Here is a 288,358-nt window from a genome sequence, read left to right as displayed (position 1 = left end):
TCGGGTACAGCCCACACCATCAACACCTCGGGTACAGCCCAATCAACACCTCGGGTACAGCAAACACCATCAACACCTCGGGTACAGCCCACACCATCAACACCTCGGGTACAGCCCACACCATCAACACCTCGGGTATAGCCCACACCATCAACACCTCGGGTACAGCCCACACCATCAACACCTCGGGTACAGCCCACACCATCAACACCTCGGGTACAGCCAACACCATCAACACCTCGGGTACAGCCCAATCAACACCTCGGGTACAGCCCACACCATCAACACCCCGGGTACAGCCCACACCATCAACATCTCTTTAAGCGGTTTATTTCGTTTTGATCACTAAACGGTCTGTGTGTGATTGGTGTCACCCCCCCCCACCCAGCCCTCATTTTATCTCACCCTACTACGTCAATTTGTGTACATTATATTATATAAATCAACCTATTAACCCATATTATCCCAAGGTCTCAAATTTTTATAATTTTTTGATATGGTTTAGCTTTTGGGCACTGAATGAAGGAATGACTATGGATTTTTTTTAAAAATCAATACTTTTTTAAATATCGATTTTTTAAAAAACGTCCCATAAATGGGACGCTAGCAACGAACGGCCCCATGTACATTTATTGAAAAATAAAATCATTTATCACGAAATATGGCTATTTACGCGAAATTTAAACTGTATACTGATTTTGTATTGTTAGACCAATGATTACATTGTTTAGGACAGCTAAAAATACTGATAATGATCAATTGGGTTAGCCATACCATGGTCAAAAATGCAGAAATTATGTTCAAAAGTCTAGTTTTCTTTCAATCTAGCATCCATCAAAGTGAATAACACTTGGAAATAAGTAAAGCTGTGACTAGTACATCTAATTAGACACACATGATCACAAATATTGTTATTATTCATCAAAACTGTAATATAATTAAGTATAAATAATTGATTTTTTGGTGGGCGTACTTGAAATTTTCAGGGGTGGGGACTTAAATTTCAGGGGAAGGGTGGACATTGGTAAAAGTATGTTTTGTATATAAATTCCATTTTGTTCTGGGGGCAGAGCCCCCCTCCCCTTCCTCCGAAATTATGCCTGAAAGAAACTCTGCCCTCAGTGAATTTGCAAAAGATGATCCGGTCCAGTCCCCAGATGTCATCCAGCCATCTTCTCTTTTGTTACCCTCGCTATTCCCCCCCCCCCCCCACCCCTCACAGGCGTACATTAGGACATAAGACATCTTATTTCTAGGGCACGGATCCGTCTCTGGGGGCTTGTATTGAGTGTTCATGGCTCTCATCCATGTATGCACCTCACTATGCGAACGGCTCCCAATCTAACACCAGCAATCTCCTTAAAAAGTTAACAAAGTAAAACTGGTATTGGGAACCTTTGGAGGAGAATATTATTGGGGCATGACAACTGTACACAGCTAATTCACATTTCTGCTATATGTAGCTTAAGCTCTCTGATATGAAGAGAGTTAACCAACCCCCATGACTGAATCATTTCACCTAAATCGTGGCCATTGTTATTATTCTGGTTTGTTATAATTTTAATATCACGCGCTAGTAAATTTACAGCAATACTAAATTAGTTTGTATTCAATGGTATTAAATACTTCAGTAAGTGTAATTCTGAAAACTTAAAAATAAAATGTAAGTTTTTCAATATTTGCTATTTTTTAATACAATAATATATAAGAAAATATAGCTCAAGGTCATAATTAAATATCTATAAATACTACTTAACACCCCAAAGTCAACAGTTAACAAAGTCAACAATTGTTTCACCATAAATAACCATTTAACATAAATATTTGCATCTGTGTTTCTCGCTAGTGTCCAATAAATGTGACGTTTGTGTAACAATCTGCATAAATATAGGTCAAGGTCATAATTAAATATCTATAAATACTACTTAACACCCCAAAGTCAGCAGTTAACAAAGTCAACAATTGTTTCACCATAAATAACCATTTAACATAAACATTTGCATATGTGTTTCTCGCTAGTGTCCAATAAATGTGACGTTTGTGTAACAATCTACATGGGGCCATTCGTTGCTAGCGTCCCACTTATGGGACGCTTGTTGTACACTTGATATAATGAAGTAGTAGAAAAAAAATTGTTATTCTTAAATTTTTATCAGATAGAAATATGGTACTGCTACAAGTTTCAAATGTATGTTGCACTTAAAATGTTAATATTTTAGAAGATATGCATTTTCCTGTGCACATGTTTTCTTTTTTCCGCCATTTTGACAAGTCCTGCAAATCCGGCACTATAACATTTTTCTAAATTAATTTTTTTCAAAAAACACACACACACATTCAATAGTCTAGCCATTTTCAAATACAATTAAACATAATTTGTGTTTTAACTAGTTTTTAATAAATTTTAGCAATTTTTTTTACAAGCGTCCCATAAGTGGGACGCTAGCAGAATATGGGTTAATTCAAATAGAAAATTATTGGCTGTGGTGTCACCCCACCCCGATCGTTGATTAACCTATCAACAAGACTTCTTTCCCTAAGTAAATTTGGCAGTTTGTGTCAATTCGGGATCGTCAATTAGTTCTGAAAAGACTAGTCTATTTTAATTATCTGAACTTGCAAAATCTTTTATTTTCTGTATATTTGTAGTATATATATATATATATATATATATATATATATATATATATATATATATATATACATACATATATATATATATATATATATATATATATATATATATATATATATATATATATATATATATATATATCAAAGTGGACGTGTTGTGGTCTGTCTGTCACAGACTTGTTGTGGTCTGTCACTGACGTGTTGTGGTCTGTCTGTCACAGACTTGTTGTGGTCTGTCACAGACTTGTTGTGGTCTGTCACAGACATGTTGTGGTCTGTCTGTCACAGACTTGTTGTGGTCTGTCTGTCACAGACTTGTTGTGGTCTGTCACAGACTTGTTGTGGTCTGTCTGTCACAGACTTGTTGTTGTGGTCTGTCTGTCACAGACTTGTTGTGGTCTGTCTGTCACAGACTTGTTGTGGTCTGTCTGTCACAGACTTGTTGTGGTCTGTCACAGACTTGTTGTGGTCTGTCTTTCACAGACTTGTTGTTGTGGTCTGTCTGTCACAGACTTGTTGTGGTCTGTCTGTCACAGACTTGTTGTGGTCTGTCTGTCACTGACGTGTTGTGGTCTGTCTGTCACAGATTTGTTGTGGTCCGTCACAGACTTGTTGTGGTCTGTCTGTCACAGACTTGTTGTGGTCTGTCACTGACGTGTTGTGGTCTGTCTGTCACAGACTTGTTGTGGTCTGTCACAGACTTGTTGTGGTCTGTCTGTCACAGACTTGTTGTGGTCTGTCTGTCAATGACTTGTTGTGGTCTGTCTGTCACAGACTTGTTGTGGTCTGTCTGTCACAGACTTGTTGTGGTCTGTCTGTCACAGACTTGTTGTGGTCTGTCACAGACTTGTTGTGGTCTGTCACAGACTTGTTGTGGTCTGTCTGTCACAGACTTGTTGTGGTCTGTCACAGACTTGTTGTGGTCTGTCTGTCACAGACTTGTTGTGGTCTGTCTGTCACAGACTTGTTGTGGTCTGTCACAGACTTGTTGTGGTCTGTCTGTCACAGACGTGTTGTGGTCTGTCTGTCACAGACTTGTTGTGGTCTGTCTGTCACTAACGTGTTGTGGTCTGTCTGTCACAGACTTGTTGTGGTCTGTTTGTCACAGACTTGTTGTGGTATGTCTGTCACAGACTTGTTGTGGTCTGTCTGTCACAGACTTGTTGTGGTCTGTCTGTCACAGACTTGTTGTTGTCTGTCTGTCACAGACTTGTTGTGGTCTGTCTGTCACAGACTTGTTGTGGTCTGTCTGTCACAGACTTGTTGTGGTCTGTCTGTCACAGACTTGTTGTGGTCTGTCACAGACTTGTTGTGGTCTGTCTGTCACAGACTTGTTGTGGTCTGTCTGTCACAGACTTGTTGTGGTCTGTCTGTCACAGACTTGTTGTGGTCTGTCTGTCACAGACTTGTTGTGGTCTGTCACAGACTTGTTGTGGTCTGTCTGTCACAGACTTGTTGTGGTCTGTCTGTCACAGACTTGTTGTGGTCTGTCTGTCACAGACTTGTTGTGGTCTGTCTGTCACAGACTTGTTGTGGTCTGTCCGTCACAGACTTGTTGTGGTCTGTCACTGACGTGTTGTGGTCTGTCTGTCACAGACTTGTTGTGGTCTGTCTGTCACAGACTTGTTGTGGTCTGTCTGTCACTGACGTGTTGTGGTCTGTCTGTCACAGACTTGTTGTGGTCTGTCTGTCACAGACTTGTTGTGGTCTGTCTGTCACAGATTTGTTGTGGTCTGTCACTGACGTGTTGTGGTCTGTCTGTCACAGACTTGTTGTGGTCTGTCACAGACTTGTTGTGGTCTGTCTGTCACAGACTTGTTGTGGTCTGTCACAGACTTGTTGTGGTCTGTCTGTCACAGACTTGTTGTTGTCTGTCACAGACTTGTTGTGGTCTTTCTGTCACAGACTTGTTGTGGTCTGTCTGTCACAGACTTGTTGTGGTCTGTCTGTCACAGACTTGTTGTGGTCTGTCTGTCACAGACTTGTTGTGGTCTGTCACAGACTTGTTGTGGTCTGTCTGTCACAGACTTGTTGTTGTCTGTCACAGACTTGTTGTGGTCTTTCTGTCACAGACTTGTTGTGGTATGTCTGTCACAGACTTGTTGTGGTCTGTCTGTCACAGACTTGTTGTGGTCTGTCTGTCACAGACTTGTTGTTGTCTGTCTGTCACAGACTTGTTGTGGTCTGTCTGTCACAGACTTGTTGTGGTCTGTCTGTCACAGACTTGTTGTGGTCTGTCTGTCACAGACTTGTTGTGGTCTGTCACAGACTTGTTGTGGTCTGTCTGTCACAGACTTGTTGTGGTCTGTCTGTCACAGACTTGTTGTGGTCTGTCTGTCACAGACTTATTGTGGTCTGTCTGTCACAGACTTGTTGTGGTCTGTCACAGACTTGTTGTGGTCTGTCTGTCACAGACTTGTTGTGGTCTGTCTGTCACAGACTTGTTGTGGTCTGTCTGTCACAGACTTGTTGTGGTCTGTCTGTCACAGACTTGTTGTGGTCTGTCACAGACTTGTTGTGGTCTGTCTGTCACAGACTTGATGTGGTCTGTCTGTCACAGACTTGTTGTGGTCTGTCTGTCACAGACTTGTTGTGGTCTGTCTGTCACAGACTTGTTGTGGTCTGTCACAGACTTGTTGTGGTCTGTCTGTCACAGACTTGTTGTGGTCTGTCTGTCACAGACTTGTTGTGGTCTGTCTGTCACAGACTTGTTGTGGTCTGTCTGTCACAGACTTGTTGTGGTCTGTCCGTCACAGACTTGTTGTGGTCTGTCACTGACGTGTTGTGGTCTGTCTGTCACAGACTTGTTGTGGTCTGTCTGTCACAGACTTGTTGTGGTCTGTCTGTCACTGACGTGTTGTGGTCTGTCTGTCACAGACTTGTTGTGGTCTGTCTGTCACAGACTTGTTGTGGTCTGTCTGTCACAGATTTGTTGTGGTCTGTCACTGACGTGTTGTGGTCTGTCTGTCACAGACTTGTTGTGGTCTGTCACAGACTTGTTGTGGTCTGTCTGTCACAGACTTGTTGTGGTCTGTCACAGACTTGTTGTGGTCTGTCTGTCACAGACTTGTTGTTGTCTGTCACAGACTTGTTGTGGTCTTTCTGTCACAGACTTGTTGTGGTCTGTCTGTCACAGACTTGTTGTGGTCTGTCTGTCACAGACTTGTTGTGGTCTGTCTGTCACAGACTTGTTGTGGTCTGTCACAGACTTGTTGTGGTCTGTCTGTCACAGACTTGTTGTGGTATGTCTGTCACAGACTTGTTGTGGTCTGTCTGTCACAGACTTGTTGTGGTCTGTCTGTCACAGACTTGTTGTTGTCTGTCTGTCACAGACTTGTTGTGGTCTGTCTGTCACAGACTTGTTGTGGTCTGTCTGTCACAGACTTGTTGTGGTCTGTCTGTCACAGACTTGTTGTGGTCTGTCTGTCACAGACTTGTTGTGGTCTGTCTGTCACAGACTTGTTGTGGTCTGTCACAGACTTGTTGTGGTCTGTCTGTCACAGACTTGATGTGGTCTGTCTGTCACAGACTTGTTGTGGTCTGTCTGTCACAGACTTGTTGTGGTCTGTCTGTCACAGACTTGTTGTGGTCTGTCACAGACTTGTTGTGGTCTGTCTGTCACAGACTTGTTGTGGTCTGTCTGTCACAGACTTGTTGTGGTCTGTCTGTCACAGACTTGTTGTTGTCTGTCTGTCACAGACTTGTTGTGGTCTGTCTGTCACAGACTTGTTGTGGTCTGTCTGTCACAGACTTGTTGTGGTCTGTCTGTCACAGACTTGTTGTGGTCTGTCACAGACTTGTTGTGGTCTGTCTGTCACAGACTTGTTGTGGTCTGTCTGTCACAGACTTGTTGTGGTCTGTCTGTCACAGACTTGTTGTGGTCTGTCTGTCACAGACTTGTTGTGGTCTGTCACAGACTTGTTGTGGTCTGTCTGTCACAGACTTGTTGTGGTCTGTCTGTCACAGACTTGTTGTGGTCTGTCTGTCACAGACTTGTTGTGGTCTGTCTGTCACAGACTTGTTGTGGTCTGTCTGTCACAGACTTGTTGTGGTCTGTCACTGACGTGTTGTGGTCTGTCTGTCACAGACTTGTTGTGGTCTGTCTGTCACAGACTTGTTGTGGTCTGTCTGTCACTGACGTGTTGTGGTCTGTCTGTCACAGACTTGTTGTGGTCTGTCTGTCACAGACTTGTTGTAGTCTGTCTGTCACAGATTTGTTGTGGTCTGTCACTGACGTGTTGTGGTCTGTCTGTCACAGACTTGTTGTGGTCTGTCACAGACTTGTTGTGGTCTGTCTGTCACAGACTTGTTGTGGTCTGTCACAGACTTGTTATGGTCTGTCTGTCACAGACTTGTTGTTGTCTGTCACAGACTTGTTGTGGTCTTTCTGTCACAGACTTGTTGTGGTCTGTCTGTCACAGACTTGTTGTGGTCTGTCTGTCACAGACTTGTTGTGGTCTGTCTGTCACAGACTTGTTGTGGTGTGTCACAGACTTGTTGTGGTCTGTCTGTCACAGACTTGTTGTGGTCTGTCTGTCACAGACTTGTTGTGGTCTGTCTGTCACAGACTTGTTGTGGTCTGTCACTGACGTGTTGTGGTCTGTCTGTCACAGACTTGATGTGGTCTGTCTGTCACAGACTTGTTGTGGTCTGTCTGTCACAGACTTGTTGTGGTCTGTCTGTCACAGACTTGTTGTGGTCTGTCACAGACTTGTTGTGGTCTGTCTGTCACAGACTTGTTGTGGTCTGTCTGTCACAGACTTGTTGTGGTCTGTCTGTCACAGACTTGTTGTGGTCTGTCTGTCACAGACTTGTTGTGGTCTGTCCGTCACAGACTTGTTGTGGTCTGTCACTGACGTGTTGTGGTCTGTCTGTCACAGACTTGTTGTGGTCTGTCTGTCACAGACTTGTTGTGGTCTGTCTGTCACTGACGTGTTGTGGTCTGTCTGTCACAGACTTGTTGTGGTCTGTCTGTCACAGACTTGTTGTGGTCTGTCTGTCACAGATTTGTTGTGGTCTGTCACTGACGTGTTGTGGTCTGTCTGTCACAGACTTGTTGTGGTCTGTCACAGACTTGTTGTGGTCTGTCTGTCACAGACTTGTTGTGGTCTGTCACAGACTTGTTGTGGTCTGTCTGTCACAGACTTGTTGTTGTCTGTCACAGACTTGTTGTGGTCTTTCTGTCACAGACTTGTTGTGGTCTGTCTGTCACAGACTTGTTGTGGTCTGTCTGTCACAGACTTGTTGTGGTCTGTCTGTCACAGACTTGTTGTGGTCTGTCTGTCACAGACTTGTTGTGGTCTGTCTGTCACAGACTTGTTGTGGTATGTCTGTCACAGACTTGTTGTGGTCTGTCTGTCACAGACTTGTTGTGGTCTGTCTGTCACAGACTTGTTGTTGTCTGTCTGTCACAGACTTGTTGTGGTCTGTCTGTCACAGACTTGTTGTGGTCTGTCTGTCACAGACTTGTTGTGGTCTGTCTGTCACAGACTTGTTGTGGTCTGTCTGTCACAGACTTGTTGTGGTCTGTCTGTCACAGACTTGTTGTGGTCTGTCTGTCACAGACTTGTTGTGGTCTGTCACAGACTTGTTGTGGTCTGTCTGTCACAGACTTGATGTGGTCTGTCTGTCACAGACTTGTTGTGGTCTGTCTGTCACAGACTTGTTGTGGTCTGTCTGTCACAGACTTGTTGTGGTCTGTCACAGACTTGTTGTGGTCTGTCTGTCACAGACTTGTTGTGGTCTGTCTGTCACAGACTTGTTGTGGTCTGTCTGTCACAGACTTGTTGTTGTCTGTCTGTCACAGACTTGTTGTGGTCTGTCTGTCACAGACTTGTTGTGGTCTGTCTGTCACAGACTTGTTGTGGTCTGTCTGTCACAGACTTGTTGTGGTCTGTCACAGACTTGTTGTGGTCTGTCTGTCACAGACTTGTTGTGGTCTGTCTGTCACAGACTTGTTGTGGTCTGTCTGTCACAGACTTGTTGTGGTCTGTCTGTCACAGACTTGTTGTGGTCTGTCACAGACTTGTTGTGGTCTGTCTGTCACAGACTTGTTGTGGTCTGTCTGTCACAGACTTGTTGTGGTCTGTCTGTCACAGACTTGTTGTGGTCTGTCTGTCACAGACTTGTTGTGGTCTGTCCGTCACAGACTTGTTGTGGTCTGTCACTGACGTGTTGTGGTCTGTCTGTCACAGACTTGTTGTGGTCTGTCTGTCACAGACTTGTTGTGGTCTGTCTGTCACTGACGTGTTGTGGTCTGTCTGTCACAGACTTGTTGTGGTCTGTCTGTCACAGACTTGTTGTGGTCTGTCTGTCACAGATTTGTTGTGGTCTGTCACTGACGTGTTGTGGTCTGTCTGTCACAGACTTGTTGTGGTCTGTCACAGACTTGTTGTGGTCTGTCTGTCACAGACTTGTTGTGGTCTGTCACAGACTTGTTGTGGTCTGTCTGTCACAGACTTGTTGTTGTCTGTCACAGACTTGTTGTGGTCTTTCTGTCACAGACTTGTTGTGGTCTGTCTGTCACAGACTTGTTGTGGTCTGTCTGTCACAGACTTGTTGTGGTGTGTCACAGACTTGTTGTGGTCTGTCTGTCACAGACTTGTTGTGGTCTGTCTGTCACAGACTTGTTGTGGTCTGTCTGTCACAGACTTGTTGTGGTCTGTCTGTCACAGACTTGTTGTGGTCTGTCTGTCACAGACTTGTTGTGGTCTGTCACAGACTTGTTGTGGTCTGTCTGTCACAGACTTGATGTGGTCTGTCTGTCACAGACTTGTTGTGGTCTGTCACAGACTTGTTGTGGTCTGTCTGTCACAGACTTGTTGTGGTCTGTCACAGACTTGTTGTGGTCTGTCTGTCACAGACTTGTTGTGGTCTGTCTGTCACAGACTTGTTGTGGTCTGTCTGTCACAGACTTGTTGTGGTCTGTCTGTCACAGACTTGTTGTGGTCTGTCTGTCACAGACTTGTTGTGGTCTGTCTGTCACAGACTTGTTGTGGTCTGTCACTGACGTGTTGTGGTCTGTCTGTCACAGACTTGTTGTGGTCTGTCTGTCACAGACTTGTTGTGGTCTGTCTGTCACTGACGTGTTGTGGTCTGTCTGTCACAGACTTGTTGTGTTCTGTCTGTCACAGACTTGTTGTGGTCTGTCTGTCACAGATTTGTTGTGGTCTGTCACTGACGTGTTGTGGTCTGTCTGTCACAGACTTGTTGTGGTCTGTCACAGACTTGTTGTGGTCTGTCTGTCACAGACGTGTTGTGGTCTGTCACAGACTTGTTGTGGTCTGTCTGTCACAGACTTGTTGTGGTCTGTCACAGACTTGTTGTGGTCTGTCACAGACTTGTTGTGGTCTGTCTGTCACAGACTTGTTGTGGTCTGTCTGTCACAGACTTGTTGTGGTCTGTCACAGACTTGTTGTGGTCTGTCTGTCACAGACTTCTTGTGGTCTGTCACAGACTTGTTGTGGTCTGTCACAGACTTGTTGTGGTCTGTCTGTCACAGACTTCTTGTGGTCTGTCACAGACTTGTAGACTGTCACATATAGCATGAGACATTAGACATGCAGCGATTAAGTGCCAGACAATCCAGGATCTGTCTGTAGCAAGGGTGGGTGTTGTTGATCCTGCCAGGTACTGAATAGCGCTGGCGAAGTGCTCAATAAACCGTGGTTTACTGTCGCCGCATGTCAATGGTTAGCTCCCTTGGCCCGACTGCAGCGACACCGCGGTCTGAGGAGACCCTTGTCCCACAAGAGGCGTAACTCTGTCAAACTGCCGCTGCACATTTACAGCCACTTCTTATTCCAGGTTTATCTCCCTGCCCGGCCGTCGGGCGCTTTTAACAGAGTCCCTTCTGTCTGCGGCAGGCAATAGACTACATCGACTAGATGTTGGTTCAGGCGAACGCTGCCATTGTTTTAGACTGGGGGTGGGGGGGGGGTTAAGTTAATAGAATGGCAATATGTTCAAGTTTTTTTGTTAATAGTAAAAGGGTGAAGGGGGAGGGGGGTATATAAGAATTTCGGGACAACACAGGTAGAATTGACACAATACAGATAGCATGGACACAATACAGATAGCATGGACAACACAGGTAGCATGGACACAACACAGATAGCATGGACAACACAGGTAGCATGGACACAATACAGGTAGCATGGACACAATACAGGTAGCATGGACACAATACAGGTAGCATGGACACAATACAGATAGCATGGACAACACAGGTAGCATGGACACAATACAGGTAGCATGGACACAATACAGGTAGCATGGACACAATACAGGTAGCATGGACACAATACAGGTAGCATGGACACAATACAGGTAGCATGGACACAATACAGGTAGCATGGACACAATACAGGTAGCATGGACACAATACAGGTAGCATGGACACAATACAGGTAGCATGGACACAATACAGGTAGCATGGACACAATACAGGTAGCATGGACACAATACAGGTAGCATGGACACAATACAGGTAGCATGGACACAATACAGGTAGCATGGACACAATACAGGTAGCATGGACACAACACAGGTAGCATGGACAACAAGGTAGCATGGACAACAAGGTAGCATGGACAACAAGGTAGCATGGACACAATACAGGTAGCATGGACACAATACAGGTAGCATGGACACAATACAGGTAGCATGGACACAATACAGGTAGCATGGACACAATACAGGTAGCATGGACACAATACAGGTAGCATGGACACAATACAGGTAGCATGGACACAATACAGGTAGCATGGACAACACAGGTAGCATGGACACAACACAGGTAGCATGGACACAATACAGGTAGCATGGACACAATACAGGTAGCATGGACACAATACAGGTAGCATGGACAACACAGGTAGCATGGACACAATACAGGTAGCATGGACACAATACAGGTAGCATGGACACAATACAGGTAGCATGGACACAATACAGGTAGCATGGACACAATACAGGTAGCATGGACAACACAGGTAGCATGGACACAATACAGGTAGCATGGACACAATACAGGTAGCATGGACACAATACAGGTAGCATGGACACAATACAGGTAGCATGGACACAATACAGGTAGCATGGACAACACAGGTAGCATGGACACAATACAGGTAGCATGGACAACACAGGTAGCATGGACACAACACAGGTAGCATGGACACAATACAGGTAGCATGGACACAATACAGGTAGCATGGACACAATACAGGTAGCATGGACAACACAGGTAGCATGGACACAATACAGGTAACATGGACACAATACAGGTAGCATGGACACAATACAGGTAGCATGGACAACACAGGTAGCATGGACATAATACAGGTAGCATGGACACAATACAGGTAGCATGGACACAATACAGATAGCATGGACACAATACAGGTGGCATGGACACAATACAGGTAGCATGGACACAATACAGGTAGCATGGACACAATACAGGTAGCATGGACACAATACAGGTAGCATGGACACAATACAGGTAGCATGGACACAATACAGGTAGCATGGACACAATACAGGTAGCATGGACACAATACAGGTAGCATGGACACAATACAGGTAGCATGGACACAATACAGGTAGCATGGACACAATACAGGTAGCATGGACACAATACAGGTAGCATGGACACAACACAGGTAGCATGGACACAATACAGGTAGCATGGACACAATACAGGTAGCATGGACACAATACAGGTAGCATGGACACAATACAGGTAGCATGGACACAATACAGGTAGCATGGACACAATACAGATAGCATGGACAACAAGGTAGCATGGACAACACAGGTAGCATGGACACAATACAGGTAGCATGGACACAATACAGGTAGCATGGACACAATACAGGTAGCATGGACACAATACAGGTAGCATGGACACAATACAGGTAGCATGGACACAATACAGGTAGCATGGACACAATACAGGTGGCATGGACACAATACAGGTAGCATGGACACAATACAGGTAGCATGGACACAATACAGGTAGCATGGACAACACAGGTAGCATGGACACAATACAGGTAGCATGGACACAATACAGGTAGCATGGACACAATACAGGTAGCATGGACACAATACAGGTAGCATGGACACAATACAGGTAGCATGGACACAATACAGGTAGCATGGACACAATACAGGTGGCATGGACACAATACAGGTAGCATGGACACAATACAGGTAGCATGGACACAATACAGGTAGCATGGACACAATACAGGTGGCATGGACACAATACAGGTAGCATGGACAACACAGGTAGCATGGACAACAAGGTAGCATGGACACAATACAGGTAGCATGGACACAATACAGGTAGCATGGACACAATACAGGTAGCATGGACACAATACAGGTGACATGGACACAATACAGGTAGCATGGACACAATACAGGTAGCATGGACACAATACAGGTAGCATGGACACAATACAGGTAGCATGGACACAATACAGGTAGCATGGACACAATACAGGTAGCATGGACACAATACAGGTAGCATGGACACAATACAGGTAGCATGGACACAATACAGGTAGCATGGACACAATACAGGTACCATGGACACAATACAGGTAGCATGGACACAATACAGATAGCATGGACAACACAGGTAGCATGGACACAACACAGGTAGCATGGACACAATACAGGTAGCATGGACACAATACAGGTAGCATGGACACAATACAGGTAGCATGGACACAACACAGGTAGCATGGACACAATACAGGTAGCATGGACACAATACAGGTAGCATGGACACAATACAGGTAGCATGGACAACACAGGTAGCATGGACACAATACAGGTAGCATGGACAACACAGGTAGCATGGACACAATACAGGTAGCATGGACACAATACAGGTAGCATGGACACAATACAGGTAGCATGGACACAATACAGGTAGCATGGACACAATACAGGTAGCATGGACAACACAGGTAGCATGGACACAATACAGGTAGCATGGACACAATACAGGTAGCATGGACACAATACAGGTAGCATGGACACAATACAGGTAGCATGGACACAATACAGGTAGCATGGACACAATACAGATAGCATGGACACGATACAGGTAGCATGGACACAATACAGGTAGCATGGACACAATACAGGTAGCATGGACAACAAGGTAGCATGGACAACAAGGTAGCATGGACACAATACAGGTAGCATGGACACAATACAGGTAGCATGGACACAATACAGGTAGCATGGACACAATACAGGTAGCATGGACACAATACAGGTAGCATGGACACAATACAGGTAGCATGGACACAATACAGGTAGCATGGACACAATACAGGTAGCATGGACACAATACAGGTAGCATGGACAACACAGGTAGCATGGACACAATACAGGTAGCATGGACACAATACAGGTAGCATGGACACAATACAGGTAGCATGGACACAATACAGGTAGCATGGACACAATACAGGTAGCATGGACACAATACAGGTAGCATGGACAACACAGGTAGCATGGACACAATACAGGTAGCATGGACACAATACAGGTAGCATGGACACAATACAGGTAGCATGGACACAATACAGGTAGCATGGACACAATACAGGTAGCATGGACACAATACAGGTAGCATGGACACAATACAGGTAGCATGGACACAATACAGGTAGCATGGACACAATACAGGTAGCATGGACACAATACAGGTAGCATGGACACAATACAGGTAGCATGGACACAATACAGGTACCATGGACACAATACAGGTAGCATGGACACAATACAGGTAGCATGGACACAATACAGGTAGCATGGACACAATACAGGTAGCATGGACACAATACAGGTAGCATGGACACAATACAGGTAGCATGGACACAATACAGGTACCATGGACACAATACAGGTAGCATGGACACAATACAGGTAGCATGGACACAATACAGGTAGCATGGACACAATACAGGTAGCATGGACACAATACAGGTAGCATGGACACAATACAGGAAGCATGGACACAATACAGGTAGCATGGACACAATACAGGTACCATGGACACAATACAGGTAGCATGGACACAATACAGGTAGCATGGACACAATACAGGTAGCATGGACACAATACAGGTAGCATGGACACAATACAGGTAGCATGGACAACACAGGATGGACACAATACAGGTAGCATGGACACAATACAGGTAGCATGGACACAATACAGGTAGCATGGACACAATACAGGTAGCATGGACACAATACAGGTAGCATGGACACAATACAGGTAGCATGGACACAATACAGGTAGCATGGACACAATACAGGTAACATGGACAACACAGGTAGCATGGACACAATACAGGTAGCATGGACACAATACAGGTAGCATGGACACAATACAGGTAGCATGGACACAACACAGGTAGCATGGACACAATACAGGTAGCATGGACACAATACAGGTAGCATGGACACAATACAGGTAGCATGGACACAACACAGGTAGCATGGACACAATACAGGTAGCATGGACAACACAGGTAGCATGGACACAATACAGGTAGCATGGACACAATACAGGTACCATGGACACAATACAGGTAGCATGGACACAATACAGGTAGCATGGACACAATACAGGTAGCATGGACACAATACAGGTAGCATGGACACAATACAGGTAACATGGACAACACAGGTAGCATGGACACAATACAGGTAGCATGGACACAATACAGGTAGCATGGACACAATACAGGTAGCATGGACACAATACAGGTAGCATGGACACAATACAGGTAGCATGGACACAATACAGGTAGCATGGACACAATACAGGTAGCATGGACACAATACAGGTAGCATGGACACAATACAGGTAGCATGGACACAACACAGGTAGCATGGACACAATACAGGTAGCATGGACACAATACAGGTAGCATGGACACAATACAGGTAGCATGGACACAATACAGGTAGCATGGACACAATACAGGTAGCATGGACACAATACAGGTAGCATGGACACAATACAGGTAACATGGACAACACAGGTAGCATGGACACAATACAGGTAGCATGGACACAATACAGGTAGCATGGACACAATACAGGTAGCATGGACACAATACAGGTAGCATGGACACAATACAGGTAGCATGGACACAATACAGGTAGCATGGACACAATACAGGTAGCATGGACACAATACAGGTAGCATGGACACAATACAGGTAGCATGGACACAATACAGGTAGCATGGACACAACACAGGTAGCATGGACACAATACAGGTAGCATGGACACAATACAGGTAGCATGGACACAATACAGGTAGCATGGACACAATACAGGTAGCATGGACACAATACAGGTAGCATGGACACAATACAGGTAGCATGGACACAATACAGGTAACATGGACAACACAGGTAGCATGGACACAATACAGGTAGCATGGACACAATACAGGTAGCATGGACACAATACAGGTAGCATGGACACAATACAGGTAGCATGGACACAATACAGGTAGCATGGACACAATACAGGTAGCATGGACACAATACAGGTAGCATGGACACAATACAGGTAGCATGGACACAATACAGGTAGCATGGACACATTACAGGTAACATGGACAACACAGGTAGCATGGACACAATACAGGTAGCATGGACACAATACAGGTAGCATGGACAACACAGGTGACATGGACACAATACAGGTAGCATGGACACAATACAGGTAGCATGGACACAATACAGGTAGCATGGACACAACACAGGTAGCATGGACACAATACAGGTAGCATGGACACAATACAGGTAGCATGGACACAATACAGGTAGCATGGACACAATACAGGTAGCATGGACAACACAGGTGACATGGAGACAATACAGGTAGCATGGACACAATACAGGTAGCATGGACACAATACAGGTAGCATGGACACAATACAGGTAGCATGGACACAATACAGGTAGCATGGACACAATACAGGTAGCATGGACAACACAGGTGACATGGACACAATACAGGTAGCATGGACACAATACAGGTAGCATGGACACAATACAGGTAGCATGGACACAATACAGGTAGCATGGACAACACAGGATGGACACAATACAGGTAGCATGGACACAATACAGGTAGCATGGACACAATACAGGTAGCATGGACACAATACAGGTAGCATGGACACAATACAGGTAGCATGGACAACACAGGTAGCATGGACACAATACAGGTAGCATGGACACAATACAGGTAGCATGGACACAATACAGGTAGCATGGACACAACACAGGTAGCATGGACACAATACAGGTAGCATGGACACAATACAGGTAGCATGGACAACACAGGTAGCATGGACACAATACAGGTAGCATGGACACAATACAGGTAGCATGGACACAATACAGGTAGCATGGACACAATACAGGTAGCATGGACAACACAGGTAGCATGGACACAATACAGGTAGCATGGACACAATACAGGTAGCATGGACACAATACAGGTAGCATGGACACAATACAGGTAGCATGGACAACAAGGTAGCATGGACACAACACAGATAGCATGGACACAATACAGGTAGCATGGACACAATACAGGTAGCATGGACACAATACAGGTAGCATGGACACAACACAGGTAGCATGGACACAACACAGATAGCATGGACACAATACAGGTAGCATGGACACAATACAGGTAGCATGGACACAATACAGGTAGCATGGACACAACACAGGTAGCATGGACACAACACAGATAGCATGGACACAATACAGGTAGCATGGACACAATACAGGTAGCATGGACACAATACAGGTAGCATGGACACAATACAGGTAGCATGGACACAACACAGGTAGCATGGACACAACACAGATAGCATGGACACAATACAGGTAGCATGGACACAACACAGGTAGCATGGACACAACACAGATAGCATGGACACAACACAGATAGCATGGACACAATACAGGTAGCATGGACACAACACAGGTAGCATGGACAACACAGGTAGCATTGGTTAAACAGGTACTATAGGGCATAAGGTAACACGGGTAGCATTGGTTAAACAGGTACTATAGGGCATAAGGTAACACAGGTAGCATTGGTTAAACAGGTACTATAGGGCATAAGGTAACACGGGTAGAATTGGTTAAACAGGTACTTTAGGGCATAAGGTAACACAGGTAGCATTGGTTAAACAGGTACTATAGGGCATAAGGTAACACAGGTAGCATTGGCTAAACAGGTACTATAGGGCATAAGGTAACACGGGTAGCATTGGTTAAACAGGTACTATAGGGCATAAGGTAACACAGGTAGCATTGGTTAAACAGGTACTATAGGGCATAAGGTAACACAGGTAGCATTGGTTAAACAGGTACTATAGGGCATAAGGTAACACGGGTAGAATTGGTTAAACAGGTACTATAGGGCATAAGGTAACACAGATAGCATTGGTTAAACAGGTACTATAGGGCATAAGGTAACACAGGTAGCATTGGTTAAACAGGTACTATAGGGCATAAGGTAACACAGGTAGCATTGGTTAAACAGGTACTATAGGGCATAAGGTAACACGGTGCCTGACTATTCAACTTTGACCTCTGACCTGTGTCTGGGGTCTGACGGAGACTTTGGTGTGCACCTGATGACCCCTCGTAGCCACGCCCACTGTGCACGTTTCATGTCAAGGTGACATATTGGTCAACTTGATCTAAACTCTAGGCCATCTTGATACCCAGTCACTAGATGGCCAATTTTGTTGTATACCAACAACTGGGCCATCCAGTGGTGTACGCTTGACCTAGAATATGGCCAACAAATTGGAGGTACGGACAGGTACGACAACCCTAACTTTAGAATATGGCCAACAAATTGAAGGTACGGACAGGTACTACAGCCCTAACTTTAGAATATGGCCAACAAATTGGAGGTACGGACAGGTACGACAGCCCTAACTTTAGAATATGGCCAACAAATTGAAGGTACAGACAGGTACGACAACCCTAACCCTAGAATATGGCCAACAAATTGAAGGTTTGAGCAGGGAAGTCTTGTATAGGTACGACAACTTGAGCCGCTATTGACTGCACCTCAATGACAAAATTAACAAGAATGCAGTCGATCAGAATTACATCCCCCTGTTTTGGTTTTTTTTTTCTCCAAGCGTGACTCCCGCTAGATCAATTCCCTGGTCGGCCCGGCCCCGATTGTTACCCACAGACCCCGGGCTGAGGGAAGAAAAGGCCCTATTGAGCGCTTGAATGGCGCAAGAACATACACGGCAACAAAGTCTCACCGGTTGAGAGCCGGCACAACAAAGTCTCGCCGGTTGAGAGCCGGCACTGAGACCGCTGGGCCGTTATTGACAGGCGCGCCTTGACTAGAGCGACCGAAATTAATATACTCATGTCCCCTGGTGCAGTCAGGGAGGGCCGGTGACGGGCTTTTTCTAGTTCTCTCACCCCCCCCCCCACGGGCTTTTTCTAGTTCTCTAACCCCCCAAGGGCTTTTTCTAGTTCTCTCACCCCCAACCCCGGGGTTTTTGTAGTTCTCTCACCCCGCCCCCCCCCCCCCCACGGGCTTTTTCTAGTTCTCTCACCCCCAACCCCGGGGTTTTTGTAGTTCTCTCACTCCGCCCCCCCCCCCCCCACGGGCTTTTTCTAGTTCTCTCACCCCCAACCCCGGGGTTTTTGTAGTTCTCTCACCCCGCCCCCCCACGGGCTTTTTCTAGTTCTCTCACCCCCATCCCCGGGGTTTTTGTAGTTCTCTCACCCCCCCCACGGGCTTTTTCTAGTTCTCTCACCCCCCCCCCCACCCACACGTCTTCTCTCTTCTTTAAGCTATGCATTAAAAATGTAGAAACATGAGGAAACTACCTTATACAGCCATCTAGTCCAGTATGTGTGTGGTCATCTATTCCAGTATGTGGTCATCTAGTCCAGTATGTGGTCATCTAGTCCAGTATGTGGTCATCTAGTCCAGTATGTGGTCATCTAGTAAAGTATGTGGTCATCTAGTCCAGTGTGTGGTCATCTAGTCCAGTATGTGGTCATTTAGTCCAGTATGTGTGTGGTCATCTATTCCAGTATGTGGTCATCTAGTCCAGTATGTGGTCATCTAGTCCAGTATGTGGTCATCTAGTCCAGTATGTGGTCATCTAGTAAAGTATGTGGTCATCTAGTCCAGTGTGTGGTCATCTAGTAAAGTATGTGGTCATCTAGTCCAGTATGTGGTCATCTAGTCCAGCATGTGGTCATCTAGTCCAGTATGTGGTCATCTAGTCCAGTATGTGGTCATCTAGCCCAGTATGTGGTCATCTAGTCCAGTATGTGGTCATCTAGTCCAGTATGTGGTCATCTAGTCCAGTGTGTGGTCATCTAGTAAAGTATGTGGTCATCTAGTCCAGTATGTGGTCATCTAGTAAAGTATGTGGTCATCTAGTCCAGTATGTGGTCATCTAGTCCAGTATGTGGTCATCTAGTCCAGTATGTGGTCATCTAGTCCAGTATGTGGTCATCTAGTCCAGTATGTGGACATCTAGTCCAGTATGTGGTCATCTAGTCCAGTATGTGTGTGGTCATCTAGTCCAGTATGTGGTCATCTAGTCCAGTATGTGGACATCTAGTCCAGTATGTGGTCATCTAGTCCAGTATGTGGTCATCTAGTCCAGTATGTGTGTGGTCATCTATTCCAGTATGTGGTCATCTAGTCCAGTATGTGGTCATCTAGTCCAGTATGTGGTCATCTAGTCCAGTATGTGGTCATCTAGTCCAGTATGTGGTCATCTAGTCCAGTATGTGGTCATCTAGTCCAGTATGTGGTCATCTAGTCCAGTATGTGGTCATCTAGTCCAGTATGTGGTCATCTAGTAAAGTATGTGGTCATCTAGTCCAGTATGTGGTCATCTAGTCCAGTGTGTGGTCATCTAGTAAAGTATGTGGTCATCTAGTCCAGTATGTGGTCATCTAGTCCAGTATGTGGTCATCTAGTCCAGTATGTGTGTGGTCATCTAGTCCAGTATGTGGTCATCTAGTCCAGTATGTGGTCATCTAGTCCAGTATGTGGTCATCTAGTCCAGTATGTGGTCATCTAGTCCAGTATGTGGTCATCTAGTCCAGTATGTGGTCATCTAGTCCAGTATGTGGTCATCTAGTCCAGTGTGTGGTCATCTAGTCCAGTATGTGGTCATCTAGTCCAGTATGTGGTCATCTAGTCCAGTATGTGGTCATCTAGTCCAGTATGTGGTCATCTAGTCCAGTATGTGGTCATCTAGTCCAGTATGTGGTCATCTAGTCCAGTATGTGGTCATCTAGTAAAGTATGTGGTCATCTAGTCCAGTATGTGGTCATCTAGTCCAGTGTGTGGTCATCTAGTAAAGTATGTGGTCATCTAGTCCAGTATGTGGTCATCTAGTCCAGTATGTGGTCATCTAGTCCAGTATGTGTGTGGTCATCTAGTCCAGTATGTGGTCATCTAGTCCAGTATGTGGTCATCTAGTCCAGTATGTGGTCATCTAGTCCAGTATGTGGTCATCTAGTCCAGTATGTGGTCATCTAGTCCAGTATGTGGTCATCTAGTCCAGTATGTGGTCATCTAGTCCAGTGTGTGGTCATCTAGTCCAGTATGTGGTCATCTAGTCCAGTATGTGGTCATCTAGTCCAGTATGTGGTCATCTAGTCCAGTATGTGGTCATCTAGTCCAGTATGTGGTCATCTAGTCCAGTATGTGGTCATCTAGTCCAGTATGTGGTCATCTAGTAAAGTATGTGGTCATCTAGTCCAGTATGTGGTCATCTAGTCCAGTGTGTGGTCATCTAGTAAAGTATGTGGTCATCTAGTCCAGTATGTGGTCATCTAGTCCAGTATGTGGTCATCTAGTCCAGTATGTGTGTGGTCATCTAGTCCAGTATGTGGTCATCTAGTCCAGTATGTGGTCATCTAGTCCAGTATGTGGTCATCTAGTCCAGTATGTGGTCATCTAGTCCAGTATGTGGTCATCTAGTCCAGTATGTGGTCATCTAGTCCAGTATGTGGTCATCTAGTCCAGTATGTGGTCATCTAGTCCAGTATGTGGTCATCTAGTCCAGTATGTGGTCATCTAGTCCAGTATGTGGTCATCTAGTCCAGTATGTGGTCATCTAGTCCAGTATGTGGTCATTTAGTCCAGTATGTGGTCATCTAGTCCAGTATGTGGTCATCTAGTAAAGTATGTGGTCATCTAGTCCAGTATGTGGTCATTTAGTCCAGTATGTGGTCATCTAGTCCAGTATGTGGTCATTTAGTCCAGTATGTGGTCATTTAGTCCAGTATGTATGTGGTCATCTAGTCCAGTATGTGGTCATCTAGTCCAGTATGTGGTCATCTAGTCCAGTATGTGGTCATCTAGTCCAGTATGTGGTCATCTAATCCAGTATGTGGTCATCTAGTCACGTATGTGGTCATCTAGTCACGTATGTGGTCATCTAGTCACGTATGTGGTCATCTAGTCACGTATGTGGTCATCTAGTCACGTATGTGGTCATCTAGTCCAGTATGTGGTCATCTAGTCCAGTATGTGGTCATCTAGTCCAGTATGTGGTCATCTAGTCACGTATGTGGTCATCTAGTCCAGTATGTGGTCATCTAGTCCAGTATGTGGTCATCTAGTCCAGTATGTGGTCATCTAGTCACGTATGTGGTCATCTAGTCCAGTATGTGGTCATCTAGTCCAGTATGTGGTCATCTAGTCCAGTATGTGGTCATCTAGTCCAGTATGTGGTCATCTAGTCCAGTATGTGGTCATCTAGTCCAGTATGTGGTCATCTAGTCCAGTATGTGGTCATCTAGTCCAGTATGTGGTCATCTAGTAAAGTATGTGGTCATCTAGTCCAGTATGTGGTCATCTAGTCCAGTGTGTGGTCATCTAGTAAAGTATGTGGTCATCTAGTCCAGTATGTGGTCATCTAGTCCAGTATGTGGTCATCTAGTCCAGTATGTGTGTGGTCATCTAGTCCAGTATGTGGTCATCTAGTCCAGTATGTGGTCATCTAGTCCAGTATGTGGTCATCTAGTCCAGTATGTGGTCATCTAGTCCAGTATGTGGTCATCTAGTCCAGTATGTGGTCATCTAGTCCAGTGTGTGGTCATCTAGTCCAGTATGTGGTCATCTAGTCCAGTATGTGGTCATCTAGTCCAGTATGTGGTCATCTAGTCCAGTATGTGGTCATCTAGTCCAGTATGTGGTCATCTAGTCCAGTATGTGGTCATCTAGTCCAGTATGTGGTCATCTAGTCCAGTATGTGGTCATCTAGTCCAGTATGTGGTCATCTAGTCCAGTATGTGGTCATCTAGTCCAGTATGTGGTCATCTAGTCCAGTGTGTGGTCATCTAGTAAAGTATGTGGTCATCTAGTCCAGTATGTGGTCATCTAGTCCAGTATGTGGTCATCTAGTCCAGTATGTGTGTGGTCATCTAGTCCAGTATGTGGTCATCTAGTCCAGTATGTGGTCATCTAGTCCAGTATGTGGTCATCTAGTCCAGTATGTGGTCATCTAGTCCAGTATGTGGTCATCTAGTCCAGTATGTGGTCATCTAGTCCAGTATGTGGTCATCTAGTCCAGTATGTGGTCATCTAGTCCAGTATGTGGTCATCTAGTCCAGTATGTGGTCATCTAGTCCAGTATGTGGTCATCTAGTCCAGTATGTGGTCATCTAGTCCAGTATGTGGTCATTTAGTCCAGTATGTGGTCATCTAGTCCAGTATGTGGTCATCTAGTAAAGTATGTGGTCATCTAGTCCAGTATGTGGTCATCTAGTCCAGTATGTGGTCATTTAGTCCAGTATGTGGTCATCTAGTCCAGTATGTGGTCATTTAGTCCAGTATGTGGTCATTTAGTCCAGTATGTGGTCATCTAGTCCAGTATGTGGTCATCTAGTCCAGTATGTGGTGATCTAGTAAAGTATGTGGTCATCTAGTCCAGTATGTATGTGGTCATCTAGTCCAGTATGTGGTCATCTAGTCCAGTATGTGGTCATCTAGTCCAGTATGTGGTCATCTAGTCCAGTATGTGGTCATCTAATCCAGTATGTGGTCATCTAGTCACGTATGTGGTCATCTAGTCACGTATGTGGTCATCTAGTCACGTATGTGGTCATCTAGTCACGTATGTGGTCATCTAGTCACGTATGTGGTCATCTAGTCCAGTATGTGGTCATCTAGTCCAGTATGTGGTCATCTAGTCCAGTATGTGGTCATCTAGTCACGTATGTGGTCATCTAGTCCAGTATGTGGTCATCTAGTCCAGTATGTGGTCATCTAGTCCAGTATGTGGTCATCTAGTCACGTATGTGGTCATCTAGTCCAGTATGTGGTCATCTAGTCCAGTATGTGGTCATCTAGTCCAGTATGTGGTCATCTAGTCCAGTATGTGGTCATCTAGTCCAGTATGTGGTCATCTAGTCCAGTATGTGGTCATCTAGTCCAGTATGTGGTCATCTAGTCCAGTATGTGGTCATCTAGTCACGTATGTGGTCATCTAGTCCAGTATGTGGTCATCTAGTCACGTATGTGGTCATCTAGTCCAGTATGTATGTGGTCATCTAGTCCAGTATGTGGTCATCTAGTCCAGTATGTGGTCATCTAGTCCAGTATGTGTGTGGTCATCTAGTCACGTATGTGGTCATCTAGTCCAGTATGTGGTCATCTAGTCCAGTATGTGGTCATCTAGTCCAGTATGTGGTCATCTAGTCACGTATGTGGTCATCTAGTCCAGTATGTGGTCATCTAGTCACGTATGTGGTCATCTAGTCCAGTATGTGGTCATTTAGTCCAACCTAGTCCTTCGCCCCGGCCGGCCAAGCGTTGCGACCTTGACATTGAGCGTGCGAGTGACTAGCAAAACTTTGCACCCGAGCGTATCAGCAGCCAATATTTGCCGACGTCCCGTCCATGGGCCGGGAACAACAGCAACTCTCCCCGCTGGACCGCAGGAGAAATTATCACTTGGCCAAACACCATCGTCCGGCCAACCGAGATGGTTATCTCCCCTTTCTGCTCGCCGCTCTCTGATCCTATGATAACGGCTATCACTAGGTGGGTCCTTTGCTCTCATCACATCCATCTGGTCAGGCTATCACTAGGTGGGTCCTTTGCTCTCATCACATCCAGCTGGTCAGGCTATCACTAGGTGGGTCCTTTGCTCTCATCACATCCAGGTGGTCAGGCTATCACTAGGTGGGTCCTTTGCTCTCATCACATCCAGGTGGTCAGGCTATCACTAGGTGGGTCCTTTGCTCTCATCACATCCAGGTGGTCAGGCTATCACTAGGTGGGTCCTTTGCTCTCATCACATCCAACTGGTCAGGCTATCACTAGGTGGGTCCTTTGCTCTCATCACATCCAGGTGGTCAGGCTATCACTAGGTGGGTCCTTTGCTCTCATCACATCCAGCTGGTCAGGCTATCACTAGGTGGGTCCTTTGCTCTCATCACATCCAACTGGTCAGGCTATCACTAGGTGGGTCCTTTGCTCTCATCACATCCAGCTGGTCAGGTTATCACTAGGTAGGTCCTTTGCTCTCATCACATCCATCTGGTCAGGCTATCACTAGGTGGGTCCTTTGCTCTCATCACATCCAACTGGTCAGGTTATCACTAGGTGGGTCCTTTGCTCTCATCACATCCATCTGGTCAGGCTATCACTAGGTGGGTCCTTTGCTCTCATCACATCCAGCAGGTCAGGCTATCACTAGGTGGGTCCTTTGCTCTCATCACATCCAACTGGTCAGGCTGACTGTAGATCGTGTACAGCACTCGATTTGTTTCATGTCACTAAGTTTGTGTGGTGTGTTGTGTGTGGTGTGTTGTGGGCTGGTGTAATGTGGGCTGGTGTAATGTGGGCTGGTGTAATGTGGGCTGGTGTAATGTGGGCTGGTGTAATGTGGGCTGGTGTAATGTGGGCTGGTGTAATGTGGGCTGGTGTAATGTGGGTTGTAATGTGGGCTGGTGTAATGTGGGTTGTAATGTGGGCTGGTGTAATGTGGGCTGGTGTAATGTGGGCTGGTGTAATGTGGGCTGGTGTAATGTGGGCTGGTGTAATGTGGGCTGGTGTAATGTGGACTGGTGTAATGTGGGCTGGTGTAATGTGGGTTGTAATGTGGGCTGGTGTAATGTGGGCTGGTGTAATGTGGGCTGGTGTAATGTGGGCTGGTGTAATGTGGGCTGGTGTAATGTGGGTTGTAATGTGGGCTGGTGTAATGTGGGCTGGTGTAATGTGGGCTGGTGTAATGTGGGCTGGTGTAATGTGGGCTGGTGTAATGTGGGTTGTAATGTGGGCTGGTGTAATGTGGGCTGGTGTAATGTGGGCTGGTGTAATGTGGGCTGGTGTAATGTGGGCTGGTGTAATGTGGGCTGGTGTAATGTGGGCTGGTGTAATGTGGGTTGTAATGTGGGCTGGTGTAATGTGGGCTGGTGTAATGTGGGCTGGTGTAATGTGGGCTGGTGTAATGTGGGCTGGTGTAATGTGGGCTGGTGTAATGTGGGTTGTAATGTGGGCTGGTGTAATGTGGGCTGGTGTAATGTGGGCTGGTGTAATGTGGGCTGGTGTAATGTGGGCTGGTGTAATGTGGGCTGGTGTAATAATTGTAGGAAAAAAAGTCACAGAAAATAAACACAGGAAAAAAAAATCACCGGAAAAAGTCACAGGAAAAAAGTCACAAATATATATTTACATGAAATTTGTTAATACTCTTATGTATTAAATGTTTAGAGAGTGCAAATTAACTTAGGAATAATTAAATGTAATGTAATGTGTGTAGGTTGTATACGCATTGTAATTTTTATAATTCATCTAAAAATATTTAGTATGAATTATGTAGATTATAATTATGTTAAACATAAGATTAATAGCATTTAATAAATTGCTCCAACGTCCACGGGTTTCATCGTGGTTTTTTTTAAATACCAACATTAAATTACCGTGAAATACTAAGTTCATCTGACTTGCTGCCCTCAACTCACGCAAACAATAGTTATGTTTAGTTCAACCACCTTTACTGCCTACATTTATCACGCTCATTACATAACAAAACTTAGGATCAAAACAGTAAGCCGACACGGTTCAAAGGCTGTCATTGACGCAAAAATCAACAACACAAGATATGTTCGGACAATGCCTACTGATGAGAGGCCGACCAGAGAATAGCCTACAGCAAAACATGCAAAATACGATGTTCCTTATTTTTTTATAATTAAGTTTTCTACTGTGTATTTAACTGAATACGTAACAAAAGTTGAGATTGTTGTGCAAGCTATCTTAGAGTAATTTTACTTACAATTGTTATAAACCATAATGCTTTTAACGTCGATAAATAAATAATGCTATAAAAAAATACAACCCACAACAATAAACATACAAAATTTTACAATTTTTAACAAAGTTTTTGTGACTTTTTTCCTGTGACTTTATTTCTGTAACTTTTTTTCCGATAAAATTTTTCGACTGTGACTTTTTACTTTCTCGTATATACGAAGTAAAGAGAAAGTATTGTAATCGTGCACAAAAATCACTTGAAATTTTAACAATTTTCACCGTATTACACCTCAGTCCTTCATCACATCCGAAGTATAGAGGACTTATTTTAATCGGGCAAAAATTATCAATTCAGATTTATCAAAATTAAGAGGTTATATGCGTAATCCGCAATTCTGTCCGTATGTCTGTGTGTGTGTGTGTCTGTCCGTGTGTAAACACGATAACTTGAGTACCGTTACAGCTAGGTTGATGAAATTTCATACATAAGTAGTTTATCAAAATCGTAGATCCGTATCAACTTTTGAGCGATTTCCGATAACCGGAAGTGGTACTTTTTCTACTTTGAATTTTTCAAAAGCCTATAACGAGTACAATTTCAGATAGATACATGAAATTTCACATGTAAGTATAAGATCTAATTCTCTACCTTCTATTAAATTTTGAGTAATTTCCGTTGAGCGGAAGTAGTAATTTACGCTACTTCCGATTTCTCAAAAAACTAATGTAAAATTTTAAAGTACTAATAATATTGCGCACTATAATGCACTTTTTTATTTGGCGTTCACTTGGTGTGCAATTCTTTTGTCTACGAGATTTTATTTTATTTTTAAAACTTTAAGTATTTAAAATGGATTAAAAATCATGCCTATAGCCCGAGTTCCCATCCCCTGTTGTTTTATATAAGAATATTCGAGAAAGTTTAGGGGAGATCACTCCCGGTTTATTTTCTGTGTTTTTTTTCCTGTGACTTCTTTTCCGTTCACCGGTGTAATATGGGGTGTAATGTGGGCTGGTGTAATGTGTGATTAAAAGAAAAGAAAAGTCACAGTGAAAAAAGTCACATGAAAAAAACACAAAACTGTATTTGCATGGAATTAGTTAATGCTTTTATGTATTAAGTATTCAGTAAGTGCAAATCAACATACGATTAATTAAATGTAATGTAAACATTTTAGATATACGTGCGTATGTTGTATTCTCATGATTAAATTTATAATGCACGTACAAATATTAAGTCACTTTCTCGTATACAGAGTATAGAAGAATATTGTAATCGTGCACAACAGTGTTTCTTCCAGACTTTTTTTCTCTCGGGGGGGGGGGGGGGGGGGGCACTTGAAATTTTCGGGGGGGGGGGGGGGGGCGGTAGACTTTCTTCGGGGGGCGGACACTGTTAAAAGTATATATTTTCTATATAAATTATATAAATTTCATTTCGTTCGGGGGGGGGGGGGGGGGGGGGGGGGGGTGGGGGGGGGGGGGGGAGTAAAAAAATTCGGCTTAGCCCCCCGAAGAGATGCCTGGAAAAAACTCTGGTGCACAAAAATCGCATGAAATTTTGACAGTTTTCATCGATTTACACCTCAGTACTTCATCATATGTCTGTGAATACGATAACTTGAGTACCGTTACAGCTAGGTTGATGAAATTTCATATACGAGCCGACCCGCGGCGTATCATACGCCGCTATTTGGTTGTTTTATTTTCTACTTTTCAGTTATTCATAATTTGTGAATTCGACAGTAACAATGCTGCCACTTAATATATTTGCTTTAAAACACTATCAGTAGCTCGTTAAAGACGATACCCCCCCCCCCTCCTTTCCCCCATCCCCTTTCCCCCCCCCCCCCCCCCCCCCCCCGTGAAAGCTGCCTCCTCTTAGTACCTCCCCTAAGTTTAAAATCGTTTTAAACTAAATTATCTGCCCCTAATAGCCGTCACTAAACCCGGCTCTAGGGTGTAGCGTGAACCACAGCTCACCAGACCATGTAGGGGTGGGGGTGGTAGGGAGCGTGCTTACAGCTTAGTGTTTTCTATGGTCTCCAAGAAGATAATTATATATATATATAGATAAGTATATTAAAAATTGTAGTTCTGTATCAACTTTTCAGCGATTTCCGGTAACTGGAAGTGGAACTTATTCCACTTTCAATTTTTCAAAAGCCTTTAACTTTATTATTTCCGATAGATAAATGAAATTTCACATGTAAGTAAAAGATCTGATTCCGATTTCTAAAAAAATATTTAAAAAGCATATGAATTTATAAAGTTCAAGTGTTCTGCACTATTATACTCATATTGTTTGCCGTTCACTTGGTTGGCAATTATTTTTCTCTGCGAGATTCTTTTCTAGTTTTAAAAAGTGAGTTGTGTGAGTTGTGTGGGGGGTTGTGTGGGGGTTGTGTAGGGGTTGTGTAGGGGTTGTGTAGGGGTTGTGTAGGGGTTGTGTTGGGGGTTGTGTGGGGGGTTGTGTGGGGGGGGGGGGAGTTGGCTGATAGCGCCAAGTAAATGCACACCGCGGAAGAATGGAGGTGAGGGCGGCGTGTAGCCAGATTAGCGGATTATCCGATGTTTACATGCGGTGGAGGCGGTATAATCCCCTCCCCCACCCCCAGATTGTCTGACGATGTCTTGTGGAACCGATGCCAGAGTAGGCACGTGACCAATGGCGCTGTGACGTCACGCTTCTTTGTGCACATGACCAGCAGGGGAACCAAACAGGCCAGACAGTTATACTTTTGGTAAAAGTCATACTTTTGGTAAAAGTCATACTTTTGGTAAAAGTCATACTTTTGGTAAAAGTCATACTTTTGGTAAGTCATACTTTTGGTAAAAGTCATACTTTTGGTAAAAGTTATACTTTTGGTAAAAGTCATACTTTTGGTAAAAGTCATACTTTTGGTAAAAGTTATACTTTTGGTAAAAGTCATACTTTTGGTAAGTCATACTTTTGGTAAGTCATACTTTTGGTAAAAGTCATACTTTTGGTAAAAGTCATACTTTTGGTAAAAGTCATACTTTTGTTAAAAGTCATACTTTTGGTGTCATACTTTTGGTGTCATACTTTTGGTGTCATACTTTTGGTGTCATACTTTTGGTAAAAGTCATACTTTTGGTAAAAGTCATACTTTTGGTAAAAGTCATACTTTTGGTAAAAGTCATACTTTTGGTAAAAGTCATACTTTTGGTAAAAGTCATACTTTTGGTAAAAGTCATACTTTTGGTAAAAGTCATACTTTTGGTAAAAGTCATACTTTTGGTAAAAGTCATACTTTTGGTAATAGTCATAATTTGGTAAAAAGTCATACTTTTAGTACGTCATACCGCTAATTAGTGACGTCATCTCGGCCGAACTGTGGGAGCAGGATGTTGTCACCACGTGGTTTATCTGACCTTTGACCCGTACGGGTGAATCTATTTCTTCGAACCATCCGAAATATGGAAATGCCTGGCCAAGCAGACGATGAATTGAATGGCCCCCCACCAGCAAATGAAAAACTTAATCCAGAGAACTTATTCACGCGGCTCCCGACGGTTCTTCTCCAGAGGGCGCTGGAAAACTGGTCACAACTGCTGCGGTGGGCGCGCGGGCCCGGCCCACGATGAAAAGCGCAGTCGATAAAACATTTCCTTCAAAGGATTTTTGAAATGAGTTTTTCTCCGGATAAAAAAAAGGCCAAATGATGTTGTGATGGGCCCATTGTTGGCGTCTGCACGAGGTGGCCCGCAGACCCAGTGGGCAAATCAATGGCTGGAAAACTGGGGAATGTCAGCAATTTGACACAAACCCTCCCTCCCTCCCTCCCTCACTCCCTCCATCCATCCATCCGTTCATCCATCGGTACATCCATCCCTCACTCCCTCCATCCATCCATCCATCCATCCATTCATCCATCGGTACATCCATCCATCGGTACATCCATCCATCGGTACATCCATCCATCCATCCATCTATCCGTCCATCCGTCCATCCGTCCATCCGTCCATCCATCCATCTGTCCATCCGTCCATCCATCCATCCATCCATCCATCCATCCATCCATCCATCCATCCATCCATCCATCCATCCATCCATCCATCCATACATCCATCCATCCATCCATCCATCCATCCATCCATCCATCCATCCATCCATCCATCCATCCATCCATCCATCCATCCATCCATCCATCCATCCATCCATCCATCCATCCATCCATCCATCCATCCGTCCATCCATCCATCCGTCCATCCGTCCATCCGTCCATCCGTCTATCCGTCCGTCCGTCCGTCCGCCCACCATCCACCCACCGACACCCACCCCTCCTTATCTCCACCCCCCTCCCCCCTAGTACAACGAGTCCCTGTCCTCTCCAGTTCCCTCCGAGTCCCCCGGTCACGTGTCTCCCTCCCTGTTTATTCCCTGTCATGGTGCCCAAGGTGGCGGCCGGAGATAGCGCGAGCCACACGGCATCTGATGGCCGGATTAGCCGCGCTGTATCGACTTGCTGGCAACCTTCATGCTGGATGGGCCATCTTCTTAGTTTATGCTGGATGGGCCATCTTCTTAGTTTATTGTGTTGGATGGGCCATCTTCTTAGTTTATGTTGGATGGGCCATCTTCTTAGTTTATGTTGGATGGGCCATCTTCTTAGTTTATATTGGATGGGCCATCTTCTTAGTTTATGCTGGATGGGCCATCTTCTTGGTTTATGTTGGATGGGCCATCTTCTTAGTTTATGTTGGATGGGCCATCTTCTTAGTTTATTGTGTTTGATGGGCCATCTTCTTAGTTTATGTTGGATGGGCCATCTTTTTAGTTTATGTTGGATAGGCCATCTTCTTAATGCTGGATGGGGCCATCTTGTAAGCTTTTAGCGTCTAGTGGCTAATGGGTTTTTGGCCCTTTCCTGGGGTCACCAAGAAAAGCTCCACCCCACCATCACTACGTCTACGGTTGTCCCTTTTTAAGCCACCCCCCCCATGGAAAACCCTCCCATGGATGCACCAACCAGCGTGACCCCACCCTCCCGTGGGTGTGTCCCCCCACCCTCCCGTGGGTGTGTCCCCCCACCCTCCCGTGGGTGTGTCCCCCACCCTCCCGTGGGTGTGTCCCCCACCCTCCCGTGGGTGTGTCCCCCACCCTCCCGTGGGTGTGTCCCCCACCCTCCCGTGGGTGTGTCCCCCCACCCTCCCGTGGGTGTGTCCCCCCACCCTCCCGTGGGTGTGTCCCCCACCCTCCCGTGGGTGTGTCCCCCCACCCTCCCGTGGGTGTGTCCCCCCACCCTCCCGTGGGTGTGTCCCCCCACCCTCCCGTGGGTGTGTCCCCCCACCCTCCCGTGGGTGTGTCCCCCCACCCTCCCGTGGGTGTGTCCCCCACCCTCCCGTGGGTGTGTCCCCCACCCTCCCGTGGGTGTGTCCCCCACCCTCCCGTGGGTGTGTCCCCCACCCTCCCGTGGGTGTGTCCCCCCACCCTCCCGTGGGTGTCCCCCCCCACCCTCCCGTGGGTGTCCCCCCCCCACCCTCCCGTGGGTGTCCCCCCCCCCCACCCTCCCGTGGGTGTTCCCCCCCCCCCCCCCCCACCCTCCTGTGGGTGGTAAAACGAAATTAAAAAGATACCGAGATGTTTTGAAACATACGTCATTGAGAAAGTTGTGTTGATGTTAGAATCAATACGATTGGTCGGTTAGACAATGGTATCCCGTGACAGCTCCATTGATTGGCTGAGAACTCAGTCAATGGAGGGCCTAAGACGGGATTAAATGGATTGCCAGCTGAAATAAATCTTGCATATCGACTTGAACACGCATACACAATCCCGGCGAAATCTGTTTCCCCTCAGCTGTCGACGGAGCCAGCAGGCGCCATGAAGGAGGCCGTTAGATTAGGACGGCAGTCAAACAAAACCTCGCGACACAGATGGTGGGGACATTTACCGCAAGAAAACCTCACCGGAGGGGCGGGCTGCCATTCTTTTCACATGGTTACACGCTTGTTCCCTCGCAGGTCCCGTCTCTATGTTCCCTCAATGTTCCCGTGTCTCTATGTTCCCACACCACACACACACACCACACCACACACACAAGTATCAAGTTACGCGGCTGGTATTTATCTAAAAGTTACTCGAGCGTGGAAGTCTCTAACCACACACCACACTTCTCACACCAAACACCACACTTCTCACACCACACACCACACTTCTCACACCACACACCACACTTCTCACACCATAAACCACACTTCTCACACCACACACCACACTTCTCACACCACACACCACACTTCTCACACCACACACCACACTTCTCACACCACACACCACACTTCTCACACCACACACCACACTTCTCACACCACACATCACACACCACACTTCTCACACCACACACCAAACTTCTCACACCAAACACCACACTTCTCACACCACACACCACACTTCTCACACCACACACCACACTTCTCACACCACACAAACCACACTTCTCACACCAAACACCACACTTCTCACACCACACAAACCACACTTCTCACACCACACACCACACTTCTCACACCAAACACCACACTTCTCACACCACACAAACCACACTTCTCACACCACACAAACCACACTTCTCACACCACACACCACACTTCTCACATCACACAAACCACACTTCTCACACCACACAAACCACACTTCTAACACCACACAAACCACACTGCTCACACCACACACCACACTTCTCACACCATACTGCTCACACTACACACCAAACACCACACTGCTCACACCACACACACCACATGTTTCACATAACACACACTACACACTTCTTCCTATCGTAATCTCCACATTTTAAAAGTTTTTGGGAAAAAAGTTTTTTTTTTATTCAAAAATATTTTTTTAAATTTAATTATTATTTTTGGTACCAAAAATTTCGAAATTAAAAAAATATGGAAGTTTTTTTCTTTCTTATTTTTATCTAAACTTCTACAATTCGAAAATTAGGATGCATGGTAGGTCTAGGCATGAAAAGTCTATGTCATCATACGTTTGGGAACCATCGATTACACTCATTTTATATTTTTGTATTGGATATAAGCCATTGAAAAATATTTTTAGAATTATTTACCAACTGAGATACTTTTGAAAACCGCCCTCCACCCCTCCTTGAACGGTGGCCAGAGAAATTAATGAAAGTCACAACAATTGTTTTCGTGATAAGATACACAATGCCGGTCAATGGGGTATAGCCTAGCAGTTTATTTCAATTAAATAACATAACACCCCCTACCACCACATCACCCTAACTCTATTAATCCAATATTTTTTTAAAAGGCTAACTACGTTACTATTATATTACCAGTAATTATTTGTTTGCATATTTCTAGCCTTAATAAATAAACCGGTAGTGATCTCCCCTAAACTTTCTCGAATATTCTTATATAAAACAACAGGGGATGGTAACTGGGGATATAGTTATGATCTTTAATCCATTTTAAATACTGAAACTTTTAAAAATAGAATAGAATCTCAGTAAAAAACAATTGCGCACCAAGCGAACGCCTAATAAAGGTGTGTATAATAGTGCGCAATAGTATAAGTACTTTATAAATTTACATTAGTTTTTTGAGAAATCGGAAGTAGCGTAAAGTACTACTTCCGGTCAACGGAAATTACTCAAAATTTAACAGAAGGTAGAGAATTAGATCTTTTACTTACATGTGAAATTTCATTTATCTATCTGAAATAGTACTCAAGTTATAGGCTTTTGAAAAATTCAAAGTAGAAAAAGTACCACTTCCGGTTATCCGAAATCGCTCAAAAGTTGATACGGATCTACGATTTTGATATAATACTTGTATATGAAATTTCATCAACCTAGCTGTAACGGTACTCAAGTTATCGTGTTTACACACGGACACACACACACACACACACACACACACACACACACGGACACACAGACATACGGACAAGATTGCAAAATTATGTTTTTCCGTATCAGTGAGATGTAAAACGTCGAGATTTGCAAAAATCTCGATTTTTTTTTTTTGCACGATTACAAGACTTTCTCTATACTTCGTATATACGAGAAAGTAAAAAGGAAGTCATTTTGTACTTATTTCATGAATGTTATAAAATATTTCATTTAGGTTGAAAAATTTGCTTTCTGGCAACAACCATTTGGAACACTTGGAACCACTTTGAACCACTTGGAACCATTTGTGACCAGCTTTTCAAGTCTATTCTCTGCTGCTGGTGACTGTTTAGTGTCACGTGATTTTTCGCTTGACTTCTGTGAAGATGTGCCGATGTGCAGTTGTGTGCTTGCAAAAGTCAGACACCAGTATTTTGTTTCACATTTTATTTGTACAATTATAATTTTTATTTGACACACATGTAAACATGTATAGCTCTCACTCGACGGCTCACATTGGTGCTATAGTGATGATGGTCACGTCAGTTCAATCATGGCTCCGGTAGGTCACGTCTCCGGTAGGTCACGTCAGTTCAATCATGGCTCCGGTAGGTCACGTCAGTTTAATCATGGCTCCGGTAGGTCACGTCTTCGGTAGGTCACGTCAGTTCAATCATGGCTCCGGTAGGTCACGTCAGTTCAATCATGGCTCCGGCAGGTCACGTCAGTTCAATCATGGCTCCGGTAGGTCACGTCTCCGGCAGGTCACGTCAGTTCAATCATGGCTCCGATAGGTCACGTCAGTTCAATCATGGCTCCGGTAGGTCACGTCAGTTCAATCATGGCTCCGGTAGGTCACGTCTCCGGTAGGTCACGTCAGTTCAATCATGGCTCCGGTAGGTCACGTCTCCGGTAGGTCACGTCAATTCAATCATGGCTCCGGTAGGCCAAAAATAGAATATCTGCATTACCCCCTCCCCCCCTCAATATTACCCGACCCTCACCCATAGAAAGAATATGACCTACATTTTTACCGACACGTATGTTACATATGTTACAATATAGCTATCTGGCAACATTGACTTCATCAATCTACATCATCAGCGACATCATCAATCTACATCATCAATTGACATCATTACATCATCAATCTACATCATCAATCTACATCATCAATCTACATCATGAACCGACATCATCAATCTACATCATCAATCTACAACATCAATCGACATCATCAATCGACATCATCAATCTACATCATCTGCGACATCATCAATTGACATCATCAATCTACATCATCAATCTACATCATCAGCGACATCATCAATATACATCATCAGCGACATCATCATTCGACATCACCTACACCCACACCATCCTTTACCACCGTGCTGACAACAACACATTTAATCCGCACAATGACCCCCCCCCCCATATAGATGTACATACAGCTGGGATAGCCCACATATGGATATACATACAGCTGTTATGCCCCCCCCCCCATATGCTCATTAGCCGATAATCGTATGTTAAATTAAACAAATATTGCACATTTCTCAAATCTCTGTCGAGTCAGTGGCTACCAGTAGCAGTGGCTACCAATGTCTAGCTGATAGAAGTGGTCCCGCCCACGACATAAAATATTGGCCACTCCAAAAATAGATTATAAGGTCATGTGGCCACACTTCCGCTTTAAGAATATACCCGTCGATTCGGCCACTTCCGGTGTAAAAAACTTATTGGTCAGTCAGTTCAACACGTGGGCAACATAATCATAGTCCACTTCCGGTGTTGCACTTAAACGTATAAATAGGTCATAGACAGCCGCCTTATCAATGATGGCTGAGCTAAAAGTCTGGGATGGTTGAGCTAAATGTCTGTGATGGTTGAGCTAAATGTCTGTGATGGCTGAGCTAAATAGTGTGATGGCCCAGCTATTTGAGTATTTTAAAAAGTGTTCAAGGAACTGAAGCGTTTGGCACGTGGCATAAAACGTCTGGAGACTGTCTCCAGAACCAGCCAGAATCTGCTGCAACACATTGGAAGTTGTCCAACTTAGGAAGATGGGAATGGAATGTAAAACGGATGACAACAACATTGCAAGTGTAGGAAGCTGGAGCAGTAGCGTCACAAGGTGGGCTGCGTCACCCGACGCCACTGTGTTAGGATGACCTTGTGGTAACAAGAATGACCTTGTAGTTACATTGAATAGCGAAGAACAAGCGCCTTGTCAAAACTTCAGGAAGAAAGGTTGATCTCAAATATTAAAAACGGTAAAAATAGCGACTCAAAAATTTCCTAGAAAAGTGGATGAAGACGACACAAATATCTTGTCACGTCATTCGAAGATGGATCACGTGACTTCAACAATGACGTGTAACCATTTTGTACACACGAGATTTGCATATCTACTGAGATGTCATCGTCTGGACACTTCCGCCCTGACATGCGCAGTCCACTGGTTCTAGAGTCCACCAAGTATCCAGATAAACTCCCGGCCGGCTGTAGGCTGTCCTCCCAGCCGGCTGTAGGCTGTCCTCCCAGCTGATACCGATGAATCTAACATCGGGGTCATGGGTCGGTTTGAACTGAGGTATGGTTTAGCGGGGTCAGGGGTCAGCTTTAAAACAAGCGCACGTAGTCCTTATAGTCAGCACACTCGGCGTGCGGCTGTGTGGTGGGGCGGGGCAGCGTGTTGGCCGAGGGCAGGGCGCCGTAGCCGGACATCTGGTAGTGCTGTGACGTGACGTTACTCATCTGGTGGGAGCCGGGCATGACGTGCATGCCGGGCAGCGAGTAGGGTGAGTCCATGCTGCTGCCGTAGTGGTGGTAGCTGTTGTAGTTCTGCTGCCCGTACTGAGCTTGACCGTTGCTGAGAGCGTAGTGCGGGCGTTGCATGCAGCTGCTCAGGTCGGGCTGGAACATCGGGTTGGCAGGGTTCCAGACATCCGCGCTGTCCCTCCGCGTCTGACTCGGCGTCACGGGGTGCAGGAGCGGGGAGGGGGCGGGCGGCTTGTAGTCTATTGGGGAGACGGAGGCGGGGGGAGGGGAGGCCTTCAGCTCCTTCTTGGGGGGCGGGGTGCTGGTGGTGCCGCCATTCTGGGCCGAGCTGCTGTTGCTGTTGCTGTTGGCTGCTGTCCCGCTGTTGGTGCTCTTTTTCTGGTCAGCGGCCTTGGCCTGTTGGCGGCACTTGGCGCGTCGGTTCTTGAACCAGACCTGGAACAGGGAATATCACAGGTCAGTGGTGGTCAGTGGTCAGTGGTCAGTGGTCGTTAGTCAGTGGTCAGTGGTCAGTGGTCAGTGGTCAGTGGTCGATAGTCAGTGGTCGATAGTCAGTGGTCGATAGTCAGTGGTCGATAGTCAGTGGTCGATAGTCAGTGGTTGATAGTCAGTGGTCAGTGGTCAGTGGTCGCTGGTCAGTGGTCGATAGTCAGTGGTCGATAGTCAGTGGTCGATAGTCAGTGGTCGATAGTCAGTGGTTGATAGTCAGTGGTCAGTGGTCAGTGGTCGCTGGTCAGTGGTCGATAGTCAGTGGTCGATAGTCAGTGGTCAGTGGTTGATAGTCAGTGGTTGATACTCAGTGGTCGATAGTCAGTGGTCGATAGTCAGTGGTCGATAGTCAGTGGTCAGTGGTCGAGGGTCAGTGGGTAGGGGCTTGTACCAGGCAGGAACTGTTTGTACCAGGCAGGAACTGTTTGTACCAGGCAGGAACTGTTTGTACCAGGGTCTTGCAAATCACGTGATCCACATAATCAGGCCAGTTGGTCAAGGGGGGGGGGGGGGGAGTCGTGCTCGTAGGGGGTGGGGGTGGGGGTCGTGCCTGGAGAGGAGGCAAACAAGTCCCGTGACTCGTGTCAATATTAGCTCGCCCCGGGTCAACAGGCAGGGACGTCCGCGCTGCCCTAAGTGCTGTTTGCTCGAGTTACGTCACGGCGGTCAGTGACGGGCTGTACGGGGCTGTCGTCATGGCGGTGACGTGGTCAGTCGGTCACGTGTCTCCGGCACCGTCAGGTGACACGCCGGTCTTTGATTGGAGGGCGGGGTGGGGGGAGATCTAAAAACTTGTCACAACAAAACTTTAGTAGATCTAAAAACTTGTCACAACAAAACTTTAGTAGATCTAAAAACTTGTCACAACAAACTTTAGTAGATCTAAAAACTTGTCACAACAAAACTTTAGTAGGAGATCTAAAAACTTGTCACAACAAAACTTTAGTAGGAGATCTAAAAACTTGTCACAACAAAACTTTAGGAGATCTAAAAACTTGTCACAACAAAACTTTAGTAGATCTAAAAACTTGTCACAACAAAACTTTAGGAGATCTAAAAACTTGTCACAACAAAACTTTAGCAGGAGACCCTATTCTCACGTGACCCTATTCTCACTTGACCCTATTCTCACGTGACCCTATTCTCACGTGACCCTATTCTCACGTGACCCTATTGTCACGTGACCCTATTCTCACGTGACCCTTTTCTCACGTGACCCTATTCTCACGTGACCCTATTCTCACGTGACCCTATTCTCACGTGACCCTAGCTAGTGGAGCTGGCCTATGTGTACACATAGACCTGACCTTGAAAACTCAAGGCCGTTAAGGCCTGGCCGGCAGATAAGCGCCGGTTTAGCCGGTTTAGCCGGCTAATCCGAGCTTACGCGAGGTTCAATACTGCAGCAATTTTGTGCTGACTCGGCTCATTCGCCGTCAGTAGAAGCATGCTATTTGCCGTCAGTAGAAGCATGCTATTTGCCGTCAGTAGAAGCATGGTATTTGCCGTCAGTAGAAGCATGCTATTTGCCGTCAGTAGAAGCATGCTATTTGCCGTCAGTAGAAGCATGGTATTTGCCGTCAGTAGAAGCATGCTATTTGCCGTCAGTAGAAGCATGGTATTTGCCGTCAGTAGAAGCATGCTATTTGCCGTCAGTAGAAGCATGGTATTTGCCGTCAGTAGAAGCATGCTATTTGCCGTCAGTAGAAGCATGCTATTTGCCGTCAGTAGAAGCATGGTATTTGCCGTCAGTAGAAGCATGCTATTTGCCGTCAGTAGAAGCATGGTATTTGCCGTCAGTAGAAGCATGGTATTTGCCGTCAGTAGAAGCATGCTATTTGCCGTCAGTAGAAGCATGCTATTTGCCGTCAGTAGAAGCATGGTATTTGCCGTCAGTAGAAGCATGCTATTTGCCGTCAGTAGAAGCATGCTATTTGCCGTCAGTAGAAGCATGGTATTTGCCGTCAGTAGAAGCATGCTATTTGCCGTCAGTAGAAGCATGGTATTTGCCGTCAGTAGAAGCATGGTATTTGCCGTCAGTAGAAGCATGCTATTTGCCGTCAGTAGAAGCATGCTATTTGCCGTCAGTAGAAGCATGGTATTTGCCGTCAGTAGAAGCATGCTATTTGCCGTCAGTAGAAGCATGGTATTTGCCGTCAGTAGAAGCATGGTATTTGCCGTCAGTAGAAGCATGCTATTTGCCGTCAGTAGAAGCATGCTATTTGCCGTCAGTAGAAGCATGCTATTTGCCGTCAGTAGAAGCATGGTATTTGCCGTCAGTAGAAGCACCACCCACACATAAAGAGTAAGAGAGTGTGTGTGGGGGGGGGGGGGTGAGACTGACCTGGACACGTGACTCGGGCAAGTTGATCTTGAGCGCCACCTCCTCGCGCATGAAGATGTCGGGGTAGCGGGTCTTTGAGAACAGGTTCTCCAGGATATCGAGCTGGGAGCGGGTGAAGGTCGTTCTCTCACGGCGCTGTTTGCGCGGGTTGGCTGGGGAGAGATGCCATGGCATAAATGTCATGTCATAAATGTCATGTCACTTATGTCATGTCACTTATGTCATGTCACTTATGTCATGTCACTTATGGCATGTCACTAATGTCATGTCACTAATGGCATGTCATAAAAGTTGTGTAATAATTTTGCTGTGCCGTCAAGCGCGAGTGTACACATGTGACGTCACAAGTATGTCGACTTGTAGAAAATCAATTGTACATTGGATTCCTTGGTGAGCATGTTGGCCTAAGACTCCCTTATTAGAGGTGGCGCTGCAGTCAAAGAATGGCCGCTGGCAGAAATGAAAAACAAACAAGGGGAAGCCATCTAATCAGGGGCTGTCTCATAATTACTTCCCTTGGCTGTCAGGTGTACATGAAGAAGTTGCAATACCTGCCGGAAATTGCCGGCTAATCAGTTGCCGGCTAATCAGTTGCCAGTGTTGCCGGTTGGACTTAAAACACAACATCAGCCTCACACAACATCAGCCTCACACAACATCAGCCGTGGACACACAACATCAGCCTTACACAACATCAGCCTCACGCAACATCAGCCTCACACAACATCAGCCACACACAACATCAGCCTCACACAACATCAGCCTCACACAACATCAGCCTCACACAACATCAGCCTCACACAACATCAGCCGTGGACACACAACATCAGCCTCACACAACATCAGCCACACACAACATCAGCCTCACACAACATCAGCCTCACACAACATCAGCCTCACACAACATCAGCCGTGGACACACAACATCAGCCTCACACAACATCAGCCACACACAACATCAGCCACACACAACATCAGCCACAACATCAGCCTCACACAACATCAGCCTCACACAACATCAGCCTCACACAACATCAGCCTCACACAACATCAGCCGTGGACACACAACATCAGCCTCACACAACATCAGCCACACACAACATCAGCCTCACACAACATCAGCCTCACACAACATCAGCCTCACACAACATCAGCCGTGGACACACAACATCAGCCTCACACAACATCAGCCTCACACAACATCAGCCGTGGACACACAACATCAGCCTCACACAACATCAGCCACACACAACATCAGCCACACACAACATCAGCCACAACATCAGCCTCACACAACATCAGCCTCACACAACATCAGCCTCACACAACATCAGCCGTGGACACACAACATCAGCCTCACACAACATCAGCCACACACAACATCAGCCACACACAACATCAGCCACAACATCAGCCTCACACAACATCAGCCTCACACAACATCAGCCGTGGACACACAACATCAGCCACAACATCAGCCGTGGACACACAACATCAGCCACAACATCAGCCGTGGACACACAACATCAGCCGTGGACACACAACATCAGCCGTGGACACGCAACATCAGCCTTACACAACATCAGCCGTGGACACACAACATCAGCCTTACACAACATCAGCCGTGGACACACAACATCAGCCTCACACAACATCAGCCGTGGACACACAACATCAGCCACACACAACATCAGCCGTGGACACACAACATCAGCCACAACATCAGCCTCACACAACATCAGCCTCACACAACATCAGCCGTGGACACACAACATCAGCCACAACATCAGCCGTGGACACACAACATCAGCCACAACATCAGCCGTGGACACACAACATCAGCCGTGGACACACAACATCAGCCGTGGACACACAACATCAGCCACAACATCAGCCGTGGACACACAACATCAGCCACAACATCAGCCGTGGACACACAACATCAGCCTCACACAACATCAGCCGTGGACACACAACATCAGCCTCACACAACATAAGCCGTGGACACACAACATCAGCCACAACATCAGCCGTGGACACACAACATCAGCCGTGGACACACAACATCAGCCACAACATCAGCCGTGGACACACAACATCAGCCGTGGACACACAACATCAGCCGTGGACACACAACATCAGCCTCACACAACATCAGCCGTGGACACACATCATCAGCCGTGGACACAACATCAGCCACAACATCAGCCGTGGACACGCAACATCAGCCGTGGACACACATCATCAGCCGTGGACACACAACATCAGCCACAACATCAGCCGTGGACACACATCATCAGCCGTGGACACACAACATCAGCCTCACACAACATCAGCCGTGGACACACATCATCAGCCGTGGACACACAACATCAGCCGTGGACACACAATATCAGCCGTGGACACACAACATCAGCCTCACACAACATCAGCCGTGGACACACAACATCAGCCTCACACAACATCAGCCGTGGACACACAACATCAGCCGTGGACACACAACATCAGCCTCACACAACATCAGCCGTGGACACACAATATGTCTGACTGAAGCTGTTTTCTGACTAAGTCAAATGTTTGACTTGGTCAAATGTCCGATGCTTAAAGTCACGCCCCCCCCCCCCCCCACACACACACAGCACGGACTAGCATTCATCTTGTGACCAAATGGATGGCACTCATCAATCCGCCATTTTGTTTGTCCCCATATCCTGTCCATCAACGCCCCCCCCCAGCACTCCTGCCAGAGTTTTGTTGGGTTGATGGGAGAAGCAAACATTGGGAGGTGGCTAATGAAGATCGGCTCATTAATTGATCTCTCATTAGCTGTGTTTTAATGGTGGGGGGGGGCGCAAGTTGAGGAGGGACTGATGTGTCCGACACGCTCTTGTCAGGGGGCATTTGTCTGGTGTGTTGACGTCATTTGTCTGGTGTGTTGACGTCATTTGTCTGGTGTTTGACGTCATTTGTCTGGTGTGTTGACGTCATTTGTATGGTCATCACCGAAACGTGATGACGTCAGAACCTCCGAGACTTCCGGTTCCCATCCCCAAGCAGAGCCTCCCCACGTGAAAGCAAGCCATGAAACCACGGTAAGACAAGCTGGGAGAAGGCGACACTTGAGACAGTAAAACAAACAAACCGTTCACGGCCTGATTAACACCTCCCCCCCCCTCCCCCCGCAACCCACCCCTCAGAAGACTCGTGGCCCGGCCCATTATTTCTCCACGAGGCCGAGCCCGGCCCTGCTAGCGGTGCTTAAGTGACGGGCTGATCAAAATGCAATTTTCCCATTGAGGGCGGGGGGTGTGAGGCGTGACTGAATGAATGGCGCCAGAAAACACCGGAGACATTCCGTCAAAGGCCGACAGAGAAAAGGCCGGTCTCAAGAATGGAAGGGAGGGGGGGGGCTATCAAACGGACTGAAAGAAACTCGACATTCGACCTAATATTACGTCGGGATATTTCAGGCTCCATTACAAATGGGGAACAATACAAGCACAATCTACAGCACCACAAACACAATCCACAACACCACAAACACAATCCACACAACCACAAGCACAATCCACACCACCACAAACACAATCCACAACACCACAAACACAATCCACAAGCACAATCCACACCACCACAAACACAATCCACAGCACCACAAATGCAATCCACAACCACAATCCACACAACCACAAACACAATCCACAGCACCACAAACACAATCCACACAACCACAAGCACAATCCACACCACCACAAACACAATCCACAGCACCACAAACACAATCCACACCACCACAAACACAATCCACAACACCACAAACACAATCCACAACACCACAAACACAATCCACACAACCACAAGCACAATCCACACCACCACAAACACAATCCACAACACCACAAACACAATCCACACCACCACAACCACAATCCACACCACCACAAACACAATCCACAACACCACAAACACAATCCACAGCACCACAAACACAATCCACAACCACAATCCACACCACCACAAACACAATCCACAACCACAATCCACACCACCACAAACACAATCCACAAGCACAATCCACACCACCACAAACACAATCCACAAACACAATCCACTACACCACAAACACAATCCACACCACCACAAACACAATCCACACAACCACAAACACAATCCACAACCACAATCCACAGCACCACAAACACAATCCACAACACCACAAACACAATCCACAACACCACAAACACAATCCACAACACCACAAACACAATCCACACCACCACAAACACAATCAACAGCACCACAAACACAATCCACACAACCACAAACACAATCCACACCACCACAAACACAATCCACAAACACAATCCACACCACCACAAACACAATCCACACAACCACAAACACAATCCACACCACCACAAACACAATCCACACCACCACAAACACAATCCACAAACACAATCCACACAACCACAAACACAATCCACACAACCACAAACACAATCCACACCACCACAAACACAATCCACAAACACAATCCACACCACCACAAACACAATCCACACAACCACAAACACAATCCACACCACCACAAACACAATCCACACCACCACAAACACAATCCACACCACCACAAACACAATCCACACCACCACAAACACAATCCACACCACCACAAACACAATCCACACAACCACAAACACAATCCACACCACCACAAACACAATCCACACAACCACAAACACAATCCTCTAGGCGACAAATTGCCCAGTAGACCAAATTTAACGGCATGCATATGCTGTTAAATATTTAACGTGACCGGCACTAGGTTTAACGTGACCGGCTCTTGGTTTAACGTGACCGGCGCTAGGTTTAACGTGACAAGCGCTAGGTTTAACGTGACCGGCGCTAGGTTTAACGTGACCGGCGCTACGTTTAACGTGACCGGCTCTAGGTTTAACGTGACAAGCGCTAGGTTTAACGTGATCTGCTGTCATGGGCGGCAGAATTTGTCAACTGTTGCATGAGTTGATCGTGATGGTAAAGATGGTAGGCTGGTGATGGTATGGTAGAGATGGTTGGGTGGTATTGTATGGTAGAGATGGTATGGTAGAGATGGTTGGGTGGTGTTGTATGGTAGAGATGGTAGGCTGGATATGATAGAGATGGTAGGCTAGAGATGGTATACTGGTGATAGTATGGTAGGCTGGTGATGGCATGGTAGAGTTGGTAGGCTGGTGATGGTATAATGGTGACAGTATTGTAGAGATGGTATGCTGGTAATGTTTTGGTGGAGATGGTAGGCTGGTGATGGTATGGTAAAGATGGTAGGCTGGTGATGGTAGGTTGAAGATGGTAATGTAGATATAGAACAAACAACGAACGAACTTACAATCAAGTTCTGCCGCCCATGGAGCTGGGGAAATGAAAAAAAGTCAAAATTTTAATCCGGCCGTCGTATTGGGTTATTAGATGTCTAGCCGTCCATGTGAACAAATGTCTAGCCGTCCATGTGAACAAATGTCTAGCCGTCCATGTGAACAATTGTCTAGCCGTCCATGTGAACAAATGTCTAGCCGTCCATGTGAACAAATGTCTAGCCGTCCATGTGAACAAATGTCTAGCCGTCCATGTGAACAAATGTCTAGCCGTCCATGTGAACAAATGTCTGGCCGTCCATGTGAACAATTGTCTGGCCGTCCATGTGAACAAATGTCTAGCCGTCCATGTGAACAATTGTCTAGCCGTCCATGTGAACAAATGTCTAGCCGTCCATGTGAACAAATGTCTGGCCGTCCATGTGAACAATTGTCTGGCCGTCCATGTGAACAAATGTCTAGCCGTCCATGTGAACAAATGTCTGGCCGTCCATGTGAACAAATGTCTGGCCGTCCATGTGAACAAATGTCTGGCCGTCCATGTGAACAAATGTCTAGCCGTCCATGTGAACAAATGTCTAGCCGTCCATGTCTAAGTTGCAAGTGACAACACACATCTAAATACCGACATGAGATATAATCATGGTAGCCGAACTCATTCACCATAGCGCACACACTGTACACCTCTTGGTGTACTGGTGTTGTGGTGTCGTGATGTACTGGTGTTTTGGTGTCGTGGTGTACTGGTGTCGTGGTGTACTGGTGTCGTGGTGTACTGGTGTCGTGGTGTACTGGTGTATTGGTGTACTAGTGTCGTGGTGTACTGGTGTCGTGGTGTACTGGTGTATTGGTGTACTGGTGTCGTATGTCGTGGTGTACTGGTGTCGTGTGTCGTGGTGTACTAGTGTCGTGGTGTACTGGGGTCGTGGTGTACTGGGGTCGTGGTGTACTGGGGTCGTGGTGTACTGGTGTCGTATGTCGTGGTGTACTGGTGTACTGGTGTCGTGTGTCGTGGTGTACTGATGTCGTGGTGTACTGGTGTCGTGGTGTACTGGTGTTGTGTGTCGTGGTGTACGGGTGTTGTGTGTCGTGGTGTACTGGTGTACTGGTGTCGTGGTGTACTGGTGTTTTGGTGTACTGGTGTTGTGGTGTCGTGATGTACTGGTGTTTTGGTGTCGTGGTTTCGTGGTGTACTGGTGTATTGGTGCTGTGATGTACTGGTGTTTTGGTGTTGTGGTGTACTGGTGTCGTGGTGTACTGGTGTATTGGTGTCGTGGTGTCGTGGTGTACTGGTGTCGTGGTGTACTGGTGTATTGGTGTCGTGATGTACTGGTGTTTTGGTGTACTGGTGTCGTGGTGTACTGGTGTATTGGTGTCGTGATGTACTGGTGTCGTGGTGTACTGGTGTATTGGTGTCGTGATGTACTGGTGTAGTGGTGTACTGGTGTCGCGGTGTACTGGTGTCGTATATCGTGTGTCGTGGTTCGTCTTGTAACCAAGTTCGAAACTCGGGGCAACAGCTTTGCAACACCCCCCCCCCCCCCCCACTTTACAAGCGATTGTGGGGCTGCCGGCTCAAATCATTAAACTTCAAGTTAGTTCTTACAACAGCTGGGTGCTCTAAAAACAGAAACTTTCATCCGATAGGACGCAGTCTTCAAACCTCTCACGTCACACGGAGCTAAACGTGCGACACACACACGCATGTACACACCCGGCCAACACACGTGTGGTTATGTACACAACTATTTTTAGAACTTGATCTACAAAGGTTTCGATAAACATTCACCCACATTTGGTACCCGACTGATTTAAGAAGGTCATGCATGAAGGTCATTATTGCCTAACTGACCTCTGCTGACCAGTGACACGTCACAACCAGCTGACCACTGACAGCCAACCAATCACAGCACCGTAAAGTTGACTGGTAAAAACGGGGGGGGGGGGGGGGAGGAGAGTTTGTGTGCCGGTCAATGTGTGTAAAGAGGGGGGGGGGGCACGTTTGTGGGGGGGGGGGAGATAAAGGGGTAAAGTTTTTTTGGAGGGGTGGGTAAGATTGTATGGGAGGAACTTGTGAGAGATGGGGGGGGGGGAGTTTGTGGGGGGAGGGGCCTTGTGAGGGAGGGGGGTTGTGGTGGGGGGGGGGGGGAGTTTGCGTAAAGCTAATGGGTAAAGTCAGGGAGAAAAAAGTTGGGGGGGGGGGGGGGGGAAGGGGAGGAAGTAGATAGAGAATAGTTTGGGTAAAGTTTGTTGAGGTTAAGTTTGTTGGGGTAAAGTTTGTTGGGGTAAAGTTTGAGGTAAAGTTTGTTGAGGTAAAGTTTGTTGAGGTAAAGTTTGTTGAGGTAAAGTTTGTTGAGGTAAAGTTTGTTGAGGTAAAGTTTGTTGAGGTAAAGTTTGTTGAGGTAAAGTTTGTTGAGGTAAAGTTTGAGATAAAGTTTGTTGCGGTAAAGTTTTTGAGGTAAAGTTTGGGGTAAAGTTTGTTAAGGTAAAGTTTGTTGAGGTAAAGTTTGTTGAGGTAAAGTTTGTTGAGGTAAAGTTTGTTGAGGTAAAGTTTGTTGAGGTAAAGTTTGGGGTAAAGTTTGATGAGGTAAAGTTTGTTGAGGTAAAGTTTGTTGAGGTAAAGTTTGTTGAGGTAAAGTTTGTTGAGGTAAAGTTTGTTGAGGTAAAGTTTGTTGAGGTAAAGTTTGTTGAGGTAAAGTTTGGGGTAAAGTTTGTTAAAGTTTGTTGAGGTAAAGTTTGAGGTAAAGTTTGAGGTAAAGTTTGTTGAGGTAAAGTTTGTTGAGGTAAAGTTTGTTGAGGTAAAGTTTGTTGAGGTAAAGTTTGTTGAGGTAAAGTTTGTTGAGGTAAAGTTTGTTGAGGTAAAGTTTGTTGAGGTAAAGTTTGTTGAGGTAAAGTTTGTTGAGGTAAAGTTTGTTGAGGTAAAGTTTGTTGAGGTAAAGTTTGTTGAGGTAAAGTTTGGGGTAAAGTTTGTTAAAGTTTGTTGAGGTAAAGTTTGAGGTAAAGTTTGAGGTAAAGTTTGAGATAAAGTTTGTTGAGGTAAAGTTTGTTGAGGTAAAGTTTGTTGAGGTAAAGTTTGTTGAGGTAAAGTTTGAGGTAAAGTTTGGGGTGACTTACAGAACATGTCGTTTTGGTAGCCCATGGCCGGGTGCAGCAGGTCCACGTTGGGTGTGCTCAGGGACAGGCCGTTGACGCTGTAGGGGCCGGGCTTGGGGGAGTGGCTGTGGCCCAGGCCATGGCCGTGCACGTGCGCATGGCCATGTGACGTAGGTGGGTAGGCCATGCTGGCCATGGCGCGTGAGTCGTGTGTGGGCGGGGACACGACGTCACTCAGCTGGTGGGAGGAGTTGTGGATCTGAAACAGTCAACATCATCGTTAAAACATCATCGTTAGAACATCATCGTTAGAACATCATCGTTAGAACAATATCGTTAGAACATCATCGTTAGAACATCATCGTTAGAACATCATCGTTAGAACATCATCGTTAGAACATCATCGTTAGAACATCATCGTTAGAACATCATCGTTAGAACATCATCGTTAGAACATCATCGTTAGAACAATATCGTTAGAACATCATCGTTAGAACATCATCGTTAGAACATCATCGTTAGAACATCATCGTTAGAACATCATCGTTAGAACATCATCGTTAGAACATCATCGTTAGAACATCATCGTTAGAACATCATCGTTAGAACATCATCGTTAGAACATCATCGTTAGAACATCAGGGTGATACTTAATCATTAGAATAGTATGATGGTATCTCGTTATATACATTTCAGTTAATAAATTTGGTATATCGTTATATACATTTCAGTTAATAAATTTACAATAGTGATGAAGGTTTTTGAGGGAAAGGCCATGAGAGAGAGGCCATGAGAGAGAGGCCATGAGAGAGGCCATGAGAGAGGCCATGAGAGAGGCCATGAGAGAGAGGCCATGAGAGAGGCCTTGAGAGAGGCCATGAGAGAGAGGCCATGAGAGAGGCCATGAGAGAGGCCATGAGGGAGAGGCCATGAGAGAGGCCATGAGAGAGGCCATGAGAGAGGCCATGAGAGAGGCCATGAGGGAGAGGCCATGAGAGAGGCCATGAGAGAGGCCATGAGAGAGGCCATGAGAGAGTGGCCATGAGAGAGGCCATGAGGGAGAGCACAAACCTGCTGAGGGTCGATCACGTGATCCAGACTGTGATGCAACACGTGCTGTGAGTGAGGAAAGATGGCCGCGTGTGCTCGACCTTCACCTTGGCTGTGATAAGCTTCTCCTTGCCAGTCTGAAATTTAACAACAACAAAAAGTTGATACTTTTGACACTAGTACTGCTACTTATAGTGTATACATGTATGTAGTACTGCTACTATAGTGTATACATGTAACTAGTACTGCTAATATAGTGTATACATGTAACTAGTACTGCTAATATAGTGTATACATGTAACTAGTACTGCTAATATAGTGTATACATGTAAGTAGTACTGCTACTTTATTGTATACATGTATGTAGTACTGCTATTATATTGTATACATGTATGTAGTACTGCTATTATATTGTATACATGTATGTAGTACTGCTACTATAGTGTATACATGTAAGTAGTACTGCTACTTTATTGTATACATGTATGTAGTACTGCTGCTTTATTGTATACATGTATGTAGTACTGCTATTATATTGTATACATGTATGTAGTACTGCTACTATAGTGTATACATGTAAGTAGTACTGCTACTTTATTGTATACATGTATGTAGTACTGCTGCTTTATTGTATACATGTATGTAGTACTGCTATTATATTGTATACATGTATGTAGTACTGCTATTATATTGTATACATGTATGTAGTACTGCTATTATATTGTATACATGTATGTAGTACTGCTATTATATTGTATATATGTATGTAGTACTGCTATTATATTGTACGAGCCGACCCGCGGCGTATCATACGCCGCTATTTAGTTTATTTTCTACTTTTTAGTAATTCATAATTTGTGAATTCTGCTGAATGCTGCCACTGAAAATATTTGTTTTAAAACACTAAAACCTCCTTCCCCCCCCCCCCCCCCCCCCCCACGTGAAAGCAGCCACCACTTAGTTATTCCCCTAAGTATAAAATAGTTTTAAACTAAATTATCTGCCCCTAATAACCGTCACTAAACCCGGCTCTACGATGTAAACATTTAGCGTGAACTACAGCTCACCAGACCATGTGAGGGTGGTTGCGATATGCCTAGAGAGGAAGAGAGGGGACTGCTCGGCGCGCTTATATATATATAGATAGATGTCTGTAGTACTGCTACTATATTGTGGTCCTATATTACAGTAATAATGCCGGCTGCCGGTTAGAGCGGTTGTCTCCCCCCCCCCCCCCCCCCCCATCCCGGGCTGCCGATCATGAACCAATACATACAACAATTGTTGGTGATGGGCCAGCCGTCTGTTGCGGGCATATACAACATTGATCTGCCCAGCGGGCATATACAACATTGATCTGCCCAGCGGGCATATACAACATTGATCTGCCCAGCGGTACCGCGGTCACGTGGTCGGACAGATGTTGCCTGATTTACCACGCCAAGATGTTTACCTGGCTCACACAAGTAGCCGGAATGCCGGTTAACCGCAATGCCGGATAGTCGGCCTGTTTCAGCCAACAACCCCGACAATAGCAACCCTGTTTGTGGCCAACCCAGTGAGTTATGTTTGTGGCCAACCCAGTCAGTTATGTTTGTGGCCAACCCAGTTAGTTATGTTTGTGGCCAACCCAGTTATGTTTGTGGCCAACCCAATCAGTTATGTTTGTGGCCAATCCAATCAGTTATGTTTGTGGCCAACCCAGTTATGTTTGTGGCCAACCCAGTCAGTTATGTTTGTGGCCAACCCAGTTATGTTTGTGGCCAACCCAGTTATGTTTGTGGCCAACCCAGTTATGTTTGTGGCCAACCCAGTTATGTTTGTGGCCAACCCAGTCAGTTATGTTTGTGGCCAACCCAGTCAGTTATGTTTGTGGCCAACCCAATCAGTTATGTTTGTGGCCAACCCAGTTATGTTTGTGGCCAACCCAGTTAGTTATGTTTGTGGCCAACCCAATCAGTTATGTTTGTGGCCAACCCAGTTATGTTTGTGGCCAACCCAGTTATGTTTGTGGCCAACCCAGTCAGTTATGTTTGTGGCCAACCCAATCAGTTATGTTTGTGGCCAACCCAGTTATGTTTGTGGCCAACCCAGTTATGTTTGTGGCCAACCCAGTCAGTTATGTTTGTGGCCAACCCAGTTATTTATGTTTGTGGCCAACCCAGTTATGTTTGTGGCCAACCCAGTTATGTTTGTGGCCAACCCAGTCAGTTATGTTTGTGGCCAACCCAGTTATGTTTGTGGCCAACCCAATCAGTTATGTTTGTGGCCAACCCAGTCAGTTATGTTTGTGGCCAACCCAATCAGTTATGTTTGTGGCCAACCCAGTCAGTTATGTTTGTGGCCAACCCAGTTAGTTATGTTTGTGGCCAACCCATGTTGAACTATAGATGCCGCCACATTGCTTGTATGTGGACTCGATGACTTGATGACTTACGGCATGTAAAATACCTAAATACGAATGGATTAAAAAGTTTCATCGATTTGTATTGGTTTATTGGTTTGGACTACAACCCTCTAGAATGGTTGTCATGATTTAGTCCAAATAGACAACCCACTATATTAGTACTGAGACTATAATGTTTAGTAGAGAAATAAAATGTTTAGGACTTTGATGTAATGTTTAGTAAAGAATTGTTTAAAAATCATTAAAAAGTTTTAATAACAAGCTTTTATGTAATAATGCACTTTAAAGTAGAAAATACATGATTTTCTTTAAATATATAATACTACACTATTTAAATTGCTATAAAGAAAAGCGTGGATCTCCTCTTTAATATTAGTCAAGGTATCCAAAAGATAAAAAAGTGACCCACGCTTTTCTTTATAGTTATTTAAATAGTAGTATATTATTATATATTTAAAGAAAATTATTCGTTTTGTACTTTTTAGCGCATTATTACATAAAAACTTGTTATTAAAACGTTTTTTATGAAAAAAATTCAGTACTTTAAATTTTGTATTTACAATAGAGTTGCATGACTAAAAACTATTGCGCACCCAAAGAAAATGATAACGCGCGTATAATAGTGCGGAATAGTTGGGTAAGACTGCCTACTAATTTGGTCAAAATTTTAATGAATTCATACAAAATTAATTAGGCATCAAATTAAGTCACATTTAATTCTCTTCATGTCTTGACCCACGTGCGAGCTTTGAACTGTATCTGTCAGTTAGAAATGCCCGAAATTTCGCTCGGGCATTTCGAACTAGACTGACGACAGACAGACCGAGAAAGTAAGTTTAAAAAATTCATAAAAACATTTTAATAACAACCTTTTATGTAATAATGCACTAAAAAAGTAGAAAATAAATTATACCCTACTTTTTAAAAAAGTATAAGAAAAGCGTGGGTCACTTTAGTATCTATTGGATACATTTACTTATAAGAAAAGAGACCCATGCTTTTCTTTATAGTTATTTAAATAGTAGTCTATAATTTATTTTCTACATTTTAGTGCATTATTAACAGCTTGTTATTAAAACGTTTTTATGAATTTTTTCCCGTTTTTTTTATTTTTTTTAAAATTTACAGTTGCAAGACTTAAAACCAATGCGCACCTATTGAACGTGATAACGCGTGTATAATAGTGCGGAATAGTTGGAGAAGACTGCCTACTAATTTGGACACAATTTTAATTAATTCATTTAAAAAAATAGTCAAATTTAATGTCAGATTGCATGTCTTCATGTCTTGACCTAAGTGCCAACTTTAAACCGTATCTGTCAGAAGTGCCCGAAATTTCGCAAGGGCGTTTCGATCTGGACTGACGAAAGAGACAGTAAGTTTAAAAAAAGCTTGTAATAATAAAAATGTTTAGGACTTTGCTATAATGTTTAGTACACTGATGGATACTTTGATACAAATGTGTAGTTTGCTGAATAAAGGTTTAGAATGTTAATGTTATAATTAGTTTGTTTAATACGTAGACACGTATGACCGACGGCCATGCGACAAATTACAGACCCCATAAACAACACATAACAGACGGACCAACAAAAAATTCATAAAAAACGTTTTAATAACAGGCTTTTATGTTATAATGCACTAAAAAGTAGAAAATAAATCATTTTCTTTAAATATATACACTACTATTTAAATAACTATAAAGAAAAGCGTGGGTCACTTTATTATCTTTTGGATACCTTGACCAATATTAAAGAGGAGATCCACGCTTTTCTTTATAGCAATTTAAATAGTGTAGTATTATATATTTAAAGAAAATCATTTATTTTCTACTTTTTAGTGCATTATTACATAAAAGCTTGTTATTAAGAACGTTTTATATGAATTTTATTTTCAGTATTTATTTTTTTAAAATTTAAATAAGAGTCGCATGTCTAAAACCTATTCCGTACCTAATGAACGTGAAAACGCTTGTATAATTGTGCGGAATAGTTGGATAAGACTGTCGACTAATTTGGTCAAAATTTTAATTAAATCATAAAAAATTAACCGTGTCTGTCAGTTAGAAGTGCCCGTAATATCGCTCGGGCGTTTCGATCTAGACAGACTGACGGTAGAGAAAGCAAGTTAAATAAAAGCTTGTAAAACATATGACACAAAACAAACCATCGAAGGAAAAAACTCCAGTGTGTTAGTGAAATGAACGGTAGTCCATGTTCCCTAATTCAAGGGCCATGTTCCCTAAGTCCCCGTGTCGGTCCATGTTCCCTAAGTCCCCGTGTCGGTCCATGTTCCCTAATTCCCGGTGTCGGTCCATGTTCCCTAATTCCCCGTGTCGGTCCATGTTCCCTAATTCCCGGTGTCGGTCCATGTTCCCTATTTCCCCATGTCGGTCCATGTTCCCTATTTCCCCATGTCGGTCCATGTTCCCTAATTACTAGTGTCGGTCCATGTTCCCTAATTCCCGGTGTCGGTCCATGTTCCCTATTTCCCCATGTCGGTCCATGTTCCCTATTTCCCCATGTCGGTCCATGTTCCCTAATTACTAGTGTCGGTCCATGTTCCCTAATTCCCGGTGTCGGTCCATGTTCACTAATTCCCGGTGTCGGTCAATGTTCCCTAATTCCCCGTGTCGGTCCATGTTCCCTAATTCCCCGTGGCTACCCAAGAAAAAAACACAGCACTTACATTTAGGACACAGACACTCTCCGTGGGATTCACCACAAGTCGGGCAGTAGAACCTCGTCATTCAGAAGTCAGGGGTACGAAACCACCGTAGAACGTTTAGACTGGATTAATTGATTAAGAAAACACTAGTCCACAAATCCAGAATGGGGTTTATCCGGCTGAGAAGATTACACGCGAGGATAAAGCGCGCGGGGCATGGCGGGATTAATCTCTTGTTTCTGATGATGAAGCGCGCCTAGAAGTGCAAGTAATCAGCAGACAAGAAAGCTACGGCCTCGTCCCCGTGTGTGTACGCCTAATGAGAGCGCCAGCAATATGTCTTTATAATCCAGCGCGGCTACAGGAGGAGGAGGGGGGGGGGGGGCAGCTAAGCTGATCACGCCTGACCTGACGGCACACAAATCTGCGCACGGTCCAACCTGCCTCTCTCACTGGACAGTCGCTGACTTAGCCCCGCCCCCCACCTGCCACGCGGGGACGTCGCGAGTGGAGCGTCTGCCGTGGCCCCGCCTCCTGTCATAGCCGCACGCGCTGGTGTTGACGTGCTTAGAGCCCCTGAGTGTCCGGATCGAAAAATTTCACTCCGACGCAAATCTCGGCGTGTTTGCCGGCCAAAAAATGCCAAGTATTTCAAAGAGCGGATTACACGGCCCATCCATTGTCCTGTTCCTCACACCTCTCTAATCCCTGCTCCCACACTTCAACTTTCAATTTGAACAAACAGACCACTGGTCATTCGGCGGAACATCCAACATACAAGTGCTAGTATCTGATGAGCCGGCACAACACACAACTATCTAGATCTAGTGCCTGTAATCAGCCGGCACAACACACAACTATCTAGTGCTTGTAATCAGCCGGCACAACACACAACTATCTAGTGCCCAGTCGGCACAACACACAACTATCTAGTGCTTGTAATCAGCCGGCACAACACACAACTATCTAGTGCCCAGCCGGCACAACACACAACTATCTAGTGCTTGTAATCAGCCGGCACAACACACAACTATCTAGTGCCCAGCCGGCACAACACACAACTATCTAGTGCCTGTAATCAGCCGGCACAACACACAACTATCTAGTGCTTGTAATCAGCCGGCACAACACACAACTATCTAGTGCCCAGCCGGCACAACACACAACTATCTAGTGCCTGTAATCAGCCGGCACAACACACAACTATCTAGTGCCTGTAATCAGCCGGCACAACACACAACTATCTAGTGCTTGTAATCAGCCGGCACAACACACAACTTTCTAGTGCCCAGCCGGCACAACTATCTAGTGCCTCAGCCGGCACAACACACAACTATCTAGTGCTTGTAATCAGCCGGCACAACACACAACTATCTAGTGCTTGTAATCAGCCGGCACAACACACAACTATCTAGTGCTTGTAATCAGCCGGCACAACACACAACTATCTAGTGCTTGTAATCAGCCGGCACAACACACAACTATCTAGTGCTTGTAATCAGCCGGCACAACACACAACTATCTAGTGCTTGTAATCAGCCGGCACAACACACAACTATCTAGTGCCTGTAATCAGCCGGCACAACACACAACTATCTAGTGCTTGTAATCAGCCGGCACAACACACAACTATCTAGTGCTTGTAATCAGCCGGCACAACACACAACTATCTAGTGCCTGTAATCAGCCGGCACAACACACAACTATCTAGTGCTTGTAATCAGCCGGCACAACACACAACTATCTAGTGCTTGTAATCAGCCGGCACAACACACAACTATCTAGTGCTTGTAATCAGCCGGCACAACACACAATTATCTAGTGCCCAGCCGGCACAACACACAACTATCTAGTGCTTGTAATCAGCCGGCACAACACACAACTATCTAGTGCCCAGCCGGCACAACACACAACTATCTAGTGCTTGTAATCAGCCGGCACAACACACAACTATCTAGTGCCTGTAATCAGCCGGCACAACACACAACTATCTAGTGCCTCAGCCGGCACAACACACAACTATCTAGTGCTTGTAATCAGCCGGCACAACACACAACTATCTAGTGCCTGTAATCAGAAGCCACAACACACAACTATCTAGTGCCTGTAATCAGCCGGCACAACACACAACTATCTAGTGCTTGTAATCAGCCGGCACAACACACAACTATCTAGTGCTTGTAATCAGCCGGCACAACTATCTAGTGCTTGTAATCAGCCGGCACAACACACAACTATCTAGTGCTTGTAATCAGCCGGCACAACACACAACTATCTAGTGCTTGTAATCAGCCGGCACAACACACAACTATCTAGTGCTTGTAATCAGCCGGCACAACACACAACTATCTAGTGCTTGTAATCAGCCGGCACAACACACAACTATCTAGTGCCTGTAATCAGCCGGCACAACACACAACTATCTAGTGCTTGTAATCAGCCGGCACAACACACAACTATCTAGTGCTTGTAATCAGCCGGCACAACACACAACTATCTAGTGCCTGTAATCAGCCGGCACAACACACAACTATCTAGTGCTTGTAATCAGCCGGCACAACACACAACTATCTAGTGCTTGTAATCAGCCGGCACAACACACAATTATCTAGTGCCCAGCCGGCACAACACACAACTATCTAGTGCTTGTAATCAGCCGGCACAACACACAACTATCTAGTGCCCAGCCGGCACAACACACAACTATCTAGTGCTTGTAATCAGCCGGCACAACACACAACTATCTAGTGCCTGTAATCAGCCGGCACAACACACAACTATCTAGTGCCTCAGCCGGCACAACACACAACTATCTAGTGCTTGTAATCAGCCGGCACAACACACAACTATCTAGTGCCTGTAATCAGCCGGCACAACACACAACTATCTAGTGCCTGTAATCAGCCGGCACAACACACAACTATCTAGTGCTTGTAATCAGCCGGCACAACACACAACTATCTAGTGCTTGTAATCAGCCGGCACAACTATCTAGTGCTTGTAATAAGCCGGCACAACACACAACTATCTAGTGCCTGTAACCAGCCGGCACAACACAGAACACAAGGCGTGTTTGAAAATGTTCACTATTAGCTGCACGTTTTTGGCTGGTCGAATATCTCTGGCGTCTCATGCAAACACTTCCTTACAGATCACCGTATACGCCCCCTATATGCGGCGCCCTACAATCACCATATATGCCCCCTGTATGCGGCGCCCTACAATCACCATATATGCCCCCTGTATGCGGCGCCCTACAATCACCATATATGCCCATATATCCGTTTCACCCCGGGCATTGCTCCACCCCCGCCCCCGACACCCCGAGCATTGCTCCACCTCCACCCCCCCCCGGGCATTGCTCCAACTCCGCCCCCGACACCCCGGGCATTTCTCCACCCCCGCCCCCAACACCCCGGGCATTGCTCCAACTCCGCCCCCGACACCCCGGGCATTTCTCCACCCCCGCCCCCAACACCCCGGGCATTTCTCCACCCCCGCCCCCGACACCCCGGGCATTGCTCCGCCCCCGACACTCCGGGCATTGCTCCAACTCGCCCCCGACACCCCGGGCATTGCTCCACCCCCACCCCCGACACCCCGGGCATTGCTCCACCCCCACCCCCGACACTCCGGGCATTGCTCCAACTCGCCCCCGACACCCCGGCCACAGTTTGTTTCACCTAGTCACGTGACCGGATCTTTATGCCCAAAGACAAAAACGGAAGCCGGTAACACGAGCCGGCTTATTCACCGGCACGATTTGCCGGAATGTTTGCCTGAAATAGGCTTTGACAAAACGTTCAAATGAAAACATTGGATTGTGGGAAACCTCTGGCAAGAGAACTGACAAGTTTGTAGAGAGCTGACAAGTTTGTAGAGAACTGACAAGTTTGTAGAGAACTGACAAGTTTGTAGAGAGCTGACAAGTTTGTAGAGAACTGACAAGTTTGTAGAGAACTGACAAGTTTGTAGATAGCTGACAAGTTTGTAGAAGTTTGTAGAGAGCTGACAAGTTTGTAGAGAACTGACAAGTTTGTAGAAGTTTGTAGAGAACTGACAAGTTTGTAGATAGCTGACAAGTTTGTAGAGAGCTGACAAGTTTGTAGATAGCTGACAAGTTTGTAGAGAACTGACAAGTTTGTAGAGAGCTGACAAGTTTGTAGAAGTTTGTAGAGAACTGACAAGTTTGTAGATAGCTGACAAGTTTGTAGAAGTTTGTAGAGAACTGACAAGTTTGTAGAGAGCTGACAAGTTTGTAGAAGTTTGTAGAGAACTGACAAGTTTGTAGAGAACTGACAAGTTTGTAGAGAGCTGACAAGTTTGTAGAGAGCTGACAAGTTTGTAGAAGTTTGTAGAGAACTGACAAGTTTGTAGATAGCTGACAAGTTTGTAGAGAGCTGACAAGTTTGTAGATAGCTGACAAGTTTGTAGAGAACTGACAAGTTTGTAGATAACTGACAAGTTTGTAGAGAGCTGACAAGTTTGTAGATAGCTGACAAGTTTGTAGAAGTTTGTAGAGAGCTGACAAGTTTGTAGAAGTTTGTAGAGAACTGACAAGTTTGTAGAAAACTGACAAGTTTGTAGAGAGCTGACAAGTTTGTAGAAGTTTGTAGAGAACTGACAAGTTTGTAGAGAGCTGACAAGTTTGTAGAGAGCTGACAAGTTTGTAGAAGTTTGTAGAGAACTGACAAGTTTGTAGAGAGCTGACAAGTTTGTAGAGAACTGACAAGTTTGTAGAGAACTGACATGTTTGTAGAGAGCTGACAAGTTTGTAGAGAACTGACAAGTTTGTAGAGAACTGACAAGTTTGTAGAAGTTTGTAGAGAACTGACAAGTTTGTAGAGAACTGACAAGATTGTAGAGAACTGACAAGTTTGTATAGAACTGACAAGTTTGTAGAGAACTGACAAGTTTGTAGAGAACTGACAAGTTTGTAGATAGCTGACAAGTTTGTAGAAGTTTGTAGAGAGCTGACAAATTTGTAGAGAACTGACAAGTTTGTAGAGAACTGACAAGTTTGTAGAAGTTTGTAGAGAGCTGACAAGTTTGTAGAGAGCTGACAAGTTTGTAGATAGCTGACAAGTTTGTAGAAGTTTGTAGAGAACTGATAAGTTTGTAGAGAACTGACAAGTTTGTAGAGAACTGACAAGTTTGTAGAAGTTTGTAGAGAACTGACAAGTTTGTAGAGAACTGACAAGTTTGTAGAGAGCTGACAAGTTTGTAGATAGCTGACAAGTTTGTAGAGAACTGACAAGTTTGTAGAGAACTGATAAGTTTGTAGAGAACTGACAAGTTTGTAGAGAACTGACAAGTTTGTAGAAGTTTGTAGAGAACTGACAAGTTTGTAGAGAACTGACAAGTTTGTAGAGAACTGACAAGTTTGTAGAGAACTGACAAGTTTGTAGAGAACTGACAATTTTGTAGAAGTTTGTAGAGAACTGACAAGTTTGTAGAGAACTGACAAGTTTGTAGAGAACTGACAAGTTTGTAGAAGTTTGTAGAGAACTGACAAGTTTGTAGAGAACTGACAAGTTTGTAGAGAACTGACAAGTTTGTAGAGAGCTGACAAGTTTGTAGAGAACTGACAAGTTCGTAGAAGTTTGTAGAGAACTGACAAGTTTGTAGAAGTTTGTAGAGAGCTGACAAGTTTGTATAGAGCTGACAAGTTTGTAGAGAACTGACAAGTTTGTAGAAGTTTGTAGAGAACTGACAAGTTTGTAGAAGTTTGTAGAGAGCTGACAAGTTTGTAGAAGTTTGTAGAGAACTGACAAGTTTGTAGAGAGCTGACAAGTTTGTAGAGAGCTGACAAGTTTGTAGAGAGCTGACAAGTTTGTAGAGAACTGACAAGTTTGTAGAAGTTTGTAGAGAGCTGACAAGTTTGTAGAGAGCTGACAAGTTTGTAGAGAGCTGACAAGTTTGTAGATAGCTGACAAGTTTGTAGAAGTTTGTAGAGAACTGACAAGTTTGTAGAGAGCTGACAAGTTTGTAGAGAGCTGACAAGTTTGTAGAGAGCTGACAAGTTTGTAGAAGTTTGTAGAGAACTGACAAGTTTGTAGAGAACTGACAAGTTTGTAGAGAGCTGACAAGTTTGTAGAAGTTTGTAGAGAGCTGACAAGTTTGTAGAGAACTGACAAGTTTGTAGAGAACTGACAAGTTTGTAGAAGTTTGTAGAGAGCTGACAAGTTTGTAGAGAACTGACAAGTTTGTAGAGAACTGACAAGTTTGTAGAAGTTTGTAGAGAGCTGACAAGTTTGTAGAGAACTGACAAGTTTGTAGAGAGCTGACAAGTTTGTAGAGAGCTGACAAATTTGTAGAGAACTGACAAGTTTGTAGAGAGCTGACAAGTTTGTAGAAGTTTGTAGAGAGCTGACAAGTTTGTAGAGAACTGACAAGTTTGTAGAGAACTGACAAGTTTGTAGAAGTTTGTAGAGAGCTGACAAGTTTGTAGAGAACTGACAAGTTTGTAGAGAACTGACAAGTTTGTAGAAGTTTGTAGAGAGCTGACAAGTTTGTAGAGAACTGACAAGTTTGTAGAGAGCTGACAAGTTTGTAGAGAGCTGACAAGTTTGTAGAGAACTGACAAGTTTGTAGAAGTTTGTAGAGAGCTGACAAGTTTGTAGAGAACTGACAAGTTTGTAGAGAGCTGACAAGTTTGTAGAAGTTTGTAGAGAACTGACAAGTTTGTAGAGAGCTGACAAGTTTGTAGAGAACTGACAAGTTTGTAGAGAGCTGACAAGTTTGTAGATAGCTGACAAGTTTGTAGAAGTTTGTAGAGAGCTGACAAGTTTGTAGAGAACTGACAAGTTTGTAGAGAGCTGACAAGTTTGTAGAGAACTGACAAGTTTGTAGAGAACTGACAAGTTTGTAGAGAGCTGACAAGTTTGTAGAGAACTGACAAGTTTGTAGAGAACTGACAAGTTTGTACAGAGCTGACAAGTTTGTAGAAGTTTGTAGAGAACTGACAAGTTTGTAGATAACTGACAAGTTTGTTGAAGTTTGTAGAGAACTGACAAGTTTGTAGATAGCTGACAAGTTTGTAGAGAGCTGACAAGTTTGTAGAGAACTGACAAGTTTGTAGAGAACTGACAAGTTTGTAGAGAGCTGACAAGTTTGTAGAGAACTGACAAGTTTGTAGAGAACTGACAAGTTTGTAGAGAGCTGACAAGTTTGTAGAAGTTTGTAGAGAACTGACAAGTTTGTAGAGAACTGACAAGTTTGTAGAGAGCTGACAAGTTTGTAGAGAACTGACAAGTTTGTAGAAGTTTGTAGAGAACTGACAAGTTTGTAGATAGCTGACAAGTTTGTAGAGAACTGACAAGTTTGTAGAGAACTGACAAGTTTGTAGAGAACTGACAAGTTTGTAGATAGCTGACAAGTTTGTAGAGAACTGACAAGTTTGTAGAGAGCTGACAAGTTTGTAGAGAACTGACAAGTTTGTAGAGAGCTGACAAGTTTGTAGAGAACTGACAAGTTTGTAGAGAACTGACAAGTTTGTAGAGAACTGACAAGTTTGTAGAGAGCTGACAAGTTTGTAGAGAACTGACAAGTTTGTAGAGAGCTGACAAGTTTGTAGAGAACTGACAAGTTTGTAGAGAACTGACAAGTTTGTAGAGAACTGACAAGTTTGTAGATAGCTGACAAGTTTGTAGAGAACTGACAAGTTTGTAGAGAGCTGACAAGTTTGTAGAGAGCTGACAAGTTTGTAGAGAGCTGAAAAGTTTGTAGAGAACTGACAAGTTTGTAGAGAGCTGACAAGTTTGTAGAGAGCTGACAAGTTTGTAGAAGTTTGTAGAGAACTGACAAGTTTGTAGAGAAGTGACAAGTTTGATAAGTGGCGCCCTGTTTTATGAATGATATCACGTGTGATGAGTGACGTCACGTTTGATGAGTGACGTCACGTTTGATGAGATATTCCACTGACATTTACTTTTGATTTAGTAAATAAACTTTTGTTTAGTTGCAGTGACCAAAACTTTTGTTTAGTTGCAGTGACCTAACCTTTTGTTTACTTGCAGTGTCCAAAACTTTTGTTTAGTTGCAGTCACCTATGGCCAGAACTGTGACGTGTGTCTAGTCACGTGAAGCGTGTCCACCCCAGTGACCTTGGAGCAACCACCTGTGACCCCGGGGCACGAGAGAGCGCTGGCCACAAGTGGGCCCCATGGTGGACAATTGACCACCTTGATTAGACGACCCGGCTCACAGCACAGCCATTCTATCAACGACCTTTGAACAACTGACCAATCAAAACTCTCCTTCAGATACCAATCATTGATCCAATCACAAGCAGCCAAATAACGGAGTTGTCTCTGTGACGTCAAAACTATTGCTCAAGACACTCTAGGATATAAAAGACACTCTAGGATAGACAAGACACTCTAGGATAGAAAAGACACTCAAGGATACACAAGACACTCAAGGATAGACAAGACACTCCATGATAGACAAGACACTCTAGGATAAGACACTCAAGGATAAGACACTCCATGATAGTCAAGACACTCCAGGTTAAGACACTCTAGGATAGACAAGACACTCCAGAATAGACAAGACACTCCATGATAGACAAGACACTCTAGGATAAGACACTCTAGGATAGACAAGACACTCCAGGATAGACAAGACACTCTAGGATAAGACACTCAAGGATAAGACACTCCATGATAGACAAGACACTCCAGAATAAGACACTCTAGGATAGACAAGACACTCCAGAATAGACAAGACACTCCATGATAGACAAGACACTCTAGGATAAGACACTCTAGGATAGACAAGACACTCCAGGATAGACAAGACACTCTAGGATAGACAAGACACTCTAGGATAAGACACTCAAGGATAAGACACTCCATGATAGACAAGACACTCCAGGATAAGACACTCTAGGATAGACAAGACACTACAAGATAGACAAGACACTCCAGGATAGACAAGACACTACAAGATAGACAAGACACTCCAGAATAGACAAGACACTCTAGGATAGACAAGACACTTCCGAAAATTTTAAGTTAATATAGTGTATGTACATATAGTATATGGTGATATAGTGTATGTACATATAGTATATGGTGATATAGTGTATGTACATATAGTAAATGTTGATATAGTGTATGTACATATAGTATATGGTGATATAGTGTATGTACATATAGTAAATGTTGATATAGTGTATGTACATATAGTAAATGTTAATATAGTGTATGTACATATAGTATATGGTGATATAGTGTATGTACATATAGTAAATGTTGATATAGTGTATGTACATATAGTAAATGTTGATATAGTGTATGTACATATAGTAAATGTTAATATAGTGTATGTACATATAGTAAATGTTGATATAGTGTATGTACATATAGTAAATGTTGATATAGTGTATGTACATATAGTAAATGTTAATATAGTGTATGTACATATAGTAAATGTTGATATAGTGTATGTACATATAGTAAATGTTGATATAGTGTATGTACATATAGTAAATGTTAATATAGTGTATGTACATATAGTAAATGTTGATATAGTGTATGTACATATAGTAAATGTTGATAAAGTGTATGTACATATAGTAAATGTTAATATAGTGTATGTACATATAGTAAATGTTGATATAGTGTATGTACATATAGTAAATGTTGATATAGTGTATGTACATATAGTATATGGTGATATAGTGTATGTACATATAGTATTTTATGTTCATATGCTCTATCTAACAAGGTCCACTGAAGTATCCTGTTCAAGTTATGTAATGAGACCGGAAAATGCCGGCACACGGCGCCATACACTTCAAGCCTTGATTTGAACTGCCTGACACACCCCCCCCCCACCCTTAATGCTACATGCAGAAAGTTCCAGAGAATTCTGAGACTACATGCCGATGAGACTTGCGTGCCGGCTCTACGGACCGGATTTAGCCGTGGACCGGATTTAGCCGGCTAAGCCGCGTGTAACGACCGGATGAGCTCGACATTGTGCCTGGAAGATTTTTTAGCAAGGGAAGACAACATCATTACATCAGTGTAAGGATGGGGACAACATCATTACATCAGTGTAAGGATGGGGGCAACATCATTACATCAGTGTAAGGATGGGGGCAACATCATTACATCAGTGTAAGGATGGGGGCAACATCATTACATCAGTGTAAAGATGGGGGCAACATCATTACATCAGTGTAAGGATGGGGGCAACATCATATGTCATATGTATGACTGATGTCATATGTATGACTGATGTCATATGTATGACTGATGTCATATGTTTGACTGATGTCAGCAGACTGCCGGGCCGGCGAAGATTTGAATCGTGTGTGCAGTGGGGTGTGACGAGCTGCCGGACAATGGCTGACCAGTGCTACCACCTGTGGCCGTCATTACCCCCCCCCCCCCCCCCACCAGGGTTTGACCGGCCGCCGCCAGCAGAAGGTGAATGGCGCGAGAAAAGATTAGTCGTGATGGGGGATTGATCCCCGGACCACCGGACGCGAGTGTGTGCAAACATGGCCCCTTGTACCGCGGACAAGAGACCCATCTGGTCACATCATTTACTGCGACACCCAGCACACCCCACCCCCACCCTCACCCCCACCCCCCACCGACCTGGTAAGGCACGGTCGCCTGGCATTCCACGGAGACGCCCGAGGGCATGTCTTGCCGTGTCCCACAACTGGAGGTCAGGGGTCAGCCGGTGACCACTGGCCATTAGCATCGACAAAAGACTGGAATTTATCTGTGGAGGTGTGGAGGGGGGAGAAGGGCGGGCTCGCTTGAATGCAATCTTGATGGCCTATACACATTATAGACATTATGGTCCATTGACATTATGGTCCGTAGACATTAAGGTCCATAGATATTATGGTCCAAAGACATTATGGTCTATAGACATTATAGACATTATGGTCCATATACATTATGGTCCATTGACATTATGGTCCGTAGACATTATGGTCCATAGACATTATGGTCCATAGACATTATGGTCTATAGACATTATAGACATTATGGTCCATAGACATTATGGTCCATTGACATTATGGTCCGTAGACATTATGGTCCATAGACATTATGGTCCATAGACATTATGGTCCATTGACATTATGGTCCGTAGACATTATGGTCCATAGACATTATGGTCCATAGACATTATGGTCTATAGACATTATAGACATTATGGTCCATAGACATTATGGTCCATTGACATTATGGTCCGTAGACATTATGGTCCATAGACATTATGGTCCATAGACATTATGGTCTATAGACATTATAGACATTATGGTCCATAGACATTTTGGTCTATAGACATTCTCATTCATAGACAAAGTGTTATCTCATAGTGGACTCACCACCCTGCCCCACAGTTTCACAAACACACACACACACAAACCCACAAACAAACACACAAAACCCACACACACACACAAACCCACACACACACAAACACAAACACACACAAACACACACTCGTGCGTTAATTTTAGCTTTTACAATTAAAACTGAATGTCATGCTGTCGTAGGGTGCAGTCAAACAAAAGGTTTTGAAATGTTGCAGTCAAACAGTAAAACAGGTTTCAAATGAGTTGTAATGGAGGGTGGGGGGATTTTGTAAAACAGGTTTCAAATGAGTTGTAATGGAGGGTGGGGGGATTTTGTAAAACAGGTTTCAAATGAGTTGTAATGGAGGGTGGGGGATTTTGTAAAACAGGTTTCAAATGAGTTGTAATGGAGGGTGGGAGGATTGTGTTAATATAAACGGACAGAACCGGGTAGTTTAGGGTTAACTCCACAACTACTTGGCAATGGTTAACTACACAACTTTTAATTAGTTGAAGGGTTAACTTGGCAATACTTCACAACTCTTAAATAATTAACCACACAACTCGGAAGACAAAGGGTTAACCACACAAACTGCAGACATGAGTTAAAGGGTTAACTGACTGACTTGAGCTAGCAGCCTTACACGCAACAAGTCGTAGATCACGTGGTCTTATAATGCAGCGAAGAAATCAATGGTGTACCACCCCACCCCCCCCCCACATACACACTCACCTCACGCACACGTCTTCCCCCACCCCACCCGTGTCAAGAAAAAAGCAAGCCAGCTGCAATAAATTGTTTTAGATGGTCACGCATGGCTTCCCCATCTGCTACAGATGGTGGTAATAGCTCGCCTCATCGACCTGCTAGATGACTTCAGTCAGGGGACTTCAGTCACAAGATCTCAGTCACAAGATTTCAGTCACAAGACTTCAGTCACAAGATTTCAGTCAGGAGATTTCAGTCACAAGATTTTAGTCAGTGTAGTTAATCTATCCTAATCTATTCACTAAATCTATCCTGATCTATTCACTAAATCTATCCTAATCTATTCACTAAATCTATCCTGATCTATTCCCTAAATCTATCCTAATCTATTCACTAAATCTATCCTGATCTATTCACTAAATCTATCCTGATCTATTCACTAAATCTATCCTGATCTATTCACGAAATCTATCCTGATCTATTCACTAAATCTATCCTGATCTATTCACTAAATCTATCCTGATCTATTCACTAAATCTATCCTAATCTATTCACTAAATCTATCCTGATCTATTCACTAAATCTATCCTGATCTATTTACAAAATCTATCCTAATCTATTTACAAAATCTATCCTCATCTATTTACTAAATCTATCCTGATCTATTCACTAAATCTATCCTAATCTATTTACTAAAATTATCCTGATCTATTCACTAAATCTATCCTAATCTATTTACTAAATCTATCCTGATCTATTTACTAAATCTATCCTGATCTATTCACTAAATCTATCCTGATCTATTCACTAAATCTATCCTGATCTATTTACAAAATCTATCCTGATCTATTCACTAAATCTATCCTGATCTATTCACTAAATCTATCCTGATCTATTTACTAAATCTATCCTGATCTATTCACTAAATCTATCCTAATCTATTTACTAAATCTATCCTGATCTATTCACTAAATCTATCCTAATCTATTTACTAAATATATCCTGATCTATTTACTAAATCTATCCTGATCTATTCACTAAATCTATCCTGATCTATTTACAAAATCTATCCTGATCTATTTACTAAATCTATCCTGATCTATTCACTAAATCTATCCTGATCTATTTACTTACATTTCTCCGCCTGCTCGTCCTCAGAAACGTATTCTTGGCTTGAAGGGGGCGGAGTCTTGACTTGGTAGTACAGAAATGTGGGAGGGGCAGGCGGGACGGGGGCGGGGCCTGAAGCTGTTGGTGTGAGGGGTGGTGGGGTCTTGACCTGAGAAATATAAAATACAGATTAATTACATACTACTTGTGGTGGTGGTTTGTGTTGTGGGGTGGTTTAGGGTGGTGTGGTGGTGGTGGTGTGGTGTGATGTATGGTGGCGTGGGGGTGGTGTGGTGGTGGTGTGGTGTGATGTGGGGTGATGTGGAGGTGATGTGGAGGTGATGTGGTGGTGGCGTTGTGGTGTGATGTTGTGGTGTGATGTTGTGGTGTGATGTTGTGGTGTGATGTGGTGTGGTGTGGGGGTGATGTGGTGGTGGCGTTGTGGTGTGATGTTGTGGTGTGATGTGGGAATGATGTTGTAGTGTTGAGGAGGTGAGTGGTACCTTACGCAGCTATAAATTACCCTCAACTATAAATAGGATGTGTGTATTTCGGTCAACGCTAGAAGAAACAAACAACGTGATTATTTATAGTTCAGATGGCATTAACATGTAACACAGGCAGTGGCGTATCGAGGGGGGGGGTGCGGACCGCACCGGGTGACACCATTTAGGGGGGTGACACCAAGGAAAAAATAGCAAAAGATATAGAGAAAAATGATAATTCCACTTAATCAAGTGATTAATTGAGTGTTAAAAAGTCTTTTAAGAGCAAATTTGACAAATCCCGGGTGACACCCGACCTCGCTAAGCCACTGAACACAGGTTTATCATAGCCTTAACTAAAATATAAATAAACCTTAATTGAACTATAAATAAACCTTAACTCAACTATAAATAAACCTTAATACAACTATAAATAAACCTTAACTCAACTATAAATAAACCTTAACTCAACTATAAATAAACCTTAACTCAACTATAAATAAACCTTAATAACTAAAATATAAATAAACCATTAACTCAACTAGAAATAAACCTTAACTCAACTATAAATAAACCTTAACTCAATTGTAAATAAACCTTAACTCAATTATAAATAAACCATAACTCAACTATAAATAAACCTTAAATCAACTATAAATAAACCTTAATTGAACTATAAATAAACCTTAACTCAACTATAAATAAACCAAAAGTCAACTATAAATAAACCTTAACTGAACTATAAATAAACCTTAACTCAATTATAAATAAACCTTAACTCAATTATAAATAAACCTTAACTCAACTATAAAAAAAACTTAACTCAACTATAAATAAACCTTAACTTAACTATAAATAAACCTTAATTGAACTATAAATAAACCAAAAGTCAACTATAAATAAACCTTAACTGAACTATAAATAAACCTTAACTCAATTATAAATAAACCTTAACTCAATTATAAATAAACCTTAACTCAACTATAAAAAAAACTTAACTCAACTATAAATAAACCTTAACTCAAATGTGTCCCCCCCCCCCCCCCACACAGTGGTTCCCCACACAACATGGGCTGTGCTCCCCCCACCCCCCACCCCCACCTCAGTGAATGTAAATAAAAGATGTTTATGACTGCACGCGTCACCATTCGCCTAATCTATGTGGAATTGCTAATGAGATAATCCCCCGTTAATCTGATCTATACACGATTTCTGTCTTGGGTTTTTCAGTTTACGGTACGGGATTCTGTATGGGTCATGTGGGTTGTTGTAGGGGTCATGTGGGTTGTTGTATTGGTCATGTGGGTTGTTGTATGGGTCATGTGGGTTGTTGTATGGGTCATGTGGGTTGTTGTATTGGTCATGTGGGTTGTTGTATGGGTCATGTGGGTTGTTGTATGGGTCATGTGGGTTGTTGTATGGGTCATGTGGGTTGTTGTATGGGTCATGTGGGTTGTTGTATGGGTCATGTGGGTTGTTGTATGGGTCATGTGGGTTGTTGTATGGGTCATGTGGGTTGTTGTATGGGTCATGTGGGTTGTTGTATGGGTCATGTGGGTTGTTGTATGGGTCATGTGGGTTGTTGTATGGGTCATGTGGGTTGTTGTATGGGTCATGTGGGTTGTTGTATTGGTCATGTGGGTTGTTGTATGGGTCATGTGGGTTGTTGTATGGGTCATGTGGGTTGTTGTATGGGTCATGTGGGTTGTTGTATGGGTCATGTGGGTTGTATGGGTCATGTGGGTTGTTGTATGGGTCATGTGGGTTGTATGGGTCATGTGGGTTGTTGTATGGGTCATGTGGGTTGTTGTATGGGTCATGTGGGTTGTTGTGTATGGGTCATGTGGGTTGTTGTATGGGTCATGTGGGTTGTTGTATGGGTCATGTGGGTTGTTGTATGGGTCATGTGGGTTGTTGTATGGGTCATGTGGGTTGTTGTATGGGTCATGTGGGTTGTTGTATGGGTCATGTGGGTTGTTGTATTGGTCATGTGGGTTGTTGTATGGGTCATGTGGGTTGTATGGGTCATGTGGGTTGTTGTATGGGTCATGTGGGTTGTTGTATGGGTCATGTGGGTTGTATGGGTCATGTGGGTTGTTGTATGGGTCATGTGGGTTGTTGTATGGGTCATGTGGGTTGTTGTATGGGTCATGTGGGTTGTTGTATGGGTCATGTGGGTTGTTGTATGGGTCATGTGGGTTGTATGGGTCATGTGGGTTGTTGTATTGGTCATGTGGGTTGTTGTATGGGTCATGTGGGTTGTTGTATTGGTCATGTGGGTTGTTGTATGGGTCATGTGGGTTGTTGTATGGGTCATGTGGGTTGTTGTATGGGTCATGTGGGTTGTATGGGTCATGTGGGTTGTATGGGTCATGTGGGTTGTTGTATGGGTCATGTGGGTTGTTGTATTGGTCATGTGGGTTGTTGTATGGGTCATGTGGGTTGTATGGGTCATGTGGGTTGTATGGGTCATGTGGGTTGTTGTATGGGTCATGTGGGTTGTATGGGTCATGTGGGTTGTTGTATGGGTCATGTGGGTTGTTGTATTGGTTATGTGGGTTGTTGTATGGGTCATGTGGGTTGTTGTATGGGTCATGTGGGTTGTTGTATGGGTCATGTGGGTTGTTGTATTGGTTATGTGGGTTGTTGTATGGGTCATGTGGGTTGTTGTATTGGTCATGTGGGTTGTTGTATGGGTCATGTGGGTTGTTGTATGGGTCATGTGGGTTGTTGTATAAGTCATGTGGGTTGTTGTTTGGGTCATGTGGGTTGTTGTATGGGTCATGTGGGTTGTTGTATGGGTCATGTGGGTTGTTGTATTGGTCATGTGGGTTGTTGTATTGGTCATGTGGGTTGTTGTATGGGTCATGTGGGTTGTTGTTTGGGTCATGTGGGTTGTTGTATGCGCAACGGAAAACTGCGCACAAAAATGTGCGCTAGGAAATTTATTTTCTTTAAATCAAACGTCCGCAAACAATGCTGTGGTCACATACAAATAATGTCTACCAATGATGGTTCAATTTAAGTGTGTTAGTATTATCAGTTTGAATCTGCGCATGTTTCTGTGAGCGCAATTTTTGGTTGCGCATTTTTCCAGTAGTACATTTTTCTACAGATGAGCGGGTGTTCTTTTTAGCTGATCACAAAACAAATCTTTAAACACACCACAGAACTATAAAATGTTATATATAAACACACCGCAAAACTACCGCTTATATAAACACACCGCTAAACTACCGCATATATAAACACACTGCTAAACTACCGCATATATAAACACAGCGCTAAACTACCGCATATATAAACACAGCGCTAAACTACCGCATATATAAACGCACCCTAAAACTACCGCATATATAAACACAGCGCTAAACTACCGCATATATAAACACAGCGCTAAACTACCTCATATAAAAACGCACCCTAAAACTACCGCATATATATACCACCCTAAAACTACCGCATATATAAACACAAATGTGCATTAAAAAGTAGGAATAAAATAGCACACAGGTATGGCAGAAAAAAAACCAATGGAATGACACACCAAAGCGCATGCACGGCTGTGTACGTGTTGGTCTCTAGACTAGACACACATGGACTCGAACACGCACCAGAGAGTAAGCACCAAACTCCCGCGTCTTGAGCATGGTCACCTTCTCCAACACAAGGCCGCCTCAACACGTCAGTCCGCACATAAACCTGTTAGGGAATTCCCGCAATTAGCTCTTAATTGCTTTACAAAAGTCTTATCTCAGATTGTACAACTTAATTTTCCAAAAGAAGCTTAGCTGAGGAAAATCTTTTCAAATCTGGTCTAAACCCTGGGACAAAACCCGGGCCGTTCCTTTAGTGATTGTCAGGCGGCTCCAGGGCCGGGAAGTAGCCCGGCCCCGCCCCCTCGACAGGACGGAGCTAGAGATGCGCCAATAGACAGCTAGACGCTGCCGGATGGGACGGACCCAGCGCTAGATCGATAAGTTACGGACGGGGATGGGAGGCGTGATCGATGGAAGAATATCGGGCTAGATGTGTGCTCATCTTCATGGCAGTGGTCATAGGTAGTGGTCATACGTAGTGGTCATAGGCAGTGGTCATGGGTAGTGGTTATAGGTAGTGATCATAGGCAGTGGTCATAGTTACTGGTCATAGGCAGTGGTCATAGGTAGTAGTCATAGGCAGTGGTCATAGGTAGTGGTCATAGGTAGTGGTCATAGGTAGTGGTCATAGGCAGTGGTCATAGGTAGTGGTCATAGGCAGTGGTCATAGGCAGTGGTCATTGGTAGTGGTCATAGGTAGTGGTTATAGGTAGTGGTCATAGGTAGTGGTCATAGGTAGTGGTCATAGGCAGTGGTCATAGGTAGTGGTCATAACATATTTAGTGGTCATAGGTAGTGGTTATAGGCAGTGGTCATAGGCAGTGGTCATAGGTAGTGGTCATAGGTAGTGGTCATAGGTAGTGGTCATGACATATTTACAGTGGTCATAGTTACTGGTCATAGGTAGTGGTCATAAATAGTGGTCATAGGCAGTGGTCATAGGTAGTGGTCATAGGCAGTGGTCATAGGTAGTGGTCATAACATATTTATAGTGGTCATAGGTAGTGGTCATAGGTAGTGGTCATAGGTAGTGGTCATGACATATTTACAGTGGTCATAGGTAGTGGTCATAGGTAGTGGTCATAGGTAGTGGTCATAGGTAGTGGTCACAAGCAATGGTCATAGGTAGTGGTCATAGGTAATGGTCATAGGTAGTGGCCATAGGTAGTGGTCATAGGTAGTTGTCATGACATATTTACAGTGGTCATAGGTAGTGGTCATAGGCAGTGGTCATAGTTACTGGTCATAGGTAGTGGTCATAGGTAGTGGTCATAGGCAGTGGTCATAGGCAGTGGTCATAGGTAGTTGTCATAGGTAGTGGTCATAGGTAGTTGTCATGACATATTTACAGTGGTCATAGGTAGTGGTCATAGGTAGTGGTCATAGGTAGTGGTCATAGGTAGTGGTCATAGGTAGTGGTCATAGGTAGTGGTCATAGGTAGTGGTCATAGGTAGTTGTCATGACATATTTACAGTGGTCATAGGTAGTGGTCATAGGCAGTGGTCATAGGTAGTGGTCATAGGTAGTGGTCATAGGTAGTTGTCATGACATATTTACAGTGGTCATAGGTAGTGGTCATAGGCAGTGGTCATAGTTACTGGTCATAGGTAGTTGTCATAGGTAGTGGTCATAGGTAGTTGTCATGACATATTTACAGTGGTCATAGGTAGTGGTCATAGGCAGTGGTCATAGTTACTGGTCATAGGTAGTGGTCATAGGTAGTGGTCATAGGCAGTGGTCATAGGTAGTGGTCATAGGTAGTGGTCATAGGTAGTGGTCGTAGGTAGTGGTCATAACATATTTATAGTGGTCATAGGTAGTGGTCATAACATTTATAGTGGTCATGACATTTTTTCCGTTGTGTACGTTAGGACTAGCCATGGGTGGCCAGAAAAAAATTCTTACGCCGAACTCTGGATAAAACTGGTCAAAACCAGACTGGCAAGAAATACCGACACAAATAGATCTAGTGGTGGACCATGACTGGACACCTTGTGTTACCAACAATCAACAAAACCAGACTGGCACCAGAGGTGAGCCGAGCCAAAGTTGCCAGGCAACCAGAAGAAGACGGAATGTCTGGGACAAAACTTGAAGGAATCGACAAAAAAACAAATACGATGGAAAGGCGTGGAACCCTTACTCTTGCTACAGTGTGGTGACTCTATGTCCTGACAACAGTGTGGTGACTCCATGACCTGACAACAGTGTGGTGACTCCATGTCCTGACAACAGTGTGGTGACTCCTGCTACAGTGTGGTGACTCCATGTCCTGACAACAGTGTGGTGACTCCATGTCCTGACAACAGTGTGGTGACTCCATGTCCTGACAACAGTGTGGTGACTCCATGTCCTGACAACAGTGTGGTGACTCCATGTCCTGACACCAGTGTGGTGACTCCATGTCCTGACAACAGTGTGGTGACTCCATGTCCTGACAACAGTGTGGTGACTCCTGCTACAGTGTGGTGACTCCATGTCCTGACAACAGTGTGGTGACTCCATGTCCTGACTACAGTGTGGTGACTCCATGTCCTGACAACAGTGTGGTGACTCCATGTCCTGACAACAGTGTGGTGACTCCATGTCCTGACAACAGTGTGGTGACTCCATGTCCTGACAACAGTGTGGTGACTCCATGTCCTGACACAAGTGTGGTGACTCCATGTCCTGACACCAGTGTGGTGACTCCATGTCCTGACACCAGTGTGGTGACTCCATGTCCTGACACCAGTGTGGTGACTCCATGTCCTGACACCAGTTTGGTGACTCCATGTCCTGACACCAGTGTGGTGACTCCATGTCCTGACTACAGTGTGGTGACTCCATGTCCTGACAACAGTGTGGTGACTCCATGTCCTGACAACAGTGTGGTGACACTGCTAGCGTGTGCCATGCGCTAATTGCTGAACATAATTCTGGATGACTACCTAGCGTGACCTCTGATCCCACGTGATGTATGGCTCGTATAGGTCACGTGATGGATGGCTCGTATAGGTAGACGTGAGAACCTCGATGGCCGTGGTAGCGCCACACGACCCCACATCGCCACACGCCACACAGCGCCACACGCCTGCTTATCTCCAGGATTCAGCGCGACATCACACTCATAAATAACGGCATTGGCCATCACCATGTGACCGGAGAACGTCTCCTGATTGGTTCCATTTTTTTCTAGTGGCTACCAGCCCAAAATGTTTTGGACATCACAAATCTCGAGACCCACGGCTAAAAATAGAAACTAATCAGAAACCAAAATGAAAGATCGGGGTTCTAGTTTGTGCCTGAAATTTGGTGGCCGGTCTCTAGCACTCTGTTGGAGTAGTAGGTTGTGTTGGTGGTGGGTGTTGGTGGTGGGTGTTGGTGGTGGGTGTTGGTGGTGGGTGCTGGTGGTTGTGCTGGTGGTGGTGGTGGGTGCTGGTGGTGGGTGCTGGTGGTTGGTGGTTGTGTTGGTGGTGGGTGCTGGTGGTGGGTGTTGGTGGTGGGTGCTGGTGGTTGTGCTGGTGGTGGGTGCTGGTGGTGGGTGCTGGTGGTTGGTGGTTGTGTTGGTGGTGGGTGCTGGTGGTGGGTGCTGGTGGTGGGTGCTGGTGGTGGGTGCTGGTGGTGGGTGCTGGTGGTGAGTGCTGGTGGTGGGTGCTGGTGCTGGGTGCTGGTGGTGGGTGCTGGTGGTGGGTGCTGGTGGTGGGTGCTGGTGGTGGGTGCTGGTGGTGGGTGCTGGTGCTGGGTGCTGGTGGTGGGTGCTGGTGGTGGGTGCTGGTGGTGGGTGCTGGTGGTGGGTGCTGGTGGTGGGTGCTGGTGGTGGGTGCTGGTGGTGGGGATGATGGTGGGTGCTGGTGGTGGGTGCTGGTGGTGGGTGTTGGTGGTGGGTGCTGGTGGTTGTGTTGGTGGTTGTGTTGGTGGTGGGTGCTGGTGGTTGTGTTGGTGGTTGTGTTGGTGGTGGGTGCTGGTGGTTGGTGGTTGTGTTGATGGTGGGTGCTGGTGGTGGGTGCTGGTGGTGGGTGCTGGTGGTGGGTGCTGGTGGTGGGTGCTGGTGGTGGGTGCTGGTGGTGGGTGCTGGTGGTGGGTGCTGGTGGTGGGTGCTGGTGGTGGGTGCTGGTGGTGGGTGTTGGTGGTGGGTGTTGGTGGTTGTGTTGGTGGTGGTGTTGGTGGTTGGTGGGTGTGTTGGTGGTGTTGGTAGTTTTGTTGGTGGTTGTGTTGGTGGTTGGTGGTTGTGTTGGTGGTTGTGTTGGTGGTTGTGTTGGTGGTGGTGTTGGTGGGTTTGTTGGTGGTGTTGGTAGTTTTGTTGGTGGTGGGTGCTGGTGGTGGGTGCTGGTGGTGGGTGCTGGTGGTGGGTGCTGGTGGTGGGTGTTGGTGGTTGTGTTGGTGGTTGTGTTGGTGGTGGTGTTGGTGGTGGGTGCTGGTGGTGGGTGTTGGTGGTTGTGTTGGTGGTTGTGTTGGTGGTTGTGTTGGTGGTTGTGTTGGTGGTTGTGTTGGTGGTGGGTGCTGGTGCTGGGTGCTGTTGGTGGGTGCTGGTGGTGGGTGCTGGTGGTGGGTGCTGGTGGTGGGTGTTGGTGGTGGGTGTTGGTGGTGGGTGCTGGTGGTTGTGTTGGTGGTTGTGTTGGTGGTGGGTGCTGGTGGTTGTGTTGGTGGTTGTGTTGGTGGTGGGTGCTGGTGGTGGGTGCTGGTGGTGGGTGCTGGTGGTGGGTGCTGGTGGTGGGTGCTGGTGGTGGGGTTGATGGTGGGTGCTGGTGGTGGGTGCTGGTGGTGGGTGTTGGTGGTTGTGTTGGTGGTGGTGTTGGTGGTGGGTGCTGGTGGTGGGTGCTGGTGGTGGGTGTTGGTGGTGGGTGCTGGTGGTTGTGTTGGTGGTTGTGTTGGTGGTTGTGTTGGTGGTGGTGTTGGTGGTGGGTGCTGGTGGTGGGTGTTGGTGGTTGTGTTGGTGGTTGTGTTGGTGGTTGTGTTGGTGGTTGTGTTGGTGGTGGTGTTGGTGGTTGTGTTGGTGGTTGTGTTGGTGGTTGTGTTGGTGGTTGTGTTGGTGGTGGGTGCTGGTGGTGGGTGCTGGTGGTGGGTGTTGGTGGTGGGTGCTGGTGGTTGGTGGTTGTGTTGGTGGTGGGTGTTGGTGGTGGTGTTGGTGGTTGTGTTGGTGGTGGGTGTTGGTGGTGGTGTTGGTGGTTGTGTTGGTGGTGGGTGCTGGTGGTGGGTGCTGGTGGTGGGTGCTGGTGGTGGGTGCTGGTGGTGGGTGCTGGTGGTGGGTGCTGGTGGTGGGGTTGGTGGTTGTGTTGGTGGTTGTGTTGGTGGTTGTGTTGGTGGTGGGTGCTGGTGGTTGGTGGGTGTGTTGGTGGTTGTGTTGGTGGGTGTGTTGGTGGTTGTGTTGGTGGTTGTGTTGGTGGTGGTGTTGGTGGTTGTGTTGGTGGTTGAGTTGGTGGTTGTGTTGGTGGTGGTGTTGGTGGTGTTGGTAGTTGTGTTGGTGGTTGTGTTGGTGGGTGTGTTGGTGGTTGTGTTGGTGGTTGTGTTGGTGGTTGTGTTGATGGTGGTGTTGGTGGTGGTGTTGGTGGTGGTGTTGGTGGGTGTGTTGGTGGTTGTGTTGGTGGTTGTGTTGGTGGGTGTGTTGGTGGTGGTGTTGGTGGTGGTGTTGGTGGTTGTGTTGGTGGTTGTGTTGGTGGTTGTGTTGGTGGTTGTGTTGGTGGTTGTGTTGGTGGTGGGTGCTGGTGGTTGGTGGGTGTGTTGGTGGTTGTGTTGGTGGGTGTGTTGGTGGTTGTGTTGGTGGTTGTGTTGGTGGTGGTGTTGGTGGTGGTGTTGGTGGTTGTGTTGGTGTTTGGTGGGTGTGTTGGTGGTTGGTGGGTGTGTTGGTGGTGTTGGTAGTTTTGTTGGTGGTTGTGTTGGTGGTTGTGTTGGTGGTTGTGTTGGTGGTTGTGTTGGTGGTTGTTTTGGTGGTTGTGTTGGTAGTTGTGTTGGTGGTTGTGTTGGTGGTTGGTGGTTGTGTTGGTGGTTGTGTTGGTGGTTGTGTTGGTGGTTGTGTTGGTGGTTGTGTTGGTGGTTGTTTTGGTGGTTGTGTTGGTGGTTGTGTTGGTGGTTGTGTTGGTGGTTGGTGGGTGTGTTGGTGGTTGTGTTGGTGGTTGTGTTGGTGGTGGTGTTGGTGGTTGGTGGGTGTGTTGGTGGTGTTGGTAGTTTTGTTGGTGGTTGTGTTGGTGGTTGGTGGTTGTGTTGGTGGTTGTGTTGGTGGTTGTGTTGGTGGTGGTGTTGGTGGGTTTGTTGGTGGTGTTGGTAGTTTTGTTGGTGGTTGTGTTGGTGGTTGGTGGTTGTGTTGGTGGTTGTGTTGGTGGTTGTGTTGGTGGTGGTGTTGGTGGTGTTGGTAGTTGTGTTGGTGGTTGTGTTGGTGGGTGGTGGGTGTTGGTGGTTGGTGGTTGTGTTGGTGGTTGTGTTGGTGGTTGGTGGTTGTGTTGGTGGTTGTGTTGGTGGTTGTGTTGGTGGTGGGTGTTGGTGGTTGGTGGTTGTGTTGGTGGTTGTGTTGGTGGTTGGTGGGTGTGTTGGTGGTTGGTGGGTGTGTTGGTGGTGGTGTTGGTAGTTGTGTTGGTGGTTGTGTTGGTGGTTGTGTTGGTGGTTGGTGTTGGTGGTTGTGTTGGTGGTGGGTGGTTGTGTTGGTGGTTGTGTTGGTGGTTGTGTTGGTGGTTGTGTTGGTGGTTGTGTTGGTGGTTGTGTTGGTGGTTGTATTGGTGGTTGTATTGGTGGTGGTGTTGGTGGTGGTGTTGGTGTGTATGGACGGTCGACCATCCATGTATCGTGACAAGACCACCCAGCCGTCCATGGTGTCTACATGTGGGTGACCCTGAGTTATCCACGTGTGGGTGACCTCAGTTTGACCCTCAGTGTCAGTCCAGAGACTCCCCCCCCACCCCACCCGCCCCTGTCCAGCGACAAAATCCGCCGTTGTTGTAGCCGTCACTGTCATATAACATGAGGCAGACGGGCGGGGGTTGGGGGGTAGATGACACGTGACGTGTGTCAGGACCGCTGGACATTCTCCCAGCGGCACGTGATAGGAAGTATTTTATTTTGTCACACCAAGTAATCGTGGAACAAAAATCGTCAACATCTAGCAACCAAAATGTCCAACCCTTTATATTCCATCTTCACTGAGACCTAGATCTAAAACTAAATGAGCAGCGGAACATCCGTTTACTTTTTTCATATTTTAAATCTACATGCAGACCACTTTTAAGATTAGAAAAATTAATTAGGCGGTAATGTTAGTGTCAACGACGTCATTTTATTGTGCGTACTTTTCCGGCTTTAGAACTGAACATATTAATAAATATTATTTCGTTTCGGTTTGAAATTTTCCTTTATGATCTAAGTTTCGTTTTCCGTTTGACTGTAAAAGTTTTTATTTTGCTTGAGTTTTCTCTAGAGCGTTCCCGACGGACAGGCCGAATAGCGAAACTATTAATTATCAATGACGTCATTATTACCCTGTATCCTTTTCTACTTTTGACAATTTCTATTTTCATCTACAACTAATGACGTCATTCTTTTTGTGTACTTTTGGTGAGCTTTAACTTTATAAGTTTCGTTTCTTCTAACTTGACATGATGTGATTCTGGTAGCATGTGAACGTTTTTAATTTAGTTTGTTACTATATGCGTGTCTTCGGCAAGCATCAATACAGAGATACAGAGATACAGAGATACAGAGATACAGAGATACATAGATACAGAGATACAGAGATACAGAGATACATAGATACAGAGATACAGAGATACATAGATACAGAGATACAGAGATACGGAGATACAGAGAAACACAGATATAGGGATACAGAGATACAGAGATACAGGGTCCCTTTCATCCTTATACAATCCATGTACTACTATTTAAATAAATAAAAGTAAAAGCGTTGGTCACTTCTTAAATTCATTGTTATGTATTTAAAGACGATCCTTTATTTTCTTTATTTTACTCATTATTACATAAAAGCTTGTTATTAAAACGTTTTTACTTTCTGGTATACGTATAGAGGAAATATTGTAATCGTGCAAAAAAAAAAAAAAACAACGAAATCGAGATTTTCACAAATCTCGACGTTTAACACCTCCATGAGTCGGAAAAACATAGTTTTGCAGTTTTGTCCGTATGTCTGTGTGTGTGTGTGAATGTATGTATCATTGAGTGTATGTGTGTGTGTGTATGTTTGTGAGCACGATAAACTTAAGTACCGCTACAGCTAGGTTGATGAAATTTCATGTATAAGTATATTATCAAAATTGTAGTTCTGTATCAACTTTTCAGCGATTTCCGATCACTGGAAGTTGAACTTATTCTACTTTTGGTTTTTCAAAAGCCTATAACTTGAGTACTGATTCTGATAGATAAACGAAATTTCACATGTAAGTAAAAGGTCTAATCCTCTGCTTTCTGTCAAATTTTAAGTTATTTCCGTTCACCGGAAGTAGTAATTTCCGCTATTTCCGATTTCTCAAAAAAAAAAAAACGAATATGAAATTATAAAGTACTAATATTCCGCACTAATATACACATATTGTTTGCCGTTTCATTTGGTGCGCAACTCTCTTTTCTACGAGATTCATTTCTATTTTTAAAAAGTTTAAGTTATTAAAAATGGATTAAAAATCATTTCTATATCTCGAGTTGTCATCTCCCGTAGTGTTATATAAGTATATTTGAGAAAGTTTAGGGGAGATCACTCCCGCTTTATTTATATATTTTTTAGTACTTTGAAATTTGTAATACAATAGAGTTGCATGATAAAAACACCAAATGAACATGAAAAATGCGCGTACAATAGCACGGTAAATAGCACTTTATATAGGAATATTAATTAATTAGGCATCCAAATAAATCTTGACCCAAGTACCAGGTTTGAAACGAATCGGACTGTTAAAAGTGATCGAAAATTCGCTCGGCATTTTCGATCCATGACGAAGAACGTCAAAAGCACGGCAGAAAAAGCAAGTAAAATGGAAACTTGTAAAAACGTTTTAATAACAAGCTTTTAGGTAATAATGCTCTAAAAAGAAGAAAATAAATCATTTTCTTTAAAAATATGATAGTGGACTAGATCTACGATTGAAATAACTAAAATGAAAAGCGTGGGTCAGTATATTTTCTATTGAATACCTACCTTTACTAGAATTTAAGAAGCTGCCCAAGCTTTTCTTTATACTTTTTTAAAAAGTAGTGCAAAGTTATATATTTAAAGAAAATCATTTCTTTTCTCTTTTTACTTTCTCGTATATACGTAGTATAGAGAAAGTATTGTAATCGTGCAAAAAAAAAAAATCGAGATTTTTACAAATCTCGACGTTTTACACCTCACTGATACGGAAAAACATAATTTTGCAATCTTGTCCGTATGTCTGTGTGTGTGTGTGTCTGTCTGTCTGTCTGTCTGTCCGTGTGTAAACACGATAACTTGAGTACCGTTACAGCTAGGTTGATGAAATTTCATATATAAGTATTTTATCAAAATCGTAGATCCGTATCAACTTTTGAGCGATTTCCGACAACCGGAAGTGGTACTTTTTCTACTTTGAATTTTTCAAAAGCCTATAACTTGAGTACTATTTCAGATAGATAAATGAAATTTCACATGTAAGTAAAAGATCTAATTCTCTACCTTCTGTTAAATTTTGAGTAATTTCCGTTGACAGGAAGTAGTAATTTACGCTACTTCCGATTTCTCAAAAAACTAATGTAAATTTTAAAAGTAATAATAATATTGCGCACTATTATGCGCTTTTTTATTTCGCGTTCACTTGGTGTGCAATTAATTTGTCTACGAGATTTTATTCTATTTTTAAAACTTTAAGTATTTAAAATGGATTAAAAATCATGTCTATAGCCCGAGTTCCCATCCCCTGTAGTTTTATATAAAAATATTCGAGAAAGTTTAGGGGAGATCACTCTCGGTTTATTTTTTTAGGGGATAAATATTAGGATCTAAAAGCTTGTTATTAAAACGATTTTTAGGAAAAATTTTTACAACCTTTTTTTTTTTACTTCCTTTTTCATTCTGTTCGCTTCCTCCATATTAGAGAGAGCGTTTGGTGATATATCCTCGTGCTTCTTGGTAGTTCTATACACATATGGCGTTCATTGTTATCGTTTTAAAAGATCATTACATCTTCTTGGTAGTTCTATACACATATGGCGTTCATTGTTATCGTTTTAAAAGATCATTACATCTTCTTGGTAGTTCTATAAACATATAGCGTTTATTGTTATCGTTTTAAAGATCATTACATCTTCTTGGTAGTTCTATAAACATATAGCGTTTATTGTTATCGTTTTAAAGATCATTACATCTTCTTTTCAGCACGAATAGAGGCATACAATTTGTTTAGAAACAGTTAAAATTAAAAACTAATAGAAGACTTTGTATACGGATTAAAAAGAAGAAAATTTCATAAAATTTCTTTACATTTATACTAATGAACCGATATATATAATAATGTGTCTAAAATGTCTAAAAACTTTGATAAGAAATCTGTCAAAAATTGTTTTCTCTTGACATAAACCTGAAAGGAGGGGGGGGGGGAATACTCTTGTCCAAGATTTGTAGTCTGAGATACCACATTGCAAAAAGTACTTTGGGATACCTCAGTTGCTTTGATGCTAGGTTTGATCAGAGTATACCTATTGTGTACCTGCTGTGTACCTATTGTGTACCTGCTGTATACCTATTGTGTACTTGCTATGTACCTACTGTGTACCTACTGTACCCATGACGTCAAGAGTTGTTGTCAGCTAGAACGGCGACTCACATCAGCGGCTCATTAAAACTTGAGCCATGTTTCTCTGATGGCTCTTGTGGCGCTAATTGAGCCGCCTCCCAGATCATTTTCCTGGTGGGTGACGTCACTTTCATGTTTTGTTCATCCCCAGGGGTCGGGCAGCGGATAACCCGACCCTCCCACCGCTGGACAACTCTCAGGTGAGACCTCCGAGTGTTAAACAACAGGTTGGATGAGGGATTAAGGCGGATTATGGCGGATTAAGTTATATCGTGAAAAAATGATGCGCAACAAACAAGCACTAAATCCGCCGCCCCTTTCTTCAAGTCGGGTGGCCAATGGGCGGGTGGCCAGTGGCCGTCTAACGTGTTTTGTCTGGAGCGACCTGCACTGGCCACAGCTCTCATGGTGGGGACTCAATTAGCATCATCGCAGCTGACCCCCCGCGCGTCAAAGCTTGTGACCCCCACAGCTGACTGGTGGGGCGACAAATTGTGAGAGCCGCCCGCGGACTGGTCTCAATGGCCAGGGGACGTTTGTTGGACAACAGAGGGCGCCTTTCTGGGTAACAGAGGGCGCCTTTCTGGGTAACAGGGGGCGCCTTTCTGGGTAACAGAGGGCGCCTTTCTGGGTAACAGAGGGCGCCTTTCTGGGTAACAGGGGGGCGCCTTCCAGCCGCTCTTGTGACGTCGGCATTCACGGTAAGACAGCAGTGCCGGCACGAATGACGTAAGCAGTGTCCAGAAGGGATGTGTGGCAGTAGTTTGTGTGGGATGTGTGGGATGTGTGGCAGTAGTTTGTGTGGGATGTGTGGCAGTAGTTTGTGTGGGATGTGTGGCAGTAGTTTGTGTGGGATGTGTGGTATGTGTGGCAGTAGTTTGTGTGGGATGTGTGGTATGTGTGGCAGTAGTTTGTGTGGGATGTGTGGTATGTGTGGCAGTAGTTTGTGTGGGATGTGTGGCAGTAGTTTGTGTGGGATGTGTGGTATGTGTGGCAGTAGTTTGTGTGGGATGTGTGGCAGTAGTTTGTGTGGGATGTGTGGGATGTGTGGCAGTAGTTTGTGTGGGATGTGTGGCAGTAGTTTGTGTGGGATGTGTGGCAGTAGTTTGTGTGGGATGTGTGGTATGTGTGTCAGTAGTTTGTGTGGGATGTGTGAGATGTGTGGCAGTAGTTTGTGTGGGATGTGTGGCAGTAGTTTGTGTGGGATGTGTGGCAGTAGTTTGTGTGGGATGTGTGGGATGTGTGGCAGTAGTTTGTGTGGGATGTGTGGTATGTGTGGCAGTAGTTTGTGTGGGATGTGTGGGATGTGTGGCAGTAGTTTGTGTGGGATGTGTGGTATGTGTGTCAGTAGTTTGTGTGGGATGTGTGGCAGTAGTTTGTGTGGGATGTGTGGGATGTGTGGCAGTAGTTTGTGTGGGATGTGTGGTATGTGTGGGAGTAGTTTGAGTGGGATGTGTGGGATGTGTGGCAGTAGTTTGTGTGGGATGTGTGGTATGTGTGTCAGTAGTTTGTGTGGGATGTGTGGGATGTGTGGCAGTAGTTTGTGTGGGATGTGTGGTATGTGTGGCAGTAGTTTGTGTGGGATGTGTGGTATGTGTGGCAGTAGTTTGTGTGGGATGTGTGGTATGTGTGGCAGTAGTTTGTGTGGGATGTGTGGTATGTGTGGCAGTAGTTTGTGTGGTATGTGTGGTATGTGTGGCAGTAGTTTGTGTGGGATGTGTGGGATGTGTGGGATGTGTGGCAGTAGTTTGTGTGGGATGTGTGGTATGTGTGGCAGTAGTTTGTGTGGGATGTGTGGTATGTGTGGCAGTAGTTTGTGTGGGATGTGTGGTATGTGTGGCAGTAGTTTGTGTGGGATGTGTGGTATGTGTGGCAGTAGTTTGTGTGGGATGTGTGGGATGTGTGGGAGTACCTTGTGTGGGATGTGTGGCAGTAGTTTGTGTGGGATGTGTGGGATGTGTGGTATGTGTGGCAGTAGTTTGTGTGGGATGTGTGGTATGTGTGTCAGTAGTTTGTGTGGGATGTGTGGTATGTGTGGCAGTAGTTTGAGTGGGATGTGTGGTATGTGTGGCAGTAGTTTGTGTGGGATGTGTGGTATGTGTGGCAGTAGTTTGTGTGGGATGTGTGGTATGTGTGTCAGTAATTTGTGTGGGATGTGTGGGATGTGTGTCAGTAGTTTGTGTGGGATGTGTGGGGTGTGTGGCAGTAGTTTGTGTGGGATGTGTGGGATGTGTGGGAGTACCTTGTGTGGGATGTGTGGCAGTAGTTTGTGTGGGATGTGTGGGATGTGTGGTATGTGTGGCAGTAGTTTGTGTGGGATGTGTGGTATGTGTGTCAGTAGTTTGTGTGGTATGTGTGTCAGTAATTTGTGTGGGATGTGTGGGATGTGTGTCAGTAGTTTGTGTGGGATGTGTGGGGTGTGTGGCAGTAGTTTGTGTGGGATGTGTGGGATGTGTGGCAGTAGTTTGTGTGGGATGTGTGGCAGTAGTTTGTGTGGGATGTGTGGCAGTAGTTTGTGTGGGATGTGTGGTATGTGTGGCAGTAGTTTGTGTGGGATGTGTGGTATGTGTGGCAGTAGTTTGTGTGGGATGTGTGGTATGTGTGGCAGTAGTTTGTGTGGGATGTGTGGCAGTAGTTTGTGTGGGATGTGTGGTATGTGTGGCAGTAGTTTGTGTGGGATGTGTGGCAGTAGTTTGTGTGGGATGTGTGGGATGTGTGGCAGTAGTTTGTGTGGGATGTGTGGCAGTAGTTTGTGTGGGATGTGTGGCAGTAGTTTGTGTGGGATGTGTGGTATGTGTGTCAGTAGTTTGTGTGGGATGTGTGAGATGTGTGGCAGTAGTTTGTGTGGGATGTGTGGCAGTAGTTTGTGTGGGATGTGTGGCAGTAGTTTGTGTGGGATGTGTGGGATGTGTGGCAGTAGTTTGTGTGGGATGTGTGGTATGTGTGGCAGTAGTTTGTGTGGGATGTGTGGGATGTGTGGCAGTAGTTTGTGTGGGATGTGTGGTATGTGTGTCAGTAGTTTGTGTGGGATGTGTGGCAGTAGTTTGTGTGGGATGTGTGGGATGTGTGGCAGTAGTTTGTGTGGGATGTGTGGTATGTGTGGGAGTAGTTTGAGTGGGATGTGTGGGATGTGTGGCAGTAGTTTGTGTGGGATGTGTGGTATGTGTGTCAGTAGTTTGTGTGGGATGTGTGGGATGTGTGGCAGTAGTTTGTGTGGGATGTGTGGTATGTGTGGCAGTAGTTTGTGTGGGATGTGTGGTATGTGTGGCAGTAGTTTGTGTGGGATGTGTGGTATGTGTGGCAGTAGTTTGTGTGGGATGTGTGGTATGTGTGGCAGTAGTTTGTGTGGTATGTGTGGTATGTGTGGCAGTAGTTTGTGTGGGATGTGTGGGATGTGTGGGATGTGTGGCAGTAGTTTGTGTGGGATGTGTGGTATGTGTGGCAGTAGTTTGTGTGGGATGTGTGGTATGTGTGGCAGTAGTTTGTGTGGGATGTGTGGTATGTGTGGCAGTAGTTTGTGTGGGATGTGTGGTATGTGTGGCAGTAGTTTGTGTGGGATGTGTGGGATGTGTGGGAGTACCTTGTGTGGGATGTGTGGCAGTAGTTTGTGTGGGATGTGTGGGATGTGTGGTATGTGTGGCAGTAGTTTGTGTGGGATGTGTGGTATGTGTGTCAGTAGTTTGTGTGGGATGTGTGGTATGTGTGGCAGTAGTTTGAGTGGGATGTGTGGTATGTGTGGCAGTAGTTTGTGTGGGATGTGTGGTATGTGTGGCAGTAGTTTGTGTGGGATGTGTGGTATGTGTGTCAGTAATTTGTGTGGGATGTGTGGGATGTGTGTCAGTAGTTTGTGTGGGATGTGTGGGGTGTGTGGCAGTAGTTTGTGTGGGATGTGTGGGATGTGTGGGAGTACCTTGTGTGGGATGTGTGGCAGTAGTTTGTGTGGGATGTGTGGGATGTGTGGTATGTGTGGCAGTAGTTTGTGTGGGATGTGTGGTATGTGTGTCAGTAGTTTGTGTGGTATGTGTGTCAGTAATTTGTGTGGGATGTGTGGGATGTGTGTCAGTAGTTTGTGTGGGATGTGTGGGGTGTGTGGCAGTAGTTTGTGTGGGATGTGTGGGGTGTGTGGCAGTAGTTTGTGTGGGATGTGTGGTATGTGTGTCAGTAGTTTGTGTGGGATGTGTGGCCGTAGTTTGTTTGGGATGTGTGGTATGTGTGGCAGTAGTTTGTGTGGGATGTGTGGGATGTGTGGCAGTAGTTTGTGTGGGATGTGTGGGATGTGTGGCAGTAGTTTGTGTGGGATGTGTGGCAGTAGTTTGTGTGGGATGTGTGGCAGTAGTTTGTGTGGGATGTGTGAGATGTGTGGCAGTAGATTGTGTGGGATGTGTGGTATGTGTGGCAGTAGTTTGTGTGGGATGTGTGGTATGTGTGAGAGTACCTTGTGTGGGATGTGTGGGATGTGTGGGATGTGTGGGATGTGTGTCAGTAGTTTGTGTGGGATGTGTGGGATGTGTGTCAGTAGTTTGTGTGGGATGTGTGGGATGTGTGGCAGTAGTTTGTGTGGGATGTGTGGGATGTGTGGGATGTGTGGCAGTAGTTTGTGTGGGATGTGTGGGATGTGTGACGTCATGTCAGCCCGTATGGCGCTAGCTGTAACGGTTCCTAGCTCTGGACAATCAGTCGCCATTGTCCGTCAATGACACTCGGCGGCCGCTGGACCGGCTTTCGGGGAAAACCCAAAGCATGTTGCCGGTCGCTGCCGGAATGTCAGGTCTGTCTGGCGCGACCCACACTCTCCCCACACATACGGCCCCACACTCTCCCCACACATACGGCCCCACACTCTCCCCACATATACGGCCCCACACTCTCCCCACACATACGGCCCCACACTCCCCACACATACGCCCCACACTCTCCCCACACATACGGCCCCACACTCTCCCCACACATACGGCCCCACACTCTCCCCACACTCTCCCCACATATACGGCCCATAAGTTCAAAACTTGCCCTTGTTAGTAAAAAAAAATATTAACCAATCAAATTTGCTTAAAATACATCTATTGACATCGCTAATTAGTGCAAGAATTATTAGAACTGTTAATTTCCGAAGCCAAGACAACCCGTTTTGAGAACTCACTAGCGTTGCTACCGTCCAGACACCCCACGCCGTGCTGTGTGAAAGTCAACAATTATAGTGGCACACCGTAATCGTAGTGTAACGCACTCTTTAAAACGAAAGTAGTCGTCATGGTGCTCACCGGCGCCCAATGGCATCAAGATGTTATTTGTTGTGCTGAAATCTTCCCAGGAGTATTCCCACCAATTCCATGAAGTTGCATGGCAGTAGGATAAAACGTGTAGTGATGTATAAAGACAAACAAACAAACACACTTTCGCTTTCAGTGTGTCACGTGTGCTAGAGACGCTGACTGCACTGTGACGTCAGCATGACGCAACAACTCCTGGCTGCTGGAGGACACTTGACCTCTCGCGCTCCGATGACGAGAAGGTCATTGACCGACTGACGACCAGTGGCGACCACTGACGACTGACCACTGACGACCGACCAGTGACCATCGGCTACTTAAGACCACCTGGGCTGTCCAGGAGTCTCTCAACAACAAAAAAATCGTTTCTATTGCGATTTGTTGTGCCCCCCCCCCCCCACTTAGTGAAACTTGAGTCGTAGAGCCACCCCGGGGCTAGTGTTAAACAAATACACGTCACTCATTGGTCAGTTGCTTCTAATCACGAGCCTCGTATCTGTGAACCTCGTCCCGGCCCAATCACCACAATCTCACGGCCCAATCACCACAATCTCACGGTCCATTGACCACAATCTCACAAAGCCATTGTGTGGATCTTCACACTACACGAACATACAAATCTTCAGATCTAGCTGGTAATACGAACATACAAATCTTTAGATCTAGCTAGTAATACGAAAATGCAACCCTTTATATGTGCCTCAAAGTCAGACTTTTTCTTTGGGGGGGGGGGGGAGCACTTGAAATATTTGGGGAGGGGGTGGTACTGTGGTAGGCGGACACTGGTCTATATAAATTCCATTTTGTTCGAGGTTTCCGACCTTCCCCTCCCCCTGAAGAGATGCCTGAAAGAAACTCTGCTCATTGTTAATATATATGTCTTTATCATGCTACACAGTACAAACATATATAAGAAACTTTATCTTCGTACTGTGGAGCATAATAAGAGATTTTATCTTCGTACTGTGGAGCATAATAAGAGATTTTATGTTCGTACTGTGGAGCATAATAAGAGATTTTATGTTCGTACTGTGGAGCAGAATAAGAGATTTTATGTTCGTACTGTGGAGCAGAATAAGAGATTTTATGTTCGTACTGTGGAGCAGAATAAGAGATTTTATGTTCGTACTGTGGAGCAGAATAAGAGATTTTATGTTCGTACTGTGGAGCAGAATAAAAGATTTTATGTTCGTACTGTGGAGCAGAATAAGAGATTTTATGTTCGTACTGTGGAGCAGAATAAGAGATTTTATGTTCGTACTGTGGAGCAGAATAAGAGATTTTATGTTCGTATTGTGGAGCAGAATAAGAGATTTTATGTTCGTATTGTGGAGCAGAATAAGAGATTTTATGTTCGTATTGTGGAGCAGAATAAGAGATTTTATGTTCGTACTGTGGAGCAGAATAAGAGATTTTATGTTCGTACTGTGGAGCAGAATAAGAGATTTTATGTTCGTACTGTGGAGCAGGTTACAAGGCTTTATTTGTGTTTTTACGTTCTACGCCTTAGGTCAAGTTAAGTCCCAATTTTATGCACTCAAAGTTTATGACCTTGGGGGTCAGAGTTTATGACCTTGATGTCAGAGTTTATGACCTTGAGGTCAGAGTTTATGACCTTGGGGGGTCAGAGTTTATGACCTTGATGTCAGAGTTTATGACCTTGAGGGCAGAGTTTATGACCTTGATGTCAGAGTTTATGACCTTGAAGTCAGCGTATGTGAACTTTAGGTAAGAGTTTATGGCCTTGAGGTTAGAGTTTATGACCTTGATCTGAAACTTTATGACCTTGGGGTGTTGATGACCTTAGGCTGGTGGTGGTGACCGTTGTGTTTCCGTGTGTCCTGCTGGGCGTGGCCAGCGTATTCGCCATTCCCGGTGATTAGAGCGGCCAGGTATGCTGATGTGGCCAGGTATGCTGATGTGGCCAGGTATGCTGATGTGGCCAGGTATGCTGATGTGGCCAGGTATGCTGATGTGACGGTTGATCTGTTGAACAAACTCTGTCAACACCAGGTTAGCGGGGCCTCGTGCCCGGATTACAGCTGGCTGTTGACTCACCAACTTGTGTCCGTTGGTCGAAACTTGGGAATCTGTTTCCGTCTCAGGGTTTCCTAGAGGTCATCCCCAAATTATCAGGCGCATGCGCATTGTCATACAGGCCTAAACGTCGCCGCCCGAGGTAGATCAGGGGGAACAAGGGTCGGTGACTGGCCTACAAGGGCAATAACAGGGGGGTGGGGGTGGTGGGGGGGGGTAATTATAGGTGCTCGCGTCAAGAGCGGATCAGCGACCCTAAACAAGGACAATAATCATGTGGGTAGTGATCGTAGCCAGTTGTCACAGTTGGTGGTGGGGACGGTTGGTGGACGGTTGGTGGTGTGGACGGTTGGTGGTGTCGACGGTTGGTGGGGGGGGGGGGACGGTTGGTGGTGTGGACGGTTGGTGGACGGTTGGTGGTGGGGACGGTTGGTGGTGTGGACAGTTGGTGGTGGGGACGGTTGGTGGTGTGGACGGTTGGTGGTGGGGACGGTTGGTGGTGGGGACGGTTGGTGGTGTGGACGGTTGGTGGTGGTCGGCTAGTGGACGACTAGTGGAGTGGACGGTTGGTGGACGGTTGGTGGTGGGGACGGTTGGTGGTGGGGACGGTTGGTGGTGGGGACGGTTGGTGGTGGGGACGGTTGGTGGTGGGGACGGTTGGTGGTGTGGACGGTTGGTGGTGTGGACGGTTGGTGGTGGGGACGGTTGGTGGTGGGGACGGTTGGTGGTGTGGACGGTTGGTGGTGGGGACGGTTGGTGGTGGGGACGGTTGGTGGTGGGGACGGTTGGTGGTGTGGACGGTTGGTGGTGTGGACGGTTGGTGGTGGGGACGGTTGGTGGTGGGGACGGTTGGTGGTGTGGACGGTTGGTGGTGTGGACGGTTGGTGGTGTGGACGGTTGGTGGGGGGGGGGGGGGGGGACGGTTGGTGGTGTGGACGGTTGGTGGACGGTTGGTGGTGGGGACGGTTGGTGGTGTGGACAGTTGGTGGTGTGGACGGTTGGTGGTGTGGACGGTTGGTGGTGGGGACGGTTGGTGGTGTGGACGGTTGGTGGTGGGGACGGTTGGTGGTGGGGACGGTTGGTGGTGTGGACGGTTGGTGGTGGGGACGGTTGGTGGTGTGGACGGTTGGTGGTGGGGACGGTTGGTGGTGTGGACGGTTGGTGGTGGGGACGGTTGGTGGTGGGGACGGTTGGTGGTGTGGACGGTTGGTGGTGGTCGGCTAGTGGACGACTAGTGGAGTGGACGGTTGGTGGTGGGGACGGTTGGTGGTGTGGACGGTTGGTGGTGGGGACGGTTGGTGGTGGGGACGGTTGGTGGTGGGGACGGTTGGTGGTGGGGACGGTTGGTGGTGTGGACGGTTGGTGGTGTGGACGGTTGGTGGTGGGGACGGTTGGTGGTGGGGACGGTTGGTGGTGTGGACGGTTGGTGGTGGGGACGGTTGGTGGTGGGGACGGTTGGTGGTGGGGACGGTTGGTGGTGTGGACGGTTGGTGGTGTGGACGGTTGGTGGTGGGGACGGTTGGTGGTGTGGACGGTTGGTGGTGGGGACGGTTGGTGGTGGGGACGGTTGGTGGTGGGGACGGTTGGTGGTGGGGACGGTTGGTGGTGTGGACGGTTGGTGGTGGGGACGGTTGGTGGTGGGGACGGTTGGTGGTGTGGACGGTTGGTGGTGGGGGGACGGTTGGTGGTGTGGACGGTTGGTGGTGTGGACGGTTGGTGGTGGGGACGGTTGGTGGTGGGGACGGTTGGTGGTGTGGACGGTTGGTGGTGTGGACGGTTGGTGGTGGGGACGGTTGGTGGTGGGGACGGTTGGTGGTGGGGACGGTTGGTGGTGGGGACGGTTGGTGGTGTGGACGGTTGGTGGTGTGGACGGTTGGTGGTGGGGACGGTTGGTGGACGGTTGGTGGTGTGGACGGTTGGTGGTGGGGACGGTTGGTGGTGGGGACGGTTGGTGGTGTGGACGGTTGGTGGTGTGGACGGTTGGTGGTGGGGACGGTTGGTGGTGTGGACGGTTGGTGGTGGGGACGGTTGGTGGTGGGGACGGTTGGTGGTGTGGACGGTTGGTGGACGGTTGGTGGTGTGGACGGTTGGTGGACGGTTGGTGGTGGGGACGGTTGGTGGTGTGGACGGTTGGTGGACGGTTGGTGGTGGGGACGGTTGGTGGTGTGGACGGTTGGTGGTGTGGACGGTTGGTGGTGTGGACGGTTGGTGGTGGGGACGGTTGGTGGTGTGGACGGTTGGTGGTGTGGACGGTTGGTGGACGGTTGGTGGTGTGGACGGTTGGTGGTGTGGACGGTTGGTGGTGTGGACGGTTGGTGGTGTGGACGGTTGGTGGTGTGGACGGTTGGTGGTGGTCGGCTAGTGGACGACTAGTGGAGTGGACGGCAAATTGACGGCTCGTGTAGTGGACGGCTTGTGTAGTGGACGGCTAGTGAACTGGACGGCTCGTGTAGTGGACGGCTAGTGAACTGGACGGCTCGTGTAGTGGACGGCTCGTGTAGTGGACGGCTAGTGAACTGGACGGCTAGTGTAGTGGACGGCTCGTGTAGTGGACGGCTAGTGAACTGGACGGCTAGTGTAGTGGGCGGCTCGTGTAGTGGACGGCTAGTGAACTGGACGGCTCGTGTAGTGGACGGTGGAGCGTGTGAATCTTACCTGCCCTGTGGCCCAGGCCTCCCCCTGGGGCTCCAGCCTGCCGGTGGTGACGGCTCCCGTTTCCTGAGCGCACGGAGCTCAGCCCTGGAGAGAGCAGGTCATTCGGCCACACTCCAATGGCCATTCCATGTCAAAAATATCCCAGAAATTCCTGAAAATCGAAAGCGCAAAAATTAGCGTGGTCAAAAATACATGGCTACACACTAACATAACTTTTAAAGATGTAAATTTGATGGCTGTAAATTGTAGTGATGTAAATTAGACAGCACATCATATTGGTGTCTTAAAAGTTTAGATCTGTCTTAAAAGTTTAGATTTGTTTTAAAAGTTTAGATTTGTTTTAAAAGTTTAGATCTGTCTTAAAAGTTTAGATTTGTTTTAGAAGTTTAGATTTGTTTTAAAAGTTTAGATTTGTTTTAAATGTTTAGATTTAATACTCAACTAGTATGCTATCTTGTGGTGATAGTAGCTCTAGCTACACATATGGTAGGGGCAGTAACTCTAGCCATACATATGGTAGGGGAAGTAACTTGAGCCATACATATGGTAGGGGAAGTAACTTGAGCCACACATATGGTAGGGGCAGTAACTCTAGCCATACATATGGTAGGGGAAGTAACTTGAGCCACACATATGGTAGGGGCAGTAACTCTAGCCATACATATGGTAGGGGAAGTAACTTGAGTAGGGGCAGTAACTCTAGCCACATATATGGTAGGGGAAGTAACTTTTGCCACACATATAGTAGGGGCAGTAACTCTAGCCACACATATGGTAGGGGCAGTAACTTTAGCCACACTTATGGTAGGGGCGGTAACTCTAGCCACACATATGGTAGGGGAAGTAACTTGAGCCACACATATGGTAGGGCCAGTAACTCTACAAAACATATGGTAGGGCCAGTAACTCTAGCCACACATATGGTAGGGACAGTAACTCTAGCCACACATATGGTAGGGACAGTAACTCTAGCCACACATATGGTAGGGCCAGTAACTTTAGCCACACATATGGTAGGGACAGTAACTCTAGCCACACATATGGTAGGAACAGTAACTCTACAACACATATGGTAGGAACAGTAACTCTAGCCACATATATGGTAGTGCCAGTAACTCTACAACACATATGGTAGGGGCAGTAACTCTAGCTACACATATGGTAGGGACAGTAACTCTAGCCACACATATGGTAGGGACAGTAACTCTAGCCACACATATGGTAGGGACAGTAACTCTAGCCATACATATGGTAGGGACAGTAACTCTAGCCACACATATGGTAGGGGCAGTAACTCTAGCCACACTTATGGTAGGGGCAGTAACTCTAGCCACACATATGGTAGGGGCAGTAACTCATTAGAGTTGAGAAATAGTTGAGAGTAGTGACAAAGAATGCTACACTAGACATGCTATACCAGACAACACATTGATGATGTTTTTACCTGCCATTGAATCCGATCAGACGATCAAAAGACGGCTATTTCATTAATTAATTAATAATCCGTGGTACTAGAGAATGCAGACAGCAATGTATGGGGGAAAGCACAAGACGACGTGTGGAGGGGAGCAGCAAGTAGACTAGACTAGGCCAGTAGAGACACGCGCCATGCTTGCAGTACGTGATGCCGGCATCTATGTCAACACGCCCTCCACCCCACGTCATGACCCCGACCCCCACGTCAACATACGACCCCCCCCCCCCATCTTCAACACAAAACACCAACAGAGTTTATGTTTATCCACTCCCCCCCCCCCTCAACACACACACACTGCTCTAGTGATTGCCCAATTAGTCAGTGACTACAGAATGCCTGGAATTATGACAACATCACGTATAGTGGGGCCGGTGTGTCAGTCTCGTCTGTAATGGTCAGTTTAGACCCTTTTAGACTCATGTCTAATGTAATGGTCAGTTTAGACCCCTTTAGACCCATGTCTAATGTAATGGTTAGTTTAGACCCCTTTAGACCCATGTCTAATGTGATGGTCAGTTTAGACCCCTTTAGACCCCTGTCTAATGTAATGGTCAGTTTAGACCCCTTTAGACCCATGCCTACATGTGATGGTCAGTTTAGACCCCTTTAGACCCCTGTCTAATGTAATGGTTAGTTTAGACCCCTTTAGACCCATGTCTAATGTAATGGTCAGTTTAGACCTCTTTAGACACATGCCTACATGTAATGGTCAGTTTAGACCCCTTTAGACACATGCCTACATGTGATGGTCAGTTTCGACCCCTTTAGACCAATGTCAGTTTAGACCCCTTTTGACCCATGTCTAATGTGATGGTCAGTTAAGACCCCTTTAGACCAATGTCAGTTTAGACCCCTTTTGACCCATGTCTAATGTAATGGTCAGTTTAGACCCCTTTAGACACATGCCTACATGTGATGGTCAGTTTCGACCCCTTTAGACCCATGTCTAATGTAATGGTCAGTTTAGACCCATTTAGACCCATGTCTAATGTAATGGTCAGTTTAGACCCCTTTAGACCCATGTCTAATGTAATGGTCAGTTTAGACCCCTTTAGACCCATGTCTAATGTAATGGTCAGTTTAGACCCCTTTAGACACATGCCTACATGTGATGGTCAGTTTCGACCCCTTTAGACCCATGTCTAATGTAATGGTCAGTTTAGACCCCTTTAGACACATGCCTACATGTGATGGTCAGTTTAGACCCCTTTAGACCCCTGTCTAATGTAATGGTCAGTTTAGACCCCTTTAGACACATGCCTACATGTGATGGTCAGTTTCGACCCCTTTAGACCCATGTCTAATGTAATGGTTAGTTAAGACCCCTTTAGACCAATGTCAGTTTAGACCCCTTTCGACCCATGTCTAATGTAATGGTTAGTTAAGACCGCTTTAGACCAATGTCAGTTTAGACCCCTTTAGGCCCATGTCTACATGAAATGGTCAGTTTAGACCCATTTAGACCCATGTCTAATGTAATGGTCAGTTTAGACCCCTTTAGACCCATGTCTAATGTGATGGTCAGTTTAGACCCCTTTAGACCCATGTCTAATGTAATGGTTAGTTTCGACCCCTTTAGACCCATGTCTAATGTAATGGTCAGTTTAGACCCCTTTAGACCCATGTCTAATGTGATGGTCAGTTTAGACCCCTTTAGACCCATGTCTAATGTGATGGTCAGTTTAGACCCCTTTAGACCCATGTCTAATGTAATGGTTAGTTTCGACCCCTTTAGACCCATGTCTAATGTGATGGTCAGTTTAGACCCCTTTAGACCCATGTCTAATGTAATGGTTAGTTTAGACCCCTTTAGACCCATGTCTAATGTAATGGTCAGTTTAGACCCGTTTAGACACATGCCTACATGTGATGGTCAGTTTAGACCCCTTTAGACCCATGTCTAATGTAATGGTTAGTTTCGACCCCTTTAGACCCATGTCTAATGTAATGGTCAGTTTATACCATGTCAGGACTATACACGTGCGTGGTCAGTGTAGACCCCTCTCTAAGATAAGTGTTGTGACCAGATAAGTGTTGTGACCAGATAAGTGTTGTGACCAGATAAGTGTTGTGACCAGATAAGTGTTGTGACCAGATAAGTGTTGCTGGTGACCAGATAAGTGTTGTGACCAGATAAGTGTTGTGACCAGATAAGTGTTGTGGCCAGATAAGTGTTGTGACCAGATAAGTGTTGTGACCAGATAAGTGTTGTGACCAGATAAGTGTTGTGACCAGATAAGTGTTGCTAGTGACCAGATAAGTGTTGCTAGTGACCAGATAAGTGTTGCTAGTGACCAGATAAGTGTTGTGACCAGATAAGTGTTGTGACCAGATAAGTGTTGTGACCAGATAAGTGTTGCTAGTGACCAGATAAGTGTTGCTAGTGACCAGATAAGTGTTGTGACCAGATAAGTGTTGTGACCAGATAAGTGTTGTGACCAGATAAGTGTTGCTAGTGACCAGATAAGTGTTGCTAGTGACCAGATAAGTGTTGTGATCAGATAAGTGTTGCTGGTGACCAGATAAGTGTTGTGACCAGATAAGTGTTGTGACCAGATAAGTGTTGTGGCCAGATAAGTGTTGTGACCAGATAAGTGTTGTGACCAGATAAGTGTTGTGATCAGATAAGTGTTGCTAGTGACCAGATAAGTGTTGTGATCAGATAAGTGTTGTGACCAGATAAGTGTTGCTGGTGACCAGATAAGTTTTGTGACCAGATAAGTGTTGTGACCAGATAAGTGTTGTGGCCAGATAAGTGTTGTGACCAGATAAGTGTTGTGACCAGATAAGTGTTGTGACCAGATAAGTGTTGCTGGTGACCAGATAAGTGTTGTGACCAGATAAGTGTTGTGACCAGATAAGTGTTGTGACCAGATAAGTGTTGTGACCAGATAAGTGTTGTGACCAGATAAGTGTTGCTGGTGACCAGATAAGTGTTGTGACCAGATAAGTGTTGTGACCAGATAAGTGTTGCTGGTTACCAGATAAGTGTTGTGACCAGATAAGTGTTGTGACCAGATAAGTGTTGTGACCAGATAAGTGTTGTGACCAGATAAGTGTTGTGACCAGATAAGTGTTGCTGGTGACCAGATAAGTGTTGTGACCAGATAAGTGTTGTGATCAGATAAGTGTTGTGACCAGATAAGTGTTGTGACCAGATAAGTGTTGTGACCAGATAAGTGTTGTGACCAGATAAGTGTTGTGATCAGATAAGTGTTGTGACCAGATAAGTGTTGTGATCAGATAAGTGTTGTGACCAGATAAGTGTTGTGACCAGATAAGTGTTGTGAACAGATAAGTGATGTGACCAGATAAGTGTTGTGACCAGATAAGTGTTGTGACCAGATAAGTGTTGCTGGTGACCAGATAAGTGTTGTGATCAGATAAGTGTTGTGACCAGATAAGTGTTGTGACCAGATAAGTGTTGTGACCAGATAAGTGTTGTGACCAGATAAGTGTTGCTGGTGACCAGATAAGTGTTGCTGGTGACCAGATAAGTGTTGTGACCAGATAAGTGTTGTGACCAGATAAGTGTTGCTGGTGACCAGATAAGTGTTGTGACCAGATAAGTGTTGTGACCAGATAAGTGTTGCTGGTGACCAGATAAGTGTTGATGGTGACCAGATAAGTGTTGTGACCAGATAAGTGTTGTGACCAGATAAGTGTTGTGACCAGATAAGTGTTGTGACCAGATAAGTGTTGCTGGTGACCAGATAAGTGTTGATGGTGACCAGATAAGTGTTGTGACCAGATAAGTGTTGTGACCAGATAAGTGTTGTGACCAGATAAGTGTTGTGACCAGATCAGTGTTGCTGTTGACAGATAAACCTACACAGATTGTGTGAACAGATGGTGAGGGATGGTCTCCCAGTGAACCACCGAACGAGTTGCCGCCCCTGCAAGCCAGCAGTCTAAGAGCAGCGGCCGCTAAAAGCCATTGGCTTTCTGTTTGGCCACCGCTTAGCGGCTCTTCACGGCCCCAAACTGTTATTTCCCCAGCCAAACATATTATTTTAGCGCCGCGGACATTGCCCTTCTTCGGGAGGCGAGGAAAACGTGAGCGGCGCCCCTAGAAAATAGCTCACCCTCGTAGATTCTCGTGTTTGCCGGTGGGTGCGCGTGACGGCACACGCCCCGTCACGCCCCATCTCCCCTGACAGCCATTGTGAGCGCCCGAGCATCGCATGCCCGCCGCTAATAATTCACTCAGCAGCAGCAGCGGCGGCAAGAACTTAAGCCAGCCCGTGTTTGCCCCCTACCTCATTATCACCCATACGATCAGAGCCAGTCAATATTTTAGTTTTTACCACTCCAAGGCTTTCCTCACCATACTTGGATGAGAAGCATAGGCCGGAACGTGGCACCGAAACGTCCACAATCTGCTAGGCTTCAGGGCAGTCAGACAGACAGACAGACAGGCATTCAGATATATAAGAAGTCAAACAGGCATTGATATATTTACTATTCAAAATTTGATGTTTACGAATATTAAAAGAAAGGTATGCATATGCGTAATGGCTCAAACTATTTTTTACTCTGATTATTTTAATCTATTTTACAAGCTTTTCTTTAGCTTGATTTCTGTGTCTGTCTATGTGTCTGTCTATCTGTCTGTCTGTCGTCATGGATCGAAACTGCCGAGAGAAATTTCGATCACTTCTAACTGACCGATTCGTTTCAAACTTGGCACGTGCATGACAATGCAATCTGACATCGAATTTGACTTAATTGTGAGTTTAATTAATTTGTAACGAATTAACTTAAAATTTCCTTGATTAAGTACTATTTTCCGCGCTATTATACGCACATTTTTCGTGTTAACTTGGTGCGTAAGTTTTTAGTGATGCAAATCTTTTGGATTACAAATTTTAAAGTACTGGTAAAACAGTGTTTCTTCCAGACTTTTTTCTCCGGGGGGGGGGGGCACTTGATATTTTCGGGGGGGGGGGGCGATAAACATTTATCGGGGGGGGGGGGGGTTACTATATAAAAATCCATCTCGTTCGGGGGGGGGGTATGCTTTCTTCGGGGGGGGGGGGGGGCGGTAGACTTTCTTCGGGGTGGGGGGGGGGGGCTTCCCCAAAGAGGTGCCTGGAAGAAATTCTGTGGAAAAATAAAGCGGGAGTGATCTCCCCTAAACTATCTCGATCTTTCTTATGTAATTACGGTTATGGCAACATTCTTTTTAATCAATTTTTAAAAACTTAAACTTTTTAAATATAGAATAGAATAGAATCTCGTAGAATCACGCTTTTCATTTTAGTTCTTTGAATAAAAATTCATTATTATAAAGAAACTCATTTTATTTTCTCCTTTCTTATTGTATTATTACAACAAAGCCTGTTATACAAAACAGTTTTTATACATTTCTACAAGCTTTTATTTAACTTGTTTGTCGTCATGGATCGAATCTAGCGAGAGACATTTCCACCACTTCTGACCTCATTTTTTAACTCTTCACACTGGTCAAGGCCAGATGAGAGTTCAATCTGACATCAAAGTTGGCTTAAGTGGATACTTAATCAATTTATAAAGAATTGATTCATGTTTGCTATTTAAAGTACAACTTACTGCGATCTTTTTAACGCACATTTTTCGTGTTCATTTCGTGCGCAGCAGTTTCTAGTATTGCAACTCGATTGTATTAAAACTTTAAGTAATCAAAAAAAAATTAATAAAACTTTTTAATAAAAAGCTTGTATATATTTATGCATTATAAAGAACAAAATAGATCATTTTCTTTGAACATATAAAAATGAACTATATTATTTATTGAATACCATTACTAAAAGTTATGAAGCCACCTACGCTTTCTGGTTATCTAAAAAGCAGTGCATTATTATCCATTTAATAAAATCATTTATTTTCTCCATTTTAGCACATAATTATATAGGCCAACATCTAAAAGCTGGTTATTAAAACGTTTTTATTAATCGCTTAAAAAACTATTTAATAAAGTTTGCTTTATAAAGTACTACAAACCGCGTTATTATACGCCATTCTTTGTGTTTATTTGAAGTCATGCAATTTTATTGCAATAAAAAAAAATTAAATGCTAACAAAAAAATGTTTAATATAGCGGGAGTGATCTCTCCTAAACTTTCTCGAATATCTTTAATTAATTGTTGGTGGGAGTGTGTCGGTCGTCACCGCTAGAGATTTTGGAACTATAAAAGTAAACACATCACGTGTCGTGCTTTTTACTTGCATCGCAGTGTCTTATTTTAAGTAATAGAGTAGGGTTTGTTTCAGTGTTTCTTCCAGACTTTTTTCTCCGGGGGGGCAATTGAAATCTTCGGGGGGGGGGGGGGGCGGTAAACTTTCTTCGGGGGGGGGGGGGGGGGGCGGACACTGTTAAAAGTATATATTTTCTATATAAATTATATAAATTTCATTTCGTTCGGGGGGGGGGGGGGGGCGGTAAAAAATTTTCGGGGGGGGGCTTTGAAGAGATGCCTGGAAGAAACTCTGGTTTGTTTATATAATGACTTAAATTTACTTTATTGTTGCCACTGTTTTTACTCAATCGCATAACGTAAAAAAATATTAAATACACGCACATCGCTAAAACATATTAAACAGATCAATGTCAAATATCATTTTTGTTTAGATTCCCAGAAAAAGTAGATAGATTTTAATAATAATAGGCTCGAAAAACCTAATTAATTAAGCTGTTTTGTAATTATTTGTAAAGAGGGAATTATTGTTGGAAAATATTAGCAAAATGTGAATGCAAATTCTGCAGACGTGTAAGAGGACATTATTGTTGGAATATTATAATTAGCATGGATTGATCAAAGGCAATCTTTTATTTATTATATTCACTGTTTACTAATTATAATTTTTAATAAACTATTCCGCACTATTATACACGCTTCATCATGGTTTTAATCATGAAACTATATTGTAATTTTTAAAAATTTAAAGTACTGAAAATACATTGCATGAATTGATAAAGTGTAATATGGTAGATAAAACACAGATATTTTGAAATACTGCCTTTGATTTATTTTATGCACTGAACGTACTGCTTACTTTTTATTATTCTATCTTTCGGTTTGCTGGGGTTTTATAGTCGTTCACTGAATCAGGCGCTACGGGTTAGACTGTGAGCACTATGCGTTAATTTTTGCATTTATGTTTTCGGTGTTGTCTTTTGTGTTTGTGTGTTGCGTTTGTGTTTTTGTTTGTGTTTGCATTGTGTTTGTGTTTTCTTTTGTGTTTGTGTTTCTTTTGTTTTTGTGTTTTTATTTGTGTTGTGTTAGTGTTTTGATCATCAGGCTTATGAAATCAATAATTAGTCTAATGAAACCACTAATTAGTCTAATTAAATCATAAGTAGCATAATGAAACCATGTATAAGCCTAATGAAACAATTAATTAGCCTAAGGAAACAATTAATTAGCCTTATGAAACAATTAATTAGCCTAATGAAAGTATTAATTAGCCTTATGAAACAATTAATTAACCTAATGAAAACATTAATTAGCCTAATGAAAGCATTACTTAATAAGCATTGCGAAACCATTAATTACCCTTTTTAAACAATCAATTATCTTCAGGAATACATTAATCAACCCAACTAAACCAATACTTAACATAATGAAATCTGTTGTGATCCTAATTAAAACATTAATTAACCTAACGATACCATTAATTAACGAAATGAAACCATTAATTAACTTAACGATACCATTAATTAACCTAACGATACCATTAATTAACCTAAAGATACCATTAATTAACTAAATGAAGCCATTAATTAACCTAACAATACCATTAATTAACTAAATTAATGCATTAATTAACCTAACGATACCATTAATTAACCTAACGATACCCTTAATTAACCTAACGATACCATTAATTAACCTAACGATACCATTAATTAACGAAATGAAACCATTAATTAACTTAACGATACCATTAATTAACCTAACGATACCATTAATTAACCTAAAGATACCATTAATTAACTAAATGAAGCCATTAATTAACCTAACAATACCATTAATTAACTAAATTAATGCATTAATTAACCTAACGATACCATTAATTAACCTAACGATACCATTAATTAACCTAACAATACCAATAATTAACCTAACGATACCATTAATTAACTAAATGAAAGCATTAATTAACTTAACGATACCATTAATTAACCTAACGATACCAATAATTAACCTAACGATACCATTAATTAACTAAATGAAAGCATTAATTAACCTAACGATACCATTAATTAATCTAACGATACCATTAATTAACTAAATGAAAGCATTAATTAACCTAACGATACCATTAATTAACCTAACGATACCATTAATTAACTAAATGAAACAATTAATTAACCTAACGATACCATTAATTAACTAAATGAAACCATTAATTAACTTAACGATACCATTAAATAACCTAACGATACCATTAATTAACTAAATTAATGCATTAATTAACCTAAAGATACCATTAATTAACCTAACGATACCAATAATTAACCTAACGATACCATTAATTAACTAAATGAAAGCATTAATTAACCTAACGATACCATTAATTAATCTAACGATACCATTAATTAACTAAATGAAAGCATTAATTAACCTAACGATACCATTAATTAACTAAATGAAAGCATTAATTAACCTAACGATACCATTAATTAACCTAACGAACCATTAATTAACTAAATGAAGCCATTAATTAACCTAACGATACCATTAATTAACCTAACGATACCATTAATTAACCTAACGATACCATTAATTAACTAAATGAAAGCATTAATTAACCTAACGATACCATTAATTAATCTAACGATACCATTAATTAACCTAACGATACCATTAATTAACCTAACGATACCATTAATTAACTAAATGAAGCCATTAATTAACCTAACGATACCATTAATTAACTAAATAAAAGCATTAATTAATCTAACGATACCATTAATTAACTAAATGAAGCCATTAATTAACCTAACGATACCATTAATTAACTAAATGAAGCCATTAATTAACCTAACGATACCATTAATTAACTAAATAAAAGCATTAATTAATCTAACGATACCATTAATTAACTAAATGAAGCCATTAATTAACCTAACGATACCATTAATTAACTAAATGAAGCCATTAATTAACCTAACGATACCATTAATTAACTAAATGAAGCCATTAATTAACCTAACGATACCATTAATTAACTAAATGAAGCCATTAATTAACCTAACGATACCATTAATTAACTAAATGAAGCCATTAATTAACCTAACGATACCATTAATTAACTAAATGAAGCCATTAATTAACCTAACGATACCATTAATTAACTAAATGAAGCCATTAATTAACCTAACGATACCATTAATTAACTAAATGAAGCCATTAATTAACCTAACGATACCATTAATTAACTAAATGAAGCCATTAATTAACCTAACGAACCATCATCTGTTAGATGAAAGCAACAAGCACCCACCTGTTGCATACCCTGTAGTTCATGACGTCACATCCGGTCACATGACAACACGTGGTGGGCCGTCAGGTAGAGGCTGCTGTTGGCGGGTAATATGCGAACTGGTGGAGGCGCCGCCACAGAACGTGGGTAGGGTGACCAGTGGTAGAGTGACCAGTGGTAGGGTGACCAGTGGTAGAGTGACCAGTGGTAGAGTGACCAGTGGTAGAGTGACCAGTGGTAGAGTGACCAGTGGTAGAGTGACCAGTGGTAGAGTGACCAGTGGTAGAGTGACCAGTGGTAGAGTGACCAGTGGTAGAGTGACCAGTGGTAGAGTGACCACCGATGACGTAGACAGCAGTGTCTAGTTCTTGTGATGCGAGCTGCAGGGAACACCTAACATGCCAGTGAGACAGGTGAGACAGGTGAGACAGGTGCAAACTCTGGTCCCTGTAGCGTGGATGCCAGTGAGACAGGTGAGACAGGTGAGACAGGTGAGACAGGTGAGACAGGTGAGACAGGTGCAAACTCTGATCACTGTAGCGCGGATGCCAGCACTGTTGTCATGACGTCACGGGATAGAGAGAGAAAGATTGGAAGAAAGTACCAGACAACGCCTTGGTGCCACTGGAATTAATCGCATTCAGCCAAGTCAATGCCCCGCCTCCTTCACAGTCCTGTCACTGAGATTCACCTCCCTCCCCCACCCCCCTCTCCTTGGGGTTACCCTCCGAATATCGGGTTTAAAAAATTGATTTAGAATCCTATGATATGGTTATACACAAAATGCTTCGAATCTGAACAAATGTTCACATCAAATGTGCCAGTTGCCGTGTTCAAAGAAAATCTGTCACCGTGTTAGAATGTTCAGAGTGGACATCTTCATCACTCCCTTTCTCGTAGGATCGATTACCTCCACACACCCTTCATCACCCCCCCCCCCCGCTCAAACACTGTTGTAGGATAGGGTGATGGATATGGAGAACAATGACGTCCTGACTCTCAGGACTGACGCCAACATGACAATGTTAAAAAAAACGGCCTATAAATTTCCCGGCACCGCCACAACGGACCGGCAGTCAGCAATGGTTAATTCCGGACCGACAGACAGCAATGATTAGTGCCGGACCGGCAGACAGCAATGGTTAGTGCCGGACCGGCAGACAGCAATGGTTAGTGCCGGACCGGCAGACAGCAATAGTTAGTGCCGGACCGGCACACTACAATGATTAGTGCCGGACCGGCAGACAGCAATGGTTAGTGCCGGACCGGCAGACAGCAATAGTTAGTGCCGGACCGGCAGACAGCAATGGTTAGTGCCGGACCGGCAGACAGCAATAGTTAGTGCCGGACCGGCAGACTACAATGATTAGTGCCGGACCGGCAGACAGCAATGGTTAGTGCCGGACCGGCAGACAGCAATAGTTAGTGCCGGACCGGCAGACAGCAATGGTTAATTCCGGACCGACAGACAGCAATGATTAGTGCCGGACCGGCAGACAGCAATGGTTAGTGCCGGACCGGCAGACAGCAATGGTTAGTGCCGGACCGGCAGACAGCAATAGTTAGTGCCGGACCGGCAGACAGCAATAGTTAGTGCCGGACCGGCAGACAGCAATGGTTAGTGCCGGACCGGCAGACAGCAATAGTTAGTGCCGGACCGGCAGACTACAATGATTAGTGCCGGACCGGCAGACAGCAATGGTTAGTGCCGGACCGGCAGACAGCAATAGTTAGTGCCGGACCGGCAGACAGCAATGGTTAATTCCGGACCGACAGACAGCAATGATTAGTGCCGGACCGGCAGACAGCAATGGTTAGTGCCGGACCGGCAGACAGCAATGGTTAGTGCCGGACCGGCAGACAGCAATTGTTAGTGCCGGACCGGCAGACTACAATGATTAGTGCCGGACCGGCAGACAGCAATTGTTAGTGCCGGACCGGCAGACAGCAATAGTTAGTGCCGGACCGGCAGACAGCAATGGTTAATTCCGGACCGACAGACAGCAATGATTAGTGCCGGACCGGCAGACAGCAATGGTTAGTGCCGAACCGGCAGACAGCAATGGTTAGTGCCGGACCGGCAGACAGCAATAGTTAGTGCCGGACCGGCAGACTACAATGATTAGTGCCGGACCGGCAGACAGCAATGGTTAGTGCCGGACCGGCAGACAGCAATAGTTAGTGCCGGACCGGCAGACAGCAATGGTTAATTCCGGACCGACAGACAGCAATGATTAGTGCCGGACCGGCAGACAGCAATGGTTAGTGCCGGACCGACAGACAGCAATGGTTAGTGCCGGACCGGCAGACAGCAATGGTTAGTGCCGGACCGACAGACAGCAATGGTTAGTGCCGGACCGGCAGTCAGCAATGGTTAGTGCCGGACCGGCAGTCAGCATTGGTTAGTGCCGGACCGGCAGTCAGCAATGGTTAGTGCCGGACCGACAGACAGCAATGGTTAGTGCCGGACCGTCAGACAGCAATGATTAGTGCCGGACCGGCAGTCAGCAATGGTTAGTGCCGGACCGGCAGTCACCATTGGTTAGTGCCGGACCGGCAGTCAGCAATGGTTAGTGCCGGACCGACAGACAGCAATGGTTAGTGCCGGACCGGCAGACAGCAATGGTTAGTGCCGGACCGGCAGACAGCAATGATTAGTGCCGGACCGGCAGACAGCAATGATTAGTGCCGGACCGGCAGACAGCAATGGTTAGTGCCGGACCGGCAGACAGCAATGGTTAGTGCCGGACCGGCAGACAGCAATGGTTAGTGCCGGACCGGCAGACAGCAATGATTAGTGCCGGACCGGCAGACAGCAATGGTTAGTGCCGGACCGGCAGACAGCAATGGTTAGTGCCGGACCGGCAGACAGCAATGGTTAGTGCCGGACCGGCAGACAGCAATGATTAGTGCCGGACCGGCAGACAGCAATTGTTAGTGCCGGACCGGCAGACAGCAATAGTTAGTGCCGGACCGGCAGACAGCAATGGTTAATTCCGGACCGACAGACAGCAATGATTAGTGCCGGACCGGCAGACAGCAATGGTTAGTGCCGAACCGGCAGACAGCAATGGTTAGTGCCGGACCGGCAGACAGCAATAGTTAGTGCCGGACCGGCAGACTACAATGATTAGTGCCGGACCGGCAGACAGCAATGGTTAGTGCCGGACCGGCAGACAGCAATAGTTAGTGCCGGACCGGCAGACAGCAATGGTTAATTCCGGACCGACAGACAGCAATGATTAGTGCCGGACCGGCAGACAGCAATGGTTAGTGCCGGACCGACAGACAGCAATGGTTAGTGCCGGACCGGCAGACAGCAATGGTTAGTGCCGGACCGACAGACAGCAATGGTTAGTGCCGGACCGGCAGTCAGCAATGGTTAGTGCCGGACCGGCAGTCAGCATTGGTTAGTGCCGGACCGGCAGTCAGCAATGGTTAGTGCCGGACCGACAGACAGCAATGGTTAGTGCCGGACCGTCAGACAGCAATGATTAGTGCCGGACCGGCAGTCAGCAATGGTTAGTGCCGGACCGGCAGTCACCATTGGTTAGTGCCGGACCGGCAGTCAGCAATGGTTAGTGCCGGACCGACAGACAGCAATGGTTAGTGCCGGACTGGCAGACAGCAATGGTTAGTGCCGGACCGGCAGACAGCAATGATTAGTGCCGGACCGGCAGACAGCAATGATTAGTGCCGGACCGGCAGACAGCAATGGTTAGTGCCGGACCGGCAGACAGCAATGGTTAGTGCCGGACCGGCAGACAGCAATGGTTAGTGCCGGACCGGCAGACAGCAATGGTTAGTGCCGGACCGGCAGACAGCAATGGTTAGTGCCGGACCGGCAGACAGCAATGGTTAGTGCCGGACCGGCAGACAGCAATGGTTAGTGCCGGACCGGCAGACAGCAATGATTAGTGCCGGACCGGCAGACAGCAATGGTTAGTGCCGGACCGGCAGACAGCAATAGTTAGTGCCGGACCGGCAGACTACAATGATTACTTGCTCAAGAAAATGCCGTCCAAAGTGCGTGCCACGCCTGAGTGTCACGAAAATTGGGGATAAAGAGGGGAGATAAAGAGGGGAGATAATGACGAGGTGGACGGAGATGTTGTCAGAGTTACCTATGATGGCAAAGCGGATTGGGTTCTTTGAGCTGCCCACCTGAAATCCGATTTGCCGGCTCGTGCCGCTGCTTGCCGTGCGCCCAGTACTTGTCATTCAAGGAGAAGAGATGGAGATCACACACACACACACGCAGACAGAGACAAGCAGTACAATCGATGGAGATCGATCACTCACACACACACGCAGGCTTCAGCATACAGTGACACACACAAGGAGATATTTTCTCATTGCAATATTTTATCGAGACAATGGGGAAAGTATTGCTCTCCTCACCATCCCGTCAATAATCGGCCACATTCCCGCCGACTGTACGGCCAATCAAGTGGGTAACAATTGATTGGCCAATCGGCTTAAATCGCGTGGTACCTGCTGATCTCTAAAGTGTTGCTGATTGGTTCAAAGTACTCGAAGAGCTAAACCCATCTTTTCTGCCTTCAATCAATCGATGTTTCTCTCAACTTTTCGCGGCAAATACGCTCACCAAGTAGCAATTAAAGCTCATTAGTTCTGTTAACCTAATTAGTGCAGATACGCGATGCGTGCATTAACTAATAAAATAATTTCATCTTCAAACAAGTAGTCCTTTAAACAGACTAGCCTCTGTATTACTGCCTGGCTATATTCCGACTAGCCTCTGTATTACTGCCTGCCTGTCTATATTCCGACTAGCCTCTGTATTACTGCCTGGCTATATTCCGACTAGCCTCTGTATTACTGCCTGGCTATATTCCGACTAGCCTCTGTATTACTGCCTGGCTATATTCCGACTAGCCTGTATTACTACTGCCTGGCTATATTCCGACTAGCCTCTGTATTACTGCCTGGCTATATTCCGACTAGCCTCTGTATTACTGCCTGGCTATATTCCGACTAGCCTCTGTATTACTGCCTGGCTATATTCCGACTAGCCTCTGTATTACTGCCTGGCTGGCAATGCCGACTAGCCGCTGTATTACTGCCTGGCTGGCAATGCCGACTAGCCTCTGTATTACTGCCTGGCTATATTCCGACTAGCCTCTGTATTACTGCCTGGCTATATTCCGACTTAGCCTCTGTATTACTGCCTGGCTGGCAATGCCGACTAGCCGCTGTATTACTGCCTGGCTGGCAATGCCGACTAGCCTCTGTATTACTGCCTGGCTGGCAATGCCGATTAGCCTCTGTATTACTGCCTGGCTATATTCCGACTAGCCTCTGTATTACTGCCTGGCTGGCAATGCCGACTAGCTTCTGTATTACTGCCTGGCTGGCAATGCCGACTAGCTTCTGTATTACTGCCTGGCTGGCAATGCCGACTAGCCTCTGTATTACTGCCCAGTTGTCAACACAAATTGGCGAAGCCCCCCCCCCCCCCCCAACAAACCACCGCACCCAGCCGGTAGTGCCGACCCATGATTTCTATTGTGCTGATTTCTCTAAAGTCAGGTTTGTGTAGCCGGTCTCACCTGTGATGTGTGGTGAGCCGGTCTCACCTGTGATGTGTGGTGAGCCGGTCTCACCTGTGATGTGTGGTGAGCCGGTCTCACCTGTGATGTGTGGTGAGCCTCTCTCACCTGTGATGTGTGGTGAGCCTCTCTCACCTGTGATGTGTGGTGAGCCTCTCTCACCTGTGATGTGTGGTGAGCTGGTCTCACCTGTGATGTGTGGTGAGCTGGTCTCACCTGTGATGTGTGGTGAGCCGGTCTCACCTGTGATGTGTGGTGAGCCGGTCTCACCTGTGATGTGTGGTGAGCCGGTCTCACCTGTGATGTGTGGTGAGCCGGTCTCACCTGTGATGTGTGGTGAGCCGGTCTCACCTGTGATGTGTGGTGAGCCGGTCTCACCTGTGATGTGTGGTGAGCCGGTCTCACCTGTGATGTGTGGTGAGCCGGTCTCACCTGCGATGTGTGGTGAGCCGGTCTCACCTGCGATGTGTGGTGAGCCGGTCTCACCTGCGATGTGTGGTGAACCGGTCTCACCTGTGATGTGTGGTGAGCCGGTCTCACCTGCGATGTGTGGTGAGCCGGTCTCACCTGTGATGTGTGGTGAGACGGTCTCACCTGTGATGTGTGGTGAGACGGTCTCACCTGCGATGTGTGGTGAGACGGTCTCACCTGTGATGTGTGGTGAGACGGTCTCACCTGCGATGTGTGGTGAGACGGTCTCACCTGCGATGTGTGGTGAGACGGTCTCACCTGTGATGTGTGGTGAGCCGGTCTCACCTGCGATGTGTGGTGAGACGGTCTCATCTGCGATGTGTGGTGAGACGGTCTCACCTGTGATGTGTGGTGAGCCGGTCTCACCTGTGATGTGTGGTGTGACGTTCATGTGCAGGCTGACTCCAGCACACGCTGGACATCACGTGATTCTTTGAACCTAGGGGAACTGGTGACTTGATGGTGGGGAACTGGTGACTTGGTGGGGAACTGGTGACTTGATGGTGGGGAACTGGTGACTTGGTGGGGAACTGGTGACTTGATGGTGGGGAACTGGTGACTTGATGGTAGGGAACTGGTGACTTGGTGGGGAACTGGTGACTTGATGGTGGGGAACTGGTGACTTGGTGGTGGGGAACTGGTGACTTGATGGTGGGGAACTGGTGACTTGGTGGGGAACTGGTGACTTGATGGTGGGGAACTGGTGACTTGATGGTGGGGAACTGGTGACTTGATGGTGGGGAACTGGTGACTTGATGGTGGGGAACTGGTGACTTGATGGTGGGGAACTGGTGACTTGATGGTGGGGAACTGGTGACTTGATGGTGGGGAACTGGTGACTTGATGGTGGGGAACTGGTGACTTGATGGTGGGGAACTGGTGACTTGATGGTGGGGAACTGGTGACTTGATGGTGGGGAACTGGTGACTTGATGGTGGGGAACTGGTGACTTGATGGTGGGGAACTGGTGACTTGATGGTGGGGAACTGGTGACTTGATGGTGGGGAACTGGTGACTTGATGGTGGGGAACTGGTGACTTGATGGTGGGGAACTGGTGACTTGATGGTGGGGAACTGGTGACTTGATGGTGGGGAACTGGTGACTTGATGGTGGGGAATTGGTGACTTGATGGTGGGGAACTGGTGACTTGATGGTGGGGAACTAACTGTCACAATCCTGTATGTTTTTGAAAGATATATGATTGCTAATTGTTGGCCAGGCTGCTGTAGACATAACACAACAAGACCATCGATACATAACACAATAAACCAGGAGTGATCTCCCCTAAATTTTCTCGGATATTCTAATATAAAACTATGAGGGATGGCAACTCAGGACATAGACAATATTTGTAATCCATTTTTAATTACTCAAACTTTTTATAATAGAATGGAATCTCGTAAAAAAAGAATTGCACACTAAGTGAACGCCTAACAACTGAATACTAAGAAGTTAAGAGTGACATGCTAGGCGACCTATCATCTTGAATGGTTTACCACAAGGGAGCGATCAGAGTGCCCGAATACGATGGTTTGTCCCAGTTAGATAATGTGAGAAAGACAATGCCATAACAAACCCCCTAATGGACATTTTTCCCGAAATAAACCGAGAGTGATCTTCCCTAAACTTTCTCGAATATTCTAATATAAAAAAAAATTGGGGATGGGAACTCGGGATATAGACATGAGTTTTAATCCATTTTAAATACTTAAACTTTTTAAAATAGAATAAAACCTCGAAGATAAAAGAATTGCACACCAAGTGAACGCCAAATAAAATGTGCATAATAGTGCGGGATAGTATTAGTACTTTATAAATTTACGTGCGTTTTTTGAGAACTCGGAAATAGCGTAAATTAGTACTTCCGTTCAACGGAAATTACTCAAAATTTGATAGAAGGTAGAGAATTAGATCTTTTAGTTACATGTGAAATTTCATTTATCTATCTGAAATAGTACTCAAGTTATAGGCTTTTGATGGGGAACTGGTGACTTGATGGTGGGGAACTGGTGACTTGATGGTGGGGAACTGGTGACTTGATGGTGGGGAACTGGTGACTTGATGGTGGGGAACTGGTGACTTGATGGTGGGGAACTGGTGACTTGATGGTGGGGAACTGGTGACTTGATGGTGGGGAACTGGTGACTTGATGGTGGGGAACTGGTGACTTGATGGTGGGGAATTGGTGACTTGATGGTGGGGAACTGGTGACTTGATGGTGGGGAACTAACTGTCACAATCCTGTATGTTTTTGAAAGATAAATGATTGCTAATTGTTGGCCAGGCTGCTGTAGACATAACACAACAAGACCATCGATACATAACACAATAAACCAGGAGTGATCTCCCCTAAATTTTCTCGGATATTCTAATATAAAACTATGAGGGATGGCAACTCAGGACATAGACAATATTTGTAATCCATTTTTAATTACTCAAACTTTTTATAATAGAATGGAATCTCGTAAAAAAAGAATTGCACACTAAGTGAACGCCTAACAACTGAATACTAAGAAGTTAAGAGTGACATGCTAGGCGACCTATCATCTTGAATGGTTTACCACAAGGGAGCGATCAGAGTGCCCGAATACGATGGTTTGTCCCAGTTAGATAATGTGAGAAAGACAATGCCATAACAAACCCCCTAATGGACATTTTTCCCGAAATAAACCGAGAGTGATCTTCCCTAAACTTTCTCGAATATTCTAATATAAAAAAAAATTGGGGATGGGAACTCGGGATATAGACATGAGTTTTAATCCATTTTAAATACTTAAACTTTTTAAAATAGAATAAAACCTCGAAGATAAAAGAATTGCACACCAAGTGAACGCCAAATAAAATGTGCATAATAGTGCGGGATAGTATTAGTACTTTATAAATTTACGTGCGTTTTTTGAGAACTCGGAAATAGCGTAAATTAGTACTTCCGTTCAACGGAAATTACTCAAAATTTGATAGAAGGTAGAGAATTAGATCTTTTAGTTACATGTGAAATTTCATTTATCTATCTGAAATAGTACTCAAGTTATAGGCTTTTGAAAAATTCAAAGGAGAAAAAGTACCACTTCCGGTTATCGGAAATCGCTCAAAAGTTGATACGGATCTACGATTTTGATAAAATACTTATATATGAAATTTCATCAACATAGCTGTAACGGTACTCAAGTAATCGTGTTTAAACACAGACACACACACACACACACACAGACATACGGACAAGATTGCAAAATTATGTTTTTCCGTATCAGTGAGGTGTAAAACGTCGAGATTTGTAAAAATCTCGATTTTTTTTTTTTTTGCACGATTACAAGACTTTCTCTATACTTCGTCTATACGAGAAAGTAACAAGACCAAGACCATCGATACATAGTTTATTGAGTACAAATGTGATCCAGCAGGACAAAGTTTAGCAACATCGTCAAGGCGTGTCTATAAATAGAAAGTAAGTTGCTGCACACAGAGGCAAACGTCCGGCTACATGTAGCACACAGTGGTGTCTGGCTACATGTAGCACACAGTGGTGTCTGGCTACATGTAGCACAGTCTGGCTACATGTAGCACACAGTGGGGTCTGGCTACATGTAGCACACAGTGGTGTCTGGCTACATGTAGCACACAGTGGTGTCTGGCTACATGTAGCACACAGTGGTGTCTGGCTACATGTAGCACACAGTGGTGTCTGGCTACATGTAGCATAGTCTGGCTACATGTAGCACACAGTGGTGTCTGGCTACATGTAGCACACAGTGGGGTCTGGCTACATGTAGCACACAGTGGTGTCTGGCTACATGTAGCACACAGTGGTGTCTGGCTACATGTAGCACACAGTGGTGTCTGGCTACATGTAGCACACAGTGGTGTCTGGCTACATGTAGCACAGTCTGGCTACATGTAGCACACAGTGGGGTCTGGCTACATGTAGCACACAGTGGTGTCTGGCTACATGTAGCACACAGTGGGGTCTGGCTACATGTAGCACAGTCTGGCTACATGTAGCACACAGTGGTGTCTGGCTACATGTAGCACACAGTGGGGTCTGGCTACATGTAGCACACAGTGGTGTCTGGCTACATGTAGCACAGTCTGGCTACATGTAGCACCCAGTGGGGTCTGGCTACATGTAGCACACAGTGGTGTCTGGCTACATGTAGCACACAGTGGTGTCTGGCTACATGTAGCACCCAGTGGGGTCTGGCTACATGTAGCACACAGTGGTGTCTGGCTACATGTAGCACACAGTGGTGTCTGGCTACATGTAGCACACAGTGGTGTCTGGCTACATGTAGCACACAGTGGTGTCTGGCTACATGTAGCACACAGTGGGGTCTGGCTACATGTAGCACACAGTGGTGTCTGGCTACATGTAGCACACAGTGGTGTCTGGCTACATGTAGCACACAGTGGTGTCTGGCTACATGTAGCACCCAGTGGGGTCTGGCTACATGTAGCACCCAGTGGGGTCTGGTTACATGTAGTACCCAGTGGGGTCTGGCTACATGTAGCACCCAGTGGTGACTGGCTACATGTAGCACAGTCTGGCTACATGTAGCACACAGTGGGATCTGGCTACATGTAGCACAGTCTGGCTACATGTAGCACACAGTGGTGTCTGGCTACATGTAGCACAGTCTGGCTACATGTAGCACACAGTGGTGTCTGGCTACATGTAGCACACAGTGGTGTCTGGCTACATGTAGCACACAGTGGTGTCTGGCTACATGTAGCACACAGTGGTGTCTGGCTACATGTAGCACACAGTGGTGTCTGGCTACATGTAGCACACTAAACACTATAAACAACAGTAGCCCATAGCAGGGAGATGGGAAAGAATTCTAAAAGAGGCAAAGCTCACTGAAAGAAATGATTGTGTGTTGCAGCTATTTAAAGACGCAAAGCTCACTGTAAGATATGATTGTGTGTTGCAGCTATTTAAAGAGGCAAGGCTCACTGTAAGAAATGATTGTGTGTTGTAGCTATTTAAAGAGGCAAAGCTCACTGTAAGAAATGATTGTGTGTTGCAGCTATTTAAAGAGGCAAAGCTCACTGTAAGAAATGACTGTGTGTTGCAGCTATTTAAAGAGGCAAAGCTCACTGTAAGAAATGATTGTGTGTTGCAGCTATTTAAAGAGGCAAGGCTCACTGTAAGAAATGATTGTGTGTTGCAGCTATGATGGTGTGACGAGTAAGTTTGAGGCTGGAAGCCTTCATGCCTGGCACCAAGAGAGTTCTCATCTACTTGGAAATTTTTTCCCTCGGGAAAGGGGGGTTATGGGTGGAATTTATAGATGAAACACTGCTGCTAGAAGAAAGAAAAACAATGTATTGCAATCAACTGAAAGTGAGTTACCATAAAAGACAGGCAACACCATGAAATAAAACAGCTGACTAATGTAAAACAACAAAGAAGATCCCGAATATGGCTGAAATCTGTATACATGACATGGCAACGACATTACACTGCATCCAAATAGTTGACATCAAGCAGTCTATTTACAATAATATCACATGAATAGAGCTGGGAGTGCTGAGGGCACACAATTGCACAAATAAACAAAGCCTTACAGGCCAGACTCACAGAAACAAAGGCACCACAATTAGAACACGCTGGAAGCTGGATAGCAGCCACAGGCTAGCCTTAGGTCCACCAGATGGTCAGCCACAGGCTAGCCTAAGGTCCACCAGATGGTCAGCCATAGGTCCACCAGATGGTCAGCCATAGGTCCACCAGATGGTCAGCCATAGGTCCACCAGATGGTCAGCCATAGGTCCACCAGATGGTCAGCCATAGGTCCACCAGATGGTCAGCCACAGGCTAGCCTAAGGTCCACCAGATGGTCAGCCACAGGTCCACCAGATGGTCAGCCACAGGCTAGCCTAAGGTCCACCAGATGGTCAGCCACAGGCTAGCCTAAGGTCCACCAGATGGTCAGCCACAGGTCCACCAGATGGTCAGCCACAGGCTAGCCTAAGGTCCACCAGATGGTCAGCCACAGGCTAGCCTAAGGTCCACCAGATGGTCAGCCACAGGTCCACCAGATGGTCAGCCATAGGCTAGCCTAAGGTCCACCAGATGGTCAGCCATAGGTCCACCAGATGGTCAGCCATAGGTCCACCAGATGGTCAGCCATAGGTCCACCAGATGGTCAGCCACAGGCTAGCCTAAGGTCCACCAGATGGTCAGCCACAGGTCCACCAGATGGTCAGCCACAGGCTAGCCTAAGGTCCACCAGATGGTCAGCCACAGGTCCACCAGATGGTCAGCCACAGGCTAGCCTAAGGTCCACCAGATGGTCAGCCACAGGCTAGCCTAAGGTCCACCAGATGGTCAGCCACAGGTCCACCAGATGGTCAGCCATAGGCTAGCCTAAGGTCCACCAGATGGTCAGCCATAGGTCCACCAGATGGTCAGCCATAGGTCCACCAGATGGTCAGCCATAGGTCCACCAGATGGTCAGCCACAGGCTAGCCTAAGGTCCACCAGATGGTCAGCCACAGGCTAGCCTAAGGTCCACCAGATGGTCAGCCACAGGCTAGCCTAAGGTCCACCAGATGGTCAGCCATAGGCTAGCCTAAAGTCCACCAGCTATGATGGTCACCTATATGCTAGTCTAATTATTATTGATGGTCAGCAATAAAAGACAACAGGAGTAAACCTTGGCAACGCCCAGACAAACTGGGAAAAAATTGGAGTGTAAGATAATTTCACACAAAAACAAAGCTTTTACACCAAGTAGGCGAGCATTAAAACCAACTGACCAACCAGCATTACAGACACAAATCAACTGACCAACCAACATTACAGATACAAATCAACTGACCAACCAACATTACAGACACAAATCAACTGACCAACCAACATTACAGATACAAATCAACTGACCAACCAACATTACAGACACAAATCAACTGACCAACCAACATTACAGATACAAATCAACTGACCAACCAACATTACAGACACAAATCAACTGACCAACCAACATTACAGACACAAATCAACTGACCAACCAACATTACAGACACAAATCAACTGACCAACCAGCATTACAGATACAAATCAACTGACCAACCAACATTACAGACACAAATCAACTGACCAACCAACATTACAGACACAAATCAACTGACCAACCAGCTTTACAGAAACAAGTCACCTGACCAAGTGAACCAAAACCTCTCATTACCTCTATCAAGCTCAAAGCTTTCAGCCCAACAATATTAAGCCATACAAACGTTCATAAATAGGAAATGCTACATCGCCATCACACAGACAAGTCATGTACCATTGTGGTACATTTAAAGATATTTGCAACAGCCTGCTGTGGTCCACCATTTACTGTACAGCCTGCTGTGGTCCACCATTTAATGTACAGCCTGCTGTGGTCCACCATTTACTGTACAGCCTGCTGTGGTCCACCATTTACTGTACAGCCTGCTGTGGTCCACCATACAGCCTGCTGTGGTCCACCATACAGCCTGCTGTGGTCCACCATACAGCCTGCTGTGGTCCACCATACAGCCTGCTGTGGTCCACCATTTACTGTACAGCCTGCTGTGGTCCACCATTTACTGTACAGCCTGCTGTGGTCCACCATACAGCTTGCTGTGGTCCACCATACAGCCTGCTGTGGTCCACCATACAGCCTGCTGTGGTCCACCATTTACTGTACAGCCTGCTGTGGTCCACCATTTACTGTACAGCCTGCTGTGGTCCACCATACAGCCTGCTGTGGTCCACCATACAGCCTGCTGTGGTCCACCATTTACTGTACAGCCTGCTGTGGTCCACCATACAGCCTGCTGTGGTCCACCATACAGCCTGCTGTGGTCCACCATTTACTGTACAGCCTGCTGTGGTCCACCATTTACTGTACAGCCTGCTGTGGTCCACCATTTACTGTACAGCCTGCTGTGGTCCACCATTTACTGTACAGCCTGCTGTGGTCCACCATTTACTGTACAGCCTGCTGTGGTCCACCATACAGCCTGCTGTGGTCCACCATTTACTGTACAGCCTGCTGTGGTCCACCATTTACTGTACAGCCTGCTGTGGTCCACCATTTACTGTACAGCCTGCTGTGGTCCATCATTTACTGTACAGCCTGCTGTGGTCCACCATACAGCCTGCTGTGGTCCACCATTTACTGTACAGCCTGCTGTGGTCCACCATTTACTGTACAGCCTGCTGTGGTCCACCATTTACTGTACAGCCTGCTGTGGTCCATCATTTACTGTACAGCCTGCTGTGGTCCGCCATTTACTGTACAGCCTGCTGTGGTCCACCATTTACTGTACAGCCTGCTGTGGTCCACTGTACAGCCTGCTGTGGTCCACCATACAGCCTGCTGTGGTCCACCATTTACTGTACACTGCAGCTTTTATCATCGTCCTTGAGGGTGAGAAGACCAGAGGAAATTTTCTGGTCCAAAATTTCGTCATCTTCAATCCTGGAAAACAAATGGTTTTTTTACTTTCTCGTATATACGTAGTATAGAGAAAGTATTGTAATCGTGCAAAAAAAAAAATCGAGATTTTTACAAATCTCGACGTTTTACACCTCACTGATACGGAAAAACATAATTTTGCAATCTTGTCCGTATGTCTGTGTGTGTGTGTCTGTCTGTGTGTGTGTCTGTCCGTGTGTAAACACGATAACTTGAGTACCGTTACAGCTAGGTTGATGAAATTTCATATATAAGTATTTTATCAAAATCGTAGATCCGTATCAACTTTTGAGCGATTTCCGACAACCGGAAGTGGTACTTTTTCTACTTTGAATTTTTCAAAAGCCTATAACTTGAGTACTATTTCAGATAGATAAATGAAATTTCACATGTAAGTAAAAGATCTAATTCTCTACCTTCTGTTAAATTTTGAGTAATTTCCGTTGACTGGAAGTAGTAATTTACGCTACTTCCGATTTCTCAAAAAACTAATGTAAATTTTTAAAGTACTAATACTATTGCGCACCATTATACACACCTTTATTAGGCGTTCGCTTGGTGCGCAATTGTTTTTTACTGAGATTCTATTCTATTTTTAAAAGTTTCAGTATTTAAAATGGATTAAAAATCATAACTATATCCCCAGTTACCATCCCCTGTTGTTTTATATAAGATTATTCGAGAAAGTTTAGGGGAGATCACTACCAGTTTATTTAAAGTTATAGTTCGTCAATGGTGGGACGGAGTGGTCTAGCGGTAGAGAGCTGGACTGCTAACCCGTAAGTCTCGAGTTCGAATCCGGGTTCAAGTCAGTAGACCGTCCCTGAGTCCACCCAACTATGATGGGTACCTAACCCACATTAGGGAAAGTAAAGGCGGCTGGGCATAGTGCTGACCATACTATCTCTTCATATGCCGATTTCACAGAAACAAGTGAACTCTACTTCACTTGCCCCAAAGACCGTCAGGTTTGAAAGGGAAACTTTACTTTTTACTTTTATTTCGTCAATAGTTGAACTTTTATTCAAACCTTAATATTTGGTGGCAAGGACAGGCAGTGTGGTGATATAGAATTGGTGAGACAGGCAGTGTGGTGATATAGAATTGGTGGGACAGGCAGTGTGGTGATATAGAATTGGTGGGACAGGCAGTGTGGTGATATAGAATTGGTGGGACAGGCAGTGTGGTGATATAGAATTGGTGGGACAGGCAGTGTGGTGATATAGAATTGGTGGGACAGGCAGTGTGGTGATATAGAATTGGTGGGACAGGCAGTGTGGTGATATAGAATTGGTGGGACAGGCAGTGTGGTGATATAGAATTGGTGGGACAGGCAGTGTGGTGATATAGAATTGGTGGGGCAGACAGTGTGGTGATATAGAATTGGTGGGACAGGCAGTGTGGTGATATAGAATTGGTGGGACAGGCAGTGTGGTGATATAGAATTGGTGGGGCAGACAGTGTGGTGATATAGAATTGGTGGGACAGGCAGTGTGGTGATATAGAATTGGTGGGACAGGCAGTGTGGTGATATAGAATTGGTGGGGCAGGCAGTGTGGTGATATAGAATTGGTGGGACAGGCAGTGTGGTGATATAGAATTGGTGGGGCAGACAGTGTGGTGATATAGAATTGGTGGGACAGGCAGTGTGGTGATATAGAATTGGTGGGACAGGCAGTGTGGTGATATAGAATTGGTGGGACAGGCAGTGTGGTGATATAGAATTGGTGAGGCAGGCAGTGTGGTGACAGGAATCTAAAAAGGTAGTGGGCTAGGCATGACAATTTAACAGTCCCTACCGAGACAGACAAAAGAGGAGCATGACAATTTAACAGAGCAGACAGACCGAGGGAGAAGCGAGCACGAAGCGGGTAAGGCGAGACTGTTGACGTCAAGGTTGAACAAACACGAGCCAGAATACAGCCATTAGCCCTCTTCACGGCATCAACGGGCTGTTCTCATGCCGACGAGGGCCATACGCTCTATGTACAGTACGGGGCCTCGTATCCCGGGGTAGGGAGGGACAAAAGGTTTGAGTTACCTCTATAATTAGAAACATGCTATATAAGGGACCGGACGGCCAGTGGGAAACTGATGCTAGACCGACTGTGGGAATGATACACAGCAGAAATCTATAGTCCGCAACTACATCTTCAGTGGAAAAAAGAACTTGCTTACAGAAACCTTTGTTACGGCTTTAGTTTTATAGACACCAATAGTTAGTTGATAAATACAGCAAATGACGGAGAAACAGGGCTAAACTAACGCTGGCAAATGCAGCCATACATCAGCTGCTACTTACGCCCGTTCCTGAGAATCCAGATGCTGAACAAGTTCGTCTCTTTTATTAACCACCGTTACCAACTCATCAAGCAGTAGCCGCTCTCTGCGCTTCTGTGCTTCTGTTTTCTGCCAGTCTACAAGCGAGAAAAATACACAATATATTATGTACTAGCTGCATACCCGTGCTCCGCCACGGTAAATCTTTTTTAAATGTACCAACTTGGGAACAGAACAAAACTAAACACAACACAAACGCAAACGCAACACAAATAAAACGCAACACAAACGCAACACAAACACAACACAAATAAAAACACAAACACAAAAGAAAACACAAAGAACACAAACACAAAAGAAAACACAAACACAATTCAAACGAACACAATGCAAACACAAACGAAAACACAAACGCAACACACAAACACAAAAGAAAACACTCATAAATTTGCATTCACATTTTGCTAATTATATTATTGCAACAATTATTCCTTCTTGGAGGTCCGTAGATTTTGCATTCACATTTTTTTTATTAGCGTGAGTTGAATTTATTTTTTAAATTACCTCCCTTGAAATATTACAAAACAGTTTAATTAATTCTTTTTTTCGACCCTATTATTATTAAAATGTATCCACTTTTTCTAGGAATCTAAACGAAAATGATATTTGACATTGATCCTTTTAATATGTTTTAGCAATGTGCGTGTATTTAATATTTTCTTTACGTTATGCAAAAGCATAAAAACAGTGGCAACTATAAAATAAATTTAAGTTGTTATATAAACAAACCCTACTCTATTGCTTAACATAATGCGATGCACTGAAAAGCACTAAATGGTGCGATGTTCACTTATATGGTTCCAAAATCTATAGCGATGACGGAATGGCGGAATGACTGACACACTACCACCAGCGATACAATATAGATATATGTATGAATATGATTTATATACACCAAAACTTTATATATACTAAAAAAACTCAAGTTGTCTACAAGTTTGTATATTTGTTTGTTTGTCTGGTTACATGAGAGAAACTGCACTATATGTAGAACGGTAATAGGGCATTACCCCCCCCCCCCCCTCGGAGTAATTACCCCCTGTTAATTATCCCCCGCCAAGTAGGACATTACCCCCCCCCCCCCCGGGCATAGCTTAAGGTTCAGCTAGGTCAGGGCTATGGTTAGGGCTAGGGTTAGGATTAGGCTTGGATCAATGTCTAGATTTGGGTTAATTTTAGGGTGAGGTGAATTCTTAGGTTTTTCGTATTTGTCTTAAGGTTAGGATTAAGGTAATATATAGGTATAGAGTTAGAATCAGGATTCTATTTTGGAGGATGGGAAGGGGGGGGGGAATTCCCCAGGGGGGTAAATACGGGGGGGGGGATGTCCGGGGGGAAATGTCCGGGGGGGGAGTAATGTCCTGTAGCCATGTAGAACTGTAAAATGCGTGTTTAGGTAGAGAATTATGTTCTTTTTGACTAAACTATTAATCACACATTTTTTAATGACGTTAATTAATTTATTGATAAGTTCATAGGGATACACGCCACTTTAATTGTAAAAGTTCAGAACAATGACTTTATTTATTTTTTAAAACATAAATGGCGGCTTCCATCGAAGATTTTTTTTGCCGATTCAAAAGTTTAACGCATTATAGAGCCCATTTTCTGTCGGCTATAGCTTTAACGAGACGTCCGTTTGCTATTTTTATATAGTTCCAACACTATTATCAATTTTCAACAGTTTTTCTAATTTGAGTATACAACACATGTCTCTAGATCTGGAGATCAGCTGTCGGAAGAAGCGAAAGTCAATCTAGAATCTAGGTCAAACCAAAATTAATTAGTTAAAAATAAAAACAATTCTAAAAACAAATCTAAAAATATAAATTTTTGCTTTTTAGCTTCAATGATCATCTTATTCGAGAATGCATGGGATTTATCTATCTAGGTTCTAGAATAGTTCTAAATCTAGAACTAGAAAAAATTAGACTTAAAAGCAAGCCAGCAGTATTCAACATCTGAACTAGATCTAGCTTTATCTTGTCCCAACACTGGCTGCATGTATCTAGCCAGATACTTGTCCCAACACTGGCTGCATGTATCTAGCCAGATACTTGTCCCACCACTGGCTGCATGTATCTAGCCAGATACTTGTCCCAACACTGGCTGCATGTATCTAGCCAGATACTTGTCCAACACTGGCTGCATGTATCTAGCCAGAAACTTGTCCCACCACTGGCTGCATGTATCTAGCCAGATACTTGTCCCAACACTGGCTGCATGTATCTAGCCAGATACTTGTCCAACACTGGCTGCATGTATCTAGCCAGATACTTGTCCCACCACTGGCTGCATGTATCTAGCCAGATACAACATCTAGCCAGATACTAGTCCCAACACTGGCTGCATGTATCTAGCCAGATACTTGTCCCAACACTGACTGCATGGCTGCATGTATCTAGCCAGATACTTGTCCCAAATTTGGCTGCATGTATCTTATCTAGCCAGATACTTGTCCCAACACTGGCTGCATGTATCTAGCCAGATACTTGTCCCACCACTGGCTGCATGTATCTAGCCAGATACTTGTCCCAACACTGGCTGCATGTATCTAGCCAGATACTTGTCCCACCACTGGCTGCATGTATCTAGCCAGATACTTGTCCCAACACTGGCTGCATGTATCTAGCCAGATACTTGTCCCAACACTGGCTGCATGTATCTAGCCAGATACAACATCTAGCCAGATACTTGTCCCAACACTGGCTGCATGTATCTAGCCAGATACTTGTCCCACCACTGGCTGCATGTATCTAGCCAGATACTTGTCCCAACACTGGCTGCATGTATCTAGCCAGATACTTGTCCAACACTGGCTGCATGTATCTAGCCAGATACTTGTCCCAACACTGGCTGCATGTATCTAGCCAGATACTTGTCCAACACTGGCTGCATGTATCTAGCCAGATACTTGTCCCACCACTGGCTGCATGTATCTAGCCAGATACAACATCTAGCCAGATACTAGTCCCAACACTGGCTGCATGTATCTAGCCAGATACTTGTCCCACCACTGGCTGCATGTATCTAGCCAGATACTTGTCCCAAATTTGGCTGCATGTATCTAGCCAGATACTTGTCCCAAATTTGGCTGCATGTATCTAGCCAGATACTTGTCCCAACACTGGCTGCATGTATCTAGCCAGATACTTGTCCCACCACTGGCTGCATGTATCTAGCCAGATACTTGTCCCAACACTGGCTGCATGTATCTAGCCAGATACTTGTCCAACACTGGCTGCATGTATCTAGCCAGATACTTGTCCCAACACTGGCTGCATGTATCTAGCCAGATACTTGTCCAACACTGGCTGCATGTATCTAGCCAGATACTTGTCCCACCACTGGCTGCATGTATCTAGCCAGATACAACATCTAGCCAGATACTAGTCCCAACACTGGCTGCATGTATCTAGCCAGATACTTGTCCCACCACTGGCTGCATGTATCTAGCCAGATACTTGTCCCAACACTGGCTGCATGGCAGCATGTATCTAGCCAGATACTTGTCCCAAATTTGGCTGCATGTATCTAGCCAGATACTTGTCCCACCACTGGCTGCATGTATCTAGCCAGATACTTGTCCCAACACTGGCAGCATGTATCTAGCCAGATACTTGTCCAACACTGGCTGCATGTATCTAGCCAGATACTTGTCCCACCACTGGCTGCATGTATCTAGCCAGATACTTGTCCCAACACTGGCTGCATGTATCTAGCCAGATACTTGTCCAACACTGGATGCATGTATCTAGCCAGATACTTGTCCCAACACTGGCTGCATGTATCTAGCCAGATACTTGTCCCAACACTGGCTGCATGTATCTAGCCAGATACTTGTCCAACACTGGCTGCATGTATCTAGCCAGATACTTGTCCCACCACTGGCTGCATGTATCTAGCCAGATACTTGTCCCACCACAGGCTGCATGTATCTAGCCAGATACTTGTCCCACCACTGGCTGCATGTATCTAGCCAGATACTTGTCCCAACACTGGCTGCATGTATCTAGCCAGATACTTGTCCCACCACTGGCTGCATGTATCTAGCCAGATACTTGTCCCACCACTGGCTGCATGTATCTAGCCAGATACTTGTCCAACACTGGCTGCATGTATCTAGCCAGATACTTGTCCCAACACTGGCTGCATGTATCTAGCCAGATACTTGTCCAACACTGGCTGCATGTATCTAGCCAGATACTTGTCCCACCACTGGCTGCATGTATCTAGCCAGATACTTGTCCCACCATTGGCTGCATGTATCTAGCCAGATACTTGTCCAACACTGGCTGCATGTATCTAGCCAGATACTTGTCCCAACACTGGCTGCATGTATCTAGCCAGATACTTGTCCAACACTGGCTGCATGTATCTAGCCAGATACTTGTCCCACCACTGGCTGCATGTATCTAGCCAGATACAACATCTAGCCAGATACTTGTCCCAACACTGGCTGCATGGCTGCATGTATCTAGCCAGATACTTGTCCCAAATTTGGCTGCATGTATCTAGCCAGATACTTGTCCCAACACTGGCTGCATGTATCTAGCCAGATACTTGTCCAACACTGGCTGCATGTATCTAGCCAGATACTTGTCCCACCACTGGCTGCATGTATCTAGCCAGATACTTGTCCCACCACTGGCTGCATGTATCTAGCCAGATACTTGTCCCACCACTGGCTGCATGTATCTAGCCAGATACTTGTCCAACACTGGCTGCATGTATCTAGCCAGAAACTTGTCCCACCACTGGCTGCATGTATCTAGCCAGATACTTGTCCCACCACTGGCTGCATGTATCTAGCCAGATACTTGTCCCAACACTGGCTGCATGTATCTAGCCAGATACTTGTCCAACACTGGCTGCATGTATCTAGCCAGATACTTGTCCCACCACTGGCTGCATGTATCTAGCCAGATACTTGTCCCACCACTGGCTGCATGTATCTAGCCAGATACTTGTCCAACACTGGCTGCATGTATCTAGCCAGATACTTGTCCCAACACTGGATGCATGTATCTAGCCAGATACAACATCTAGCCAGATACTTGTCCCAACACTGGATGCATGTATCTAGCCAGATACAACATCTAGCCAGATACTTGTCCCACCACTGGCTGCATGTATCTAGCCAGATACTTGTCCCACCACTGGCTGCATGTATCTAGCCAGATACTTGTCCAACACTGGCTGCATGTATCTAGCCAGATACTTGTCCCAACACTGGCTGCATGTATCTAGCCAGATACAACATCTAGCCAGATACTTGTCCCACCACTGGCTGCATGTATCTAGCCAGATACTTGTCCCACCACTGGCTGCATGTATCTAGCCAGATACTTGTCCAACACTGGCTGCATGTATCTAGCCAGATACTTGTCCCAACACTGGATGCATGTATCTAGCCAGATACAACATCTAGCCAGATACTTGTCCCAACACTGGATGCATGTATCTAGCCAGATACAACATCTAGCCAGATACTTGTCCCACCACTGGCTGCATGTATCTAGCCAGATGCTTGTCCCAACACTGGATGCATGTATCTAGCCAGATACAACATCTAGCCAGATACTTGTCCCAACACTGGATGCATGTATCTAGCCAGATACAACATCTAGCCAGATACTTGTCCCAACACTGGCTGCATGTATCTAGCCAGATACAACATCTAGCCAGATACTTGTCCCAACACGGGCTGCATGTATCTAGCCAGATACTTGTCCCATCATTGGCTGCATGTATCGAGGCGGCACGAGCCGATACACGCCAGTTGTCCTGCCATCCATCACTGTGTCGAGGGGAACAGCTAGGCGGATTAGGACGGGAAGATGGACCGTTTGACAAGCCCGTGGAACCAAATCTGTACAGCACACAAATAGACGGCGGGGTCCCACAGTCCAGCGGTGAGTAAGGAATCTGAGACCGGCAGACGACAGGTGGGCCAGCGTTCAGTCGCCTGTCTCCGGCAGGCATCGCTAGCCAGGAGAGGACGGCAATACAGATAAGTATTTCCCCACCTCAAGATATCATTCCAACATGGCAGGACTAAGTGGGCATGCGGTGTAGCGCTCAGTTGAATGTGCATGTTGACGGCATTTGATGAGAGAAAAATGTGTACCCTGGCTATCCAAGTCTGCGAGAAAAAACTTCTCTGATCAAGTCCTTTAGCCGCGTCCCCGAGATTGGCTGCACGTCTCGGCACGTGGCGAGCTCCACGCAGGCCACCACGTGACGACAAAGGGAGGCTAGCATGGACAGCTTCCCCAGAACAATCAGCATGACACAAGTCGACGCCACAAGACAATGGGGGGATGTATCAACTTTCCCCTGGACGGCTCGCCATTAACGGACTGGGCCGGGGTGACAGGACATGACTGGTGTCCTTCCCCAACGGAAACACGATCTAAAGACAGCATATGGCCTTGGCTCCCAGGCTAGCCTCATCTGCCGGTCATGACTTCATTGTTTCCTTCGAGCCCTAGTTCATCACCTATTTGACCCTTGCTTCTACGTGTAGTGGCCACACACTGAAATAACTGGCCAAAAGTTGTGGCCAGTCAAATGACCCTTGCTTCTACGTGTAGTGGCCACACACTGAAATAACTGGCCAAAAGTTGTGGCCAGTCAAATGACCCTCGCTTTTACGTATGGTGGCCACACACTGAAATAACTGGCCAAAAGTTGTGGCTAGTCAAATGACCCTTGCTTTTACGTGTGGTGGCCACACACTAAAGTAAATGGCCAAAAGTTGTGGCCAGTCAAATGACCCTTGCTTTTACGTGTGGTGGCCACACACTAAAGTAAATGGCCAAAAGTTGTGGCCAGTCAAATGACCCTTGCTTCTACGTGTAGTGGCCACACGCTGAAATAAATGGCCAAAAGTTGTGGCCAGTCAAATTAGCGTATCAGGCGGCGGAATTAGTTATGTAAGCATGTGTTAGTAACTAGTTATGTAAGCATGTGTTAGTAACTAGTTATGTAAGCATGTGTTAGTAACGAGTTATGTAAGCATGTGTTAGTAACTAGTTATGTAAGCATGTGTTGGTAACTAGTTATGTAAGCATGTGTTAGTAACTAGTTATGTAAGCATGTGTTGGTAACCAGTTATGTAAGCATGTGTTAGTAACGAGTTATGTAAGCATGTGTTAGTAACTAGTTATGTAAGCATGTGTTGGTAACTAGTTATGTAAGCATGTGTTAGTAACTAGTTATGTAAGCATGTGTTAGTAACTAGTTATGTAAGCATGTGCTAGTAACTAGTTATGTAAGCATCTACTGTAACTAGTATTGTTAGAACATGCCATCCTAAAGCCATCTAAGTAAGCCACCTCCTCTAATCAGCTAGGTAAAGTCCATTAAACGTGTAGAGGCAGAAGAAAGAATCTTCATTGATTTCCTATCAAACACAGGCCAGCTCAAAGATCTAATCCGCTGATGGATGTAGGAGCTCAGCGTCCACATCATCACAACAATTAAACCACCACACCAATGGCCAGTTTTATACAGGCCAGCCAATGAAGGGCTCTCGTCTCAAAGGCCAATTTATAACGCAATCTTTCTGCGCAACTATAGACAGCATACACACACACACACGCACACACACACAAACACACACAGCGCGCTACTCAACAACCTTTGTGTATGTGAATATTCACACGTTGATATCATGTATAGAAAATATACGTCACAGTGACCTAAAACTGGACCTACAGTTTGATATAAAACTGGACCCAACAGTGACCTAAAACTGGACCCATCAGTGACATAAAACTGGACCTAACAGTGACCTAAAACTGGACATAACAGTGACATAAAACTGGACCTACAGTTTGATATAAAACTGGACCTATAGTTAGATATAAAACTGGACCTAACAGTGACATAAAACTGGACCCAACAGTGACATAAAACTGGACCTAACAGTGACCTAAAACTGGACCTAACAGTGACCTAAAACTGGACCTAACAGTGACCTAAAACTGGACCTAACAGTGACCTAAAACTGGACCTAACTGTGACCTAAAACTGGACCTAACAGTGACCTAAAACTGGACCTAAAAAGTGACATGACTGAAACAACCGACTGACGGACACTACTTGGAGGAAGGAGCCCACCCTCTAAGACTGAGCTAGTGATCCTGCAAGTACTGTAACTCTAATGAGTTTTCCCACCAGAAGCCCCGGGGAGCCTGTTGTGGTAGTTTCGCCTCCCATTGTTTGCGCTGCCAGCTATGTTCCCACTTGCCACACCCGCGATCAATGGGTGGGGGCGGCCACGCCATACACGGGGCCCAGAGTGTGGTTGGTACATATAGAATGGCAAGTGTGAGGGTGGGCAATACACGAGGCCCAGAGTGTGGTTGGTCCAAATAGAATGGCAAGTGTGAGGGTGGGCAATACACGGGGCCCAGAGTGTGGTTGGTCCAAATAGAATGGCAAGTGTGAGGGTGGCCACGCAATACACGGGGCCCAGAGTGTGGTTGGTCCAAATAGAATGGCAAGTGTGGGGGTGGGCAATACACGGGGCCCAGAGTGTGGTTGGTCCAAATAGAATGGCAAGTGTGAGGGTGGGCAATACACGGGGCCCAGAGTGTGGTTGGTCCAAATAGAATGGCAAGTGTGGGGGTGGGCAATACACGGGGCCCTGAGTGTGGTTGGTCCAAACAGAATGGCAAGTGTGAGGGTGGGCAATACACGGGGCCCAGAGTGTGGTTGGTCCAAATAGAACGGCAAGTGTGAGGGTGGACAATACACGGGGCCCAGAATGTGGTTGGTCCAAATAGAATGACAAGTGTGAGGGTGGGCAATACACGGGGCCCAGAATGTGGTTGGTCCAAATAGAATGACAAGTGTGAGGGTGGCCACGCAATACACGGGGCCCAGAATGTGGTTGGTCCAAATAGAATGGCAAGTGTGAGGGTGGGCAATACACGAGGCCCAGAATGTGGTTGGTCCAAATAGAATGACAAGTGTGAGGGTGGCCACGCAATACACGGGGCCCAGAATGTGGTTGGTCCAAATAGAATGGCAAGTGTGAGGGTGGGCAATACACGGGGCCCAGAGTGTGGTTGGTCCAAACAGAATGACAAGTGACAGCTTACATAGGGGCATACGGCTGCTCACTTTAACGATATCAATTTACTTGTCTTTTACAACTCATGTCTAAACCAATGGCTTTACACAAGCCCAGCGGTGAAAAACTTATTTCCCCTGAATGAAACCATGTAGCAAGATGTGTAGCCTCCCTTACAAGGTTATTTGAGTGGTGTAGTTTAATCCGCGACTCACCTTCTATGGCCATCATAGCTCTCAGCTCTCTATTCAGCAACTCGAATCGCCTTTCAAGATCGTCTTCCTTCTCTCTGGAATCAAAGAGAAAAAAAGTGTTCTAATGATAGGCTAAAGGCGGGCAGTCAAACATCAAATAAGCCATCTATCTTTTATTCTCGTCACAACTGATCCTAGCCGTGGCTACATTATCAGGTGAACCAACTCAACAGTAACATTAGTAAATTAATCGGCTCCTTCAGTCGATAGGTAGCTAAGGTAGGTAGGTAGGTAGGTAGATTGGTTGGTTGGTTGGGTAGGTAGGTAGGCAGGCAGGCAGGTAGGAAGGCTGGCAGGCAGGCAGGTAGGTAGGTTGGAAGGTAGGCAGGTAGGTAGGTAGGTAGGTAGGTAGGTAGGTAGGTAGGTAGGTAGGTAGGTAGGTAGGTAGGTAGGTAGGTAGGTAGGTAGGTAGGCAGGTAGGCAAGCAAGCAGGCAGGCAGGCAGACAGGTAGGTAGGTAGGTAGGTAGGTAGGTAGGTAGGCAGGCAGGCAGGTAGGTAGGCAGGCAGGTAGGCAGGCAGGCAGGCAGGCAGACAGGTAGGTAGGTAGGTAGGTAGGTAGGTAGGTAGGCAGGTAGGCAAGCAAGCAGGCAGGCAGGCAGACAGGTAGGTAGGTAGGTAGGCAGTTAAGTAGGCAGGTAGGCAGGTAGGTAGGCAGGCAGGTAGGCAGGCAGGCAGGCAGACAGGTAGGTAGGTAGGTAGGTAGGTAGGCAGGCAGGCAGGCAGACAGGTAGGTAGGTAGGTAGGTAGGTAGGTAGGTAGGTAGGTAGGTAGGTAGGTAGGTAGGTAGGTAGGTAGGTAGGTAGGTAGGTAGGTAGGTAGGTAGGCCAGACGGCGGTACGCGTGAACACATTAGAGGATAAGTCGACAGAAGAAAAGTACATCAGGACAAGTAGGGAGAGGACAAGTAGACAGACGTCAATTAAACAGAGGACAAGTAAACAGAGGACAAGTAGACATAGGACAAGTAGACAGACGTCAATTAAACAGAGGACAAGTAGACAGAGGACAAGTAGACAGAGGACAAGTAGACAGAGGACAAGTAGACACAGGACAAGTAGACAGAGGACAAGTAGACAGAGGACAAGTAGACACAGGACAAGTAGACAGAGGACAAGTAGACAGAGGACAAGTAGACAGAGGACAAGTACAGCAGGACAAGTAGATAGAGGACAAGTCGACAGAATAAAAGTACAGCAGGACTAGTAGACAGAGGACAAGTAGGCATAGGACAAGTAGATAGAGGACAAGTAGACAGAGGAGAAGTAGGCAGAGGACAATTACAGCAGAGGACAAGTAGACAGAGGACAAGTAGACAGAGGACAAGTACAGCAGGACAAGTAGACAGAGGACAAGTAGACAGAGGACAAGTAGACAGAGGACAAGTAGACAGAGGACAAGTAAACAGAGGACAAGTAGACAGAGGACAAGTAGACATAGGACAAGTAGACAGAGGACAAGTAGGCAGAGGACAAGTAGGCAGAGGACAAGTAGACAGAGGACAAGTAGACAGAGGACAAGTAGGCAGAGGACAAGTAGACAGAGGACAAGTAGACATAGGACAAGTAGGCAGAGGACAAGTAGACAGAACAAGTAGGCTCAATGAGAAGAAAAACCGCACTCGGCATGATGAGATCCATCTTAGAGGCGGTTCTGTATTAACTGAATTCATCGTCCACATCGAATGCTACAGTCAAAATAAACGCCATTAGTAAGAGAACCTCTGAGAGGTTTTGATAGAAAGAAGACTAATTAAATGAATGTGAGGATGTCCCAAGATATGAATACAGCCCCTGAGGTTGTGTGTCAAAGACCAGAGCTTGTATAACACAAGCCAGAGGACTACACTGCAACTGACGCATCGAGGAACCAGTAAAGAGGATTAACGGCTTAGGCTGGAATCTTCTTTCAGGCTTAAGGAAAACTAAAGAGCTTTGGACCCATACGGCTGGGGTATGAGATGGTGTCATCAAAACATTGACAACACGGGCACGGCAACACGGGCACGGCAACACGGGCACGACAACACGGGCACGGCAACACGGGAACGGCAACACGGGCACGGCAATACGGGCACGGCAACACGGGCACGGCAACACGGGCACGGCAACACGGGCACGGCAACACAGTGCATACAAACACACCACCTACAAGACATACAATACAACACACCGCCTAAAACATATACAACACACCGCCTAAAACATATACAACACACCGCCTACAACATATACAACACACCGCCTGCAAAATAAACAAGATAACACATCGCCTACAACATATACAAGATAACACATCGCCTACAACATATACAAGATAACACATCGCCTACAACATATACAAGATAACACATCGCCTACAACATATACAAGATAACACATCGCCTACAACATATACAAGATAACACATCGCCTACAACATATACAAGACAACACATCGCCTACAACATATACAAGATAACACATCGCCTACAACATATACAAGATAACACATCGCCTACAACATATACAAGATAACACACCGCCTACAACATATACAAGATAACACATCGCCTACAACATATACAAGAAAACACACCACCTACAACACATACAAGACAACACACCACCTACAACACATACAACACAACACACCACCTACAAGACATACAAAATAACACACCGACTAAAACATATACAACACATCGCCTACAACATATACAACGCACCGCCTAAAACATATACAACACACCACCTACAACACATACAAGAAAACACACCGCCTACAACATATACAAGATAACACATCGCCTACAACATATACAACGCACCGACTAAAACATATACAACACACCACCTACAACACATACAAGAAAACACACCGCCTACAACACATACAAGACAACACACCGCCTAAAACAAAGGCCCCTCTATGTTAACTATATGTGGTCTACTAATGATTTGTGTACTGTCAATGTGTGTAGGCCTGCTACTAATGAAATGTGTACTGTCAATGTGTGTAGGCCTGCCACTGATGAAATGTGTACTGTCAATGTGTGTAGACCTGCCACTGATGAAGTGAGTGATAGAGGCGTACAACACAATTCAGCAGCCAGTGTGTACTGCACTGTTTAATACAGCGTTGGGTATTAGGAATGATTGTAAAAATTTGTCGTCAGATTAGCTGCAGTCGTGGGTGGGGGGATGAGCGGATTAAAGAGAATTGATTAGGATCTCTTTTCATATTTTCTATTGTGTGTAGTAGGCCGATTTTACTCCATCGGATCTTCTTAGACTAAAGATCTTAGTATGTGCAATCTTCTTATGTACAGGCTCCGGTATAAAAGGTAGTCGTCCATTCGTCTCTCACATACCGTAGCCATGACTTACTGCAGCACTCACATGCATCTCCTGGATGGAATGGCCCGTACCATTCCGTTCTTTGGATAATGGATAACCTCAAGTGTATAAGGCACTACAGCGGTGCTTAATGGGTGAGTTCAATGGCTTTCTATTGAACAAACATAAGCAGAGGAGCTTGGTTTGATTTAGTAATACAGCACATTGGTGTGGTGGATAGGTGCTTTGTTTTAAAACTTGGTGGATATGTGCTTTGTTTTATCATGAGGTGGATAGGTGCTTTGTTTTATCATGTGGTGGATAGGTGCTTTGTTTTATCATGTGGTGGATAGGTGCTTTGTTTTAAAACTTGGTGGATAGGTGCTTTGTTTTAAAACGTGGTGGATAGGTGCTTTGTTTTATCATGTGGTGGATAGGTGCTTTGTTTTAAAACTTGGTGGATATGTGCTTTGTTTTAAAACGTGGTGGATAGGTGCTTTGTTTTATCATGTGGTGGATAGGTGCTTTGTTTTAAAACGTGGTGGATAGGTGCTTTGTTTTATCATGTGGTGGATAGGTGCTTTGTTTTAAAACGTGGTGGATATGTGCTTTGTTTTATCATGAGGTGGATAGGTGCTTTGTTTTATCATGTGCTGGATAGGTGCTTTGTTTTATCATGTGGTGGATAGGTGCTTTGTTTTATCATGTGGTGGATAGGTGCTTTGTTTTATAACGGGGGTGGATAGGTGCTTTGTTTTATAACGGGGGTGGATAGGTGCTTTGTTTTATCATGTGGTGGATAGGTGCTTTGTTTTATCATGTGGTGGATAGGTGCTTTGTTTTTAAACTTGGTGGATAGGTGCTTTGTTTTATCATGTGGTGGATAGGTGCTTTGTTTTATAACGGGGGTGGATAGGTGCTTTGTTTTAAAACGTGGTGGATAGGTGCTTTGTTTTATCATGTGGTGGATAGGTGCTTTGTTTTATCATGTGGTGGATAGGTGCTTTGTTTTAAAACTTGGTGGATATGTGCTTTGTTTTATCATGAGGTGGATAGGTGCTTTGTTTTATCATGTGCTGGATAGGTGCTTTGTTTTATCATGTGGTGGATAGGTGCTTTGTTTTATCATGTGGTGGATAGGTGCTTTGTTTTATAACGGGGGTGGATAGGTGCTTTGTTTTATAACGGGGGTGGATAGGTGCTTTGTTTTATCATGTGGTGGATAGGTGCTTTGTTTTATCATGTGGTGGATAGGTGCTTTGTTTTTAAACTTGGTGGATAGGTGCTTTGTTTTATCATGTGGTGGATAGGTGCTTTGTTTTTAAACTTGGTGGATATGTGCTTTGTTTTATCATATAGTGGATAGACGCTTTGTTTTATAACGGGGGTGGATAGGTGCTTTGTTATGCATCAATCTAATCATTTTTACTTTCTCGTATATATCGTGCAAAAAAAAAAAAATCGAGATTTTTATAAATCTCGACGTTTTACACCTCACTGATACGGAAAAACATAATTTTGCAATCTTGTCCGTATGCCTGTGTGTCTGTCTGTGTGTGTGTGTGTGTGTCTGTGTGTAAACACGATAAGCTGAGTACCATTAAAGTTAGGCTGATGAAATTTCATATATAAGTATTTTATCAAAATCGTAAATCCTTATCAACTTTTGAGCGATTTCCGATAACCGGAAGTGGTACTTTTTCTACTTTGAATTTTTCAAAAGCCTGTAACTTGAGTACTATGTAGGATAGATAAATGAAATTTCACATGTAAGTAAAAGATCTAATTCTCTACCTTCTTTAAAATTTTGAGTAATTTCCGTTACCCGGAAGTACTAATTTACGCTATTTCCAATTTCTAAAAAAACGCATGTAAATTTATAAAGTACTAACAATATTGCGCACTATTATGCACATTTTGTTTTGGCGTTAGCTTGATGCGCAATTCTTTTTTCTATGAGATTCTATACTATTTTTTAAAGTTTAGTTATTAAAAATCATGTCTATATTCCAAGTTATATAAGAATATTCGAGAAAGTTTAGGGGAGAACACTCCCGGTTTATTCTATCCGAGCTACTTGCATCAATCTAACCATTTTTCTATCCGAGCTACTTGCATCAATCTAACCATTTTTCTATCCGAGCTATTTGCATCAATCTAACCATTTTTCTATCCGAGCTACTTGCATCAATCTAACCATTTTTCTATCCGAGCTACTTGCATCAATCTAACCATTTTTCTATCCGAGCTACTTGCATCAATCTAACCATTTTTCTATCCGAGCTACTTGCATCAATCTAACCATTTTTCTATCCGAGCTACTTGCATCAATCTAACCATTTTTCTATCCGAGCTACTTGCATCAATCTAACCATTTTTCTATCCGAGCTACTTGCATCAATCTAACCATTTTTCTATCCGAGCTACTTGCATCAATCTAACCATTTTTCTATCCGAGCTACTTGCATCAATCTAACCATTTTTCTATCCGAGCTACTTGCATCAATCTAACCATTTTTCTATCCGAGCTACTTGCATCAATCTAACCATTTTTCTATCCGAGCTACTTGCATCAATCTAACCATTTTTCTATCCGAGCTACTTGCATCAATCTAACCATTTTTCTATCCGGGCTACTTGTATTCTAATGAACGTCTGGCCAGTAGGACCCACGGCTGGATCAATCCTGTGCACAGAGCTAAGCCTCCACATGTAAAGAGCATCATTACGCGAGAGCCTCGCGAATTTCATTACCAGATGCTTGTTATCCGGCGTTAAAACAAACACACCCCGGGGCAGGATGGGGGAGGGGCGCAACGGTCACACAGATGCGGGGACCATGGCAGAGGGGCGCCATGGTCACAAGGTTGCGGGGACCATAGAAGAGGGGCGCTACAGTCACACAGTTGCGGGGACCATGGGAGAGGGGCGCCATGGTCACACAGTTGCGGGGACCATGGGAGAGGGGCGCTATGGTCACAAGGTTGCGGGGACCATGGGAGAGGGGCGCAACGGTCACAAGGTTGCGGGGACCATATGAGAGGGGCGCTACAGTCACACAGTTGCGGGGACCATAGGAGAGGGGCGCCATGGTCACACAGTTGCGGGGACCATAGGAGAGGGGCGCCATGGTCACACAGTTGCGGGGACCATAGGAGAGGGGCGCCATGGTCACACAGTTGCGGGGACCATGGGAGAGGGGCGCCATGGTCACACAGTTGCGGGGACCAAAGGAGAGGGGCGCCATGGTCACACAGTTGCGGGGACCATAGGAGAGGGGCGCCATGGTCACACAGTTGCGGGGACCATAGGAGAGGGGCGCCATGGTCACACAGTTGCGGGGACCATGGGAGAGGGGCGCTACAGTCACACAGTTGCGGGGACCATAGGAGAGGGGCGCCATGGTCACACAGTTGCGGGGACCATGGGAGAGGGGCGCTACAGTCACACAGTTGCGGGGACCATAGGAGAGGTGCGCCATAGTCACACAGTTGCGGGGACCATATGAGAGGGGCGCCATGGTCACAAGGTTGTGGGGACCATGGGAGAGGGGCGCTACAGTCACACAGTTGCGGGGACCATAGGAGAGGGGCGCTACAGTCACACAGTTGCGGGGACCATAGGAGAGGGGCGCTACAGTCACACAGTTGCGGGGACCATAGGAGAGGGGCGCTACAGTCACACAGTTGCGGGGACCATGGGAGAGGGGCGCTACAGTCACACAGTTGCGGGGACCATAGGAGAGGGGCGCTATGGTCACAAGGTTGTGGGGACCATAGGAGAGGGGCGCTATGGTCACAAGGTTGTGGGGACCATATGAGAGGGGCGCCATGGTCACAAGGTTGTGGGGACCATGGGAGAGGGGCGCTATGGTCACAAGGTTGTGGGGACCATAGGAGAGGGGCGCTATGGTCACAAGGTTGTGGGGACCATGGGAGAGGGGCGCCATGGTCACACAGTTGCGGGGACCATAGGAGAGGGGCGCCATGGTCACAAGGTTGTGGGGACCATGGGAGAGGGGCGCTATGGTCACAAGGTTGTGGGGACCATGGGAGAGGGGCGCCATGGTCACACAGTTGCGGGGACCATAGGAGAGGGGCGCCATGGTCACAAGGTTGTGGGGACCATGGGAGAGGGGCGCTATGGTCACAAGGTTGTGGGGACCATGGGAGAGGGGCGCCACGGTGACACAACTCCTGTGGTTACAGATTATGTCTTAGTGATGATTATAAAAGCTTGTTCTAAGTTAATTAATTAGTAAAGATACTGGGTAGGGGGGTAAGTTAATTAATTAGTAAAGATACTGGGTAGGGGGGTAAGTTAATTAATTAGTAAAGATACTGGGTAGGGGGAGGTAAGTTAATTAATTAGTAAAGATACTGGGTAGGGGGTTATTCCTGTTGGTTACATCTGTACTAAGAGACATGTTGAACAGCCATATAAAAAGTTGTAGTTTCTGTCCCCTACACAAAAAGTTGTAGTTTCTGTCCCCTACACAAAAAGTTGTAGTGTCTGTCCCCTACATAAAAAGTTGTAGTGTCTGTCCCCTACACAAAAAGTTGTAGTGTCTGTCCCCTACATAAAAAGTTGTAGTGTCTGTCCCCTACACAAAAAGTTGTAGTGTCTGTCCCCTACACAAAAAGTTGTATGTCTGTCCCCTACACAAAAAGTTGTAGTGTCTGTCCCCTACATAAAAAGTTGTAGTGTCTGTCCCCTACACAAAAAGTTGTATGTCTGTCCCCTACACATGTCCCCTACACAAAAAGTTGTAGTGTCTGTCCCCTACATAAAAAGTTGTAGTGTCTGTCCCCTACACAAAAAGTTGTATGTCTGTCCCCTACACATGTCCCCTACATAAAAAGTTGTAGTTTCTGTCCCCTACACAAAAAGTTGTAGTGTCTGTCCCCTACACAAAAAGTTGTAGTGTCTGTCCCCTACATAAAAAGTTGTAGTGTCTGTCCCCTACACAAAAAGTTGTAGTGTCTGTCCCCTACACAAAAAGTTGTAGTGTCTGTCCCCTACACAAAAAGTTGTAGTGTCTGTCCCCTACACAAAAAGTTGTATGTCTGTCCCCTACACATGTCCCCTACATAAAAAGTTGTAGTTTCTGTCCCCTACACAAAAAGTTGTAGTGTCTGTCCCCTACACAAAAAGTTGTAGTGTCTGTCCCCTACACAAAAAGTTGTAGTGTCTGTCCCCTACACAAAAAGTTGTAGTGTCTGTCCCCTACACAAAAAGTTGTAGTGTCTGTCCCCTACACATGTCCCCTACATAAAAAGTTGTAGTGTCTGTCCCCTACACAAAAAGTTGTAGTGTCTGTCCCCTACACAAAAAGTTGTAGTGTCTGTCCCCTACATAAAAAGTTGTAGTGTCTGTCCCCTACACAAAAAGTTGTATGTCTGTCCCCTACACATGTCCCCTACATAAAAAGTTGTAGTGTCTGTCCCCTACACATGTCCCCTACATAAAAAGTTGTAGTGTCTGTCCCCTACACAAAAAGTTGTAGTGTCTGTCCCCTACATAAAAAGTTGTAGTGTCTGTCCCCTACACAAAAAGTTGTATGTCTGTCCCCTACACATGTCCCCTACATAAAAAGTTGTAGTTTCTGTCCCCCACACAAAAAGTTGTAGCGTAGGGACCAGCTGCGAGACAAAATAACCGAACAAGAATTTTAATCTGGTAGAAGGCCACCCCCCCTCTCCCTAGAACAGAACGACGGCGTAATGTTTTCAAATGGTTGTGCTTAAGGCGAGCTAGAAATGATCGAGTGAGGGAGGCTAATTAATCAAGAGTTTCTAGAAGTGAGTCAGCTCACCTATGTCCCATTAGTGTAATGAACAAATAAGGAAATTTGTATTGCAGTTGACACAAAGTCTTAGGTGGCCCAAGCTGTCGCTAATGAGTTCTTGGGACATATGGCGACTAAATCACACTGTAAACCTAGGGGGGCGCGCTACCGGCGCTACTCACGACGGGAGTCACGTGACCGGCACGAGTCAGGACTAGAAAAGAAAAGATCACAGAGTCAAAGCATCCGCCAGTCAAGACAGTCTACAGCTGAGCAGAATCAATAGGTTTGTATAATCTAGAACTGTCCAGAGCAAATAGTGGCTACGCCTGGCTCAAACCCATTCACTCGTGTCTTGGCACTTTTGTCATGCTTTTTCAACATACCACTTTTTTCTTGTGGTCCCATGTTCTAGTTCTTGTGGTCCCATGTTCTTGTGGTCCCATGTTCTTGTGGTCCCATGTTCTTGTGGTCCCATGTTCTAGTTCTTGTGGTCCCATGTTCTTGTGGTCCCATGTTCTTGTGGTCCCATGTTCTTGTGGTCCCATGTTCTTGTGGTCCCATGTTCTAGTTCTTGTGGTCCCATGTTCTAGTTCTTGTGGTCCCATGTTCTAGTTCTTGTGGTCCCATGTTCTTGTGGTCCCAAGTTCTTGTGGTCCCATGTTCTAGTTGTTGTGGTTCCCATGTTCTAGTTCTTGTGGTCCCATGTTCTTGTGGTCCCAAGTTCTTGTGGTCCCATGTTCTTGTGGTCCCATGTTCTAGTTCTTGTGGTCCCATGTTCTAGTTCTTGTGGTCACATGTTCTAGTTCTTGTGGTACCATGTTCTAGTTCTTGTGGTCCCATGTTCTAGTTCTTGTGGTCACATGTTCTAGTTCTTGCGGTCCCATGTTCTTGTGGTCCCATGTTTCCTGTAAGCCTACAGATCCATGTGTCTAGAGAGTGAGACATTCCTTAGAGTGAAGTGAGAGTCATCCAACCGAGCCCATGTTCTTGTGGTCACATGTTCTAGTTCTTGCGGTCCCATGTTCTTGTGGTCCCATGTTCTTGTGGTCCCATGTTCTTGTGGTCCCATGTTTCCTGTAAGCCTACAGATCCACGTGTCTAGAGAGCGAGACATTCCTTAGAGTGAAGTGAGAGTCATCCAACCGAGCCCATGTTCTTGTGGTCACATGTTCTAGTTCTTGCGGTCCCATGTTCTTGTGGTCCCATGTTCTTGTGGTCCCATGTTCTTGTGGTCCCATGTTTCCTGTAAGCCTACAGATCCACGTGTCTAGAGAGCGAGACATTCCTTAGAGTGAAGTGAGAGTCATCCAACCGAGCCCATGTTCTTGTGGTCACATGTTCTAGTTCTTGCGGTCCCATGTTCTTGTGGTCCCATGTTCTTGTGGTCCCATGTTCTTGTGGTCCCATGTTTCCTGTAAGCCTACAGATCCACGTGTCTAGAGAGCGAGACATTCCTTAGAGTGAAGTGAGAGTCATCCAACCGAGCCCATGTTCTTGTGGTCACATGTTCTAGTTCTTGCGGTCCCATGTTCTTGTGGTCCCATGTTCTTGTGGTCCCATGTTCTTGTGGTCCCATGTTTCCTGTAAGCCTACAGATCCACGTGTCTAGAGAGCGAGACATTCCTTAGAGTGAAGTGAGAGTCATCCAACCGAGCCCATGTTCTTGTGGTCACATGTTCTAGTTCTTGCGGTCCCATGTTCTTGTGGTCCCATGTTCTTGTGGTCCCATGTTCTTGTGGTCCCATGTTTCCTGTAAGCCTACAGATCCACGTGTCTAGAGAGCGAGACATTCCTTAGAGTGAAGTGAGAGTCATCCAACCGAGCCCATGTTCTTGTGGTCACATGTTCTAGTTCTTGCGGTCCCATGTTCTTGTGGTCCCATGTTCTTGTGGTCCCATGTTCTTGTGGTCCCATGTTTCCTGTAAGCCTACAGATCCACGTGTCTAGAGAGTGAGACATTCCTTAGAGTGAAGTGAGAGTCAGCCAACCGAGCCCATGTTCCAAGTGTCCAGTGATCACGGCATGAGCTTACACTCGACTTTTCTAATGCACGTCCCACTCTAAACGGCCCGCTGCCGTAGCGGGTACAGTCGACTTATCTCTTCTAATACACGTCCCACTCTAAACGCTGCCGTAGAGGGTACAGTCGACTTATCTCTTCTAATACACGTCCCACTCTAACCGCTGCCGTAGAGGGTACAGTCGACTTATCTCTTCTAATACACGTCCCACTCTAAACGCTGCCGTAGAGGGTACAGTCGACTTATCTCTTCTAATACACGTCCCACTCTAAACGCTGCCGTAGAGGGTACAGTCGACTTATCTCTTCTAATGCACGTCCCACTCTAAACGCTGCCGTAGCGGGTACAGTCGACTTATCTCTTCTAATGCACGTCCCACTCTAAACGCTGCCGTAGCGGGTACAGTCGACTTATCTCTTCTAATGCACGTCCCACTCTAAACGGCCCCCTGCCGTAGAGGGTACAGTGCGGGTTCCACCACGGGTCAGGTCAATAGAAAGACGGAACTGTTTCAATAGGAATCTCCCTACCACTAAATGAACTCCTTTTAATGACAGAGACCAATTTTCTTAGCAAACCATCACATGGGATTACTGGGAAATGGGGAGGGTGGCAAAGCTCTGCTCTTGGCACACAGGGCCCATAACCAAAATGGGGATTTGGAAACAAGGATTAACTCCCCTGTGCAGTGTCTGCGTGGCCAGTGTCACGTGACAGAAAATTGCTCAAATCTCCTGCCCTATTTTCTACAGGGGAAAGAGGATTGGGATTTCAAGGATTGGGATTTCAAGGATTGGGATTTTTTTTTGGTGGGCCAGGGAGCTGATGGCCAGCCGTAAATGATGGCCAGACGTAAATGATGGCCAGCAGTAAAGGACGGCTAGATGTAAATGATGGCCAGCCGTAAAGGACGGCTAGACGTAAATGATGGCTAGCCGTAAATGATGGCCAGCCGTAAAGGACGGCTAGACGTAAATAATGGCCAGCCGTAAATGATGGCCAGCCGTAAATGATGGCCAGCCGTAAAGGACGGCTAGACGTAAATAATGGCCAGACGTAAATAATGGCCAGCCGTAAAGGACGGCTAGACGTAAATGATGGCCAGGAGTTAACTAATAACCAGAAGTAAATGATGGCCAGAAGTAACAGATGGCCAAGCAAGAGAATATGATGGCCAATGTAACCAATTTTTATTCTATTGATGAGTGATTTGAGTGTTCAGTTAGAGATATTGTAGCATATAGATCTAGACAAAACATTGCCATGGGTCAGGTCATGTAGTCTAAACATGGGCTCGTTCTCCAGTTTTTGGGAAGAGGTGGTCACTACAGTTCAGTAACAGCCATAAGTCATTATAAGAGAAACTGTTGATAGGCATGAAATGATACCTAAACAATATGAAGTATGATGAAGTAAGGTATACAACCTGGCAAACATTAGGCAAATGTGAAAATATACAACCTGGCAAACATTAGGCAAATGTGAAAATATACAACCTGGCAAATAGAGATCCCTGGTTTTCTGATCATTTCACATTATATTTTTTCTCAAACTTTTTTAAAGTATATTTTGAATCGTGAATGACATATGTGGATGATATACCTTACGACTACTAACCCAAAATTCTCTAATGTCATATTGGGATGATATACCTTACAACTACTAACCCAAAATTCTCTAATGACATATTTGGATGATATACCTTACAACTACTAACCCAAAATTCTCTAATGTCATATTGGGATGATATACCTTACGACTACTAACCCAAAATTCTCTAATGACATATTTGGATGATATACCTTACGACCACTAACCCAAAAGTCTCTAATTTAGATCCAGGGATCAAGCCTGTAGAATGTCCCAGAGTCCACCCAGCTCTAATGGGTACGAGGCTCATGTTAGGGAAACCAAGGCGACTGGTCAAACTACTGACCACACTTTCCTATGTGTGCTGTGGTCCTTAAAACATAAAACTCTACTTCATCTGCCGCCTATGTCTAAGGCACAAAAAGAGAAGATAATATTTTTAAACTTCTATACCATTCTGAGAAATATATTTTCAGATGGGAAATGGCCAAAAGGCGCTTGAATAATTAAAGGTTTGTTTCTACATCCAGTATGTCTTTCATTTCTATCTTCAAATAGAATTAAGTTTATACGTTTCGTATAATCAGCAAAGTTTTCTCAACAAAAGTATCTATATGTTTAACACAACATACTGCTGAAGAAAGTGATCTCATAGCTTTGGGAAAATGTTGACAGAGAGAAAAAGAAAGAGTGGGAGAGAGAAAGAGTGAGAGAGAAGAAAGAGAAAGAGAGGGAGAGAGAAAGAGAGGGAGAGAGAAAGAGAGGGAGAGAGAAAGACAGGGAGAGAGATGTGTGCATTTGGGCTTTTATACATTTAGGATGGCAATGAACCAAGGGAGGCAAACATAAAAAATAAGTGAAATTCTATTTACTTTATATTACTTCCCTTTAAATACAATTTTTTTAAATTTTTTTTTTTGCAGTAGCCAAGAAATGCTATACAAAACTGGAGAATAGCTACCACAACAGTGGCTACCACAACAGTGGCTACCACAACAATGGCTACCAGTGGCTACCACAACAGTGGCTACCACAACAGTGGCTACCACAAGAGTGGCTACCACAAGAGTGGCTACCACAACAATGGCTACCAGTGGCTACCACAACAGTGGCTACCACAACAATGGCTACCACAACAATGGCTACCACAACAGTGGCTACCACAAGAGTGGCTACCACAACAATGGCTACCACAACAATGGCTACCACAACAATGGCTACCACAACAGTGGCTACCACAAGAGTGGCTACCACAACAGTGGCTACCATAACAGTGGCTACCACAAGAGTGGCTACCACAAGAGTGGCTACCACAACAGTGGCTACCAGTGGCTACCACAACAATGGCTACCACAACAATGGCTACCACAACAGTGGCTACCACAAGAGTGGCTACCACAAGAGTGGCTACCACAACAATGGCTACCAGTGGCTACCACAACAATGGCTACCAGTGGCTACCACAACAATGGCTACCACAACAATGGCTACCAGTGGCTACCAGTGGCTACCACAACAGTGGCTACCACAACAATGGCTACCAGTGGCTACAAGTGGCTACCACAACAGTGGCTACCACAACAGTGGCTACCACAACAGTGGCTACCACAACAGTGGCTACCACAACAATGGCTACCAGTGGCTACCAGTGGCTACCACAACAGTGGCTACCAGTGGCTACCAGTGGCTACCACAACAGTGGCTACCACAACAATGGCTACCACAACAATGGCTACCACAACAATGACTGCTACAACAGTGGCTACCAGTGGCTACCACAACAATGGCTACCACAACAGTGGCTACCACAACAATGGCTACCAGTGGCTACCACAAGAGTGCTTCAGGGCATGCAAGTTACTGCTACAAGCTACTTACAGTATATTGAGCTGCATCTGTCGCCTGATCAGAGCATTTTTCTTGTTGACCAGCTGAAACCACTCCTGCATCAGTTTTTCTTCCAACGCCTTGTTTTTACCTGGAACAAATGGAAAGTACATCTACCTGTTTGAGGAATCTCATTCACAAACTATACTAAAAGGAAATTTGATGAAAAGTGCACTCACAGGGGGCATAGCCAAATTTCCACATACAAATATTAACTTTGCTCCAATCAAACTTTTTGGCACATTTTTTTTTGCAACAGGATCTCTGTATGTTTTTACCTGATATTGAATGTCTTACTTGATATTTAATTGAGATTTGTTTTACCTAATATGTAATGTCTTACTTGATTTTTAATTGAGACATGTTTTTATCTGATATTTAATTTTAAAAATGTGTTTTTTATCTGATATCTAATAGAAATAGGTGTTACCTGATATTTCAGGTTTTTAGCTATTTAAAGAAACTGATTGAAACTTGTTTTTACCAAATATTTAAAGTTTTCTACATATATTTTACTGAATCTATGTACCTGATATTTCATGGAAACAAGAAATATTAACCAGTAAATGCTGATCCCTGGTCGAATCACTGTTCACTTACTCAAAAGACTTCAGATTTTATTTGTGTACATTAGTGTGTCAATTTTTCAAAACTTTCTCCAAACATAATTTTTCTTTTAAAAAGTTCAAAAGTTTAAAAATGCTTAAAGGGTATGTAAAGGCTTTTTTTTAAAAGCTGCAATATTTTAAAAACGACGTTACCAGCAAAGTGTAAATAAAATACAGACGTTCAACAAAAAGCAAGTTGGATGTATGATCTGAATTGTTAGACCCTTTTCTAGACATGGGATAAAATAATTTGTCATTCTATAGAAAGATCTGTACTAGTACAAACAAAATGTAAAGTGGTGCAGACAAAATGTAAAGTGGTGCAGACAAAATGTAAAGTGGTGCAGACAAAATGTAAAGTGGTGCAGACAAAATGTAAAGTGGTGCAGACAAAATGTAAAGTGGTGCAGACAAAATGTAAAGTGGTGCAGACAAAATGTAAAGTGGTGCAGACAAAATGTAAAGTGGTGCAGACTAAATGTAAAGTGGTGCAGACAAAATGTAAAGTGGTGCAGACAAAATGTAAAGTGGTGCAGACAAAATGTAAAGTGGTGCAGACAAAATGTAAAGTGGTGCAGACAAAATGTAAAGTGGTGCAGACAAAATGTACAGTGGTGCAGACAAAATGTAAAGTGGTGCAGACAAAATGTACAGTGGTGCAGACAAAATGTAAAGTGGTGCAGACTAAATGTAAAGTGGTGCAGACAAAATGTAAAGTGGTGCAGACAAAATGTAAAGTGGTGCAGACAAAATGTAAAGTGGTGCAGACAAAATGTAAAGTGGTGCAGACAAAATGTAAAGTGGTGCAGACAAAATGTACAGTGGTGCAGACAAAATGTAAAGTGGTGCAGACAAAATGTACAGTGGTGCAGACAAAATGTAAAGTGGTGCAGACAAAATGTAAAGTGGTGCAGACAAAATGTAAAGTGGTGCAGACAAAATGTAAAGTGGTGCAGACAAAATGTACAGTGGTGCAGACAAAATGTAAAGTGGTGCAGACAAAATGTAAAGTGGTGCAGACAAAATGTAAAGTGGTGCAGACAAAATGTAAAGTGGTGCAGACAAAATGTAAAGTGGTGCAGACAAAATGTACAGTGGTGCAGACAAAATGTAAAGTGGTGCAGACAAAATGTACAGTGGTGCAGACAAAATGTAAAGTGGTGCAGACTAAATGTAAAGTGGTGCAGACAAAATGTAAAGTGGTGCAGACAAAATGTAAAGTGGTGCAGACAAAATACAAAGTGGTGCAGACAGTGTACAACACAGACCAGCAACTGATCACAAGACAGATGACAGACCAACAACTGATCACAAGACAGATGACAGACCAACAACTGATCACAAGACAGATGACAGACCAACAACTGATCACAACATGACAGATGACAGACCAACAACTGGTTACAAGACAGATGACAGACCAAGAACTGATGACAAAACCAACCTTTCTCCATAACTTTCCTTAACCTCATCTCTAGCTGTGAAGCCTCAGCATCAATCTGCAGCTGTTCGTGCTCCAGGGAGTCCAGCTCACTCTTCACATACTGGTTGGTGTCTTGTAAGTTCTGCTCAACACACACAAACAGGCAGCATTAAACAACATACTGGTTGGTGTCTTGTAAGTTCTGCTCAACACACACAAACAGGCAGCATTAAACAACATACTGGTTGGTGTCTTGTAAGTTCTGCTCAACACACACAAACAGGCAGCATTAAACAACATACTGGTTGGTGTCTTGTAAGTTCTGCTCAACACACACAAACAGGCAGCATTAAACAACATACTGGTTGGTGTCTTGTAAGTTCTGCTCAACACACACAAACAGGCAGCATTAAACAACATACTGGTTGGTGTCTTGTAAGTTCTGCTCAACACACACAAACAGGCAGCATTAAACAACATACTGGTTGGTGTCTTGTAAGTTCTGCTCAACACACACAAACAGGCAGCATTAAACAACATACTGGTTGGTGTCTTGTAAGTTCTGCTCAACACACACAAACAGGCAGCATTAAACAACATACTGGTTGGTGTCTTGTAAGTTCTGCTCAACACACACAAACAGGCAGCATTAAACAACATACTGGTTGGTGTCTTGTAAGTTCTGCTCAACACACACAAACAGGCAGCATTAAACAACATACTGGTTGGTGTCTTGTAAGTTCTGCTCAACACACACAAACAGGCAGCATTAAACAACATACTGGTTGGTGTCTTGTAAGTTCTGCTCAACACACACAAACAGGCAGCATTAAACAACATACTGGTTGGTGTCTTGTAAGTTCTGCTCAACACACACAAACAGGCAGCATTAAACAACATACTGGTTGGTGTCTTGTAAGTTCTGCTCAACACACACAAACAGGCGGCATTAAACATTTGGGCTCCATCTGTGTCAAACTAATCATTAATACAGTCATGTCTAACAGCTATAATGTCTTCTATACTTTCTAATATTTCAGCAAATTCATTGAAATTCAGGAAATTAATGTCAAGAAATATGTAGGGCAGATGTAACAAAACTCTTGCCACAATGAATTGAATGACAGTTATTCATTATTTCAATCAATAATTGTTAGAAGGACTAAATGACAGCATCTTCAGAAAATAAATTAGCAATGTGGAGTCAACTGTTTCAGTTCTAGTCAAACTTGAGTCAACTGTTTCAGTTCTAGTCAAACTTGAGTCAACTGTTTCAGTTCTAGTCAAACTTGAGTCAACTGTTTCAGTTCTAGTCAAACTTGAGTCAACTGTTTCAGTTCTAGTCAACTTGAGTCAACTGTTTCAGTTCTATTCAAACTTGAGTCAACTGTTTCAGTTCTAGTCAACTTGAGTCAACTGTTTCAGTTCTAGTCAAACTTGAGTCAACTGTGTCAGTTCTAGTCAAACTTGAGTCAACTGTTTCAGTTCTAGTCAAACTTGAGTCAACTGTAGCTTTTGGTTCAATAGATTTGGGAACACATTTAATGGTGTATTGACTGTAGGTGGAGAGCTTTTGTAAGCAGAGTTTCTTCCAGGCATCTCTTCGGGGGAAAATATATACTTTTAACAGTGTCCGCCCCCCCCCCCCCCCCCGAAGAAAGTCTACCGCCCCCCCCCCAAAATTTCAAGTACCCCCCCCCCCCCCAGATGAAAAAGTCTGGAAGAAACACTGTTTGTAAGTCAGGTAGTATAACACACAGTAGGGGCAAAGGTCAGGTGACATTAGCAAGATCAGGTAATATTAGCAAGGTCAAGTAATATTAGCAAGGTCAGGTAATATTTGAAAGCTTTCTCCAATTCTACAACTGAATAGATTGAACATTCTCTATCAGCCAATGTTGTCTTCAGGTATTTCCCAATAGGCAGAGAATTATAAATATTAAAGGCCAAAGTTAAAGCAATGAAAAAAATTTGATGAAAAGTGGGAAAAGGGTATCAGCTGGGCTAGTTACCAGTTCTAAGACTCTTGGCTGTGAATAAACAAATGAGATCAAAATAGGGGGAAAAGCTGCATTCAATGTCTGCATGGTGAGTTCAAACATGGACACAAACTCATTACATTTTAAAACATTAACACAATTAAACTCATTACATTTTAAAACATGAACACAATTAAACTCATTACATTTTAAAACATGAACACAATTAAACTCATTACATTTTAAAACATGAACACAAACTCATCACATTTTAAAACATGAACACAAAGTCAAACAACATGTACATGTCTAAGTACATTTATTTTAGATTTAATTAGGGCCATGTACATTTATTTTAGATTTAATTAGGGCCATGTCTAAGTACATTTATTTTAGATTTAATTAGGGCCATGTACATTTATTTTAGATTTAATTAGGGCCATGTCTAAGTACATTTATTTTAGATTTAATTGGGGCCATGTCTAAGTACATTTATTTTAGATTTAATTAGGGCCATGTACATTTATTTTAGATTTAATTAGGGCCATGTCTAAGTACATTTATTTTAGATTTAATTAGGGCCATGTACATTTATTTTAGATTTAATTGGGGCCATGTCTAAGTACATTTATTTTAGATTTAATTGGGGCCATGTCTAAGTACATTTATTTTAGATTTAATTAGGGCCATGTCTAAGTACATTTATTTTAGATTAAATTAGGGCCATGTCTAAGTACATTTATTTTAGATTAAATTAGGGCCATGTCTAAGTACATTTATTTTAGATTTAATTAGGGCCATGTCTAAGTACATTTATTTTAGATTTAATTAGGGCCATGTACATTTATTTTAGATTTAATTAGGGCCATGTAGATTTATTTTAGGTTTTATTAGGGCCATGTCTAAGTACATTTATTTTAGATTTAATTAGGGCCATGTCTAAGTACATTTATTTTAGATTTAATTAGGGCCATGTCTAAGTACATTTATTTTAGATTAAATTAGGGCCATGTCTAAGTACATTTATTTTAGATTAAATTAGGGCCATGTCTAAGTACATTTATTTTAGATTTAATTAGGGCCATGTCTAAGTACATTTATTTTAGATTTAATTAGGGCCATGTACATTTATTTTAGATTTAATTAGGGCCATGTAGATTTATTTTAGGTTTTATTAGGGCCATGTCTAAGTACATTTATTTTAGATTTAATTAGGGCCATGTCTAAGTACATTTATTTTAGATTTAATTAGGGCCATGTCTAAGTACATTTATTTTAGATTTAATTAGGGCCATGTCTAAGTACATTTATTTTAGATTTAATTAGGGCCATGTCTAAGTACATTTATTTTAGATTTAATTAGGGCCATGTACATTTATTTTAGATTTAATTAGGGCGATGTACATTTATTTTAGATTTAATTAGGGCCACTTGAGATCAAAACATTTTCCATCAAATGTTGACTTGTGTGTTTGGGAGATTAGGGATGTTGTGTTTATCAAAGGGTTGGGGGAAGTGTATGCAGTTATTTTTGATGGAATGTCAAGTTGAGCCTATTGCTATTAGTTTGATGCAGAATGTCTCTATGTCCCTCACACCAATCAGGCAGTATGTGGTCCATCACACCAATTAGGCAGTATGTGGTCCATCACACCAATTAGGCAGTATGTGGTCCATCACACCAATTAGGCAGTATGTGGTCCATCACACCAATTAGGCAGTATGTGGTCCATTACACCAATTAGGCAGTATGTGGTCCACCACACCTATTAGGCAGTATGTGGTCCATCACACCAATTAGGCAGTATGTGGTCCACCACACCAATTAGGCAGTATGTGGTCCACCACACCAATTAGGCAGTATGTGGTCCATCACACCAATTAGGCAGAATGTGGTCCACCACACCAATTAGGCAGTATGTGGTCCACCACACCAATTAGGCAGTATGTGGTCCACCACACCAATTAGGCAGTATGTGGTCCACCACACCAATTAGGCAGTATGTGGTCCATCACACCAATTAGGCAGTATGTGGTCCACCACACCAATTAGGCAGTATGTGGTCCATCACACCAATTAGGCAGTATGTGGTCCACCACACCTATTAGGCAGTATGTGGTCCACCACACCAATTAGGCAGTATGTGGTCCACCACACCAATTAGGCAGTATGTGGTCCACCACACCAATTAGGCAGTATGTGGTCCACCACACCAATTAGGCAGTATGTGGTCCATCACACCAATTAGGCAGTATGTGGTCCACCACACCAATTAGGCAGTATGTGGTCCACCACACCAATTAGGCAGTATGTGGTCCACCACACCAATTAGGCAGTATGTGGTCCATCACACCAATTAGGCAGTATGTGGTCCACCACACCAATTTTATAATCCCCCTCCATAAGTTAGTAGTCTTTAAGGACAGGCACAAATGGTACATAGAGTACAAGAATCTTCTCAACATCTGCCATCATGACTGTCCTGCCAACCCCAGCAAGTGGCAGTATAATCAAGTTTTTAATCTACACCAAGACAAGCACCCTGCCACTCCAGTACTTGATGGAACTACCACAAGAACTTACCTCATCTGGTAGCTCTAAGTCAATATCCTCATCACTTGCTAGACTGTCAACTGGAAAATAAAAAAACTCATTCAAAAACCAACCCTCAATATTTTCTCTCACTAAATATGTGTCATCACCTTTATCTAAGACATCAAACTACATCTATGTGTTCTGTGGGCAGTGTATGTTTGGCAAGTGGACATGTGTGTGTTTGGCAAGTGGACATGTGTATGTTTGGCAAGTGGACATGTGTGTGTTTGGCAAGTGGACATGTGTGTGTTTGGCAAGTGGACATGTGTGTGTTTGGCAAGTGGACATGTGTGTGTTTGGCAAGTGGACATGTGTGTGTTTGGCAAGTGGACATGTGTGTGTTTGGCAAGTGGACATGTGTGTGTTTGGCAAGTGGACATGTGTGTGTCTGGCAAGTGGACATGTGTGTGTTTGGCAAGTGGACATGTGTATGTTTGGCAAGTGGACATGTGTGTGTTTGGCAAGTGGACATGTGTGTGTTTGGCAAGTGGACATGTGTGTTTGGCAAGTGGACATGTGTGTGTTTGGCAAGTGGACATGTGTGTGTCTGGTGTAACGGACACCAATCTATCAGCCAGATAGTTGGCGAACGCTCCCGGATTCGTTTAACTGATTATACACAGATGGCGACAAGCCTAAATAAAAGAAAGTTAACACACTAGTTCGCTAGGACTCGTAATTGATGTCTAGGGGAAACACTAGAGAAACTACTGATGCCAACAATACATTTAATCTGCTTATAACTTGTAATGAGTGTACAAAGTCGTGGCAGAACACTAGATTTATACAGGAATAAAATAGATTTACAGAATGAACAAAACCCAACTTACAATTTGTGGGAAATAATATGATACACTATCACAGCTTTTAACACTTCAGAAAAATCACCACAGTTTACACAACGCTGCTATAAGCATAAAGAATTACTTAACCACAAGTAATATAAAAATATGCTACTTAAACAACTTAGTACTACACGGCAACACACAGGGCTTATGTCTCTCAACGACGTCTGGTCAATGAACTGCCCCGAGACGCCTGTGCACAGTCTATTTATAGACTTAGGCAACATGGAAGGTCACCTTCAAATCATAAGGCCATTGGTTGGGGTGGTCATCTGGTCTGAATCAATCAATCATATCTTGATGGAAAATTTCTGAGTCTAAGACTCTCTTAGTAAGACAGCGGAAAAAACCGGTCATTGCACCACAGACCATATATGGTATTATAACAAATGTAAAAATAAACATTACCAGACCTAAGTAGGTCACACTGGCAAGTGGACATGTGTGTGTTTGGCAAGTGGACATGTGTGTGTTTGGCAAGTGGACATGTGTATGTTTGGCAAGTGGACATGTGTGTGTTTGGCAAGTGGACATGTGTGTGTTTGGCAAGTGGACATGTGTGTGTTTGGCAAGTGGACATGTGTGTGTTTTTAACATAAAATAAATTAGGACCAACCATCCCCAATGGCTTCTTTCTCCTGAACAATAACTGGAGGCAAGTTAGACAACTTTGGAGTGGCTAAAGACAACTTTTTCAGCTGGGGTTGTTCTCCCTGTTTCCCACTTTTCAGGCTGGTCTGGAAATCTGAGCATTCATACACGAGACAAAAATATTACTAAACATGGCATGTGATATTAGTACCCATACAATGACAATATTGAAATCTGAAATCATAACCAAGAGAGTGAAAACTTCTAAAACAAAGGTTTAAAAAGTGTAACAATCAGGTAAGCACCAATACTACAAGTTTACATTTTTTTACTTCAAGTATATATCATGCATTAATTAAACTAAATTTTAATCAATACTTAAGTATTCTTTATTATCTGAATCCTATAATGATGTTTTGGTATTTTGTTATATTTAACAAAGTTTAAATCCTTTAAATGATGTTTTGGTATTTTGTTATAGTTAACAAAGTTTAAATTCTATAATGATGTTTTGGTATTTTGTTATAGTTAACAAAGTTTTTAAAAAAAACATGCAGTAAATTGAAACATGCTCTTATCATAACGAGCTTTGAAGTCATGCAAGAAGTTTATTAGTGTAATCAAAATGATATGGCTCATTTCTATCACAAGCTGACTGATGCAATAGCTGCTATACTACATACTGCCATAACTAGGGATGTAAGGACTCATCATCTTACTACATACTGCCATAACTAGGGATGTAAGGACTCATCATCTTACTACATACTGCCATAACTAGGGATGTAAGGACTCATCATCTTACTACATACTGCCATAACTAGGGATGTAAGGACTCATCATCTTACTACATACTGCCATAACTAGGGATGTAAGGACTCATCATCTTACTACATACTGCCATAACTAGGGATGTAAGGACTCATCATCTTACTACATACTGCCATAACTAGGAATGTAAGGACTCATCATCTTACTACATACTGCCATAACTAGGGATGTAAGGACTCATCATCTTACTACATACTGCCATAACTAGGGATGTAAGGACTCATCATCTTACTACATACTGCCATAACTAGGAATGTAAGGACTCATCATCTTACTACATACTGCCATAACTAGGGATGTAAGGACTCATCATCTTACTACATACTGCCATAACTAGGGATGTAAGGACTCATCATCTTACTACATACTGCCATAACTAGGGATGTAAGGACTCATCATCTTACTACATACTGCCATAACTAGGGATGTAAGGACTCATCATCTTACTACATACTGCCATAACTAGGGATGTAAGGACTCATCATCTTACTATATACTGCCATAACTAGGGATGTAAGGACTCATCATCTTACTACATACTGCCATAACTAGGGATGTAAGGACTCATCATCTTACTACATACTGCCATAACTAGGGATGTAAGGACTCATCATCTTACTACATACTGCCATAACTAGGGATGTAAGGACTCATCATCTTACTACATACTGCCATAACTAGGGATGTAAGGACTCATCATCTTACTACATACTGCCATAACTAGGGATGTAAGGACTCATCATCTTACTACATACTGCCATAACTAGGAATGTAAGGACTCATCATCTTACTACATACTGCCATAACTAGGGATGTAAGGACTCATCATCTTACTACATACTGCCATAACTAGGGATGTAAGGACTCATCATCTTACTACATACTGCCATAACTAGGAATGTAAGGACTCATCATCTTACTATATACTGCCATAACTAGGGATGTAAGGACTCATCATCTTACTACATACTGCCATAACTAGGAATGTAAGGACTCATCATCTTACTACATACTGCCATAACTAGGAATGTAAGGACTCATCATCTTACTATATCGATTCTAGGGAAGCAATATCTTACTAGAACTAGGATGGTAAGGACTGACCAACTTGCTATATGTAACTAGAATAGGATGGTAAGGACTGACCACCTTGCTATATGATATGTAAATAGAATAGGATGGTAAGGACTACTTTGCCTTTAATAAAAAAAAAAAAAAAAAAAACCATTTTAATAACAAGCTTTTGATAAAATTTAATGCACTGAAAATAAGAAAAGAAAATTGTTTTCTTTAATACAGCTTTGGTGGCTCATAAAAAATCTTACATTTTTAGATGTTATTATAAAGGCTAGTTTTTACTTGGTATTTCCCCTTTTATTGTTGAATTTATTAATCTTTCAATCAAATTAAATGACTAATTAAACATCTAATTAAATTGAAAATTTATATATTCTTGCATTGTCACTGGAGATGACTGTATGGAAAGTTTGTATAAAATGCTGCATTCGAAGTGGGTCAAAATTGAGTTACAAGACACAGACATTGTAAACTATGTAAAAGCTTGTAAAAATAGTATGTCTGGCCATTGTGCATTTACTTTTTAAAAATCTTATGGTCTGACCATTATGTGTTTAATTTATTAAAATGTTATATTTAGCATAAACTGACTAGGACAGTAGCAGCAGCCAGCTTATGTCTTAAAGCATAGCTTCAAGTTGTAGCTTCAAGTTGTCAAGAAATGCAGACAACATGCACCAGCCAGCTGAGATAGCATCAACCAGCACCAGTAGAAATAAATAGGGAGGTGTATGCCCACATACCTGGGACAGGTAAATAGGGAGGTGTATGCCCACATACCTGGGACAGGTAAATAGGGAGGTGTAAGCCCACATACCTGGGACAGGTAAATAGGGAGGTGTATGCCCACATACCTGGGACAGGTAAATAGGGAGGTGTATGCCCACATACCTGGGACAGGTAAATAGGGAGGTGTATGCCCACATACCTGGGACAGGTAAATAGGGAGGTGTATGCCCACATACCTGAGACAGGTAAATAGGGAGGTGTATGCCCACATACCTGGGACAGGTAAATAGGGAGGTGTATGCCCACATACCTGGGACAGGTAAATAGGGAGGTGTAAGCCCACATACCTGGGACAGGTAAATAGGGAGGTGTATGCCCACATACCTGGGACAGGTAAATAGGGAGGTGTATGCCCACATACCTGAGACAGGTAAATAGGGAGGTGTATGCCCACATACCTGGGACAGGTAAATAGGGAGGTGTAAGCCCACATACCTGGGACAGGTAAATAGGGAGGTGTAAGCCCACATACCTGGGACAGGTAAATAGGGAGGTGTATGCCCACATACCTGGGACAGGTAAATAGGGAGGTGTATGCCCACATACCTGAGACAGGTAAATAGGGAGGTGTATGCCCACATACCTGGGACAGGTAAATAGGGAGGTGTATGCCCACATACCTGGGACAGGTAAATAGGGAGGTGTATGCCCACATACCTGGGACAGGTAAATAGGGAGGTGTATGCCCACATACCTGGGACAGGTAAATAGGGAGGTGTATGCCCACATAACAGAGACAGGTAAATAGGGAGGTGTATGCCCACATACCTGGGACAGGTAAATAGGGAGGTGTATGCCCACATACCTGGGACAGGTAAATAGGGAGGTGTAAGCCCACATACCTGGGACAGGTAAATAGGGAGGTGTATGCCCACATACCTGGGACAGGTAAATAGGGAGGTGTATGCCCACATACCTGAGACAGGTAAATAGGGAGGTGTATGCCCACATACCTGGGACAGGTAAATAGGGAGGTGTATGCCCACATACCTGGGACAGGTAAATAGGGAGGTGTAAGCCCACATACCTGGGACAGGTAAATAGGGAGGTGTATGCCCACATACCTGGGACAGGTAAATAGGGAGGTGTATGCCCACATACCTGAGACAGGTAAATAGGGAGGTGTATGCCCACATACCTGGGACAGGTAAATAGGGAGGTGTATGCCCACATACCTGGGACAGGTAAATAGGGAGGTGTATGCCCACATACCTGGGACAGGTAAATAGGGAGGTGTATGCCCACATACCTGGGACAGGTAAATAGGGAGGTGTATGCCCACATAACAGAGACAGGTAAATAGGGAGGTGTATGCCCACATACCTGGGACAGGTAAATAGGGAGGTGTATGCCCACATACCTGGGACAGGTAAATAGGGAGGTGTAAGCCCACATACCTGGGACAGGTAAATAGGGAGGTGTATGCCCACATACCTGGGACAGGTAAATAGGGAGGTGTATGCCCACATACCTGAGACAGGTAAATAGGGAGGTGTATGCCCACATACCTGGGACAGGTAAATAGGGAGGTGTATGCCCACATACCTGGGACAGGTAAATAGGGAGGTGTAAGCCCACATACCTGGGACAGGTAAATAGGGAGGTGTATGCCCACATACCTGGGACAGGTAAATAGGGAGGTGTATGCCCACATACCTGAGACAGGTAAATAGGGAGGTGTATGCCCACATACCTGGGACAGGTAAATAGGGAGGTGTATGCCCACATACCTGGGACAGGTAAATAGGGAGGTGTATGCCCACATACCTGGGACAGGTAAATAGGGAGGTGTATGCCCACATACCTGGGACAGGTAAATAGGGAGGTGTATGCCCACATAACAGAGACAGGTAAATAGGGAGGTGTATGCCCACATACCTGGGACAGGTAAATAGGGAGGTGTATGCCCACATACCTGGGACAGGTAAATAGGGAGGTGTAAGCCCACATACCTGGGACAGGTAAATAGGGAGGTGTATGCCCACATACCTGGGACAGGTAAATAGGGAGGTGTATGCCCACATACCTGGGACAGGTAAATAGGGAGGTGTAAGCCCACATACCTGGGACAGGTAAATAGGGAGGTGTATGCCCACATACCTGGGACAGGTAAATAGGGAGGTGTATGCCCACATACCTGGGACAGGTAAATAGGGAGGTGTATGCCCACATACCTGAGACAGGTAAATAGGGAGGTGTATGCCCACATACCTGGGACAGGTAAATAGGGAGGTGTATGCCCACATACCTGGGACAGGTAAATAGGGAGGTGTATGCCCACATACCTGGGACAGGTAAATAGGGAGGTGTATGCCCACATACCTGAGACAGGTAAATAGGGAGGTGTATGCCCACATACCTGGGACAGATAAATAGGGAGGTGTAAGCCCACATACCTGGGACAGGTAAATAGGGAGGTGTATGCCCACATACCTGGGACAGGTAAATAGGGAGGTGTATGCCCACATACCTGGGACAGGTAAATAGGGAGGTGTATGCCCACATACCTGAGACAGGTAAATAGGGAGGTGTATGCCCACATACCTGGGACAGGTAAATAGGGAGGTGTATGCCCACATACCTGGGACAGGTAAATAAGGAGGTGTATGCCCACATACCTGGGACAGGTAAATAGGGAGGTGTATGCCCACATACCTGGGACAGGTAAATAGGGAGGTGTATGCCCACATACCTGGGACAGGTAAATAGGGAGGTGTATGCCCACATACCTGGGACAGGTAAATAGGGAGGTGTATGCCCACATACCTGGGACAGGTAAATAGGGAGGTGTATGCCCACATAACAGAGACAGGTAAATAGGGAGGTGTATGCCCACATACCTGGGACAGGTAAATAGGGAGGTGTATGCCCACATACCTGGGACAGGTAAATAGGGAGGTGTATGCCCACATACCTGAGACAGGTAACCTGGCTCCAATCTTCACAGTCTTCACGGACACTGACATGCCACAAATAAAAGACAAAATCTTCAACCAATATCTAAACTACATAGGACTAGCTAACTAATGACACAACTGCTGACTGACTGCAAACAATGGTGATAGGTGTGTCCGTATGCCTGTGTGTATGTATGTGTGTGTGTGTGTGTGTGTGTGTGTGTGTGTGTGTGTGTGTGTGAACACGATAACTTGAGTACCATTACAGCTAGGTTGATGGAATTTCATATAGATCTATATTATATCAAATTTGTATAAACTTTTCTGTGATTTCCGGTGACTGGCAATGGAACTTTTTTTTTCAAAAGCCTATAACTTCAGTACTATTTGAGACAGATAAACAAAATTTTAAATATGAGTAAAAGATCTAATTCTCTGCCTTATTATACACACATTGTTTGCTGTCCACTTTGTGGGCAATTCTTTTTTCTATGAGATTCTATTATATTTTAAAAAGTTTAAGTAATTAAAAATACATTAAAAATCATGTCTATATCCTAAGTTGCCATCCCCCATAGTGTTATATAATATTTTTTTGAGAAAGTTCAGGGGAGATCACTACCACTTTATTTTTTTCAGTACTTTAAAATATTTAATACAATACAGTTGTCTGAATAAAAACTAGTGAGCACCAAAAAACATGAAAAATGCTTGTATATTAGCACAGTAGGTTACAAAGGAAATTTTAATTAATTGATACAAAATGTATTAGGAATCCAATTCAGTCAAATTTGATGTGCACTGTCATCAGGACTTGACCCATTTACCAAGTTTGAAATGAATAGGTCAGTCAGAAGTGATCAAAATTTTGTTCGCCCATTTCGATGCATAATGACAGAGACAGAAAGACAGACAGGGGAAGCAAATTAAATAAAAGATTGTAAAAAGGGGAGGGAAAACTCTCACAGCTGTAACCAGCCACCACTGACTGGATGCCATCATAAACCATTGCATTGAAGCTACTAATAATAACAAACAATTGTGATCAGTAAAATTGTGTGGGATCATGCACATGTTCATGTGACAGAAAGAGCCCCAACTTCCTTGTAACACCCACTAGCACATCCACTGCTACCCCCATTAGCACATCCACTGCTACCCCCACTAGCACATCCACTGCTACCCCCATTAGCACATCCACTGCTACCCCCACTAGCACATCCACTGCTACACCCACTAGCACATCCACTGCTACCCCCACTAGCACATCCACTGCTACCCCCACTAGCACATCCACTGCTACACCCACTAGCACATCCACTGCTACACCCACTAGCACATCCACTGCTACCCCCACTAGCACATCCACTGCTACCCCCACTAGCACATCCACTGCTACACCCACTAGCACATCCACTGCTACCCCCACTAGCACATCCACTGCTACCCCCACTAGCACATCCACTGCTACCCCCACTAGCACATCCACTGCTACCCCCACTAGCACATCCACTGCTACCCCCACTAGCACATCCACTGCTACCCCCACTAGCACATCCACTGCTACCCCCACTAGCACATCCACTGCTACCCCCACTAGCACATCCACTGCTACCCCCACTAGCACATCCACTGCTACCCCCACTAGCACATCCACTGCTACACCCACTCTCAGCCTGTGTGTACAAACTAGCTAGGGTGTTCAGTGGGTCCAGTAGATTAGTGTGTGTACAAACTAGCTAGGGTGTTCAGTGGGTCCAGTAGATTAGTGTGTGTACAAACTAGCTAGGGTGTTCAGTGGGTCCAGTAGTGTGTGTACAAACTAGCTAGGGTGTTCAGTGGATCCAGTAGATTAGTGTGTGTACAAACTAGCTAGGGTGTTCAGTGGGTCCAGTAGATTAGTGTGTGTACAAACTAGCTAGGGTGTTCAGTGGGTCCAGTAGATTAGTGTGTGTACAAACTAGCTAGGGTGTTCAGTGGGTCCAGTAGATTAGTGTGTGTACAAACTAGCTAGGGTGTTCAGTGGGTCCAGTGTGCCACAAGACTAGAACCTGGCACCTTCTCACCTGTGGGTTTGGAAGAGATTGGCTGAATCTTAGGCTGCTCTGGCAAATTTTCATTGGCTCTTGTTTCTGCTATTAATTTCTTTGCTTGCTCACGCAATCTTTTTTGTTTTTCATCATCCTTTGAACAATAAAGTTACAATATTTGATGTACATATGTACACTATAGAAATCCATGTTAATAAATCATAAATATCTGTACAACCAACCATAGGGACAACGAGCTGTATAACCAACAATAGGGACAACCATCTTAAGTCATAAGGTGAGTTACCTGGCCTAGCGCACATGTGTAAGTCATAAGGTGAGTTACCTGGCCCTCGGCTGGAGCACTACTTGCCATTTCTCTCTGTGCCTTCTCCAGCAACTTTCTGGCTCGTTCTTTCAGTTCAGAATGTGTGGCCTGTCAATACAATGGTTGTGATTTGTTGTCAACACAATGGTTGTGATTTGTTGTCAACACAATGGTTGTGTTGTCAACACAATGGTTGTGATTTGTTGTCAACACAATGGTTGTGTTGTCAACACAATGGTTGTGATTTGTTGTCAACACAATGGTTGTGATTTGTTGTCAACACAATGGTTGTGTTGTCAACACAATGGTTGTGATTTGTTGTCAACACAATGGTTGTGATTTGTTGTCAACACAATGGTTGTGATTTGTTGTCAACACAATGGTTGTGATTTGTTGTCAACACAATGGTTGTGATTGGTTGGTGTGGTGATTGTTTAATGTGGTGATTGGTTGGTGTGGTGATTGGTTGGTGTGGTGATTGGTTGGTATGGTGAATGCTTCTGCAGTTAAAATCTGAGAACTGACCGTAGGACTCTCAGCTTCATCACCAAATGGGTTCAAAGACTGGTGTTGCACAGGCGGGCTGGGAGCTCGTCTTTTTTTCTTTTCATAATGAGCTCCATTTCCTATCTGTGGCACTGCTGCAGGAATGTCTGGAGCCCGGACTTTCTTGCTGGGCACTTCTTGCTGACCCTGGACAGGAGGGTTGGACAACTGGGTTGTCTGGGTGTGAGGGGACATCAGATGACTGGTGTGAGGAGGGTGGGTCACCTCCGGCTGGTGAGGTTGTCCCTGAGGCGAAGGACTAGGCTGGGTTGGTGTCTGTGATAAAGACGACTCGTCTGAAGAAATGGATTTCTTGAGTTTGGATGAAAAAGAAGAAGAGGATGAGGTAGAAAGGTTCCTGCTAGGTGAACTACGCCCATACATCTCCATGGAAACTCTTTGTTCATCCTCCTCATCATGTTCACCTGAGCAGAAAAAAGAAAAGAAATGTCACAAGCTATATCAAGTGAGATCTGACAAGAGCTTATAATTGACTAGTCTAGAGCAGGGGTTCCCAACCTTTTTTTACTCTAGAGCACATTCTAAAATATCGGTAGGGTGGCGGGCACCACCTAATTTAAATCGACAAACTCCTTCCAGAGGCGTAGGGACAAAACTTTCGATTTGCACCCCCCCCCCCCCCTCAAACTTTCGATTTGCACACCCCCCCTCAAACTTTCGATTTTTGCACCCCCCACCTCAAATGTTCGATTTGCACCCCCCCCTCAAACTTTCGATTTGCACCCCCCCCCCTCAAACTTTCGATTTGCACCCCCCCCCCTCAAACTTTCGATTTCCACCCCCTTCAACCTTTCAATAATGTTTATGAAAAAAAATCTGTCTCTGTCGAATAGTGAGAGGCGGGCACATAGGAATCGTTCGGCGGGCGCCATGGCGCCCGCGGGTACGGGGTTGGGAACCCATGGTCTAGAGTGTATGACAACACAATGGACAGACTAGAGCTAATACTTGCCTAGAGTGTAGGTTCTCTGACTGGAGCTAATACTTGCCTAGGGTGTAGGTGCTCACTTACCTAGAGTGTAGGTGCTCACTTACCTAGAGTGTAGGTGCTCACTTACCTAGAGTGTAGGTACTCACTTACCTAGAGTGTAGGTGCTCACTTACCTAGAGTGTAGGTGCTCACTTACCTAGAGTGTAGGTGCTCACTTACCTAGAGTGTAGGTGCTCACTTACCTAGAGTGTAGGTGCTCACTTACCTAGAGTGTAGGTGCTCACTTACCTAGGGTGCTCACTTACCTAGAGTGTAGGTGCTCACTTACCTAGAGTGTAGGTGCTCACTTACCTAGAGTGTAGGTGCTCACTTACCTAGAGTGTAGGTGCTCACTTACCTAGAGTGTAGGTGCTCACTTACCTAGAGTGTAGGTGCTCACTTACCTAGAGTGTAGGTGCTCACTTACCTAGAGTGTAGGTGCTCACTTACCTAGAGTGTAGGTGCTCACTTACCTAGAGTGTAGGTGCTCACTTACCTAGAGTGTAGGTGCTCACTTACCTAGAGTGTAGGTGCTCTGGCTGGAGCTGGGGCCAATCTGCTGAAGCTCCAATGTCTGCCCAGTGAAGTAGGACCTGAGCTGATGCAGGTAAGTCATCACACAGAGCTTGTCTGGCACAGCAAGTAGCACCATATCAGCTGGCTCCAGCACTTTGGGAATACCCAGCTTGGCAGCTGAATCAAAGGCCTACAGGCAAACAGTTTGTAGTGGTATTATTACAATCAAAGGCCTACAGGCAAACAGTTTGTAGTGGTATTATTACAATCAAAGGCCTACAGGCAAACAGTTTGTAGTGGTATTATTACAATCAAAGGCCTACAGGCAAACAGTTTGTAGTGGTATTATTACAATCAAAGGCCTACAGGCAAACAGTTTGTAGTGGTATTATTACAATCAAAGGCCTACAGGCAAACAGTTTGTAGTGGTATTATTACAATCAAAGGCCTACAGGCAAACAGTTTGTAGTGGTATTATTACAATCAAAGGCCTACAGGCAAACAGTTTGTAGTGGTATTATTACAATCAAAGGCCTACAGGCAAACAGTTTGTAGTGGTATTATTACAATCAAAGGCCTACAGGCAAACAGTTTGTAGTGGTATTATTACAATCAAAGGCCTACAGGCAAACAGTTTGTAGTGGTATTAGTTACAATCAAAGGCCTACAGGCAAACAGTTTGTAGTGGTATTATTACAATCAAAGGCCTACAGGCAAACAGTTTGTAGTGGTATTATTACAATCAAAGGCCTACAGGCAAACAGTTTGTAGTGGTATTATTACAATCAAAGGCCTACAGGCAAACAGTTTGTAGTGGTATTAGTTACAATCAAAGGCCTACAGGCAAACAGTTTGTAGTGGTATTAGTTACAATCAAAGGCCTACAGGCAAACAATTTGTCAAGTTACAATGAACAGCAGGCAAACAGTTTGTCAAGTTACAATGAACAGCAGGCAAACAGTTTGTCAAGTTACAATGAACAGCAGGCAAACAATTTGTCATAGACCCTCCACTCTGCTACTACTTCACACATTCATTTAAAAAATTTAGAATTTTGTGTTGTTTGAATCTTAGGAGACTAGCTTGGTCACCTGGTCACAGGCTGACCTAGTGTCTATATGGCCACAGGCTGACCTAGTGTCTATATGGCCACAGGCTGACCTAGTGTCTATATGGCCACAGGCTGACCTAGTGTCTGTATGGCCACAGGCTGACCTAGTGTCTATATGGCCACAGGCTGACCTAGTTTCTGTATGGCCACAGGCTGACCTAGTGTCTGTATGGCCACAGGCTGACCTAGTGTCTGTATGACCACAGGCTGACCTAGTGTCTGTATGGCCACAGGCTGACCTAGTGTCTGTATGGCCACAGGCTGACCTAGTTTCTGTATGGCCACAGGCTGACCTAGTGTCTGTATGGCCACAGGCTGACCTAGTTCTGTATGGCTACAGGCTGACCTAGTTCTGTATGGCCACAGGCTGATCTAGTTCTGTATGGCTACAGGCTGATCTAGTTCTGTATGGCCACAGGCTGACCTAGTTCTGTATGGCCACAGGCTGACCTAGTTCTGTATGGCCACAGGCTGACCTAGTTCTGTATGGCCACAGGCTGACCTAGTGTCTGTATGGCCACAGGCTGACCTAGTGTCTGTATGGCCACAGGCTGACCTAGTGTCTGTATGACCACAGGCTGACCTAGTTATGTATGGCTACAGGCTGACCTAGTTCTGTATGGTCACAGGCTGACCTAGTTCTGTATGGCTACATCCTAAAATAGCATTGATTGACTCACCATTTTATTGTTGCCCTTAATATCATGACTCACCATTTTATTGTTGCCCTTAATATCATGACTCACCATTTTATTGTTGCCCTTAATATCATGACTCACCATTTTATTGTTGCCCTTAATATCATGTGGGTTGAGTTTATGGAAGTCTCTGGGGACAGAAATACAATTGTTTTATACTGGGGACAGAAATACAATTGTTTTATTCTGGGGACAGAAATACAATTGTTTTATACTGAGGACAGAAATACAATTGTTTTATACTGAGGACAGAAATACAATTGTTTTATACTGGGGACAGAAATACAATTGTTTTATACTGGGGACAGAAATACAATTGTTTTATACTGAGGACAGAAATACAATTGTTTTATTCTGGGGACAGAAATACAATTGTTTTATACTGAGGACAGAAATACAATTGTTTTATTCTGGGGACAGAAATACAATTGTTTTATACTGAGGATAGAAATACAATTGTTTTATACTGGGGACAGAAATACAATTGTTTTATACTGAGGACAGAAATACAATTGTTTTATTCTGGGGACAGAAATACAATTGTTTTATTCTGGGGACGGAAATACAATTGGGGACAGAAATACAATTGTTTTATTCTGGGGACAGAAATACAATTGGGGACAGAAATACAATTGTTTTATACTGAGGACAGAAATACAATTGTTTTATTCTGGGGACAGAAATACAATTGTTTTATACTGAGGACAGAAATACAATTGTTTTATACTGTGGACAGAAATACAATTGTTTTATACTGGGGACAGAAATACAATTGTTTTATACTGAGGACAGAAATACAATTGTTTTATTCTGGGGACAGAAATACAATTTGGGACAGAAATACAATTGTTTTATACTGAGGACAGAAACAGAGGCGTAGCTAGGGGGGGGCGGGGGGGGCGGCCGCCCCGGGCGCCGACCCTATGGGGGCGCCAAAAGGGGTGGGAAAAAAATTTTAAAGCTGATTTTATGCTGCAGTTTTGAATTATAAACTGTCTAAGTTAAGAAATGTAATGGCTACACGCCTTTACATACTGATTTAACTGTTTTCTACCTTGATTTCTTAATGTAAAACATATACTCTTAAGAAACAGTGACCGGCAAAACCGCTTTGAAGCTTTTCTTAGATGGGGGGGGGGGGGCGCTTTTTCGAGACTTAAAACGGAAGAATTTACACTAGATTGTTGAGTCGATAAACGTTACCGCTATTAAAAGAAACCAATTGTATTAAAACGTATTGTACGATTGTTGAACTGTAAAATACGTTAGTGACTTATCAAGATGGTGCAGGGGGGCGCTTTTAGGCTAAATAAAATAGCAAAATTACACAGGATTCTGAGTAAACAACCTTTAGCTCTCAGAAAGAAACGAATTGTACTGTGCATTGTATAATTGTGTAACATTTTAAAAAAAAGTTAGTTACGTTAAAAACCGCTCTACAAACTTTGTCCAAGATGGTTGTGATGAGTGTGTGTGGGGGGCGCTTTTTTCGCTAACAAAAATCGCAAGTATTTGTACTGGATTGGTGAGTAGATAACTCTCTTAACACTTAGTAAAGAAACCAAGTGTATTAACGCGTAATGTACAATTTCAATAGCCAGTTTTGTTTTAAAAAAAGACGCGACTAGTTCTTTGTAAGATTCTTACGATTCTCTCAACTTCAACGTGAGAGATCCGATACTTTTGATTGATTGCATTACATCTTACCTGGATCACTGAACTATATTAAAGAGAACTAAATATCACGGATTCTTGAATCCCTAAGCCACTAACCACCACTTTTTTCCATGCTCTTATTTCATTCTCCACTTTCTGTAATCTAGCTCCAAGCCATACAGTAAAAGAGACCACATTTAGTTATAGATCCTGATTGAATTTTTTTGACAATGCATTTGAATTCCACATTTTCTTAGAGTGCTAAAACGCGTTTTATTGCTGCTGATTATAATCAGAACGTCATGGGCTATCATTAAATTGATTGTTACTGCTTCTTCAATCAATACAATTAGTTCTGCATTTGTTGTTGACGTTGTGCGAGCAGTGTTTCTTCCAGACTTTTTTCTCCGGGGGGGCACTTGAAATTTTCGAGGGGGGGGGGGGCGGTAGACTTTCTTCGGGGGGGGGGGGGGGCGGACACTGTTAAACGTATATATTTTCTATATATAAATTATATAAATTTCATTTCGTTCGAGGGGGGGCGGTAAAAAAATTTCGGGGGGCTTCGCCCCCCCCCCCAAAAGATGCCTGGAAGAAACTCTGTGTGCGAGAAGGCAGGGCAAATCTGCGAAATCCAAGACTACGAGCTGTTAACATCCGTTGGATTCCAGTTTGTTTTCTCTAGCTTGTTTTGTCATACCATCAACCAATCAACGAAATACCCATGTCGTATTCCAATGTGAACAATAAATATTTCTGATAACTTCTTCTTGTATGTCACTTGTGTGTCCTTACTCTAACAAACTTCGAATCCAACTATGTACCATATCACAACAGAGATCGTTCCAAAACTAGAACATAAAAGGCTGGTCTAAACATATTAGCGTTAGCTACAAACTACCTTCTAACACAGATCAGGCTTATTTTTTTTTACTGACATTACTAATCTTTCGCAAAAAAAATTAAACGCATCTTAATGGGAATTAAATTGTCATAAAGTTTTAAGGAATGGAAATCATACAATGTAATTATTAAACCTTGTCCGGACTGTAGCATACACGCTTACACACACGCTTACACACACAAATACACTCTTACCCACACACAAGCTTATATATAAACACACTATCACACACACATAATTATACACACACACATGTATATATATATATATATATATATATATATATATATATATATATATATATATAAGCGGGGGGGGGGGGGCGCCAAATTGAAAGTTCGCCCCGGGCGCCGGGAAGGGTCGCTACGCCTCTGGACAGAAATACAATTGTTTTATTCTGGGGACAGAAATACAATTGGGGACAGAAATACAATTGTTTTATACTGGGGACAGAAATACAATTGTTTTATTCTGGGGACAGAAATACAATTGGGGACAGAAATACAATTGTTTTATACTGAGGACAGAAATACAATTGTTTTATTCTGGGGACAGAAATACAATTGGGGACAGAAATACAATTGTTTTATACTGGGGACAGAAATACAATTGTTTTATACTGGGGACAGAAATAAAATTGTTTTATACTGAGGACAGAAATACAATTGTTTTATACTGGGGACAGAAATACAATTGGGGACAGAAATAAAATTGTTTTATACTGAGGACAGAAATACAATTGTTTTATACTGAGGACAGAAATACAATTGTTTTATTCTGGGGACAGAAATACAATTGTTTAATTCTGGGGACAGAAATACAACTGGGGACAGAAATACAATTGTTTTATACTGGGGACAGAAATACAATTGTTTTATACTGGGGACAGAAATACAATTGTTTTATACTGGGGACAGAAATACAATTGTTTTATACTGAGGACAGAAATACAATTGTTTTATACTGGGGACAGAAATACAATTGTTTTATTCTGGGGACAGAGATACAATTGTTTTATTCTGGGGACAGAAATACAATTGTTTTATACTGAGGACAGAAATACAATTGTTTTATTCTGGGGACAGAAATACAATTGTTTTATACTGGGGACAGAAATACAATTGTTTTATACTGGGGACAGAAATACAATTGGGGACAGAAATACAATTGTGTTATACCGATTTTTGTTACATGGCTCTGGGACATTACCCCAATTTCATTGCCTCCTCCATTTCATTACTCCCCCCCCCCATTTCATTACCTGCCCCTGTGCCATTACCCACCCCCTGTGCCATTACCTCCCCTGTGCCATTACCCCCTTAGTGCCATTACCTGTGTTTGAAATAAACAAAATGTGTACTTTGTCTAGGCATTCTATAGGATAAGAGAAACAGAAAGTGTATATGGAGACTGATCAAGAATCTTTATCTCCAATGGTATCCCTCTCTGACTTAGTTAGGATAAGGTTTATTATCAGAGTGATCGGGGGGGGGGGGGGAGGGGGGTGGAGGTGGGGGGGTTATCATGTGACAGTTGTGTGGGCTCTATCTGATAACATGTGACAGTTTGACCCAGGATTGTGTACGTTTGAGTTGCCGACAGACAGATGTGCTAAGTTTGACTTACATGAGGTCTGGTCTGAAATGATGGATGATTGCACAAAAAGCTAGCCCATTTCTCCATGAGGTGGTTAAATTGGTGATCTTGACCCCCCTGTAGCCGTCAGTGACCAGCCTGCACCAGGTCAGCAGGTCATCATGTGGGTTACCAGCACTGGTGGGAGATTCAGGCTGCACAAAGTCACATAGTGGTTACACGCAGGTTACACCACATCATATATAAACAGACACCAAAAGGTCAACCACATCACATATAAACAGACACCAAAAGGTCAACCACACCACATCACATATAAACAGACACAAAAAGGTCGACCACACCACATATAAACAGACACAAAAAGGTCAACCACAGAACATATAAACAGACACCAAAAGGTCAACCACATCATAAATAAACAGACACCAAAAGGTCAACCACACCACATGACATCACATATAAACAGACACCAAAAGGTCAACCACATCACATATAAACAAACACCAAAAAGTCAACCACACCACATCACATATAAACAGACACAAAAAGGTCGACCACACCACATCACATATAAACAGACACAAAAAGGTCGACCACACCACATCACATATAAACAGACACCAAAAGGTCAACCACACCACATCACATATAAACAGACACAAAAAGGTCGACCACACCACATCACATATAAACAGACACCAAAAGGTCGACCACATCACATCACATATAAACAGACACCAAAAGGTCAACCACATCATATCACATATAAACAGATAACGAAAGGTCGACCACCAACACATGTAAAGACAGACACAAGCTGAAGTAGTACAACATACAGCATTTGTCCCCACCCCCACCATCACATGTAAAGACAGACACAAGCTGAAGTAGTACAACATACAGCATTTGTCCCCACCCCCACCAACACAGAAATCTTACCAGTACTGGGGACTTGGGACTGTATAAAGCTTTTTCCCTTCAAATATAAATCAAAACTTAATTAAAATTAAATCCATCATAAAGAGCAGAGCATGAATCAAATAAAACCTAAGCTACTGTAAGACCATCATAAATAAAACCTAAGCTACTGTAAGACCATCATAAATAAAACCTAAGCTACTGTAAGACCATCATAAATAAAACCTAAGCTACTGTAAGACCATCATAAATAAAACCTAAGCTACTGTAAGACCATCATAAATAAAACCTAAGCTACTGTCAGACCATCATAAATAAAACCTAAGCTACTGTAAGACCATCATAAATAAAACCTAAGCTACTGTAAGACCATCATAAATAAAACCTAAGCTACTGTAAGACCATCATAAATAAAACCTAAGCTACTGTAAGACCATCATAAATAAAACCTAAGCTACTGTAAGACCATCATAAATAATAATCATTAAAAAAGTTTTAAAAAACCCACGTTTTCCGATTGAACTAAAAAGTAGAAAATAAATACTGTACATCACAATAATGCAAGCGATCACTCTACTATAAGCGATCAAAAACGTGGGGCGCCGAAGTAAAAGTTATATTACTATTGATTAGATAATACTATTGACTTTTATTAGGGAGCTTGTAGAGAGTCAACAGTATTAGAAACTGTAAGAAAATCACGGCGCCCCACGTTTTTGATCGCTTATAGTAGAGTGATCGCTTGCATTATTGTGATGTACAGTATTTATTTTCTACTTTTTAGTTCAATCGGAAAACGTGGGTTTTTTAAAACTTTTTTAATGATTATTATTTTCTACTTTTTAGTCTTTGTCTGTTTGTTTGCATTAAAATCTTGCTATCGATTTTATCTTTTCACTTTTTTTTTGGGTAAACGAAGACAACTCGTAAAAAGACAACTCGTAAAAAGACAACTCGTAAAAAAACACGTTGTGTGAATACGTTACTGACTAGAACACATAGATTTGAACCCGTGTCGAGTGGGATTGCAATCGTGTGCCCAACCACTCGACCATATAGTCTCCCCCATACTGGCCACCAGTTGTTAGGTTATGGTTGTTTGTACACAAACACAGCGTGACAACTACTCAGTAAGCAAAAAGAGGGGGAGTGTCGAACCTTGTTTTCATCAAATTACAGTTACTGGGTAATGTCCCTTTTTCCCGACGTTTTTTGGTACAATTATATAGTGGTCTAAAATGATCAATAAAATGTTTCCATGGATTAATTTAGTAATAAAAACAATAGAATATTCAATTGTCATCCAAAACAAAGCTTCCCTGAAAATTTCAGCGCGCTAGCTAACTGGGAAGTGCCAGAAATTTCGATCGCAAGATTGGATTGGAAAGACAAACAAACACAGAAACACAGAAAGACACAGAGAAAGCAAGTTAAAGAAAACGTGGGAATAAAACCTAAGCTACTGTAAGACCATCATAAATAAAACCTAAGCTACTGTAAGACCATCATAAATAAAACCTAAGCTACTGTAAGACCATCATAAATAAAACCTAAGCTACTGTAAGACCATCATAAATAAAACCTAAGCTACTGTAAGACCATCATAAATAAAACCTAAGCTACTGTAAGACCATCATAAATAAAACCTAAGCTACTGTAAGACTATCATAAATAAAACCTAAGCTACTGTAAGACCATCATAAATAAAACCTAACCTACTGTAAGACCATCATAAATAAAACCTAAGCTACTGTAAGACCATCATAAATAAAACCTAAGCCACTGACTTGTCACTCCTGTCCTCAACAGGTGGAGTTATGGCCCTGACAACCAGGGGCCTGTCCTCATCTGGGGTGGTTGGTGGGGTGCCCTCATACAGGGGTCGTCCTGCTGGAGACTGTGAGCTGGGCAGTCTCATGGTTGGGGGGGTGCCCTCATACAGGGGTCGTCCAGCTGGAGACTGGGAGCTGGGCAGTCTCAGGCTCAGTTTCTTTTCTTTCCCTTCACTGGGGGCAGGCTTGGACATCACAGGGAGGGTGCTTGACTTGGCACGCTTAGGCGGCGACTCCTTTCTTGGTGACTCCTTATCAGGTGACTCCTTTCTTGGCGACACTTTGTCGGGTGACTCCTTATCAGGTGACTCCTTTCTTGGTGACTCTTTGTCGGGTGACTCCTTTCTTGGTGACTCTTTTTCTGGTGACTGTTTGTGTGCTGTAGAGGATTTAATGTCCAGTATCACAGGGACCCCTTCAGCTGAAGCTTTTGGTGGAGATTGTGTTTCCTTGTAGGCCTGGAAGGCAGCACCAATGTCGTCGTCCTGCTCATCAAATGGGTTCCCAGCTGGCTTGTTGGTATCATCCTCGTCAGCTGATCAACAGGGAAAACAAACAATGTAACCAAAGAAAAACAGCAAAAACAAAATACATCTAAATTGGGCAGAATATGCTAAATCCTACAAAATATGTATAAATTGGGCTGAGTATGCTATAATAAATCCTACAAAATACATATAAATTGGGCTGAGTATGCTATAATAAATCCTACAAAATATGTATAAATTGGGCTGAGTATGCTATAATAAATCCTACAAAATCCTACCCAAGGGGATTGCCCATAGATGATGCTTAAGTCCTAGAACTGGGGGAGGGTTCAGATGTTTGCTACGTGTGATGAGAGGGAAGGTGAGGGGGTATGACGACATACTTTGGCATTTTAAAAAGTAAAGTTAAAAACTAAACATGAGCAGTAACTTTGTGGTTTTAATTCAAGTCTTGAAAAAAGTGTATGTCAATTAAGACAGAAATTGTTGATTGTACTTTCAGTTCCGACTATTTAAACAACTCAAACTACCCTATAAAGAAATTGTTGATTGTACTTTCAGTTCCAACTATTTAAACAACTCAAACTGCCCTATCAAGAAATTGTTGATTATTTTTTTAGTTCCGACTATTTAAACAACTCAAACTGCCCTATCAAGAAATTGTTGATTATACTTTTAGTTCCGACTATTTAAACAACTCAAACTGCCCTATCAAGAAATTGTTGATTATTTTTTTAGTTCCAACTATTTAAACAACTCAAACTGCCCTATCAAGGAAAGTGTTGTGGAGTAGGAATGTCTAGCTGTGACCATGTCAGACCATGGGGTGGGGGAGGCTAAAATCTTATGACATGTGACATGACAATCTGCTCAATGTGTCAACCTGCTTAAATAGTGTTTCCATAAAATGTTTGCAAGAAATGTAAGCCAAAGCCATAAGAACAGCCATATTCAGCCAAAATCATAAAAGCATCCAAATTCAGCCAAACCCATAAAAGTAGCCATACTCATCCAAAGCCATAAGAGCTACCATGATCAGCCAAAGCCATAAGAGCAGCCAAATTCAGCCAAACCCATAAAAGTAGCCATACTCAGCCAAAGTCATAAGAGCTACTATGCTCAGCCAAAGCCATAAGAGCTACAATGCGCAGCCAAAGTCATAAGCTACCATACTCAGCCAAAGCCATAAGAACTACTATGCTCAGCCAAAGCCATAAGAGCAGCCATATTCAGCTGAAGCCATAACTGTGATAACAACAGCCACGCTTGACCAAAGCCATAAGAGAAGCTGTGATGTCCAATGGAAACACAGGACCTGACCGGTCACGTGGGACGGTCAGCTGACCACTGAAGCGTGGGTCAGTAGTTGGATCAGCAGGACAGTTAGAGATAGGTAACAGTAGGGAACGGTCAGAGAAATGTAGAGTTAAGTAGAGAGTTAGATGTAGATTGTGTGTTAGGGATGGTCATGGGAGGGTGCAGCTAGATAGAAGTAGTTAGCTAGTGTTAATAGATAGTATATAGAATAGACTAGTTAGGTAGAAGTAGAAGCATTCATTTGTATAAATAAAGAATTATTGAACATCTTGAATTGGACTGTGTGTTGGATCTTCTCCTCATCTTCACCACACCACCCTCATATTTGGTGCTGCTGCATTTCCCCACCTCACACCACCCTCATATTTGGTGCTGCTGCATTTCCCCACCTCACACCACCCTCATATTTGGTGCTGCTGCATTTCCCCACCTCACACCACCCTCATATTTGGTGCTGCTGCATTTCCCCACCTCACACCACCCTCATATTTGGTGCTGCTGCATTTCCCCACCTCACACCACCCTCATATTTGGTGCTGCTGCATTTCCCCACCTCACACCACCCTCATATTTGGTGCTGCTGCATTTCCCCACCTCACACCACCCTCATATTTGGTGCTGCTGCATTTCCCCACCTCACACCACCCTCATATTTGGTGGTGCTGCATTTCCCCACCTCACACCACCCTCATATTTGGTGCTGCTGCATTTCCCCACCCTCACACCACCCTCATATTTGGTGCTGCTGCATTTCCCCACCTCACACCACCCTCATATTTGGTGCTGCTGCATTTCCCCACCTCACACCACCCTCATATTTGGTGCTGCTGCATTTCCCCACCTCACACCACCCTCATATTTGGTGCTGCTGCATTTCCCCACCTCACACCACCCTCATATTTGGTGCTGCTGCATTTCCCCACCCTCACACCACCCTCATATTTGGTGCTGCTGCATTTCCCCACCTCACACCACCCTCATATTTGGTGCTGCTGCATTTCCCCACCTCACACCACCCTCATATTTGGTGCTGCTGCATTTCCCCACCTCACACCACCCTCATATTTGGTGCTGCTGCATTTCCCCACCTCACACCACCCTCATATTTGGTGCTGCTGCATTTCCCCACCTCACACCACCCTCATATTTGGTGCTGCTGCATTTCCCCACCTCACACCACCCTCATATTTGGTGCTGCTGCATTTCCCCACCTCACACCACCCTCATATTTGGTGCTGCTGCATTTCCCCACCCTCACACCACCCTCATATTTGGTGCTGCTGCATTTCCCCACCTCACACCACCCTCATATTTGGTGCTGCTGCATTTCCCCACCTCACACCACCCTCATATTTGGTGCTGCTGCATTTCCCCACCCTCACACCACCCTCATATTTGGTGCTGCTGCATTTCCCCACCTCACACCACCCTCATATTTGGTGCTGCTGCATTTCCCCACCCTCACACCACCCTCATATTTGGTGCTGCTGCATTTCCCCACCTCACACCACCCTCATATTTGGTGCTGCTGCATTTCCCCACCTCACACCACCCTCATATTTGGTGCTGCTGCATTTCCCCACCTCACACCACCCTCATATTTGGTGCTGCTGCATTTCCCCACCTCACACCACCCTCATATTTGGTGGTGCTGCATTTCCCCACCTCACACCACCCTCATATTTGGTGGTGCTGCATTTCCCCACCTCACACCACCCTCATATTTGGTGCTGCTGCATTTCCCCACCCTCACACCACCCTCATATTTGGTGCTGCTGCATTTCCCCACCTCACACCACCCTCATATTTGGTGCTGCTGCATTTCCCCACCTCACACCACCCTCATATTTGGTGCTGCTGCATTTCCCCACCTCACACCACCCTCATATTTGGTGCTGCTGCATTTCCCCACCTCACACCACCCTCATATTTGGTGCTGCTGCATTTCCCCACCTCACACCACCCTCATATTTGGTGCTGCTGCATTTCCCCACCTCACACCACCCTCATATTTGGTGCTGCTGCATTTCCCCACCCTCACAGAAGCCGTAAGGGTTCTCACAATTTTTTGACCAGACAATAGTGGAGAAATTTTGTATAGAAAATGAAAAATTCACTATTTTACTAATTTTTTAAAAATCCAAGCAAAGGTGTCATAACACCACAATTTTTTTTAAAACAAGCCAATGGGCACAACTATACTAATTTTCAAAAACAAGCTAAAGTGCCAAAGAAAAAAAAACAACAAAAAAAAACAAGCAAAAGTGCCAAAGAAAATAAAATTTTAAAAAAAAAAGCTGAAGTGCCAAAAAAAAAAAAATAACAAAAAAAAAATAAGCAAAAGTGCCACAATACCAAATGGATTGAGGTGATCATGCTCTTCCTCTTGCTCATCAAAGGGATTACCAAAATGTGCATCCAGCCTGGACATCTGCAAGGTGATGTCATTAATCTGGTGACGCGTGGACAAGCTAACATCACCTGGGAGACCACTTTCATCTTCTTCTTCCAGGTCCTCCAGATTGCCAATATCTGTTTTCCCCATGCTCATTAGACTAGCCACACTTTGCATGTCTTCATCCCTGTAGAGTTCAGGTTATGTCATGTAGATGTCAGCTTATGTCATGTAGACGTCAGGTTATGTCATGTAGAGGTCAGGTTATGTCATGTAGAGGTCAGCTTATGTAATGTAGAGGTCAGGTTATGTCATGAGTCAATAGATTACTCCCCTACATGACACATGACAATGTATACGTACGTAGCTTTACCCTCCCGCAGAAAGACACATGACAGCGTGAGCTCTAAGACAGCTGCCACCACCTTCTTGCTGACAGGTTTCAGCTTGAGCTTCAGGCTGGTCTGGGTGGGGATCTGACTAGCATAGTCCTTCATGTTGATGCTCCTTGATGCTAAAACCTTGCGGCTGCCTTTAGAATGCTGAAAATAAAAAACTTGCTGTCATTTAATACAAAGTTTCTGTTGACAACAGTGCTTCAATAGTGAATGTCCAGTCCTTATGGTGTGTGGGTCAAGACTTACATCTTCAATAGTGAATGTCCAGTCCTTATGGTGTGTGGGTCAAGACTTACATCTTCAATAGTGAATGTCCAGTCCTTATGGTGTGTGGGTCAAGACTTACATCTTCAATAGTGAATGTCCAGTCCTTATGGCGTGTGGGTCAAGACTTACATCTTCAATAGTGAATGTCCAGTCCTTATGGTGTGTGGGTCAAGACTTACATCTTCAATAGTGAATGTCCAGTCCTTATGGTGTGTGGGTCAAGACTTACATCTTCAATAGTGAATGTCCAGTCCTTATGGTGTGTGGGTCAAGACTTACATCTTCAATAGTGAATTCCAGTCCTTATGGTGTGTGGGTCAAGACTTACATCTTCAATAGTGAATGTCCAGTCCTTATGGTGTGTGGGTCAAGACTTACATCTTCAATAGTGAATGTCCAGTCCTTATGGCGTGTGGGTCAAGACTTACATCTTCAATAGTGAATGTCCAGTCCTTATGGCGTGTGGGTCAAGACTTACATCTTCAATAGTGAATGTCCAGTCCTTATGGTGTGTGGGTCAAGACTTACATCTTCAATAGTGAATGTCCAGTCCTTATGGTGTGTGGGTCAAGACTTACATCTTCAATAGTGAATGTCCAGTCCTTATGGCGTGTGGGTCAAGACTTACATCTTCAATAGTGAATGTCCAGTCCTTGTCCTCGTACTGGTGCTGGCGTGAGTCTCTGAACAAGGTGACGGTGATCTCTATGTTCTCTGGAACCTCCCATGTCACCAGGCCCAAGTAAGGGTTTTGTATGGTTGGTTCCCACTTGTAGGGCTGACAAGAAAAACATTTTTGTATGGTTGGTTCCCACTTGTAGGGCTGACAAGAAAAACATTTTTGTATGGTTGGTTCCCACTTGTAGGGCTGACAAGAAAAACATTTTTGTATGGTTGGTTCCCACTTGTAGGGCTGACAAGAAAAACATTTTTGTATGGTTGGTTCCCACTTGTAGGGCTGACAAGAAAAACATTTTTGTATGGTTGGTTCCCACTTGTAGGGCTGACAAGAAAAACATTTTTGTATGGTTGGTTCCCACTTGTAGGGCTGACAAGAAAAACATTTTTGTATGGTTGGTTCCCACTTGTAGGGCTGACAAGAAAAACTTCTTCAACACATTTTAACTCTTTGCTTTCTTCAAAGCTAATCAACCAGCAATCAAACTGAGTCAGCCAATCAATCATATAGCAATCATACTGATGCTGTCAAATGTAAGAACCATTGGGCACTCATGGCCTACCTGTGTGGAGGGAATGTAAGGAACATGGGCACTCATGGCCTACCTGTGTGGAGGGAATGTAAGGAACATGGGCACTCATGGCCTACCTGTGTGGAGGGAATCTAAGGAACATGGGCACTCATGGCCTACCTGTGAGGAGGGAATGTAAGGAACATGAGCACTCATGGCCTACATGTGAGGAGGGAATGTAAGGAACATGGGCACTCATGGCCTACCTGTGTGGAGGGAATGTAAGGAACATGGACACTCATGGCCTACCTGTGTGGAGGGAATGTAAGGAACATGGGCACTCATGGCCTACCTGTGTGGAGGGAATGTAAGGAACATGGACACTACCTGTGTGGAGCGCCTTCTGCTTCTCCTAGTCCAGACTACACACAACTTGTTGGGCTGCCTAGAAAACAATCATGTTATATATATATTAACTCAAGTTACAGTTACTGACCTAGAAAACAATCATATTATATGAATTAACTTAGGTAACATATTGACCATTAATTTATTTATTGCTCACCACTTTATCATTGAGGCAACATTTATTGTCAACTAAAAGTAAAGATTGTACAAGAAAATGTATTCATGCATTACTAACCATTTTTTTGAGCACTCAACAGCCAACTCATGGTAGGATGCTGTGAACTGAAACTTAGAGGCAGATTTACCAACACGCTGCAACCGTTTCCAGACTGACATGCTTGGTTAGAAGACTAGTTTAAGCTAGTCAAACACATTGTTTACCTCCCGCCTTGCTGGCTCTGGAAAACCAAACATACATTTTTACTTTCACGTATATGGAGCATTGGGTAGGTAATCATGCCAACAACAACAAAAAATAATAGATTTTGGCATTTCACACCTTTTTGAGTCAGAAAAACATAGTTTTGCAATTCTGTCAATCATTTTGTGAATACGATAACTTAAGTACTGTTTCAGTTATGTCGACAAAATTTCATATATAAGTATTATCAATGTAGTTTTCTATCAACTTTTGAGTGATTTCTGGTAACTGGAAATGGTACTTTATTACGGCTACAGGACATTACCCCCCCTCCCTGAGCAATTACCCCTCTGTCAGTTACTACCAGAGGAATTACCCCAACCCCCCCCCCCCCCATCCACCAAGATAGAATCCTGATTCTAACTCCAACTCTATACCTATATATTACCTTAATCCTAACCTTAAGACAAAGATGAAAAACCTAAGAATTCACCTCACCCTAAAATAAACCCAGCCAACCCAACTCTAGACATTGATTTAAGCATAAGCCTGACCCTAACACTAACCCTAATCATAGATCTAAACCCAGACCTAGCCCAAACTCAAACCCTTGCCGAACCCCGAACCGGGGGTAATGTCCTATTTGAGGGGGGGGGGGGGGGTTTATTGCCCTGTTCCCCTTTATTACTGTGGGAACACAATTACTTGAGTACTGTTTCATTTAGGCAGACAAAATTTCATATATAACTTATATAGTGTGAGGTTGGCACCATGAGTTCCCAGCTATCTTAATACATGGTGTCAGTTGATTGGAGTTCCCACCTACTATCTTAGTACATGGTGTCAGTTGATTGGAGTTCACAGCTACTATCTTAGTACATGGTGTCAGTTGATTGGAGTTCACAGCTATCTTAGTACATGGTGTCAGTTGATTGGAGTTCACAGCAACTATCTTAGTACATGGTGTCAGTTGATTGGAGTTCACAGCTACTATCTTAGTACATGGTGTCAGTTGATTGGAGTTCACAGCTATCTTAGTACATGGTGTCAGTTGATTGGAGTTCCCACCTACTATCTTAGTACATGGTGTCAGTTGATTGGAGTTCACAGCCACTATCTTAGCACATGGGAGGTGGGTCTGCTGACTGGGAATCCTGGGGATCACGGGTACCACTTGAATCAATGCCACAATGCACCAACAGCGTCCTACGGCTTAGAGTGCCCTACACTACTAGGGCTATGATGTATAATTAAGTTCACAGTTTTCTTGGCACTGGTGTTAGATGATTGAGCGTCATGCACAGATGGTCAGGGGTACTACACAGGGGTCAGGGGTGTTACTTGAATCAAACGACAAGTTGTACCGAGGGCATCCTCCCAAGAGCGCCCCACTATGACCCTGACACCTGGGTGATGGACAAGGTGTTTTCACACAGCACGGCTTGGTTCATCTGTTAATTTTAATTACTGTAGTAAAGTGAGATACTGCTTAATAACATCTTCTTTCTTGAGGTGGTGTGACCCGGGTGTGGCACATTGCAATTGGAACTTTATATTTCTGTGTTTTATGACTATATTTGTACACAATCAGCATTCTATGCTTTTAAAATTGATAAAGGGTAAGTATACCAAGTCAGTTTAAAAAATAATAAAAACGATCATCAATGAAAAAAGCGTTAACATTCTATTTTTAGGTATGACATAAAAAATAGTCATAAATCTGGCCAAATGATTGGATTCTTGCGCGCACACTTTTTCCCACACCTCGTTTTCACCAAAAAAGATTACAATAAAATGGCATTATTGAGGGGTGATCATTTTCACCAAACATATCTCATAAACACCATAAATTATTACCAGTTAATTGTAATGTGTGTAAAATTAATGCTTTAAAGTTTATCATTCACGTAGGCTGGTTTATTATGGAAGTGATATTTTAGAGTTATTTAATTTGAAAGACTAGAATATATAGATCTACTATCACTAAGGCGCCACTTGTGAGACAAACAAAGAAATTAGGTCAAAAGTACATCTGACAATGCTTAAATAAATAACAGACTTAAATAGAAACAGATAATTCCGATATCTAAAATTCTAGATGGCTTCGTAATCATTAGTTTTATCCCCATACCGCGTAGCGAAAGCAAAACTAATCGCCATTTTAGTAAGCGCATGAGCCATGAGATGGCACAAAAACATCAAACCCGGAAACTTTGAACAGCCTAATGTAAACCCAGGTAGAATTCTTCGTCATTTACATACTTCACGACCTTCGCCACAGCTTAAAATATCGTCGAAAACTAATTCCGCAAAAAAATATTGCCCTTGAAGCACCAATATATATATATATATTATAATAAATATCACCAAGCAATATTGGGTTAAGAGTAAGAAGATTATCAACGGCGAAGATCGAATTTCGGTAAAACCTTAGTTTAGCGTCGGAAATTATCGGGTAATGTTTGTTGAGTTTCGGTAATTAGAGTTACGGTAAACCATGGTTTATTTGACCATTGAAATATAAATAAATTGAAAGTCGATTGTAGTAGGCCTAAATTGTTTTAATTTTTTAAGTTTAATCGACAAAAGGAAACAAGAATAAATATAATAGTAGATTTAAATTAGTAGATCTAAAAATAAAAAAAAAAAAACAAATATTAGCCTATTATAAATATAAATAATGAAGTCAAATGTAATAATTTAATGCTTTTGGCTTGCAGCGGATTTGCAACCATTAATTAATTAGATCTAGATCTAGCTAGATATCTAGCTGCTAGGCCAAGTAAAAAAATCTAGATTACGAAAATAGTAAAAATGATTACAAAATGTAAAAATGATTAGGCCTACAAAAATAAATCTATCCAAATTTTAAACATTCTGTATAAAAATAAAATATGACGCCAAATAAAGTATGGTTTACAGTACTTCCGGTGAATTCCGGAAGTGTGTGACGGACTTTGGCATTGTTTTACTGTTTTTTACTGCTATACGATTCCGGAATAATAACCGACGCTAAACTAAGGTTTTACCCGAATTTCAATGAATTTGCACATTGACATTTTGCGGCACATATCATGTTTCCTGCATTTTCAGAGCTGGAACCAAGAATTAAGACAGAAACACGTCCACGCAAACTTACAATTGAGAAAATGTAGTTTGCGTAGTTTGAATTCAATTTACAGAGTTTCAGCTCATACATTACAAATCATATTAATAGGTTATTATAGGCCTGCTATGTATATTTATAAAATTCTCAGATGTTTATTATTGTAGTAGTCGCCATGTTGATCAACAAATTATCACGTGACTTCCGCATTATCTATTTACCGATTTATGCGTGAAACAATTTCCCTTGAAAAAGACTCCTAATTTATTTTTAAAAAACTTTAATTATAATAAACTTTATAAACTTATACGTAATTGGGGGTCATTCATTTTTTTTTACAAGCGTGGGGGGGTCGTTGACCACGGCAATTTTTTAAAACAATTCTTGGTATTTCAAGTTCGTTTTTAAACATTTCAAATAATTGTAACTAAATCATAGTAGGCCTACAATCTTTATTTTGTGTCAAAGCCTAAAATGATGTAGATCTAGTCATTTTTTTTCATGTAAAAACAAAACAAAACAACCACGTTACAATTATCAGCGTGTGTATACTGTGCTCGCTTTTTCAGGTGTGTATGGCTAACGTTCAGCGCAAACACACGCGAAAGGGGGAGAAGCGGTTCGTTATGGAAACACGTGTAACGTAAAGTTGGGTAAAAGTAATACAATGACGTCACGTTGATTAGTCAATCTACCCTAACCTATAGTCGCTACAAAATGACATTAAAAAATTCGTTCTACAGTATCTTCAATTGAAAAAAAATTGTATGACTGCCTGCAATATCTGACTCTTTATGAAAAATAGTGGGTAACAAAGCCTTCAAAATCGTGGAGTATTGAGAACAATTTTAGATCGTCTTAGCACATTCACACAACCACAGTAAATTTACACGCCGTAGACATACGGACATCTTGGAAAAGTTTGAACTCCCAATTATTATTTAGGCCTAGTAATAGATGTTACCGAAAATATCAAATCCCTATTTAACATTATCAGTTATTAACATAGCAATGTACACATTACATGTTAATTAATCAGTGATTTTGCAGCTTGTTTTGAGAGGTCTACTAAATTTTTGTGGACGTCCACAATGGGGGGGGGGGGGGTCGTTGAAAGTGGACCCGATGGTTCACCTTATAAGGATAGCAACTAGTCTCTTCTCTTGAACGTTTCGCCTCTTTGTATGCTTTATTTCGATGGTTGTCTAGATTGGAGCTATGTATTAGCACGTATTTTGCGATATTAGTATTTTTTTTTATGTTTGTCGGCCTTATCGTCTGTCGGTCTTGTGGTCTGTCGGCCTTTTGTCCGTGTCGGCCTTAATTTATCCGGATCCCTATTTGGTGGCAGGCAGCTCAAGATCAATAGGTCTTTAAAACAGCGTTCCCTTCATAAGCTCCACTGCAGCTACCATTTCATAAATCTAGAAAAAAAAAATTATTTATATAAAAAAAAGTTTAAACGTTTCTTCCCCCCCCCCCCCCCACCACCACACACATTACCAGCGTTTCTTCCAGACTTTTTTCTCCGGGGGGGGGGGCATTTGAAATTTTCGGGGGGGGGGGGCGGTAGACTTTCTTCGGGGGGGGGGGGGGGGCGGACACTGTTAAAAGTATATATTTCTATATTAATTATATAAATTTCATTTCGTTCGGGGGGCGGTAAAAAAAAATTCGGGGGGGGGGGGGGGGGCTTCGCCCCCCCCCCCCCCCCCCGAAGAGATGCCAGGAAGAAACTCTGCACATTACACATACTGAAAGGAAGAAAGACTGATCAGAAGCTGGTTAAAAAAACAAACTTTTCTGACTCCGAAACTAACCTAGACTAAACTCAAAGTAAAAATCACAACTAATATCGTTGACTGCTACATTCTAGATGTAGTTTGTTTGTTGTTTTTTTTTTTATGTTTTAAGTAATTTTTTTTTTAAATTTTGTCATTATTTCAAAAATGAAAATAAAAAATATTAATTTAAGAGATATATTTTTTCAATAACGTCCTCTCTCATTAAAACTTCTATTCGACTTTTTAAAATATTTCTTAGTGGACTATTTTTTGTATGTTCATCCACGCAAGGCGGTGCAAAGCATTGTTTACCTGCGTACTACTTTTAGAGGTTAGCAGACGAAAAACCGTTGAAACGGAAAAGAGCAAAAAGACACACTGCCAAATCTTGAAAATGTAACACTGCCAATTAATTTTAGTAATATTATCTAGATTATACTAAAATTAATTAGACTATATTTAGATTAATAATCTCTCTTAGGTTGTGATTATTTGCACCATTTGAAGTGCAACTAGATTTGTAGTAACTAGATCTAATCTAGAATATGTCGGTAAATTCTAAATCTCGAGTCTAGATTGAGAGTAGAATCTAGAGACTAGAGAGATTATTTCTAGAGACTCGATATCTATAATTAGTAGAATAGGATCCTGAATCTAAAATCTGAACTAAGATATCTCAGATCTGGATTCTAAATCTAGACTAGTCTAGTTGCTAGATCTAGATCTAGCTAGATCTAGTGGTGAACCTATCTATGATGATGATCTTAGAATCTAGATTTATGTTAGACTGATCTTCAACTTTGGAATGGGGTTTCAATGTGGTCTACTTACTACTAATGTGATGTAGGCCTACTGAGTCCTACTCAATGTAGATCTAGATATCCACTAGCTTAATAATACTTAATATTTAAAATAATATTTATTCTAAATCTAGAATGTAGTATGTTTTATGACGATTCCAGATTAATTGTTCATTGTAGAAAGGAAGTGGCTATTCGGACCCGGGTCCTAATAGCCCTTGGCCGCTATTGAGACCCGGCATTAAGGTCGTTAAGCACTTGTACGACCAGTATTAAAATTAAACCTTTTGTGTTTATTTGATTTTTCTTGTGGATTTGCTTGTATTTTGTTGTCTTTTATTGTAATTAGTTATGCGGATTAGCTAGCGTTAGTTCTTGTGTTGCTATTTCTAAATACCCTATATTTAAATAATTATTATTACCGTAAGACGTCGTGGTCGAGTGGAGAACGCAGTACCTCCCGATTCTTGATCAGTTACGGAATCGGAACCTATTAGTATTAAAGCTCTTGTTTTTTGCGTGAAGTAAAGTGTATTTATCTAAGTTTAACATTTCATAGAGTTGTTTGCATAAGTGTCTTTTTTAAATTGTTTTTTTTTTAAATAGATTATATTTTTTTTTCTAGATTTATGTTTTTAAAAACGCCAATTATAAACATCGTTGCTTCATTGATCGCCCGCTCACGTTATCTCGTCAGCGCGAGAAATATACCGACACGCTTTGGCCAGGGTCACTGTGAGGTCAGATTGGTTTAGATGTGAACAGTGAAGGCGTATAGCATACTTCATAGCAAGACCATTGCTATGAGCTTGTCGAGATTCCGTCATCGTAATCCTCCCCCCCCCCCCCCCCGCTCTCCCAACCCAGCAAGTGGGGAAAACGGATTTGGGGTCATTGTGAGTTCAAATGTTACATATTGTTTCTATTAAAGCGTACTACAACGCATGCGAGATATTCGTGGTCAAGAAAACAGGCCCAGGATCTGTAGTCTGCAGCCTATATATATATATATATATATATATATATATATATATATATATATATATATAATTTAGATCTAGATTCTAAATGTATTTAAAAATTAGTCATTTGCCAAGTTTATGGTTCTTTGTATATTTTTGGGCCGTTCATTGCTTAGGAGTACAGTGAAAACTATTGAACGACAGAAATGCACTTCAAAACTGTTCTAGATCTAGATCTATTGTAAAGATCTGCACGCGGTTAAACATGCTGCAGCCATCCCCCTGTTTATCACTTCGTATAATAATTGTTTAGATGTTTTATTCAAAACTACCGATATCTACTGTACGTATGTCCATTTCTAAATATATCCAGGTCAAATTCTTTTGTTTTCTGCTTCTGTTGGCATTTTGATGAAAATCTCAACAACATAAAATTTTTAGAAAAAAAAAATGTCATAATAGCTAGCACACTAGATCTAGTAATAAGTAAACTAAGTCAATGTAGCATATATTAACTTTCTGTGCAAAGTCATTATAACTGAAAAAAAATTCCAAAGTTAGGTTCAGCCTATTATAACCTTATGAAGGAGTAAGTACTAGAACTGCGACTTGATTTCACGGGTGGATTTATCGATCATGTTTAAAGATTTTTCAATAAAACTTTTTAGAAGCATATTATAATATCTTAGAAATGAATTTAGATAGCTAAAATTTAACACAATCAATAAAAAAATTTTTTTTAAATATTGTATGGTATTGTATAGATAGGCCTAGGTGTGGCGGGTAGTGGTAGTAAAAAAAAAAATCAAACTTTATATTTTTGTTTTATGACAATGTTTGTACATCATTAACATGCCATGCTTTTGAGATTACAGAGTAAGTATACCATATTACAAAAACTGCAATCTTAACTAATAATTCATATTTTTACTTTAAAAAATTATAAAAATGATCATCAATGGGGAAAGCGCAATGTATTCAATTTTAGATATGACGCGACATGACTAAAATCTAGCCAAATAATTGGATTTTGGCGCAGCACACATTTTCCCTTGCTTTGTTTTTGGCAAAACGTTTGTAATAAAATGGCATTATGGGGGGGGGGGGGGGGGGGAGGTGATATTTCTGGCATAGTGACCACACTTACGGACCTGGGAATTATTCCCAGACGTTGTCATGTATATAAAGCTAAGACTCTGAACCGTTGCTGCATCATGCGCTGGTTAACATTAGAAGCGTAGTTTAGAAGTTATGTGATTTTAAGTTCACGTTAACATAAGAATAAAAAGAGCTACTTTCACTAAATAGCCGCTTGCGATATAAATAAAGAAATTAGGTCAAAAGTACACATTACTATTCTTAATTGACAAACATAAATAGAACAGGCAATTCCGATTACTAAATTGACAATGGCTTCAAAATCATTGGTTTTATCCCTCTACCTCTTAATGAAAACAAAACCGCGCCACCATCTTAGTAAATAGCTTCAAGAGCTTGCGCCGTGAGATAATACAAACAAACAAACCCAGGAGCCGTGAGCCGAACGGCATGGCCTACCTCTTGGAAGATGAGTTTTTAAGTTTCGAGGTATGATGTCATAGGCCATTCTAGTTCCCCCTATGAAAAGCACTAGGTCCCGGATGAGATGAATAAAACCAACCTATCAAAGCTTTTTATAACTAGGTTAACTATAAATAGCTTCTACATATGTGTAAGACCCTGTAAATACTATAGTTAAGGCTATTAAAGCAATCTAAGAGGAGAAATTGGGGTGGCCGCAGCTGGGTAAAGATTAGGGTGTTTTACCCTCGCGACGTCACCAACAACTTGAACTAGACTAGCCTAGATCTAGATCCTCTATATTTAAATCTAAGTCTAAAATCTATATATTTTCTAAATTTCTGGGGGTTTTTTTTTGTTTGTTTTTTTAAATTATTTTCGATCATCAACTTCTTCTTCTAGATCTAGTTTGTATCTACATACAAACATCTCTAAGCAACTGTTACGTTATGTCTTGTTAGTGATTGTTATGTCCCTTGTATTATGTATACTATGGTTGCGTCTCTTGAGCATTCACTGGGTCATCAGTGATGTGAATTTAATTAGTCTTTTTTATTTTGTTTTGCAATATATTAATTAATAATACAATTAACAAAACATTTAAATGTAAAATATTTAGTTAAATTATTAAAATTGGATCAAAATGTATAAAATACAGTCGTTTGACCTGATTGCATAACCTTGTGCTGGCTTGATAACTTTCAAATGTTTGTTGTATTTACTTATTTTCTGTGCATTTGAAAGCTTATTATTTTAAAAAAAATATTATACATAGTTTAATGTAGACCGATATTATTCTGTTTAAATATTTACAGATTTTCTCATTGAGTGAACCTTTAATTGTTCAACATGTCAAGAGTTCCAGTAAGTTTTTCCCCTAAATTTATTTTACATTCATTACCTCATATTTTGTGATTGTAAGAATTTATTTATCCGTTCAAACCTCACATATGACAAGAACAAATCTAGAAAGAATAGCTTTTCAGTGTTATCGAACAAATACGGTGGGTTATTTCATTAAACATTAACTTGGTACTGGTTTTTTTTTTTTTGTTTTTTTTTACAATTAGGACTTTAGTTTGAAATATGCTGTGTAAACTTTAAGTTGCAATTATAGGGATGGTGTGATCAGGTTGATGATTGCTGACTTGAAAGTTTTTACCCACTGGCAAATATTGTTTGTTACCTGTTAACAGCAACCCATCAAGAAAATAAATCTTAAAACAAATAAACCGGGAGTGATCTCCCCTAAACTTTCTCGAATATTCTGATATAACACTATGGGGGATGGCAATTCAGGATATAGACAATACTAGAATACCCGTCATCCGTTGGATAACTGTGGGTTTCGGGGGTCATCCATCAAAAAACATCACGTCTGTCACTCAGAGGCATAGCGACCCTTCCCGGCGCCCGGGGACAAAGTTTTCGATTTGAACCCCCCCCCCCTCAAACTTTTGATGTGCAATTCCCCCCCCCCCCCCCCCACTCAAACTTTCGATTTGAACCCCCCTCAACCTATCAATTTATTTTTCCAAACCATTTTGGCGCCCCAACATATGTCCCCCCCCCCTTCCCCCCTCCACCTCCCCACCCCCGCCTCCCCACCCCCCGCCTCCCCTCCCCACCCCCCGCCTCCCCTCCCCTACCGTCCCCCCCCCCCCCCCCTCCTCGGTACGCTACTGCAGTGTCACTTATCGTCACAAAAAACAGACCCCACATTCAAATATATGTTTTTTATCTTTTAAAAACACCGAAAACACCGATTTCGGACTATCCCTTCATAAACTGACGTCACAGGTGACCTACTCAACTCTACTTCACCTGCCCAGTGTCCTGCCAAGTCTCAGACAACATGTTTTTATCGTTTAAAAAACAATTCCAGCCGAGCATGTATCTGACCACACTATCCTTTCATATGCTTAGGACAAAGAAACAGATGAACTCTACTTCACCTGCCCTGTATCTTGCCAAGTTCAGATAGGCAACGTTATCATTCACATCTAAAAAAAAATTGAAAAAAAAAATTTCATTGACATATTGGTCTAGAACCCGTGCCTCCTGCATGAGAGCTGACTACGCTACCATTTTAGCTATTTACTCGTGATGTCACAAGTGAATTTTTATACTATACTATGTGTCTCCTTATGCAACTTGATTTACGCGTATAGATTCTAGATCTAGATCTAAAAATAAGTCTAGTAGTACTAACTTTCAAATTAAATTTTATCTTAAATAAGCCAAACAAAGATTTATATAAAATAATTAAGGCCTGAAATAGATTCTAGATGTAGAATTTACATTGAATCTAGTGACCTACATCTAGGCTAGATCTAGGCTAGATTCATAAATTTCCTTCGATAGCTGATCTTTAGATCTAGAGAAATTTATCGTAAAACTAAATGAAAAAGACAGTTGAAAATTGATATAAGTGTTGGAACGTAATAAATACAGCAAAAGGACGTATTGTTTAAGTTATAGCCGGCAGAAAATTAGCTTTGTAACGCGTTAAACTTTTGAATGGGCCACAAAGTCTATGATGGGGTCCGCCATTTTTATTGTACCAAAAATGTAAACACATCAAGGGACGTCACTATCCCCACAAAGTTTATTCAAAGTATTAACATTTTTAAAAAAATACGGTTAATTTAACTATGAATAAATCAATAAATTAATTAACGTCTTTAAATAAATTTGTGATCAACAGTTTGTCTGCATTAAAAAATTATTCTCTACCTGCATACTATTTTACAGCTTTCCAGATAGAGTGGAACATATCACAATAGTCAATCAGGCAAACAAACAAATAAATATTCAAACATGTAAACAAACTTGACTTTTAGTAGTATATAGATTTTTAATTAAACTTTTTATAAAAGAATAGAATCTCGTAGAAAAAAGAATCGCACTCCAAGTAAACGCCAAACAAAATGTGCATAATAGTGCGGGATATTATTAGTACTTTTTAAATTCACATGATGTTTTTTTTTTTGTTTGTTTTTTTTTTTGTTGTTTGTTTTTTTTTTTTTTTGAGAAATGGTAAATAGCGTAAATTACTACTTCCGGTCAACAGAAATTACTCAAAATTTGATATAAGGCAGAGAATTATATCTTTTACTTAGATGTGAAATTTCAGTTATCTATCTGAAATAGTACTCAAGTTATAGGCCTTTGAAAAATTGAAAGTAGAAAAAGTTCCACTTCCGGTTATCGGAAATCGCTGAAAAGTTGTTACGGATCTACAAATTTGATATAATATGTATATATGAAATTTCATCAACCTAGCTGTAAGGGTACTCAAGTTATGGTGTTTACACATACGCACACACAAGATTGCAAAATTATGTTTTTCCAACTCAGGGAGGTGTAAAACGTCGAGATTTGCAAAAAAACAATTTTTGCACGATTACAATACTTTCTCTATACTCTGTATATATGAGAAAGTAAAAATGCTGCCTTGCAGAGGCTTTTGGTTTGCACTAATACTATGGAAGTATATCCAGAGATAAGAGCCGACTGGAGTCAACAGGCTATTTGGTACATAACATGTTGACATATAATGTTTAGTTATGTTCTATGAATTAACCTCATTATTACAGTTAAGAACACAGCAAAAGAATATACCATTGTTTTAATTTACAGAACATAGGTTTGGGCCTATAGTTTATAAAGTGATTGTTTTAATACTTTTGCATTGTTTCTTATTACCTTAAAATCTCATTTTTGTGTTTAGCTATTTTTTTTTTTTATATTTATTATTTTTGCCCAATTAGAAATGTCTCATGCTAAAAGAGTGGCTTCAATACGATGATGTCATCAAACTTCTTGAAAGTGCTTCTTCTTCATTGGAATATGTTTTAGCTCAGGATCTCAGTCAGGAAATTCGCAATACTTACAAATTTATTTGTACTTTCTGTCCTGAAAGTTGCCAACAAGAATGCAAAGAGTATAGATTTGAAGAAATCGCTCGACATAAAATGCGAGCACATTTAAAAGATCATATAAGTTTATTAAAGACTGGTACAACAGATGGTAAGTCTTAGTAGATTATGTTTAGAATTATCTTTTTTTTTTTTTAAATAGCTTCTATTTTTGTGCCAAATCTTGGCAATTCAAATAATTCTCATATTTATCAGATTTATAACTATGTTAAATTATTCAGTTGTATGAGTTTCAGTATAATTGTAAAATAGTCTTATGATCTGTTCTTAAGCTGCCATTTCTTCCTCTTTCGTTTCACTGTTTAGGTCTAGAACAGTTTAGGCCTACATTAACATCTGGAAAGTGTCAGCTGCCAATATTGCAGGAGCTATAAAAAAGAACAATATTTTAGAAATTTTCATTTGTTAAGCCGGGAAAAAAAGATTTTTTGGGATATGTAATCGTAAATTAAACAGTAAATAAATATGGAGTAAAATAGAAAACGATCAATCCATTACTCAGACTAACTAAAATAATGCTACTGAATAAATAATAATTAAAATATGACTTTGACAAGGAGCTTAACCATCTGTTTGTTGTTCATATGGCCTCATACTAGTACAAGTCTAGTACATAACAAGTCTAGAACACATGAGCTTGGCAAGCAAACTAAAGAATACAAAATAGTTTCAGATTGCTGTAGCATCAACTACTTCAAGTGTTGAATCTAACCAATTACTATTGTAGGTTTGTTAAAGTTAAGTGGGAGGGTGTGGGGCTCACATTTTTTTAAAAGTAAGCTGAAATTAAGTACTATATGCTGGCTAAATATCATTTTTTATAAAACCTACTCCTAATTCTCATATCTACTGTCTTTCTCATATTTTAAGTATTTATTTTCTGCTTAGCAAAGTAGCATCCGCACATATGTCCCTGTCTCTTTGCTTCGAATTCCACTTTTTTTTGTATGACTGTTCCTACTTTTGGTTGTCAGGGTAAGCTTGTCTGTAGTCTGCCTATGAACCTGTATAAATAAGGTATTCAAATATTTAAAAATGATTATACGCTCTTCAAAAAAGCTGTTTTAAATTGACATGTCATTTATTTTATTTATTTTTTTTTGCTACTTTTGTTTATTATTGCAACCTGTATTGGAAACAATTATTTCACTAACCTACTTTTTTATCTCTTTTTCACCAGATGCAAAAAAAGAGTTTCGCACTAAAAATCAACTCTTTAAAGGAAATAAATATGGTATTTATTTTTTTTTAAATATCAGATTTCTAAACAAATATATACAAACACAGTATGCACAGATTTGTTTAGTGTTTAATTAGCCTACATTTTAACATTTGTTTTTACTTTTTAAATTGTAATTTTTAAATTCTTCATTTTAAAGCAACTGTGAAACACAAAGCTCCAGTGCCAGTTAATAAAGATGTACCAATCAAAAAATTGAAGACCTCTCATAAACAAGATTCTGTTACTGTACCAAAGCGCAAGATTAAGCAACCTAAAGTGAAGGCAACGAAATATACCAAATTAAAGGATTTATATTGTGAAAAATCTGAGAAAAATGAAAAGGCTTTACCAAAATTGGAGCATAATATGGAATCAGAAAGCAAGAAAGATCACCAATGTTCAGAAGAATTAGTGAAAATAGAAAGTATTCCAATAATAAAATTTGAAATTGAAAACTTTGAAACAGAAGAAATTGGTGATAAAAGAACTTGTGAAACTCAGACATTTCATGCTGGAAAAGAGTAAGTTAATAATGCCTATACCTAATGAATATGAAATCCAAATTCCTAATTTCAAATATGGCAAATAATTGGAGCAAATGGAAACTGTATTGAATATTTGAAAATAAGTCCTTAGGGGTCATCCATAAATGACGTCACACTCGTAGGGGGGAGGGGGGGGGGGGTCCATAATTTTGTGACGATGTGTGATGAGGGGGAGGGGGGGTCAGATGTTGCGACGTCACATTTTTGCATTATAAAAAAGCAATGTTAGAAAACGAATTTTAGACGTTATTTCACGTTTTAGATAACTGTTTTAATAAATTGTAAAAGTTTAGACAAGATTTTGGAAAAATATCGATGTTTAAAAAAAATTCAACTGCAATTTTGAGGGGGGTTGTAGGTTGAGGTGTGACGTCATTTTAGGGGGGGGGGGGGTCTGGCTTTTTGTGACGACGTGTGGGGGAGGGGGGGGGGAGGTTAAAATCGTCAAAAAAAGCGTGACGTCATTTATGGATGACCCCTTATAATACTAAATTAATTATTGCTGTCTAAGAAGATTTAACTTTATTACTCAGCACATATAGGTCAAGTTTAAAGAAATTGTATTTTCATTTAGTTGTTGAACCAAACATTTTTAAATGTGTCAACACAAATAAAAAAAAATTGTATTCTTAATTTAAGATAGGGTACGCTGGTGTGTGCTTTAGTAAATTTTTAAAGTCACCTCATCATTTATTCAGTATCATTTTTTACTACAGTGTTTTGTTGTTGTAAATGCATTTAAGTATTTAAATACCACTAAATATTTTTTGAAAAAAAAATTTCATAACTATTGGCATTTCAATAGTTAAGAAAAATGCAATTGTAATATAAAATACATAGAAAGCAAGAGGAAGATATGGCCTTAAGTTCTGAAGGCTTTAAAAAACAAATAATACTAGTGGGAGCTTGGGTAAGTTATATAAATATTTGGTTGATAATTAGTTGGTAAATATTTTTGAATTGTTTAATCATCTTTAATGTTTTTTTCTAACTTTAAAAGTAATGTCATATAATCACCTGCTTTTATTTTTCTAGACAGGAAACTTTTCAATACAAAGTTGCAACAAAACTTTTTGCTGTTGACCGTTCATTATGGCATACCATTGAAAAGGTGAGGGTGGTTCACATTTTATTTTTAATGTATGTTGCAAGCAGAATATAATTAATATGAGCGTATAGTTAATACAGCATAGCTTATTCCACTATTTAGTTGTTTTACTTTCTACTTTTCCGTTATTCATATTTTGTGAATTCAACACTACCAATGCTGTGACTGAAAATATTTGCTTTAAAACACTATCAGTAGCTCCTGAAGGAGGATTATTATATGGTGCCTGGGTTTAGGAAATATTATTACTTTTCCAATTAAATGTCTATCTGCAAATATAGATCTTTGAGAAAATCACACATAACCCTAAACCTAACTCTAAACTTAAACCTAACTAAATACAAACGCAATGTTAGTGTCTTTACTATCCATTATCAATGACGTCATTATTATTGTGTATTATTTTTTACTTTGACTATCAATTATATTTTTATTTTCAACTAATTACGTCATTCTTTTTGTGTACTTTTCGGGACTTCAACTTCATTAGTTTCATTTCTTCTGACTTTATACAATTATTTCTTCTTAGTTTCATGTGACATCATTGTTTGCCTGTGAAAGTTTTTAATTTCAAGTATTTTACTATATGCATGTCTTCCGCAAACATTTTACATACATACAGAGACAAAGAGTCCATTTCATCTTTATAGAGTACATTATCTGTTCTATCGATTTTTTTTCTGTTAAGGCTGTAGTAAGCATTGTAGGTTTCATTTTATTTACTGATTTGAGTGTTGTGAAAATAAAAAATAATTTTTTTAATGTTTTTTTTTAAATTTCTTATTCAAGTAAACCTACATGTTATTTAAGTAATTGATAGTTTTCTGGTATAAAGAAAATCAAAGCTACTCTGTAAACTATTCATCTGCTTCACATAAAATTGTTAATTTCTCAGGTCCTTGATGATATTGTTGCAGCAGAAAAGCCCTCTGAAGAATTATCTCTTGAAGATAAAGAAAAAATACTCAGTATGTTTTTAAAAATATTCACCTAATTATTCACTGTTATTAAATTTTCATAGCACATTGTATGTTTTAAAAAATATTCACCTAATTATTCACTGTTATTAAATTGCTTATATTTTTATGAGAAATAAACTAATTTCAATCTTCAAAAAACTATACTGTTCAGATAGGCTGCCATATATTTGCTTGAGAGCTTAATGAATTAGTTACTCAAACTTAAATTATTTCAAATAATTAAAACATCACTCTCAATTGTTTAGCCCAAAAAAGTGCGCTTAAGTATTACAAGTAATAACAAGAAACTACTAGAACCAATGCACTATTGATATGACAGCCAACATTGTTCCAATACCTATTTTGACACAAAAATCTAGTCTTAAGTCTCAGTTATTTAAATATTTTTATTTAGATTCTTAAAAATGTGTATTTTCTTCAAGATTCCAAAAAAGTCTCCTTTTATTTCACCAATATAAAGAACATGCAGTATCATCAAGCACAATCCTTCAACCTCTGTGACACAGTTTTAGTATTGACATCTCCTAAATTGAAGAATACTGGTTCATTAGTTGTCATTGAATGGCATAAGTTTGCTATAGTTTTCTTATGTAGAATAGACTGTCATTTAAATATCATTACCATGCATTGGACTAAATTTAAAGTTTAATTTCCATTATTGATACTTTTTTTTACAGTGGGCATGAGACAGTGGATGGACTCTGTTCAGATTTATGATCATCAGACTTTATCACGACTCCAGGATCCTTTAACTGAAGCAGAAAAAAACACCCTAGATCATTTGACCAGTGAGGATTGGAAAAAATTAGATTCTTCTCAGGATTCAGAATCTAAGCTGAGGCTTACTGCAAGTGTTTTCATATATTTCTTATAGTTGGTTTTATTTTTATTTATTTTTTTCAGTTGGCATTTTTCTCATTTTCAATACACTTGGTCTGTGAAGTGCCTAAAACTTTTAAAATGTATGAACAAAATCACAATATATTATTTTTTACATCATTTACCTTCCTAAATACTAAAACTTTTACCAACTGTTATATTTACCTATTAGAAGTGAGGCCTTCTAAAATAAATAAATAATAGCCCAACAAAGTGAGTATTTTAATGGTGATACAATAAAAAATGTCATGCTTAGCAAACATGATAGATATCATAAAAAGGTTACCCATAGCCACTATGGTTTCTAATCTTGTGTTAGCATTTTCTTTATTAAAAGTGTCTTTATTAAAATGTTTGGATATTTTTTGCATTTATTCACACAATTAAAGAGTTGATAGTTTTGTAAAGAAATTAATGACATTCGAATATAATAGGTTTGCTATTCTGCCTGTCAGGAGCGCTCGAGAGAAACACTAGAAAATTTAAAAGGTGCATAGTAAAAGACCTTAATGCCACATGGAACATGTAGGAAGTTTTCAAAATGAAACGAAATATGACATCATTGATTCTAGATTAAACTTGTACTTTAAAACCATTGCTGAAAAAATACTCATTAATAATGATGTCATTGATACTTAATAATACAGACACTAACACTACTACCAAATTTGTCTAATCTTAAAAGTGGTCTGCATGTAGATTTTCTATTTTTTTGCGCCCGCCCCCTGAGAAAAAAGTCTGAAAGAAACACTATCTCCGAAGAGTTGCCTGAAAGAAACTCTGAATGCGACTTTAGTCAAGTTTGATCTTAGAATACTTAGATGCAAGGCTTAGGTTATGACTACAACTGTATTTTGTAAGCATGTGCAGTAACTGCATGTAGATCAAAAGTTACCAAAGTATTGTGGCAACTTCTACATTTAGCCTCTATACTATATGGTTTTGGTTTAGAGAAAAAGAAAACACTATCAACTTATTTCGTATTTCTCTCGGGCCATTTATCTAGTACAAAATAAGTGTCTTTATTTACAATAATAATAATTTTTAAATTCAAACATAATTTAAATAGCTGACAGGACAAATGATCTCAGACAAAACATCCCAGATAAAAAAGTATCTTGCAGACAAATGATATTATGGACAAAATATCTCAAGTAAAATATTTATAGTATTTATGATTCTTTTAGTTGATTTTAAGTTAACATGTTTTGTTGTCATATGGATTTTATGTACTTAATGATTTTTAAGTTTTTTTTATTGAACGTCATAAGGGTTTCATGTACTTTATTTACACTTTATTTAAATGAGATATAGGGCTACTACACAAATGACTTAAACTTAATCAACAAACCATCATAAGACTACATTTTTTTAAACAGCATTTTATATGAAAGTATTAGACATAATGATGCATAAAACAAATAAAATGATGATATACTTAAAGCACATTAATGTCAAAACAAGTGAAACAAGTGCAACATCTTCGCTCTTGTTGTCTAGCGTAAATTTGACTTCTTAAAAATGCATATGCCCTCTGGGATGTAAATAAGTCATAGCTGAGTAATTGCCACTAACAGTGCTTTGCATGCACACTATGAGTAACTTAGCTCCGCTATGACCCCTGTCTTTAAAGTAAGCATGTGTCACCTGATCACTATGGTGTGACCGAAATATAACTATTGACTAATGAGTATAGTTGTATAGTCCGAGTAGGGCAGATGTCTTCTCCCAGCGGCCACCTTGCTGTATGTATATGTATGTTTTCATAGCCCTTCCATCAATAGATGAGTGATCCTCTTTGATTTAGTTACTTCCACCTAATGTGATAGGATTGTCTTATGATCTGCAAGCCCACCTACACTGTCTCAAAACATAGTTTGAATCTACGAATATTACATTTCTAATTGCAATTTTTGTATGTTTAATATACTGTAACTAATCTATGTGACAAACCTTTTCTCACAACTATTATGTTTATAAGTATATAATGTCTATAAAGTATATAAATCCTTAAGAGAATCATTTTTTTAAAATGCTTGCTTTGACTAAAATCATCTATATATATAATTCTCTTCTGGGAGACGCTACAAAACAAGCTGTAAGCGTGCTCCCTACCACCCCCACCCCTACATGGTCTGATGAGCTGTGGTTCACGCTAAATGTTTACAAGCGGAGCCGGGTTTAGTGATGGCTATTAGGGGCAGATAATTTAGTTTGAAACTATTTTAAACGTAGGGGGGGTAACTAAGTGGAGTTTACTTTAACGGAGGGGGGGGGTATCGTCCTTAACGAGCTACTTATAGTGTTTTAAAGAAATATTTTCAGTGGCAGCGTTGGTACTGTCGAATTCACAAATTATGTATTACTGAAAAGTAGTAAAAAAAAAAACTAAATAGCGGCGTATGATATGCCACGGGCCGGCTCGTCTCATATATTTTACATATTTTGACGTGTGATATTTTGTCTGAGATCATTTCTCCTTGAGATCATTTGTCCTGAGCTCATTTTTCATGGAACCTTTAAATATACCTAATTATTAGTTGTGTTTGCCAAAAATCAAATAATTATTTAGCAGTGAATCTTCAGAATAACATTACTCAATTTTTTTTTAAATCACGTCACTCATACTTTATAACAGGTTTATGCAAGAATGCTTCTAAGAGATTATGAATGTTTCCCAAGAAAGCTAAAGCCAAAATACTGTAGACATTGTGGTAAACACTATACTGCTAGTACCTCACTCTACAGTCATTTGGTGAGCTTATCAGGTATGTAATAAAGGGAAGACAATGAGAAAATAAGAGGTTAGTAGCAAAATTAATGTGCCTTCTCTTTTCTTTTGTTATCGGACTAAATCTAGAATCGGTTCTCTCAATTAAGTTCTTACCTCTTTGATCAACATCAGTGTTAGTTGGGAATTGGAACTAGTTTAAATGAAAATAACATTATTCCCTTCTGACACCTGGTCTAATTTGTACACATGACATTTAGAAAAAACATTTGCTAGGTAAAAACATGAATTTTAATTTGTATACCGGCACATCTTTTTCAACATTTTAATTTTATTTTTAAAACCCATTGACCTCATTTAGGTGAAAATTATTTTTTTTAATTTTTAAATTATTTTACTATTTTCTAGAAGGCTTATGAATTGTGGGGTTTGTTTTTTTTTTTCAAAATAAGATGCATTATTCTAATACAAAGTGTGAGGGTGGGGTTGTTAAAGTTTTATTCTATATATATAACTACTGCTCCATAATGAACATACGGTGTGTGTGTGTATATACATGTGTATATATATATATATATATATATATATATATACATACATACTCTCCACGGGGATTGCCTATTCTTACGTAAGCCTGGTACAGTGTGGAAGTAACACAAAAGATCCAATTCAATAAAATACAGTTCTTTATTTACACATGACATAGACTCCTACCCTAACTACATCCTAATACCTGACTGTCTACTAACACTATCTAACTACAACTAACACTTGATTTCTCTCTACACACTTCCATGACAAACTCTGACACTACATTTAATTTCAACTTCTACGTCTCTCCCCTAGCGTTACCTCTGTCTGACCGCTGACCCACGTTTCAGTGGTCATCTGACCGTCCCAAGTAACCGGTCATCTCCTGTTATTCTATTGGTCTACCTAACTATGCTATGCAGTAGCGTACGCAGGGGGGGAGCAGCCGCTCCCCCTTTGGCCATTTTTAGCAAAGTGGTGCCTTTTTGGAAACTTTTTAAATTTAAAGTTTTAAACATTGATATTTGTTAAAAAATTATCTTTGGTCGGCACATCTATGCAAATCACAAGATTTATTTCATGCAGCAATTAATTATAACAGTAATAGACTAGTAGAGTCAACATTTACAACACGTATTAGCAGCTGTATCAGTTTGTCGTTCAAAAATAACCATTACGATGCAGTGCAATGTTTAAAAAACCTCTACGGGTAGTACCACTTAGCAAGAGGGGTGTTAAGTTTAAGGCAACTGTATAATGTATTTGCTTATGAATAATTGAATTAGAAAATGTTACATATAAAACTTCAAACATAATTACTTTATATATACAGTTTAAATTGTGTAATTTATTTTTTAAAATTACAATACAGACACAAATACAACTAATGTGGCACCTCTATTTAAATTTACTTATGGGCGAACTGCATAGCGGTTGGGTAATTTTGACAAGGTCAACAACGTCATCACGATGAAATAGTAGTATTATGACAGTTTGATTGCAATTACAAATTATATGAAGCAGTATCAAATTTCTATTAATTATTATTTTAGTTTACTACATCTAGATCTATATTATATTTGAATAATGCTATATTTTGTATTAAAAAAAAACAAATTTTAGACGTTAGTTTGCATTTTAGAAAACTATTTTAATAAATTGTAAAAACAATTGGTTAAAATACTCTATTTTGACAGAGTTCAGACAAGATTTTGGAAAATATAGCTGTTTAAAAAAAATTCAACTGCAATTTTGAGGGGGGTTGTAGGCTGAGGTGTGACGTCATTTTAGGGGGGGGGGGGGTCTGGCTTTTTGTGACGGAGGGGAGGTAAAAATCGTCTAAAAAAGCGTGACGTCATTTATGGATGACCCCTATGTTTAGAACGGTCATCTAAAAACTGACGCTATGTTCACTCTGAGTTGGTTATCCACCCCCACCTCACCACCACAATTGGTTAGAGCAACATTAATGTCACACCTAGGTATACGCTGGGTTTGATAATTGACCTAAAGTGCCTGGACAGTGGTGAATGAAGTTGAACCCCTCCCCCCAACCCACCCCGAACTGATCTGTTAAGTACATTTGGGAAAACGCATAATGATGTACTAAAGTACCAAGCTGCCAGAAACGTAAATCTCTGTGAATACTGTTTTTGCAATTACCAGTAAAAGGTGTGTGAGCAATACAGTGATCTAACCCATACCTTCTCATTATGTTAAAAAATTATCTTTAAAGAACACAAAAAGTCGGTAGCTAATTTAAAAGTTCATGATCTGAAATTTAAGACCGATATTTTAGTTATATGTAGGGTATTATTCCAAATGTTCTACAATTAAATTGAAAAGCTAGCTTTTATACCAATTCTGATTTAAAAAACTTTCATTATGCTGTAATACTTTAGCATTTATGATGACAATATATTTAATTCTGATTGTAGACAAAATATTTTTGTATAAACGAATAGTGTTAAGCTACTTTATTAGATTCTTAAGTAATTATTGATTTGTTTTGATATTTATAATAAAATGTGTAGACATATACATATTTATATTAAGATATTGATTATTTCCCCTATGCGCTTGTCTTAATTTATGTCCCAGGAATTATTATGTAATTTTTTTTACAAGGGTTACAAAACAGATTATGCTGCGTTCATTGTTTTTGGTAGTAGTGTGTGTGTGTGTATGTATATATATATATATATGTATATATATATATATATTAGAGTGATACGTTTTTTTTTGTTTTTTTTTGTCGGCCTACATTGTGTGTGTTTTTTTTTATATCTTCAGGTTGCTACTTTAAATTTATTTTACATCATAGCGAAGCAATAACATACAGCTAATATATATATATATATATATACTAGACTACCCGTTATCTAGTTAGATAACTGTGGGTTTTGGGGGTCATCCATAAATGACATCACGTCTGTCAGCACTTATCATCCCAAAATAACCAGACGCCACATTCAAAATGACGTTTTTTTATATTTTAAATAACTCTACTAAACTCTACTTCACCTGCCCAGTGCCCCGCCAAGTCTCAGACATGTTTGTATTTTTTTAAAAAAACTATTCCAGCCGAGCATAGCTCTGACCACACTATCCCTTCATATGCTGAGAACATAGAAACAGGTGAACTCTATTTCACCTGCCCTGTGCCCCGCGAGGTCCTGATAGTCAACCTTATCATTCACATATAGGCCTTAAGAAAAAATAATTGAAAACATTGTTGTAAAAAGAAAATAAATCTTTTTACTATTACTAAAGTCGTTGTTCTAAACTTTTATAATTAATGTGGTTAATCTACCAATGAATATATCAATAAATTAATTAATGGCTTTAAATTAGTTTGTAATTAACAGTGTGTGTAAGAAAGAACAATATTTACCACCCAAAATCCTATTTTACAGCTCTAAACATAATGCAGATTCTCCCCAATAACAAATTAAACAAACAAACAAACAAACAAATGAGTTATCAAACGTCACTATTCAGTCAAAGTTAAGCCATTGTTCTAAAACTTTAAAATAAATGTGGTTAATCTACCTATGAATAAATCAATAAATTAATTAATGTCTTTAAATAAATTTGTGATTAACAGTCTGTCTGAAAAGAAAAATTGTTCTCTACCAACATACTATTTTACAGCTCTCTATATAGCGTAGATTCTCTACAGTACGAAATCAGACAAACAAAAAAATAAATATTCAAACATGTAGTATATAGATATATATATATATATATATATATATATATATATATATATATATATATATATATATATATACTTATATAGAAGATATTACAAATTTGGTGCCTTTTTTGCTATTTTCGATCCCCCTACACAAAAAACCTGGATACGCCTCTGACGCTATGCTCTGTTTCTGCTATCTTCTACTTGACGTCTATAACCTAAACTTGGGTCATCATACTATGAAAATAGGAATCCAGAATTGCATGTTATAAATGAGGTGTTTCTGACATTTTACTCATTGAGACACATTTTTGTACATTTGCCATAATTTGCATAATACTTGACCAATGGAGATGAAATTTGTTATACAATGTTAGGACACCCACAACATAATCTTTCAAACATTGAATAGATTTTTTGACAAAAATCCTGAGGTGATGTTGGAAGGAGTCATATTGCAAAACAACATATAATTTTTTCTTTAAATTAAGATTTCATGCATTGTTATTATGATTCATTTGTAAAAAATTTAACAGGTATCCGATTTTGGGTATGTAGTAGATGTAAGGATGCTAACATGGAAGAGGCAACTTTCACAAGAAAACACTCATTGCAGTATCATATATTAAAAGAAGTTGGTATACCTAGATACAGATGCACTCAACCAGGCTGCAGTAAAACGCATAATCATACACATCATCAAAAGGTAACAGTAGTTTTTTATTGTTCGAATTTCATCTTTTATATTTTTTTTAAAAATAGAACTGTAAAGAATCTCATTTTCTGCAAATATAGTTTGGCCATTTTTTTATAATTTAGTTTTTACAAATCTTTGAATCTGTTATGGTTTTTTTTTTAAACACTTTCTCTGTGAATTGATTAGTATAGATCAAGAATAATTCAAAAAATTATGAAAATCTTGATTTTTCATTATACTGGGTTTCTTGCACTTTAGGATTCTTTGTCCATTTTTGTACTTAGAAAATAATAACTTTAATGGGGAAAATTTTAATAACCCCATTAATTAAAAAATAATAAGTTTTCCCCAATCTTACACGCTCTCTTTAAAAAGTTCAATATCCATTTCTTATTGTATTTGGCATCATTTGAAAGTTTGATGTCTCAGGTATTTGATAATCGTATTTTCCGTCATCTCAGAAATACCCAAAGCTTACGGTTTACTCAAAAAAAATGTATTTTCGTTACTTTTCGTTACATTTTGCTATTTTTATTTTCTCGTATACAGAGTAGGCCTATAGTGGAAGTATTGTAATCGTGCAAAAAACGAAAATCGAGATTTTTACCGGGAAATCTAACTTGTTCTACTTTCAATTTTTCAACAGCCTATAACTTGAGCACTGTTTCAGATGGATAAATGAAATTCCTTTTCAGATTTTTGTTCATGTAACAATGCTACATTTGTCACTAGAGAATTGTAATGGCTTTTATAGAAAAAGGTTAATGTTAAAAATATGCAAATTTAAAAACTTTTGCATACTATAAAGAGTGCAATTTTTCAGACCATGTAGAATTCTGAACAGTATCATAAAGTTGTCGTGACGAAAGTTTTAATGTATACTAAAATATAAGCAGTCATAAATTTGATTGCTATAAGTGCATAAATAAAAAAAGCCTTAGCATTTTTTAAAGTACCAAAATATTCAAACGGCTGACATTTTTTCGGGTTTCCATGACAGATGAAATTGTTTTCAAACCCCTTTTTGCTATTTAATACTAACTTTCAAGTGCCAAACATGGTAAAAGTAGTCTAAAGGCTTTGGATCATACATTTTTTTTTAATACTATAAAAAAAACTAGCATATTTCCTTAAATACTTATGAATAAAAAAAATATTAATAAAATATTTTTAAAAGTTATAAAAAATATTTGAACATTTCAAAATAAAGTTAAACAATGAAAGAATTAAGTTAGGGGACAGCATAGTCAGTCTGAAGGGTGCAGGATTGATAACCCTTAAGACTCAAGTTTAATTCTAGGCTTTAGTTCATCCAGTAAAAACAGCTTGGCATTAAAAATCATGCTCACTACCTTCATTTACCTTGATCACAGAAACTGTTGACCTCTTTTTTATCTGCTCAGTAACCATCATGTCTAGAATTGAGTAGTTTCAAGAGTGTGTGAGCCTAACTAAGATGTTATTTCTGTGTTAGTTTTTGAAGCATTTGTTGTTGTTTGTTTTTTTAATAAATCTAGCAATATAATTAAGGCCACTGAGAATTTTATTCAATACCTTTTCAAATATTTTTTTTTATGTCTTGCAGAATAATTTTATCAAAGAGTACAGTTTTTATTGAACAAGAAATATCTTATGCTAACTTATTAGTCATAGCTATACTTACAGGCTTTTAATTTTTATTGTTATTCTATATATAGAGTCATGCTAGACAACACACAGGGGAGCAACATTATGTTTGCATGGTTGAAGGATGTAAAGGACGTTTTTCAAATCGTAACACTTACAGTAGACATCTCCTTCAGTTTCATCATGTGGAATTAACAAGGTTATTGTATAATTATTTGATTTTTATTAATCAAATTACTACTGGTTTTACAGGGGAGACAAAAACTGATTATTTAATTGATGATTATTTAGATTATAATTTTGGGCTCATATTTTTATTGAGTTTATTCTACTTTATGGGATTAGTTTAATTTATAGTAGAGATGTTATAGTATGGCTTTATCACTTTCAACTGTTTATTCATTATAGCTGTATTTAGCACTAGACTTGTTAACTGTTGAAGGGTATGCTTTATTTATTACATCTTTCTATTCTCATAGTTTATTTTACTTAATCTGGTGGGAGCTGCGTTTGTTGAATGATAATAGTAGTAATATAAAACTTACTGTCAGATAGTATGAATGAGACATAACACATTAATCACGTTAATAATTACTTCAGGTTTACTTATTTTACAAAATGCAACCAAATAAAAAATCTGTTTAATTTTTTTAATTCTTAAAATAAATGTCACATGAAAAAAACATTAAAATGGCAACATGTTTTTAAAATCAGGCAAATTATCATAAAAATGTGTATTTATGACTTGCTTTTAGGTGCAGCTTTTATGGCAGCTTTTATCTTTTTTATGAGATATATATATATATATATATATATATATATATATATATATATATATATATATATATATATATATATGTATATACATATATATATATATATATATATATATATATATATATATATATATATATATATATATATATATATATATATATACATATACATGTATAGAATAGAATTTTTCGAAAGATCTCATAAAATAAATTAAGTTTGGTTAGTGTTACAATATGTTACAGTTAGATTATTTTTATGAGTTAAATCATTTTAAATGTTTATGGTACCAAGTTTAGATTGAAATTAGGTAAGTGTTATTAAATCTCAAAATAATCACAAATAAATTAGTTTGATCATCCTGTCCCATTAAGTTTTTTGAGAAATTATTATTATTTGTGGCGATAATACCAGTCTGTGTGTATTTGCAATATACATGAGATTCAAGTAAATGTGTGTTTTAGGTTAAGGTAGATTGGAGTTTGTGTTGGATTAAGTGTTAGAGTAGATCAAACTGTTAGTAAAGTGTAATAAATTAATTCACTCATTCCGCTTAGGTTAAATTAAAGTCTGTATAGGTGATATGTGTAAGATGTGTGATTAGTGGAAAGGGACAGGAATAAGAAAATGTGGGAAGATTGATCTTATTTACCAGTTGATTACTCCCAGTAACATAACCCTGGCCAACAACTGCAGTAGGACATTAAACCCATATAATTCACCCACCATTCATTTAGATAAAGAGATAAAGAAATAATTGGTACAGTTAACGTAACGGTTGCAGCTAAGAAATAGGTATAGTTACAGAAATAAGAAAGGGAAATGAATAGTGCTAGGAAAAAGGAAATAGGATAGGGGAATTGTTAAGGATAATGTTATGGAAAATGAAATGGGATTCTGACACAAATAGGGATAAGGAAAAGGCTAGGGATAGCTACAGGACAAGATAGAGATAACGATAGTGAAAATGAAATGTGATAGAGAATATAGCGAGAAATCACTATAGATAGCAATAGAGAAAATAAAATTAAATAGGGAAACAGATAGGCCTATGTCTTAGTGATAGTGATAGCAATAAGGATTGGGATAGGGATATATGTATCTGTTAATAATTATATTTGTGGTTAGTGTTATGTATATTTTCTTCAGCTTCATATTTACGCATAGGCATTTAATTGAAAACTATATTTCCCATAACCCGTACAATGCCTGGAATATGCTGCTAGTATGTGTGTGTGGTGTGTGTGTAAGTATATATTTATATATATTTATATATATATATATATAAATATATATAATTTTCCTATTACATTCATGGTTGTGTTTTATCTGCTTACAGAAGTAACCAACTAAAGGAAATTGATGAAAAAGAGGCACGGTTAAAGGTTTATGCTGCTAGGCTTAAAGCAAGAGAGAGAAGCAAGGTCATTTTGTTTTTATAATTTGTAAATGTTAAAAACCTTAAACATTCACGTAGCTACCCAAAGGTTACTTAAAATAATTGTGAATAACTCTTGCATCTAATTTTAATGAACATTTGAAATATTATTGTGTTAAAACTACACTGCTAGATATTAATCTCATCTTATTTACTTAGTTGAAAATCTCATTCTATATAAAATTTTATAATTTACACTTTTCTCAAACTCTGTACCAGTATGTAAATAAATTAAATATCTCAAATCATAAAACCACTCAAATAAAAGTGACCAAATTATTTTTGTACATGTTTCTAATACAAGTTTTTATTAACTCTCATACAAGTTTTAACTCCCAGGTTAAATAAATGTATACAGTTCTGAATACTCATGTTTATATATTATTATTTTTTGATTCAACAGTGCAAGCGCCAACTAGGAAATGAGAGTAACCCAAAGTCATTAGTACCAAGTACTAAATTCAAGATGGAGAAAAAAAAGAGTGCAATAGATGAAAACATACTGACTGCAGCACAGCACTTTTTAACTGAGGTAAAATTAGAAGAAGATAAAGCAAAAGATAAAACATTTTCTTCAGAACTTAACATTGAAAAGTTCATTAGACCTTCAGCTTCAAAACTTCTTTATGGTATTGCAAGAGATGTACGCAATACCACATCATCTATTCAAGAAGCCAAGTCAACAGAAAGTATGATGGGTGGTCTGAATCTTTTGGCTACTGTCTCAAAATATATGAATGCTGAAAACTGCATAAAAGGAAATGGCCATGTCTTAAGTGCAGACTGTATGGAAGAACAAGATGAAGAGGTAATTAACGCCTGGAGAAAAGAAAACATATCATCTACAAATTCTCAAGTGGGTGTAGTTAAATCTGAGTTTGTTAACTGTAATGACATTGAACATGAGTCAGGAAATCCTCCAAGTGAACTCAAAAGTTATGAAAATATATCACATGACAGTAATGCACCTGATGTTGACAGGCATCCAATTTTTACTGAGGCTACTACAAGCAAGGGGCATGGTGGTACTGCTAAAACTACTTACAATGCTGATTTGGTAAATAAAGAGGAAAGTTGTTCATCTTCAATGAAAGTTTTAACAGTGGGAAACATTAAACTTCTTCCTTTTCCTTCACAGTTAATGTCTTCACAACCTTCCAATTTACTTCATGTTGTTCAGACACCTGTAAGTCAATGCCTTGATACCAACAAAAAAATCACAAAAAGCCCTGTTAATGAAAATATTGAATTTAACAAGAATATCTATTGTCAAAATCAGTATATGTCTTCATTCCCTAATGATAGTGCCAACTGTTCCCTTCCTGTTTTATTCAAGCCTATTGGTAACCCTTCTAGTATGGAAAATGATTTTCCTCATATTAAAGCTGAGACAGCAATGCCAACAAACAGCTTATTAGATTCAGAAACTCCTTCTAGTCTTCATACTCAAAAGGTAGAAACAATATACTCAACTGCATCAAATAATTCTCTTACTAAAGCTGAAAATTGTCTACCGGGAAGAATTGTTCTTGAAAAACAGTTAGATACTTGTTCACATTTAAATAAATGTGATTCTGCTGCATATAATCAATTTCACCAGAAGCATATTCAGGTAATTAAAGTGACTAATACAAGCTCTCCATTGCACCTTCGAAGTGTTAGCACACTTTCTGGAAAAACATACATAGTTCTTACTTCTTCAGGTGGTCAAAACAAAACTATTCCAGAAAAGCCATCTAATCCACAGGCTAATTGTGATGAGATATCATCCTCAGCTAGAATCTTACCTTTTTCTGAATTATGAGTTTCAAATTAAACAGTGGCTTTAAGTATATTTCTTTACTAAAGGGTAGTGCCTTAAACTTAAATTGTTCTTATTGACACTGCTGGTATTTTGTACAGTTCACAAATTTCATTAAGTCTAGTAGTTTGGCTAAATTACTATTATTTAGAAAATATTTCTATTACAATTAGCTTTTACAAGTGTGGCATGGATAAAATCTCTTTATTTTGTGTTAAACACATGAGCTTACCTGATAATTATAGCCTAATTATTTTATTCTCAAACATTCAATATGCAAGCTCTTCTTGACTTTTTTAACTTAGCATTTTATAGAAACGTCCTATATCTAAATGGAAAGTTTTATTTATAATTATTTCTATGCCTTCATATTATCATGTTGTTCCTTTATTTCTGAATTGTTTTTAAAATATTGCCCGTATTAGATGCATTTTATCCATTAATTGTATCTTGAGTGGTTTCCAAAAAATGTATTTCATTTAGTTAACTTTCTTTTAGAGAATCACCACTGATATATTGATCACATTTTCCATTACTTATTTTATTACCTTAATCTTGTTAAATTAATTACTTAAAGCTGTTGTATGATTTGGGGTACTGATAAAAAAAAAGCTGTAGGCTATTTGATATCAGCCTGTAATTATGTTTTTGGCAAGAATTATTAATCCAGCTGAACATGTAGTTGTTCTCAGCAGTATGTTATCTGTAGCCCCTACTCTTTGGTTTAGTTTCTCCCTATTTTTTGACATGAGGCACTATAAGATACCTTTACATTGATCTAAAGTGTCAATTGATACCAAAAGCAATCAAAATATTTTAATTGTGAAACATCTGACAGTCAGTTGATTTAACTATAACTAAATTAAACAAAACTGCTGTTGGTCTGATAAAAATTTTAAAAAATACAAATGTGGCTTGTTTAAAAAGCATTGTTTGTTTTCTTTCATAAACAAGTTGAATGTGCTTTTTAATATAAAATGTGCCTTAAAATGATCATTGGTATTTTGCTTTGATAATTGTTCTTTTTTTTTTTAAAGTCTAGTTTTAGTGTGTTTTTTTATTTAAGCAAATATTTATGTGATATTATTCCCAGTTCTGAAACATTTTTCTTGACAAAATTTCTAAAAAAAAAAATGTAGGTGGCCCTTTAAAAGCTATGAATTTTAAAAATGTAACTTTAATGAACTAAAAGTTTGAAATCACTAAAAAATGTATGAATTACTTAAAAACAGATCTTTTAGAATTACAAAATTTGTTTCTTATTAATTGTAGTCAATTATTATTTTTTTTTTTTTTTGCATTATTCCTTTACTGGTTTTAAGGTTACACACATTAGAAATGTGGTGTATATCTCCTTGTTTAAGATTTTTAAAAATAGGGTCTTTTTTGGTATAGCTAGCCAGAATGCACTGGTGTAAAGTTTTACTTTGTAAATGTTAAAGCATATTTTCTGCCTTATTTGTTGCATGTGTTTAGGGTAATTAAAATGATTTTTAAATGTCTTGTCTCAAATTATAGTAGAAAATCGTTTTCTAGTATTTGAATATAGCAAATAGATTAAAACTAATGTATGGGGTAATATAAATGGCTAAGCAAGCATTGTCACTGGGATATGAATACAAAAATCATAATGATAGTCCGCAAGTTGTTTTTTCACTCATGTATTTATAAAATGTACCTGATGTTATTGCACTGTGATATTTAAAGTGTATAAAGGTTCAAACAACTAACCTAATATTACTTGAATCTTTGGCAATAACATGTCAATATACCTACTATATTTACATTTGACCTGACTTTCTATTTTGATTTCATGTAATTCAATCTGAGTTTGTTAACTATAAGTCATGTAGGAGTATGCCTGTAAAAGATAACATTGTGGATGTCAATTTTTTATTTTATTTATTTAAAACAAATATTTTTGCACTAATTCTATGCAACAACAAAATAAAATGAACAAAACCTATCATTAGCTGTAAATCTTTGATATTTTTTTAAAATGTTTTTCTCTAATGACTTTTAAATAATGGAGTGAAATCATTTTACAAAAGACAAAGGATTTCATTTATAATATGGGTTGTTTGTTTGTTTTTTCAGTTTACATCAGCATATAGAAGAAAGCATATAATTTACAACTATACTTGGTAGCTTTGTTTCCTTTGGCATTTGGTTTCTCCTTCTTTTCAGTATTTCTTCAAAATGCAAAAATATAAAAAACACTAACATTAAAACTGTGAATAGCTAGATAATACCATTGTTAAGAAAATTGTAATGACTGAGCATTTATTCACTTGTAAATAACAGTTTCTTTTCACAATGTTCTTATATTAAGAGTTAGGGGATACACTGCACATTTTTTACTTACATTTTGTATATATTTCTTTGCCTGTACAGGAAATGAAAAATTTAAACCACCTTTGAACCAAATTTACATTTTTTTAGAGTTCCTAAGCAATATTACTAGAACTATTTAAAACCCACAAATGCTATCTTTTTTTTATTCATTAATGAAGTACAAATACCAAAATGGGCTGTGCCCAATATTAAAATAAAATGTTTTTTTTTAGAAAGAATTTTATGGTTTGTCATCTTTTTTTTTTGTTTGTTTACCAATGTTTGAACTCGTACAACTGAGCCATAAGTGTTGATACAGCTGACCCATCAGTGTTGATACAGCCTAAGTAGATGGTTGCTTACAACACCACATTCCCTCTCTTTAGCACGACACTATAACACCACACTCCCTCTCTTTAGCACGACACTATAACACCACACTCCCTCTCTTTAGCACGACACTATAACACCACATTCCCTCTCATAAGCACGACCCTACAACACCACATTCCCTCTCATAAGTCGACACTATAACACCACATTCCCTCTTTAGCACGACCCTACAACACCACATTCCCTCTCTTTAGCACGACCCTACAACACCACATTCCCTCTCTTTAGCACGACCCTACAACACCACATTCCCTCTCTTTAGCACGACCCTACAACACCACATTCCCTCTCATAAGCACGACCCTACAACACCACATTCCCTCTCTTTAGCACGACCCTACAACACCACATTCCCTCTCTTTAGCACGACCCTACAACACCACATTCCCTCTCATAAGTCGACACTATAACACCACATTCCCTCTCTTTAGCACGACCCTACAACACCACATTCCCTCTCATAAGTCGACACTATAACACCACACTCCCTCTCATAAGCACGACCCTACAACACCACACTCCCTCTCATAAGCACGACCCTACAACACCACATTCCCTCTCTTTAGCACGACCCTACAACACCACATTCCCTCTCATAAGCACGACCCTACAACACCACATTCCCTCTCTTTAGCACGACTATGTTCTATCTTATTGTTAACTAACTCCAAAGTTTTTACCCAGGGTTAGGGGGGTCTGATCGCCCAAGTTCTGCAGTGGCCATCATAGCACCAGGGGTCAGCTGATTGGGCTCCTGCATAGAATATCAGGGGTACTGTTTAAATAATCAGTCATAACGCCGCTGGCCGTCGTGTGACCTATAGCAACATGCTCCTGCATAGAATATCAGGGGTACTGTTTAAATAATCAGTCATAACGCCGCTGGCCGTCGTGTGACCTATAGCAACATGCTCCTGCATAGAATATCAGGGGTACTGTTTAAATAATCAGTCATAACGCCGCTGGCCGTCGTGTGACCTATAGCAACATGCTCCTGCATAGAATATCAGGGGTACTGTTTAAATAATCAGTCATAACGCCGCTGGCCGTCGTGTGACCTATGGCAACATGCTCCTGCATAGAATATCAGGGGTACTGTTTAAATAATCAGTCATAACGCCGCTGGCCGTCGTGTGACCTATGGCAACATGCTCCTGCATAGAATATCAGGGGTACTGTTTAAATAATCAGTCATAACGCCGCTGGCCGTCGTGTGACCTATGGCAACATGCTCCTGCATAGAATATCAGGGGTACTGTTTAAATAATCAGTCATAACGCCGCTGGCCGTCGTGTGACCTATGGCAACATGCTCCTGCATAGAATATCAGGGGTACTGTTTAAATAATCAGTCATAACGCCGCTGGCCGTCGTGTGACCTATGGCAACATGCTCCTGCATAGGATATCAGGGGTACTGTTTAAATAGTCAGTCATAACGCCGCTGGCCGTCGTGTGACCTATAGCAACATGCTCCACATGAGCTCTTTGGCGCTTACATTCCTTTTTAAGAGCACCCTACGGTATACAGTGGGCTGCCAGTACGTATGAGTTAGCCCCCTTCCAGAATTTTGACCAGCAGCTCATCATATATGCAGTACTACATATTTGGTAGCCATGTACACAAAGGTTCTGGCATCACATTAGTTTTACATATCAGGGGGGGGGGGGGGGGGGGGGTAGCGCCCAAAGGCTGTGGTGTGCACTTGGAGGCCGTGACTTCCTCCGAAACAACTTATACAGTACTATGTATCCAAGTCCTAACACAGTACTATGTATCCAAGTCCTAACAGTACTATGTATCCAAGTCCTAACAAAGTACTATGTATCCAAGTCCTAACAAAGTACTAATAGAGTGTAGTAAAACGTTACAGCGCTGCCCACACACCAAAAAAAAAAGTAGCTTTTATTTTAATCATATTAACTTTAACAATAACAAAATACAGAAAGGATAGATTCCTTCATTATCTGGACTAGAGTCAGGTACCCATCAGAGCTGGGTGGATTTAGAGTCAGGTACCCATCAGAGCTGGGTGGACTCAGAGACGTTCTACAGACTCGAGACTTTCGGTTAAGCAGGCGTAAGCTTTACCATCCAACGACGCCTTCCCCGACTCATTATTACTAGTAAGATTAAGATGTACTCTCTCTCTCTCTCTCTATATATATATATATATATATAAATATATATATATATATATATATATATATATAAAGGCTGGCACCTTTTTTATTTTAGCTCTCGCCTCTCCCCTTACCCCGAAAACCTGAATGTTCCATGGCAAGTCGACTTTTTTTTTTTTTTTTTTGCCATTTGTCATGTCCATCTTTTATCCAAATGTCCTACATCCGTTTCAAACAAAGTATATCTAGTCTATCTCACCGAAATCCAACTATCTGTAAACTGTAAACAAGCTTTATTGCCAATTTATTTCTTAACAAACGGGGTTAAATCGAATGGTTTGAAATCAATTATTAATATGATGCATATATAGAAGAACACAGCTTAGGTGTAGCGAGGGCGGGGCGGGGGGTGCGGACCGCACCGGGTGATACCCGACCTAGAGACGCCACTGGAACACAGTTTTGTCTATTTCAAGTGAAGCAAAATGTGAAGTGACAAGTTTCAACCTGCAAATCCCTTGTTTTTTTTTACGGTCTAAGGGAACTAACCAAGAGAAATGTTCACATTAATAATTTAGAGTACAACTCCATGATTTTTCACATTAGCTTTCTATTATAATATGTCCAAACATCTGAGTTGTTTGTGTGCCAAAAAAAAAAAAAAAAATTATTAAAAAATTAAAGTTTTAAATGCCCCCCAGGAGAAAATAAACCCTAATAAACTAAAGACTAAGTATGCCCCTTCCACCCCCCCCCCCCTCCCCGCAATCCCCATGTACAAACTTGGTGAAAACTGGTAGCGACTCTAAAACCCAATGATAGTGGAGAGTGTAACGAAACATCAGCTTCAAACCTCAAGCAAAGAATACGTGCACAAGTAGAGCTGCTAAAGTGGGTTGACATGTTCTGTCAACAGACGTCTCGTTCTGCCTTGTGCCAGAGGAGAAGAGACCCCTCCCGGCGCCGGGGGCGAATTTTCAATTTGTGTGTGTGAGCGCGCGACAGTACGTAAAAGATTTAATAATTACAGTCATGATTTTCGTTCCCTAAAACTTTACTCGACGCCAATAAATTCCCTTTTTAAAAAAAGAGTAATAAATTAAGAAAAAAAATATGTCTCATCTGAGTTTAGAGGGAAATTTGTAGTAGGCGAAAAAGCGCCCCCCCCCCCCCAAACTATAACAAACTGGAAAGCGGTTTTTGCGGTCACTGTTTCTTAAAAGTATATTTTGTACCTTTACATAATCAAGGTAGAAAATAGCCGTTAAATTTCTTAACTTTGACTGTTTATAATTCAAAACTGCAGCTTAAAATGAGCTTTAAAAAAATCACCCCTTTTGGCACTCCACAAGGGTCGACGCCCGGCCGCACGCCCCCTAGGTCTACGCCTCTGCTTTGTGCTCGGCTTGGCACTGAGAAGTAATCATGTTACGAGTCATTAAAAAAATATGGATATTTCATAACATTTGTTGGGCCAAGGAAATATAATTGTTAACAGATTTAAGTTCGTGGTTGCTGTAAGTAAGGCGAGCATTTTTTGTAGCTTCTTATTTGTATTCAATTAATCTGCGAATAGGCGCCACAAAGCTACAAATAATCTTAGGGGGGAGCAGCCATCGATGCTCTAACAACCCCTGCGTACGCCTGTTTTAAATCTAAATTGAAAAACCGAACTAAAAATAAATAAATAAATAAATAAAAGGGGGAAAACTTTAGATACACTTAAAGATAGAGAGTAATTACATTGTTATATCCCTTAGATCGCTAAATCGTGGGTGCCTGCTAGTGCACATAGTTTTGGTGTACATTCTGTACTATTCGAAGATGTACACCGTTACTGCTAGTGATATTTTTGTTAAATGTATTAAGAGAACATTATTTGACCTATACATTGGCACAATATTTATAATTAGTTTTTTTTAACATTTTTCAAAATGTCAGTGGCTGCTCATTCGTAATCACGCCTTCCTTTAATAACCCAATGACCTTATTAAGGTCAAGGTCACAGACAAATCTCGTTTAAATCTCAATGTGCTTGAATTAAGGCGAGAAATGGGCAACCATTATCTGAGTAGCAACACACTGTGATATTTTGTTTTCCCTATTATTTATCTGTTTTTTCTCTATAATTTGCAAGATATTGACCGGTTTAAGATTAAGCCGATTATCAGTCTTGTAAAAACGGTAATTACTTTACAAAAAGGTCTACATTACTTGTATGAACACAGTTAGTTGTGCTGTCAAGTGTATCCACGGATTTGATTGTAGAGACTGCAAATGTCCAATAACAAAAAACAATTGATGCACACGTGAATTGACTAATCTATTTACAGCGGTTTAACCGCATTAACAGTTTAGTCAACATGTCGGCAAAGCTAGCTGATCGCATTGACCCATTTACAGCGAAAGCAGCCGTTAAATCCAAGAAACAAAAGCGATCACAAGGTTCATCACACTATCGAGCAAATACTGCACCAGAACTCCAGGCTTTACCTCATTTGAAAGGTAACAACTGTGAATTGCAAATGTGAAATACAAATTTAACTGGATTGTTAATTCATGCTTTGCTTTTGTGTAACTAATCAGTCAACTAATGCTTTATGATGGACTGGGCACCAGGTCTTCACTTCACTACTCAAATCAGGGTTGCCTCTTGAACATGGTCAGAGTATTGTAGAATGCAAGATTTGTTAGCTGTTAGCCTGTTTCACACACTTTTTAATTTAATTATTTCTTTATTAAAACTACTTTATTGTAAATTATATCCATTTCAAGAACAGATAGCAAAAAAAAAAAGACCCAAACTCATTGCCTTAAAATAATTCTTTTTTATTTTGTTAAAATTGAGAAGGCTTAGGCCTAACTCACTTCATGGCTTCTGCATGTCAAGAAAAAGTAAAAGTAAAGGTGTGCAAATTTGGATGGTTGTGAATTCTAGATCAATGTTACCTATGGAATCTTGATGTTTATTTTTGTTTCCTGTGTATTATCTCAATGTTCTTTTTGTATCTATTTTATTTGTCTCAAAATCTATGACTTCATCTAAATAATAGGCCTAATTATTAGAAACAAATGTTTTTAATTTGATTAGCACTAAAATATATTGGTGAACATCGATCTTAACACGGACATTGTCATGCTAATAGGAATTATTTTCTTTTCTCTAAAGTGACTTCATCTTAATTTTCAACATCCTTCATAGACTCGCATATATATATTTTTTTAGCTTAGTTTTAAGGCGGAGATCCATATAGTGGTGAAAGTTGAGCCAGCCTGCCACTTGACTGATATGAAAACCTGTATTTCTTTATCATAAACCATAAAGTTGCATTTGCATTTTTTTTTCTGGCTATGGATGGTTGCCCATTTATCTACATGTAGTCTTGCATTGAAATGATGTTTGGCTAGACTAGCAGTGTTTTATTGAGAACCCCTTTATTAACAGGCATTACTGGAAAAACCAGGAAGTGTTCATTTGGTCCAACCATTGTTTTATTGGCCAATGTAATTCAGTATGAGTATAGTATATAATAAGTTTGATGATTACAGCAGACATGCTTACCATCCCACCTTCTGTATTACACACAAAAAATACATCTCATTCTGTCATTCCGATTTTGTTGAAGTTTGTTCATCAATGAAAAAAAAAAAAAAGATGACTAAAAATCATAAAACCAATTGGACAAAGAGAGGGAAAATTAAATTACTTCACCTTGGCTTTCGCTTACTATTCAGTGTTTACGTCGGCCTAGGCTACATATTGATAATCTGGAAATGTTAGCTGCCGAGCTTGCGGGAGCTGTAAAAAATGAATTCAATATTTGCGATGTATTCCAAGGAATGAGCGAATACAGAAATAAGCGTTCTTTAAAGATTTTGTGATTGAAAATTAGACAATAGATAAAAATTGTATTTAAATAAATATGTGTAGAACTGTACTGTAATATATGTATTAATGTACAGAATAATGTTCTTTTTTCCCAAACTATTAAATTAAATACAAATTTATTTAAAGAAGTTAATTGATTTATTGATATATTCATTTATAGAAACACCCCTTTAATTATAAAAGTTCAGTCTGTTCAGAACAAGTACTTTATTTTCACAAAAGATTAAATACTTTCACCGGCTTTGTAACGTCATTTGATTTAGTTACTTATTTTCACAGCAAACATGGCAGCTTCCATGGAAGACCATGTTGCCCATTCAAAAGTTTAATGCTTTATAAATGCTAAATTTCTGTCGACTATAGCTTTAACGATATGTCTGTTTGCTATTTTTATTAGGTTCCAATACTATTATTAATAGGATACGCTTGGCACTTCTTCTAATTTGAGTATACAGTAAATTTATTTTGATCTACATTCTACCGATTGGCCAAACCGAAATTAATTAGTTAGAAACAAAAAATAAGAATTAAAACACTAAATAATTTAGCTTCTTTATGAAATTATTTTAGTCCTTAAATATTTTATATAAATCTTTGCTTTTTAGCTTTACAGATCATTTAATTCGATAATACAAGGAATGTATCTAGAGCTACGGATAAACTAGACTTAAACCAGCTCTAGATTGTAGATCTAGCTCTATCTATATCTCGAATCTAGGCCAATAAACTATTTTCAGGTCTTAAAACCTAATAATTTTATATAAATCTTTGTTTAGCAATGATATTGGCTAAATTAGGCTATAATTTAGTATTAAACAATAGTGTAATTTAACTTTATTATACACTTGCTCTAAGTATATCAACCCAATAATTTTGCCCCGCTGGCTGAGATGAATGATAGTGTAATAGTTACCATACAGGTGATTTGGATACAAGACACATATCAATGTTAATTTTTAATGCACAGTGGGTAATCACAACTCACGTGATTGGTTCTAATGCGTTATTTTGTTTGATATTAGTTTTAATATAATTTATTCATTTATTTTTCAAATGATGTTTGAGTTTGAGCTAGGAAAACCTGGCTATTCAATTGTCATTATGTTGTGCTTTTTTTTTTAAGTAATTTGTATTAGTTTGACCGAGAAAATTGTGCTGACCGCATTGGGTGACACCATTTAGGGGTGTGAGACCAAGGCAAAAAATAGCAAAATATATAGAGAAAAATTATAATTCCACTTAAGTGATTAATTTGAGTGTTGGATAGTCTTTTAAGAGGTGCAAATCGAAAATTTGAGGGGGGGTGGGGGTGCAAATCGAAAGTTTGAGGGAGGGGTGCAAATTAAAGTTTGTCTCCGGGAAGAGTTGCTATGCCTCTGGGGGTGACACCATTAAGTGCCGCACCGGGTGGCACCCGACCTCGCAACACCACTGGTCACAACTATAAACACTTTTCCGGTTGTATAATAAAAACTGTTTCTACAATCGAATATGCCTTTATTTTTATTTTTCCATTTTTAAAGAAAATTTAGGTAATACATTTAAAACATCTAACATATTATTTTCAACAAAAGCCCCTATCAAGTTCTCCATATATCGCTGAAATACTGATCTCATATCCTGTGAAAATATTTTGCAAACAGAGAGAGAGAAGAGTGCACATCGGCTTTTATATATTAGGATAAACAGGAATTATTGAATTTGGGCAAAAGTTAAAATCAAGATTTTAGATTGTTACAAATCTGTTTTACACCTCCTTAGGTTGGAAAACTAAATTTTACAGTTCTGTGTGTCTGTCTGAACACAATAACCTGAGTACAGTTTCAGTTATTTTGACAAAATTTCATATATGTCATAAATCAAATTTGTAGCAAAACTTTTGACTACTTTCCAAGTCAAACACCCTGCGCAAAGGCTAGGTCAGCTAAAATATTTGGATTAAAAAGGCCTATACAACTTTCAACTTTTTTTTAATAAATTAAATGTTAATAGATCACTTGCAATTAAATTAAATACTTCAAATTTTACATTGTTCTGTGTTGCTAAAACGTTATCAGTTTGAAAGTCTGGAATTTGCCCCTAAAACCTCAACTTGCGTAAAGTTTTTAAGTTTTAGTTACATAGACGAAATTTCATTTATAAGTATAAGATCTTATACTTGGGTTACTATAAAATTTGAGTGACCTCTGATATCCGGAAGTGGTCCTTTACTTCTTGTTTCTAAAAATACAGATAATAAGTACTGTTTCATTTAGATGAGCAAAATTGTATACATAGCTATTAAGAGTTCTTGATTCTATAAAAAAATTTAGTTATTTTTGGTGACCAGAAGTAGTACTTGACACTATTTCTCATTCCTCAAAAAATGCTAGTTCTACAAGACTGATTTGTTTAAAAATTTTCACTTTGATTGAGACTAGATGTCTATGTACTTAGACATTAAATGTGACTTAGATAACTTTTTAAAAATTATCAGTTTCCTATATAAAGTACTAATTTTTCGCTCAGTTATGCACACATTGTTTACGTTCATTTGGTGCGCAAATACTGATTCTGCTACAAATAAAGTGGGAGTGATCCCTCCTAAATTTTAACCTATCATCATCACTCCTTGTGGCCCCTGGGGAGCAAAGGGCTGCAACCATACATCTCCAGCGGACTCGGTTTTGGGCTGCTCCTCCAATCTGTGCCCATGAGAGCCCAGCTGTTTTTGCCTCTTCCTCAACCGTTCTCTTCCATGTTTAAATTTTATCCTATATTACATTGTTACTTTCTCGTATACAGAATACATAGAAAGTCTAGTAATCATCCACAACGATCATATTAAATTTTGAGTTTTCACCCTTTTACACCTCAATCCTTCATCACATCCGGAGTATAGAGGACTTATTTTAATCGGGCAAAAATTATAAATCCAGATATATCAAAATTTTGGCATTTTATAAGTTATCGAGTCGGAAAAATTGGACTTTTGCAATTATGTCTGTGTGTGTGTATGTATGTCTTTCTGTAAACACGATAACTTGAGTACCATTACAGCTTGGTTGATGAAATTTCATATATAAGTATTATATCAAATTTGTAGTTCTGTTTCAACTTTTCTGTGATTTCCAATAACCGGAAGTGGAACTTATTCTTTCAATTTTTTTAAAAGCCTATAACTTGAGTACTGTTTCAGATAGAAAAACAAAATTTCACATATAAGTAAAATACCTAATTCTCTGCTTTCTATCAAATTTTGAGTAATTTCCGTTAACCGGAAGTAGTAAATTACACTATTTTCGATTTCTCATCAAATATGAATTTATAAAGTTCTAAAAATATTCCGCACTATTATACACCGACTGTTTTTCGTTCACTTGGTGTGCAGTTCTTTTTTCTACAAGATTCCATTCTATTTTAAAAGGTTTAAGTAATTAAAAATCATGTCTATATCGTGATGTGCCATCTCCCGTAATGTTATATAAGAATATTCGAGAAAGTTTAGGGAAGATCACTCCCGTTTTATTTAAATAGATAGAAACCATTTAAAAAAGAGTTGCACACTTAATGAACATACACAATGTGTGTAAAGTAGAGCAGGAAAATTTGTGTTTTATAAAGGAAATATTTATTTTTATAAAGTTAAACATCTAGTTCAGCCAAATTTTATGTAGCGGTGCATTGTTGTCATCGAGTGTAGACATGCTTGAAAAATTTTGAAGAAACTAGTCCTATGGAAGTGATCTTTTTTAAGAAATAGTGTAAAGTAATTCACTGAAAATCACTTAAAATTTGAGAATATCAAGAGAAAAAAGATCATAAATCTACTTTTAAAATTTTATCCACATAACTACTCGTGTTATAGAATATTACCACTTCAGTTATTTGAGGTCACTCTGTAATTGAAAATAATCCAAGTACAAGATCTTGTACTTGTTAATGAAAATGTGACTAATTAGATCTACATTGAATAGTGTTCAAGTTGTCTTCAAATGGAAATAAAGTACCACTTCCGGTTACTGGAAATTGTTCAAAATTTTACAGAAGCATGCGCATATAATGTATTATATATCTGTGAAATTTTGTCCACCTAACAAGTTTTGAAGTTATTGGCTTTGAATGAGTACAACTTCTAGTAACCAGAAATAGTTCAAAAGTTGATACAGAACTACAAATTTGGTATATTACCTATACAGGAAATTTTGTTAAGATTATCACTTTCACAACTGCTAAACTAAGTTTTTCCAACTCAATGAGGTGTAAAATGTAGAGATTTGTGTTTTTTGCGCAATTACATTATTTTCTCTGTACTTCATATACGAGAAAGTAAAAATAAAGATTATAAAAATTAATTTTTTTTTAAATATTTCTATGGCCCAGTAGCACTGAAAGTACCATCCCCATTACTGTAATATAAGAATATACCTGAAAGTTTAGATCAGATCACACCTGATTTATTTACATAAAAAGTAACAATAAAGAATTACCTATACTTAATTACCTGATGAATTGCGAATTTTAAAAACGCAAGCACTCAGCAGCATATAAATTAACACTTATTGTATGCAGGTATAATGTGATTTTAGTAGTCGAATGTTCGACCACGCAGTTCCTCAATGGTTTTTTGCTGATTGTTAAGATATGGATTTATTTTAACATCTAAAAACTGTTATGACGTAAGAGGTGGGTTTTGCTGTGTGCAATACAGGCCATTTGGCTACTCAAAGTTCACTGGAAACCATGATCCAGTATTTCGAAGCACAGGGGAACATCTATTTTTTTCTATACAATAAAAATTAAATATATATAGAACACTGAACATAAGCATTGTGAGTAATAAATGTTGTTCCATTTTAAAAAATAATCATTTATGTACTATCAACAAAGCTATTTAGAATCTAGTGCAAAAGCTAGAGATAAACTATTTTTTCTATCCGTTTTGTCGCCATATTAGCATTGCTATCATCATAGGTCCATAAAACTAATATTGTGTGTGTAATGAAATCAAAACTGAATGTTTAGGAAAGTGGTGTTGTTAGGCTATTAATATTACAGGTTTAACAGCCCAACTGTTGTTGCTGAATGGCTGGCAGTTTCCTAATATTTGAGTTTACTACCAATCTTACTGATCCTTCCAATTTGTTAGCACACATGCATAAACAATTAGAATGAGAGGACTTGGTTAGTAAATCTAATCTTATTCTTCAACCAGCAAACCCACTGAATATTCTGTCATTTGTAAGATGTAAATTTAAACTAGTTAATATTTAAGACTAGCCGTCCCGGCCAGGCCCTGCTCTGGCTTCTGTGAAAAACCTTTCTGTTAAAGACCATTACCTGTGTGTTTAGTAATCATCATAAACCCGGCATTGCCCACCCAAACCACAACCAACCAAAACCAAAACAACAAAACGCAAACATAACGCTAACACAATTACAAATACAAACGAAAACAAAAACTTAACAACAAACACAACCACACCCACAAACACCAATACATACACAAATAAAAAACAAACAAAAAAGCAAACGAAAACAAAAACCTAACAACAAACCCAACCACAAACACCAATACCACCAAAAAAAAAATCAACGAAAAAAGCAAACGAAAACAAACCAAATCCAAACGCAAAACCAACCAAAAACACAAATACAAACCCAAACAAAAAAAACACAAACAAAAACGAAAAAAGAAAGAACAAAAACGAACCAAATTAAAACGCAACCACTAACGCAAACCCACCTAAACACAAAGAAAACACTAACGCGAACATAAACGCCCGGGGCGGAATCACCTGTTTTAGCTTAATGAACGACTATAGTACCCCAACTTATTCACAGTCTTTTGCACTCACTTAAACGAACGCGCCTGTTTCAATTTAATAAACAATTTTAATACTCCAAGCTTATCCGTAAAATACCTACATTTGCACTTGATTAATCCCCGCTAATTATGTAATTATTTTTTTTCCCAACACCAAAACAAAGTAATTAAAAAGTAAATTATTTTCACGGAATGCAATGGTTTTATAAAGTTATAAAGGGAAGTAATTGTGTTTTTCCTAATTTATCAAAGGGAAGTAAGTGCTATAGGACTAAATAAAGACATAATTAGAATTTTTGTAAAAGATGATATTTTTTTTAAAACTTGTGTTTAATGAACATGCCGACAATTATTACTATAATTTGAAAAATGAAAATTATTTCCCAACACTTTCAATAGTAATTTTTTAGCTCATAAATTTAGACAAATGCGCACGATAATTTTCTAACTTTTAAATTCGTACACTTCCAACGACATACAAATGCATTACATACAGAACTGAGCTTTATATATTAGATTAGAAGATGTCTATCTGTTGCTACTGATTATACTTTTAAAAAAATTGTTTTGTGCAGACACACCACAGACTGAACAGCTTGAGCTGTTCATCAAGAAACTACAACAATGCTGTGTTGTATTTGATTTTATGGACCCTGTAACAGACCTGAAGAGCAAAGAAATAAAGCGTGCAGCACTCAATGAATTAGTGGACTATATCACTGCAACTAGAAATGTTCTTACAGAGCCTGTGTACCCAGAAATTGTTCGCATGGTAAGAATTTTGTGTGCATTTGTTTTTCTAGAGTTGTGCTCTTGGCAACATTGTGTGCTATAGTTGCAGCATTTAAATTTATTACTTGAGCCAAACAAAAGTCTTGTTAAAAATGTTTAGCTTTTTTTTTCTGTTCATAAATAAGCTTAGGTAGCTACTTTGTTGCTAGAGCTCATGTTTACTGATTACCTTCCTATGATTGTTGAATTTAAATTGTCATCATTGATTGATAATGATTTCTTTTTAAAAAAAATTCATCTTAGATCGCCTGCAATATCTTCCGAACTCTTCCTCCTAATGATAACCCTGATTTTGACCCAGAGGAAGATGACCCAACTCTTGAAGCATCGTGGCCTCACTTACAAGTATGTCAGTGCAGTTATGGGGAAAAGGGAATTGTGGTTTTAATTTTAATTAATTTACACATTTTAAACTATGGATTGTAAACATTTTTTGATGCAGTTCATGCTTTTTCCTCTACAGATAGTGTATGAGTTTTTTCTGCGCTTTCTAGAATCTCCTGACTTCCAGCCCAGTTTGGCTAAAAAGTATATAGACCAAAGATTTGTTCTTCAGGTGAGCAACTGGCTTCATTAATCAAACACTAAGAATCCATCTCATTTCTAAATTTTTAAAATATTACATTTTTCACTGTGATAGGATTTGTTTTCATGTGTGTGCCTTCCAATTTTGAGTGGAAATCCGTTATTTACGTTTGAGCTGCAATTTTTCTTCGCCCATTATATTTTTCCTAATTTTTCTGCCAATTGTTGTTTTTTTTTTAAGTTTTTACATTTAAAAAAATGACCTTTACTGTGATGGCTGACATGCGCATTCCACAAATTTCTTTTAAGAAATCAAGTATTACATAAGGATTAGGTCAAGATTTTATTTGCTATTGTTCCTTTTTTTGTTGTCACTCATATCAGACAACCGAATATCATATTATTTTTTTTTCCTTTCTGGATTCACAAGATTTGAGTTTTAAAATTTCAGAGTTTGCATTTTAAAAAAAAAAAATTAAGATCGTTTTAGGCTTGAAAATTTTGGCATTCTAGAAATTGTTTTTATCATCAAGACTCCCACTTATGACCCTTACCGCCTTTCCCGAATGCGTCGACGATACAATATCCACTTCTGTTAAACCTAGAATCATTATCATTACACCGTCATTTTTCTGACTTTTGTATACCCGACATCACGCCAAAATTTCTGTCACTGCGACCTTATATTTTCTCCTAGGCCTATCTTAACTTACCATGACCTCACAATATAGTTTAGTGCTGGATCTAGATATGTAGCTATTAACCATAAAAATTTCCTAATGCCAATGGGCCTATTTACTGCGTTAGTGGAAAAAACTAATAGCATATGACGTCACCAACAATCTCACAAGCACTATGGAGAAAATAAAAATGGGCTGTATCAGATGGGTGAGGCTGTAGACGGAAATGTTTGATGTCATTTGTGGTGTGGCTGTCTGGCTATTAATGACGATATGGGTTGGGGGTAAAATTCGCATTGTTTACGCGCCGTCATCCAATAGCTACTCTAGGCTGTGTGATAAAAATAACTATGTCCGACCATTACTAGCCTAAAGCATAGCAGATCATCTTTTTTTTTTAAAGGCTGAAAATTTTTGCGCCGACTACATTTTTCTTTTTTGTATAAGGTATTGCCCTAAGAAGGAAAAAGCTAATTGATTTGAAGGACAATTTTATGTATGAAACTTTACGGACACTTTTTGCTACAAGTATATCCATAAAACAAACCACCTATTGTCTGCTACTTCAAGGTCGCGCTGACCGTAAGACCAATGACACGCGACCATGCGAGCGCCGTTGTGTCTCACAGTCTAGGCTTGTCTACAAGCGCTGTTACATCTAAATTAAACATGGTTATTTTTAATTAGGGCCTACTAGATTTAAGAAAAAACTAGATGTACATCGTTTTGGGTATTCAAACAATATGTAGGCCTGCTATAATTTAGTTACACGATTCATCAGGGTCTAGATCTAATTGTTTTTTAACTGTTGTAAAAATGTTGTAACTGTTGTAAAATGTTTAAAAACCTTGAAATACCGTATTTGAGATTATTGCCGCTGTCACTGCCCCCTCCCGTCTTATTTTCTCTATTTGTGTTGAATGGGGAAAATAGGGTTTTAGATTTTTTATATGGCTGTTAATAATCAAAGCCCTGTATAACTACAGTAACAGTGGCAATTTGTTAAGGGTCGTGCATATGGTGGGCTTTATTATTCAATAACAAGACGTTGAGGTTAGCAAAATATTCACTTTAAAAAATGAGTGGCACCCCTGTATGTTATATAATTTTTCCAAATCTTGGCGTACTTCCAATTTTATCAGAATTGGTGAATTTTCAGTCCACATTTTCTGCTATTTCCAGTTTAATATTTTCACAAAAAAAGAAATAAGGAAAAGTATTCTAAAATCTTGTTCTTAAATAGAAAATAGCCTACATCTCTCGGGGTTTGTTTCTTTACCATTAATCTTACATGCACTGTAGTCTAGCTATAATTTATCTACCAGCATTTGAATTCACCCTCTGTTTTTAAAGCTAACCCCACTACCATTTTACTCTGCTTTCCATTTAATTGATTTTTTAAAAATCCTTACACATGAATACGAGAACTCGATAAACCCATCCCTTTCAACTATCGCTGATTTTTAAGCTTGTGTTAGCTCACCATGACCCAGAGTTCTTGTTTGAAACTGTTTGTTTAGTGAAAATCAAAAGTGATGTCACTGTCTCAAATAACTATGTTCCTGTTGTTGGCTTACTGATTTCAAAACTTAACTCACAGTGACCCACAACTGTCTCTTGTTAATAGTTTGTGGGTGAAGAAATGCAATACCAGCTTGTTCAATAGTTAAATATAAAAAAAAATTTTAAAGGGAAACAAATTGCAATTAGAAAGGACATTCATTGTTATTAAAGAGTAAAAGAAATTTATTATTAACTATTAATTTGTATAATAATGAATGGCTTGTGACCGCTTTAATTGCAATAAAACATCTTGGGTTGGGTGCAAAAAATTCTTTTTATCCTGGTCGGGTCACAGTCACATCCCTGTTTTTTTATGAGAATATTTCTTTTGAAACATTGTATGCATAAATAAGTTAGTCTGTCTGCTTACATTACTATTTCCTTTTCAGCTTCTAGAACTATTTGACAGTGAAGACCCACGTGAAAGAGATTTTCTCAAGACTGTTCTTCATAGAATATATGGAAAATTTTTGGGCTTAAGAGCATTCATAAGGAAGCAGATTAATAATATATTTCTCAGGTAATGATTTACAACTCTAACATAGATTGTTTAATAAGCCAGTTGGGAATATGGCAATGTATATATTTTTAACCCTCATCCCAACCCTATTAAGCTATTTTCCCTTTTTACCTCGTATATATATACTAAGTATAGAGAAAGTCTTGTAATCGTGCACCATTGCTAGATTATTTTTTTCTGGTGGTTTTTTCCTTTCTAATTTTTTCTAATAACTAGGAAAAAATGCAGCACAGGAATAAAAATTTATGTAATGTTCTATTCCTAGACACCTTGAGCAGTCCTAATACTTATACATACTTTAATATTTTGCTTAAAATAAATGAATAATAAAGGTAGCTGCACATATATTTTTTATTTGGTGCGGATGTGGCTGATGAAGCAGATATATGAGTAATAATTGTTTGTATTGTAGGTTTATTTATGAAACTGAGCAGTTTAATGGTGTGGGAGAACTCCTAGAAATATTGGGGAGCATTATCAACGGGTTTGCATTGCCACTGAAAGCAGAACATCGTCAGTTTCTAATGAAAGTACTAATTCCCCTGCACAAGTCTCGCAGCTTAAGTCTGTATCATGCTCAGGTCAGTATAAGTTTGCTCAATTGTATTTTAACCCACTAACTGTCAAGTGCAGTTAAAAATGTCAAAATTCATTATTGAATTTAATCTGAGATCTTTACTTGAATACATCTTCCGAAAGTTGGATTAGAAATCTTTTGATACACAAATAATTTGTATTTATCTTGTGTATGTTGAAATTGACCTTGATGTTTACAGGACAAGTAAAAGCCGACTACTCAACATCTGTATTCAACCCACCCTAAAACCTCATCATTAGTTGTCCCAAATGTCAAAATCTTCTATATATATAATTCTTTTCATGGACACCACGACGCAAGCCGACTATCTAATGTAATGTCGAACTCACAACTTATGAATTACTAAAAAGTAGAAAATAAAACAACTAAATAGCTGCATATGATACGCCGCAGGTCTTGTTTTTTTTTAGATAATAGACAACATGATTTCTAAAATATAGAACTTTATAAACTTCTTTTGAAAACCCATTTTGTGTCCATTTTTTTGTGACTTTCACGTTGCACTCACTCCCAAAATAGCATTTTTTAAAAAAGACACAAATGTACACATTTTAAAAGTTTAATTAAATTTTTTGTATTAAAAAATGAATACTGAAACGAAAACCACAAACACGAATATCTAGTTATCTTTTTATTTTCTCTCTCGTATAAATCAAATTTTAAAAAGTGTAAATAGTCATTCCCATTTTATAATGGAAATTTTAGCTATGTAGGCTACAAAGTAACCCAGTGCTCCAATACTGGTAGCAGAAAGGGAAATCATTTTTAATAGTTATTTCCCCTTTACCAACATAATCCAGACATGCCTACCGTCCCGCCAAAAGCAGAGTTGTTCTGCTTTCTTACAACAAAATTGTGTCCTGTTCTGCCATCTCATTTTCATCAAAGTTTGTTCAGATTTTATTTATTTTTTTTAATTAATAAAGAAAATTAACAAATCAAATTGAAAAAAAGAGCAGGGATTAGCAATTATCTCCCTTTGGCCATGTTTTCTTTTCCTTGTTTACTTACAATATCAAATACTAGATTTACTAATAGATAATGTGGTTTATCTAGCTTCTGAACATTTTTTTTTTTTCCAATTGAATTGTAGATTTAAATTATGCCTAAAATAACATGCAGGAAGAAAAATACAATAAAATCATGACTAACATGTTAAGTTCTAGATCTAGATACAGATCTACCTCTATCTTGTAAGTTGTAACTACTAAGAAGTAATTAGGACTTTTACTAGGTAGATCTAGGTCTTAACTCTTGTATGTTATATTACATACGAAGCCTTAACCATTTGTTTTTCATATAGCATAGAACATAGCTAGGTAGAAACAATCAAATCAGTAACGTTAAGTCAAAGCTGGTATTTTTACTGAGAGGGGGTGGGGGGTGGGGATTCTCAGGATACTGATTATCTTTTTTTTAATATTTAATTGTAGCCTGGAGACTAGTTATATATAACTAGAAGCCTACTAATGTCATTAGACTTATTTTTAATTATTTATTTTTGACTTAGTAAAGTAGTGTCCGCGCATATGTTCCTACTTTTGGCTGCCAGGGGTAGGCATGTCTGATAATCATTTATTTACATTTTTAATGATGATTTTTTTAAGATCCATTAGAGCAAATCATCCATAAACTAACGATTATCAGCCAATTATGACAGTTTGTGGGTTAAAAATGTAGATTTTGCTAGGGCCTTGTTAAATATTTTTCCCATCATCCATTTGAAAACTTTTCTCTCATGTTTCACAGCTTGCATATTGTGTTGTTCAATTTTTGGAAAAAGATGCTTCATTAACAGAAGATGTAAGTATATTTAGGCATATACATGTTTGATCTTCCTTATATAAAAATTTAGAGACAAGGCAATCTCAACACAGACTGCTTAGAAAGATCTAAGTCCTTACCCCCTGTCAATTAAACTATCAATCCCAGATGAATTTCTCCAAAAAAAGGATAAATCTTAAGTACTTGGTCTGCACTTTGCAATGATAAATACTGCTTTAAGCCGTCTTGCTCCGTATTGATTTATTTCTATTCTGTTTATAGGTGATAAAAGGATTATTGAAGTTCTGGCCAAAGACGTGCAGCCAGAAAGAGGTAAGATATTTGATTTCTCATCTACTTTAATTTGAACACAAGTGTCTTGGTCTACTTGCACAATACTAAAAACAATAGAAACACTTGTTAAGATGAAGCAGAGGGTCAAAACTAGGTCATGGTAAAAAGACAATTATAAAAAATGTGTTGACTTTTCAACTTGCAGGTCATGTTTTTAGGTGAAATAGAGGAAATTTTGGACGTCATTGAACCTACTCAGTTTCAGAGGATTCAGGATGATTTGTTTCGCCAGATAGCTAAATGTGTTTCAAGTCCTCATTTTCAAGTAATTAAATATTTAATTATCCCTAATATCACATTATTTGGAACATGTCTTAATTTACTTTGCTTCTATGTAGGGTGTTATCACATTCAGCTAGTTCTTGCTGCTTTGTATTAAAAGGTTGTTTTCATTACAGGTTGCAGAAAGGGCATTGTATTTCTGGAATAATGAGTACATAATGAACTTGATTGAAGAAAATTCTGGCATTGTGCTCCCTATTATGTTTCCTGCTCTCTACCGCATTTCCAAGGAACACTGGAATCAAACAATAGTGGCACTTGTTTACAACGTCTTGAAAACTTTCATGGAAATGAACAGCAAACTGTTTGATGAGCTTACAGCAAACTACAAGGCTGAAAGACAAAAGTAAGCCAAATGGTAGTTTAGAGTCAGCCAATGATCTTGTCTCACCTACCTAGAGTCAGCCTATGATCTTGTCTCACCTACCTAGAGTCATCCAATGATCTTGTCTCACCTACCTAGAGTCAGCCAATGATCTTGTCTCACCTAATTAGTTTAGAGTTAGCTAAATTGTCTCACCTGTTTTCTATCCACAGAGAGAAGAAAAAAGAGAAAGATAGAGAAGAACTCTGGAAGAAATTGGATAGGTTGGAAATGAATAGCAAGAAAACAAATAAGAAATCTTAACGTCATTGATCTGTATATGTGTTATGGAGGTGTGAAAGGCAAAGAGAGCCATTTGTTAATACATATTTATTTTATCATCATCATTATTAATATAAATATTATAAATAGTGATTTACAAATACAAAGTAATTTGTTCCCTTTTTTTATTGTTTAATTTTGTTTATATTTTTTAAAAATATTTTTGTTTAGATTTAAGGCTGAACCTTTGATGTCAGTGTTGAAAGATGAATATTCATTGGTGTGTGAATGTGGATATGTATGGGTGTATATAAACATATATACATGCATGCATAAACACATGCATATGCTTGGGGGGGGGGGGAGGCTGTAGAGCTTGTAATTTCATCAATTGACCAATGTGCCAAAATTTTCAGCAAATAGGTGAAACTTTCCATTGATTAGTCTACATTAAGATAATTAAACAGCATCTCTATAGGTGGGGAGAGCTCCATTTAAAAACTGTTGAGTCCATCTTTTATGTAGTTGGGGAGGGGGTGTTCATTAAAAAATATCACAGCATTGTCTTTTTTAGATCCATGTGCTGTTGACATAGTTATTTGATTTGCTCTCAAGAGTTTTTGCTGATAGTTCTTTAACAGGCCATCCATTGTCCCTATTTGTGATGACTCATTGTACAGTACTAGTGAATGAATGTCTGATTAGTGTGGTCCACTTATTTAATGGGGTATTTTAAAGCTTTGGTCAGTTGTCTATGTGCCCTTTGGTTTGCTGCCTTGAGCTGCTGTAGTTTGTTCATTGACCTGCAATAATCCAGCGTGCTTGTGTAAATGATCCATCACTCTCCTACTGTAGTCACTTTATTTTAGTAGTTGAATGTTTTCATTTCACCTATTTTCACTTTGTATAAATGAATGTCATCTTATTTATTCACATTTTAAATTTTCCCCTAAAATACTACCCCCCTCTATCAAATATTTCCCGTCTGAAAATGTTAGAAATTGATCTTTGATTTCAAGCCATTTAGAACTTACCCACCATGTAGAAACTGTGTGCTCATTTCCATGCTTGTTGTAGAACCAACCTTAGGCCAGATGGTTTTAAACTTGTGTGTGATGTTTTTTTTTTTTGCAGCACATCTCATTTAGTTGAATGGACAAGCACAAGACGTCTGTTTGATTTCCTTTTAACTCATCACTTGTAACACTCAGCCATCCTTGTCCTGGTGGCCCACTTAAGGAAGTGAGAATATGTGCTCATTACATTTAAACAATTGTTTTAATAATGTGCTGCTCCCCTGGTTGGTATATATTTTTATTTGTCACCTTTGGAAGATGTGTTCCAGTCTAGAGGTTGTGCATCTGACGGCTCAAATAATTTCCTTAGCTGGAATGTTTGACTGATGGACAGAAACATTTTTTCTCTGTTTACCTTGTTATTTTTGACCTATCAGCAAGTTTGAATGCTTGTGTAGTAAGCAATCAGTCCTCCAGTCTACACTGGCTTGACCTGAGAAAAAAGCTTGAATGCAGTGGGATGCTAGACTATAGTGAGACCTGACACAATCAGTATTGATGGTTCTATCCATACTGCACTCAAGATTTTATTCACTATTTAGAAACCATTTGCTTGATTTTCTAACTATTCATGCACAATTTTTCTAACTTGATCAACTAATATAAATAGAGAATATTTTTTTTTTTCAAATGAAAAATAATTCTATATAATTATACACCTTAGGATACAAAAAGTCTTAGCCATTGTCTAATTATTTCTTAATTTTATATTTGTATTTAAGAGATAAGTTCTTAAATTGTTTCATAACTTTTTAAAAAAGGATGAAATGTTTTTACAGTGTGACATTGAGTGGCTGAATTTGTATCACTCTTTATTATCTTGTGTTCTGTGAATTTAACTGGAGTGACCATTGGTGTATTATATTGACATAATGCAATGACTTTTTCCCTCCTGTTCATGCTTGACTAGATTGTACATGTATTTGGACTGTTCTTTTGTAGATGCTTAAATGAAGCAAATGTTACATACATTAAAAATCCTATATCGTCCATCTATGTGTGTCTTCTTGTGTCTGTTTGTTTGTCTTGCTTTCTGCAACAAATGGGCACTGGCTCCAATTTTGACCACCTGGAAGCACCTTGTAATGTATTTTGAAAAGAATATCTGGAAATGGTAAGTGGCATCTTTACTCTCTAGAGAATGATGGGTGTCAGTATATGTTTTGGACAGTTATATCTTTTAGCTATAAAAATGTATTGGTTTTTATTAGAAGAAAAAAAAAATTAAAATTGCTGTTTTCAACATTGGTTGTGTAAGGCTGTCTCTCTTCTCCCCCCCCCCCCCCCCCATTGGTTGTATAAGGTGTCAGCTGACAGTCTCTCTCCCCCCATTGGTTGTGTAAGGTTTCTGTTGGCTGTTCCCAAAGTTCGTCAAAGGCCCAATGGTTGCCCAAAGTGTACTTTCTTTCTCCCCCCCCCCCCCCCCCCAGCCAACTTTGCTACTCCCAAAGTCATTTCTAACATGTAGATTTTCTAAAAAGTTTCCATCACTTACCTGTTCTTGAAACTAGTACACCTTTCAAGATGAATCTGTGTAATTGTTTCATGGTAGGTTACATTTGATCAAACTTTATAACTACCTGTTCTACTCATGCACCCGAATCTACATAACCAACTAATAGCTGTTATCTAATTAATGTAAAGGTGTATGATTGCCAAGTGTGCTTGAAATAAAGTATTCAAATCTTTGAATTTGTTGTATTTTGGAAGGGGTTGACACCCTTATCAGTTATTTAAATCATCAACAACATATACAATTCACACAAATTGTTCAGCAACTTTTTTTTAAACACCTTTGTAATCTATTCTCAGAATGTGTTTGTTCCAGTCTCGCTGTCTATACCATTGGTCAGCGTTAACAAACAAGAACGAATCAGAAGTGCCACTTTAAAACTACCATAATTTAATGACTTTAGTCTTTAAAATGATAGCTAAAACAAAACTCTTCAGTAGGCAAACATTCTTCATTTTTTATTCTTGTATAAAGACAAGCAGATATGCACCTCCCAGCCCTTTCTCCAAGATGGATGGAATTACTTGCAAAATCACACTCAAGTCACTATAAAAGGGTCTAGTGATCAGACAAGAAATGTCCCATGTTGCCAAAACAAAATACATTGAATCACAGTAAGCTTTAAAACACAAAGTACCCAATCACTGGACACACATCACATGCACATATTCAATAGAGATCATCATAGTATAAATACAGGAAGCCAGCAGACTTGGTGGGACTCAGTCAAAATACACTCAAAGTCAAAGGTAAATCCAATTAAACCACACTATAAAAGGACTAGTTAAACCAAGTCTAAAATTTAAGAAAACAGATGAGCTTTTTCTCAAGTTATTACATGGTCTGCCCAACTCCTATAGAGCCAAACATGATCTGCCCAACTCCTATAGAGCCAAACATGATCTGCCCAACTCCTATAGAGCCAAACATGATCTGCCCAATTCCTATAGAGTCAAACATGATCTGCCCAACTCCTATAGAGCCAAACATGATCTGCCCAACTCCTATAGAGCCAAACATGATCTGCCCAACTCCTATAGAGCCAAACATGATCTGCCCAACTCCTATAGAGCCAAACATGATCTGCCCAACTCCTATAGAGCCAAACAAGATCTGCCCAACTCCTATAGAGCCAAACACTATCTACTCAATGAGACAAGCAAGGTGCGGGTGTTGACAGAACTTTACCATCTGTTCTCTCTTTAGGCCAGTGCCTTGGTAATTGAGGAATGACCAAAATGAAGGTCATATTTTTCTTTTATCATTTTAAGACAAAAAGAGTGTTTCTGAAATAGTCTGTTCATTGTTATTGCAACATTCACTTAGTTGAGCACATATAATACTATTGGTTAAGCTGATTTCTAAAAAAGGTAAATCATATATGGCACAAAGTAATAATCTTTACCAACTACATCTAAAAGGAGATTGTAAGCAACATTTGTGTGCTATTGCTATAAACAACAGCGAAGAATGAAGTGCTAATGAATTATTTCAGTCTCAGAAATGTTAAAAATTAAATTACAAGTAACAAGCAGTTTTTTAAAATGGACATTTGATTATTTCAAAGAAACCGGCATCATCACTCCAGATGGGCAGCTGGAGGTTATGCTCAGAAATGCTAATGTCTGATAACCTTCATCTTGGCAAATACAAATTGGTATAACAAACAAAAATGAGATTCTCTTAACTAAAACTGTCCAAAGTTGTGTTGAACAGTGATATCATCATTCAAAACATTTTCTTGCATGGATTCTTCAACAAATAAATATCATAAATGCAAGTTGGCTAGAAGGAGGTCTTAATACAACATTATGCACTTTAAAATGTTCAACTGATAATTAAAACACTCAAATAAATGCTTTCAGTTAATTCAGTCATTAATAGTAAGCAACAGGCTCAGCATTACCCTAAACATTTATTACATCTATATTAAGTAAAAAGTAGGCAATCAATTGCATAATAATATGAAAAAAATTGTAATTCAGTTTAAAACCTTTCAAGCATCTACCACTATAATTAAACTTAGAAAAGTGTGGCTGTTTCCTTGCTAGACAAGACACACAAGTTCTAGTCACATCAAACATACTACTGCAAACCTGTTCACATTTTAAAACAAAAATCTACAGTATACAACCTTAAGTTAGAACATTATTGCAAGTCACATTAGTATGGTCCCGAGTAGAAAGCTCAAATAAATACATCACATTTTTACTAGGTTCCCAGAAAGAGAAAGCAGTAACTCATATTACAACTTATCTAGGTTACTGGGCAGAGAGATAAGTAAATAATTAAAACTTTGAACGCTGTAAACAAAATATACGTCATAACAATAAAAACAAATTTAAAATCAAATAAGTGGAAAAAAAGCTAATAATAAGAATGTAAAAATTCACTTCAACAAATTATATAATTCAAAGTGAACTCAACTTTGGACTTTAGCAAAATAAACTGACACAAAAGTTGGGATTTATAGGTACATATATTGCACTTTTAGTCTTTTATTTCATAGTTTGAAAGATTGTCAAATATAAGTTAAAAACTTTGCTTGAATGTTTTTGTATAAATGGATGGATTTCTTCACTGTACTATTTGATTCTTTACTACATAAGATTGGTCATTGCACAGGCAAAATGCTTCTAGCAAATTGTTTGAATAAACAAATCAGCAAAGGAATTGAATATATAATGTACATCAAGTAGAAAAGAGACAAACAGTATAAGCATCATCAGCTGGAAAAGTCATTTAGCAAATGAAAATTATTTCCTTTAGAATATATGTTCGTTATTATTGGACCAGGAATATGCAACAGCAAAACTGAATGTTTCATTCTAACAAAAATAATTTTCTGTAATTTATACAAGGAATATTTGACAGCATGACATGTGAAAATCAAGTATGATTTTGTCTTTATGGAATTACAATGTAAAGGATCTAATTCAATCAAGGTTGGACTGTATGTATTTTTAAAACGAAAATGAAACCCTACAGGTTTTACAAGAAACTCGACATCTTTTAAAAACTGTGATTCAGATATTAAATAAAAAATACCTTTTACCTTCCACAGTAAAAACTGCTATTAAGAAAGTCTTGGAAAACTTAGGCACAAAATGTACAGTGAAAACCTCCATTAATGTTGCAAATTTAATCCAATCACAAAGAATAAAAGATGATAAAATAGTGCATGATCTTTTTTAATGTGTTCACATGATCTTTTTTAATCTGTACTCTAGTTGTAAAAAAAAAAGAAATCTATTTTTATCTGTTAATTTAAGCAATGTTCTAATACATGACAATAAATAAAACCATGGTAATATCATTTTTTGGAGCAAATCTTAAACAGATACATCAGATCTTTCAAATGCATGCATTGTATCAACAACCAGCTGATGGACTCACTGGAACTGGATGTCTCTAAAAAAGTTGGATATCTGCACTAGTGGAAGATGGTACTGACTCAAAGTCAATTGGTGCGTTTAGAGCTCTTTACTGCCTGTCTGTGGATGTTAACAAAAAGTTTACTTTAGAGATCCTCTAATATAGCTATGGACATAATTTTAGAATGCAGACTAATTTATCTAAAATATCTAGTATAATTGATGGTCCCTTGATAAACCTCTGTAAATACATGTCCTAACAAACCCCTAGAAACAAGATATTCTCAATATCAAAGTGGAATATTGTAATAGCTTTTAATGCATGTTCGATGGCATGGAAAATCTACTTAAGGAACAAATCTATACAGTTTAGGTTGACTTCCAACTTTTTGCTATAAACAAATTATTAAAGTGTCATTTGAGATTGACACATTAACTGAAAATTAATACCATATATACCCCCTTAAGGTGTGTAAAAAAAAACCTGTTCAATTCATGCAATACTGAAAAGTGCTTCAACAATATAAAATAGCAAATAAAATTCATGTAAAGGAAGCAAATAAGGGCCATCCTATAAAGCATAGCATCAAGTTAGAATAAATAATCCTACCTAAACTGGTAAAAAGTTGTTCCAATGATTTAGTGCATGTAAAAATGGATGCTAAACGTGAAGATCATGAGAAGAGAAAGACGTGTAGCTAACAAACAACAGGGAGCTCTGGTGGACTATGCTAGGGGCTGTTGGCCTCGCGCGGACTCACGCTGCTCGACGCCAATTTGTAACGACGGCGCCTGGAAACACATAAAAACACCAGCCGTAATGTATGACCTCAAGATGGCTGAACTAGTCAAAGTGTTTTAATCAATAAATTACTTGAGCAAAAAACAGAATGTGGTTAAACTTTGTCTTAGGCTGGACAGGCTGGTGTGGCAAACAACACAAATGGCATACACTCAGAACACAATAGGACTGAGCAAACAATGAATAAGCATGCTAACATTTAGTCAGGTATGAAAATACTTAGCCTCCTTTTGAGCTTAAATGCAAATCATTTAAGTCAGCAGCCATGTCTTACCTTACCCACCCACCCCCTTCCTCAGGTTTAAAGAAAGAGTAAAAGCAAATCAAAATAACTAGCAATAAGATATTTTACATTTAAAACAAAGATGACAAGAAGATTTGAGTCCAACATTTTGAGTAGGTTGCCCACCATTCAAATTATTAAATTACATTCCTGAGTTTCTGTGATTTATTTTCTACATATCAATTGTATCCCCTATTAATTTGATGTTAACAGCTTTATGACCATACTGATTTCCAAAATCTTCACTTCCTGAAGATTACACAAGTATACACTTGAATCTCCATATATGAAATCCCTTGAAATCATTAAACAAAGAATGTGTAAATTGTACATTTAAAATATTGTCATGCACACAACAAAACAAAAGGAAACAATAATTAAGTATAAGCGTGTAGTAAAAAAAAACTTAGAATTTGAAACCATGCTCTTTAATTGAAGTAAAATATAAACCTGCTGTTGAGTGGAGTTTTATGACAGACTAAAGCGAAACCGTCTAAATGGTGAACCATTTGAACTGATGCTAACCTTTTATTGTCTCTCAAATGCAATTAAATCTAACTCTAAGTGAAAAGATCAAATAACTGTACTGAATTTTAAACAATTGTGAAAAATGTAATCCCCTTACAAAATTTTGAATTTTATTTTCTGGACTTAACTATCAATTAAAAAACATGTTTTCCAACCAAAATTATGAACTTAAATGACAACATAAATGTGTAATTCACATGAAGGCACAACAGCAAAATATTAAACAAAGAAAGGCCAATTACCTAGCAGTCACCACAGCATTTTTTGGAGCATGGCCAGGTGGGGGCTTGGGTACAGGACCACTGTCTGATTCTGGTGTGACAAGAGATCTAGATTCAGCAAATCCTCTGGATGTAGAAGACACAGCTTGCCTGGAGAATCTCCGTAAATGCTGACCCCCATAAGACTCACTTTCTCTAGACTTGCTAGATGAATGGCGAGAGCTTTGAGGACGCCGTGGACTTTGTTCCCGTGGTGTAACAGCATTTGGTTCATCTTTCATTGTGACCACAACTCTTAAATCACTATTACTGTCTGGAGGCAACATAGACGAGTCTGTGCTAAAGCGATTATCTACATTAGAATTGCGTTCACTCATCACTGTGTTCTTGTCTTTAAGAATAGACTTGGGTTTGGAAACTGGCATGTTCAAATCTCTAGAGATGAAGTGAGTGGTTCCTAAAGATTTTGGCCCCTCACTCATCCCTGAGACAGCCATGTCTAAGCTTTTGTCTCTTTTACTGGAAGAATGGATTGGAGGCTTACCGAGTGCAACAAGCTTGCGATTCCTTTTTTCTTCACCAGAATCACGATTTTTAAACACAAACTTTGATGGGCTCCCAGAGGTATTCTGTTTTAAAGGTGATCCTATTCTGTTATCTATATCTTTGGCAAGTTTTTCTGGCATTTTACGTGGACTAGAACTGAAAGATTTATCTTGTGATTGAGTGTGAGTATGTTGATGAATGGGTTCTGAATGTCTGCCTGTTATATCTGGACCATCTTCAAGAGCATCCTCACCTCTACTACCACTAGACTGCATCATCTTCATCATGTCTGTGTTATCATCTTCAAATACTAAGGATGTTCTTAAAGTTTCATGACCATCTCTCTCATCTAGAAGAACTAATGAATTTCTAGCCATACTATCCAGCTGATGATCATCTTCATCGGCTAAAGTGTTCATCATTGCTAATCTTCTAGCCCGAGCTGATTTCTTCCCTTTGTCTCCTCCACCATCATCTTCGCTGTCTTCATTATCACTTCCCTCATCACTCGAGCCAAATGCACCCCACTGACTGGCCATAGTAAAGGGTGCAGCACGAGTGGCATTCTCTTCTCCGGCATCATCACACTGAGTATGGGTTTTATCATCAGTTTGCATAAGGGCAAATGTTATGGCAGCCCGGCTGGCTAGGTCAGGGTGACTTTCTAATCGCATGTTTTCATTTTCATTACTGGGTTCCCCCGCTTCCAAAGTTGCAATATAAGGTGGATTGACATTACTAATGCTACCAGCCTTTTCACTCCCACCATAATCAACTCCACTGCTTTCAGGCCCCTCATGCAATCTCACTAATTTACTCCTACTGCCAGCTAAACCACCTGATGGGTTTCCTGATGTAGGCAAACCATAAACAACTGATGGCCCAGGTGGGGGCAGCCGGTCACCTGGAGAGGGGACATCTTTATCTCCAACCTTAAGAGAGCTGACCTGATGACTTCCTCCTTCTAAACTAGCCCCTGAACTGGGAGCCCGTACGCTGTTCACAACTTGTTGCTTTACTAAATGAGAATTGACAGTGCCACTGCGATTACCACTTTCTTTTGATGAAATGGCATCTGCATGAATTCCTTTCTTGTATATGTGTTCACCTTTTTCTTGACTCTTTCCCTTATCAGTGTCTTTATTTTTTTCTTTTGTTTTTGTATCTTGTTCATATTTGGCTGGAGGAATATCAGCATCTGGCCGAGACAGGACCACTACACCTTCCTCTACATAACGATTGTCTACCTCATTGAGGGGAATAAGTTCTGCTTTTTTCAATGGCTCTTCACCATCCTGGTAGCTCAGATTTTCATCAAGAACTTCTGTGGCCCCATGTCCTGGTGTAATTGGACCCATGTTCAAAACACTGAAATTATTAAAGAGATATATTTTATGAAGAATTCATGAAAATTATGTATATGCATGGCATGTTTCTTTCATACAGTATTGGAGTGTTAGATCATATAAGCTACACAAGCTGTAGTGTAAGATTGGTTTATCACTAGTTCAAGCCTTTTTTAAAAATTATTGGTTAACAAAATAGTACACTGATAAGTTATACATAATCTTACTTTGTTTGTTTTAGTGCATGAAGTGCAGACGTATTTGTTATAGTAATAGAGGTGTCCACATTGCTCCTTTCCCAATCATATGGATCAGAGTCGCGAACATTTTTACGCCTGATGCACTGGTCCAGCAGGTTAGAAAGCATGTTGTAGTCAGGTTGATCAAAATAGTCCAGAGACTGAATGTGCTCTAGAAAAGCTCGAAACTCACTTGGTAAATTCTTTAGCAAATTGGTGTGATCATATTTATCCTTCATTACACCAACCTAAAAGAAATTACGGAATAAAACATTCAATGTTCAACACAATTTTCAAATTTATTATTATTTATTATTGGTTGCTTATTTTCTATAGGATCATTGATAAATGTATGCAATAAAAGTCTGGCACTTTGACTAAATCTGTGGTAACTAAGTTCCATGGAAAATAAATCCAAAACCAATGATAAATGACTGTCACAAAAACTGTATTCTAAGAACATATAACAAGGGTCTGCTTGTATGAGGGGCATACACTTTAATACTTTAACTGTCTATATATTTGACGAGACATGAAAATGCTTATTATTTGTTAAGTACCAATAATTTCTAGTTGACATAAAATGTTTGATGAGACAAACACTTATTTTTAATTTATCATGAGTATAACAATACCAGTATGTCATTAAACCTTTATTGCCATAAAAAAGAGAAATTTTAAACTTACCTGTTCTTTATCTTTGATTTTTCGCCACGGCAGCTGGCCTGAGACAAACTCAACAACCATGTAAAAAAGGGACCAAAGATCATCATGTCGCCCCATTTCCTAAATAAAAGTGGCATTAAAAAACATACTCTTTATTCATTATTTCATTTCTTCAAACTTCACTAATTTTCTTCTTCTTGATTTAAGATAAGTTAGATGCAACAAGGTTGGGGGAATTTGTTTAACTTGCAAGCATTTACTTAAAGACTTTTTTTTTTAACTATGTTAACCCTTACACTTCCTTCAAGACCAGTCACATAGATACAAGGTTGTTAAATATAAACAGAAACAACAAAGAATAAGACCTTTCACTTAAGTATGAACAGAAAGTATATAGGGAAGGACAGTCTAACTTGGATTAGCTTATTATGTCATAAAATTGGCTGGAGCTTTAGGTAGTTTTTGACATATTGCTTCGACTATGATAAATGATAGATAAGGGCTCAAAAAGAGGTTAAAACAATGTACCAGTTTCATTAGAAACCGACTATTCTGATAACTTATGATAATAATAAACTGAATAGGTTTCGCTTAAATTTATTCCCTTTGAAAGAGCTTTTGGGTAAAACACTTTTACTTAAGGAATTTTCTACATCTGAATATAATTCTAACAAAAAGTAGATTACACAAATTGGGGCAAAAAGAAAGAAAATATAAGCATAGATTACATTTTTAGCTTAGATAGGTTAAAGGAACAAGCTTTATATATAGTCAGATATTTACTTGGACCACTTTAAGGTATCTTATTATGCAAACTAACCTTATTTTTGTGTGCATTTATTGAAGCATAACGAACCGTCCCTCTGAAGCCTGCTGCAGACCGTGGCTGTCTTACCTCACCTGAGGCTGTTGTATATTGCCTCGCAAGACCAAAGTCTAACATGTACACTTTTCGATGATTAGGATGCCTTCCCATAGCAAAGTTTGACTGAAATATGTATTATAAATATAACATCAACAAACAAAAAATACACACACAACAATCAAATACATGATTCTAAAAACTTACAGGTTTTATGTCTCTGTGTAAAAATCCAACATCATGAATGGCTTCTATAGCATGAAGTATCTGTGAGGCAAGTCTCAGGGTTGTGCTGAGAGAAAAACAACCACGGGCCTGACTTCGCCGCAGTTCGGCCAAGTTCTTTCCTTGCAGCGACATCACCACGTAGTTATATCTCTCGTTACGACCACAACCAATAAACCGGCATACATGGTCTCTACCTAAAAACAAATTATATTTATTTTCAAATCAAAAGGTTATGACTTGTAATTACTGAGACCTTGTTAGGCTAAGCTTACAATATCAATATCACCAAAAGTTTTTATTTATCAAGGAGAATAACTCATTCAGGCAACTACATTTTAAATTGTATCAAACCTTGCAGCTTCTTTAAAACGGCAACTTCCATTTTAAGAACTTGTTTGACTTGTCTAGCAGACTCCAGCTTTAAAGCCACACTTTCACGGCTGACTAGATCTGTGGCTTCATAAATTTCACCAAATCCACCGCCCCCAATTTTTTTAAGCTAAAAAATGTTGTATTAAATATTCAATAAAGAATAAAGCAACATATCAACAATTAAATAGCTAAGTACAAAAAAATTTTTTTTTTAAACATAACTGGTTATCAAAATGCATCAGTTTCTTAAAGTTAGAAAACAATGGAAAAAAGTCTTTAACTCACAACTTTAAATCTTTCTTTGACCACATGGTTAACCTGCAAGAGGTCTGCTTCAGCATTTGTTGTTGTTGTCATGGTTATGGCAGTGGTGGATTTGCCTATGTATTACTCAGACATCCATATCAACCCATCCTTTGATTGCATGAGTCCTGAAGTTAAAATTAAAGATAATTAGGTAAACATCAGTCATTTTATAAATGGCTAACTAAATCCAACACAGAAATTCACTGTTCTTTTTCTTCGTTCTTTATTTTAGTTTTGGAAGGGATCCCCCTCCAACACAATTAAGGATACGCGTCAACTGGTTTTGCACCATTGACTATGATTTAAGCCTGCTTTTCTTTTTGGATTTGCTTCCATAGCCTTTGTCCAACCAAGAACAAATTACAAGGCAGCAGTTGTTTGATTTTGGAGTTGTCTCTCCTAGAAGAGTGGCTGTTCCCAGCCGACGAGCCTCAACTGCCCGAGGGTTCAAACATGAGACTTTTCGGTTTAGCAACCATGAGCTTTACCGACTCATCCACGCCGACCCCTAAAATTCACTGTGAAGTACAGTAACTATTTTATGGTAATTCTTAAACATCAGCAGATCACTGGACTCTTTCCAAAGTGGTTGCGAGGGATTAAAGGAATCCAAAGATAGACTACTAGGAAAAACAGAAATGGAAGCAGTTTCCAAAATAATTGAAAAAAGAAGATGGTGCTGGATGGGGCAAGAAAGAATCCAGATGATATTGCAGGAATGGCGCTAAAATGGACACCTCAAGGAAAAAGAAAATGGAAGACCAAGGGAGACATGGAGCTTTTCATCACTATAAAAAAAAACATTTATGCTATGATAAATATTTTGATATTATTCATTGAGACATCAGTCCATAGTTGCTCATTCTTAGCTATTTTGAGCTAAATATTTCAAATAGTTTAAATTTGAACTGTGATTGAATGAAAGCTGTGTGTGCAAAAATAAAGGGTCCCATGTTCCACTCTGGTTTTCCAAAAATTCTACCATTAATATCTAATTGCATGGTTTCTTGTGCTTTCACATATAATAAAAACAAAGATACCGGAAAAGTTAAATTCTACCAAGCAGTTTACAATTTACAGGACATGATCTAGATCAGTGGTTCTTAACCCAGGTTCCACCAGGGGGTCAGTGAGTCAGTTTGCGGAGGTCAAGAGACACACCCAACTCATACAATTCACGATCAGATTTGTCAGTGCAGACAATATAACTATTAAGAAGGGCTCGTTGAATGTGCCTATGAAACTGGTGGGGTTCGGTACCTCTAAAAAGGTTAAGAATCACTGTTCTAGATCTAAGATATAAAATTAAATTAGCAAATTCAACTTAGCCCTATAAAATACGACAGTTCCAGTACACTGTGACTCACAAATGTTGCTGTCTGCAATATGAGTGAGTGTGCCATCAATTTAATAATGTCTGTACACAGTACACACTGGGTGTGGTAGAACTCAACTAGAACATAGAAATAGATCTAATACTGTACAGTCTAGGTCAACTTTACTAAACTAAATTGAGTTAAGTAAATAGTTAGTAAATCTACTAATCTAGTGGTAGATCTAGATTCTAGAGATCTATGAATCTACTGACTGATCCAGAATAGATAGATTCTAGATCTAGATCTCAGATCAACACAGAAAAAAAAATCACTACACATCCCCTTAGAAAAAAAAGGATTCCTTTACAACCACTGGTCCGAGAGGAATGGAGATTTCTCTGACCCAAAAAAGTAATGATTAAGAGAGTAAATAAACTTTGCTACATTGATGTATACAACGTACTGGGTCTAAAAGCCGTAAATGATACATTATAAACCATTAAAATGTTGCCTTAACAACGTCTAGAAACAGGGGGCGGCCATGTTGAATTTCTATAGGGAGCATACATTGTTAGGAATCAGTAATACAACATGATTAATTTTGGGTGGAGCGCTCCCATATTCTATTTATAACTATTTTACCGATTCATTAGTATTGTTAAAAGTGTAAGCACTTTTAATACAGCAGTATACCATTATGCTAAGAACATTTTTAATACATTTAATTAATAATTAATATCTCAAATGCAAAGGCTAAATTATAACATTTCTATAGACTAGATCTAGATCTAGATAGTAGATAAAGCTGTGAAGTTTTGAGTCCGTTTTGTAAGATTATATCCACAGACTATAATTTTTTAAGAATTTTTTTTTAAATGTTCTTTAATTTTTTTTTTTTTAGCCTCTTTTCTATAGAGTTTCAGTTGTGTTTTTTTTTTTTTTTTTGTAAAATGATAATAATTATGTTTTTTAAATTATAGGCCTACCACCGTGTATCTTTTGTTACTTTTATAATGAAAAACATTTTTTTTTCTAAAATTGTTATTATTATAGCTAGGCCTATAGTTTCAACTTATTTTACTGTTTTATTTGATGAACTAAAGCCCCTTTCATTTTGAAGAAGAGTCTTTTTTCTTCTAATTGCTCAGTTCTTTCCTGACAGGGGGTACTTTGAAAATTAATTGCAACTAATTTTATAATGGCTGAATTATTTTATTTGCTGTAAAGGATGGGTTTGTCTTAAATAATTATTTTAAACAAAATAATGCATAGCTCAAATTACTGTGTTTTCATATTAGTATTTTAAGCTCTGTCTTAAACCCTTGTGGATAATTTCTTACTAGGTTAAGAAGTGATTGCCCAACACACACCTGGAATGGAGGGTGGGGGGTGTTTGGACTTTACTGTTGTAACAATGCACAAGGTGTGCTTTAAAGTTATGAAATATGACATAAAATTCATAATGCTTTTTTTTTTTTTTAATTAAACTGACAAATGTTAGTTATCATTAAAATTAATTAGGGTTATTTTAGGAAGTCTTAAGGAGGTCAGGAATTTTGTGAGAAAAAGTGACTATTTTAGTCTCGGTGTAAAATCAGCTCAAATAGCAATGGCGTCATTTATGCACATACCTCCCCTTTCCATCTAAGTAAGGCTCTAGAATACATATTGCTAATCAAGGTGAGAAAATTATTGCACAAAATCAAAAGAAGTAATCTAATTACAAAAACTTTTGAAGAAAACACATTCTAGACAGTTTGTAAGCCATTGCACTCTTCCAATATAGGCTACTTAAATTCTAAGAATCATCTTCCCCAACAAAATGTATATAATTATTTTATATTTTTTTGTATCAGTATATTATATTACTCCCTTTTTAATTTTATTAAAAAGTGAGAAAAGCAAACTTCAATGCAATTAACTTAAATGATGTATTTATTTTTGGGGTTTGAAAAAAATTGGATATTTTCTCTCTACATGTGTTTTTGGGTTGAATTTGAACGAGCATGGATGTGCCATATACTTTTACAGATGTCACCTTTAAAATATGGCACTTTTTAGAAAGATGAATAAATCTTAAAATACCTACCAACAATTTAATTTTTAAAAGCTGTCCTTTTTTTAATCTTTGAACTACATGAACAAATTTGGTATACATGATCAAAGAATTTAGAGTTCAACAAAGCAGTTACGCGTATCTAATATCAGTCGACACACCTCACTGAAAACATATCATCACCAACTTGCATAACAAGCCTCTATCAGCCTATACTAAATACAACTCTTAAAATGTCATTAGAGGGCGATGCTTAGTTCAAAACCCAATCAGCAACTTGCGACAAATGCCTAATATGAAACGGTGGATGATTTAGTCAAGGCTTGAAAAAATTCAGAGATGAATAGAAAATTATTATAGATAAATTTTCAAATAACATGGGGTGATTTAGGCCAAAAAGGAAATAGTTTTATTTAGTGGTTATTCAAAATTAATTATTTAAAATTTTAAAAACTTACCAAAATGCAAATGTAAACAAGGAAATACATTTATGATTTTTAAATGCAGTTAAAAACATGTGTAACTGAAAAAGAAAAGAAAAAAGGCAAATATAAATCTTGCATTAAATGTTTAAAAATCAAGACAAAATGATGTAAGCAAACATTTTAAAAATTGAAGAACACACAACTTATGTAATAATTGTAGCAAAATGTTTGGCTATTAAAAGACTTCATGGATTTGTCCTCATCTCAACTTTAAATGTTAACATAAAAACACAAGAAATCTACTCCATTAACTTCAACTGACATTTCGATCTCAGCTTCACAAGCACACACATTCTTTCTATGTAATTTTAAAAGAGTAAGTAAAAAAAAAACTTCCTTGGAAAACTATTAGTAGTGAACCACAAATAGTAGGCTATGCAAATTCCGCCATCTTATATAGGCCTCACAACATCCGGACTATTTGACAGAAACTTTACAAAATTCAGCAATTTCCCGGATTACAATGCATAAAAAATTAATTCGAAGAATGTATTCAATATTGTCCCCTTACTGTTTATTATCTTTAACTTTTCAATTTTTATTATTAATACCAAAGTAATTTTACTATTTACTATTAGAGCTTAAAATATTTTCATGATCGCTTTGTAATTGAACATTCATTTAAGCATTAAAGTGAGTTAAATAGTGACCAAATATGTTTTTAAAGAGATATTATACTAATAAAAATGACAGTTTTGAGGGTTTTACTATTTAAGTTTTTTCAGAAATAAATCCAAAAAAAGTAATGGGTGGATTGGCCTACTTGTGAGGTTACACTACAAAGATTTTTGGCGGTGGGGCAGCATGAAACTGAGTGTTATCGACAGAAAACTGATGACGAATAAATATTTCATATAGGGTATATTCAAGGTGAAAGGCTGTATTATTTAATTTGCTTTAAATAAATCTTTCTTTAAACTAAGTTTAGGATTAAATTAATTTTAAGTAGTTGATTTAGGCCTTCATTGGTAAAAATATCTGTGTTATTTTTTCCTGCATGAACAAGTAAAAACAAGATTCTAAAATCTATGTATGTTTTAAAGTTCAATTGCAATCCAATTAATCTAGATTCTAAATCGGGTGAACATATTTATTTCCAGCTTACGTTTTTAACGTCATATCTTTAATTTTAAGGAATAACTGATTAAGAAAATAGTACAAAGATTAAATTGGGTATTGCCTATATACTATATCCATATAGTACTTCCTTTAATAAGTTAAAAGGTAGGACTGATAGGCAATGGAAAGTAAAAAAATGAACTCAAAGTTCAAAGTGAAAACAGAATTAGTAACACTTTGAACTATGTGATTTTAATTTTAATTAAAAATAAATTATGCAACAACAACATATTTTTTAAAAAGTTGTGTCAGAGCAGCAAATAAAGCAGCTGCCTATCTTTTGGCTGTAGCACATCAACCCCTAGTCTAGCTTCAGAAAGTATAGAGATCCTCAATTTTCTGTAGGCTATTTATTGATTAGCCTTTTTTACTACTTATTAAAAGTAATCCATAATTCTACTTATGCTACTAATATTTAGGTACTACAAACATAACCTAAAACATAAATCCTAACCATTTCATGTATACCAGTGTGAGTATGCTACTATTAAATTATTAATACAAAATTTCATTGCCCCACACCCCTTTATAATGATTAGACTTCATTGTTTGTTGTTATCTTTTGTATATTTTTATTCCCAAATCAGTTGGTATGACGTCACACTTTGCATTATAAAAAAAACAATGTGAGTCAACAAATTTTAGCCATTTTTTGCATTTTAGAAAACTGTTTTAATAAATTGTAATAGAAATTGATTAAAATACTTTATGTTGACAAAGTTCAGACAAGATTTTGGAAAAATATTGATGAACCCGATAACTTGAGTACCATTACAGCTAGGTTGATGAAATTTCATAAACAAGTATTGTATCAAATTAGTAGTTCAGTATCTACTTTTCAGCGATTTCTGGTAACCGTAAGTGGAACTTATTCTACTTTCAATTTTTCAAAAGCTTATAGCTTGAGTACTGTTTCAGATAGATAAATGAAATTTCACATGAAAGTAAAAGATCTAATTCTCTGCCTTCTGTCAAATTTTTAGTTATTTCGGTTGACTGGAAGTAGTAATTTACACTATTTCCGATTTCTCAAAAAAACACATGTAAATTTATAAAGTACTGATAATATTCCGCACTAATATACACATATTGTTTGCCGTTTACTTGGTGCGCAATTCTTATTTCTATGAGATTCTATTTTACTTTTAAAAGTTTAATTAAAAAATGATTAAAAATCATGTCTATATCCTGAGTTGCCATCCCCTGTAGTGTTATATAAGTGTTATATAAGAATATTCGAGAAAGTTTAGGGGAGATCACTCCTGGTTTATTTTAAACTGTGTTCAGTTACCAACTAAAATATTAGATCTTGAGTCAAGTCAGTCAAAAATCAAACTCTCAGGTCTTTAAAACAATTTAGTAAAAAACTCCAAGTAATCACCATTGTGCAATATTCTTATGGTTTGAATGTTCGTACTTAAACTTAAATTTAAGCATTAATTTTTTAACTAAACATTTTATATAATGTAAAGTGCAAAGAACAAAATAAAATTGTATTATCCTTCACAAAAACTATAATTTTATTTGAATAAATATACAAATTACTTCACTTTACATTATAGATGATGAAAAAAAATTCTAATTACATAGACTAGGCCTATAAAAAAATTCAAATTTATGTTAGTGATTGTGACTGTGTTTGTTCGTGTTTGTGTTCGTGGTTGGTTAGAGCTAGGTTTTGGGTTATATAAATTTTCTCAAAATATTTGCATAGTCCTATAGACATTTAAAAGTAATGGGAAATTTAATATATTTCCAAAACACAGGCAGCATCTGGTATTTGCTTCTTACAGTCCTTTACAAATACGTTTCGGACTAAGTCCATTGCAGGGCATGGCCGGGACAGCTAGTGACTTAAAAAATATGTCTGCTAAGTTACCAAGCTTGGTTTCATTTGATGGAAACATTGCTAATCTTTATTTAGGCCTATTAGCCTACTGATTAGTTTTAATGAAATTGTTTTAAAATAGGTAGGCCTTGGTGAAACATTTTTGTTATCTTTTAAAACATAAAACCTCATAAAATTGCTAAATAATTACAAAAATTTAATTGGTCACCTTTCACATTACTACATCTAGCTTCAGCTGATTTTATAGTCCTACTAATGGTAACTAAAACAATAGATTACCTGATATTTTTTTTAAAATATGGCTAGGCCTACAAAAATACAAATGCTAAGGCCTAATTTTAAAATTATAGAGGCCTTACAATAGACTATGTAGTAGGGCCTAAAATATATATTGGGATGATTTTAGATACGAATGTCTGCTGATAATAGACTCTCATAAAAATAGGTATGTTGGGTTGTTAGTAGTAGGGATTTTTGTTAAAAAAAACAACAAATATATAAAAATAAAAAATATATGTTCTTGCATATCTCCCTTAGGAGAAAACAAAACAGAAAAGATTTTCTTTCTATCTAAAATAGTTTTTTTTATGAACTTTTTTGAGAGGGGTAAAAATCCATCTTTTTAACATTTGCTATTTGTGCCGAGAAATAGTATCTACTATATAAAGTTGAATTCTGAAAGTGATCGCGGACAGCGTACCTGTAATTACAGAAGAATAGAGCAAAACAAAGAGACTTGATCACCATAGTGTCATATCTCAAAAGTGCTATCGTCTAAATTAATGATTTTAAAAAATTAATACTGATGGTGTTATAAAGCAAATTTTTTTTTCAAACTGATAGTGTTAATTGACGACATGTTCATTAAACAAAATTAAAGAAAATGTATCACCCTTCACAAAAATTCTAATTGTGTCTGAATACTTATTTATGAAATTTCATCAACCTAGTCTGAAAATTATCTTCATTTAGTCCTTTAGCAGGCATTACGTCCCTTTACAAATTAGGAAAACACAATTACTTCCCTTTTAAAAAAAAACATTACATGGGCGGGGTTAATTACTTTGTTTTGGTGTTGGGAAAAAATAATTACAAAATTAGCGTGGATTGATCAAGTGCAATGTGGTAATTAAAACACTTATTTTAAATGCTGCCTTTTATTTACTTTATAAACCGAACGTACTGTTTACTGATTATTATTTTTAATCAATATCAGTAGCGAGGCTCACTAAATCTTAATTTTAATTATTTATTTTTTTAACCAATACCAATAAAAGCTAGAGATATTTTTCTAACTAACTAGGCACTACATTTGATGATTTTAGCTCATTATGAACTAAAATACATGATTTTAATTATTGGTGCCATACAGCTTAGCTGTGAAAGATTTTTCCATGACAACCAGTCTGAGATCTGATTCCTAAAGTTGACCTGAAAACTACCTAGGAGGTTCGTAAGGATCATGTGTGGGGAGGGGGAAGTGGAGGTATGCTGCAATAAAACGAAATCGAAAGGATACTCGTAACTTGGTTATGTAATCTATTTACTGTATTTTTAGCAAACGCCAAATGAATGAACCAAAAATAATCACGTATAAATGTTTAAAAATATATAGATCTAAACTTTTTAAAGGTATTCATTTTCACGTTTTATTCAGTCTTGATTAATCAGTGTAAATAGGAATGTTTAATTAGGACAATTAGGCATAATAATAATAGATTGAGTTAACGGCGGAATCTAACTCTCCTCCCTTATCCAGCATGGAAGCTTTGTCCAGGCTGAGTTTTAAATATTAAAAAAAAAGTATATAGGCATAATAAAATATCTGTTTTTATTTTTAAAACTGTCGTTGCATTAAATTTCATCACATGTGAGCGAGAAATGCATTCCAAACATCGCCACTCATAGGCTGTGCGTAGTGACGGCTCGCTCGCGTTGTTTTGTCAACGAGAGAAACATCGCCCGTCCGAAGCTAGATCCAGGTGGAGTTTTAATACATAAATTTGTATCTAGAGCTGGTGTCTAGATCTATTTAAAGATTGTTAGGCTACGCCTATCACATTAACGTTGATCACTTGTGAGTGAAAAATTATGCAAATTCGTCACGAGCCCGCTTGCGTTCTTTCGTCACGCGAGCGTGTGCGCAAGTCCCTGTACTGCGTCAACTAGATCTAAGAATGGAAACTTTTGTTTATGTCCTCTAATATGATTATTATAATTTATTAGCCTAGTCCTTCTGGATCTAAATCATAATAATCAATTATATAAAAAATGAAAGCAAATGAAAATAATATTAACTATAATTCTATCTAGTAGTAATTAGTAATAATAAAATCAAGTAAATAATTTAGCACCTAGACTTTACTAGACGTATCGAGATCGCGTTTCACCACGAGATCACCGGTTTACGGGCTTTTACAGAAATACCAATTCCTATCTTCCCATGTTCAGATCGAAATACTTAATTAATTTGTCCAGCAATGTAAAAATCAAAATTGGAAAATATTCACTTAACGCTCGTCAACATAAATAACACAAACGTAGTGAAGAGTCGATAGAGCCACCTAGGCGAACGTCTGCCGCCCAATAGCGGTCACGTGGGTTATGGAATTTTTACTTTTGGTGGTGACCGTTTTGGAGAATTTTTTTAAAAATTAGCGCATGTAATATTCGATTTATTTTTACACAGACTGCTAAATCTAATATTGATGTACTTTCGGTTTCCGATCTACATCGTAGTTGCTAATATTTAAAAAGATCTACGAATGTTTGTCGGCACCACTTTTTGAGCTTCGGTCTTCATTATCCAAAGCTATTTATAGCGTTTCTCTGGCATATTTAGCACTGCCATCTATAGTTTGTTTACATTATGTGAAAAAACCGCCATTTTTCACGAGGTAAACATTTTAAAAACGAATTCCTAGAAAGTCACTTGGGCAGACAAGAAAAATGTCCGAAACTAAGCGTCCGGTTTAGGACGCCATGTTGTTGTTAGCAACCAGAGACGCTTTCAAGTTAGTGAGCCTTGCTAATATCAGTTTAGATGCCAACTCCAAAATGTCCTCTAAGTTTACTTATATCTTTCTGTTTGCGGATAAGCTTGGAATATTATAGTCGTCACTAAATTGAATCAGGCGCGTCCGCCGCTTCCCATACTAAAATTGGTTTTATCCCTCTACCCCTTAATGAAAACAAAACAGCGCCGCTATCTTAGTAATTCGCTTCAAGAGCTTGCGCTGTTAGATAATATAAACTAGTATTACTCGCTAACTCTGAGGCGTGGCCGGTTGCTAAAAACAATATGGCGTACAGCCCGGATGCTTTACTTCTGACGATTTTTCGTCTTAGTTCAATTGACCTTCTTATAATTACTGTTTAAAATGTTTACCACAAGCAAAATGGTGGAGTTTTCACTTTATAAAAACAAACCATAGGTGGCAGGGTAAGATATGCCAGATAAGCATTTTAAAATTTGATTTGGAGAATGGAGGCTAAATTCAAAAGTTGGTTTCATTAAAATTAATAGAACTTTCAAAATATCAATGGTGTAGGTACAAAAATGAGCATTATTAGTTTTATCAGTCTATGTAAAAAGAAATCAAATATTGTCGGCACTTTTTTATAAGACCGCCTCACATATCACGACCAATTTATTTTTATTTTTTTAAAACCACGTCACCGCTATTTGGTTCATCACTAGTGAGAAACTCTGGTGCATAGCCAATTAAAAAGTCAGACCGATTCGTAGTTTGCCGTGGCTTCAAACATAAGTTGTGTTGTCATGGAGTGGTGAGTGACAATAAATATTAAATTAAGTAATTTAGTTTATAACTAGCTAAAAACTTCAAAATTAGTGCCTAATGGATTAGATATAATATGGATGTCTATTATTCAGTGGTCATGTTTAAATTGAAAATTGCGTAAATTTTAGATTTAGTGAGAAATCTAATTTGATAAACAAACAAACCCGGACGTTGTGAACCAAACAGCCTAACTAGTATAAAAATGCCCGGATTATTATAGATACCGATAATGTAATCTTCTTTAAAAAAGTGATGTTGGGTTATTAGTAGTATTAGTAATATAGTATTGTAATCCTGACTAATTTTATGGTTAGAAATCATGGTTGCCCTTGTACGGTAGTACCAGGTTGGGGTTAGGGACAGGGTTAGCATTGACATTAGCCAGCCATGTGTGTATTTAGTTAACTACCAGACCATTAACCTGACACCCCTTATTTAATATTTAAAGAAGACTCCATTATCTGACACCAGTGTAAACTAAACTAAACATTCTCCCAAATTCCCCCATTTATTTAGGCCCCATAAGCGAAAGGCATATGGCAGGAAACAGATTGGTACCGCAAAATGCATATTCGGTCTTCGCCGTTCATAAACTTTCTAACCAGACATCGTTCGGGGATTTTGTTTATACTGATAAATAGAGCAAGGTTTTTACAAGCTTCGTTAGCAACATTTTTGTGGAATTCGTTTTTTATGACATTTTGTGCCGCGGCGAAGGATGCGAAGTATGCAAATCTAGACGGAATGGATCTACTTGGAAAGTACGTGTACTGCACTAATGAGGTAAGAAATAATATTTTGTAAAAATAACTATTATTTTTTTATGGATTTTTCATTAGAAATGATTGCTGTAAATTATGAAAGTAAAAAAAAGTATATTTGAATGCGTTTTTTACTTTAATTTGAACAAAATGACTGCCGAAAATTACGACACATCGGCGTCGCTGAAAGCGGGAATTTCAGTTAATTTTTTACGGATATAAAATTGTATTTTTTTACTCCGAAGCATGTATTTAAATAACAGTTAAGTTAAATCTATTTAATTCTGTAAAATATAATTATTATTTTGCCGTAGATACTTTTTTTTATATTTTTAATGATTTTCTGTCGCGGAAAATCGGTATTCGCACCATGCACGTACACGTAGTAAAACTAGACTTATCTTTAAAACACGAGAATCTTGAGTACACTGCGAATAACAAAGTTTTTAAATTTTAGTTTACTTTTGACTTTAAGCCATTTGTTTTAAATCGAAATTAATTGATAATGTAATTATTTCAAAGTAAAAATTTTCCGTCGCAAATTGGCTTCTAACCTTCGCCACTGAACCAGCCTACGCACGACATTCGCGCGAGTCTGTTTCTTCGCAATAGTCTGTATAGTGTCGAGGGCTAATTCTAAAAATAATAGAGTCCTTACTAATCTAATGTTTATTAAAATTAGGTACAATTGTTGGAACGCATGAGAAATAACAAATTAATATTTCTTTAAATCTATAGCCAAAAGAAAGTAGAACTTTATAACTCTGTAAATTATGAATCGAGTGACGGCTGTCGTGAAAACGGGAGCCATTTTACTTTTTTTTAGGGTGACCTACTTTTATTATATAATTTTAAAATTCATCGATTTGATAAGCAGCTGAGTAGCTGACTACGCATGCGATATGGCTGGCACGTTTTGGGATAGGGATCGAGTACACCATAGAATTTTTTTTCTTAGAACTAAGCGTATTTTTTTTTAAAATCAAAAGATACTTACATATCAGTTGTTGATTTCAATTTCATTATAGATCTAAGCACTAACTTCAGTTTTTAAAAGTGATTTTGCTTCTAGAACTAGCGTATTTTCAAAATTACGTAGATTCTAAATCTAGATCTATTCACTTACTATTTGACAACCGTGTCAGTAAAATGAGGTCACCGCTTCCAGATTCTTAGGTTTTAATTATGTTTGTCATTTTGATCTATTATAAGTAGCATTAAAACAACTGCATCTATTATCAACATTGTTTTTATATGCCAGTTCTAATTATACATTCTGTTCATTACCAATTCTAATGAAATCGTATCAGGCCCTAACACCCTGTTCACCTACACTGACACTAGATCTACACTTGAATGACGCCACAGACAGTCGTAACTTTAAATTAATGTTCAAAGTACTAAACAATTATAATTAGCCATGTAAATGCTGCAACTATATTAAAAATTGGCTTATAGACATATTTTATTAATTATGTTTTTTATATAGACCTTCTATATTTAACTCTGTTATTTTTTTCTTCCCCAGAGTGTTTCTAAAAGCCAGAATTTTAAAGGGGAGGGCGGTCGTTTTTTTTCTCAAGAATAATTATAGAAATAAGCTATAAACTGGTATATTTTGTAAAGTTTGACATAATTACAAATAAATGTATGCCTAAGTGACATTTCTGTGTAATTATATCGTTAATTTTGTGAATTTCGAGGATTTTTGGACCTCACTACATTTAGATGTAAAAAAAAATCTCAGTTGAGTGAGTGTGGTTAATCTACATTTTGAACGTGATGTAAATGTCTAGTGCTATTAATTTTTATATTTTTGAATTCCTCGATTGTTAAGCAACAAAATTGATATATAATATGTCAATATTTGTTACTTTGAAAATTGGCGAAAATCGACCCTAAAAGTAGATGCTTGAGGGTTGAATCTGTTTCCTGCCATATAATTACTAAACAGAAGCTGCCTTCCTAATATATATATATAGATCTACTAGCAGCATTGGCTATGGACACTATTGAGCATAGATTTTTAATCTAGACCTACACGTAATATTACTAATGACTAATGACACATATTGCAGACAGTTGAGCTTGAGACATTTCAGTTCAGACAGGCAAAAATTAATGATTTTCCTAGATCTAGACTAGACTAAGAATGTCTCTTACTTTTTCTTAAACGCTTGGATATATATAAAACGTCTAAATTAACTATTGTTTACCCTATATCTTTTGTAACCAAAATATAAAATAATAGCTAAAAACTGGCCAAATGTTGCGATGTTTTGCGGTGTTACTCAATTTACTTTAGTGATTTATAGAAGTCTGAGCCAGAAATCAATGACTCCCTTCGCCATATTTTTTGGCCAGGGGGTTGTCAGAATAGTAAAGTTGCCAGATAAATATTAGATCTAGATCATAGATCTAAATAAATGTTTTCAAAAATTTATTTAAAAATATTTAAAACAGTAGGCCCAAAAAATTTTTTTTATTTCTTAAACGTTTACAGCGAACTTTTACATAAAACAATGCACTAAAAATAATATTCAATGTAGGCCTATTTAAATAGCGACAGACGCTTTTCTTTATTTTTCTATAAATAATGGTTCATTAGTATGCAGGCTGAATCGTTTTTAAATGTACCAACTTAAGACCAGAACAAAACTAAACCCAAACCTATGAAAACATAACACAAACACAAAGAAAAACGCATAAAAAAAACAAACACAACGCGAGACAAACACTAAAGAAAACACAAACATAACACAAACACAAGAGAAACACAAACATAAAAACAATGCAAACACAAACACAATGCAAATGAAAACCCACATATTTTATTAGCGTGAGTTGAATTTCTTTCTATATTCTTAGAGTCTTAGACGCGTGGTCTTGTTTTCTAAAACTGGGTTATTTAAATGTAAACAATGCCTGCGCTTGGATCATGTTTATTGGGGCAGGGGTTTATCTGTGAAAGCCTTGAGTGTACGTTAATCACTCGCCGTAATGTTACAGTTAAGCAATCACCGCCTCGGTGTCAGTTACGTGCAGGGGCGCTATCATGAGCCACCGATTACACTACCAAAAGGGCTTCGCGTATTGCCCCTGGCTCAGTTTAATCATCGAATGTCTTGTGCCGTCTTGTTGATATTGTAGGGTGCTCCTTAAAATTAATGTGGGCGCCATACTGCTCACAAATCGCATGATTGTGTTTTGCTAAATACTCTAAAACCCCATCTTATGCAAAGTCTATCACACTGCTCAAAACGAATATAGGTGCTGTTGTGCTCAGGGAATAACCATGGGTGCTAAATTGACCCTGCTGGGGCGCCCGTAAACGCGTCTGATTCAATTTAGTAAGTGACTATAACACCCCATCTTGTCAATTGTCTATCTATTTTAAAGGAACGTAGGCGCCAATGCGCTAGGTTGATAGTGGGGTTTTTTTCTCTAAACTGAAACCAAAACCAAAATCACCGCCTTAACTTCAAATTTAACCGGAAACGAAAACTGTTACTGAAAACGGATTGTTATCCAGAATCAGAATTTTAACAGGTTTTAACCTTCAATTATTACACGTAGTTACTGCACATTCATACTAAATTTAATCAATGTCATACTCTAAGCCAGTGACGTAGGCAGGGGGACGGGGGGTCATAACCCCCCCCCATAGACCCCTCGGTATATATATAAATAGTATGAGGTGGGGTGCAAATCGAAAGTTTGAGGAAGGGGGAGTTCAAATCGAAAGTTTGAGGGGGGTGCAAATCGAAAGTTTGAGGGGGAGGGTACAAAAGTTTGTCCCCGGGTAAAAATTTGACCCCCCCCCCCTTGAGACGATCCTGGCTACGCCACTGCTCTAAGCCTTGCACGTAAGCTCATACTTGACAAAAGTCGCATTTAGAGTTTATTTCAGGCAACACTTTGGGGGAGTGCAGAGCCCACCCCCACCCCAAGAACGTCTATATTTTCATTATATTTGTTTTATTTTCGACTTGTTAGTGATTCCAAATTTATAAAGTCGACACGACTAAAAATATTCGCTGTAAAACACTATCAGTAGCTTGCGATATTAAAAAGACGATTATCTTCTTGAAAATCAACCGTCTGTGACAGAGGCGTAGCGAGGGGGGGGGGTGGGGCGGGGGGTACGAACCCCACCGGGTGACACCATTTAGGGGGTGTCACCGATGCAAAAAATAGCAAAATATATAGAGAAAAACTTGAAGGGGGGTGAAAATCGAAAGTTTGAGGGGGGATGCAAATCGAAAATTTGTCCCCGGGAAGGGTCGCTACGCCTCTGGGGGTGACACCATTAAGTGCCGCACCGGGTGACACCCGACCTCGCTACGCCACTGGTCTGTGACAATATTTTACAGATGACAGCAATTTCTTAATTATTTTTTTTACCTCCCGTTAGTTTCAAATCATTTAAAAACGTTATCTGCCCCTAATAGCCTTCACTAGATAGACCCGCTCAACGATTGTAAACATTCGACGTGAACAACAGCTCACCAGACTCTTATGGTGGCTGCGTCTAGTTAGTTATCTCCCTTTCAGTTATTAAATATAGTAATCTATCGAGTTATTCAATTGTGTTATTTCCCCTTAGTTTTGAAACTGTTTAATTAATTTTAATGACTAATTAAACATTTAATTAATTTTTTTTTAAAATAGACTTGTATGGTCATCAAAGAGGAACTTATCTGTAAAGTTTGAATGAAATCGCTGCATCAGAAGTAGGTCAAAATTGAGTTTCAAGATTTGCCACAAATCCACAAACAAACTACAAACAAACAAACAGACATACATTAATAACTAAATAAAAGCTTGTAATAAAAAGTAACAAAAATCTTCTAAGAAATAGACTATTTTTATTTTGCTGCTGAGGATTGTAAAATTTCGGGTGTTTATTCATGTGGGTGATGTTTTTTTTTTTTTTTTTTTTTTTTTTTTTTTTTTTTTTTTGTAGCATATTTATAAATTTTAAAAGCATTATGGTTTATAAAAATAATAAATCAAAATACTCTAAGAGAATTTACACAGCAACTTCAACTTTTGTTGTGTATTTAGTTAAATACACCGTAGAAAGATTAATTTTAAAGGAAATTTAGGCTCATCATTGTGTTTTGCCTTTCATTGGTTGGCTTCTCCGTCGGCCTGGTCCGTCTCCCTGGGCGCGGACGGCCGGGTGAACGTGTCGTTCGGCGGCGGTTTAGATGGCGCCTTGGGTTCGGGGAGGAGAGATGTCTGGGCGGACGTTCGTGAGAGCGTCGGCGCTCAATTATTTTTTTTACCGTAATTTAATTTTCGTGAATATCGATATTCACACCAGAGTGCTCCGACACCAACGCGGTGCGCTGAAGGAATATCCGCCCCAAATGCGGGGACTCCCCCGTCCGCGCGCAGCGCGGTAAACTCTGAGGATAGCGACACCCGTGCGCAGCGCGGTGCGCTAAAAAATATACGCCCCAATCCTCGCGCAGCGCTGTAAACTCTGAGATAATTCCATATCCACACCGTAGCAAAGCTCGGGTATAAGCTACAAGCGCGCAGCGCGGTGACTCGAAAAAATATATCGAAGGAATATTCGCCCCAATGCACATTTGTGATTCTTTTCCTGTGACTTTTTTTTTCGTGTCGTGACCAGTGGAGTAGCCAGGGTCGTCTCATTGGAGGAGGGGGGGGGGGGGGGTTCAAATTGTTTCCAGCATTATATATATATATATATATATATATATATATATATATATATATATATATATATATATCAAATTGTTTACAGCATTTTATATATATATATATATATATATATATATATATATATATATATATATATATATATGGAGACCCCTCTACTAAATAGATAGCGACGCAAGTCTACCATCGCCAGTAGCTGTAAGTTTATTAAAGTAAAACAATATTGTCATTTTGAGGGTCAGAGTTCTAGACTCACTAGACTCAAAGTCTAGTAGGCCTAGGCTTACACAAAAATTACTAGATTAAAGCTTACGAGCCGACCTGCGGCGTATCATATGCCGCTATTTAGTTGTTTTATTTTCTACTTTTCAGTAATTCATAATTTGTGAATTCGACAGTACCAATGCTGCAACTGAAAATATTTGCGTTGAAACACTATCAGTACGTCGTTAAGGACGAAAATCCCCCCCCCACCCTCCATTCCTCTAACCCCTACCCTACACCCCCCCCCCCGTGAAAGCAGCCTCCTCTTACCGCCCCTATGTTTAAAATCGTTTCAAACTAAATTATCTGCCCATAATAGCCGCTACTAAACCCGGCTCTACGATTGTAAACATTTAGTGTGAACCACAGCTCACCAGACCATGTGAGGGTGGGGGTGGTAGGGATATGCTTACAGAGGAAGAGAGGGTACTGCTAGGCGCGCGTACAGCTTGGTGTTTTCTATGGTATCCAAGAAGAGAATTATATATGTTACGGTCAAAGCCCGAAGTGCGGCCAAAGCCCGCATTGGCCGGCCAATGTGCGCATGGCCGACGCTATTGGCCAAAGCCCGAAGAACTTAGCAATGAGAGCCTATTTCGCACTGGCCGGGACGTCCTGGCCAAAGTCCGAAGACCTTTAACTTGACAGCGTATTTCGTACATTGACCGGCCAATGCGCGCACTGGCCGGGGCGTGATGGCCAAAGTCCGAAAAGTTTAAAATTGACAAAGTATTTCATACATTGGCCAGCCAATGCCCGCACTGTCGGGGATGCCCTATCTAGACTAAGTTCTGAGTAATGTATTCTTTTTATTGCATTCAATATGCAATGCGACGTGGACCAAAACGACAGTGAGACCAAATAAATAATCCAAATCATAACTAATGGAATAGAATTTGTGAATCAAGTTATTTCTGAACTAAATAACATGTGGCTGAACTTAAACTAGTTCACGGCAATCCGAGGCACAGCCAAAGCCAAGGTTCGGTAGAACGTGCCAACCAAGATGTTCAAAACATGATGATGACATGGATGCAGACAAATGAATCAGCTCATTGGGCTGAGAGTCTCAAATTCATTCATTTTATTAAAAAAAAACCTTCTTTTGGATGCAAAACAAAAGTGGGACTTAGCACTTCAAATCTACCAAGAGAGGCTCTCGATAATTTAGTTACTAAGAAAGATCTTGAAAACATTGAACAAGAAATGGAGGTTGCCATAAATGCAACGACATCCTCGGCTAACACATCAGATACAAATTTTATAAACAAGCTGAAGTGGGAGATAATGTTCGCATCTGTATACCAGAAGTAGACAGGGGTCGCGGTGATCCCCGAAGCGTCATTGCAGTTGTCATGAGCGTCGAGGGCGCTTTCTACAAGCCAGGAACGGAACATGGTGTTCTAAAACAACTGTAAGCTAGAAGTGTGTTTTCAATTCTTCACGAAAAACTGCTCTCATTGTCGTTCGATGGCACTGAGGAAAAATCATTTCGAACAATCGCATCTTCACAATCACTGACCGGCGGCCAAGGCTACATTTGCTGCTATTGCACAACCAAATGCACAACAAATCGCTGCAAGTGTAAAAATAACAAGCTACAATGTAATTCTAAATGACATAAAAGTTCAACTTGTTGTAACAATGGATAATATTGATTGAGACTATAGTACAATAAAAAAATTTGAATGTTTGTGATTTACTTTAATTAATAATCAATAAAGACTAAATTTCATGATCCTTACGGCATAAAAAAAGGTGAACGGAAAAAAGTCACAGGTAAAAAAAAAACACAGAAAAAAAGTCACAGTTTTTGCTAGGAAAAAAAGTCACAGAAAAAAGTCACAGTGGAAAAATTTTATCGGAAAAAAAGTCACAGAAATAAAGTCACAGAAAAAAAGTCACAAAAATCGCTTTAGAAATATTTTGATTTATTTGTTAAGAATAGGTAGGAAAAGTCTATGTAATCATACTAAATTTTTAAAAAATTGTGAATGTTTATTGTTGTGGGTTGTATTTTTTTATGACATAAATTATTTATAGACGTTAAAAGCATTATAGTTTATGTAATAGATTGAAATAATTGTGAGGTCAAGGGAACTCACTCTTCTGTATTAGTTATATTTATAATATTGTTATCTTGAGTGATGTCCCTTGTATACTTCCTTCCGTCCTCTCTGTGTGTGTTACCATCGTGGTAGTTAGACCCATTAAACGTGTTATATACAACCACAGGCTTCTGTCGTCAATCTATTATAACTGGCGACGAAGGATAAACATCTACTAGAAAGAGCACCTACTTACGCAAAAAAGAGGTTTGCTAGAGCTTATTAGCTAATTATTTCTAGAATTATGGCGCTGTATGGCCAAATAAAAGAATTTGATGCGAATGATGAAATCATTCAAGATTACCTAGAGAGGTTAAGCTTTTACCTAGAAGCAAACAACGTGACGATAGAAGCCAAAAAGAGAGCTGTTTTGTTAACAGTCATAGGGCCTCAACAATTTAGGCTACTAAAAGACTTATGCGCACCAGCTAGTCTAACTACCAAGAGCTTTAACGAGCTGAGCAAATTGCTAACAGACCACCATGCGCCTACCCCATCAAAGTTTTTATGTCGAGCTAGATTTGACAGTAGGACTCGTCAACCAAACGAGTCGATATCAGAATATGTTGCTGCTTTACGTCATTTAAGTGAATTCTGTGAATTTGGAGAAACGCTGTCTGACAGACTATGTGAAAAGTTTGTGACAGGTGTAAACAGCCCTGATATTCAAAGAAAGTTGCTGCTCGAGTCAGATCTAACATTAGAAAAAGCAATACAACTTGCAACTTCAATCCAGCAGTCATCAGATGCGGCGAAATCTCTAACGCCTTCAGGGATCCATGCAGTAAACAGCAGGTTAGTCAATAAACATCAACCCCATCAGAGCATTCCAACTTATGCTAAACAGCCTGCTCGTTCAAATCCTAGATCTAAATCTAGTAATAATTATCAAAAATGTCATCGATGCAAAGGTCCCCATGCATCTCATCAGTGCAAGTTCAAGTCTGCAACTTGTTATAAGTGCAGTGAGCAAGGTCACATTGCTAAGGCCTGCTTTGCAAAGTCTTCGTCTGTTGCTAAATCTAGCCAGTCAAGACAGTACCGCAACCAAAGGCAGCACTATGTTAACTCTCACCAAGACTACCTAACCCAACCAATGAACCACTCTACCTGTGAAAATGCTCAAACTGATTCGCAGCCGGATTTCAACCTGTTCTCTGTGAAATCAATAAGTCATGCTCCCATCAATGTACAAGTTAATATCAACGGTAAGAGCATCAGCTTCCAACTTGACACTGGAGCATCACTAACAGTCATCACAAAGAAAGATTTTGACGCTGTCACAGGAGGATCAGTGTCTCTACAGCCGTGTCACAAGTGTCTAACAACATACACTGGTGACAATGTTCCGGTAATAGGAGAGTGTATGGTTCATGTAAGTTATAATGGTCAAAGTGTTAAACTTCCTCTTCTTGTGGTTGAAGGAAATGGACCGCCATTACTAGGTAGGAACTGGTTAAGTGATCTTAAGTTAAATTGGGAGAGTATTTGTTCATTGAAGAATGTAAAAGAATCTAGTCTTACTTCACTAGATAAAGTTATATCTGAAAATAAATGTGTTTTTGGTAACTCTGGATTACTAAATGATAGAACAGTGAAGTTAAGCATTAAAGATACAAATCCAAGATACTGCAAAGCTAGAGTTCCACCTTATGCAATGAGGAATAAAATTGAAAATGAGCTAAGTAGATTGGAATCTAATGGCATTATAAAGAAGGTAGACTATTCCGATTGGGCAACGCCCATTGTGCCAGTGTTAAAGAAGAATGGTTCTATAAGAATTTGTGGAGACTACAAAACTACACTGAATAAGCAAATAGAGCTAAATAGGTACCCTATACCTAACATTGAGGAAATCTCTTTGAATTTGGCAGGAGGAGACAAATTCACTGAATTAGACTTTAGTCATGCTTACACTCAACTAGAACTGCATCCAGATTCAAAAGTCTATACGACAATAAACACACATAAAGGACTCTACCAATATGAAAGACTATGTTTTGGCATATCATCTAGCCCTGGAATTTTCCAAGCTGTCATGGACAGTATTTTTAAGGATATTCCAAATGTTTGTGTGTACTTTGACAATGTGTACATAACTGGTAAGAATGACACTGAACATCTTAAAACACTTGATAAAGTATTGAAAATTGTTGGTGAAAAAGGTTTAAAGATAAACAAAGATAAATGTCAATTCATGTTGACAGAAATTAGTTTTCTTGGTTATATATTGAGCAAGCAAGGTATCAGACCTCAACCTGAGAAAACAAAAGCCATTAAAGAAGCACCCAAACCTGAAAATACCCAACAACTAAGAGCTTTTTTGGGCTTGATAAATTACTATGCAAAGTTCATAGGGAATCTGTCTGGTAGACTATCACCACTGTACAAGCTGCTACAGAAAAATGCAACTTGGCACTGGGGTAAACAACAAGAAGCTGCTTTTAATACAGCAAAAGAGGCTTTGTCTGCTGACACCTTACTAACTCACTATGACCCAGGGAAAAGACTTATATTAACATGTGATGCTTCACCAGATGGTGTAGGAGCAGTCTTGTCCCACATGGATGAGAAGGGTGACAGACCCATTGCTTTTGCCAGTAGATCTTTGAATCAGGCTGAGAAAAATTATTCTCAGTTAGATAGGGAAGGCTTAGGCATCATTTTTGGTGTTAAGAAATTTCATAAGTTTCTGTTTGGTAGGAAGTTCACCATCTTTACAGATCATAAACCATTGCTAGGTTTATTTGGAGAAAACAAAACCCTACCTGAGCATGCCTCTCCAAGGATTCAAAGATGGGCTATCACACTAACTGCATACAATTATGAATTGAAATACAAACCTGGATCTGAGAATAGTGCAGATAGTCTTAGTAGATTACCTTTAAAAAACCAAAGCCTGAGCTATGTACCAGAAGATGTATTTGTTCTCTTCACTATCATGGATAACTCCAATATAAATGTGAATGATAGTAAAAGAGAAACACAAAAAGATGAGTGCTTAATAAAAGTATATGAGCACTGTATGAATGGTTGGCCTGAAGAGTCTGTGAATGATGACTAAAAGCCATATAAAATAAGAAATTAAAACCCTTTGTGAAGAAAATATAAAAGATGGAGAAGATGCAGTCCATTATCAGTCAGAGTTGCCTAAACAAAGTACTTGTAACTTAATAAATGATTATGGTGATATGGCAATTTCAAATGTTTTAAAGAAAATACATTAGTAAGAAGGAATGTGATCATCAAACAACTTTGCTAACATCATTAGCACTTACAGAAACTAAAAGGGTAACATCAAAAGAAAAGAAAAAAGATTTTTGCCATTTAATACACCCACTTCAAATACTGGATCACAGTTGCAAAGTGATATAGTCCAGGATATTACTTTTAAACAGTATTTTTGATTACCAGGAAAGCACTATCAGATTACCTGAGAAAATTAATCAATCAAAGAAATCTATGTCAGTCAAGGATCTGAATAATAGCATAATACTTTCAGATGCCAATTCAAAAATAGTTCCATTAAATCATGACAAACATTCATTGAAAGAGAATTTGGTGTTAATAAGAATGTGTATCTAAGAAATTATGGGAGAAAGGAAAAATGGATACCAGGTCAAATTGTTCAATGTACAGGACCTGTGTCTTATGAAGTTAAAAATAACTTGTGCAGATAATAAGTGTGAATCTATCAATCCCACCAAATCTGAACAGTTCACACCAACTCAGTTTGTTTCACAACCAAGTTCTGTTGATATGAGTGAACCAAGTTGTCTGGAGTCAGAAAATGTAAATTCTGGAGTTAATGATTTAAATCCTAGACCTCCTGAGATAGAGAATCCAGATGGTCAGAATCTTGAGTCACCAAATCAGAAGCCACTGAGAAGGTCAAGCAGGACAATCAAGGTCCCAAATAAGTTAGACCTATGATTCTAAAGGTCAAAAGGACTTTGACATTATTGTTTTGTATTTTGATTATGTTGTAGCATATTGTGCATTGTTTGTAAGGATGTAATCTACCATAATGTTCATGTTACAATATAATTGGTGATTTTAGGATACTATCAATTGTTCTATTGAGAGATGTGTTATTGTGTTCTAAGGGTAAAGGGATGTAATAGATTGAAATAATTGTGAGGTCAAGGGAACTCACTCTTCTGTATTAGTTATATTTATAATATTGTTATCTTGAGTGATGTCCCTTGTATACTTCCTTCCGTCCTCTCTGTGTGTGTTACCATCGTGGTAGTTAGACCCATTAAACGTGTTATATACAACCACAGGCTTCTGTCGTCAATCTATTATAGTTTATAACAATTGTAAGTAAAAATACTCTTAGATAATTTACACAACAATCTCAACTTTTGTTAAGTATTTAGTTAAATATGCGGTAAAAAAGTTAATTACAAAAGAAATTTAGCCTATATTTTGCCGTAGGCTATTCTCTGGTCGGCCTCTCCTCGGTAGGCATTGTCCGAACATATTTTGTATTTTTGACGTTATGTGTCATCGACAGCCTTTGAACCTTGTCGGCTTTCTGTTTTGATCCTAAGTTTTGTTATGTAATGAGCGTGATAAATGTGGGCAGTAAAGGTGGTTGAACTAAACATAACTATTGTTGCCATGAGTTGAGGGCAACAAGTCAGAAGAACTTACTATTTCACTGTAATTTAATGTTAGTATTTAAAAAAAAACACGATGAAAACCATAGACTTTGGAGCATTCTATTAAATGCTACTAATCTTAAGTTTAACATAATTACAATCTACATACTTCATACTAAGTATTTTTAGATTAATTATAAAAATTACTATGCGTATACAGCCTACACACATTAATAACATTTAATTAATACTAAGTTAATTTGCACTCTCTAAATATTTAATACATAAAAGTATTAACAAATATCAGGCAAATATATATTTGTGACTTTTTTTCCTGTGACTTTTTTTCCTGTGACTTTTTTTCTGTGTTTTTTTTCCCTGTGTTTTTTTTTTCCTGTGACTTTTTTTCCTACAATCTAAAAAAAAAAAAACCAAAGTCTGCTCATGACATTCTTATTCGGACTTTGGCAGGTCGTCCCTAGCCAGATGATCTTCTAATTAAGTCCGGGGACTGGCCGGCCAAAGGCCGAAATCAACCAAAGTTTCGGACTTTGAACGGTCAATCGGAGGCGATATTGGCCAATGCGCGCATTGGCAGACTTCGGGCTTTGACCGTAACAGGCCCTAAAGATGGTTAGCCAAGGGACACTACTACAAAATCACTGAAAATGTTTAGACCCGCATAGGTAGCAAAGTTAGGCCCCGGCCTACCTAGGCTAGATCTAGTAGATCTAGGGTCCCCATTTTCTGTTTCGCAGTTTTGAAAACGATCTTTAATTAATTATGATAAGAAGTCAAAATTTGTACCTCAAGGACAAGACCTGGAAATTCAAGCAGTGAGATAAAGTAAATCTATCCAAATCACTCAATATTAAATTAGCTATTTAGAATCTAAATCTAGATTATTTACTAGATTTAGATCTATGTGAAACCTAGCGAGAGTAGATCAAATTCTATTCTAAGACTATGATGACTAAGAGACTGACTAAGTAAAAAGTAAAGAGTAAGTTTGTATTTCACTACTATTTGACATTTGATTTCAGATAAATAAATATTAAATTATTAATTATTATGTAATAATATGTATTAGATCTATGTAATACTAGAAATTTCTACTGTTACAGTCAAAGTAGAATCTATTCTATTACATTCATAATGATAATATATCTATATAATACTAATAGCCCACTAATAGGCCCTACTAGTTAACAGTAAAAGCAGTCACTAAAAATGTATTATTTAATTAAATTAATATTTATGTAGGCCTAATGACTAGAGTCTTGTTACTTAATTATTACTTAGAAAATCACTTATTAGTAGTCTTAGTTACAGTTAGTAGATCTAGTAGTAAAGTACAAGATCTAGATCTAGTAGTTACTAGATCTAGTACTAGAATCTAGATCTAGTAGTAGTTAGTAGTTAGTAACTTGGTAGACAGTGTTTCTTCCAGACTTTTTGTTCCGGGGGGGGGGGGGGCACTTGAAATCTTCGGGGGGGCGGTAAACTTTCTTCGGGGGGGCGGACACTGTTAAAAGTATAGATTTTCTATATAAATTATATAAATTTCATTTCGTTCGGGGGGGCGGTAAATTTTTTTCGGGGGGGCGAAGCCCCCCCGAAGAGATGCCTGGAAGAAACTCTGTTGGTAGACACTACTAGACTAGAGATTGAGTAGCCTAATTTTATTCAATTTTATAAAAATTAATTTTATTTTGATGAATTCAATTCCATTTTGATCAGAAATAATTACTAGTCTTGTTGGGCACTTGTATGTCAAGGCTCAAGGTATCACTGTATGAAATACAGTGAGTATGTAGTACCACTGTTACCACTGTATGTTTGTTATATTTGTGTGTCCTTTATGCATTACTAGATCTACACCTTTTGTCCAATCGCTGTGAAACTTTGGGAAGTTGATAAAAAGTTAAAAACACTCTGGGAAAAGGTTTCTAAGAAAAAATTAAATTTTGTACAGAAGGTGCCCCCAGCAGGTTATATATCGGCCTATAAGTATATGTATGTATATATATATCTATATATCTAGACAGACAGACAGACAGATAGATATGTTTATATAGATATAAGTTTATATAGATATATATATAGATATATAGATATAGATAGATAGATATATAGATATAGATATATAAGAAAAGTCTAATATGGTTTGGCACTCAGAATTCCTGATTGGCTATCTTAGCACATGGTATCTGTTGATGGGGGGGGGGGTACTACTTGACTGAATGATAAAACTACACCATGTGCATCCTAGTGACCCAGAGCACTATGGCGCCCATGTTTTTAAAAAAAAAGGCTATACACTACAGGCATTCTGTACTACAATAATTATTGATTAAATCAAATCAGGTGCTTCCTGATGTTCCAACAGGGTTTGCATAGGCGCCCTGGGCTTCCCCATGAGCATTATTGTGCCTAAGCTAGTTTCAAAGTGCAGCATGTGTTTTGAAATTTGAATAATTTGTAGCTAAATTGAACCAGACACACCCCCCAGTGCCCCAGCAGTCGGGTGACCATGAGCACCCTGGGCTCTCCTGTGAGTACAATGTCATATACATTAGTTTTAAAAGTGTGCTTGAAATTATTTTGCTCATAGTCCCATCACTTTGCATATGATGTCCAGCTCTCACCTTTACTCTTTCAGGTTTAGTTTATAGATTTTTTTTTTAAATGACATCATAATGACTTCGCAAATGGAGAATCTCATAGTTACTATACTGTGAGAATTTGGTTACTGCCATGAATTGATTATAATTAAATTATGGTACTGTGGAATTTTGATTAAGAGGTGTTATTACTTGTTACTATATATCTAGTTCTTTTAAACAGTTTATTTGTCTTGGACAGATTTTAACATGAGCAGCTCTCAAACAGGAATAAAAGTACTCAGATGACAGTCATTTTCCTCAAAGAAACTTGTCAACCACTTTTCATTTGCTGAGGCTTCTCCTAGTCCTTCTACTTTCCCCCATAAATCTTTCCTTCTCTCAATTAAGTTTGTCTTGAAAGTCTCTCATGTTTGGGTATGCAGCCATACTTGCCTGTTTTTGTTATAGAATTCTTCATTCTTTTCATCTTTGGCAACATCAGCGAAACTTATGTGCAACAATTATTCATTAATGAGTTTAGAGGGCAACTCCTTTTTGGTTCTCCTCTTGTCTACCTGGCCTTATGATCAATTCTAATATTTCATTTTTTGCAAGCCATTACCCATCCTATCTAGCTTCTGTACCTCCAAGAATACTCAAATGTAGTGGCTCATTTCTTTGTATTATAAATTTCCAACATCTAATTTTATTGCTTTGATGGGCTGATGATATGTTTCAAATATTTTAAATTTGAATATCCATAGAATGAACTTTACTAAATGTTCTTGGTTTCTATTTGTCTGTTTCAGGTTTAATAGTAAAAAAGAAGCATGTCAAGAGGTAATGATTTATCAGGTTTTATTCGAGGATTGGAGTCAATTGTTCGTGCTGTGGTAGACAACCAAGGAACAGAGATCAATCGGATATGGCAAAACTCCAGTGTAAGGGAGGCTGTCAAGGACCTGGGGCTCAGAGTTGAAAGTACTTATGTAAATAGAGATCATCTGAAGGTAAGATTTAATTCTTTAATGGGGAAGTCATTTTTTTTATTTAGGGGAAAAAGAAATATTTTAAAAGTGTGTTATTTTAAAATGTTTTCCTTAGGATTTCGTGAATGAAAAAACATCTCAGTTGAGTGAAGCTTTGAACACAGTAAAAAGTGAAACAGCCACCCTGGCCAATACAATATGCAGACAGCCATCCAGTCCAAACAGTCATCCAGCTGCCAATACAATGGCATCAGACAAATCTTCTGCTTCAGGGCCAGTTGAAAACAAAATGGCTACAGACACAACAGTCAAATCTTCTGCTTCAGGGCCAGTTGAAAACAAAACGGCTACAGACACAACAGTCAAATCTTCTGCTTCACATTCATTTAAAATAGCTACCAGTGTCACACCGTCTGCCACACTTCATGTTGAAGGTATGTCATTTGATTGTAACTTCATGTTGAAGGTATGTCATTTGATTGTAACACTTCATGTTGAAGGTATGTCATTTGATTGTAACTTCATGTTGAAGGTATGTCATTTGATTGTAACACTTTATGTTGAAGGTATGTCATTTGATTGTAACACTTCATGTTGAAGGTATGTCATTTGATTGTAACACTTCATGTTGAAGGTATGTCATTTGATTGTAACACTTTATGTTGAAGGTATGTCATTTGATTGTAACACTTCATATTGAAGGTATGTCATTTGATTGTAACACTTCATGTTGAATGTATGTCATTTGATTGTAACACTTCATGTTGAATGTATGTCATTTGATTGTAACACTTCATATTGAAGGTATGTCATTTGATTGTAACACTTTATGTTGAAGGTATGTCATTTAATTGTAACATTTCGTTACACTGATTCCTAGTTGACGCAGAGTTTGAACTCTGAACCTGTGCCTGCCAAATGCTGAAGCCTCACTCACAACATGAAGTACAATATTTTTCTTAAAACAACCCACAATTTTTTGTAATTAGAACATACAATTTATTTTTCTGTGAAACTAGCTTTGTTTATTATAGAAAACATTATTACACAAAAATCAACATTAATAGAGGTATTGTGTGGACAATCCAACATGTGTCCCATTTTGATTGGCTGCTACATGTTTTTGTTGTTGCTTCACCAAAGTATTTTAATGCAATAAAAAATGAACTCTGCCCACTTGATATAACCCTGCCCACTACACTTGATTGGATAGCATCAATACTGTCATCATGCTATTTGTTGTTCTTAAACACTTTTGAAATTACTTGTTTTCTGACTTGGTTATTTTACATTGTAGGACCTTCTGCCCCCCTTCATTCACCCCCTGAGCTTACTTTATGGTCAATTACCCCCTGTATATTACCCCCTCTTCCAAAAAAAAAATAACTGTTGTAGCACATGACCCCAATCCTATCAGTAAGGTTATGCTAGAGATGGTTTAAGGATAGGACATTTTCTGCTTAATTTTCCACTTTCCAGTGTTTAACATTAGCCAAGGCAAAGTACAACATAATTTGTTTTACATAGGCACATTTGAAGTAATATGTTGAATAACAGCTTTCTCTCTCTGCTGGCAAGATGTATGGCAGGTTGTTTTTTCAAACTGTGGGGTTGTATTTACCTGTGTTAGACCTTTGATTGTAATATGTTATCAAGCTATTTGTTGTTTTGGCTTACATTGATGTAAAAAATCATGTACCATGAAAAGATTATTACAGACATGGTTGAGTGTAAGGGCTAATATGACTGTGTTCTGTCACATCAATCTGTTGTGTAGCTTTGTGACAGGTCAAAGGTTACAGGCTAATTGTTTCAGAATCAGCACTGAAGAGAGAGCCCCCAGTAAACAACCAGGCACAGTTTGTTGGGTCAGGTTTCCCTGGGGGTGTAGCCCAGACAGCCAGCATATCCATCAGTGATACACTCTCTGAGACAGTCACCAAGATCTCCTCAGTCGTTGTAGACAGCCTCAAGAAAACTTCAGGTAATGTCTCATGCCAATTTGTAGGTTTGGGGCTGTTGAAAAAGGCTTTATTATTTAGTTTCCAAACAATACTAGTGCTGTTTTTATTAGAATATTTTTCTACACTTGCTATAAGATGACTCATGTACTATGTGTAAAAATCCTGGCATTTCATGAAAGGATGTCGTTAGTTCACTTGGTTTCTGTGGCTGTGTAACCCATTCAAAGAGGACCCAAAACACTTGTATTTTCAGGTAGTGAGCCAGCTAAGGTGATTGTCAAGTCTGCAACTGACCAGATTTTATCAACTATACCTAAACTTGGAGACAGTCTTGCCAAACCTAAAATGTTTAAGCTGCCTCCACAACAAAAGGTAACCTCACATATTACCAATGCATCCAATAGTTACCTCCACAACAAAAGGTAACCTCACATATTACCTACACATCCAATAGTTACCTCCACAACAAAAGGTAACCTCACACATTACCTATGCATCCAATAGTTACCTCCACAACAAAAGGTAACCTCACACATGACCTACACATCCAATAGTTACCTCCACAACAAAAGGTAACCTCACACATGACCTACACATCCAATAGTTACCTCCACAACAAAAGGTAACCTGACACATTACCTACACATCCAATAGTTACCTCCACAACAAAAGGTAACCTCAACATTACCTACACATCCAATAGTTACCTCCACAACAAAAGGTAACCTCAACATTACCTACACATCCAACAGTTACCTCCACAACAAAAGGTAACCTGACACATTACCTACACATCCAATAGTTACCTCCACAACAAAAGGTAACCTGACACATTACCTACACATCCAATAGTTACCTCCACAACAAAAGGTAACCTCACACATGACCTACACATCCAATAATTACCTCCACAACAAAAGGTAACCTGACACATTACCTACACATCCAATAATTACCTCCACAACAAAAGGTAACCTGACACATTACCTAGACATCCAATAGTTACCTCCACAACAAAAGGTAACCTCACATATTACCAATGCATCCAATAGTTACCTCCACAACAAAAGGTAACCTCACATATTACCTATGCATCCAATAGTTACCTCCACAACGAAAGGTAACCTGACACATTACCTACACATCCAATAGTTACCTCCACAACAAAAGGTAACCTCACACATTACCTACACATCCAATAGTTACCTCCACAACAAAAGGTAACCACATTTTGCCTACACATCTAATAGTTACCTCCACAACAAAAGGTAACCACATAATGCCTACACATCCAATAATTACCTCCACAACGAAAGGTAATATTTCTCACACATTTGTTTTTCTCTTCAGTTGAGTGAACGTGCAAAGGAAAGGCGAGTTCCTGCATCACGCATTAGCCGTCTGATGAGTTATGGGGGTAACTGACTTGTTCTGTCAAGTTTGTTGAGTTATGGGGGTAACTGACTGGTTCTGTCAAGTTTGTTGAGTTATGGGGGTAACTGACTGGTTCTGTCAAGTTTGTTGAGTTATGGGGGTAACTGACTGGTTCTGTCAAGTTTGTTGAGTTATGGGGGTAACTGACTGGTTCTGTCAAGTTTGTTGAGTTATGGGGGTAACTGACTGGTTCTGTCAAGTTTGTTGAGTTATGGGGGTAACTGACTGGTTCTGTCAAGTTTGTTGAGTTATGGGGGTAACTGACTGGTTCTGTCAAGTTTGTTGAGTTTTGGGGGTAACTGACTGGTTCTGTGTAGTTAACTTGCCTGTGTCAGTGAAACATTTCTCTCACCTCTGTGTAGTTAACTTGCCTGTGTCAGTGAAACATTTCTCTCACCTCTGTGTAGTTAACTTGCCTGTGTCAGTGAAACATTTCTCTCACCTCTGTGTAGTTAACTTGCCTGTGTCAGTGTAACATTTCTCTCACCTCTGTGTAGTTAACTTGCCTGTGTCAGTGAAACATTTCTCTCACCTCTGTGTAGTTAACTTGCCTGTGTCAGTGAAACATTTCTCTCACCTCTGTGTAGTTAACTTGCCTGTGTCAGTGAAACATTTCTCTCACCTCTGTGTAGTTAACTTGCCTGTGTCAGTGAAACATTTCTCTCACCTCTGTGTAGTTAACTTGCCTGTGTCAGTGAAACATTTCTCTCACCTCTGTGTAGTTAACTTGCCTGTGTCAGTGAAACATTTCTCTCACCTCTGTGTAGTTAACTTGCCTGTGTCAGTGAAACATTTCTCTCACCTCTGTGTAGTTAACTTGCCTGTGTCAGTGAAACATTTCTCTCACCTCTGTGTAGTTAACTTGCCTGTGTCAGTGAAACATTTCTCTCACCTCTGTGTAGTTAACTTGCCTGTGTCAGTGAAACATTTCTCTCACCTCTGTGTAGTTAACTTGCCTGTGTCAGTGAAACATTTCTCTCACCTCTGTGTAGTTAACTTGCCTGTGTCAGTGAAACATTTCTCTCACCTCTGTGTAGTTAACTTGCCTGTGTCAGTGAAACATTTCTCTCACCTCTGTGTAGTTAACTTGCCTGTGTCAGTGAAACATTTCTCTCACCTCTGTGTAGTTAACTTGCCTGTGTCAGTGAAACATTTCTCTCACCTCTGTGTAGTTAACTTGCCTGTGTCAGTGAAACATTTCTCTCACCTCTGTGTAGTTAACTTGCCTGTGTCAGTGAAACATTTCTCTCACCTCTGTGTAGTTAACTTGCCTGTGTCAGTGAAACATTTCTCTCACCTCTGTGTAGTTAACTTGCCTGTGTCAGTGAAATATTTCTCTCACCTAGGACTGGCTGCTGGACTTGGGATGGGAGCTATTGCTGAGGTCACCAAACGCTCCCTGGGCATGAAAGATGAAAGTAAGTCTTGGAATGTCTCTTATTGAACGGTACTGGTGTAAACAGGAGAAAATAATTTTGTGCTGCTCTTAATAAATAAATGAAAGCCCTGTATCAATAAAAGTACCATGTGTGTTTAGTGACAGTGTTTGATTGGAGACATGCATATGGTTACATCTTGGGATTGAACTACAGCATGAACTTTAGAAAATGATCTGTATGGCTGACATCAATGTATGGCAGAATGAAGTTTAAAAAACCTGATTGGTTCCCCAAAAGGTATGTCCAAGTCATTGATTGATTTGCTTCTCATGTTTCAGCTGCCACTGGCAAGGGAGTTATGGATTCCAATCCATTCCTCACAGAGGCAAACGCAGAGAGAATAGTCAACACATTGTGCAGAGTCAGAGGGGCTGCTCTCAAACTGGGACAGATGCTCAGCATCCAAGGTACCATTTCCTCCATTGCACCTAGCCAAAATCTAACAATGCGTTTACACTTGCGACATGTACACTACATAGGTGCCACTTTTCCGGGATATCCCGGGATTCTGTATTCAAGAACCGTATTTTTTTCACTTTCCGGATTCTCAAAATTTGAGTTTAAAAATTTCCGGGGTTCACAGTTTAAAAAAAAATCAAGACTGTTTTGAAAATCGTGCCATTAAGGTTCAAGGTTTTAAAAATTTCAGATTTTGGTTTCAGCATGGGTAAAATTAGGGGATTGAATTTCAGGATGGGTAAAATTAGGGGATTGATTTTCAGGATGGGTAAAATTAGGGGATTGATTTTCAGGACGGGTAAAATTAGAGGATTGATTTTCAGGATGGGTAAAATTAGGGGATTGATTTTCAGGATGGGTAAAATTACGGGATTGATTTTCAGGATGGGTAAAATTAGGGGATTGATTTTCAGGATGGGTAAAATTAGGGGATTGATTTTCAGGATGGGTAAAATTAGGGGATTGATTTTTCAGGATGGGTAAAATTAGGGGATTGATTTTCAGGTTTTGCTGGGGAAAAAAACTTGCATCAAGCTAATGTTATAGGAAATATTTTTCGAGCGGAACATGTATACTCACTTGCTGCCGTTTTTTTTCCTAGATGTGTATCATTTACATGTCACAAGTGTAACTGCAGTATAAGAGACAATCTTATAACCCTTATAAACCCGACCTGCTCAGTGTCTTTACATCTATGAGTCTCTTAGACTGTTCCTTTTATCCTTGGGTAGGGATCTTAACTATTACAGCCCTTAACTATTTTGCTCTTGCATGTTAGCTTACATGTTAGCTAGATTTTACAATAGCCCCCTCATACCCAGAAGCTATTTAGCCATCTAAACTAATCTCATAGCACTAACAATATGTAGCTGGCCATCTAAACTAATCTCATAGCATTAACAACATGTAGCTGGCCATCTAAACTAATCTCATAGCATTAACAATATGTAGCTGGCCATCTAAACTAATCTCATAGCATTAACAATATGTAGCTGGCCATCTAAACTAATCTCATAGCATTTACAATATGTAGCTGGCCATCTAAACTAATCTCATAGCATTAACAATATGTAGCATGCCCCTATAGTTTATGCATAATTGAATAATGATGTAAACACTTAATGAAGAGAATGTGCTAATCATCAAGTTACCACAAATGTTTTATAATGGTCTAAATTAGAGTTAATGATACCATCAAGACTACTATGTAGTTGTAGCAGCTCTGTCCCATTTAGGTTATAAATATTAACATTTGAAAATATAGCCATCCTATTCTGATTTTCGATTTACAGCTGACTATCAGATCTATATTAATCCTTGTCTTTAAGTTATGTTTGAATTTTCTATTTCTACAGATAACTCTTTCATCAATCCTCAACTCCAGGCTATTTTTGAACGTGTTAGGCAGAGTGCAGATTTTATGCCAACTTGGCAAATGAAGGTCAGAAAAAAAACATTTTTGTTAAAATGTATCTGTTTTAAATTTTGTGCTGTTGTTTTAAACCTTCACCCCATTAAATTTTGACTTTACTGGCCACCAGTTGTTCACAGTTGAAGCCAGTCAACATGAAAAAATGAGAGTTGTTCACCCCTTGTGTCTCAGCACAGTTTTCTGTCTGCAGTCTGCAACTTTCCACACTATAAATACTTTGATAATTGCTACAGGCAGTTGCTTGCATGGCTTAAAGTCAAACAGAATCATGAGTTGTATCAATTCTTTTTTATATCTCCAGAAAGCATTAAATAAAAATTTAGGACCTAACTGGCAAGAAAAGTTTTTGGAATTTGATGACAAACCATTTGCTGCAGCATCCATTGGTCAGGTACACAAGGGGAAACTACTTGATGGTCGAGATGTGGCCATGAAAATACAAGTAGGTAACACTCTACAGGTTGTGTTTTAACATTTTAGTGTCAAAAATGTCAGCATTTTGTCAGGGGTTGTAGAGTGGTGTGTCAGGGGTTGTAGAGTGGTGTGACAGGGGTTGTAGAGTGGTGTGACAGGGGTTGTAGAGTGGTGTGACAGGGGTTGTAGAGTGGTGTGACAGGGGTTGTAGGGTGGTGTGACAGGGGTTGTAGAGTGGTGTGACAGGGGTTGTTGAGTGGTGTGACAGGGGTTGTAGAGTGGTGTGACAGGGGTTGTAGGGTGGTGTGACAGGGGTTGTAGAGTGGTGTGACAGGGGTTGTAGAGTGGTGTGACAGGGGTTGTAGAGTGGTGTGACAGGGGTTGTAGAGTGGTGTGACAGGGGTTGTAGAGTGGTGTGACAGGGGTTGTAGAGTGGTGTGACAGGGGTTGTAGAGTGGTGTGACAGGGGTTGTAGAGTGGTGTGACAGGGGTTGTAGAGTTGTGACAGGGGTTGTAGAGTGGTGTGACAGGGGTTGTAGAGTTGTGAGACAATAGTTTCTTACTAGTTCATGCAGTGAAAATATATGTTTAAAGAATAAATGGGACTAAGACTGATGACATTTTTAGTACCCTGGGGTAGCAGAGAGTATTGATTCTGACATTTTTAGTACCCTGGGATAGCAGAGAGTATTGATTCTGACATTTTTAGTACCCTGGGATAGCAGAGAGTATTGATTCTGACATTTTTAGTACCCTGGGATAGCAGAGAGTATTGATTCTGACATTTTTAGTACCCTGGGATAGCAGAGAGTATTGATTCTGACATTTTTAGTACCCTGGGATAGCAGAGAGTATTGATTCTGACATTTTTAGTACCCTGGGATAGCAGAGAGTATTGATTCTGACATTTTTAGTACCCTGGGATAGCAGAGAGTATTGATGCTTACATTTTTAGTACCCTGGGATAGCAGAGAGTATTGATGCTTACATTTTTAGTACCCTGGGATAGCAGAGAGTATTGATTCTGACATCAACAATCTGATGGCTGTCATGACGGTCTGGAAAATCCTGCCTGAAGGTAGGTATTCACTTTTTAAAGCTGTTCAATACACTGGCCACAAGGTAACAGTAAATAATGCATTAACTAATGGCTCGTTAAAACTCCACCCACCGTATCAGCCATAGCATCGTTAAAAATTAATAGTGAAGTCTTGGTATCTGTACATATACATTTAGAACAATTTAGTACAATCATTTGACTGTTGGTTCCATACAAATGTTGATTACACTGCATAGAGAGGGTGTATATGTTCCCTTAGAAGTCTTGTCATGTTCCCTTAGATGTCTTGTCATGTTCCCTTAGATATCTTGTCATGTTCCCTTAGATGTCTTGTAGTGTTCCCTTAGATGTCTTGTCATTTGCCCATTGCTGTCTTGTCATGTTCCCTTAGATGTTTTGTCATGGTTCTTTTAGATTTTTGTAGTTTTAAAAATTGTAATGGTTTATTTCTGTTTTGTATATGTCTGCTTTGACCCTGTTTTTTTTTAATCCAGAGAAAAATATATTTTCTACTATGGAAATAAAGTATATTAAAGTAAAAGTTCCCCTTTCAAACCTGACGGTCTATAGGGCAAGTGAAGTAGAGTTCACTTGTTTCTGTGACCTCGACGTGGGTTAGGTACCCTCAGGGACGGTCTACCGAATTGAACCTGGATTCGAACTCGAGACTTATGGGTTAGAAGTCCAGCTCTCTACCGCTAGACCACTCCGTCCCATAATGTGAAAAATATCTGTGTATAATTTGTTACCCATGTCAGCTGGTTCCTGTACTGTTTGCCTACAAATGTTTGTACACCATCCTACAAATGTTTGTACACCATCCTACAAATGTTTGTACACCATCCTACAAATGTTTGTACACCATCCTACAAATGTTTGTACACCATCCTACAAATGTTTGTACACCATCCACAGGGCTTTATGTGGACAGTGTTATAGCTGCAGCCAAAAGAGAGCTGGCTTGGGAAGTGGATTACATTAGGGAAGCTGAATGTTCTAGAAAATTCAGGTCAAACATTTTTAACACTCTTCTCTGTGTTAGGGTGTCATACAACTTTATAGTTTTAATGTGTCATACAACTTTATAGTTTTAATGTGTCATACAACTTTATAGTTTTAATGTGTCATACAACTTTATAGTTTTAATGTGTCATACAACTTTATAGTTTTAATGTGTTATACAACTTTAAGTACATATTATAAAATTACCTGAAATGTTGGTTTGACCCCTTTAAACATTTTCGAACATTTTCATTCCTCTTACTGCTATTTAAATGTATGGTGGTGTATACAAAATTCACTCAGCATTGATTGGTGATCCCATTCATTGGTTTTTTTTTTAATACAATGTTTAGTACAATTATTTAAATATTGTTTAATAGCTAAATAACACATGAAAAACTCACTGTCAGTGGAAGTAATCTCAAATGCTGTGGTTCTTGACCTTTTTGTAAATACCAAACCTCAACAGTTTTATATGCACATTCACAGAACCCTTCTTAATAGACAAAATCAAACATGATTTTTTTTTTCAAATTCAGAACATAGGCATATATTTTACAGAACATGGGCATATAATTTACAAGAGCACTAAATGAACCATGCAGCATGCATCAACATCACTTTGTTAAAAAAAAACAATTAAAATATAATTTTCAGACAAAAACAAAAACAATGAATATTTACTGCAAATCAATTTGACTTCTGCTGTTGTCTTTCAGACACCAATTGAGAAGTGCACGGCTTCACCATGAATTCAGAGAACGTTGTGTTCTTTTATTTTCTCCAGCTTAACAGAGTGTTCTCTTATTTTGTGCTAGACTAGATTTGCTCTACTTGGCATTGCATAGGATGCTGACTCAAGTTTCATTATAGGCGCCTATATGTGAATCCATATTGTACATTAGACATGCCTACCATTCCGCCAAAAGCAGAATGGTTCCGCTTTTTTCCAAAAAATCAAGTCCTGCCAGCCCATTTTTGTCAAAGTTTGTCCCGTTTTTTTTTTTTTTTTTTTCAAAAATTAATTAAGAAAAGTAGTACATCGAATTGAAATAAAAGGCAGGGAAAAGCAATTATCTCCCTTTGGCACACATTTCCATTTCCTAGTTTGCATACACTATTTACAAGTATCATCTAATCTAATACTAGTTCTACTAATAGACAATGTGGACAATCTAGCTTCTGAACGTTCTTTTTAGTATTAGCAATTGAATTGTAAATTTAAATTATGCCTTCAATAAAATGCAGGGAGAAAAATAAAATCATGACTAACACGCTAATTTCTAGATCTAGATAGATCTAGTTGTACTAGGTACTGAAGTGAATAGATAGTGAGAATACTGATCTAATCTATCTATAATCTTGTAAGTTGTAACTAACTAGTAGCTACTATTATGAAGAACTAAGTAAGAAGTAACTAGGACTTTTACTAGGTAGATCTAGGTCTTAGCTCTTACTCTTAACTTATATTTCACACGAAGCTTTCAGCATTTGTTATTCATATAGCCTAAAACATAGCAAGGCATAAATAATCAAATCAATAATGTTATGTCAAAGCTATGGTTTTTATTGAGGGGGGGGGGGGGGGGGGGTGTGTTACTGGTTAACTTTTTAAAAAAAATGTAAGCTGACATTAAGCAGTATTTAAATGTAGCCTAGAGACTAGTTATATATATTAGACAAATTTTAATTAATTATTTTTATTTTTTACTTAGTAAGGTAGCTTTTGCGCGTATGTTCCTCTTTTTGGCTTCAAATTCCTCTTTTTAGGCATGACTGTACCTACTTTTGGCTGACAGGGGTAGGCATATCTGTTGTACATGTTTGTCCACTTTTTTTTTGCTGGACATAAGTAGTATGAATGGATTAAAATATTCAGAAAGAAATCCCACACATACCATCACAAGAGTCACATGTTGACTGCTGGGCCAGGATATAGAAATAAAAAGTGTGTTTCATCACAAGGTGCCTGTGTAGGTGGTGTTGACTTAATTTGTGACACACTTCAGCGACGTTATGTCTATGGTTCAATGATATTGAAATATTAAAACACTGATAAAGGTTATCTCGCTCTAGCCCACTTTATTTCTGTTTTGTGCTGTCATAATCGTTCGATCATCAGCTGCTAGTCATATCATTTGCACTGACAAAAATCTATTGTTAATCATATAAGTCAGGTGTTAATCTCGACCTCTGCTGAACCCAGGTTAAGAACCACTGCTCGATATTTTGTACAAGCATACAGATGTTGGTTTTTTTTTTAATGTAGATTGTTGCTCATTTTTTCTTTGTTTAGAAAGTTGCTTAAAGATGATCCCTTCTTGTATGTTCCTGAAATCGTGAATGATTTGAGTGATAAATACGTGCTGACATCAGAGTTTATACAAGGAGTCCCTGTGGACCAGTGCGTTGACTTGGAGGAAGAGACTAGAAACAAGGTCAGCACCAATAGATTTTTGTATGGCCTGAGGCATTAGTACTTCTGAAGCTGTCCATGTTGGTCAGTAATTCTGAAGCTGTCCATATTGGTCAGTACTTCTGAAGCTGTCTATGTTGGTCAGTACTTCTGAAGTGGTCCATGTTGGACAGTACTTCTGAAGCTGTCTATGTTGGTCAGTACTTCTGAAGCTGTCCATGTTGATCAGTACTTCTGAAGCTGTCTATGTTGGTCAGTACTTCTGAAGCTGTCCATGTTGGTCAGTACTTCTGAAGCTGTCCATGTTGGTCAGTACTTCTGAAGCTGTCCATGTTGGTCAGTACTTCTGAAGCCATGTTGGTCAGTACTTCTGAAGCTGTCCATGTTGGTCAGTACTTCTGAAGCTGTCCATATTGGTCAGTACTTCTGAAGCTGTCTATGTTGGTCAGTACTTCTGAAGCTGTCCATATTGGTCAGTACTTCTGAAGCAGTATAATAAATACCAACACAAAATGCAACCATTACATTGCTGCTCATGAGCACAGGAATGTCCAGGCCATCTCATCTTCTAGCTCTGTTAATTAATTATACTACTTTTAAATAGTGGTTTTTAGTTGATAAACAAAACTATGCTGTCTTTGGTCTAACAAGATCAGATGTTTTTATGATGAAGGTGATAGAGGGTTATTAAATGATTGATGTAGTCAAACATTACAAGACTCAAGACCTACCAGAATATATGAGGCTCTAATTATTTTTAATTTGAGTATGTATTAATATGAAATGTCCTGGAAATGTTTTAGAAAGCTGGAAACATACTGGTTAGGAAATTCCCCTGCTTCCCACCCCCACCCCTTGTGAAAAAAATTCTGCTTTTTAATTTGACTAAGGCGGGCAGCTATTTGTGTGTGTATGAAATAAATGAGGCTGCCATTATAACTCTGCCCCATTCAGGTAATCACAACATGTCTTGTATCCCCAGATTGCTCATGCCATTTTAAAGCTCTGTTTGACCGAGTTATTTGAGTGGAGATTCATGCAGACAGATCCCAACTGGTCCAACTTCTTTTACAACCCTGAGACAGATAAGGTTAGTTTTCTGACAGCGCTATCAACACCAGCAAATTCACACCAACTAGATTTGTTTTAAGTGAGCTTAATGTACCTATGATGGTAGATGTTAGAACATTAGTGTGTGTATATATATATATATATATATATATATATATATATAATGAGAGAGAGAGATAAAAAGTAATAACTATGATGCTAAACTTTAGACGTGTACACATATTTACATTGTTTAGCTTATTCTTCTTGACTTTGGAGCCAGTCGAGACTTCAGCAAGAACTTTGTAGATAAATATATCCGTGTGATCAAGGCGGCAGCTGAAGGGGACAGGCATCAAGTGCTGGTCAGATCCAGAGCTCTGGGCTTTCTCACAGGTTATGAAACCAAGGTACCACACCTGCTTTCATTCTCGTCACTTAACATCAGCTTTTTATCTTCTATTTTAAGCTTTATTTAATGGGTTAAAAAAAAAAATTTAATTTTGTTTGTTCAGTAATTTAAAAGTCAGTTTTAAAACTGCTTGATTCTGGTCATGAAAACCTAGGTGATGGAAGAAGCTCACTGTGATGCTGTTGAAATTCTCGGGGAAGCATTTTCTGTGGATGTCTTTGATTTTGATCGACAAAGTGTTACAGCTCGTATACAGAATTTGATTCCAGTCATGATGAAGCATCGCCTGACACCCCCGCCAGAGGAAACATACAGCCTGCATCGGAAGATGTCAGGGGCTTTCCTCCTTTGTGCTAAACTACGTGCCAAAGTTGATTGCCGTACCATGTTTGATGATATATGGAACAACTACCAGTTTGGTGACACAGACGACTTAAATCTTTAACTTTAGATGTCTTAGAATTTGTAGCATTGATACCACAAAGAACATAGTGCCTGTAACTTAATGTTAGATTTGATGTAAGCATTGATGTCTAAATAATAAAAAAGAAGAAAGTACCATTTATAAATGTTGCATCCACTGTTTATTTTTGGTGAGACTGGGTAGACAGTTGTTATTTGTAAGTTGATGAATCACTATGGGATCCCTCTAAGGAAGTTCATCATCATCCAAAAGCTCCAACTTCCAGAGAATCCACAACAGGTTATTAGCCCTCTTCAGTGAAAATCAAAGTAGAGCAAGGGTGTGTATCCCAATGATGGAATATAAGGAGTACAAGTAGAGAAAAATTCAGATTTTTTTCGGACCATGCACTGATCAGCATGAGGACCTGTGTTTTGCTGATGACATCGGCTTCCTCTCACAGCAAACCCATAAAGGGTTCATCCATTAATGACGTCACGCTTTTTTTGGTCGATTTTTTTTACCCCCTTCCCCTCGGTCACCAATCGTCACAAAAAGCCAGACCCTTTCCCCCCCCCCCCCCCCCCTAAAATGACTTCACACCTCAGCCTACAACCCCCCTCAAAATTGCAGTTGAATTTTTCTTAAAACATCGATATTTTTCAAAAATCTTCTCTGAACTCAGTCGACATAGAGTATTTTAATCAATTCCTATTACAATTTATTAAAATAGTTTTTTAAAACCCGAAATAACAGCTAAAGCTCATTTTCTAACATTGCTTTTTACTTTCTCGATTATACGAAGTATAGAGAAAGTCTTGTAATCGTGCAAAAATAAAAATCGGGATTTTTTACAAATCTCGACGTTTTACACCTCACTGATACGGAAAAACATAATTTTGCAATCTTGTCCGTATGTCTGTCTGTGTCTGTGTGTAAACACGATAACTTGAGTACCGTTACAGCTAGGTTGATGAAATTTCATAAATAAGTATTTTATCAAAATCGTAGATCCATATCAACTTTTGAGCGATTTCCGATAACCGGAAGTGGTACTTTTTTCTACTTTGAATTTTTAAAAAGCCTATAACTTGAGTACTTTGTTTAGTACTTTACATGTTTTAATTTACAATAGAGTTACATGACTAAAAACCATTGCGCGCCTATTGAACGTGATGACACGCTATTGAAGGTGATGAAGCTTGTGGAGTAGTTGGATAGAACTGCCCACTAATTTGGTCACATTTTTTATTAATTCATAAAAAAATTAACCAGGCGACTAATTATGTCAAATTGAATGTCATGATGCGTTGTCTTCATGTCTTGGACCCACGTTCCAACTACGAACCGTATCTGTCAGGTAGAAGTGCCTACAATTTTGCTCGGGCGTTTCGATCTAGACAGACAGACTGACTGACGAGGAAGTGAGTAAAATAAAAGTTTGTACAAAAATTTCATAAAAAACGTTTTCATACCAAGCTTTTATGTACTAATGCACTAAAAAGTAGAAAATAAATTATAGACTACTATTTAAATAACTATAAAGAAAAGCGTGGGCCACTTTAGTATCTATTGGATACCTTTACTAATGTTTATTTTCTTTATAGTTATTTAAATAATAGTCTATAATTTATTTTCTACTTTTTAGTACATTAGTACATAAAAGCTTGTTATTATAACGTTTTTTATTAATTTTTTTAGTACTTTACATTTTACATGTGTTGCGTAGGGGTTGTTTTGTTAACCGATTGGTAGAGACAGAGAGAGAGAGAGAGAGATGGTGATGGAATTATTCTCTTAAATCCGTGCATCCCTTGTGGGGTCCAAGGAGGTTTACCAGACCTGAGCAAAACTAATTACTTTTCACTAATACAACATTAATATTAAACGAAAAATAAAACTTAGCGTTTCAATACATTTATTACTTATTACAGACAACACAATAGATTTCAGCGTTACAATAATCAGAACGAATTACAATATCATCACTCTACATACTTTCAGTACCGGTACTCACAACTAACCCAGCCATACATAACAGGGACTGTCAACAGGACAGCTTCTCGATGACAGCCGCAGGTTGACATCTCGATGACAGGTACAGCAACAGATTCTCATAGGACAGCACAGGTCGACATTACGACGACAGGTACAGCAACATAGCTCTCCGCTGATCTCCTTGCGACAACCTAGCCTCCGTCCCGTCCCCAGGTATGTGACCTATGGGGAAACGGGGGGGGGGGGGGGGGGGGAGCAGTGTTTCTTCCAGATTTTTTTCTCCGGGGGGGTTGCACTTGAAATTTTCGGGGGGGGGGGGGGGGGGGGGGGCGGTAAACTTTCTTCGGGGGGGGGGGGGGGGGGGGGGGGGACGACACACACACTGTAAAAAAGTATATATTTTTCTATATACCAGCCCACACATTATTTTATTTACAATATAGTTTCATGACTAAAAACCATTGCGCGCATATTAACGGTACTCAAGTTATCGTGTTTACAGACACACCCATACACACACAGATATACAAGATTGCAAAACTGTTTTTCCGTTTTAGCAGTGTAAAACGTCGAGATTTTTAATAATCTCGATTTTTATTTTTGCACGATTACAAGACTTTCTCTATACTTCGTATATACGAGAAAGTAAAAAGTTAGGATATATAGCATCTTCACAAAATGTCTCCTAAAAACTTAAAATAATAATCATTAAAAAGTTTTTAAAAACCCACGTTTTCTGATTGAACTAAAAAGTAGAAAATAAATACTATACATCACAATAATGCAAGCGATCACTCTAGTATAAGCGATGAAAACGTGGGGCGCCGAAGTAAAAGTTATATTACTATTGATTAGATAATACTATTGACTTTTATTATGGAGCTTGTAGAGAGTCAACAGTATTAGAAACTGTAAGAAAATCACGGCGCCCCACGTTTTTCATCGCTTATAGTAGAGTGATCGCTTGCATTATTGTGATGTATAGTATTTATTTTCTACTTTTTAGTTCAATCAGAAAACGTGGGTTTTTAAAACTTTTTTAATGATTATTATTTCTACTTTTTAGTCTTTGTCTGTTTGTTTGCATTGAAATCTTGCTATCGATTTTATCTTTTCACTTTTTTTTGGGTAAACGAAGACAACTCGTTAAAAAGACAACTCGTAAAAAACGAGAGACCCTTTCTTCTTCGGTCTCAATCGCAAAGTGGAATGATTGTCAGAGGTTAGTTGATAGCGGTTAGGACGAGGGCTGGTTACTGACTAGAACACATAGATTTGAACCCGTGTCGAGTGGGATAGCAATCGTGTGCCCAACCACTCGACCATATCGTCTCCCCCAAACTGGCACCAGTGGTAATAGTTACCTCCTGTAAGTTTAAAGTCGGTTCAAACTAAATTATCTGCCCCTAAGCCTGTCGCGACGTGGGATCGTTCGCTTCACTGCGCGCGGCAAGAGAGAGGCGAGCTACGAGTCGCTCGTTTTTTTTTCTAATGGCTCGCAGAGGAGAATTATATATATAGATTATATAGCGGTCTAAAATGCTCAATAAAATGTTTCCATTGATCAATTTAGTAATAATAACAATTGAATATTCTATGGTCATCCAAAAGAAAGCTTCCCTGAAAATTTCAGCGCGCTAGCTAACTGGGAAGTGCCAGAAATTTCGATCGCAAGATTTGATTGGAAAGACAAACAGAGAAAGCAAGTTAAAGAAAACGTGGGAATAACTATGCTTTCCCGTGCTTTTGTCTGTCGTGGGTCGAAACTGGCGCGCAAAATTTCGACCATTTCAGATTGAATAATTTCTTTCTAACTAGGCATGTGGGTCAAGACCCAATGACAACGGCACATCAAATTTGGCCCGATTAATTGCTTATTTAATTTTTTAAGGGGTAATTAATATTTTTTTTTTGGTATGCATTTGTTTTAGTCATGCAATTCTATTGGATAAGCATTTTTAAGGTATTGAAAAGAAGTGTAATAAAAACCCCTTTTTAATTACTGTGATTTTTAATGTGATTTTTGTGCACGATTACAAGACTCTCTCTATACTTCGTATATACGAGAAAGTAAAAAAGGAGATAGCCATGGATGGGGCACATCTTAAGAATGAATCCTGGAGACATTGCAGGATTGACGCTACACTGGATCGAGATTAAAGAAGTAGAATCTACCTTTAGTCTGTATGATCTGCAAATGCGACCATTGTTTCTTTCAAAGCTACACGAAAAAGAAAAACGTCATTGATTCTAGAGTAAATAAATCTAATGCCACAAAAATAATGGCGTAATCAATACTTGATAATAAAGACACTAACATTACCGCCTAATTTATATGTTTAATCTTAAAAGTAGTATGCATGTAGAGTTTCTTTCAGACATCTCATTGGGTAATTGGGCAGAGTCTGAAAGAAACACTATATTAGATTTAGTCGCCAAAAGTAGGAAAAGGGTCTAGATAATAGAAGTAGGGTCTACATTTAGTGTGTATTATCTACAAATGCGACCAGTGTTTCTTTCAGACATTTTTCTCCCCGGTGTGGGGGGGGGGGGGGGGGGGGGGAAGGGGTCACTTGAAATTTTCGGGGGTGGGGGATGGACTAAATTTTCCGGGAGAGAGGGGCGGACATTAGTAAAAGTTGTTA

At 40.5% G+C, this 288,358-nt stretch overlaps 6 protein-coding genes and 1 long non-coding RNA gene across 25 annotated transcripts; 4 read left to right on the top strand and 3 right to left on the bottom strand.

The window, feature by feature from the left end:
* Positions 1–35,314: 35,314 nt before the first annotated feature.
* LOC131943945 (homeobox protein OTX2-B) lies at positions 35,315–72,423 on the bottom strand. 3 transcript variants are annotated; one of them, XM_059304336.1, is made up of 7 exons: positions 72,336–72,423; positions 68,261–68,405; positions 50,036–50,151; positions 48,986–49,223; positions 45,886–45,909; positions 40,494–40,645; positions 35,315–38,095 (listed from the first exon to the last, which is right to left on the bottom strand). In XM_059304336.1, the coding sequence occupies exons 1-7, from the start codon at positions 72,369–72,371 to the stop codon at positions 37,502–37,504; spliced, it is 1,305 nt and encodes a 434-aa protein (XP_059160319.1). In that variant the 5' UTR covers positions 72,372–72,423; the 3' UTR covers positions 35,315–37,501. The 3 variants fall into 3 exon arrangements, with proteins under 3 accessions (XP_059160319.1, XP_059160320.1, XP_059160321.1); XM_059304337.1 differs by lacking the exon at positions 45,886–45,909; XM_059304338.1 differs by lacking the exons at positions 68,261–68,405; positions 72,336–72,423 and adding an exon at positions 55,110–55,389.
* A 40,937-nt stretch (positions 72,424–113,360) lies between these two features.
* LOC131943909 (EH domain-binding protein 1) lies at positions 113,361–181,623 on the bottom strand. Of its 8 annotated transcripts, XM_059304246.1 has the most exons (25): positions 181,459–181,623; positions 178,194–178,356; positions 177,938–177,995; positions 176,989–177,138; positions 176,059–176,237; positions 175,656–175,882; positions 171,855–172,030; positions 171,777–171,824; positions 171,451–171,746; positions 169,685–169,721; positions 168,773–168,936; positions 164,668–164,716; positions 162,781–162,967; positions 161,250–161,695; positions 160,743–160,832; positions 160,433–160,550; positions 158,384–158,428; positions 152,798–152,926; positions 151,325–151,374; positions 148,774–148,791; positions 146,783–146,903; positions 144,722–144,821; positions 130,088–130,161; positions 120,750–120,864; positions 113,361–118,450 (listed from the first exon to the last, which is right to left on the bottom strand). In XM_059304246.1, exons 2-25 carry the CDS (start codon positions 178,292–178,294, stop codon positions 118,363–118,365), a joined length of 3,066 nt encoding a protein of 1,021 aa, XP_059160229.1. In that variant the 5' UTR covers positions 178,295–178,356; positions 181,459–181,623; the 3' UTR covers positions 113,361–118,362. The 8 variants fall into 8 exon arrangements, with proteins under 8 accessions (XP_059160229.1, XP_059160226.1, XP_059160224.1 ...); XM_059304243.1 differs by having other exon boundaries at positions 171,451–171,824; XM_059304241.1 differs by having other exon boundaries at positions 171,451–172,030.
* A 1,926-nt stretch (positions 181,624–183,549) lies between these two features.
* On the top strand, positions 183,550–210,563 carry LOC131943924 (uncharacterized). Its single transcript, XM_059304288.1, has 13 exons — positions 183,550–183,605; positions 187,347–187,395; positions 190,305–190,563; positions 191,653–191,706; positions 191,852–192,215; positions 193,275–193,350; positions 194,243–194,315; positions 195,005–195,172; positions 197,843–197,974; positions 202,204–202,373; positions 204,062–204,189; positions 206,104–206,188; positions 206,606–210,563. Exons 2-13 carry the CDS (start codon positions 187,381–187,383, stop codon positions 208,004–208,006), a joined length of 2,925 nt encoding a protein of 974 aa, XP_059160271.1. The 5' UTR covers positions 183,550–183,605; positions 187,347–187,380; the 3' UTR covers positions 208,007–210,563.
* A 4,319-nt stretch (positions 210,564–214,882) lies between these two features.
* Positions 214,883–232,277, top strand: LOC131943910 (serine/threonine-protein phosphatase 2A 56 kDa regulatory subunit epsilon isoform). 2 transcript variants are annotated; one of them, XM_059304251.1, is made up of 12 exons: positions 214,883–215,357; positions 223,123–223,319; positions 223,583–223,684; positions 223,803–223,895; positions 226,497–226,627; positions 227,040–227,208; positions 228,975–229,028; positions 229,272–229,322; positions 229,489–229,608; positions 229,742–229,971; positions 230,163–230,282; positions 231,346–232,277. In XM_059304251.1, the coding sequence occupies exons 1-11, from the start codon at positions 215,216–215,218 to the stop codon at positions 230,251–230,253; spliced, it is 1,380 nt and encodes a 459-aa protein (XP_059160234.1). In that variant the 5' UTR covers positions 214,883–215,215; the 3' UTR covers positions 230,254–230,282; positions 231,346–232,277. The 2 variants fall into 2 exon arrangements, with proteins under 2 accessions (XP_059160234.1, XP_059160232.1); XM_059304249.1 differs by having other exon boundaries at positions 230,163–232,277.
* Positions 232,278–233,237: 960 nt separating this feature from the next.
* LOC131943893 (uncharacterized) lies at positions 233,238–256,334 on the bottom strand. Of its 7 annotated transcripts, none has more exons than XR_009386963.1 (12): positions 256,179–256,334; positions 246,404–246,468; positions 243,941–244,026; positions 242,553–242,698; positions 242,247–242,394; positions 241,875–242,089; positions 241,626–241,793; positions 240,827–240,925; positions 240,128–240,387; positions 238,030–239,922; positions 236,785–236,966; positions 233,238–236,294 (listed from the first exon to the last, which is right to left on the bottom strand). XR_009386963.1 is itself a non-coding variant. In XM_059304204.1 (10 exons), exons 3-10 carry the CDS (start codon positions 242,622–242,624, stop codon positions 236,261–236,263), a joined length of 2,889 nt encoding a protein of 962 aa, XP_059160187.1. In that variant the 5' UTR covers positions 242,625–242,698; positions 246,404–246,468; positions 256,179–256,334; the 3' UTR covers positions 233,238–236,260. The 7 variants fall into 7 exon arrangements, 1 of the variants encoding a protein (XP_059160187.1); XR_009386966.1 differs by having other exon boundaries at positions 256,263–256,334; XR_009386961.1 differs by lacking the exon at positions 243,941–244,026.
* On the top strand, positions 255,005–255,625 carry LOC131943894 (uncharacterized). The gene is made up of 2 exons (XR_009386967.1): positions 255,005–255,359; positions 255,491–255,625. It is a non-coding gene; the product is annotated as an uncharacterized LOC131943894 (long non-coding RNA).
* A 9,920-nt stretch (positions 256,335–266,254) lies between the features above and the next one.
* LOC131943920 (atypical kinase COQ8B, mitochondrial) lies at positions 266,255–283,873 on the top strand. Of its 3 annotated transcripts, none has more exons than XM_059304283.1 (16): positions 266,255–266,350; positions 270,051–270,251; positions 270,346–270,664; positions 272,047–272,214; positions 272,448–272,566; positions 273,545–273,611; positions 274,975–275,046; positions 275,346–275,474; positions 276,882–276,967; positions 277,260–277,400; positions 278,369–278,450; positions 279,348–279,441; positions 281,731–281,872; positions 282,833–282,940; positions 283,158–283,310; positions 283,467–283,873. In XM_059304283.1, exons 2-16 carry the CDS (start codon positions 270,072–270,074, stop codon positions 283,755–283,757), a joined length of 2,151 nt encoding a protein of 716 aa, XP_059160266.1. In that variant the 5' UTR covers positions 266,255–266,350; positions 270,051–270,071; the 3' UTR covers positions 283,758–283,873. The 3 variants fall into 3 exon arrangements, with proteins under 3 accessions (XP_059160266.1, XP_059160265.1, XP_059160263.1); XM_059304282.1 differs by lacking the exon at positions 266,255–266,350 and adding an exon at positions 267,323–267,481; XM_059304280.1 differs by lacking the exon at positions 266,255–266,350 and adding an exon at positions 267,323–267,638.
* The last annotated feature ends 4,485 nt before the right edge of the window (positions 283,874–288,358 follow it).

Source organism: Physella acuta, unplaced genomic scaffold, assembly GCF_028476545.2.
Source record: "Physella acuta isolate Inbredline_101_S28 unplaced genomic scaffold, ASM2847654v3 ptg000473l, whole genome shotgun sequence".
In the NCBI taxonomy this organism is placed as follows: domain Eukaryota; kingdom Metazoa; phylum Mollusca; class Gastropoda; family Physidae; genus Physella; species Physella acuta.
The sequence above is the reverse complement of the archived record's forward strand: the minus strand, read 5'-3'. Positions and strand labels throughout refer to the sequence as shown.

Bases quoted from the DNA above. Each gene is read 5' to 3' on its own strand.
- LOC131943945 (XM_059304336.1), bottom strand. From the start codon at position 72,371: ATGCTCAAGACGCGGGAGTTTGGTGCTTACTCTCTG. The intron at 49,224-50,035 runs GTTTGTGCTCTC...TGACTGTTTCAG, and splicing joins ACGTGATCGACCCTCAGCAG to ATCCACAACTCCTCCCACCA. The intron at 38,096-40,493 runs GTCAGTCTCACC...TCCCTGTTCCAG, and splicing joins TGCCCGAGTCACGTGTCCAG to GTCTGGTTCAAGAACCGACG.
- LOC131943909 (XM_059304241.1), bottom strand. From the start codon at position 178,294: ATGTCAGTCTGGAAACGGTTGCAGCGTGTTGGTAAATCTGCCTCTAAG. The intron at 152,927-158,383 runs GTATGTGGGCAT...ATGAATGCTCAG, and splicing joins AGCCAGGTTACCTGTCTCAG to ATTTCCAGACCAGCCTGAAA. The intron at 120,865-130,087 runs GTGAGTCGCGGA...TCTCGCTTGTAG, and splicing joins AGCTATGATGGCCATAGAAG to ACTGGCAGAAAACAGAAGCA.
- LOC131943924 (XM_059304288.1), top strand. The intron at 190,564-191,652 runs GTAAGTCTTAGT...CTTTTTCACCAG, and splicing joins AAAGACTGGTACAACAGATG to ATGCAAAAAAAGAGTTTCGC. The intron at 206,189-206,605 runs GTCATTTTGTTT...TTGATTCAACAG, and splicing joins AAGCAAGAGAGAGAAGCAAG to TGCAAGCGCCAACTAGGAAA.
- LOC131943910 (XM_059304251.1), top strand. From the start codon at position 215,216: ATGTCGGCAAAGCTAGCTGATCGCATTGACCCATTTACAGCGAAAGCA. The intron at 229,029-229,271 runs GTAAGTATATTT...TTCTGTTTATAG, and splicing joins ATGCTTCATTAACAGAAGAT to GTGATAAAAGGATTATTGAA. The intron at 229,972-230,162 runs GTAAGCCAAATG...TTCTATCCACAG, and splicing joins TACAAGGCTGAAAGACAAAA to AGAGAAGAAAAAAGAGAAAG.
- LOC131943893 (XM_059304204.1), bottom strand. From the start codon at position 242,624: ATGACAACAACAACAAATGCTGAAGCAGACCTCTTGCAGGTTAACCAT. The intron at 242,090-242,246 runs GTTTGATACAAT...ATTTGTTTTTAG, and splicing joins CGTTTTAAAGAAGCTGCAAG to GTAGAGACCATGTATGCCGG. The intron at 241,794-241,874 runs GTAAGTTTTTAG...TACATATTTCAG, and splicing joins TACACAGAGACATAAAACCT to TCAAACTTTGCTATGGGAAG.
- LOC131943920 (XM_059304283.1), top strand. From the start codon at position 270,072: ATGTCAAGAGGTAATGATTTATCAGGTTTTATTCGAGGATTGGAGTCA. The intron at 270,665-272,046 runs GTATGTCATTTG...TAATTGTTTCAG, and splicing joins TGCCACACTTCATGTTGAAG to AATCAGCACTGAAGAGAGAG. The intron at 279,442-281,730 runs GTCAAACATTTT...TTCTTTGTTTAG, and splicing joins GAATGTTCTAGAAAATTCAG to AAAGTTGCTTAAAGATGATC.